The sequence below is a fragment of the Sprattus sprattus genome, assembly GCF_963457725.1.
Source record: "Sprattus sprattus genome assembly, chromosome: 8".
Taxonomy (NCBI): Eukaryota; Metazoa; Chordata; class Actinopteri; order Clupeiformes; family Clupeidae; genus Sprattus; species Sprattus sprattus.
The window spans coordinates 5,254,252-5,461,751 of NC_137927.1; the positions used below are offsets into that span (position 1 = coordinate 5,254,252).

Genomic DNA, 207,500 nt, shown 5'->3' on the forward strand with positions numbered 1-207,500 from the left:
GCACAAAGAGGACGATGAAGAAGAAGAGGAAGACCACAATATCAAAGATAAGTAGTTACAGATTAAATGTATCATCATTCATCATGAACTCATACATGGGGTGGCTGTTATGAAGCTGGATAATGAATCAGTCCAGAGAGGAGTTACATCTTCATGCAGATCAGAGAGCAGATCTGAGTAGTTCATTATATTTATACTATATTTAAAACTGCTTCTACTGTACAACACTCATATATTTATACTATGTTTTATTCTACTTCGACTATACAACGTTCATATATTTACCTCCAGCAAGGAGGTTATGCAATCGGGTCCGTTAATTTATTTGTCCGTCTGTTTGTCTGTCTGTCTGTGGACAAGATTTCTTAGAAACTACTAGGCGGATTTTCACAAGAGGTGGATCTTGGTCCTGGGACATCCCCATTAAAATTTCAGGATGATCAACCCTTGCTGGAGGTCAGAAATCTCGGATTGCTCTTGTTATACTATGTTTCATTTTTCTTCTACTGCACAACTGATCTTTTCATATATCGAGAGGCAGAGAATCCCTCCTGAGGCCAGACAGTGAGCTTTATCGAGAGGCAGAGAATCTCTCCTGAGGCCAGACAGTGAGCTTTATCGAGAAGCAGAGCATCTCTCCTGAATCCCTCTGCGTGGGAGGAGCAGGCAGGCTCCCTGAGCTTCCTCCTTAATTAGGAGTTTGTCATCATCAATCTTCTTTTAATTCAAAGTATAGTAATGAACACCAGTGTCTGTTTGTGTGTGTGGGTGTGTGTGGGTGTGTGTGTGTGTGAGTGTGTATGTGTGTGTTTGCATGTGTGCGTGTGCGTGCGCGCGTGCGTGCGTGCGTGTGTGTGTGTACAAGTTAGTCTGTGCACACTTGTGTGCAGCTATGTTTGAGAAGACTGGTTAAATCATGGCGTGATTAGATGTCCAAACCGTGGATGCAGGAGCTGCTCATCCCAGGAGAACATTGGAATGGATTTTGGGAGCTAGCGGTGTGCTCCGGGGTCAATGGCTCGTGATGCCAATCTGAAAATGGCTGCACATGGCCGCGGGGGGTCAGAGACTGCTATCAGGACCTAGGCTCCGACTCTTCATCCTTATCTGCTCTTGTTTCATTTGGTTGGATTCACATGGTTGCAGCAAGCAGTGCCATAAAGCTACGATTCCATACATGTAATGGTTGCCATGGTGATGGTGCGGCTGTGTCCATGTCGTCAGGGTCTCTATGTTTTGACTGTGCCTTTTACCTATTTTTCTTTTATAATTAGTCTGTTTTACTGATGAAACTTTTAGTCTGATCCCATATGATCACCAAAAGCTTTTAGAGATAAGGGATCAGTTTGGCCTATAAGTAGGAGTAGCGATAAGCCCAGGAAACGATCCAAACACAGAGGAAGAAGAGGGGGTATCCTGAACAAGACTGAGGAGCAAGGCAGACCATCCACCTTTGCCCAGTATTCTGCTAGCTAATGTCCAGTCTTTAGATAATAAGATTGATGATATTAGAGCAAGGATTGCCTTCCAGCGTGACATCAGAGACTGTAGCATTTTATGTTTTTACGGAATCCTGGCTGTCCCCATCTATCCCGTATCACTCTGTCAAACCCACCAAGCATTTCTCCATCGCTCGCATGGATAGAACGGAAGATTCCGGAAAGTCCAAGGTTGGAGAAGTTTGTTTCATGACAAACAACAAGTGGTGTGATCCGAGGAACATTACCGTTCTCTCCCGGGCCTGCACACCCCATCAGGAACATCTGTCCATTATGTGTCGTCCTCACTATCTACCCCGTGAGTTCACAGCAATCATCACCACCGCCGTATATATCCCCCCATAAGCCAACACATACTGACATATCCGAGCTGCAGGAGGTGATAAATAAACAACAGCATCGTCATCCGGCAAGTGCTATCGTCGTTCACGGTGATTTTACCAAAGCCAAACTTTCCCGAGGCCTGCCAGAATTCAAACAGCATATCCACTTCCCGACGCGAGGAAAAAACACCTTGGGTCACTGCTATACTCTGTTCAAGGACAGCTTCAAAGCTATCACCCTGCCTGTATTTTGAAAAATCCGATCACGTTGCCATTTTCCTACTTCCAAAATATAAGCAAAAAAAGTTCCTGAATGAAGTTCCTGTGATGAAAGAGGTCAACAGTTGGACTGACCAATCAGAAGGCTTGCTGCAAGACGCGCTTGATAACACTGACTGGGAAATGTTCTGGGAGTGCTCGGATGACGTCAGTGAGTTTGCGCAAGTGATGGAGCTACATCCACCTACTCGTAAATGAGATTATTCAGTCGGTCAAAATAAAAGTTTCCCGAACCAGAATGCCTAAACATGAGGACATGAGGGACTACTAAGTGGCTGCTTATGGCCTGAGGAAGACTGTTAAAGCTGCAAAGTGCCTATAAAAGGACAGAGTGGAAGCCGGCTTCAACGCAGGTGACCCCGCTTATGTGTTGAAGGGCCTGCGGATTATGACGGACTTTAAGAACAAACCCGGCTCGGTGTGTAGCTCTGACCCCTCCCTTGCTGATGAACTCAACACTTTCTTTGCACGTTATGAGATGGAGAGCGAAAACCATAACTCAATGGCAGTCATGGCCGACATGATTGCCAATAACAAACCCCCTTTCATAGTCAGTGAGAGTGATGTGAGGAGGGTGCTCAAAGGTGTAAATGGGAAAAAGGCTGCTGGTCCTGACCAGATCCCTGAGAGGGTCCTTAAATCCTTTGCTGACCAACTAGCTCCAGTGTACACCATGATCTTTAATACATCCCTGGCCCAAGCTGTCGCCCCATCTTGCTTTAAACAGAACATTTTTGTACCGGTGCCTTAGACAAGTATACCATCATGTTTGAACGAAAACCGTCCAGTGGCCCTAAAATCTGCAATGATGAAGTGTTTTGAAAGGCTGGTGAAAAAATATACCTGCCCCTCCCTGCCCGGCTCGTTCGACCCCCTTCAGTTTGCATACAAAGCAAACAGAAGCAGCGATGATGCCATCTCCAACCTTCTACACACCACTCTAACTCACCTGGATGGTGGGGGGTCGAACTATGTGAGGATGCTGTTCATTGATTACAGTTCAGCTTTTAATACCATAGTCCCCCTCTGCCTGGTCGTCAAGATGAGGTCGCTGGGGATCAACACCCAAATGTGCAACTGGGTGCTCAGCTTCCTCATTTACCGCCCTGTGGTGAGAGTAGAGGGTGGTGTTACCTCTGGGCCGCTGACCCTCAACATAGGTTCCCCCCAGGGGTGCGTTCGAAGCCCGCTGCTGTACAACATCTACAACTACGTATGACTGCACAGCCCCTGGAAGCTCAACATTTAATACATTTGCCGACAACACCGTGATAATCTCCGAAAACAATAAGCAGCCCTACCAGAACCAAGTGGCAGACCTGGCACTGTGGTGTCAGTCCAACAATCTGGCCCTAAATGTTAATTAGACAAAGGAAATGGTGGTGGACTTCCGGCGGAAGCAGAATAGCTGGTACCCCCCTCACCATCAGCTGTGAGCCTGTGGAGAGGGACCTTGTTTTAAGTACCAGGGGGTGCACCTCACTGAAGACCTGACCTGGACCCTCTCCAAACAACACGTGACAAAGTCATCTAGGCACCGACTGTACTTCCTCCGGAGGCTTAGGAAGTTCAAGGTCTCCCCTCTCATCCTGAGGACCTTCTACCCCTCAGCTGTGGAGAGCGTACTCACAGGATGCATCTCTGTCTGGTACGGAAGCTGTACCACCCCAGACCAGGCCAACCTACAGAGGGTGGTGCGTTCAGCCGAGCGGACTATCAGAGCATCCCTATCCACCCTGCATGATATTTACCACAAGAGGGTGGAGTCGAGGGCAAGAAATATCATGAGGGATGACTCACACCCCAATGCCAGCCTCTTCACCCTGTTGCCGTTGAGTAGATGCCTACGCAGTCTAAATTCAAGGCCTAAGAGACTAAGAATTGTTTGTATTTATCTATTTAATTTAATTTAATTTAATTTAATTTTTTGCACAGTGTGAAGAATTGACCCTTTTACATTTCACTACATTCTTGTATGTGACAAATAAAACACAGGGTTTCTCAGGCCAAAGAGGTCTAAACCTGATATGGCGCTCTCCTCCGTTCCACCATCTCAGTTAATAAATGCCAGGATTATCTCCTGACTGGATGTAGTGAAGACGGTGTTTTCTTTTAATTGAGCGATACAACATGGTTTGTCCATTCTAACTCTAATAACTCTGTAATTCTATCCTACCAGTACACCAGGATGATTGTGTTTTGGTTGTTATTCTTAAGTATTGTACCAGTGAGTGATTTGTTAATAAACCAGGGTTCTTGTATGAATCACGAAGACCTGAATTTGGGCATTACTGTCAGGAGATAAAGGGAATTATCATGTCAGACGCCATCAGCACTACAGGTCTGCCTGTGCTGCACGCAGTGATTTCTCTGTCCTCTCTAGCTATGTTTCTGGGTTTGTCTACTGTACTCTTCTGAAGGCCAACTGAACTAGAACTGCCACTGATGTTACATACAAAATGTACTTTATGGTCATAGTTGTTCAGTAACAGCAACATATACATGCACACACACACACACACACACACACACACACACGCACACATACATATGCACGCACGCAAGCGTTTGTTTTTGTGGTCCTTGACCGTGTAAATGTAGGAGTCTTCAAATACATATATATATCTATGATGTGGAAAACCCTCCTGTGAGAGCGAAACAGTGACAGGAAGTGAAGGAGGAAAAAAGACGTAAAGCAAGAAAGAAAGAAATCTCCTGACCCAGTGCTGACGCTTATCCCCTTCCTACCCTGTCCGTAATCTTCCTCTCTAATACTTGGCCATCAATAAGACTCTCCGCCTGTCTATGGTCTTCCTTTCTAATACTTGGCCAAGAGTGGCAGGTGGCAGAACTGTCATTTTCATCTTCGTCACCATCGTCACCATCCTCATCACTCTCCACCCACTCTGCGCCTCCATCTTATTCTACAGTGTCGTTCTGGCGCGAGCATTGAGCTTGATGTGAAACATGTAACTGGACTGTCATCACCTGGTGGTAATGAGCGCGGTGAAGCTTGCGCCAGATCGAGGCAACGGGTCAAGGGCTAGTGCAGGTGCGTTGATGTGTCAGGGTTCTCATCCCCTCTCTCCTCCTCTCGGATTACGGAGGCTCCTCTCACACATTAAAGGTCCTCGTCTCACACTCTGATCCAACAAAGGACACAGAGCCCGTTATCAGCATTCACTGAGCGACATGTCGCCAGACTTCAGTTTAATCTTCAGGGGCTTTCTTCGTTAAGCCGTGGCTATGATGGATGTGGATGAAATTATTCCCAGGACCTTGGTACACTTTTGCCAAGTGTGCTTCAAGAATAGCAATAACTTCGTTCTAAGTGTTAGAGAACAGAATCGAGATAAGCAAGCTAACATTAATCTCTCCCTACTCGTCTTCTGGCAAGGATATAATACGTGCTTGAGTTGTTGCATGTACGCATGAGGGAGAATTGGCCCATATTTAGATGATTTTGACAAACAGATGACAAATTCCTAATGACTTTGTATGTCAGACCGTTTGTCACAGTCTGTCTACGGGCTGATAATGGCATGGCTGCTGCTGGGACAGAGGAACGGGTGAGTGAGTACATGTAAACTTTGATGTGAAGCACACAGGTAAATGATTGATGCCATGCAAACTTTTTAAAGTTTCAAATCCAGTCTTTGGAAAAAAAAACTTTTTATTATAGAATACTTGTTTCATTGTACTTATATGACCAAGTACAGTGAAACCCTACATTTGGGTAATTATTAGTATTGAACGCAATTAGTGCAATGTAAGTCTATACACTGCACTGAGAGACAATGAGAATTAATGGTAAATACAAGCAACCACTCAGGCCTGGAATGGAAGATCTTGCTGCGCATTGCCCCTGTTCACGAGAGCTGCGTGTGATGGATGCATCCAGATCGCTATGTAAGAAGAGATCCCTGAAATAATTCAACTGTACAATCATTCAATGTTTCACCATGGTGGGTGGAGTAGGTAATGTACATCTATTGCAATCATGTTTTTCCACTGGTGGTTTAACTCAATCGTTTCACATCAGAAGCACTAATGTGAGTAAAGCCTATCGTGCATTAACTACAGCTATAATGCAGCATGGGGTGGCTTGCTCATGCTGTTAAATTTGCAAAATGATGAGATGATTTTGCCAAGGTATTAAATTACCTTCAGTCCATTCACAGCGAACATTGCTGGTTGCTTGATGCCAGTTTCCTGTCACTGAAATTAGGGCCCCATGAGTTGACTTTGTTCTGTGAGCTTCTCTATGACAGGAGGTGCTCTCAGTCATCTGGTTGGTTTGACCACCAGTAGTTATGATGCCCCATTATGGGCAATTACGCTGCTGAAAGCTAATTGATTTGAAAAGGCCAGCTGTCCTTCCTCCATCTCAGGGACCGTCCCCAAATTACAGGCTGCCAGCCTCAAGACTCACTCTGGACACTCACAGTGAAGAGGTTTCATAGCCGTCGATGACACACACACACACAAAGGTTGGCGCACACATACACTAACGTACTCTCACTCTGCCAGACACTCACATACAGACAGACACACACACACACACACACTTCTATTCTGTATTAATGCTACTCTTGAGCTTAATGTGAAAAATAGGCAGTTTCCTGTGAGGTAGTCCTGTGTTGCTGGTTCATGATGGAAACACATTTAATCTTGAATACACACACACACACAGAGGGAGAGAGTGCTGTCAGTGCGATATAAATACTCCATTATGTGTGAAAAAGTGTGTTTAAGTGCACTGACCCTGTGTTCCTTTCTTCATGATTTCTATTAAACCCCATTTTGAGCTTGAGCTGAAAGCAAGCAAGAAACAAAGAAGGGGGGAAAAGGGATTAGACAAGGTCTTATTCCTCCTTCTCCTTTCACACAGAAAGGTAGAGGAGGGGAGGCACACTCCCAAAAATCTAGGCCTCAATGACAGGATTGCAGGGAACACAAAAGCTACACAGAGGGAGGGAGATGAAGAAAGAAAGAAGGAGAGAATCAAATTTGCACTCAGCAGGACCACGGGAGAAATGCTCCCATTACACGTTCATGCTGATTAAATGATTTCCCTTGAAAAACAGCATTAGATGATGTGCTGTGCAGCAGCTAGAAGCTCTGAGATTTGTGCATTGTGTAAATAATTAATTAATTAACACATTTATTTATACATATGTGTCAATTATTGCAGGTACCCTCTATTACACCTTTGATGGAAAGGAGAATATTGGTATTATGGCATGTTAGTTTCTGGTAAATCAAATCAAATACATGTGAGAGAGACAGGGTTAACGCTCTGTCTGTCCCACATGATCAATAAAACACATTCAACATTAAAACTGAAAACCAACAAGGTTTACAGCATGACATGAATAAAAAGAAAAGGAATTGCTCAAGCCCCTTCCTCTCAATCTTTTAAAATTAAATTCCAACTTCACACAGCAGCTTCCCCACCCCCCAAGCACTAGAACATAGATGTCATAACATTAACTTTAAAACCTCTGCAGGCTCAACTAAAATGGCCAGCTTAGCCGACAGACAGAGACACTATGCCTTATCCTGTACTCTCCTATCTAGATCTGAAAAACCCACCCTGGTTCATTCCTCCCTCACCGCTCAATCTCTCCCTCTTTTCACTTCACTCTTTCATCTCTGTGAAAGGAGGATTTGAAGAAAGAAATAACACCAGGTGACAGACAATCCCTGATTGACCTTTTTCTTTGTTGTTCGTTTCAGAAGTATGAAATTGAATTACAGTGGGGGGGGGGGTTGAGAGGTTGTCCCAAGGGACACTGCACATATTCCTGAGGGACTGCGAAGATTGACACAGAGAGGAGAAAAAAGTCATCTGAAAGTTTGAGGACTCTTTGACTGCAGACTGAAAGTGGGTAGAGAGCTGCTGCACCCTCTCTCACGTTGGCATCTCGCTGACCTGAAGCCCTCCACCTGGACTCCATCTCAGGACTTGGCAAGGTGAAAAAGAGACAGCTGAGGCTTGTGACCTCCAGTGCCCCCATAGCATCCCGCGCCCCTTCAATCTCTGAGTGAAACGCGTCCAATTCCCCTCCTGTTTCATCCTTTGACAAACTGCTCGGAGCGCGGATGCTTGGCACCCCCAATCAGCCACGCAGCTCACTCAAGACCAGAGCCTGTCCTCTCATCAGACAGCTGTTAGCGGCCGTCAGACGAGAGGAGACAGCAGAGGTGAGGGATAAGGAGGAGAGGGAGAAGAGATAGGGCAGTGAAACGCAGGGGAAGAGAGAGCGAGAAAGAGAGGAAGAAGAGAGATAAAAGAGACAAGAGCACTTTAGGCAGTCTCTTCATAACAGCATCCGGAAGTGGCATGTGGGAAGTGGCATGTGGTGTGTGTGTCTGTGCTAGTTGCGACACTTTTGAGTTGGATCACTCGAAGCCTCAGCACTCACTGTGCATAAATAAACACAAGTGATTTAAACTCACTCTCTCTATTTCTTCTCATCCCCCAGGGGCGGAGCAAGGGTTGTGTGTTGGGGGGGGGGGGGTAACTGATTGGGGGCCAATCAAAGAGGATTAAATAACTTGCCTCTAAGTGTGACAACTTATAATAAACAAACATAGGCCTATAACAATTATTTAAGCAACTACAGTAATTGGGTGAGCTACACGCGATGGCCTCCATGGGAAAAAAACAAGGAGTGCGCAACACACACACGCATGGCGAGCACTGCAGTAGGCCACCTACAGGCATGCTACGAATTAACTACAATTCTATTAGACTATTATCATTTTCTTTTCCGAACTGACATGTAGCCTATTGGGATATTCAAAACCAGCGAACTCATAGCCTACACACAGGTCAAAAAACAAACACATTATTAAACTTTAGTTTTACAAAGGCAGAATATATGCAGACATGAAACATAGGCCACGACAAATGCCCTTGCCTATTTAAATCATCGTCTGTCTGTTCTTATCTAAGGCAACCCCTGTCTCGCCAATACATGCGCAGTGTCAATCAATCTGACAAGAATCTTTTGATTCTTATCAATCAGTTCTCGCTCTGCGTTGAGAAGTTCTGCCACAACAGTGTGGCCCTGATTTATACGATACATGGTCATCAGGAACTCCTTTTCGGTTTGGCGGTGTGTGGTGCTCTTTTCGTGGATTTCTATTTTTTCAATGCCTTTTCTTTAATTTGAAAAGCCACTGCATGAATCTGCCCACTTACCACACTCTTTGGAGAACAGCCAGCAGCAAAAACAATGCGCAGTTTGTCCTTTCGGGGAATCAACCAGCCACTGTCAGTTGATAGACGAGCAACCCACAGTGCTTTTGTACCACGCTGTTTTAAATCGTCGGTTGTCCGATTTAAATGGGAAGTCATTAGTCTTTCGTATTCTTCATTCAGTCCTGGCTGACATGGTCCATGTTTTAGCAATGCTCTAAAACATTTCTAAAAAGGTAGGGATCTGTGGGGTACGCATCTGTTAAGACTTAAGGGGATGAGCAGACACCTGCAGACTGTGCTGGCTACGCAGGGTGTGATGTGCGATTAACACGTCAGACTAGTTAGCGTCAGACTTATCTACAATACCAGGCGAACCACAGTTAACATCCTCTGACTCTGACTGACAGTGTTCATCTGTGTCCCTTGTCTCTTTCTTATCCTCAACAACATCTCCCTCGTGTCTCTCAGCGCAGTCTGCAGATTTGAACAACACCTCGCTAGTTTGCGCTTTATCCTCCGATGCATTTACGTTAGCAGCACCGGTCGATTTACAAAAATAGCTTGTCAGGGCAACTAAACTTTACAGAATCCTTCCTCCTCTGCTGCTCTTCTAACCTGTCTCTTTGTTTGCATGCACCACATTTATATGTTCGCTTCATTAATATTATTGTCGTTTAACATGGGGTAGCGCTAACCGTTACTGTAAATCACCTTTTATAGATAAGTACAAAGCCTGCGCCGTCAGTTATGGATCTTCCATCATGAAATTTAATTTGTTAAGCTGCAAAGGTCAGAACACTTCATCTCCCAGTGACTTTCCTCAGAGCCAATCAAAATACAGTCAGACTCATGCAGTCATTATCATCTTTATTACTATCTGAGCTGTTGGCCTGCTTAATAAGAGGGCATGCACATGGAGAATAAACAACTCAGGATTTGTTTTTTTTTGCCTTTGCTTTTGCCATGGTTTTGTATGGTTATGTCAGCTTTATGATACAGTAATTGGTTCAAGTATTATCAGAAGTGTTAACCTCAAGGTGTATGTCCTAATCGTTATGAATTTGAGGTTCCACAACAGATGAAAAGATGGCCCTGAAAACACACCAATCTTTTACATTTACCTTTACCTGTGTCTGTGCTCTGCGCTCTGCATCTTGACTGATAGCCTCACTTTACCTCAGATAACAACAAAAGCACCCACCATTTAAAACCTCTTTGTATATCAGCACAGAGGAAATCAGTATTTATCCCAGCAGGAGTTCTAAAACTCCAGAAAGGGTGCCGCAATTTGATAACATATCTCAGCTCCCATCTCTCTGCAACTTTCACGATAAACAACTTAACACACCTACTTTGTTAAAAACACACCAATCAAAAGCAGGTTTTGTGATTTTTATCCTTTTTTCTCCCAGCAGGAGTTCTAAAACTCCAGATAGGGTGCCGCAATTTGATAACATATCTCAGCTCCCATCTCTCCGCAACTTTCACGATAAACAACTTAACACACCTACTTTGTTAAAAACACACCAATCAAAAGCAGGTTTTGTGATTTTTATCCTTAGAATGCCCCCCCCCCCCCCCCCCAGTGTGATAGTAATCCACTGTTGTGTTTCAATGACAGAGATTCTTCACATATTCCAGAATGAGTTACACATCATCTGATGTCACCCGTGACAGTTCGCCAGAGCGCCTCTGCAGTGAAACTGAGCTGCACATGGCAGTTGTATGGTGAGGTCACAGAAGTTTGTCTACACGTGAATGTGAGCTGTGTTTGATCGAATGACTGGGTCCAGTTGAAGAGGAGTTGCCGGGCCCTGGAGTTTTGATCTTGGCTTTTGTAACAGTCTAATTAAACAAATTCAAACCGATGTCTAATTATGGTGTCACTGCGCTGACATTTCACTTATCTGTGGCCTGTCTGAATGGATATGTGGGGGTGAGCAAGAGCGATGGCTGGAGGGAGCGAGATAGAATTCAGGCAGCATAGCCAATTTACAGCCACTTGAGACGACACACACACACAGACACATACACGCACACTCACACGTACAGGCACACACCAGCTCAGTGGGACCACTTCAGCCAAAAATTCCCCCAGGCACTCTTGGAACTTTTGCAAACACACAGGGCAACACACACTTTCTCAACATTCACAGGGCAGCACATACTTTAAAAAAAAAAACAAGACAATAAACACACAAATGTGCAGGATAGTTCCCACTTTCAGAGTCGTATGTAGGGTGATACACACTGTCAAAAATGAACACAAAGTGATAGATGCTTTCAAAAACACAAGCAAGGCAAAAACACAAGCAGGGCAATAAACAGGCAAGGTGGTACACACTTTCGAGAAACACACACAGGGCAATACACACTTCCACAAACACACATAGGGCGATATGCTTCCATGTGGTGTCATACTGTCCTGTGACGGACATTCAGCCTGACTGCGAGGGCAGCTGCCTAGTGCCTATCAATCTATGGAGATAAAACTGTCACCACATACACAGCTGTACGGCACTCTCAGTCAAAACATCTCACAAAACAAGAGTGCTCCTGCAGGTTTCTCACAAAATGCCAAACTTCCTGGTGGCATCCTCTCCAAACAAAGCAGCATCGGCGGGCGAATTTGCTTGCATTGGCCTCCCATTCTGCCTATAGTCACAGGTTGGAATCCATCTTGCAGCCACACTTCATTTCTCATCCATTCATTATTTTTTTTACTGCCACATCAGAAGGCTAAGTCATGCAATGGGTTGTCTTGTGAAAACTGCACACCGTCTCACAGACATGCCCTTTCATACCGACTCATGAACTTGCATACTGAAGTCAAATCTTTGCTGGCTTTACCTTGACATCACAGGGCTGAGTTCAAGAGGAGGAGGAATTAAGGAGGAATTCATTCCCAGGCCTGGGCACGACCCGCACCTTCCCCTCATGCATGGCCACATGGGGGCGCCACTTGAAACGGAACTCCTATTTAATTTATCGTAGAGGAGGGTATATAGAGTAGAGGTTCCCCCAGCAGGCGCCAGCCAGCCAGCCAGCAGACTCCCTCGCCTCGAACCGTGTGTGATCCTCAGACTGTCAAAGTGTATGCGCAAAGTTTCAGCTTGAACATTTGCGAGTGGCACACCAAGCCAGGGAGCGAAGGATAAGGGATGGATAAAGTAAATGAGCTCATTAAAGTTATATTCAGAACGACTTTCATTTACCGAGGCGGCGGACTGCTCCACTGCGGACCTGGCCCAGGTACGGCCCAGGTACGCCCCGATCCGCGTCAGCTGCAGGGCTGTTTGGTTTGAGATGCTAATGTTTTAGTCCCTTTCATGATGCGTGTCCTGGCCTGCACAGGCAGACTCTCCATCCTCACAGCGGGATGCATGTGACTGGTGTGGCGCACTCTCAGTTCAAAGACTCGTCCCTGAAAACCACCCTGACATGAGGATGCACTCTCTCAACATGCTGAGGTTGAAATAAGACCATTTCTGCACAGGCCTTATTAATTAATGAATGTATTTATGTTCATGCTTTACACCGCTTAATATATTCAGTTCTGTATTTCCAAAGTAACATATCATGTAGACTTTGGATAGCTTCCAAAGCGCAACTGACAGCACCATGTTGGTGAATCAGATTATGCAGTGATGGTTTATTCATGTGATGATCACTTGGCTTCAGTTTTACCTCATGATGTGAGTACCAGACCCTGCATTTAGTCGGCCTATGCTGGAAAAGGAAGCTGATGTGGTACCAGACTCTACCTTTAGTCGGCCTATCCTGGAAGAGGAAGCTGATGTGGTACCAGACCCTGCATTAAGTCGGCCTGTCCTGGAAGAAGAAGCTGATGTGGAAGGTTCCTTCTGACAGTAAAATCTGTTTCATTCAGCCAATGCTCCAGACCAAGACCATCAGACCTGTGTTTTAATGCTAATACTGCTTTAGCATGCTCAAGACCAGCACCATCAGACCTGTGTTTTAAGGCTAACACTGCTTTAGCATGCTCAAGATCAGCACCATCAGCCCTATGTTTTAATGCTATTACTGCTTTAGCATGCTCAAGACCAGCACCATCAGCCCTATGTTTTAATGTTAATACTGTTAAAGCATGCTGATGTTCCAGCTCCTCCTTATTACCCATTGGCCAGCAGCTCATTCTCAATCTGGATGTTTTGGACAAGGTCCCCTCTGTGCATCTCCATCTCCAAAACAGTTTAACCAGATCTGTGATAGAATTCAGGCCGCATTGCCAATTTACAGCCACTGGAGACGACACACACACACACACACCAGCGCAGTGGGACCTCTTCAGCTGACACCCCCCAGGCACTCCTGGCACTTTCTCAAACACACGCAGGGCAAAACACACTTTCACAAACAAACAAGACAATACCCACTTTCACAAATAAACAATACAATCAACGTCTTCGCAAAAATGCACAGGGTAGTTCACTTTCAAAGATAATTTCATTGTGGGGCCATTGGCTGAACAAAGACTTGTTTCTAAGTGACTTTAGATCTAAAAGAGTCAGAGTCTGCATTAACTAAGCATTGACCTATTTTCTTTATATCCAGACATAATTCAATCTAGTGTTAGATTTCCCGCTAACTGTTAAAAGTCACATTATTATAAAATACCTGTACCAGGAAATCTATCCTAAACTGAATACGTAACTGGAAATCGTGTCAGTGACAACAATCAATTGTGATTGTGTCTGAATCTACAGGCACACACACCACCACCACCACCACCCCACACCAACACACACACAATACACACTCCACACACACACACTCTTTCTCTCACACACACACACACACTATCTCTTTCTCTCTCACACACTCGCACACACACATGCTCTTCCAAACTTGCTCTCTCACACAACCACTCGCACACACACATGCTTTTTCACTTTTTCTCTCTCACACACCTACACACTCACAAAAATGCGTGCACACACATAAAAACACACAAACACTCTCAACACACACACACACACACACACACAGAAATGACATACTACCAAAAAATGCCCTTTCATTAAAAGTTTAGCAAATTGCCATTCCGTGAGCTCCTTCCCCTAATTGGTTTTAATGGACGGCTGCCTTTGATCTGCTGATGAGCAGCTACACTGTGTGCCCGTCCGGTTCATGAATATGCCAAAGCGGTCCATGAAAGACTGCTATTCCTCACAGGGTGAGCCGGAGTGGCGGCTCCAGAGCAATAAGGAACACTCTTGTGTCCCGTCCTGGGGGAGAAGGCAGAGACACCAATGACGCCAAATGACACGCTGCTCAGATAGACTACGCCGCGGCATGCACGCTGATTTCCCTGCGGACAGGCGTTCATGCTGGAAAGGCGGCTCACAGACGACAGCTGAGTTGTCTGACAAACTGCACGCCAGCTCAATTTGCAATCAATCAGCCCTGCTTGTAACACTTGCATGGAGACAGTTGTCGGGGCTAATACACCGCTCTCTGTGTCTCAACTTCATCCAGCGCGACGAGAGCCCTGGAGGAGAGGTGAGTATGAGGTAACACCGGTCTCTGGGGACGAGCCGGCGTCTTCACACACTCGCAGCCAGAGCAGGGGTCGGCTCCTGTGGTTACCTTTCTCCCTGTCAGCCTCTAAGAGACGGCCAGTTCAGGCCTAAGGTCGCTTTCCACGTCATCTAATTGGAAAACAAATCAATCAAAGGTAATACAGTAGGGTATGTCTGTGTGTGTGTGTGTGTGTGTGTGTGTGTGTGTGTGTGTCTGTGTGTGTATGTGGGGCTCTGTCACCTCTTAATAGTGTTAAAATTGTATTTTGCTTTTCCAACAACAATTGTGTAACATCTGGCCAGGGACTGCAGATGAAACACCTTTTTGGCTAGCTATGGCAGGTTTACAGTAATGTTAATAAATGTGCGCTGTGCCTAGTAATTCATTTAATAAGGAAAAAGATGAATGTAAATGCCTCAGTCCAAACCACTTTGTTCATTTTCTATTTGCATAGCCAGGACTGTGTACGAGTTTTTTGGACGCACACACACATGGACAGCTAGTGGAGGTTGCATTAGCGCACTGTTTTAGTCTAGTGTTATCTGTCCATCGTCAGAGTGTGTGTCACTGACAAGTATGCCTCTTCCTCACTTTCCTGTTTCCCCTTTTTCCTGTGTGGGGTAAGGTCAATAAAGTGGCACTCCTGGGCACGTGCAGTGTATGGGGCCCATGAGCTGGCATAAAGCTGAGGTTCCTGTCTCTGCGTAGCCTTCTTCCATGCCAGCTTGCCTGAGTCTGATAAATAGTTCTGCCTGAGTTCTGTTCCTTCCTGCTGCTTTGGGACAGAACCACTCCAGGGCTAATGGATAATGAATGAGCCGCTGAGTTCCTGGCTGCCCGCCCGCCTGCCGTCTTTGTCTGTGTGTTGCTCAGACAGGACTCTTTGTCCCCGGTGTCGTGATGTTCATTGTGCTGATATTACTGCTCTGCTCAGAGCATTGCATCAAAGGCCTGAAAGTGTTCATTTGGGTAATTAGATTGTCTGTGTGTGTGCGTGTGTCTGATATAGAGATCCTCCTGAGTTCTGGTCCTGAAGGTGTTCATTTAGGTAAATGGACCTTCAGTTCCTGGCTACCTACCCGACATTGTTTCCCTTGTTTGAGAGAACCTGATGACAGTGCAGCATCCTCGCTCCTGTCGCAGACATAAACAGACTCTGTGTAATGTTTGTGCTGGTGAAAAGGTCGTTTCTATTCTATGGTCCAATAATAAAAAATGCAAATGCTTCAACAGTACCACCCACTGCTAAGCATACTTACTCAGGGATTATCCACTATAATCTTATTTTATCTCACTTATCTCACCAGCTGATCAGAGCCAGATTTGTCCAAAAGTCAACAGCTAATTTCTGAATTGGGGAGGTTTTTTTTCTGTAGTTTAAACTTGAACAGAGCGCTCATTTAATTGCATCTGCCTTAAACACGCACATGCACACACTTACACACACACACATACCCCCCAAGCTTGGACAGACTCCAGACAACATTATTAAAATGCCACTTTTCATCAACAGCTCTGGGTAGCCCGTGCAACATAATATGCACTGTTTTAAAGGGATATGGATTCCGTATCCTTATTAATAAAAGCACACACAATAAGGGACGAAATAAAGGTGTGAAGTGTTTAAAGTTTCTTCTAAACAGCTGTAGTGTTAAGCGTCAGGTGTAGACCTGCAAACATTACAGGTGTGTGTGAACCAGAACTGTACCTGCACAAATAACAGGTGTGTGTGGACCAGAACTGTACCTGCACAAATAACAGGTGTGTGTGGACCAGAACTGTACCTGCTCTGGTGTAGACCTGTATGTGGCCTTTCAAGGGAGAGTTGCCCTACAAGAGCAGGAGAAAGACTTGGACTCGCGCACCACAATGGTTGGGTCCGGGCTACCCCACAACAATGGTTTGGTCCAGCTCCCCCACAACAATGGTTGGGTCTAAAACTGGCTTGATTGGACGAATAAGCCAAAGTGGCTGTGCTATTAGTTTTCAGTCACGTGACTACAATGGGTAGCTGGCGGGCAAAAAGAACAGCGAAAATGGCGATAAACAGTGGACAACTTCGAGCAGTGCCGCCTACTCAACTACGATCGCAATCAACCACAGACCATACCACTATAGAGATATTTAGAAAAAAATAACATTTTAGGAACTTGTGATTCATTTACTGCACCCGCTGACATCTTTATTTCTTCAACCTCGACGAAGTCCCTGCCTGAGCTCCAGTGTGGAGATATTTACATATATCTCATAGAAAAGCTGTCCCCCTACACATCTCAAAAACTGAAAGCCAACAGAGGCACAGATAGTTATTTAATTTTCAGAAGTGGATGGGTTCACAACGCTGTCGTCTGGAAGGTGAAAACAAAACACATCTTCATAATCAGAACAAAGATGAGTGCCATTTAATAGCTAGCTAACAGCTAGCGAGTTACCTGCTAGTGAGCTACCTGCTGTTAGCTAGCAGCCTTTAGCCTACCCAACGCTGTTTGTTATCATTTTACACAATTTCCTGGTTTAAACAAGTACGAACACCTGGTCTGGCGAATGACAACTTAAATTATCTTCCCATGTATTTTCTACTGGCATTGTAGCATTACCGGTTGGATGACAAAATACACTAGCCTAGCCTATTTGCTTAGGTACTTGTCACAATCTCAGAGCAGAAACCGGGTAATCCAATTTGAATCGTGTTGATGCTTTGTTTCGTACACGGGAATACCGTGTTGGGTAGTTTTTCTACTGCTACTATTTTTCTACTCTAAAATGAGGCGACCAGAACAGGATGACTGCTTTTATTGCCAGCTCCAAAAGTAAGACTACTTTACTGTGTGTCAGAGATACTTTGACCCAGAAGACATCTACAATCAGCTGGCAGCAACGTGGGCGGGTTTTAAATGCGATAAAAACTAAATCCGGGATTGTCTCCTGGCCAATTTTGAACAGCCAACCGAGCAACAACTGTCAAGCATTTGACTACCTAAGTCAGACAATGTTAAAGCAGAGATATAGAGAGATACAGAGTTATCTTGAATGAAAGGTGGTTGGTTCCTGTAAAAACTCCAGTGTTAGACAGCTGTGGAATGTTTCTTTTGCCCGCCAGCTGGTCATTCTGACGTCACGTAAAAACTATCAATATAAAGGGAGGGTGCCTCATTCCATGAGGAGAGAGATTTGGACAGGCATGAGAGAGGCCGTGAAAGGCACGGGAGGAAAAAATACTTACCTGCTGTGAGGTGACATGGAGTGACCACCTTAGCCCCTCACAATTTACCATACAAGAACCAGAGCCTCGTCCGGGATATTTTTTTTTTTGAGTTTTCGTCTTAGAGACATAAAAAGAACAGCCACGGAAACATTGAACCCTTTTCTAATATTATTGCTGAGGTCTTCTAGAATAGAATCATATATTCCATTTGTGCATCAATGTTTTTAGTTAAGCAAAATGTACAAAAACATCAAGGCATGTCAGTCAACTTAGAAAAGTCTAAAAGGCCTTGGACCTTAGAGTGTTAAAGCATGCATCTGTAGTTATAGATCTTAAAGATCTTATTCTGTATATCTGATAAATCGTATCACTTGTGCACATTAGACACTCACAATCAGACAGAAGCAAACTCAGAGGTGTCAAAAGTATTCACATTCATTACTTAAGTAGAAGTAAAAATACAAGGGTTTAAAAATACTTTTGTAAAAGTAGAAGTATCAACTCAAGCTTTTTACTTAAGTAAAAGTATAAAAGTACTGGTTTTCAAAACTACTTAAAAGTAGAAAAGTAAAAGTAATGTAAGAATTTTTTTTCCATAAAGGACACACATTTAAGCCGCGTCTCAGGGGCCTATAGTGCACTACCCCACCTCCCTCAAAAAAAGTATTTTTATAAAGGCCAAAATGACTATAATGTTGTATTAAAATGTAATGTTGAAAAATGTCCGATGCACTAGGCTACCCGTTTCAGCTGCATATATGCCCATTGAAAATTATTATTACATTTTATGAATGCAAATACATTAAGGTACCATATGTGTACTACTGAGCATTAACATGCGTTTCATGGAGCGGCAGACAAGATAACTAGTTGCCTATAAGTATTCTAATAGTGCAAAAAGTCAAACTTCAGTGGAATGTTATCAATAACCTTTAGTGAGGTAATGTAGTGCATACATTAAATCAACGGACTGGTGTCTCTTCAAATTTGACGTTGAGTTTTTGAAAGCCATTAGCTCGTGGTACTTGGGTGCGCAGAGCTTGCAGCGCATTCGAAAAGAATTGCTTTTGCACCATCTCAAAAAAATCTTCCAGGTACGGCCAGGGATGTACAAGTGTTGGCTGGTCTTGTTGGCCATCAACCTCCTCGCTGACACTTGGTTGGGAGTTTGTTATTTCGCTGGATATTTCGCTGGTGAAGGAGTTCTCTGACACGGACATTTTTGTAAGGGGCTTTTCTGCTGTCCTTGCTGGAGAGTGACATGATTTGTAACGGTTGATTTGTGTCATCCGCATTGCGTAGAAAACCAATAGGGTGTCGGAATGGTATATGTTCATACTTCTCATCCAACCACAATCAAATTCACTCTATCCGGATGGCACGATTTATCCGGCTAGGTTTTTTGTGTGTGACGTGTGTTTTTGAACGATGACAAGCCGGAATGAAAACAAACCAAAATGATAAGGAGTAACGAGGCTATAAATGTAGGGAGTAGAAAGTACAGATATTTGCGTGAAAATGTAACGAGTAAAAGTAGAAAGTCGTCTGAAAAAAGAATAATCCAGTAAAGTATAGATACCCAAAATGTCTACTTAAGTAAAGTAACGAAGTATTTGTACTTCGTTACTTGACACCTCTGAGCAAACTGATACCTGTAGTGGACTGGGACCAGAGCCAGGCCCGACTCAGCTGCTGCCTGAAATTGATGAATGAGTGATAATAAAGGGATTCATCTTTAATAAGCAAAAATTGTTAACTGATGTATGAATCAATTCATTGGTAATTGATTCATTAATGATTTATATATAGAGAGATTAATCTCAGCAATACCATACGGATGGTGTACAGACACTAACCTCACTCTAGGCTATAGAACCGCTTGTTTAAGGCATACTTGATATTTGGAATTCTCAAATGGAGTTAAGATACATTTAAGAAGGAATTTCTTCTGAACTCCACTTCCGGTTTTAGGAACAAATTTGGCATTCATGAAAGTTTTCTCATCTGGAATTTGTTCTGAACTTCAGAAGAATTTCAGAACACGAAATAGCTGTCGTAAATCGGCGAGAGTTTTCTTAAATGCGATTCTTCAAAAACCATAAGATGCCCCACAGGGCTGCTTCGTGTTAGAAGTGTTAAGGGACCTCCTGGGATTCAAATTATTATAATAATAATAATAAATACGAGAATATTTGTATCATTAACAATTACGTTTCACATGATAGTCATGATTCTACGAGGCATCATGATGTCCTGAAATAATTTGTTGTTGAAGCCACAGCCAAGTAATGAAAGCCTTTTTGATATATCTCTCTATTTTTATTATGGTTCTTTTAATACACATAGCCCACTGGTTTCAATTTAAAAGCAAAGCCCTTTTTTGACCTGAGTAATGAGTGAGGTGTGATAAGTGGTCTCACTCCCTTCCCCCTGGTCAAATCAAAGTGCCTTGTCTCCAAGGCCTAATGAATGGAGGGTGACACCCCTTGTTCTCAGAGAGCATTTAACTGCAATCCTTCAATGAATAATCAGATGAGTCTAGGTGAAGCTTTGAGTGGAACTTCAGACTTTGTCTCCCTTGGAATGGCCACCATTGTACACGATTAAACCTGTTTCAAGTTGGATCATACCGAAGACTGGGTCTTCAAATATATAGTATAAGATTAATACTATCAGCTGCGAGCGCAAACGCGGCCATGCCTATGCAACTGTTGAACCATGGGGCCTCTGATTGTGATAAATGTAGACAGTAAAGCACACTGCTTAAATCCACTTCAATGTTACATTAATGTTGGTCGGCCTTGCACAACAATCAGAAATGACCTCACTCTAATGGTATGGTAATGGTAAAGGTCCTGTCGAGCCACGAGGGCATTACCCATTATGTGATTTTAGAGTTTAATGGTGAAATGGCTTGAAAAGTTGTGGTTTTAGATTTGATTGTAACCATAAACGTTAAAATCTCCAGAGATGAAACTTCCCACAGCATTTCTTCATGTCTGCTTCTTATAGACCAAGTCACTTTTCAACATAACAGAGCTATTGCAACATTAAGAGCTATTAGTCTTCGTCAGAAAAAGCCAAGTAGCAGTGCTTCTTTCTCTCTCTCTCTCTCTCCTGTATCCCCCCCTCTCTCTCCTCTACCCCCACTTCTCTTATCTCTCCCCCTCTCTCTCTTTCTATCTCTCCGCTATCCCCCCCCCCTTTTGTCTCTCTCTCTCTCTCTCCCACTTTCCCCTCTACCACCCCACTCTCACACATACACACACACACACACACACACATACATAGAGTCTTTTTATAGCAACTATCAAAAATAAATGCCCTAACCTCCATTTCGGCATTCATTCATTCCTTACTTTAAGTAAAAGCTAATGAGAAACCCCTGATTGGATCCTCTAGAGGGGATTCATGCAAAGCATGAAAGAAACCTGCCATTAGTCTTCATGAGCAAGCAGGCCAAGTGTTTTATGTATGTGTGACGGTTCCCATTATCTCCATCCTTGATCTAGTCTGTGTGGATGTTTGACGTGGCACTGTGGTGATGGTAAACGTTCCGTGGATGCGCGTGCGGTGAGGTGGGTTAGCGGAGAACACAGCGGTGCAGGTGTGATGACGGCCCCAGAAGGCTGATGAAACTAGTGGCTGAGATTAAAGACTCTCATCTTGTCAAACGGCTCATCCTTGTATCTGCTTACATACGCCATCCATTCATGGTGTCTCTTTGATGTATGGATGCATGTGCCAACCTGCTGTTATCATACAAAGGCTAACGCCCAAGAAGACGCCGTCCCTGTGTGCAAATGCATACAAAACACCCCAAATGAAATGCAGGATGCATGATATGCTGATATCCTTCAGGTTTTTTACAGTCTAAGCATGATCATCTGGCGCTGGTCTGACCTAAAGCAACTCTCACCTGGCCAGTCTCAGAGCATGGAATGCAAATATACATTTTTTTAAATAAAGAAAAAAAATACAGCTGATGCTACATTCCCTCCCGACATGGTGAGATCTGGTCCAGAGCATCGGACATCGTGCGAAGGAATGAGTCAGACACAACTTGGTTGTTTTATTTTTTATTTCTCTGTCCTGTACTTGGATAATTGGCTACATTAATGCAGAGAGTCCACTCCCAAGAGACAGAGCACTTCAGCATAAACGGCACATAGTTTTAAATGGATGCCTCACATGCATACACACACACACACACACACACACATGCATACACACACACACACACACACACAAAATAGTTTGTTGACGATTGTTAATAATTACCCATTTAGCTTATTGGTATTACATATATTGAAAGGTGGCTTTGTGTTGGCCACAATCCTGTGGCTAGATTTGTGGGAGCGTGTCTCCCCTCTACCTCTCTGTGTGAAAGGAGGTTTCTGGCCTGCTTTCAGCTCAAGCTCAAGCTGGGGTTTAATGGAAATCATGTAGAGAGGAACACAGGGTCACTTTTTTACACATAAAGGAGTAATTATATCGTACTGAAAGCACTATCTGTGTGTGTGTGTGTGTAAGGGTGTGTTTTCATTTTAAGATTAAATGTGTGTTCATTGTAAATCATGAAAGAGGAACACAGGGCCACCTGCTGCTTACAACTCAGTGTTTTTTTCTTGGACAGGCGGCAAAGAACCCTGACATGACATTGCCAACCCCCATAGATGCACACTTCAGTGTCTGATGATTTTTAGGTGGAGCACTGGGTCTTTTTGTTTGTTTGCTTTGAGTGTTGATTTGAGTGTTTTTTTTTCCACTGGTCATCAAGGATATGCCCTATGTTGTTAGAATACCCTGTAAAAATGGAAGAATAGCTTTCACAGCATGACATTGCCAGCTATACTGCCAAAGTACACCAGTAAGTGTGATGGCAAGCTTATATTAGTGTCAGCTGGTCTGTTGGTGGTGTTTGCAAGGTTTTTGCATTCCTTTTAGGTAGTTAGTGTGCTAGTTTTGGAACAGAACTTCTTATTGCTGTTCTGTTTTAGTTGTGAAAACAAGACTCGCAAGGTTCTATAAGGAAATTGATTTACCTGACTATATGAATATGCAAAACATTAAGTGCTTTTTCTTGTGAGAACTAAATCATGATTCCAGATTGTGTTCAATTAATTGAGTGGAGAATTAGCAATAGCAATAGCAAAAGTAGTTCTACCCATGTTAATTAATGTCACTAGATTGTTTTTCATTTTCTGAATCTGTGTATACTTTCGCATTCTGCTTTATACTTTCTACTTAAACACCTGGAGTCAGGGCTGAAGAAGAACAGCAGGTCAATATGGACACCCCACTTTCAAAAGCCTATCAGCATCTACGTACCACAAGAATCACTTGTTAACAGCTCACTCGGGTGCTGGGGTGGATCTGCCTGTCTGAACACTGATAAATGCTTTTGGCACTCGAACGAAACATGACAAGTTTCACCTGCCTACAGAACATCTCTAATGCTGCGTTCAGGCTGTCTGTTGCCCTCAGCTGCCTACAGAACATCTCTAATGCTGACCCTCAGGCTGTCTGTTGCCCTTAACTGCCCACAGAACATCTCTAATGCGGACCTTAAGGCTGTCTGTTTCCCTTGACTGCCCACTGCCATCGTGAGTGTCGAAAATTACACAGAATGACCAGGGTTGAAACAGGAGGAAGATAGGAGGAGGATAGGAGGAGGAGAGAGAGAGAGAGAGAGAGAGAGAAAAAAAGAGAGAGAGAGAGAGAGAGAGAGAGAGAGAAATGAAAGGAAGGAGAATGGAGGAAAAGAAGAAGACAGGGAGGGGGTGAAAAGAAAGCGTCATTTAGCACTGCCATTTGTGCAAGTACGCCAATTTAGACAACTCTCATTCGAAGTTCCACGTTGATGGAATGAGCTGCCTAGCACTACAAGAGCAGGGGCGTCTCTCTCTATCTTTTAGGAAGCTCTTGAAGACCCAACTCTTCAGAGAGCACCTCCCCTCCTAACTTTCAATTCTACTAGTACTTAACTTGCACTTACAGCAGTTACATTCCTGCACTTTTTTCTATTTTCTAGTATTTATTGTTACGCAAGGTCTCGATGGCTTGTAGCTTGACTGTTCTCTCCCTTGTACGTCAATTTGGACAAAAGCGTCTGCTAAATGACTCAATGTAAATGTAAATGTAAAGAAAGAGTGAAAGAAAAAGAGACACTAATGGAGAAGAGCAAAATTGGTAATAAGAGAAATAAAAAGCTAGTGAGAGATAGAGAGAAAAAAAGGACAGCGACAGAGAGATTCAAAGAGATAGAGAGAGATGACTTGTGGATTGATCACAGAACTCCATCCATCACTGGGCAGATTCCATGATCTCCTTGTTAAATTGCTGCGGGGGATAACGAATCTCTGTGTGAACACTCACCTGCAAGCATGCACCACTTTCTACTCCCCCAAACGTAGAGATGACATTAATTCTACTCACCGCATTCTCTCGAAGGTAGAATTGCCAGAAATTCTACTCACTGCTTTCTCTTAAAAGTAGAGTTGGCACTCATTCTACAATGTGCATTGTCTTAAATTAAAATTGCGAATAATCTACTACACACTGCCTTCAGGAAACATCATGTCATTTCACCAAACAGCTTTGTAGGTACAATAGGTACCAGCCTCACACCCCAGAATAATCCTCACACTCCTTCACAGGACCACTGGCATGAGGTCTCTTACAAACATGTGGTAATGAGAGGCAGACTGCAAATGGTGGCACTTGCGCTTCGCAGGAGTCACAAATCGAAACAGCAATCAAGGAGATGTGGGAGAAATGTCACTACACAGCCTTCGGAGAGAAGCACAAAGGCACACACTAAAAGCACAAAATGGAGGCTTTTGTATCGTACATGTCTGAGTCACCCACTTGCAGAGCTGCTACAGAAGGCTACATTGATTAGCATAGGGGAGAGACACGCCTGGCCCAGCAGTCGCGTGAAAGCAACCACTGAATAACCATTGGTGAACAAGCGCTGTCATCAGGGTCGGGCTCCAGGGTCACCCCCGTAAGCTGAAACACAGCGTGTACAAAATCAGTCAAAATCCTCAACACTTCACTTCTATGTCGGTCAAAAACTGTAATCATTAGCACAAACAGTGCCGGTCAATACGACCATTAAAACACTTTAATCTTGCGTGGGACTATGTGCCATTGAATTTCAATGGGGAATTTCCTGTTTTGTCTAGCAGCCAGTGAGGCTTACCTGGTTGGTCTGTTTGAGGACACCAATCTGTGCACCATCCACACAACAGAGTCGCCATCATGCTCGTCACATACAGCCAATTAGATACCAGCCATTTTGAAAATCAGATTAAGTTACCTAATCTTAAAAGTGTAAAACCACTTTGAGCTTCATTCTGTTTATGAAAAGTGTGAGATGAATTATTATGAATTATTATATATATATGTTTGGATTTGTGTATCTGTATGTGTGTGTGGTTGTGTGAGAGTACAACAACAGACTGCAAGAGTAAGGCCTGTACTGTTGACCAGCCATACAATCACAACCTCAGTGTTGGCAGCTTTGACAGTGGAAATAGCAACTTCATGTCATAGTGATGACAAGATGTGGTCCCTCAGTCAAATCCATTTAGCCTTTCACCTCAATAGTAAACTTGTGAACGTGCAGTCAACTGTCATCTTACCTTAACTATAACCTTATCCTGTTCCAGGTCCAGTTCACAGAGTTTTTTGAGTTTGTATTCATAATCTATTATTATCATATTAATGATAACTGTGTGACATAAGCACGTTCTGGTCCAGGCTCAACTGTCCATGCCACTGGACTTATCTGAATCGGCATAGAAACATCTAACTTTATTCATTTAGAGGTTGCTTTTATCCAAGGAAACATACAGCATATTATAGACATACAGCATCCTATGAACATACAGCATATTAGAAACATACAGCATCATATAGACATAACGCATCATATAGATGAATGGATGTAAAGCACACAGGAGACTCTCTACTGCACACCATAACTGTATTTATAGACTTCATTGCTGTTAGTGATGTGTTTCCAAGAAATCTATCTATAATCATTCCTGTGTAATATCGGATTGGTTCCCCCGCTGTCATGTTGTGATCCCTAACAGCCCAGGTATTGATTTTGTCGCACAAAAAGATGTGACATTCTCAGAGATAGAGTCTGTGACATGAAGTATGTGTAGCCCTATAAATTGAGTGACTGTAGTGTGATGTTCAGTCTCACTGAGACATGGAAGGAAAACAGGTTCATGGTAATGTTTGGAGTTAACTTTATTTACCAAACACAGCAGAGCAAACAGCGCGCGCGCGCGCACGGGCACGCGCACATGCACGCGCATACACACACGCGCACGCACACACAGAGACACACACAGAGACACACGCACACGCACACCAGCGTTTCCGTTGTCCGGTAATTGCCGGACTTCGACCGGAAAAAAAACGTCCAATTGGAATTTGTTAAAAGTTAAAAAAAAACCCTAACCCTAACCCGTACCCCAAACATAATCTGAATTTGACAACAATCCCAATATTTAGGCCTATAAAGCAAACGTGCACTGCCATTATTATGTTTTACAGGTAAAGGAACAGGCTATTCTGCCGTTTGAAAGTTATTAAACAACACGCATATACTGCATTTTAAATAAAGCGCAAACCGTTGGTTACAAACAAGGCGCGAACTGAGAGAGAAGGATCAAACATGGCCAAGCAGACTAGCCTTCAAAGCTTTTTTCAGAGGCCAAACGCAACTGATGACCGTGAACCGTCTGACGAGGATGAACCTGTAATACCTGCAGTGTTGCGTCTGAAAGTGTTTAATTTCATTCTACTGTCGAAGCCCGTGCGTGAGAGCGCCGAAGTTGCAGAGGCCCAGAGCGGTATTGCAGACAGATTGAGATTTTGAAAAATTATAGCTCGCAGCATATTGAAAAAAAGAACTGAACAACTTAATTTTTTGGAGCTGTGAACTTAGTTTAAATTTTTTAATTATGAACTATGAACTGAACTAGTTCTTGTAGAAAGTGAACTTTCCAAACACTGAATACCTGAAGCCCTAGATGTTCGAACAGCTTCACCAGAGAAAAGGCCGAAGTGTCTGGCGTTTATGTCGGAATGTAGTGAAAGTTCCCTTGGCAAAGGTGCGAGGTACTTGATGGTAACAGTAAAATGTTCTGTTAGCACTGGGAAAAGGCAGGACAACGCAACGGATTCACAAGAAGGTCGAATAATTTTAGAATCTCTGCTGTCATCGTACAGTCAGAGCAATGACCATGTTGCGGCGTCCAATTTATCACCACAGCAGGTTGCGATTAAAGGCCACAATTGACGCGCATCAGACATTTATTTATTTTTTCCATTGTAAACTTAAACTAAACAACCTGATTATGTAATTATTTAAGCTTCGCATGGCGTCAGTTTTCTTCAATAGGCTAATTTAGAAGCAGAAAAATATATTTGACCGGCTTATCATTAAAATGTCCGGAAAATGAAAACTAAAAAAAAAACATTTTTCTCTAGCGGAACCTCTGACGCACACACACACACACACTCACACACACAAACACACATACAGACACACACACAGCACACTTCCAATTCACATCTCGTCTTTGACACAAAGTACTGTATGTGTAGCCCTATAAATTGGTTGACTGTAGTGTGATGTTCAGTCTCACCGAGGCATGGAAGGAAAACAGGTTCACGGTAATGTTTGAAGTAGGGCCGGGACTTTAACGCGTTAATTAAGATTAATTAATTACACAAAAATTAACGCGTTAAAAAAATTGACGCATTTTAATCGTATCTATTTTTCACCGCGGAACGTTTCTCACTGGAAGAGTTCCAGACGGACCGATTATACTGGCGCACCAACTAACGCGCATAAATTTGGTTAAAACAAGTTGAACAAACCACAGTGGTACAGTGGTACAGTGAACATGAACATGAACATGAACATGAACATGAACAAAGAAGCTGATGAGACCGCGTTGGTTGGGCCAATTGACGGGACATTTTGTTACAAAAAACGAACGGATGGAGGCGTCGATAAGAACATGGTTCAGTGCAAGCTATGCAACAAGGAATTCGCATATCACCGCAGCACATTGAGTATCACCTCAATGCAAAAACATATAGCAGCTAGCGTGGACGTTAAGCCTGACCCCGGGTTAGTTACTCCGGGTACAACCCACACACAACCCACACTCCACCAGAGATGTTTTCTAACAGTCAGGGTTTCCAATGTTCTGAATGTACTTGAAAGTATTGTGTTTTCCTTAAAAAACCCAAAGTATTATAGTTTACAGAAGGTCTACCTATCTGTAGGCTACCTGCATTTCTGAAATGTACTACATTTCTAAATATGGTATTGCTACACTTAATGGCAAAAATTGCACTGGTCTGTTGGACTTGAACAAAAATAAACAATATTTTTGTTGTTTAAGCTTATGTATTCAGTCATTATTCAATGGTATACTAGAAATCCATGTGAAAAAAATTACTTCTCACTGTTCTCAGGTCAAATATTTATATGCGATTAAAATGCGATTAATTTCGATTAATTAATTACAAAGCCTCTAATTAATTAGATTAATTTTTTTTATCGAGTCCCGGCCCTAGTTTGAAGTTTACTTCAATTACCGTACGCAGCAGAGCACACACACACGCACACACACGCACACACACACACGCACACACACACACGCACACACGCACACACACACACACGCACTCACACACACACTCACACACACACAGCACACTACCGATTCACATATCTTCTTCCCAAAAAGCCGACCTTAAATTACCTTTCCACTGTGTATATCCCCTCTGGAACAAATCTCTCATGACTCAGCAGATTATGAAACTGGTATTGGTGAATGAAAACAAAATATAAAATAAACAATACGTTCTACATTTATTCTTTTTTATCTTCATTAACCCAAAGCCATATAATACAAAAGTTACATATATATTATATGGACACAGCTTTCTCTTCAACGCTAACCAAGTACCAGCCCTTAGTTGCAAATATCAGTGCGCACAAAAGTAGGCTGGTAATTCTAATATTTGGCAGCCCAGGGCGTTTTCAGAAACTGACAGTTACTGGCCTCAGACTGGCAAGACTACTTAAGCCACTAAAAAAGGTCAGACAGCTGGCAAACATTTGCTCCATCTCAGCTATAACTGGTAGCCTTGCTGTAGGGCTCAGGGCCTTGCTGAACCCGAAAGTTTCAAAGAGTTTAAATTATCTCTGGAAATATTTGAATCCCTAATGTTGGGAATGTGGTTAGGAATTCAAATAAGGAAATTAAAATATGAGTGAGTGTGTTTCTGTGAGCTTTATCTGTGTGTGTGTGTGAGTGAGTGAGTGAGTGAGTGAGTGAGTGAGTGAGTGAGTGAGTGTGTGTGTGTGTGAGAGTGTGTGTGTGAGTGTGTGTGTGAGTGTGTGAGTGTGTGTGTGAGTGTGTGTGTGTGTGTGAGTGTGTGAGTGTGTGTGTGTGTGAGTGTGTGTGTGTGAGTGTGTGAGTGAGTGTGTGTGTGTTCAGTTGTGCAGAGCAGATCCAATCAGGGAGAGTATGAGGGTGGCCTGATCTTCTTTCTTGTGAGGCAAGGGAGCTGCGTAACGACAGCCAATCTAGAGAACGTGCTGAGGACTGTACCCACCCACTCGCTCGCTCAGCCCCGGCCTTATTATTACCTGCCTGTCAAAGGCAATACAGTGCACACAATACAGTGCACACACTCCCCAGACTCTTCTTCCTCTTTCTATCGGTTTCCACACATTCTGTCATCCTGTCTTTGTGTATGTACCGGCAGTGCCGTTTGATTAGGATCCTGGAGGTCCTCACAGAAGAGGTAAACATCAGAGGGCAGGACCATGGAGCTGGGGAATGGGGCCACAAGGGAAATATACAAAAAAAAAACGGCATTGTGAAGTACTAGTACTAGCAGTAGTGAATTAATACATTTTTCTCTATCATCATCACCCATAATAGTGTTTAATATGAATCCTGTTTGTTATAATGATTAGCTTTTAGGCCTGCAATGTTTGCAAGGTAATGCAAATAGGGAAAGACTGAGAAATGTAATGAATTTGCTTTCTTTTTGATGACAAAATCGAAACAGTCAGATGAACCATCAACACCACACATTCAAATGATGAAACTATACCTTCTCTATGACCACAATTGAACACAAAACAGTAAGTGTTTTTAAAATCATCAACACTGCCGTGTGACTTCCTAAAAAGTATTTTAAACTCTAGAAAAACTGATTTGCTGTAAATAGTTAATGGCTCGGTGCAATCAGGCACTTTCTGAAAGTCGCTGAAAAACGTGCAACTAAGCCACTATTAAAAAAAGAGAACTCGTCTGTGTGAAACAACTACGGACGGACCTGTCTCATATCTTCCTTATAGCCAAGATCACTGAGAAAGTAGTTTTCAATCAATTGAGGATTTTTTTGTAACTCAAGTGGTAATTTTCAGAAATTTCAAGCAGGTGTCCAACCTCAGCACAGTACTGAAGTTACTTAATCACCACTGGTTGTTATGAATCTGATAGAGTAGCCATGACATGTGGAGTCCCCCAGGGAACCCTTCTCGGACCTCTTCTATTCAATCTGCATATGCTGATTTTGGGCCAAATTCCAAAGAACAACAACAATGATTGTGATAATTATGCAGAAGATACAGATAGCTCTGGCTCTCTCACCTGATGACTAGAGCCCAAGAGACTTGCTGTGTCAATGTTTAGAGCAAATAAATAGTTGTATGAGCCAAACATTTTAGAAAGTGAATGATGACAAGACAAAATGATTGCCAACAAAGAGAACATAAGCCTTAACAATTTGATTCTGGGGTGACCAAGCCCCAAAATCTTGGTATTCTAATAGCGTCAAATCTCACTTTCACCGGCCAATAGCGTTTTATCATCTTAAAAATATAGTCAGAATCAAGTGTTTGAGAAGCTCATCCATTCTTTTATTTCCAGGTAGACTAATTTAATGGTCTCTTAACTTGTCTTACCAATAAGATCATTAAACAGCTGCAGCTCATTTAAAATGCTCCCTCTACAGTTTTATCCAGGACCAAGAGAACAGATCCCATTTTTCTAGCTCTAAAGTATGAACATTGGCTTCCAGTAAGTTACAGAATTGATTTTAAAGTTCTGCTACTAGCCTATGAATCACTGAATGGTTTGGGCCCAGAAGCACTTTACATCTATTTGCATGCATTTTTTCATGTTGTATTTTTCCTGCTTTTATCTGTATGTAAAGCACTTTTAAATGCCTCATGCCTCTTGTTTGAAGCCAACACTCAAGGTCAAACCCAGTCAGTGACAGTCACTGCACTAATCCAAGTAGGTTTGGCATGCCCCCACATTTAATGTGATTATCCCTAGTCTCTGCTGCTTATCCCTAGTCTCAGGACAGCAAAAGCTCCAGGAGCAGTGCATTCTGGGAGAAATGGCCAGCACTGCTCCTGGAGCCCTACGCACACAGCGGTCTAGCTGGTATCAAAGACGACACACATACATACCTTTCTAATCTAGACGTATTATAGGTGGACCCACAGGTGGTGCTGGAGACAGGGGAGCAAACAGACAGATCAGACAGTACGTACCGGAGACTGATTAATTGGAGATAAAAAATAGGACAGACATTAATATATTGTATTGTATGAGGTGACTAAGAGTACAGCACGGACACACACACACACACACACACACACACACACACACACACACACACACACACACACACACACACACACACACACACACACACACACACACACACACACACACACACACACACACACACACACACACACACACACACACACACACACACACACACACACACACACACACACACACACACACACACACACACACACACACACACACACACACACACACACACACACACACACACACACACACACACACACACACACACACACACACACACACACACACACACACACACACACACACACAGTACACAGGCACATGGCTGATGCACGCACACGCACACACACACGCACACGCACCAGCACAGATTTGTTCATTCTGGGCTACTGTAGAAACATGGAGACACCACATGACAGACTCTGTGGAATAGGACCCGCTCCCTATGTAGATTCTAATTTACCGAAAAAACAATGATTCGTAGTTACAAGTAATTATACACTATATTCAACTTCTACTTATAGATGCCACTGAAAACTACACACTGCAGTTAGGGAACATATTATGTTTCATCAACTGAGATTCATCCTCTTGTACACATGCAAAGCTTCACAAGGGACTTTTAATTATGTAAAGCTGTGGGAAAAGCTTCTTTAACCGAACACTGGCCTCAATAAAACATAAGCTTATCTTACTGAATATTGGATCATCAGATTGTTTAAACTTGAATGAATATATATGAATATCTATATATAGAAATGTTTCTTTAATGTTTTGACTCGTTAAGAGCCGTCCTGTAAGGCCTATCTATCAATCTATATCCCTTTCCTCAGCAAATCACTCATTCCCTTCCTTGAATAATATTCCATAACCCAACTCCAGTTCCAATTCAATATCCCTAAAGGCGATGTGAAATGGAGAGAGGGAGATGATAAGTATGAAAAGGTGATTGAATTACTGGTATGCAATAGTAATAATAACTGGTCTGATAAAGATACAGGTCACGTGGATCTTTGATTAATTTGTAGGCTGATAGGCTGATAGATAAGCATACAGAATGAAAACTGCAGGAATGGATCCAGTGCTTCCAGACAGGGTAACTCATTTGTTGAATGTTGGAGACCTAATGGGTATTCCCATAAATAGAGACTAGTGAAAAATGATGTGATTAAATAATTCTTGAAATAACAGCTTCCATCCATTAACACCAGTCGCTAGTTCTGCATGCCACTTCTCTTTATACATTTTTAAAGTAATATTAAGTAACAATAAGTTCTGTCATAGATTTATTTCTTTATTATTTCCTAATTTTCAATATGAAAATCTTGATTAAATAGATTCAAGATAGATTAAATATACAGTATATACTATATATCAATTATATCCACTATTATTTACTATTCATTATTTCTTGCATTGTATTGTAGTGTTGTCAATAGAATATTAATGCCTTATGACTTTATTCATTCTGCAGTGCTCGCTCATTCAAGCTTGACTCTTCAGGGTTTTTTATGTGTTAGATGTTGTCTTCGTTTGCCTTCATCATGGTTGCAGTAGTTTGTTCAGTGGATTATCAGATCAGTTTGTTTGTTTTGGACACGACCACCCCCACCACTACCGTCAACTCAAGCCAAAACTAACATGAAAACCCAACCCTGAGCAGAACCGAGAGAACCAATGCTGGACCGGTCCCAGCTGGCACGAGCTGGAGACAACCACAGGGTGTACGGGTGGCAAAGCAGACTTGGATCTGGGTGGCTGTTACTGTCACTGCAGTCTCTCTCTTGCCGGGGGCTCAGCTGTGCTTGTGGGGCGCAAAGGCTCCGGAGCTTTAACTCCACTGATTACTGATGACTGTGGTGAGATGCTCTACCTCTAACTCCACTGACTACTGATGACTGTGGTGAGATGCTCTACCTCTAACTCCACTGACTACTGATGACTGTGGTGAGATACTCTAGTAGAGCTGTAACTCCACTGACTACTGATGACTGTGGTGAGATACTCTAGTAGAGCTGTAACTCCACTGACTACTGATGACTGTGGTGAGATGCTCTACCTCTAACTCCACTGACTACTGATGACTGTGGTGAGATGCTCTACCTCTAACTCCACTGACTACTGATGACTGTGGTGAGATACTCTAGTAGAGCTGTAACTCCACTGACTACTGATGACTGTGGTGAGATACTCTAGTAGAGCTGTAACTCCACTGACTACTGATGACTGTGGTGAGATACTCTAGTAGAGCTGTAACTCCACTGACTACTGATGACTGTGGTGAGATACTCTACCTCTAACTCTGATGGTCTAGTGGAGTTCTGACCCCACTGACTACTGATGACTGTGGTGAGATACTCTTATGGTCTGTGCTTGGTGCAGGCAGAGGCTGAGAGATACTCTAGTGGAGCTCTAACTCTGATGTGGTTAGGGAGACGCTGAGGGCGCACAGTATAGGGCTGACAGGAGCAGCATACAGAGAACACCTGCTGCATTGGGCTCTCTCTCTCTCTCTCTCTATAATACACCAAAGGAAAGGGGAAGAACAGAGAAGCAGAGTAATACCGCTTTAAAACACACTCTACCCATACTATACATCATTCCTGGAGATTGTTTGGACTAGTTAGATATGCACCCTAATAGCCCCTAATGGCATTTAACATTAAAATAATCTGAGATCAACAGTTCACTCACTTTAGCATCCGATCACCCTAATCACTCCTACACAAGATTCAGATTGAACTTGCAAAGAGTGGAGCATAACAAAGGCAGACATTTTATTTGGTCTGCTTGCAATTATTTTGGTAATGGTCTAATGGGAAACTGATGACATGGTGATTACTGAAATGCTTACTTAACTGTTGAATGAATGCACACCATCCATTACAGAGTGTCTCTATCTAATTGTTTAATCGTTCATCGCCATGTCAACCAAAACACACAGTGTCACAGCAAATTTCACATAATAAAAACTACCTACTAACCGAGAGTGAGGTCATACCGGGAAATATCAGACTGAGGCTGTAATGTATCGACCGAGCGATAGCGATTATTATTGCCCTCTGACGTCATTTTAAAAAATATTGATATTGATAGACATCAACAGCCATGAGGAAATTCATGTAATGTTTAGTACTGCAAACTAAATGCGAGGAGTTCTGTGGACTGACCACGTTATAAAAGGCCGGTCGCAGAGCATGTTGAGTAAGCATGGCGTTAAGCGGTCGTGGGTGGATACCGTATCGAAAATCGTGATAATCAAAAGACGTGGTGAGAAAGAAAAATTATTATGTGCCACAAACCAATAATTCCATAATGTCAGTTATGAAAAGGTCGGACGTATATACTGCAACCATTGGGCCATTAAAACAACAATCCATAATCCAAAATCACAATCCAAAATCACAATCCATAATCCAAAATCACAACCCATAATCCACATAGGATTGTCAAACCTTTGGCCTCCTGGCGCTGTTGCAGCTGTGTGTGTGTGTGTGTGTGTGTGTGTGTGTGTGTGTGTTTGCCACTAGCTCTGTGTGTGTGTGTGTGTGTGTGTGTGTGTGTGTGTGTGTGTGTGTGTGTGTGAATATGTATGGTGTGTGTGTGTGTGTGTGTATGTGTGTGTGTGTGTGTGTATGTATGGTGTGTGTATGTATGGTGTGTGTGTGTGTGTGTGTGTCCTCTGTCGTCCTGTTTGGGGATGAAAATGCTAATGTGGTAATCAAAGTAGGTCAGCGGGTTCAGAGCAGAGACACTACCATATCATCCATGTCCCACAACCACCTATGGCATTCTGACATATACACTGACTTGCAGACAGACAGACACACACACACACACACACACTCAAATTCTCACACACATATAGACAACACATAACACACACAGACACACTAACAAGTCACACACATGCACCTACACACACACACATAGCCAAAACACACAGAGACACACATACACACACTCAAAGACACACACACACACATATACACACATACACACACAGACACACACAGACACACAGACAGTCACACAGACAGACACACAGACACACTCACAGACACACAAACACACACCAGACACATACAGTACACACAGCCAAACACAGAGTGGTTGGGAGACAACTGAACAAGTTAGTTTTGGTTTGTCCCTATTTCAGTCCAGGGAGCGACAGTTTCATCAGACTTTCTCTGAATGCACTATTCTGCCATGTGTCAAAAGCACATGCATAAATAAATAAAAATGTACACATAAATGAGTGCCGAGACATTGGCAAACATTCCCATCCAACTCGGTGGATATTACGTGAGTTATTGTCTGTCATAACGGTCCAAGGTGTTAATCAGGGGTCGACTGATAAGCATATTTTAGGGCTGATACCAATATTAATATCTAATGGCTAAGGATAGCCGATAACCGACATATGGCCAATAATTAGTGTGCTTGCCCGAAGGGAAGCACAGTATTGTTGTTGTCAAGTTTTCTTTCTTTATTCTCCCCGTTTTTCTTGCATCGAATCAGGCCTCGCCCGTTCGAGGTACAGACGCCGTTCAAACACCGAAACGTCCGGCCCGATCCGGTGCAACCTGCTATATCTTTTCGTGGCGGTACTCCTTGCCACTCCTTTTTTATTCCTCTTTTTCCATCACCTTTTTTCTCCATAGACTTGCATGGCAGAACTTTGAGGCATTATGACATCATAATAGGCTCATTAAACTGGCTTGCACCTGTGCTTCACTGGCTTCACTGACACCTGCGCCAAATCCAAGGAACCTCTACTCTCTGTCCCTCTCAATTTACTGAGCTTCACCGACACTCTATGATCTCGCCAACATGTGATCTCTTGGTATAAGTAGCTCTCAAAAACCCCACTGCTCGTAACCTGTGTGAATGGTTTCCGACGGGACCAACAGCAGCATCATCTCGATTTACTGACATTTTCGGTATATAAACACATAATATCAATTGGTAACTGGTGTGTTGTATCCTGTTTATGTCTGATACTTTATAAACATTTATGATTTACATTAACTTATTACACTAGGCAGCAATATTGTGAAGTAGAGCTAGAAATGGCATTGCTAGCTCCCATACTGAAGCTCACACCAGCAACTGCTCAATTTAAGACAAGAAAGGAGTTTGGTAAATTAGCTAGTAACTGTCAATGATAACTAGTTATTAGAATATATTAGCCAACGTTAAGTTGACTTTAAAGGGGCAGTCGAGTGTTTAGGTTTAGGTTGTGTCAGCTAGCTTGGATAGCTAGCTAATCATTTTCGATTGTAGCTTCACATTAGCCTCGGTAAACGTTTAGCTAGCTAACGTTAGCTAACTATGAGGTAGCATATCCTATCTAAGTTATACTAGCTAGCGATAGCCAGCTAGTAAACTAATTGCAGTATGGACTATAGGACAGGCTACGCACAACATTAATCAAGCAAAAAATAAATGAATATGTTACTGGTTTGAATAGCCTTGTCTATTTGGGCAATTGTTATTATCATTGTTACCACTTCAACTGTCAAAACTATCCGACTGGCTAAATCTGTTGGTTAGGAGATTTCACAGCATTTCATATGGAGGATATGTGGTTGATTTAACTCTAAGGCCAGCTAGGCATAGTAGTTGTATTTTGCCAACACATCATTTGAATTTTCAAAATCCAGACGTGATATTCTCATATATTTCAATGACAATTCTGTTAATCAAGTATTGCCTTAAATTATTATTTACATTGATTTAATTGGAATTCAGCTGTAGGCATGAGATCTGTATCTTGGAGACTAATTGCATCCACAATTTAAGTACTGCAAGAGACTACTATGCAGTAGACACAACACAGGAGGTCCCTGGGCCTGAGAAGGGAAGGGAAGGAGTTTAATGTGGCTATAATATGGAATTTTAAATGTGCCTAAAACTAGACTAAATTGTAATGAGTTTTCGAAAACTAGACTGAAACTAAGAAGGATAACTATGGCTAAATGTGACTAAAACTAATATGCATTTTTGTCTTAAGACTGAATCTAAAAATAGCTGCCAAAATGACCACTGAGATAGGGGACCCCTTAATCTGCAATTCATGGTTGCTAGCTCTAATCAGATGTACTAACTAGGCTTATAAGAGAAGACTAACTTTTTATGCCAACGAACACCAATAACTAGAACTAATTTGACAGACTATAAACCAATGTGATACACATGCTCTCTAGCTATACAGTAAAAGTGTGCTTACGTTAGATACTAGACCTACAGTCTAACTCTAACTGCATTAAGTCTAACAAGCTATATCTTACAATAAACTTTAAGTAAAGCAGGCTATGTAACCGCATTCATTCCAATATTGTTGCAGAGATGTTTCCTTTTACCAAGATAACAATTTCAACAATTCACTTAAGTCAGTATACGAAACTCTGGAACTATTTTGACCATGACACCTGAAATGTTTGTGCTTACTAAATATGGAAGTTTCATAATACATCTGATTGAAAACAAAAAGGTGTATTCAGTGTCACTGCAGATGGTTACACTGGCAGGCTGACAGATTCATCCTACAACCTGCATTCAACGTTGTACTGAACACATAAAACACAGTACTATACAGATTTTGTTCTCAGATATCAGTCTGTGAGGCCCCTCAACAACATATGCGCACTCGGCCACTGCAGTTGCTTGTGCTTGATGGCCGCAACAGAGCAAGCACACTCTCGCAGTTCGTTCACGAAACGCATTCTAGTTATTCATCATATTTGGCTGTTGCTAAAAATATATACAGTATAGAAAGGTAATTATAATGAGTTAATTTGTTAATAATTTCTACAACAAACAGGCAATGTGCAGATCTTACTACAAAGACATTATTATTGTTTTACAAACTAAAAGTAACTCTATGCAACAATTTGACACTTTGAGGTATTGTTTTATAGAAAACTAGTTTTGGTACCATCCTCAAATTCATTTTGATAGCATTCGGTCATGTGAAGACAGATACACACCTGTGTCTTTCCCATTAGCCATCCAGGATATGCCCTATGTAGTTCTGTGTTTCCTGGCTGGATCACCCTGCAAAAATTGAAGACAAGCTGTCAGGATTCAAACAAGGACCCAAACGCAGATCGATAAAAGCAGGATTTATTCCACAAAAAACACAGAGGATCAAAAAGGCAAACACAAAAACAGGGCACACGACCACTGTAAGCTTCCACGCCAAAAAACACAAAAAGCTTCTGTAAGTTAACAGTTCAAAAAGTATTCCTTCAAGGAGACTTAAGCAGGCAGGCAGCTTCCACGTCAAAAAACACAAAAAGCTTTTGTGAGCTAACAGTTCAAAAAGTATTCCTTCAAGGAGACTAAAGCAGGCAGGCAAAGTTACTTTCCAAAAAACACGATAACTCACGGTACAGGGTGGCACAACAGAAGCGACAATCCGACAGGGAACATGATTCAAGACAGGTTTAAATAGGCAGGGAAATCATTGGGCACAGGTGAGGAGCAGCACAGGTGGAACAGATCAAGGACAGACAAGGGGCAGAGCACATGGTAGCACATGGCTATCACAACACAGGCACATGGCTAACAAAACAAAAACACATGGAATGTCAAAACAAAAACAGAGTCCAAAATACTGACACAAGCTTTCACTGCATGACATTGTCAACTATACTGCCAAAAGACACCAGTTAGTGTGTTGGCAAGCTTCTATTAGTGTCAACTGGGCTGTTGGTGGTGTTTGCAAGGTTTTTGGTTCATGCCTTTTAGGTAGTTAGCTTACAACATGTAAGTATATAAGAACAAAAAAATTGTTATAGTTGAACTCTGTATCGAGTAATCTTTAAGTAGTGTAAACACAGAACTGATAAGGGTCAAAGAGGGCCGATAGTGGCCAGTATATTGACAAAACTCTAGTGTAAATGCCAAACACAAACAGCAACCATACCCAACCACAAACGGAGTCCTGTTAATTATTCAACACGTCTATTTATCTAAAACAGGGCTAAATTAAATTATTCAAACATATTTTAGGAAATGAAGTGCTGGATGCAGCTGTATGAAGATAAGAACAGTCAACACACACAAGTACACTCACACACACACTTTTTCATTCTGTTTCTAAGAATGACTGAGAGTTCAGAGAAAGAAATACATCCACTCTGGGTGACAGCCATCACATTTATCGTACAGCTGAAATTACATCATTGAAAACGCCACCATTCACGTCATGGCTCTTTTCTGTCCATAGTTAATTAGGTGACAGGACACTCGGTGGAATCCTGACAAGCAATTTTGCACAACAACCAATTTTTTCACCAACAACAAAAGACGTCTCACTGGTCTTTTCTGGTGACCCATATAGATCTATTTTTAGAGTTTACACATCAGGCACAGGGGGGAAAAGTATGACAAATGTATTTTGCTATGCATTGGTATTTTGTCATACTTTTTTCCACTCTGCCTGATGTGTAATCTCTAATAGTTATACACATGAGTGTTAATTAGTGAAGTAACTGGGAGAAGACGATAGTGTGTACCCATGTGAAATACATATAAGTGTTGATTAGTGTGGTTATTGGTTACTGGTCCGATTCCCTGGACAGGCCGGAGACATTTACACTCCCTGTTACCCTATTTACACCTCCTCTAACCTTATTTCCACTTTTCACTGGGACATGTTGTGTTTCACCGAGAATCACCACTCATGCACTATGGAACACTTCAGAACCATGGACAGAGGCACTGCCAGAGTACTAGATTCACTAGCAAAATCCTAGCAGGCTTAAACCTCAAACCTGTGAGGCTAATTTAGCTTTTTTAGCACTGTAATTCTGGCTTTAGCTTTAAGCACTGTAACTGTTGATCATGCTGCTTTAACTGTGGTTGAGATTTTTAGAATTAATGAATAAATCATTTACACATATTTACACATACACACACAAATCGGAAATGTTTATTTTCATGTCCTCTTATTAAGCTTTAAAAAAAGGTATTTTATTACTTTCATAACATTCTGCCAACATAACTTTCACACTTCAGAACAGCACAACGTTTTAAACCTGAAATGCCTTCTGGCAGCATTGCGAAAGCTTGTGATCTAAAGCTTTGAACGTGGCTATTGTCTCCTCAGAGGCACAGTGTAAAACAAATGTAGTCACCTATTAAATGCCCTCTGATTTCTCCAAATGAAGCAAAAAGAAGTCATCTATTGTTTTAAATGAGTGTTCAGGGAGGGTCTCAACGAATGGATGGAATACAATATATTTGTTTACATGCCTATGAGCCAATGCCTCTTTGGATTTCCCTTTCAATCATAGAAGGAAAAGGGATTGTCTTTGCAAAGTGGTTTGCTGCCGTGAATAAAAGTACTGCAGCGTGCTGGGAGTGCAGTTATGTTCCCGTTTTGTGTGTAGTAGTGTATGTGATTGTAATTATGTTGTCTGTGTGTTGTGCTGATTAATGCCTGTGTTAGTTTCCTGTGTTTGATAAACTTTACCCATGCATGGTGAATGTGACCGCCAGTGTGAATGGTGTCCTGCCTTCCTGTCGTGCCATTGTGTGTGTTAAGTAACTTTCTGTTGGCTGTGTGTGTCATAATAAAAGGGTATTGCCACAAAGAAACCAGCTCAATACTTTACAGTGTAGTCCCCATGTGCACAGACAGGTGCAAAAATCTGACAGTCACCTCTTTTTGATCTGTTTCCTGAGCCATTGTCAAGTACAATTTTGCGCTTTTACTACAGAACCATTTTTACCAAATGCCATGTTCTTGATCAATTACCCAACTTACAAGTAATCATGTTTCTCAGAGCTGTTCTATAGGAAGTTCTAAGTGGCACATTCACAGCTATTGTGTGCCACCGTCAGTACAAGCCTCTGTGTGGGACCCCTTTTTTGCACAGTTTTAGATCCTAATTATAAGACACTTCCATTTCATGATAAATAAAGAAGCAGAATACTAGGGGTTAAATCTCCCTTAAGAACTGAAAGCCTTACAGCAGGGTGAAGGATGAGGCCATGCAGCATATGGACAATCTACAATAGGAAGAAACTCAGTATTTATGAACTCAGCGCTCGACTCACTTGGCGTGGGCACGATGCAGACGATGCTTGCAGGGTTTTAGACCTTGTGTTCACCTTTCCTCAGCGTAAAGAAAAAGTCACTTTGAGGGGGTTAAAATGATGCGCTCTCCTATACTAGAACTTGCATGGCATGCTTTGACTGGGCGTCATTGAACGCCTCCTTGCCCATGGTGTGTGAAGAAACACACCATTTTCAGAACTTTCAGAAAATCACATCGTTCCAGGGGAGAAATTACAGGTTTGAATAAGAATGTACTTATTTTTTTTCTGTTCCGTTTGAGCTCCCTATGAGCAAGCCTTTATTTTCTTTCAATGTGGTGCTCAAAACACCCCTACAGAGTCCACAAGTACATTGAAGAGAGCCAAGGTTGAATCAGGAGAGCTTTCCAGTGGCCATTATTGTTCAGAATGGGCACCACTGCATTGGCATGAATTCTCTTTATGTATTAAAAAAAGAATACACATCTGAGCTCGGTAACAATGCAAACCAATACTCATTTTATGAATTCAATTATACATAATCTGCCATTAATGATATTAGTTCTTCAAAAAAATTTCAAACACTGATTGTGAATTTGTTGTAGGCTACAGTGCTAATTACACTGATGTTCGTCGCATAGCAGGGATATATAAATAATGTGTAGGAACAGGGTTTAGGATTGCTACTTGTTCTAGCATATTCCTCAATGGGCTGACGCTGTGCACGTAGCAGTGGTGAAAGGCTCCCTCTGCTCCACCACGCGACTCATTCAGCTACTTGCGCTCTGGTGTAACGGTCGACTCGTGTGCACCTTGCTCGTTAACTAGTGTCTTTGAGTTATTGACACCGTTTTGTCTGGCACGCTCACGCGTTACTCACCTGTATAAACCGAAACTAAACGAGTATTTTGATTTCCCCGTGTCAGTTTTAGTAGTTTGGTGATGTAGAATTAATCTGTTTTGGCGCCTAACACTTCCTTGACATTGGATTGCTTGTTTACTGTATGAGACAGAAAGGCACGGATAACCCTCTGAAGTCCCATTTGGTTCTTTTAACGTCTTTCGTTTTTTGGTGAGGGTTGCTATTGAAAATGAACATGCAAGTGGGCATCGTCAGCATCATGATTTACGGCATCTCTGGTAAGTTCCTCAAAAAATAGGTTGTATTATTTTACCTTTTTTATTAAGATAGGAATCGTTTAGGATGACTGGTGGTCTCATGGTTAACAACAAAGCGACAGCCTTTGCCTACAATTCGTAATACAAGTTTGAAGTACACCTAAGATTTGTATTGCCAGTTCTTCAGTAAAACCATCGCCTCTCTATGCGCCTCTTCATTGAATTGAATTGAATTTAAATTTAAGTCTTTATTGTCATTGTATTTGCATACAACGAAATGTGGTATACCGTTAACAATAGATGTCTGAGATAAAACTACAATAAAACATTGCAAGTTTTACAAACATCTCTGAATCTTTAAATGGTGTTTTCCCACAATCCCGAACTTTAACATTGAACATTATCAGTCATTGTAAAAGGCTTTCTTGTAGGCTACTTCAAAAAAGGAATCCATATTGCCGAAGAGTATTTAATTTAAGGATACTGACGAGCATCGCGTTGGTTGGCTGCAAGATTGTTCACATGGATTACAGGTAGAGAGTACTGATATACTTTTAAAGAAATGTCATACACGCTAACACTGGGCACAAAAGGGAGACACGAAACATTCTAAATTGGAACATGTACACATAAATGCACAGCATTCTGGAAGTCACTTATAGTATCTCACCTAAAGCATGCAGAAGCTTCACAATGTGTACTCTAGTTAAAGGCAAAGTCAGCGAAATTGTCAATACACTTTTCGTCAAATTCAGCTAAATTGTTTTCGTGTTAAAAAAAACTCCAGTGCTGGTTACCTACAGTCCAGGCTCCGTAAACGGGAAATAAACATATTGCCTCAAAACACAAACATATTGGCCTGAGACTAAAACAATCAACACCTTGCTTCAGGAGCATGCAAGGCAGGGCTAGTGTAATTTGATTCGCCTGTTAAACGCAAATATCAATATTTCGCTAGAATCGCAGACACTAACACAATGTTCTACTGCACCTATCCTCCTATCTTTAGCCAGTTTCACTCTGGCAGGGGGACTGCCAATGAAAACTAGCCTTTAGGCTACAATTGGGTGCATTTACATGTTAATGTTTATTAATGTGCACTGTCCCTCTTCATAAAAAACAAAACAAATCAATCAATAAAAAAAAACGGTGTTTAATGCCACTGGTATGAAACTGCTGGTCTGAAATTGCAGCTCGGTATGTTTGCAAAGAAACGGTCCTGTAAACGTAACTTAGGTGACTGTGTCTCTTTATTAGGCTGCACAGGAAGTAAATATCCTTATAATCGAGCTGTTGATCCCAGTGGTCCTGTATATATCTTATTTATTCAACTATTCCACTTTACATATTCCCCTATTCAGAGGCAACAGTTCACTGTGGGATTTGTCATATATTGCAAAGTGTCTTCCTTTGGTGGCATAGACAATATTTAATGTCCACTGCATCGTCTCTCGCATGGGCTGTCTGACATGCAAAAATGTGAAAATATCTCAGTTTTCATTTCATATGACATTTGTGAGTGAATTATAAATGATTCCACTTTAAAACGGAATAACTCATCATAGATATGTGATCATTAGTCTGTGTATATAAATGTGAAGACACATACATATAGTTATAATGAGTGCTACATTGACTTACAGTATAGCTACTTTTTAAAGGCATTATCAATGCCGTTATAGGACCTTATAAAGGCATGCTTCATTGAAAGTGTTACGGTGCAAATCCATACCAGCGACGCGACCCGCTTCCATCGCTTTGAGTGGGCGTGGTGTAGCGTGTGGAAATAGCATACAGTCCTACAATTTTCAAACCGTCAAAGACGACACCAAACAATCTCATTGGCCGCTGCCGGAAAAAACCCAATGCATTTCAACGGGAGCCAATCCATTGTAACATAGACCAGCGATTTGGGCGACGCGACCGATGAAAATTCGAACATGTTGAAACTTATGCAAATGAGGAGCGATTTTTCCCGGCAGCACCCAATGAGATTGTTTGGTGTCGTCTTTGACGGTTTGGAAATTGTAGGACTGTGGCATCGGTTGGTCGTTTATGCTATTTCCACACGCTACACCACGCCCACTCAAAGCGATGGAACTTGGTCGCATCGCTGTCATGGGTTTGCACCGTTACCGTCACACAAACTTATGATGTCTTACAACCCCAAATCAGAAAAAGTGGGGATGGTACGGAAAATGCAAATAAAAAAAGAAAGCATTGATTTATACATTTAGATTGACTTGTATTTCATTGCAGACAGTATGAACACAATATATTTCATGTTATATCTGGTCAACTTAATTAAATTTGTAAATATACATCCATTCCTGCCATTTAGGCGTGCAACACATTCCAAACAGTTGGGACAGGGGGAAACTTAAGGGTAGTAATGAGGTAGAATAATTAAATAATGATGTGATTTGAAACTAGTGATGGCAACAGGTCATTGTAGTCATAAATTGGTACGAAAGCAGCATCTAGGAAAGGCCAAGTCCTGAAGGAGCAAAGATGGGCCTTAGAGCACCAGTTGGCCAGCAAATACCTGAGCAACTAATTGAAATGTTTAAAAACAATGTTTCTCAAAGCAAGATAGGAAGGGATTTGGATATTGTCCCCTCCACGGTGCATAACATTATAAATAGATTCAAGGAATCTGGAGGAATTTCATCGCGTAGAGGGCTTCCAGCATTACAATGCGTAGTTACCTCCACAAATACCAGTTAAAACCTTACTGTGCCAAAAGGAAGTCTTTTGCTAAGTGTGTCCAGAAGCGCCGTCGACTTCTCTGGGCTCGGAGGCATCTGGGATGGCCCATCACACAGTGGAAACGTGTATTTCAGGTTATTTTTGGAAGAAATGGACGCCATGTGCTCCGGACCAAAGAAGAAAAGCACCATCCAGACTGTTACCAGCAACAAGTCCAAAAGACTACACTTCAGTGATGGCCCCATTAATGCCGAAAAAGTGTTTTTGGAGATTTTGGAGCAACATGCTGCCTTCAAGACAACATCCTTTCCAGGGAAGCCCATGCATATTTCAACAGACAATGCAAAACCACATTCAGCACAAATTTCAAAGGCATGGCTGAGGAAGAAGGGTGTGTGGGTGCTGGACTGACCTGCTTGCAGTCCTGACCTGGCCCCAATAGAGAATGTGTGGCACATTTTAAAATGCAAAATGCGACAATGAAGACCCCATACCGTTGCACACCTTTAGAATTGTTTGCAGGAAGAATGGGACAAAGTTACGGATGAAACGCTTCCTCACTTGATGTCTTCAGTCCCTTAACATCTTTTAAGTGTTGTGAAAAGGAATGGCAACATTACAAAGTGATAAATGCTTTACTGTCCCAACCTTTTTTGAAATATGTTGCAAGGATCAAAATTGATTTCAGTGTTTTTAAAATGCATGAGGTAAAACATCAAATCATTTGGTTTTGTATTGTTTTCAATGTAATACAGGTCAAAGATAATGTACAAATCAATGTTTTCAGTTTTTATTCAAATTTCACTGTCCCATACCGTCCCAACAATTTTTTTTATTTTTTAGATTAGATTAGATTCAACTTTATTGTCATTGTACAGAGTACAGGTACTGAGACAACGAAATGCAGTTTAGCATCTAACCAGAAGTGCAAAATAGCAATAAAAGTGCAGAGTATGTGCATATGTAAAGTGGAATAATTGAATAAATAAGATATATACAGTAAGAGTTGGGTGTGAAAAAATAACAGAATTGGGACTAGCAGCAATTGAGGTAGGAAGTGTAGATAGGTGTTAAATATATAAATGTGAAATATATAAAGTGCAGGTGTGAGTATTAGTGGTGGTAATAGGTAAAAAAAGAAGTGAATGAGGTATTAGTAATATAATGATTAGTAAGTGGTGTAAGTACGGTTAGTACAGTAAAACAGCAAAAAAATATTAGGGCAGGTATTACAGTTAAGAGTTGGGTAGACAGTAAAGTGTGATAAAAGACATTCTTGTGCAAATGTTCAATGTGCAAATGTTCAGTGGTTGGAACTTGTGTGGCAGTCAAGCCAGGGTGAGGGTGGGGGTGGAGGGGAGGGGGGGGGGGTACAGTGCAAATGATTAGTGGCTGGAGAGGTGTGTGGCAGTCAGCCAGGGGGGAAGTGGGAGGTATAGTCTCAGGGGTGGGGGGGGGCTATCCCCGTGGAGCAGAGTTCAGTAGGGTGACAGCCACAGGGATGAAGCTGTTCTTGAGCCTGCTCGTACGGGAGCGGAGGACCCTGTAGCGCCTCCCAGAGGGGAGGAGAGCAAACAGTCTGTGGCTGGGGTGTGAGCTGTCCTTGGTGATGCTGCGCGCCCTCTGCAGACATCTCTTGCTCTGGACAGCCTCAATGGTGGGAAGAGTGGAACCGGTGATGCGTTGGGCGTTCACCACCCTCTGCAGTCTTTTTCGGTCGGCGGCAGCTGCTATACCTTGTTTAGATGCAGTTAGTGAGAATGCTCTCAATGGTACAGCGGTAGAAATTCTCCAGAATCTGAGGAGACAGATGGGCCTTCTTCAGTCTCCTCAGGAAAAAGAGACGCTGGTGTGCCTTCTTGACTATTGATGAGGTGTTAAGGGTCCAAGAGAGGTCCTCAGAGATGTGGACACCCAGGAACTTGAAGCTGGCAACACGCTCAACCTCCATCCCGTTGGATGGGGGTGTGTGCGCCATCTTTCTTCCTGAAGTCCACAATAAGCTCTTTGGTCTTCATGGTGTTGAGGGCCAGGTTGTTGTCAGCGCACCACAGCGCCAGGTGCTGGACCTCTTCTCTGTAGGCCGACTCATCGTTGTCGCTGATGAGGCCAATTACCGTTGTATTGTCTGCAAACTTGACAATGGTGTTGGAACCATGTACAGGTATGCAGTCGTGGGTGAAGAGGGAGTAGAGAAGAGGACTTAGCACGCAGCCCTGTGGCACGCCTGTGTTCAGGGTGAGGGTTGAGGAGGTGTGGTTCAGACTGGGGTCTGTTGGTTAGAAAGTCCAGTAACCAGTTACAGAGGGAAGGGTTGATACCCAGGTGACTGAGTTTCATGATCAGTTTGGAGGGGATGACAGTGTTGAAGGCTGAACCGAAGTCAATGAACAGCATCCTCACATAGCTGTTTTTATTGTTCAGGTGAGAAAGGGTAATGCCGTGGAGATGGCATCCTCCGTGCTCCTATTCTTACGGTAGGCGAATTGGAAGGGGTCCAGTGTAGGTGGTAAGCAGCTTTTGAGGTGAGCCAGGACCATCCTCTCGAAGCACTTCATGATGGTGGGGGTCAGTGCAACAGGGCGGAAGTCATTTAGGCTCACTGCAGTGGAGTGTTTTGGCACCGGCACGATGGAGGTATTTTTAAAGCACGCGGGGACAGTAGCTTGGGCCAGAGAAAATTTCTGATTTGGGCTTGTATTTATTATGCATTATTCCATCTTAAATTACAACCATTTATAATTAAATGATATAATGTATCATACAAGTGTTTATGAGTCATTGTGAAGACATTGTACATACGTAGTTATAATCATTGCTACAATGAACTTCTTCAGTAGATTTGGACGCCATCCTTCATTAATTCTGTCTCTTCATGTAATCCCAAATCACACTGGTCTCTGCCAGTTATGAGCTGATGGCCTTTCGTTTTTTTGATCCGCATTATGGTTTGTTACTTTGTCATTGTCTTTCTTTAACAGCATGTAAATGTCCCTCTGGAATACCTCTCAATTTCCAAAAAGAGTGTTTGAAAATGTTAAATATGATATTTCCTGTCGACACACTAATGCTGGGTGAATGTTTTATTAAACAACCATGCTTTAAAGTTTTGCACAGTACTGTAGGTTGCAAAACTATTGAATTTGAGCCATTGGTTTTTAATGTGACCCAGACTTCATTTGTGGCATTCATTGATTCTGATGGGTAAATGGCAGTCTTTTATTTTAATTAATTCTGTAATTAGTGTGATTGCTCAAGCACAGATAATTGCAAAGCAATACTTATGCAGTAAGCTTATCACAGTATTGATCTTCTTGATCTGTCTTTTGGCACCGCTTCTGCTCGTAGCTCTTTGAGATATCGACACCATCGTCCATCGTCTGTCCTGATCCTGTGTAGTGCTCTTGTGAAAATTGTGTTTTTTTTATTGTAGTTTTCCATCCCTCTTTCTTCACATTGAAATGAATGATGAAATGCTTGCCTATTGTGACATTCCCTCTGCCGGCTGTAGACCAGAGCCATTTAGACCAAATGTTTTAGAGTGCGAAACTGTAGAATTATCTTGTTCAGGTCTCTGATGTAGCACCCCATTCAGTGCCTGTAGTCGATTGGCCTACCATGTGGCACTGGAGTGGGCAATCAACCCCTTCGATAATCGACCACAGGCATCAAGCTCCACAATTCATCCAGGTATAAGTCTTACTACCTGATGCTGAAAAATATGTAGGCCTATGTTACCAATCAAATTGGCCTGCGATTTTCAGAAGTTGGAAATACATTTGAAATTCATTAGCTAATTGCTAACAGCGAAAACTTTTCATGTTAGTCGACAGTGTCAGTCTGACACTCACTTTAGTCGTATCTCCTGTTTCTTATTCATGTTTGCTTAAAGAGCAACTTTTTCTTTACTTATATACGTAGGTGCACCTCCTTACAAGTCAGATTCCTCCCAGACAGATCAAATCAATGTTAAGGTGCTCTCCATTCCTTGTTCTACCAAAGAGGACCTTTTAGAAGACTATGGGCCTGATTTACTAACATTGCGACCGCAGCTTAATCTGCGCCTTTGCCAAAGCGTCACTGATGCATTTCATTGGCCCAGAGGCCGAAAATTTGGGCAAAACCCCCCCTTACACCAGGAAATGACATAAACGCTTTCCCGTCCTTAAAGGTAGAATGACGCAACAGCGCTCCAGGGTTTAAAGGTAGAACAGCGGCAATGCTTTCCCGGCTTAAATGGGTTAACTGGAAAAGTGTTATTCGTGTTGAAAAAAATATTTCTGTGCATTGTCTTTGTCTTCGCCTTGTTCTAATAACTGCTGCCATATCGAGGTTTGCACACTCAATCAAAATAGCGCTTCCTGGTTAAGACGTGCTTTTATGAGGCGGAGAATTATCCCGCAAATTAGAGATGCACTCTCGCCAGGCAGTTTTAGTAAATACCACGGAATACATCATTAGGCGCACTTAACGTCTCTCCTCCCATATATTAGCGGCACACACCCATTTTTCCTTATACCCTCCCATCAGCGTTAATCTGCGCTTTCCCTCAAATGCGCCTCCTTTGTAAATACCGTTTTATGTTTACACCCGCTATTTTACGCCTGAAATTGGCGCCATCCTGTTAGTAAATCAGGCCCTGTATGTCTAGACAATGACTGTATTCTTTTAGTAGACCGCCTTTAAAGTACGTTATCTAAGTATCATGGACAGTCTTTACACTCAAAGCATGGAACATTTTTAAGACTATCCTTGACAGATTACCATATTTTTGCCTTGATCGGGAAAGTTCACACAAATTAATACTGTAAACTCATTTAACTCAAATCAACTCAACTGAAATACTTTATTTATTATAACCTGCATGTGCTGTTTGCTCATGTGTTGGGGCTGTATGATCTGTTGGCAGGGCGAGGGCTGTATGTGTATGTGTCAGTGAGAGGGAGAGAGAGAGAGAAAGAGAGAAATGTCGTGTGACCTGTCTTTTTTTGACATTTTGGAGATGAGATTAGCGCTGGCAGATCCTATTTTGAGCGTGAGTACGGAGGTGGCAGGTCCTTCATGAGCAGCCAGTAACAGGAGATGCATTCCCCTGCACTTATTCTCCGGATATCCATCATGTTTTTAATGTCAAGTGAATGAGCTTGGCTGATGGTGACAGAGCCATTTTTCTCTGAGAAAGAGGATCTATTTCAAGAGATTAGGAAACAAATAGGCATACTATATTGTGTACGTATAATAATATTGTGGTGAAACTAAAATTACATGGATGTAGATAGAACTGCAAAACACAAACGACTGCATAAAAGACCGATCTTTTACTTTTACTTTCAAGTTCTAGTTTCCTTTCAGGGTTATTTATACAGCGCCAAAACAAAATTGTCTTAAGGCGCTTCATCCTGTGCATTGAAGAAGCAGTATTGCATTCGGGGTAGAGCAATATTGCTGGAAATGCGATGGACTATTCCAAATAAAAGGTCTATTTGTCATCAAAGGAGAGCTAGAGGTCATTGAGAGGTCTTTTCATCTTCCTTTGCTAATAAACTTCTTTCTTCTAGGGATTGAAAAAGTAGGAGGCCCTAATCAGTTCTTTTTTCCTAGCTCTAGTGTTGTGTCCTTTGTGATTGTGCGAAAAGAATAATGGCTTTATATTGCGAACCAATTTCTCTGGGAGTGCCACCCTTCGGGGGGAGAGAAAAGCTAGTGTAAGCTGCTTAGTGTGTGTGTGTGTGTGTGTGTGTGTGTGTGTGTGTGTGTGTGTGTTTCGCCACGTAGCTGTGCTGGCGGCCTCCAACGTGTCCGAGGAGCATGCCCAGTGTCCACTGGGCTTCTTCCCTTGTGGCAACCTGACCGTGTGCCTTCCTCAGCTGCTGCACTGCAACGGCGTGGACGACTGCGGGAACCAGGCGGACGAGGAGAACTGTGGTGAGTGACGTCAACCCCCCAATTCCCCTGGGTTCTCCCTCTCTCTCTCTCTCTCTCTCTCTCTCTCTCTCTCTCTCTCTCTCTCTATCTTCGTCACTCCCTATCTTTCTCTATTCAACAGTGTATGTAAGTTCATCTTTACAAAAAGAAGCCTTTCAGCTATGAGAAATTAAGAATTTGTCTTAGCACCACATGAGAAGTTGAGCTGAACAAATGTTCACGGTCTACACACATACCCTCGTGCAGGGTGCAGACAGGTGAGCTCAAATGTTCACGGTCTACCCTCACACACACACACACACACACATACACTCGTGCAGGGTACAGACAGGTGAGCTCAAATGTTCACGGTCTACACCCACACACAAAGACACACACACACACACTCGTGCAGGGTGCAGACAGGTGAGCTCAAACGTTCATGGTCTACCCTCACACACACACACACACACACACACACACATACTTATGCAGGGTGCAGACAGGTGAGCTCAAACGTTCACGGTCTACCCTCACACACACACACACACACACACACACACACATTCGTGCAGGGTGCAGAAAGGTGAGCTCATGCAACTTCAGCAAGCACAGGAAAGCAGCTCTTATTTGTGCGCCAATAGACCAACGCCTGCCCGCTCTGTGGCGTCTGTGCTTTGGACAGGTAGCTCTGCACCTGCAATGACCTAAACCTGATCATTTGTGAGCTTGCTCTGCATGGTGTTTTCTCTGCTGGTGTCTCTGACCTCTTTTCTCCTGTCTCCGTTTCCTCCGAAACATTTCCTGTACTTGATGTTTGACTGTGTTGGATACATTTCGATCGTTGTACCTTTTTGATTAAAGAAAATGATATCATTGTTTACATTGTTATCTAGACAAACTTCATGTTTTGAAGATGTGTTACACAAATCTGTCCCGTCTTTGGAGCACCTGTTAAGGGAACACACTGTGAAGGCAAGTTTCATGCCATTAGCCCACGTCCCCCTCTGAGAGATATCTCTAGACAGCATGGTCACATCTCACTCATGTAGACACAGGCCAGTTAAAGGTCACACAATACAGAAATGTGCACAGAATCATATGTGGCAGTTTATGTGGGTGGGTGTGTATATTTATGTGTTTGTGAGTGTGTATCTGTGCATATGAGAGTGGGTGTGTGTGTGTAATGTTTCTGTGTCTTTGTGTGTAGAGTGACAAACCTCTTAGTGACCGCAGCTACAGAGAGTTTTTCACACCAAAGCTATCAGGCATTACTCTCCCAGTCATCTTCTAAAAGAGGTTGTGTTGTAGAAACGCCCACCATTATCCTGCAGCTCCTCGCAGCTCCCTGCAGCTCCCTGCCGCTCCCTGCCTCCCACAGAGCCACAGGCAGCCTGGCTAACCTTGGTGGAGAGCTGGATGATTAACAGGCCAATCAGATGAGAGGCGACTGGCCGGGAGAGACTGAGAGAGAGACAGATAATATTTGTCTTTTCTGAAATGTTTCAATTTGCTCATGCTGACCATGCTCTCCTCCCTGAGTTTCATCCTTCCAGTCTGCCCTATTTGTCCTCTCCTGCTCCACCTTCTGATGCAACTGCTGGACATCAGAAACCCCGGGATATCGATTTTAACACTCTCCAAAACTTAGAAGGAAAAGTGCCGTGTTATTAATGGGTTTGACTTAGGCTAGCTTTACACGACAACGATCTGAACACAAACCGCAAAAGTGGCGTTGCGTTCCCACTTTTTATTTCGCGTTTAGACGAGAGTCTTTGGGTGGAAATCTGCATGCAGACGGTGACGCAAAAGTTTGTGAAATCGAACTTAACCGGTGCAGACGTGGAGGTACTGCAGGATGTATAGGCTATGTGTCCATTCTATTCCACTATGACTATTTTAACGCGATTGGGTGCTTATTTATTTATTCACTTACATTTGCAGTGTTCGTGTACATTTACATTTAGTCATTTAGCAGACGCCTTTGGCCAAAGCGACTTAGGCTACAAGGGATAGAACAGTCAAGCTACGAGACCTAGTGTAACAAACAATTGCCCTAGGTAATTAATGTGCCTTCTCTGTTCTGTTTTATCTGTGATTACTCGACTTATTTGCTGAAATGACTCCTGGATAGATATCAAAGCAGCTTGAATCTCCGACTGATGGAAATAATCCGACATGTTTGTTGTTGTTTGGCTGTACTGCACATGGATATGATGTCAACGCATATGCGAGGATAGCCAGCGTGAGCAGCTCAGAGCACACTTTTGCGTTTTCAACCCTTTAGACGGGAACGCGACGGTGGAGCGTTTTTAAGATTTCCACTCTGGAGGGTGGGTTCATTTTTTTTGCGTTTTTAAGCCCCAAAAACGCCGTCTAAACAAAAGGCACATCTGATAAAATATTTTGTCGGTTTCACCCGGGAGCGTTGTCGTGTAAAGCCACCCTTACAGAACTTCCAAAACGATCACACTTCCCATCTTTAAATAAAACAGTGTGCTGAGGTACCCACTGTGCTGGCCTACTTCCCTTGCATCTCGTGCTCATTCCCATAATGATTAAAACAACAGCAGCAATACTCACACCACCCACAACAGCCTAATACATGTAGACTGCTTTCAAACTACATCATAGGATTCGCACAGTGAAATGTGAGATAAACAGCAAGAAATAAATGAAATAGTGAGGTATAAAAAATTGAACATTTGCCCCCGGCCCAGGCCGCCACGCCCCCCATGGACTGCACTCTAACACTCTACCCTGCAACTACTGATGCACCTCAATACGTAGATATATTGCTTTTTTAAATGTACTAAGATATTTATAAATCTATTTATTAATTGTTATTTATTATTATTTAGCTGTGGAAAATAACATTCACAGCATCCTAAGTTTATTAGCTGTCTGTTGCTGCCTCTACTGTCTCGTTGTCTTTGTGACAATGACAATAAAGTACTTTGAACTTTGAACTTCAACTTTGAACATATGGAGTGAGATATAATAGTGAGATAACAGGTAACAGTGAGATATACAGTAATATACAAGAATATATACAAAATAATTCTGTGTCACAATAACAGCAGACTTGTCCTGAGTGACTGAAGTGAACCTGCTCTAGCTAAAAGCTGAAACGGTATGGAGGGATATATCTTCCATTGATGTTAGCAGTAGAAAAAATGGTTTAGAGAGGCCAGTAGCTTGCAGCTATGAATGTGCTGGTCCCTGATTTTTCTTGGCAAACCACTTTATTAGTTGTAGTCTCTGTCTGATTAAACATGAACAGAGAAAAATGAATACAAATCCTGTATTAGTATTTGCTTTCCCCCTCTGGGATTGCGTGTAATGAAAGACGCTGTTGTTGTATCTGTATCTGATGGATTTGCTTAAAAAAAACACTTGGGCCTTGGGGCTCAACAACAAAGGCTCTCATCCTCAGCAGCACGCTATTATCTGCTCACAGTTACCGCTCACATCAGAGAGAGCGCCGGGGGCCTCCAGGCAACTCTGGCTTTTACAGGAGTCAACCGTACTGACAGAGGTGGCATTCAGCGCAACACAGCACAATGTTGTACAGACAGGCCGAGGGCACCATTGTCATCGTGGAAGTCTCAGTCAGGGGCAGCGGCAGCGACAGCGGAGGCACGTGGAGCCTGCCTGAGGCTTTAACACCGCAGAGACGCGTTAGAGAACACATCACTATCAAATAGATGGGAGAGAATCAGCTGCTGTAGGGGCAAGGCTGGTGACAGTGATGCCACTGCCTGTGCTGTCCTTTGAATCAACGATGTTTGTGGTGTCAATGTGTTTGAACTGTCCCAAGTGGTCATACATGGAGGCAGCATGCCCAGGCCAGCTGAAGCTGTTTACCATATTTGCAACAACTGAAAACCAGAGATTTGACTCCATTGCAGGGACCTCTCAAGACATCAGGACAGTTACTGTAGTAAAGACACAACTAAGCAGTCAGTGTGGCAAGCAAAGAAGTGAGAAGTAGGCAAAAGGCAAAAATCCAGAGACAGCAGTTGGGAAGTGAAAAGACTGGGCTATCAAAAAACAAACAGCTTGATGGGGAAACGAGACACAGGTGAGAACATAAACTGCCGGGAAAACTTAACAAAGGCAGGAAGTGATACACGACAGGTGAGGGGTGGGGTCAGAAGCACATGGAAACATTGAGAAACAAAAGCACATGGCAGGGCAACAAAAGCAAAATCACATGTGCCAACATAGCCGAAACATACAGACAGCCTATACAACTGAATCACCTGCAGAAGGCACAAAGTAACTAGCCAGAGTCCGAACGGGATGTCACAGTACCTTAAGGTACATTCAGACGGTCTGCTTCAACAGAGACACATCCCACTTTGAAAACTTAGGTCCTCTCTTCAGGGCCATTCCCCTCCCAATCCACCAGGGACTGGTGGCCTCTAACTCTCCATTGATCTGCCATCAATGACCCTGGTTGGGTTGGAGGTGGGCTGGTGGCGTGGACTTACAGGCTCTCCTTGAACGATGGAAAGCGCTGGGAACCCTCATGGCCCGAGGCGGACGGTGTCTGACAGCCGCCAGGTTGACAACCTTGAAGATGGGGAACAGACTCCGAGCTGGCTTCTCCCTCTCCCTACCTCTCTCTCTCTCTTGCTCTTGCAGTGATATATTTAAAACAATACCCAGACGGTTAAACAACCGAGGTAGACAACCAGATCCTCTGCCCGGTCAACAGCAGCTCAGGAAAAAGGGAAGAAATACAATTTCTGGAACCAGCTCAAATTACTTGCGCTTATCTCTTTCTCATCAGACCTGCCACCAGTGTCAACAAACACGCATATCTTCTCTCAAACTCGTAAACAGAGCACATTTTTACACAGCTCTAGAGAAAGACAAGCCCTACTAAGGAGAATATTGTGTTTTTATTTCACAGATTTATCAAAGACTTTGAGACAGAGAATGGCAAACTTTGTCCTTGTCCTTAGCCATCATCCCCAGTCTCTGTGTAGTCTTTTATTATCTGAAAAACTTTCAGGAACATTAATTACAGTTATCTCTAAGAGCCATCTTCTATTTTTAAGTTCCCATTTCATGCCTCTTCAGCCCATACCATCAACTTTAAAATGAGCCTTGTCAAACACTGCAATGATAAAAAAGGAGAATAGATGTGTTTTTCTTGTAATCTCCATCTTTGTTCTCTCTACATCCCCCGTGCTTAATGATCCTTAGTCATCCCTTATCCATCTTAACTTACAGGGAAGTCATACACTTCAAGTTAAATATCTATGTTATTAAATGTTTGCGTTATCTACATAGGAAATATGTATTGAAAATATGCTAAAATACCACTGCAGACAATTTAAATATATATTGAAGTATACAGTAGTTATATATATCTCATATTTATTATACGGCTCTTCAGAATGTTCCAAAAAGTACCGTTGATTTGAATGGGCCATCCCAACGTTCTTCCATACATTAATTCCTGCTAACAGACCGCTGCGAAATGATAATGACCGCTGTCCTTGGCAACGGGTTTTGTGCTTCTAATTCACTTCTTTCATATCATTCCACAAGAACAGACTCATAATAATTTGAAGTCAGTAAGTAATGGGTTGCTATGCAACACCTGAAACTTCAAAGTTCTATTTGCTTGAAGAACTATTTATTTCTAAACAGGACTCATGAAACGGCAACTAAATCATTAAAAAGAGGTATGTTGGAGGAATGTCTTCTATCGTTTTTGGCAAGTACCCGTATAATAAGCGGGATCATGTATTGTCCGTCGGTCATTGTCCAAAAATAAATCCCTTCAGGACGAAACAACACCCTCCACTGCACGTCGGGGTGTTGTTCGCCCCGTCGGGATTTATTTTTGGACAATGACCTCCGGACAATACATTATCCCTTACATATAGTGACCATTTATCCTGAAAGTGTCCCTTTGTTAGTCACGTTGTTGGTGTTGGCTAGGGGTTCTTTGACGCTTGTCTTGTGAAAGGAATGAAATCCAAAGCGGTTCGTGTAAAGTTCAAAGTTGTTTGTTTTATTAACAAAATTGATGTTACAACTGGTTTGCAAATAAATAAATAAATCAAGTTGAGCACAAAAGGTTGCAAAGCCTATCCTTGACCATCGAGCCAGCAAATAATCACAGAGCAAGGTCAAAAGCTGTGTGCTTCTAGTCAGCCGCACCTCCAATAGGTCACGCTCCTATTTAATGGCCTTTCGACCTGTTGAGGGCACAAAGTCTCAGAAAATAGAAACATTAAAATAACATATAAAATAAATACAGAAATGGCTCCTACAATATATATGATATTATTGTTTCTCATTTGTGGAGTAATTTGTCTGCCTGTTTTAAAAAGCCAGCTGTGACAGCTTTCTTCACAGAGGCAGCCTCTCTGGCACTCTGCAAACATGGATCCCAGAGGAACAGGAAGAGCAGAGGTTTCTCTTCTTCATGCTCTACGATCTTTGTGTGTGTGTGTGTGTGACAGAGGGAGCACAGATCACATGACACATTGCTGGAGGAGAGAAGATGGGTCATTTTTTATTTTAGCCTCTGTGTCCTCATCCGCTGCAGTGTGGGTGTGTGTGTGTGTGTGTGTGTGTGTGTGTGTGTGTGTGTGTGGGACATGGGAAGTGTTTGGACACATCATCATCCCTGATCTCTCTGGCTACCCTGAGATCTTTTTTTTGTGTTTCTTTCTCTTTTTTTGTTTCTCTCTCTGCATTTTATCTCCTTTCTTTCATTCTTGTCCTTCTCTGTTTCTTTCTCTTCTCTCTCTTCATCCCTACCTGTCTTCCTGTCTTCATCCCTACCTGTCATGTGTGTGTGTGTGTTTGTGTGTGTGTGTGTGTGTGTGTGTGTGTGTGTGTGTGTGTGTGTGTGTGTGTGTGTGTGTGTGTGTGTTTTAAATTATGCAGTGCAGAAATTATTTGGCAAGTTCCACCCTCATATTTCATTATCAGACTCACTGATAGATGCAACTTGCACTGTTTACTTCAACAGGTAGGGTCTGGTGCTAATAGTTTAGTCAGATAATACTAATGAAATGTATAGTACATCACTTTGGATAAGAACATCTACATGATTTAGTATAAATGTAAATTATTAAATATCCAAAATGGAATATAATGTCAAATATTTCATTTAATTACAGCTGTCACTCTGAGATGGCAAGACTGTATGCTTATTATGTCCTTATCATTATTAATATAATTTGTATAATTATTATATTATTATTATGCCCTTATTCTTCTCCACCCATTGTCTAATCAGTCACTTTGGAGCTATGCAGCCTGCACAATGGCACAGGACACCTCTCTCTCTCTCTCTCTCTCTCTCTCTCTCTCTCTCTCTCTCTCTCTCTCTCTCTCTCTCTCTCTCTCTCTCTCTCTCTCTCTCGTCCTCTCTTTTGACCCCAAGCTTTAACAGTTCCCCTAAGGATGATGGCAACAGAGCTGTTCATGATGACTATGATGAATATCGGATTTATTATGTAGCTAGGTCTTAATTAGCACTGTGACATTTTTCTGTTGTTTCAGAAATTCCCTTAACTCACTCTTAACTCTCTGTCCTTTGGTTCTACTGGCTCAGACTGTGCTTTTTTTTTCTCTCTGACTGATTACCATAACAACATTTGTATTTATAAAGCACTTTTCATACAAAGAATGCAGCTTAATGTGGTTTTACATTTCAGTCTCCTTTAGAGATTAGACTAGTTCATCTGGTCTCTAATGGGTTAATATCTAACTGGCCAGCTGAGTCTTTTGGCGTGGATGGCTCACAAATCAAAAGGCAGCTTACAGACGAGCATCGACAGAGATCTCTGACAGTGAGGCTTCTTCACACCACCAGTAGCTGGGGGTGCTTTTGCCGGCAGCCTTGGTAGCGAGCTGCTTCTCTGAGGCTTTGCCACCAGTAGATGTATGAGCGGTCTGCTTAATTCTTGCCATTGTTAATGCTCTCAGAAGTATCACTAAACAGGCTAGAAAGGTCGCTTAGCCAAGGCTTTGCTCCTCAGCCCATTGGTGTACAGTGCAGGTCTCAGGTATGAGGAGCATATTATATACTATATTAAGGCAGAGGAAAAAGTACTTGGTTACAGTTTGAAATCGATTTCTAAATAAATCGAATGAAATCGAGGCTTAGATTTTAGTACATATTGTATCCGTATAGCATATTCATATTATCTCAGCACTGTTTTAGAGGAGATTAAGCCCAGATATGCTAGAGCAGGTTTTGTTCCCAAAACAAGAGTGCTGCTCGGCTAACATCATGAAGTGTGCAGTGAAGTGCATCATGGCCGTGTTGGCATTCTGATCTCAGAACTTGCCAGCAAGCTTGACTGCGCAGGAAGGAATGACAGTAGAATATTTGTTCAGCTGTCTCCAAAGGGACAGGGGTGTAGTAGACCAAAGCGACAGATTGCTTGCTTGCTGATTCACTGGTAGTTGTTGGCAAATGCGAAGACTTTGTCTATGCCAGAGGCATGTTATCAGAGCATCCAGTGTGTTGTCCAGTGTGTATCTGAGCTTTCTGTAAATGCCTCAGACTGTGTTAAACAGATGTTGCTGGCATGCAGCACGTTCTGTTTCGTTGGCAAGTCTGGCATTCAGAGGGGCTCTTATCTGTGTGGACTTACCCATGGAATTGGAAGCGCCCTGTTATCGCTGCCCAAATATGCTCAGGTTGGTGACTGGAGGGAAAGACATTCTAGCTCAAATACATGCCACCACCCCTCTAGCTTAGAGGTGTGCTGCAGAGGATCTTTATCCTAGGAAACCAGTTATCTTAAACATATACCAAAGCTAGGCCAGGCCTGAAATCCAGGCAAAGGGAAGAAATGCTAACTTGTGTGGTTCTCCTGTCTGACACCCAAACTCAAACCCATTCAACATCTTGGGGGAGTATCTACAGAAGGAATACTAGGAATGCTTTGACAGTAGGGATGCACCGATACCACTTTTTTACAAACCGATACGAGTACGAGTATTTTTATTTGTGTACTTGCCGATACCGAGTACCGATACCGATACTTCCAAGATTTGGTTTCAATGAAAGATTTTATTTTATCCTCTGCAGGTTATGTCAAGCCTATAATACAACATTAACAGAAGGCTATCCCAAGCCAAAAATAAACAGAGCTTTCTGGTTTAAACAAAAAAAAAAGAGTCAATATCATCACATTAGACAAAATGCAAATATAGACAGATGGCAATTTAATTTGCTGCATAGTTAACAACACAGTCTGCTTAACAAAAAGTGAACAGAACTATCCTGGATGATAAGAACATGAGCACAGTTCAGTTACAAAAGGATCAACAACTCTTTTCCTCCCCTTCTCTCTCCCTCTCTATCTGTGTGCGTGCGCGTTTTTTTTCTTTTGAAAGACGTCAGTAAAGATTGGTTGCTTTGGTCTCTTGCGCCACTGGCATGAGTGAACTTGTGCTTAGCACTATGGTGCGTCTTCAGATGTTTAATCAAATTGCTTGTGTCAAACGAAGTACTTTCCTTTCCACCCCTCGACACTGTAACAGTGCAGATCTTACACTGTGCCTTACTCCTGTCATAATTAATCTTAAAATTAGTCCAAATCGCCGTTAAGGCAGCACAACGGTAGCCTATAGCGATTTCTTACTAGAGTTTAATGTTGACAATGAACTGGGCTACGTTCTTGCAGCCAAATTGACACTTGCCTGAAGTTTGACTGTGTTAGGGAAGTTGTTTGCAACCTAGCCAACATAGCTATCACAATAACATTGCAAAGAAGTTAACGCAAGAGCACTTAATATTAGCATCAGGCGGAAAAACGAAAAAAAAAAAACGTTATACTAGCATCAATGTCCAAGAGTGTTAAAACAACCTTGCTAACATCGCTAACGGGAGCGGCTACTTGCTAGCGGGTGTTTATGACAAACTTGCAAGTCAACAAGATTCCTGAAACACAAGACAAGGCAGACGTCCTCTTTTACCTTCACATGTCCTCCTTTCGAGACCTAAATGCGTCCGGGTAAAAGAGGAGAAAACAAATACATTCCCGTCCCCGTCAATCAACCGTAGCAAATGGCAATAATATGTTTTAGGCGCAGCGTCGCTAAAGACAGTAGGCTAGCCCCTACACTTTGCCTATGTAACAGCAGTTCTAAGTTAACTGCAAAACATAAAATAGCCGAAGAAAGCACTTACCTTTACTGGAGGTTGTACGTGTTAAGTTTAAAATCTCTAGCGAAACCGTTAGCTTACGCAAGCCACCTCCACACATCGTATCCAAGCTGTTATTGAATTGATTTAAACTGCAAGTTCAACCTCAACTTATCTGTCTGCAATACCGCTCTCGGCCTCTATGCAACTCGGTGCTCTCACACCTGGCAGGCATAGACAGTAGAGGAGAAGAAAACACACGCGTTAAGACGCAACACTGGGTATCGGTTTTTGGTATCGGTAATTTAAAACGAGTACGAGTACGAGTATTTTAACGAAGTATCGACCCGATACCCGATACTGGTATCGGTATCGGTGCATCCCTATTTGACAGCATATGTTGCTCTCTAGACTGTGCATTTGCAGGATTGGAGTCTAGAATCACAGCCAAATACTGTTCAGAATATTGACACCGTGGCAGAACTGAAATGTATTTACTTTGGGAAACGGCAAACTATTTTAGCTTGCACTGCGGAAAAAAAAGTATTTCTGGGACATATAGTTGATAACTGATTAAATGTAAGCACATATTGGTAAAGGACCCAACCCCCCTTAGCATTCCTAGAAGTGCAGGGGGATATTTAGTTTTGATGTGTACACCAGACAACACTAGAGGCCTGTTGACTGTGTGCATGCCAGACTCAAGGTAAAAGACTGCTCTGTTGTATAATTATTATAACACCCACTGGGTTTCCCTGTGCATGGGTGTGTTTGTATGTTTGTTTGTCTGTGAGTGTGTGCTTCTCTATAGCTGTTTTCAGACATGCACTGCAACCTTGAACTTATCTAGACATTACAGAAAAGAGCTGTATGTGAGATTCGAATATCTAAATCAGTTGAACCGGATAATAAACTGACTTTACCCTGCCAGCTTCCTACACAGTCTGTGTTATGTCAGATTGAGCCCATGTGTGAATAGAGCAGGTAATTGTCCAAAGAATTCATAGCAAGCAAGTGGGTTTGTTGACGACGTCTTACTCTACAAAGCATCAAAGATGTTCTGTCCTAAGGCTTGTTCAGTTAAAGAACTTCTTTGACCTCTAAATGGGTGCCAAAGCCCAACGTTGATATCTATAATAGAGGGCTGCGCATCAAAGACTAGCATTTATGAAAGAGAGGTCCCCCTCCACTTGTTTTGAGTTTTGTGTACATCTTAACACGTCTCCACCCTTTGCCAAGACCAGTGAGAGAGAAATAAAGGATTTGTGGGTCTCTCTCTCTCTCTGTCTCTCACACACATGCACTCCCACACACACACACAGGTGCGCACAGTGATGCAATCAAGTCATCTTCTCTGTTGCCTCGATTGAGTATGATGTCCGGGTGGTGATTTGCTGTTCGTTTGTAGCAGAAAGCGCTGAGCACCAGAGAAGACGCATCCCTCTGCTTCAGCTGTGTTAAAGTGTGTTCTGGAAATAAACTTTACTTACTTACTTATTAACACAGCCGCCCTTCTGTGCTGGGTACCAATCACGGGTGGCTTTTCAAGATGTGTTTATTGTTCTTCTGACTGAACCCCCCTGTGCTTGTCATCACAGGCTGGCATTCAGAGCTGGTGTTAAAGGGACTCATCTTTTCTAATTCCCTGCTGTTGCAGCCGTCTGCCTCTTTCTCCCTTGCACTGTGGATGTTGAGTTACCTTCCTCACTTCTGGGCTGACGCTTATTATCAAGCCTGAATTACATCCAGCTGGCTTTTTGTCTCACCAGTGTGGGTAAAACAAAGTTTCCTGAGAATCTAAATCACTGAGGATTGAACTCCTGTCAGTGGAAGGAGACTGATTTTTTGACAATACAGGATATCGCAGTTACATTTTTTTGTGTGTATGTGAGTGTGGCGGCTGAGACAATATATGACGTTTGACTTTCGTTTTTTGAAAACGTTTTACTCTGTTTGTGTTTTTATTTGAGTGAGGAATGTTTATCAGTGTGTAAGCGCTATCTGACTCAGCCCAGCCCTGAGCCTTGATAGATCTGTAAGGATTATCTGTCTAAACACACCGTTTAAAGTTGGTGTGGTGAACACTGGAGACCAAAGAAGAGCAGAGACTCAGATAGATTCAGTTGAGCAGACCCTGCAAGCTTTGAGGCATGCTAACACCAGGCTTTGAATACTGGAAGCACACCCTGCACAATCTATAAAGCTATAAAGCCCTGAGTTTAAACCACAACTATTATCATGCCAACAACAGATTGACCAGGTGAACAGTAACAACAGATTGGCCAGGTGTACAGTAACAACAGATTGGCCAGGTGTACAGTAACAACAGATTGGCCAGATGTACAGTAACTTCAGATTGGCCAGTTGTACAGTTATTTAAAATTGACCAGGTGTAAAGTAACTTCAGATTGGCCAGGTGTACAGTAACTTCAGATTGTCAAGGTGCACAATAACTTCCTCCACACTAAAAAAGTGTCCAAACGAGTGTTGGATACCCCTCCCTGCCCCCTGTAACAGCTGTCTTAAAGGATATACACCATGAAACGAATTTGCCTGCTTATACAATCCTGTGTCAGGGCCAGTGCTCTTTTATTTAAGATGCTTTACTAAGTGACCCAGTCAGCCCCACCCTGCTTAAAGCATCAGTGAGCATTAGAACTGCCATTAAAGACAACTTTTAATGTGCTGTGATGTAGATGAGCGTGTGTTCCCGGGTGTGTTAGTTCCTAGATAAGTTGTTTATTTGAGTTTGTATGTATATATTTGTGTGTTTGTGTGTGTGTATGTCTGAGTGAGTGTGTGTGAGTGTGTGTCTCTTTGTGTGTGTGTGTGTGCGCGCGTGTGTGTCCAGCAAGAGCGAATGTAACACTATGTGATGATAAACACAGGCAGTGGCAGAGATTACACAGAAGACAATTCATCTAGGGGGTATCTCTGTTTCACAAACAGTGGCCTGCTTCAGATTGATAACGAGTAAACAAATCAATCATCCTCTTGCGGCACAATTATGATACTTAGGGTTCCTTTCTTGCCCATATCTAGATCTAGATACATGGTTGTGTGTGTCTGTGTGTGTGTGTTTGCATATGTGGTGCATATATGTGTGTATGTCGTTTGCAATTATAAGAATAATGAGACATTATCCACTATATGCAAGTTGATTAGCATATAAATTGTTAACCATTGGAGCCAATCTCCAAGTAACCCAATAGAGTGGGTCATTTCATCATCAGAAATGCAAATTAACCCCACAGCTAGCCAGTGTCTCTCTCTTGTTCTCTCTCTCTCTCTCTCTCTCTCTCTCTCTCTCTCTCTCTCTCTCTCTCTCTCTCTCTCTCTCTCTCTCTCTCTCTCACTTTCTCAGGCTTTCAAAGCAGCAACAAGTTCCAATCACGACAGAATTACAGCAGACATTGATTTCTGTTATCAGTTTGCTTTGGTGCATCTTTGCCAAACCCACTAATCTGTTCTGACAGTTCAATGTGGTGGTAGAACTAAACCAATTTCTGAAAAGATGAATTGAAGTGAAATAGAGTTTCAAGAACAGCCACGATTGGGACCATCTGAAGGATGTTCCCTGAGTTAATTAAGCAAAGGCTAATATGCCTAATTAAGCCATTATTGAGTAAGAGTCTCTCTGTGCAGGATTGCTGTTGAAGGTGGTTTGTTATGTGCCAACAATGTGATCCATGCAGCTAGGAAAACTGTCTTCAAGGTCTTATCACATTAACAGAATGAGAGTCCACTGTCATCTTTAATTCAGGTTTAAATCAAGCATCCTTTTCCCCAACAGTAACTAAAATCACAAATTATTCTATTGTTCCAGTGAAATCTCTATCTTGTGGTTTTTAAAGGAGATATCTTCCCCCTCTATCTACCATCTGCGCTGTGTATGAAGTTAACCTAGCGAGATTTATTCTGGCTTCCAAACTACACAGATAACTTGAGTGCTGCTTAACTGACAGTGGTGTATTTGAATGTACTATTGTATGATTATAGATTATGTTATGCCAAATTGCATGAGGATTTACTATGGGCACAGAGTTCTACTTTCCTTAACACATTTGTCTGTATCAAGACCAAAATGTTACTAGATTATACAGCTGCTACCCTCCCAATAGAGCACCTCCTCTCTCCCCACTCACCTGAACTAACACAGAGACATGAGACAGAGACATGAATTTTGAGTGTGTGTTTTGTATTTGTACAGATTGAGCAGGGAAGGCTTTTTCTTGGTCCTGTACAAGCTGCAACTGGGTTCTGATTAAAAGTTTGCAAATGAGGTGCATTAAAGATTCTCACCATCGTTGATCACATAAAACATGAGGAAATAGCCCAAAGACGTGACCAGTCATGTTCTGTTTGACATGAGGAAACAGCCCAAAGACGTGACCAGTCATATAATACGTGCTGAGTCAGACTCTCCCATGCTGAGTTCTGTTTGCATGCAGCAGCTCTAATTATTTCTGTGTACCGCAAAGTCATTCTGTGTACCGCAAACTCACTCGGTGCGTGTGTGATTGTGTGTGTGAGTGTGTGTGTGCAAGAGAGTGTGTGTGTGTGTGTGTGTGTGTGTGCGCGAGTGTATGTTTGAGAGTGTGTGTGTGGGTTTGTGAGTGAATGTGCATGTGTGTGCGTGTGTATGGGTTTGTATGTGTTGTTTGTAAGCAGTGTTGGGAGTTACTGTAATTCCACTACTTTTAGCGGTAACGAGCATGTAACTAAGTATTTGTTTAAATCGAGTAACGCAGTTACAGTTACTGAAATCTAAATGAGTTTGTTACCCGCGTTACTATCTTTTGTGGAAAATGAACACTTGCAGACAAGAAGACAAGATAGACCTACTTTAGCTCCTTCTGATCTGACGTCGCAGGACCAATGCGACCGCACATGAAAGACACTCTGCTACCCAGATCCACGACCGCTTACACACACAAACACACACACACATTGCACCTGCATACAATCACGCACGCACACACACACAAAGACACGCACAAGGCTGTACATACGCAACTTTTTCTCCCATTTTCCAGGACTGCTAACACACACACACATTGCACTTGCATACAATCACGCACGCACTCACACACGGATATACAACCGCAATTATTTCTCCCATTCTCCACGGCCGCTAACACACATTCATTGCACTTGTATACAATCGCGCATACATATGGAAAGAAGGCTAGGACACCGATCGTGGATTCCAACATTTATTGTTTAACCAGAAAACGTGTGGAATCTATTACCAACTGTATAGGGTGTTCGTGTCCTCAGTCATCTTGGCTGTCGGGGCAACGGCGAAAGAAGCGCCACCGGGACCAGTGGGAACTTATAAACAGTTCCTACCTTGATCAAGGTGGGGATTGCCAGCGATTAGGATGTATTAGAAATATATTATTCTAATTATATATTTAGCATATTGTGAATACTGTGTGGGTGTTTCAGGGTATTTTGTGAACTGAACCACTAATTGATTATTTTGTATCCCCCTACTCTTTATATGGTGTTAATACTGTAAGCCAATCACTTTAACTACATTGGGCCTAATGTAGTAAAAAAATGTTAAATGACTGAGACAGTTATTTTGTGTTAAGTTAAGTGTTAAAAGGGACTTTTGTACTACTGCTTGATTTGAAGGCATGTTGCCCTGTTGTTTAAAATAATTAGGTACAAAATATATATGGGTATTGGGTTTGACTGTTCAGTACTGTTCATATTCATTATATTAAACGCAGATATAAAAGTAACTTAAAAGTTAGTTTCCCTAGTAACTAATTACTTTTGATATACAGTAACTGGGAAGTAATTCAATTACCTTTAAAAGAAGTAACTAGTAACTGTAACTAAGTACTAATTTTCAGTAACTTGCCCAACACTGTTTGTAAGTGTGTATGTGCATGTGAGTATGTGTGTATGGGTTTGTATGTGTTGTTTGTAAGTATGTATGTGCATGTGTGTGCGTGTTTATGGGTTTGTACGTGTTGTTTGTAAGTGTGTATGTGCATGTGAGTGTGTGTGTATGGGTTTGTATGTGTTGTTTGTAAGGGTGTATGTGCGTGTGAGTGTGTAGTCATGGGTTTGTATGTGTTGTTTGTAAGTGTGTATGTGCGTGTGAGTGTGTGTGTATGGGTTGTTTGTAAGTGTGTATGTGCATGTGAGTGCATGTGTATGGGTTTGTATGTGTTGTTTGTAAGTGTGTATGTGCGTGTGAGTGTGTGTGTATAGGTTTGTATGTGTTGCTTGTAAGTGTATTTGTGCATGTGAGTGTGTGTGAAGAGAGAGGGTGTGTGTGTACTGAGCGGCCAGAGGGACTGCTGTGAGGGCCGCTCCTGATCTCTCCTCTGTTCCACTGCAGCATGTTCACCTCTCTAATGAGGTGTGCTCACTGAATGAAAAACAGGTTACATGTGTAGCAGACCATTGACAGAAAACACACACATGTAGACATACAAAAATGTAGAGAATACACACATATGTAGACATACACACATGTAGAGAAAACACACACATGAAGACATACACACATATGCAGAAAACACTCATATGTAGACATACACACATGTAGAGAAAACACACAAATGTAGACATACACACCTGTAGAGAAAACACACATGTAGACATACACACCTGTAGAGAAAACACACATGTAGACATACACACCTGTAGAGAAAACACACATGTAGACATACACACCTGTAGAGAAAACACACATGTAGACAGTGGCGGTTCTAGACCATTTTTACTAGGGGGGCCAAGGAGGGGCCAGGGTTTAACCAGGGGGGCACATAAAAAACCCGCAACAAATGATATTTAAAGATTATAAACTTATATTACTTTAAAAACATATAAACATGTATAACTTAACTTAACATAAGAATGAGTGCAAGAGAGGTAGGGCCATACAAAATGAACAACAAGTCTTTTACAGTCATTTAACCCACCATGGGCAATGCTGAAATCACTGTTACAGATAGTACAGTGTGCAAGACTTGTGGTTTACTTTTGTAAGACAGGGGTATGTACACCTTTGTATAGTCTGTTGTAAAATGCCTTACATTTTCTTTTTGGGGGGCACTCTCCCCGTGCCCTGTTCCTAGATACATGTGACTGAACTGATTAATTTCAGATTAATTCGGTCGGGAGAAGAGATAAAAGCCCACCCACACTGAAAATGAATTTGTTGACTTACCGAAACAGGTAAATCAGGATGCTCCTGAGGCACACACGCACACTGCCTCACACACGCACAGTCTCTAGGTCCCTCTCCCTCTCTGTCGTGAGCGCGCTACACAGATGCTAACGCGGTTTGGATCACGTCTGTGCGCGGTCTGGCTCGCTCGCTCTTGATTCCGGGAGATTTTAAGTAATTTGCGGGCATCAAGGAGTCGTTTTCAATATGCGGGAGACTCCCGGAACTTCAGGGAGACTTGGGATGTCTGTGTATTCACATAACATCTGGGAAAGTCAACAGGCATAGGATATTTCCATCTTTTGGTTCTTGAAAAAAATCTTCTCTGCCTTCATGTGGCAGAAAAATCACCAGCTCAGCCGGTAGACAGTTGTATATCATCACTATGGTTACCACTACAGGCATAGGCAGACTACCAGTTTAAGCTTAAGACCCAGCGATCCATTAATGATAGGGAGCGAGCTAAACATTTAAATCGTAGCTCCTCTCTCCAACAAGCACCACACATGGCAAACTACAGTGCGCTGTTTTAATTTACCCGTGTGGAACGTTGCGTCGCATTAGTACCGCTTTTGGCGCTTGGTGTAAAATCACAATAAATTCATATTTTGTATTATTTGGTCAGCACGGGGTGGCCTCAGGGGTGGCCAAGGACATGTCTACGGGGGCACGGGCCACCCCAGGCCTCCCTGTAGAACCGCCACTGCATGTAGACATACACACCTGTAGAGAAAACACACATGTAGACATACACACGTGTAGAGAATACGCACATGTAGAGAATACAAGCACATGTGCTCACACACAGATAGTCACACACATTCACACACAGAATCAGAGGCAACATGAATATGCACTAGTCACTGATTCCCTTTCAACACACGCGTGCTCTTTCCGCCCACAGTCCTGGTATGTCTGTTTGCCTCGAGCAACAGGCATGTTTTTATCCACAGGCTCTAACCAGAGGAGCAGACGTTCACATAGACAGCCTCTGGCTGGGAACCCGACATCCCTGGCATTTCTGTCAGCTGTGCTGAACAGAGGATAACCTTCCCAGCTTGTAGGACATGCTCATGGAACCGTGCCTAATATATTCTGTAGTGTAATTTAGGGACAAAAAAACAGGACTTTTGTTGACGTGTAGATACTTTTTACAGTAACCTTCAGCTCTAGTCTGTAATACTACCACTCTTACTCAATTCAATTCAATTCAATTGTATTTATATAGTGCCAAAACAATGAATTTTATTCAATTGTTTTACTATAGTGCCAAAACAATGAATTCAAATAAATAAAATGTTATTAATATAGTGCCAAAACAATCAATTTGTCTCAGTAGCTCAAGAGCCTGAACCCCCTTGGAGCAAGCACTTAGATCGATATGACAAGTTCAGCACCAATTAACCAATATCTGAGTGTTTATATGGATCACGCTCTGCATCAAATCCACCCTGAGCGCACTTTAATAAGCAAGCTGATATTAAATACAGGAACATAAAGTGGCTCCTTCCTCCAAATGTCTTGTCAAATCTCGTCACATGTGTCCACGTGCGATCTGTCATGGCCGCTGGTGGAAAATGTTCATAACACGAAGATAACGCTAGGGGATCAGTCAAAATCTGGTCAAACATTCGTTTGGGCAACATTCTCTGACAGAATAACACCCACATAAATTTCTAAGAGAGTGGTCTTTTTTTTTTAGTAAGCAAGGCTAGATCCATCAAGGCAGTCGAAGTAACAGCTAAATCTACAAGAAAGACTCAGGAAGTAGAAATAAAATGGACAATTTAACCCAGAAATGAATGATACTCCTGAAAGCAACAAAGAATGACATGGTTAGAGGTACATAGAATCTATTTAAAAACAGAAATTTTGGTCTTGAATGACTTCTAAATTAACTGTAATGATGGAGCAATGATAGCTTTCCTTTGGCATCTTGCCATTTTTTTTGGCATGACACAAGCTCCAGAAAACTGATATAGAAAAGCAAGCGGGGCGGGGCATTACAAAATTCACACTGACCTTAACACTTAAAGGGAGAGTGGAAACATTCTACTGTAAATCCGTTTATTTATTTAAATTAAATTATTTAAATTGAACGAAAACAGAATTACACATAACATTGGACACGCAGAATTATGGGAACTACATACAACCAGGAAGTGTACAACTCCCCTTTGCACGTGATATAACAAATTATACCCAGTAGAGTGTTTTTGGTTAAACTTACAAAAGCCTGAATTTCCTGATTTGGTGGGCACTAACAAAGCACTCTCTTAGATAAGAGGAAGGGCCCAGATCTCAGACCTCCTTGACTGTTTATGTAAATGTGGCCTCAGGTTGAGTCAGAGATAGCCGATAGCGAGAGCTCAGAGGCATCCACAATATGAAGGTCTTGCACAACGTTAAAACCTCAGGCAGCTGAGTTGAGTGTGCTGAAAGGATAAACATTGTGTGTGTGTGTTTTTAAGTGTGTGTGAGACTCTCTTTAAATCTTTCACAAATCCCAGCATTAATCTACTGAATACTCCATACATATGGGCTTGCCTAGAAAAATCATCTCATAAAAATAATAAAAAAATATCTATTTGGAAGCCTGTAAAGCAGGGGTACTCAAGTAGAAATGATGAGGGGCCACAAAAAAAAAATTCAGTGACTCAAGGGGCCATTTATTGGGACCGTGTACGTCCGATAACGTATCATAACATAACGTATGTATAACATTTACAACATTTTATAACATAACATTTCCTTTTTATTAAAAACAAAAATATTTCCTAAAATAAAAATATAATTTTAATTTGGGCATATATTAAAATAAATAACGAAATAAAACCAAACATAACCCTGTTATTAACCATGTTATTAAACAAATAGCCTTCAGACAGCTAATTTTTGTGCTTTGTTTACCAAACTATTTCACATTTCTCACATGTCCCCTTTAATGGGAGAATTGGCCTCTGCTTTCTTTGGCCAATGCTTCAAACCTGGGCTGATATGGTGTGATTGCGATCTGTTTATCGTTGCAACCCCATGCCTCGTATTGAGATCGCGGCGCGCGGTTTCAAAATAAGAGCGCCCAGCGCGATTTTTTTTTTTTTTTTTTTAATAATTAAAAAAACTTTTCAAAACAGCTCGAGGGCCATTAATAGACACCCCGCGGGCCACAAAAGGCCCGCGGGCCGCTACTTGAGTATGACTGCTGTAAAGGATCGTTTGATTGTCTGCTTTGCTGCTGTTTTGTCAATGTATTGCTATATAATGTAATGTTATTCATGATCAACATGCTAATGTTTTCCTTTTATAACACGGATAAACAGAAGTGAAATCAATTAGGTTAATGACTCAGATAATTCAGCCAAATCATACTTTTAGCAATTATTTATGCTGTATTTGCATCCGCAGTCCCATCAGCTCAATATGAATATTTCATGACCACAATGTGAAACTCTCCTTTGAAACACAGCACCACCCATATACAGTATTTACAGTCATATGTGTGTGTGAAACAGTCCTACACTGCTTGAGCATGATAAAAGAAGACTAGCAGTCTCGATTTGTTTTGGGGGAGACTGTGCCGCTGGTAATAACTTCTCAGCGTGAAAAAAGACCTGGAAAACTGCATAATAGAAGAGAGATGACAGACTACCTCCGCGGAAGCTTAACGATCAGACTGACGCCACCTGGAGGACGGTAATATGAGCTCCTCTGCTGATGAAGATGCCCTTGTGGGATGCTGAGGCGTTCTTCAGTATTTTGTTCTCAGTATGTTTCTTGAACATAGAAGCCCTGATATGGTACTGAAGGTGCTAACCCAGGCCAGGAGCCTTTAAGACCCCACCTGCTATCTGAAATGACCACCTGTAGCACTGCCCCTTTGGCACTGTTCAGCTCCCCTGTCATATCTCAGACGTAATGCCAGTCTTGTTAATCCTCTTCAAGTTACTGAAAGACAGCCTGCTTGAAGATTGCTCAAAGTCAGATGTGCAAAAGGTTCTCTCTCTCTGTCTCTGTCTCTTTCTCACACTCTCTCTCTATCCCTTCTCTCTCTCTATCCACTCTCTCTCTACCCCCACCTCTCTCTTTCTTCTCTTTGTCTGTTTTTCATCAGCATCTCTGTTTCTCTTGCTCAATGGCAGGTAAGTGTACTTGGCGCCTACGGTGTCAACAGCAGGTCATATTGGTATCAGTCTGGAACATCATTAAAAGGTGTATAAATGGGCTATTAATACATGGGCTTCTGTGTAGATGGAAAACACAAATGGGGAAAGCAAACATTGTGTCTCCTACTTGTATTTGTGTTTGTCTCTTTAGAATGTATAATCTATTTATTCATCATGCATTTGTATTAGGAGCCTTCCTACCCTTATATGAATGTGTTGTTTGGGTGCATTTCAACAAGGGTCTTTTGGGAAGTATTGTCTCGCTGTCATTGAATGAGTCCCCTTTTGTTACACTGCTGTATGGGTGCTTGCGTGTGCCTGTGAATATTCACCTGCATATATAGCTCTCTGTAATATCACGGCTCTCTCGTGCTTCACCCTCTGCCTCATTCGGCCTCATTCTCATTCTGTGTGTCTTTCATGCTGCCATTTTCTATGTTTCTAAGTTTTCTTCTTAGCTTCTCCACTCTGTATTCCTCTTTCTCAACATTCATCTCTGCACCTTTTGAAATATTTGTCTGAAATTGAAATATTGAACAGTGCCATATTTCTACCCTTTTCCACAATTCCGCCCCCTTATGCTTACGTCCTCTTAATATTAATATCTGACCACCAGGGCATAACGTTTCACATCCCGTCAAATGAGGTTTCATCAAATTCTCTGGTGTCACGTAGCATGCAAGCTAACAAGCTAATGTTGTCTAGCTAACTCCATAAATTATTAACATCTATTATTGGACAGGTAATGTTGCAAAGTGTTGCACGCGGGTGGTCTGCATCTATGCATGCAACCTACGTTACGGCCAAGCTGTCGTCTCCTTCTCCATCTCCTGAAAAGTTTCCTGACAAATAGGCATTTTGTCATCATCCTCTGATACTGTGAAGTACTGTTAAACAACCGACGCTCAAAGTAAACTAAACATTTTCTTTGTGTGCGCATAATTTGCACGTCACCTTATCGGCCAGGTACATCGGCAGAAATTCTTCATATCTGCAGATGCCGATAATTACGTTTTTAAGCTTTTATCTGCCGATACCGATGTCGTGCTGATGTTATCGTGCATCCCTATCGTAAAGTACAGTGTCTATTTCTCGGTAACTTAAAAAAAAAAACACACCACATCTGTAAACGGAGTGTGGTCCGTCATCTTTGTTTACAATTTGCAGTTGCCGGAGGGAGCTGGCGTACATATTTTTAGGCAACCTGCTACTCTGAAAAATGACTGTCACTCTGAGGTCTTTAAGGTATTTTATAAACCCGGAAGTGACAGAATAACGGTTTTCCAGCACGCCTATTATAGTGGTGCACCTAGATATTTGCTGGTGCTCCCAATTTTTCTGGGTAAGGAGAACAGTGCTCCTAAGCCAAAAAGTTAGTCTTGAGCCCTGCAGTGTAATAAAGTGTACTACACAGCAATGTTGTTACCATACCGACCAGAATACCAACCTCCTCCACCTCTGCATCAACCTCTTCTTCTTCTTCCTCTTCTTTCCTCTGCTTCATCAGACGTGTTTGGGTGAGTGGGTGTCATGCATGGGTTGAAGTAGCTCAGGGTAGGAGATTAGTTTGAATTGATTCCTCATAGCAGGCCTGTGGGGTCTACTGCCAGGAGCCCGCCCTGCCAGAGCGTGGAATTACCACTAACACACACACACACACCCATGATGAACACACACAAGAAAGTGGCTCTAGAATTATAATACGTAACGACAAGAATAGATACAATCAATTCAGATTAAGTCACACAGGAACAAATTCTTTTTGGCAGCTGTCTTAATGCACCTGATTGAGTATTTGATTTACCGGAAGCCTTGTAGATCACATCCACGTCTCTCAGTAATTAGACTCTCACCCTTCCCACACACTTTCTCTCTCTCACACACACAGACAACTACGAACATACTGGTGGGATGATAACACACAAGCTTCTGTTAGCTGCTTATCATGCATCCTTGTTTCTGAGGCGCATGAGTGACGTTTCTGGTCTGCAGCATCTGCTGTTTAGGACGTGTCTTTGCTTGTCCCGTCACTCATCTCCTCAGTAACGTCTCAGGCCTGGACATGTGTAAGCAATACAACACGTGTGAGAGTGAGGTTGGCCCCTTTCTCATTCTTTCTCTCTTATCTCTCTGTCTTTGGGATATTCTCTCTCTTTCTGTCCTTCTGTCTGTATCCTCTCTCTATCTATCTCTTTCTCCTTCTCTCTCTCTCTCTCTCTCCCTCTCTCTCTCTCTCACTTTCATGTCCTGAATTCAGAGGGTAATGATGTATACTCTAAAGGTGAAAGGTCCTCACACATTCACATTTGGTGTTATCTGTAGGTACGTGGAGAGCATGAACAACGTTCACATTCATTCTTCTTCCGCTGTTATTTTAGCTTCTTACCTGTTTACCGCAGGGAAATGACTGTCTGAATCTTCGACTGTCTGAGCTTCTCTATTGAATGCTCAAGCCATTCAAATAGAAAAAGACATGGTTCTTTGATGGTGAATGGGATGTCATTTCTGCATATTTTTCTTTGTCTGATAGGAGACAACAATGGATGGCCACACTTGTTTGACAAGTACTTTGGAATGCCCAACAATGATGCAGGAACCAAGTCTAATGCATGCTGTAAGTATGTCTGGGTTGCATGAATGCACTGGAATGCACTTTAGCTACAGCGCTGGAGACAATCTTCCATAAAATGTACAGCCAATAACCTTTTGTGTTTTAAATGGACCCCATTGATAAGGCACTTAAAGCTTTTCCTTGGAGCCGTCTGATAAAGGAGTTTTCTTGAGGTTTCATTCAACTTCAAAGCAAACTTCAAAAGCCAAGCCTGTACACCAGATGATAAATGGAAATAATGTTCTGATATACTTTTGTCTTGCATGTCGTAACTGCATGAATGTCTTGACTGCATAAATGGTGTCAATAAAAAATTGAGGCCAATTTTTGCCAGTTTTCACCATTAGGCATAGTCACTATCACTCTGACTGCTGACAGCGGTAACTCACTGCCTGTTATGACTGATGAGATGTCAGGTATCTGCCTTTGTCATTTAAGGAAAAGCTTATTTAAGGAATCACTAAATCAGGGCTGTAAAGATAGTTATCCCACTCATTCTTCAGAACGCTGTAGAATGTCCCATTGAATGTAATGGTTCGTAGGTCTGATATTTCTTGATAATGACAGCTGAAAATGTATAATGACCACTGCCACTGACCACGGTCACTGCCGGCATTGGCAACACTGTCATTGGCAAACCGTCCGGTCATGTATCACCATGAAGTGATTTATTTCGTCAAGATTGACTGGCGGACTATACATTATTTAACATACTTAAAAATGCAACAAAAGCAATAACAAAGAAGAAGAACAACAACAACAACAACAATGATAGTGATAAAGAACAGTCTATAATTGACAACAACAACAACAATGATAGTGATAAAGAACAGTCTATAATTGACAACAACAACAACAATGATAGTGATAAAGAACAGTCTATAATTGACAACAACAACAACAATGATAATGATAAAGAACAGTCTATAATAATGTATGCAGATAAAGTGAATGTATACAAATATTATGCATTCATTGATTCTTTATATTTAAACCAATAGAATTTAGCATGTTATGCAATAAATGTAGTCTTGTCCTGCAAATATTGGGTAATAGACCTGTTATTGTGATAAATAGATAGATAGATAGTTGACACGGGTGCTAATTAAAGGTTGTCAAACAGTAGAAATCTTGAACTTTGATTATGAACACATCATGAACATGGTGGGTGGCTTGGTAGGTGCCAAGATGCTCTGATGTTCCACAGTTTTATAGTAGTCTTCCCACTCTTTTTTTGGAATTGACCTTACTTGAGATATTGGCTGGCTGCCACGCACTAACAGCCTGTCCTCTTTGCATGGCGCCTAGTCTGACAAACTAGGAGATTAAAAACCAAAAACTCTGGATTGCTGCTTGATACACATCAGTTTGGTTAAGGGGAACCATTTAAAGAGGCACAAAGGACTCTCCATGAAAGATTTCAGAGAAAAACATTATTCCATCTAACTATTCCAATTTTTGACAGGTTTGCCTGAATGAATGGCAAGTGAAGTCATGGTTTGCTGGCACCATGTGGATTGAAGGCCATTTTTTACACTTTGTTACTTTCTGAAATGGAATGGGAAGGTGACACAAACTCTTTTGGAACTTTGGACATCCTTTTTGTTTGTCTGACCTAAAATAGCTTTCTCTCTCGCATCGGACACAATGAAAGTAATGAGAAATTGTGGCATCCAGGACAATCATTTTCAGAAGTGCTGGAGACAGGGCTCTTTAATTTAATCAGTGGCCATTAAGATGTTCATCATGCTGACAGGACAGATACTATAGTCCTGATGTCCGGCAGCCTCCACAGGCATCAGGGAGCTGAAGCGGACAGGAGGAGCAGACAGCCTATAATTTAGTCAATCACACTTCATGCCTTTTAGCACTCAAAGAGAGAGGAGGAGAGTCAGAAACCGGTTGTCAGTTGGAGGAATTGGAGAAAACGGTTTGATTTTGTGACAGCTGCGCAGAGGAAGTCCTCCTGCTGCTCAGCCACATGTGGAGCTTTTTCTGACAGATGGGAGAAACGCTTTCAAGCTCAGACAGAAGGCCTCAACCAAACAAAATAAAGCATGGGAAAAAACTCAGGCGGGCAGATGCTGGATTCTGTGTTTTTTTCCCCCCAGAGGAGCCAAAGTTTGACATGTTCTTCTTCAGAGATTATTCCCTGCATTGGTGTCTGTATCTATTTGCCTTGGTTTGGGTGTTTCCAGAGGTGCGAATATGATTATCACTTTTGCGGTGCAGAAAGCCAGTGGGTAGAGGCAGCTGCATTGGGACCGACTGGCACACCAGCCCTCAGTTACAAGGGGTGTGGGCAGCGGACTCTGCCGGCCTGAAGCACCATCCCTCGTGGAGACACCGGTCTGTTTCCATGTATGTTCAGTGTATGCAGTGTAGGCTCTGAGTTGTCAGCTCTCCCTGCTGCTGCTGCTGATGGGGTTTTGCAAAGCTCACACACATCAAAGGCCTGTGGTTCTGTGAGAAAGTGATTACGTTGGTTCTGGTGTTGGCCGATAACGTTGTTGTCGATTAATTTCTTTGTGATGTCTCGATTTGTGTTGTGGAGCGGAGTTGTGCCGGTTGTGTGTTCATTTCAATCTGAGAAAAGGCATAAAACCCTTGTGTAGATTCGGCACGGCAGTGTGTCTTGGAAAGTTCAACAGGGCTTTCAACCTGTGGTACATCACCTGTCTCTGTGCCAGATCTCCACGGATGGCTTGGAAGAGTCTGTCATTTATGTCACAACACAGAGCTCCTGTATTGTGCAAAGGGGTGTCTGGCGTTTGCATCAGGTCCTTTGGCAGCACTTTTGTCCATGGTAGTAGGCCGTTGCAAAACCCCGCTCCTGGCTAGAGCTGAACCCTTGGCCCTGCCGTCATCGGCATCAGACTCTTACTTTGACAGGTGATAACAGTGATGCGCAAAGAAAAGCGTGTGTTAGGTGGGAAAAGCAGGAGGAGACAGTTGGAAGATAGAAAAGCTGGATGTGACTTTGTTTACATACGCTGGTGTTCTTCAAACTGGGTTAATAAGTCTCTCCCATCTTCCCCCTCCTTGTCTCTCCTCCCCTTTACTCTCCACGTCTTTATTCTCCTCTCTTCTCTTCTCTTCTTCTCTCCTTTTCCTCTTCTGTCCTCTCCTCTCCTCTCCTTTCCTCTTCTTTCATCTCCTCCCTTTTCTTCTCCTTTCCTCTTCTGTCCTCTCATTTCCTCTCCTTTCCTTTCATTTCCTCTTCTGTTTTCTCCTCTCTTCTCCTCTCATCTCCTCTCCTTTCCTCTCCATCCCATATCCTCTCCTCCCCTCTCCTCTCCTCTCCTCTCCTTTCCTCTCAATCTCCATCCCTTCATATTTATTCCCCTGCTCCATTAGATGGCAGGCTGTCAGACGGTGTGATTTGTTCATGCCATTCTCCTGCTCAGTCTTCCATAAGAACGGACACCAAGCATCCCAGTTGGCATTGATGACATGGCCATATCTCTGCTTTGAGTCTCCCTCTGAGAGCTTCTTGTGTGTCACTTCTGTTGGGAGCGTGTGGAGACAGACCAGACCAGAGCCATTGACCTGGAGATGTGCTTCAGGTTGCTGGGGGCCTCACTGAGACTATGTTCTCTCACACAGTCAGCAGCAGTGAGTCACTGGTAGACTCACGATAAAGGCCATGTGAGGACCGCCTCCTGGGAACCAGCGCACTAATGATCCCCACGAGCACCACTGCGAAGGACAAAGCATGACAACCTCATGAATATTCTAATAGCCATCATAATGCAACACACCTCGTCTATGTCTATCCGCAGGTCCCTTGATTTCAATCTTTAAATTCCCCTTAATCTGCTGGTATGTATTAATCAACCCTTACACGCGCCGTAAAGTCATGGAGTAATCCGCTTAACAATGCCTTAAAAAATGAAGTGTATGTCCCTGTGAAGCAGTGTGATACACAGCAGGTGGCAAGCACAGTAAGGGAGCCTGAGTCTCTCAGAGCGTCTCACAGGTGGGGGCTGAGGGGATCCCGCTGGAGTTAAAGCTGGTACTTAGGCCACTGCCAGACTAAGCCGATTTTCATACTTTCCGGAACGTAACCTTGACAAACTGGCCTCCCGGCCAGGCAAATCTGCCATTTGGAGCGTCACTTACCGTCAAGGTTAGAATCCCCTCTCCAGAGTGGGAAGGTTGCAATCTACCCTGCTATCAGGGCCTGTCTGACCGCAAATCGGGTTTGAATCCGCAAATCTGATGACGTAATTATCCCACGTGAACGCTGGAAGCTGTCAAGTAGTCACGTACATCTTCCCAATCGCAATAAAAACAGAAAAATGTAAGTCTTCTGTTCTGTTTATGGCTGACAAACAACGATCTAAGAAGGGCACGTTTTATTCACTGAGTTACCAAAGCAGTCTTCTTTATGGGGACTAATTTGCACTGCACTGAATTACACAACTAATATTACTAGATACATATAATAGTGGACATTACACTAGGCAACATGGATCTCATTCATATCTCATCCAGTCGAAATCTTAGCAGGATTGAACACATCTTTATTACAGCGTATCAACATAAGAACAGAACATAGCTAAATCTCCGCTTAGCATGCTAATCACTACTAATAGCACTAGAAGGTAGCCCAAAATGTGGTATTTAATACACACGATCTATCACAGTAGCAACTTCATGAAAACCCTTACTTTCATTAGGTATGCACATAATGCATCACATACAGGTCGAACAATGATGATTTAAGCATAGGAAATGTATAAGGCACAGTATGGTCAACTACTTGGCGACAAACTGAACTGTCACTAACTTAACTAGTTGTAACTTGTCGTCGTCTTCTTCTCCGAGTCTTCTTCTCCATTTCCGGTAGCACCCTTCACAGCGCCACCAACAGGCCTTGCATATGTACTACAGCAGATTCACCAGTTTCAATGGGTGTGTGTGGCCGCAGCACAGCGCAGCACAGCTTTGTCTGGCCGCGATTGACTAACCCCGAATTCGTTCCGGAAAATATGAAAATCGGCTTAGTCTGGCAGTGGCCTTAGACACGCCATCCACATCAGTCAGAAGGAGTTAGAACACATCTGGGTACTTAGACACACCATCCACATCAGTCACAAGGAGTTAGAACACATCTGGGTACTTAGACACGCCATCCACATCAGTCAGAAGGAGTTAGAACACATCTGGCTACTTAGACACGCCATCCACATCAGTCAGAAGGATATAGAACACATCTGGGTACTTAGACACGCCATCCACATCAGTCAGAAGGATATAGAACACATCGGGGTACTTAGACACGCCATCCACATCAGTCAGAAGGAGTTAGAACACATCTGGGTACTTAGACACGCCATCCACATCAGGCAGAACTTCAGAAGGAGTTAGAACATATCTGGGTACTTGTGCACCTGTATACCTGCCCACACACACCCAGAAAGAGAGAGAGAGAGGTGCACCTGTATACCTGCCCACACCACCCAGAGAGAGAGAGAGAGAGAGAGAGATTGGCACCTGTATACCTGCCCACACACACCCAGAGAGAGATATTTGCACCTGTATACCAGCCCTCACACCCAGAGAGAGAGAGAGAGAGAGAGAGAGAGACATGCACCTGTTTACCTGCCCACACAAACCCAGAGAGAGAGAGAGAGAGAGAGAGACATGTGCACCTGTATATCTGCCCACACACACCCAGAGAGAGAGAGAGAGACTTGCACCTGTATATCTGCCCACTCACCCAGAGAGAGAGAGAGAGGTGCACCTGTTCACCTGCCCACACACCCCCAGAGAGAGAGAGAGACATGCACCTGTATATTTGCCCATGCACCATGCTAATCTGATGCCCAGTGTGGAGACTGTGGAGAGTCTGGGTCAGGATGGAAAGTCTGTAAAACAATCAAAAATCATTTCATTATTTAAGGTTAATGTTAAATGAATGCACTGGGTCTTTGATGGCTTATGAAAAGTAATTCCAACATGCCGCCAGGCCTCATTAACTGTACCTTATTTTTCAAACGCTTAGACACGCTAAGACACGCTCAATGACACTGCAATTTTACCACATCACTGCAACTTTCCCGCAAATTTGACAAGTCAATGTCGTCTCTCACAACTCCCTCCTTTCTGCGGCTACTCCAAGGGCGGAAATTCTGCCCTGCGGACACGTTGCAAATACTAGCAGAGTTCTAATCTGTTGTATACAATGAGAATGGGTACACCAGACTTGGAAACGGAACGTATGCCCACGTCCGCACCAAAAAGCTGGCTTCAATTTTTATTATTTCTATAATTACTTGAAATTGGATGACTTTAAATAAATATATGAAATTGAACAACATAAACACCTATACGGATAAAATAAATCAACAAGGATAGCAAAGCAAATTGATAAGCATAGAATGAGAACACCAGAAACGCAGTCAGTACATCAGACGACGAGACAGATCACAGTGACACAGGCTGTTTTTTTTTCGATGTGAAGGCTGAGACATTTATTACATTTTATTCAGTCTTACTGGTGGTCCTTTTGTATCAATGTAAGGTTAGGGAATGATTGGGTGAGAAGCACCCCCTCCCCCTTGCCAATATTAAGTCTCGACCATTCTTCCAAAAACAAATCTATTCTTGATGTTCAAAGCAATTTAGTAGAGAAGTCGATCGAGTTAATCTTCTGTCCCGTCGTTTGAAGCATACCTTTTAGCTCCGGCATGAGTTTCCCATTATTAATCATTTCATGTTTTGATTGAGAGTCCAGTTTTGAGAAATGTTTTTGTCAATGTCAAATATAAGTGTAGCAGAGGAGCAATGGCAGAACAAGCATAAACCCGACCGTTGGGCTCTCGGTCGGCTTCATTGAGGCAGAGATACTGTTTTTCTCATAGACATAATAGATAGACGCCCCATTGACTGCTTCAGAACGTTGCTACGACGTGCCACTGTCGCTGCCATCTTGGGGAAGTGAAGACTGACCTGTAAACAATGGCAATTATAGCCTAACTATACGAAAAATACCGAAACTTTTTTTGGTAGATCATAAACCCTTGAAAATAAACCAACTTAGTGAAACCGGTTGAGAAATGTAAACGCTATTGTGCTTTTTATCCAGAAAAGCTGCAGCTCCACCGTTAACATGCGTTTGTTTACAGGCAAGTCTTGTCCTCCACAAGATGGCGGCAACGTTGACACGCGACTCAAAGGCCAATGGGGCGTCTATGTCTATATGTCTATGGTTTGCCTCCCCTCTGTGTTATTTCACTGTGGTTTTATGTCAGATCAGCAAGACTAAATAGGTTTTACGCATGCGCTCAACCCAGTTTGTGAGGGATTGCTCTATCTGAGATGAGGCACAGCTCGTCACTGCCTCACAGTCTCGCTGTCTCCTGTCTGTTTGTACAGGACAGGCGCAAATTCAACGATTTTGATTATAAAAATGCTCAAAATGATTGGAATCATGCAGAGATTACATTTACAGCACAGATCAGTAGAGAAATATTAATATTTATTTTATTTTATCATTATTTTTGTTTTCCGTTGTGGATAAGTAAAGCTTATTTTGCTACATTTTTGTAGTCCTGGTAATCTTTTGTTTGGCATGTTGGTGAGGTTATTTTTTGGAAAAGTTCCCGCGAAATGAGGAATTTTAGGCAGCAACTGTCTCAAAAAAGGCCAGCGAAATCCTCTGGGGACTGATTAGATTAACTGTTAAATAAAAGGAACAAATCCATTCACAGCTAGTATAAATTGCTTACATAATTATTAATCCTTTGCACAACTCTTCAATCAGCAATCAGTCCTTATCCATCTTTAAAAGACATGGAAAGACCTGCATCTGTTCATTGTGTAATTCATTGAAATAATGTATTCATTTGAAAGGTATTCATTTTCAAGCTGTGTTGTTTGAGGGAAATATTACCTAGTGTTGCATGTTTTTAATGTTTTGGTGTGTGTTAATTGTTTCATAATTGTGATGTCAGTGTGGACAAATATGTTTAAGCATACAAGAAAAACGGTAAAAATATCACTCATATAAATAGTTGCCCTGCACCTTGCCTGATGTAAATGTATTGATACATTGTCAGTATTCTGTGGTATGGCATCAAAGTAGCTGTTAAGAAGCTATTGATATGTAGCTGTGTGTGTGTGTGTTTGTGCGTGTGTGTGTGTGTGTGTGTGTATTTGTATTTATGTGTGTTGGTGTGTGTGTGTAGGGGAGAGAGAGAGAGATTGTTTGTGTGTGTTTGGTGTGTGTGTGTAGGAGAGAGAGAGAGAGAGAGAGCGATAGAGAGAGAGATTGTGTGTGTGTGTGTGTGGGTGTGTGTTTTTCACTTGCTCTCCCCCTTACTGACAGTGTTGTCTCTCTGCAGTGCTGGGGCTTGTCCCAGATCCGTGCCTGTGTAGAGACCTGGAGCTGGACTGTGATGGGGCCAGCTTTAAAGACGTGCCCACCGTGTCTGTGAACATCACCATGATGTGAGTTACTGCTCTAGTCTCCTCTCATCACGCTGTCTCACTGCTCTAGTCTCCTCTAGTCTCCTCTCATCACGCTGTCTCCCTCCTCTAGTCTCCTCTCATCACGCTGTCTCACTGCTCTAGTCTCCTCTCATCACGCTGTCTCACTGCTCTAGTCTCCCCTCATCACGCTGTCTCCCTCCTCTAGTCTCCTCTCATCACGCTGTCTCACTGCTCTAGTCTCCTCTCATCACGCTGTCTCCCTCCTCTAGTCTCCTCTCATCACGCTGTCTCACTGCTCTAGTGTCCCCTCATTACGCTGTCTCACTGCTCTAGTCTCCTCTAGTCTCCTCTCATCACGCTGTCTCACTCCTCTTGTTTCCTCTCATCATGCTGTCTCACTGCTCTAGTCTCCTCTCATCACGCTGTCTCACTGCTCTAGTCTCCTCTCATCACGCTGTCTCACTGCTCTAGTCTCCTCTAGTCTCCTCTCATCACGCTGTCTCACTGCTCTAGTCTCCTCTAGTCTCCTCTCATCACGCTGTCTCCCTCCTCTAGTCTCCTCTCATCATGCTGTCTCACTGCTCTAGTCTCCCCTCATCACGCTGTCTCACTGCTCTAGTCTCCTCTCATCACGCTGTCTCACTGCTCTAGTCTCCTCTAGTCTCCTCTCATCACGCTGTCTCCCTCCTCTAGTCTCCTCTCATCATGCTGTCTCACTGCTCTAGTCTCCCCTCATCACGCTGTCTCACTGCTCTAGTCTCCTCTAGTCTCCTCTCATCATGCTGTCTCACTGCTCTAGTCTCCCCTCATCACGCTGTCTCACTGCTCTAGTCTCCTCTAGTCTCTTCTCATCACGCTGTCTCACTGCTCTAGTCTCCTCTAGTCTCCTCTCATCACGCTGTCTCCCTCCTCTAGTCTCCTCTCATCATGCTGTCTCACTGCTCTAGTCTCCCCTCATCACGCTGTCTCACTGCTCTAGTCTCCTCTCATCACGCTGTCTCACTGCTCTAGTCTCCTCTAGTCTCCTCTCATCACGTTGTCTCCCTCCTCTAGTCTCCTCTCATCACGCTGTCTCACTGCTCTAGTGTCCCCTCATCACGCTGTCTCACTGCTCTAGTCTCCTCTAGTCTCCTCTCATCACGCTGTCTCACTGCTCTAGTCTCCTCTAGTCTCCTCTCATCACGCTGTCTCCCTCCTCTAGTCTCCTCTCATCACGCTGTCTCACTGCTCTAGTCTCCTCTAGTCTCCTCTCATCACGCTGTCTCACTGCTCTAGTCTCCTCTTGTTTCCTCTAATCACGCTGTCTTACTGCTCTAGTTTCCTCTCATCACGCTGTCTCACTGCTCTAGTCTCATCTCATCACGCTGTCTCCCTCCTCTAGTCTCCTCTCATCACGCTGTCTCACTGCTCTAGTCTCCTCTAGTCTCCTCTCATCACGCTGTCTCACTGCTCTAGTCTCCTCTAGTTTCCTCTCATCACGCTGTCTCACTGCTCTAGTCTCCTCTAGTCTCCTCTCATCACGCTGTCTCACTGCTCTAGTCTCCTCTTGTTTCCTCTAATCAGGCTGTCTTACTGCTCTAGTTTCCTCTCATCACGCTGTCTCACTCCTCTTGTTTCCTCTCATCACGCTGTCTCACTGCTCTAGTCTCCCCTTATCACGCTGTCTCCCTCCTCTAGTCTCCTCTAGTCTCCTCTCATCACGCTGTCTCACTGCTCTAGTCTCCTCTAGTTTCCTCTCATCACGCTGTCTCACTGCTCTTGTTTCCTCTCATCACGCTGTCTCACTGCTCTAGTCTCCCCTTATCACGCTGTCTCACTGCTCTAGTCTCCTCTCATCACGCTGTCTCCCTACTCTAGTCTCCTCTAGTCTCCTCTTATCACGCTGTCTCCCTACTCTAGTCTCCTCTAGTCTCCTCTTATAACGCTGTCTCACTGCTCTAGTCTCCTCTCATTACGCTGTCTCACTGCTCTAGTCTCCTCTCATTACGCTGTCTCCCTCCTCTAGTCTCTTCTCATCACGCTGTCTCCCTCCTCTAGTCTCTTCTCATCACGCTGTCTCACTGCTCTAGTCTCCTCTAGTCTCCTCTCATCACGCTGTCTCACTGCTCTAGTCTCCTCTAGTCTCCTCTCATCACGCTGTCTCACTGCTCTAGTCTCCTCTCATCACGCTGTCTCACTCCTCTTGTTTCCTCTAATCACGCTGTCTCCCTCCTTTAGTTTCCTCTCATCACGCTGTCTCACCTCTCTAATGTCCTCTATTCATTCGTCTCACTCTAGTTGATGTTTGTATGTATGTGGTTGTCAAATATGCATTTGATGACTGATGCATGGTATTTATGCTGCTTTCAGTTATGTTTGATGTTTCAACTTCTGTCCTTCAACAACCATAAGAGAGATTACTACTACCACTAATATTACTATTACTACTACTACTGCTACTGAGGATGCTTCCACTTCGGGGCAGCCATTAGAAAAAGCTAAACCACTTAAAATGAAAGAAAGTAGAGAAGTTGCAGGACAGAACTGGGAGGTCTTGAACTCATGTTAGTGGAAAACACAGAAGGTCTGTCGTGCACGTGAAGAACAGTCTGTGAATGTCAGATATGTTGCCTTGTCAAAGTCATCTCAGCGCTGTAGTGCGGAGAGGCTCGCTTGTGTTACTGGGGGAAATGGTTGCGTCAGACACACAGAGATGACATTCATCATGAGACCAGAGTGATTCTCAAATGAAGCACACTGCCATGTTTTTCATTTATCAGAGTGAAATAGTATCATTCTCCAGCGCAGCAAGGCCACACTGATCTCTCAGCTCTCACACACACATGCATACACTACGCACACGCGCGCATGCAGGTACCCACACACAAACACACACACACACACACATGTATACTCAAATACATACACAAACACATATACACACAGGTACCCATACACTCACATAAAAACACACACACACACATACACACAGACACACTCACACAAGTATACTCACATGCATACACAAACAAATGCACGCAAACAGGTACCCAGACACACACACACACACACACACACACACGGTCACTATACACTCAAAAAAATAAGTTGTTCAAATTACTTAATATTGTTATGTCAATGATTTCCACATAACTGAGTTGTGTTGAAACTAATTTAATAATATTATTACAGAGGAAATAATAAGTTGGAGGAAACCAACAAGACTGTATTAAGTAATTTCAATATTACTTGGTCAAGTTAGCCTTGATCAGGCAGTGTTCATCTAACTAAACAGGCCTTCGTTACACTGACCTAACTCACTTATGTAATTCTAACTCTGGATTTACTGAACAGCTCCTTGTAATTCCAATTTAACTGACTTGTATAGGCAGTACCTAAATGGTTTTCATTGTTATAAAGCTAGTGAATTTATGTTGGACTGACTAAACCTAGTTATGTCAACAATTTCCACACAATGTAGTTAAGTAGTTTTAATATTATTTGTCAAGTTAACCTTTATTGATCAGGCAGTGTTCATCCATCTAAACAGACCTTCATTACACTGACCTAACTCACTTATGTAATTCTAACGCAACTGGATTTACTAACACCAACTGTTCAACTCCTTGTAAGTCCAACTTAACTGACTTGAATAGGCAGTACCTACGTTTTCATTGTTATAAAGCGTAGTTATGTCAGCAATTTCCACACAATGTAGTTATGTAAATTCAAATCAAAATACAAACAAGGCTGACTTCAGTCAGTTTATTGTTGCACAATGATGCACACGTGCATATATTAGGTGGCGACACAGGACACACACACGCAGGCGGAGGTCGCCAAGAATTTGACTTCTGCATTTTCCCGTCCCAGACTGTCCTTCCTCCTGGACCCCAGGAGCAGTGGGCTGCTTTTAAGTGAACCATCCATCTTGGTCAGGGATTGATAGGAGAGTGTGCTGTTGGGGTCCTTGTGGACAATGGGCGAACATGCAAACTCCACACAGAGAGGCCCGGGAGATACGTAGCCCACCTGAGCACCGAAGGTCTGGGGAGGACCTGCCCCCCGAACCAACAGTGCCCCATGCGAACCCATGACCTTCTTGCTGTGAGGCGGCAGTGCAAGCACCTGAGCCACCATGCCATACCCTTGGTTCTGTAATATTATTTATTACCAATGGAAAACGACAGCGATCATATAATATCAACGTGATATCATTCAACACATACCAAACTCTGGGTGTGGTAAAGAAAGCATTATTAGTTTCATATAAAATGGTTTTTTATTAGTAATTGAGCTTATGATTGCATCTTTAAGGACTGTCAGGCAAATCATCTACATTTAGATATCAAATATTGAAATGTATTATATGGCAACGACAGTACGAACATTCTGATTGGCTAATGCCTAGTCATGCCACCCACGTATTGCCCTATCCACCGGTAAATACAGATCCTAATTGTCCTCGTATGACAAGATCGCTATTTTAATGTATGTCTGTCAGGTAGCATTTTGTTAATTGGCTAGCTCGTTAGCTCATATATGCTTGATTTCCGCAAGACAAATACAGTAGGACCAGCAATATCACTCTTAAACCATGCACTCATATTTCAACATCACAGAATAAAATATACCAGCTGGGTAAGACCGTGACCTCCAGCACATTCATTTGATCACAGCATCACACTCAAAGTGCAGTCAGCTTCTGATCATGTGCAATGTAAGACCTACAGAAACCCATCTAGGACACTCTTGTATAGAGGTGATTGTGCCATTCACTCAACAGTGTTATGTTGAATTAACTTAGCTGGCTTCTTTTGCTTTAACAAGTTTTCATTTTAAGTTAGACTCACTAAAGTGGACTACATTTTAGAGGTGATTGTGCCATTCACTCAACAGTGTTATGTTGAATTAACTTAGCTTGCTTCTTTTGCTTTAACAAGTTTTCATTTTAAGTTAGATTTACTAAAGTGGACTAGATTTTAAAACCAAACACAGAAATGTTAAATGAATTGAATATACAGTACTGTGCAAAAGTTTTAGGCAGGTGTGAAAAAATGCTTGGAACTAAGAATGCTTTGAAAAATGTAAACAATAAATGTTTATTTTGTATCCATTTACATGGTAAGACTGAGCACAGCAACAAGACACAACGTAGTTATACTGCATCAGCAGGGTCTCTCCCAGACAATGATTTCAAAGCAGACAGGGGTTTCAAAATGTGCAGTTCAAGCTCTTTTGAAGAAGACGTTGAGGATCGTAGACGCAGTGGTCAGCCAAGGAAACTTAATGCAGCTGATGAAAAACACATTAAGCTTATTTACCTTCGAAATCGGAAGATTTCAAGCAGTGGCATCAGCTCAGAACTGGCAGAAACCAGTGGTACCCAGGTACAGACATTTACTGTCTGGGGAAGTCTGGCCAGAAGTGGTCTTCATGGAAGAGTTGCAACCAAAAAGCTCTACCCCGACAAGGAAACAAGGCCAAGTGACTGAACTAAGCACGAAAACATAGAAACTGGGGTGCAGAAACATGGCAGAAGGTGCTCTGGACTGATGAGTCAAATTTAGAAATATTTGGCTGTAGAAGAAGGCAGTTTGTTCGCCGAAGGGCTGGAGAGAGGTACAATAATGAGAGTCTGCAGGCAACAGTGAAGCATGGTAGAGGTTCCTTTCCAGTTTGGGGCTGCATTTCTGCAAGTGGAGTTGGAGATTTGGTCAGGATGAATGGTGTCCTCAATGCTGAGAAATACAGGCAGATACTAATCCATCATGCAATACCATCAGGGAGGCGTATGATTGGCACCAAATGTATTCTGCAGCAGGAACATAACCCCAAACATACAGCAAATGTCATTAACAACTATCTTCAGCTTAAAGAAGAACAGAAAGACTTGCAAGTGATGGTATGACCCCCACAGAGCCCTGATCTCTACATCATTGAGTCTGTCTGGGTTTACATGAAGAGACAGAAGAATTTTAGGAAGCCTACATCCACAGAAGATCTGTGGTTAGTTCTCCAAGATGTTTGGAACAATTTACCAGCCGGGTTCCTTCAAAAACTGTGCGCAAGTGTATCTGGAAGAATTGATGCTATTTTGAAGGCAAAGGGTGGTCACACCAAATATTGATTTAATTTAGAATTTTCTTCTGTTCCTTCACTGCATTTTGTTAATTTATGAAGAATTGATGAAAATAAACTGTTAACACTTCCATTTTTGAAAGCATTCTTAATTTACAGCATTTTTTTTACACCTGCCTGCACAGTACTGTATGTACATTTATTTGATTCAGCAACTCACAGAGTTCACTTTTTTGAGTGTACCAGCTAATATTTATTGATTCTCTCCCTCTCACTGCTGTAGGTCTTTGCAGAGGAACCGCCTGCGGAAACTGAATGGGGATATATTCTTTCAGTACCGAAGCCTAAAGAAACTGTAAGTCCCTATCATCTTGCATATCTTCCATACTTAAGAGAGTTCTGAAGGGCTTGCGGTCACCAGCAAGAGCTGCAGCAAAAGTGGGATTGAGGCAGGAATGAAAGTCAACACTGTTCCCTTGTGTGTGTGTGTGTGTGTGTGTGTGTGTGTATGTGTCTGTCGTCTGAGCCTGCCGACCCCAAACAGGGGTGTGAACTCGGAGAACGCAGGATTTTAATTAAGCACCGTTAGGTTCTGTAGTGTATTTTTATAACCAATCTGTGTTGTCGTGTCTGTGAAAGACATCCAATTGTGTGTGTCATTTTATGAGAACACTTCCATCTCACAGTTAGTCCTTATGGAGTCCATACTCCATACCATCCCTGGCTGATTTTAAAGTGATTTTCAGTGTCTTGATCCTTATGGGACTGAAATACGTGTTGCGCAGTACCAGATGGCAGCTTGGCAGGATTAAATTCATTTCCTGTGCAGACAGGATGTACTGTGGGACTGTGCACATCCAACCTGCTGCGTGTTAATGTATTACTGTGAGCTCAGCACATACATAAATACCCTTGACTTAAAGCCATCTATCTCCCATTACTAATAGATCTGTGAGACTGTGATATATGCTCATTAGAAAGCTAGCTGGCATAGATGTACATTAATGTGAACACAGGGAGGAGCGCAGGAGAGCGGAAATCAGGCAGTTAGTCAATGAGTAGACCCACCAGAGTGCGTAGGGAAGCTGAGCTTGTCAAAGCATTTTTCTCTGTCTGCACTTGAGGATGTTTTTAGGAAGCATGTGTTGTCAGGCTGGCTGTGGCGTGGAATAGCCCCACGTGAGGCCCAGATCTGGCAGGTGGAGTGGCATGTTATAAGCAGCAATGATGTGTGGTTTATGGCAGATGATGCATTGTGTAAAGTATGTGTGTGGTGTGGGAGGGTGGTTTGCTGTCATCCTTGAGCATTCCAGGTTGTCAGGGAAGATGGGCTTTGACTTCAGAGAGGGGGGAGAATTCTCTGCTGATTTGCTGAACTCTCTCTCTCTCTCTCTCTCTCTCGCTCTCTCTCGCTCTTTCTCTCTCTGTCTCTCCTCCACTTGTCAGTGTCGTGCTCACAGAGGTAGATGCCGTGTTGTCTGTTCCCCTTATCATCTTGTTTTGGTGAGTTTACAGGTAGCTGATGCAGATGCTTTGTCTTCAGGAGCGTGGTTGACCCGTTTCTCTGTCTCTCCCCTTGTTTTGTGTGGGTGTGTGTGTGTGTGTGGGTGTGTGTGTATGCGCGTGGGTGTGTCTCTCTGTTTTCCCCCTTGTTTTGTGTGGGTGTGGGTGTGTTTCTAGGTATCTTCAGCACAACCTGATTCGCGTGGTGAGCCCCGACGCTTTCCGGGGCCTGTTTAATCTGACCCGACTGTGAGTGGACTCTGCTCACCCTCATCCACATCTTCATCTTCCTGTCCCTCACCTTCCTCATGTCTCCGTAAGCCCCTCATCATCTGAGTAAGACTAAGGGCCCTATCTTGCCGATCAGAAACGCAAGTAGGACGGCGCCAAACGCAAGTAGCTGTGTGGGCGGCTCTATGGCGCAGTTGCTATTTTAACAGCGGAAAAAACACACTTGCGTCCAGCGCAAGTGTCAAAAGGGTTGGTCCAAAGGAGGTTACTCAGCCATAGGTGTGGTTTGGGCGTAATATGCAATAAACCAATCAGAGCGTCATCTCACATTCCCTTTAAGAGCGAGGAGCGCATATTGCAAAGCGGCTTGTTATCGTAATTGCGGAATTACCGGGAGGAAGACCGTGAGGCCACCAGAACGTTTGTTACCAGAAACAATCACGGCAATATTTTCCCATGCTTGTTTGGAGAAATGGTTCTACTTTTCATTTCTCGTTTGTATTTTTTCAGTTACTAGCATTCGTTTTTTGGTGGCAACATATTTGAAATAAAAGTCACAAAAACATACTTTCCGATGTTTTGGGTTCACCCTCACTGAATCACTTATTGCAGACTGTGATATAGGGACAGTGTGCGTCTGTCCCCAGCTCATCTGCCAGAGAGAGAGCGAGTGAGTGTGAGTGTGTGTGTGTGTGTGTGCGCGCGCGCGCGTGCGGCCAGCCACTGATCAGGCGCTCTCCTCTCTTCCGATCTCTCCCTCTCCCTTCCTTTTCTCCTTATCTCGCCGCAGACTGTGTTATGGACAGTGTCCGTGTGTCCCCAGCTCATCTGCCAGGAGATGGCAGACATCAGAACCGCCATTACAATTAACCTGAATCATTTGAGTCAATGTGTACGCTAGATGTATGCCTATTTTTAAAATATCTTGGATATGGATATCACAATGATTTCCTCATGTGGTAAATACTTTATTTTCCTTGTAATTATATATGGCTTGCCAAAAAATTGGTGTAAATCTCTCGTGAAGACGACAGAAGTAAAGTGTAGCCTATAGGTCCTATACTGTGCGGGCAAGCACATGCGCCCTTAAAATAGCGTTCTGAATACGCGTTACAGACTTTAGACATTGCGCCTCTGACATTAGACCAGCTTTTTTTCGGTCAATGGCGCACGGCGCACGGCGCACGGCGTTGTTTTGAAACTGCAAAATACCACTTGCGCCAGAGAAACGCCTTCTCTGTTCCGCCCCCGCCCATGTCGACGCAAGTTAATTTCGAAGCGCGCCTCTGGAGGGAAAATCGCGCTGTGCACCGGGTGCAAGATAGGAATGATACATGCGTCGGTGACAATGTCAATTGCGCTGGGTGCAAGATAGGGCCCTAAGACTAATAGACCTAATATTCCCAGGAGTTTGTGTTTTTCCCTGGGGAGTATTCAACTCAATGCTAAATTCATCTGTTAGGTTGAATTTTGTTGAAATAAATGAATGTTGGGGCTTCTACAACAAGCCTGGGTGTCAGTCTACTGTTCACCTTCATCCTACTATCATCTCCCTCCCCGGGGCTTTGTCCTGGTCTCTGTGTGTGTGTGTGTGTATGTGTGTGTGTGTGTGTGGTAGAAGGCTTTGACGAGAGTAGCCTTCATGGGGCTTAAACAATTAACAGCAGCCAGATATGATGGTGGTTTGAAGTTGTGCTTCAAATGGTTGTACTTTGGTTCAGGGAAGAGCTGCCAGTGTTGTCAGGCATTTCTTCCTCATTATTTAGTTATGGTATCTCTCTCTCTCTCAGTTTCTCTCTCTCTGTCTCTCTCTCTCTCTCTCTCTCAGTCTCTCTCTCTTTTTGAGTGTGTGTGAGTATGTTCACATGCCACAAAGATCCAAATAAAAAGGACATAAAGAAACAAAGAAATGAACAGTTGATTTATTGATTGATGGATTGGATTGATGGATTGGTTGGTTAGTTAGGTAATTGATTGATTTAGACTCACAAATTTTGTGGTAGCGCATAGCACATAGCATTTCTGAAGTGTGTTCTGTGCACTTTTCCTTTTAGGTATTTAAGCTACAACAAGATTTCTGTTCTGATGCCTGAAGTGTTTCAGGACCTTCACAACCTGGAGTGGCTGTAAGTGTTCCCCCGGTGTCCTCCGCCTAACACAGCCACCAGATGCTGATCAAGGCAGCACTAGTGGAAATTATTTGCATGGCGTTCTCCTGCCATGATTACAGTCTCCTCGAGGGGAAGTGAGCGTGTGAGAGTGCTTGAGTGTGCTGCTGTATCTCTGGTTTTAAATGAGTGCTTTCTTGCATCTGTAGGATTCTGGAGAACAATCGCCTCCAGCGCATCACCTCCGCCACCTTCCTTGGCCTGCACTCACTGGTGTTGCTGTGAGTTCTGTTCTTTGCTTACCTCACCTAAAATTAGCCCTGCCTGTCTCCCTTTGTGTAGTTGACTTCACACTCAGTATACAGGCCATTGAAATACACATTTTTGTGTGTGTGTATGTGTGTGTGTGTGTGTGTGCGTTTGTGCGTGTGTGTTTGTGTGTTTGATCCTCAGGGTTTTATTGAACAATAATCTGTCTCGGCTGGATGACATCTGCCAGGAGATGCCCAGACTGAACTGGCTGTGAGTAGAAGATGAATTGTTCCCTCACTCTCTCTCTCTCTATCCCTGTGTCTGTCTCTATTTATCTATTTGTGTTTCTTTTTTTGCCTCACTCTCTCTCTTTCCTTGCCTCTGTCTCTATGTGTTTGTGTGTGTTTCTGTAACGGATCCCCGTATATGAAGTGGCATTAAACTTACTGCTGATGAAATAGTTGTTTTATTTTCTCCTTTTCTCCATCAAACATTCTATAAACTTTCACAACTGTCACCACCGTAAGAGCTTTAGCCTCATACGGGTCCATTAAATCATTAAACTTTACAATCTCTGAATAGCATCCGTCCGTAACTAATTCTCCAGCCCACTGAGAAGTTAACATTCAACCTATATACAAATCTGCGATACCCTTTTGACCTTGTCATAATAAAAGTCCTAATTATCTAAGAGAGAATGGCATAAAATATCGATTAATTCTTCAAACACTACATTATCATTAAGGCACATATTAAAGATCAATAAGGCAAATCTAAAACAGGCAATCAACACAAAATAATAGTCCTTCTATGGGGCTATTTACACTCCCACCAAATTATAGTGTTTTTACTAAATATAAACCTTAAAACACACAATTTACACTTATAAAAATAACCATTCAAATGTATAGGATATACAAACGTAGAAAACTTTATCATTTTATCACAACTGCATACTGCTTAAACCGCTTCTAGCAGTAAAACCAATTTCTGGACAGGGCGCTCCAAAGCAGGCCTGCTGGTGCGCTCTCCTTTGTGGTTCAGTTCCTTCTCTCCAAACAGGATTTTGGCCCGTCTCACAAGTCCATCTTTGCCTTGAATGACTTCTGTGACTGTCCCAAGTCTCCACTTGCTTCGTGGTAAAGTGTCGTCAGCGTCCATCACTATATCACCGACTTGCAGGTTTCTTTTAGCGCTATGCCAGCACTGTCTGGTTGTGATGTTGTGGAGGTACTCTTTTTTCCATAGAAAGCTAGGCCCAGTGAACCAATCAGAAGAGAGCAACTCATCCACTGTTTTCCCTCTTGAAGCATAATCTGCCGGGTTTTCGTCAGTTGGTACATAGAACCATTGCTTGGGGTCTGAGGCATGACGGATCTTCTGCACCCTATTTGCTACAAAAGTGTGAAAGCGGCGAGCATCATTATTAATGTAGCCTAAGACAACCTTTGAATCTGTCCAAAAGAACTCTTCTACATTACAGTAGCCTAATTCTTCTTTGAGCATATTGCTCACTGCGACTGAGACAACTGCTGCAGTAAGTTCTAACCTGGGTATAGTTGTGACCTTCAGCGGCGAGACGCACGCTTTTCCCATGAGAAGAACACAGTGATTGTCTCCTCTTTCATTCTTCAGTCTCAGGTATGTGCATTGGCCATAGCCCGTGGTGCTGGCATCTGAGAAGAGATGTAATTCTGTTTTGATCACCTTTCCAAAGCCAGCTGGCTGGTAGCAGCGAGCTACGTGTATCCCTTCCATCTTAACAAGGTCATCTTGCCATTTCTCCCACCGTGACTTCAATCGCTCTGGAATTGGGTCATCCCATCCTGTTCCTTGATGGCACATGTCCTGGAGAATCTTCTTTCCGTTCAGGAGGTATGGAGGCGACAGATGACAGGATGCCACGCCGTGTAGCAGGTTGGTTCTTTGGTGCAACTTTGAAGGTGAAACAGTCACTCTCGATGTTCCAGTATATTCCCAATGCTCTCTCTAAGGCTGTGTCATTGAATCTGAGATCCTTTGCTTTGATGTCTGTGGCGTGTTCTGTTGAGGGGATGCTCTGGAGAACAGCACAGTTGTTAGACACAAATTTGTGAAGGCGTAAACCTCTCTTTGCACACAGCTCACGTGCCTCTTTTGCTATTTGAGTGGCCTTTTCAACAGACTCAACACTAATGATACCATCATCTACATAAAAGTCTCTGGCAATGAACTGTGATCCTAATGGGTGTGTGTGACTGTGTTCTTTGGCGAGCTGCTTTAATCCATAATTTGCACACCCTGGTGAAGATACGGCTCCAAAGAGATAGACAGACATCCTGAATTCATCGGGAGGTGTGCTTAGGTCGCCGTTCTTCCACCATAAGAAGCGTAGGTAGTAACGGTCATTCTCTGAGACATGGAACTGATGGAACATCTTTTCTATGTCACACATCAGAGCAGTGTGGTGCTGTCGGAAACGAATGAGAACACCTGTCAGGCTGTTTATCATGTCTGGGCCTGGGAGAAGGTGTTCATTGAGGCTGATTCCCTTGTACTTTGCTGAGCAGTCGAAAACTACTCTCAGCTTTTCAGGCTTTTTGGGGTGATAAACGCCATGGTGAGGTATGAACCATTTTTCTCCACAGGTGCCCTCAGCACGTACCTCCTCTGCGTCAACCCTTTCAATGATGTCCTTCATGTAGTTAATGTAGTCTTTCTTGTAACTTTCATTTGCAATGAACTTCCTTTTCAGGTGACTGAGCCTCACAGCAGCGAGCTGCTTGTTATCAGGTAAGCATGGTCTCTCTCTGAAGGGGAGGGGCATTTCATAATAGTTTGTTTGTCTTTATGTTTTCCTTTAACTTGTCAAGGAAAGTCAAATCTTCTTGAGAGACTGTTTTGTCATTTCCTTGAGTGTCTTTGAAATCAGTTTCAAGAATTCTGATTGCATCCATTGGAGTCACTGCAGGCAGCTCCTTCACGGTTACTCTGTGACAGTGACTGTTTGACGATTGTGAATCAGAGTGAGGTGCTAAACAGCCAACAATACTCCACCCTAAGTCTGTGAGAATGGCAAAGGGTTCGTCATCCTTCCCTGTTATGACCCGTCTGGGTACGAGACTTCTTGGGCAATTGTAGCCTATCAGTAGCCCCACTTCGCAACTAAGGAGAGGCGGTATTTGGTCTGCAATTGCTGTGAGATGGTGCCATCTTTTTGCTGTTTCATGCGTTGGTATATGTTGTTTGTTCACCGGTATGCAGTCTTTGGTGTATGCAGGAGGAAGTTTGATGTACACAGTAGAATTGAAACCTCTCACACGCAGACCAGATGTCCGTTCACTTTTAAAGACCATGTTTTCACCCATCATGGTAGTGAGTTTCAGCTTAACTGGGCAGGTAGTCAGCTGCAGTTCTTTGCTAACATCTTGTTCAATGAAAGTTGTGTCACTTTGTGTATCCAGTAGGGCATACACAAGTTTTTCTCTGGATGGATTCTTTTCGTTTGACACCCACACTGGCACTATCATGGAGGTGTTTTCTGACTGACCTTGGCTGTTGACATTGAGGGACAGAGCAGGTGTTGGTTCCGTTTCATTGCGTTGCGCAGAATTCTCCCTTCTTGCCCATTCTTTGTTTTCACCTTTTCCGTAGCCATCATCGTGAAGACATGTGGGATGTCGTCCTTTGCATGAGTCACAAGTGTGGCGATGCCGGCACTCCTTTGCACTGTGACCGGGTTTAAGACATCCATAACACAGTCTGTTGTCTTTGACGTACGTCCTCCTGTATTCCAGTTTTTTTCTCATGAAGTCTGGACATTTGCATAGATGGTGACTGATATCTTGACATAACATGCAAGGGGCCTTGACCTTTTCCTTTGTTGTTGTATGCTTATTGCTTTCCACCACTGTTTGTGTGTTGAAAGCACTGGCTTGGTTTCTTTTGCTTACCCTTGTGCTACCTTTGTCTTGACAGGATTCAGCTGAATGGAGAGCGAGGAAAGAAGTGACTGGATTGCAGGCGGTTTCGGCCTCCATCGACATGAACTTGGCAAAGTCCTTGAAGTTAGGGAAATCCTTTCCCTCCGTGAGACGCAATGTCACTTGCCGGTTCCATCTTGAGGCTATCCACTCTGGCAGCTTCCGCATCAACTTCTGATTTTCCTCACAGTCATTTAGGATGTTTAAACCTTTAACATGGGGCATGGCCTGCAGACAGGCATTCAAGAAATCTGAGAAATCTCTCAGTCCTTCTGCATCTTTAGACTGTATTTTTGACCAGTTTGATAATTTTTCTCTAAACGCCTTTTGAATGATAAAGGGCTGGCCATATCTCTGATCAAGCTTGTTCCAGGCGTCACTGTAAGCTTCGCTGTCACTACGATAGAAGGTCCCTTTTAGGCATTTGTGAGCTGAGCCACCTACGTATCTTTTGAGATAGTGCAGCTTATCAGTAGTGGGAATGTTCTTTCTATCTATCAGTGATACGAATGAAGCTTTCCACTCAACAAAGTCAATTGGGTTGCCATTAAACACCGGGGGCTCAGGCATTGGAAGTCTGTTAATAGAAATGCTGTCCTGAACAGCCTGTGCTAGGCAGGATACATCAATGGGAGGAGATGGAGTGACAGCCGTGTGAGGGTGCGTTGTGGCAGGGTGGAAGGAGCTGAGTGGCATAGGGACATGAAATGACTTAAAAGACTGAGCATCAGATTCCTCTTTAACTTCTTTATTGTATGCTTCAAATCTGGCTTGGGCTGCCTTTAAGTCCTTTTCAACTTGCAATCGTTCTAATTCAGCCTTCTGTCTTTCTAATTCCCTCCTGTGTTCTTCCTCTTCCCTCCTGTGTGCTTCCTCTAAAGCTCGGATTTTTTCCCTCTGTCTCTTTTCCTCCGCTAACATCTTATATTCAGCCTCCTTAGCAGCTAACTCAGCCGCTGCTTCTGCTCGCTTGGCTGCAACACTTGAGCGCGTGGAACGATGACTGCCAGTCTGTACTGAAGCAGAGGAGCCATAAATGGACCGGGCATAATGAGGCTCAAGAAGCTCACGCAAACGCAGTCCTTCATGTTCTGCATCATAATCTCCATTTACGCCAGTCAGTCTCTCGTTCAAGATTTTAACAATGTCACATGTTACTGCTGCACAAGCATCAACCTTGCGTCTGAGCTCAGTATCGGGCGTGCCGCGCCCTCTCAGTTCATCATACAATTTCATGATATCCGCTTTCCGTATTTCTAAATTGTCTGCAAGAGATGCCAGGCGCTTTTCTGCTAGCTCAGATTTAAGTTCTTGACGTGTTTGACGAGCGTGGGCTTTCCACTGTTCATAAAGGCTAACAAGTTTCTTTTCCCGTTTACTCTGTTCTTCTTCACGGTATGCTAGCATCTTTTCAGTGTGAACTCGCGCCCTTTCAGGACGTCTAGCTACATCTATATCATCATCTTCGCTTAACAGTTCAGCAAGAATTTTCTGTGTGTTTTGCAGAGCCTCTTTTAATTCTTGTCTAATAGCACCTTGTTCTGTTTCCTTTTCTAACATTTCCGTTTGTTCCTTTATTAGTCAAGTCAAGTCAAACTTTATTTGTATAGCACATTTCATATTTACATAGACTCAATGCACTTATTAGGTAAAAGAAACACAATACAAAATAGTTGAAAACATTTACAACCCAATAAAGTAAATAAAAATGCAAAAGATCAGTAAAAAAAAGAGAGTAAAAGAGAAAAATCATGAATTATATGCCAAAGAGAATAAAAAAGTTTTAAGACCCTTCTTAAAAGAGAATATGGATTGAGGTGACCTGAGTTCTATCGGTAGATTATTCCAGAGGATTGGAGCACAGTAACTAAAAGCGCCATGACCGTTTTTTGTGTGAATTCTGGGGACATTAAGAAGATATTTATTGGAGGACCTTAAGTGACGGATTGGGTTATGAAGAGATATTAGATCAGAAATATAGGGAGGGGCTAGATTATTTAATGATTTGTGGACAAGAAGGAGTAATTTGAATTCAATTCTTTGTTTAACTGGGAGCCAGTGAAGAGATTTAAGAATAGGGGTGATGTGGTTATATTTGGGAGTTCTAGTGAGTATTCTAGCAGCTGCGTTCTGGATGAGTTGTAGTTTGTTTAACATTTGCTGAGTTAAACCAGCATAAAGTGCATTACAGTAGTCTAAGCGACTGGAAACAAGAGCATGCATTAATTTTTCACAATCATGTTGTGAGAGAGTGTTGCGTACTTTAGAAATGTTTCTGAGATGGTAAAAAGATGCCTTAAAAATGTTGGATATGTGCTTTTTAAAATTAAGATCAGCATCGAGGGTCACTCCTAAGTTTTTGACCTCCTCCGAAGGTGTTGAAAAGACAGAATTAAGAGTTGGATAAGATTTATTTCTGAGTGTTTTTGGGCCAACCAACAAAACCTCTGTTTTTGCATTGTTTAACATTAAAACGTTTTGGGCCATCCAGGTCTCTATGGCAGAGATGCAGTGAGTGAGATCCCCCAAAGGACTGGGATCATCAGACGAAATAGACATATATAATTGGGTGTCATCAGCATATGATGAAGGATTTCAATCTGCTGCTCTTTATCCTTGCCGCACAAAGTAGCACTGAATCCCTCCATTTTCGTTAGCCTTTGTCCGTCTTCTTGCTACCTTTACCATCACACCGTCTTCAATTCACCGCTGCTCTTATCCTTATCGTCCGTAAAAGTGTCCCTTGCCTTCCGTGTAAGTTGTCACTTTCGTCCGATGTAGCCGTCAATGCAGCAGGTTAGCTGGAGAGGTGAAGCTCTTACTGTAACGGATCCCCGTATATGAAGTGGCATTAAACTTACCGCTGATGAAATAGTTGTTTTATTTTCTCCTTTTCTCCATCAAACATTCTATAAACTTTCACAACTGTCACCACCGTAAGAGCTTTAGCCTCATACGGGTCCATTAAATCATTAAACTTTACAATCTCTGAATAGCATCCGTCCGTAACTAATTCTCCAGCCCACTGAGAAGTTAACATTCAACCTATATACAAATCTGCGATACCCTTTTGACCTTGTCATAATAAAAGTCCTAATTATCTAAGAGAGAATGGCATAAAATATCGATTAATTCTTCAAACACTACATTATCATTAAGGCACATATTAAAGATCAATAAGGCAAATCTAAAACAGTCAATCAACACAAAATAATAGTCCTTCTATGGGGCTATTTACAGTTTCTTTACCGCTCTGCCTCTAGTTCACTCTCTCTTTCTCTCATTTTGTTCTTGCAGGGACCTGGAGGGCAATCAGATTGAGCGGGTGGGAAATGTGACCTTCCGTTCCTGCAGTATGCTAACTGTGCTGTGAGTCGCCCCCCCCCCCCCCCCCCGAAATATCAGAGTTGGATTTAGGACATACTGCAAATTGGAGAGTGTTTGTTTTAGCCTAAGGAGAGAGAGACCAGTGGCCTGTTTTTGTGAGAATTCCTTCTGCAAGTTGACTTGTGTTTTGGTGTTGTTTTTTTCTAATCTGCATTTATATTTTTGTGTCACTTCAGTTTAATTTAATTCCATTTTTTGTCGCACCCCAATGATGAATAGCAATGAACCACCGGCATAATTCAAAATGGGGTTTTTGGCAGTTATTGGGCAGTGTTCAAGGATGCAATCTAATAGGGGGAGGAATACAATGCATACTTTCAATACCACTCACCCATCCAGAAATAAATCTTTGACCAACAAGATAGTGTTTTTATGTTGAAAGCATAGCGGCGGTGTTAAATGTGTTTATGTCCCCATACAGAATTTCTTCTAAAAAGTAAAATATGCCAAATGTCTAAAATCAAATAAGATAAATATTTGGGTGAAGCATGGCTTTTCATCTCAGGATAATGTGTGTGTTTGTGTGTGTGTTTGCGTCTGTGTTTTCATGTGTTTCTTGCAGTGTGTTACAGCGGAACAGAATTAGTCATCTTCATGATCAGGCTTTTTCTCCTCTTCACAAACTTGGCGAGCTGTGAGTTTGACTCTTTCTGAAATCTCACCCCCTTTCACTGAAACCCTTTTAACATTCCTCAACAGAAAAACAAATTGCCATTTACTTCGACCTAATTTTATTAGCCGTCACTAATGATACATCCCTATTACAATTAAAAGCTTAATTTAACTGTAATAAGCACTTCCAGCAAAACAAATATGCCATTCTGGGAGGCAGATCTGAGCATAACAAATGTACTATTGCAGAATGGAAATGTGTCTTGAGTGTGATCTGGTTGGGCTGCAATATAAATTACTTCATGTGTTCCTGTCAGTAAAGGGTCTGTGTTTTTTGGCAGGGATCTTTCCAGTAACAGCATCACTGCGTTCCCCTCTCACTTATTTGTTCAGCTGGTAGATTTGCTTCAACTGTAAGTGTACACAATTTCCCTTTCATCTGGAGGTTGACCTCTTTGCCTCATTAGTTTGCTATTCATACACAGTCCCAGGAGCCTTTCATCTTTTAATTGAATACAGAATATTTCCAGAAATGTGATGGTTGTGAATGACATATTAATGCCTTTCTCTCTCTTTCTCTCTGCAGGAATATATCCTACAACCCCATTCTTGACCTGGAAGTGGATCATTTCGACAACCTGCATAAACTGAAATCACTGTGAGTGATCTGCTCACCTCTACAAATTGCAGATTTGGGCTCCACAAAAGCTGACACACATTTAAAAAGTAGATCCATCCGTCCTTTCTACTGAATAACATTTGATGATTAGATAAAGATTTTACACAATTTGCTTGAGGATCCATATGCTGATAAAAGTAACAAAAAAAGCAAAGGCCTCTCATAATCACCTACATTCAGTTAGAATGACAAGGGGATTCTGTTCATCCTCACCATTTAGCTGTCAGAGAAGCACAGAGAAACCTCATCATAAAGAGAGACAGAGAGAGAGAGAGAGAGAGAGAGACAGAGAGAGAGACAGAGGGAGAGATGTTGATGGTTGAAATAGTACCTTCTTGAATGGGCTCCTGTATCATTGCTGAACATAATCTCCCAGCCTACATGAAACAGCTTAGACGGAGAGGTTGTTTTTGAAAATAAGGCATCCTGAACGGGCTCTTCTGATTCTGCCTAAGCATGCTCCTGTAGGGACATCTCATTTTAGGGCACACATCAAAGCACTTCCCTGACAAGAGTGTGTCTGGAAGCACATGACTGCGCTCTGAAAGGAGGCAAAGTAATGAGAATTAGTCATTAGACAGAGAGTGGCTGCTGTGCAAATGGCTCTTTTTCTTTCATAGCGTGTGCAGCTCTGGGACTTATGCAGTGTTCTTTCTACAGGGTCATCGAGGGAATCGAGATTGGGAACATCCAGAGTCGCATGTTTGAGCCCCTCAGAAATCTCACACACATGTAAGTCTTATGTGTCTAAGTGCCGTTACTACGTCCCTGGCTGAGCTAGACAGGTTTAAAGCAACACCATGCCAACATTTTGCCACTTTTTTATGGGCTACTTTTTATGGTCTGCTTCTGGTATCATATTTAAATTCATTTGGATGGAATATGGTCAGGTGAAGGACAGGTAAACACTCCCGTGTTCATACTTCTGTGGAGACTCAGCTCTCGACTGTTCTTAGAACCTGTTCTCTGTTGTTCTCAGAACCTGTTTTCTGTTGGTCTTAGAACCTGTTTTGGTTCTTTCCTCTACTCCTCAGATACTTTAAAAAGTTCCAGTATTGCGGCTACGCTCCACATGTGCGCAGCTGTAAACCCAACACCGACGGCATCTCCTCTCTCGAGGATATGCTGGCCAACATCGTGCTCCGCGTATTCGTCTGGGTCGTCTCGGCAACCACCTGCTTTGGCAACATCTTCGTCATCTGCATGCGCTCCTACATCCGCTCCGAGAACAAGCTCCACGCCATGTGCATCATCTCACTCTGCTGTAAGCTCCAGAGATGTTTACTTTTACTGGTTTGTACAGTAATCTCATATTAATTTGAGTCATGTGCAAGGATCTGCACCAGATTGTGCTGCCAGATCCATACCATCTGCAGTCCTTTGGCAGGTAGTAATAAATACAAATATACTGTATAAATATCATGTACCTATAGTTTCTCCTCTGTCATGGGCATGTGGTTTCCTCAAACTCCTATCATGTTTCCTGTTGGCCCGGTGGATTCCCAAAAGGAATCCCCTTCTCTCCTCTGTGCACGGTCGACTCCTCTGGGAACGGGGCCATATCTGAAGCTAGGAAAGTTGCCATTTCGTATAGCTTTGATATAGTATGGATCTTTGGACTTCAAAGACGCAATGTTGTGGAGGTCCCCTGCATGATGTATGTAAAGTCAGGAAAGCGCGTTTGATGCTGTTTTTAAAACGTATGTAGTATAGACCATTCCCCCATTTGCATTTGGGTTCAAGGAAGCGCTAACGTATTCATCTTTGATGTTACAATGTGGTGCCAAAGCGAGACGTCAAATTGAATTTATCACTAATTTATTTAGCCTCAGATGAGTCCAATCTGCACTAATCTTGCATGTTGCTGAGCTGTCAGCTTGCTTTAATCTCACAGAGAAATATCAAGGCCTGCAGACACCACCTCTGATGTCACTGATGGAGTTAGTGTTTGTATGATGGATGGCCTGGTTGCTATACCAACACAGGCTCTTGACATCTGTCACTCAAACCTCTGCTACAGCAGCTGGTTCCCCGATAATGTCAGCTCACAGTAAACACAAGACAAGATCAGTTCTGATTGAAGCACTGTCTGTGTGTGTAGGCCATTTAGACCCCAGTCAGACTCTAAGCTGCTGTCGTATAGTCTTTTTGTCCTAGGAAGGTTCCTGATTGAGTGAAATGAACCAGAAGTACTGTATCTGAGTGGCAACCATGATGACAGCTGGTCAAATTCTCTTTCCTTTCTTATCTCCTTTATCATAGGGAACACTGGATCATCCTTTATGAAAGGAAACTGATTAAAAAGACTAGTCAATAACATCCGCGGTCACATAATTACGTTTTCCCCTGTAGGTGGAGTCGGATTCTCTTAGCACCATGGATGTCTTTTCTAAAGCCCTTATGAATTCTTATTTATTCTTCTTAACATCTTTCCTTGACCTCATGACATTTTTCCAGGTCAAGGAAAAGTGGTCAGAAAAGGACATAGGATGTAATTATCTTTGAATATTCCACCACGGCCTGCTCAATTGGCTCAATTGTCACCCAGCGCTCTCAGCTTGTCTGGGTAACCTCTAGAACAGTAGACCAGACCGTCATCTATAGACCTATAGACCAGTGTTTCTCAGACTTTTTCAGACCAAGGACCACTTAGCCAATAAAAAAAAAACTCGCAGACCATCTAACTAAATAGAATCCCCGGAACATGCCTACACAGACCTGACGCCAGACAATTGTTAGCGGCACATGAATTTCGCGGGTGGGCTCTTCTTTTTTTACGTATCGGTAGGCTGGTTATAGATATGACAATGCGCAAGGCAAAGCATCTGGAACCCTGCTCCATGCGTGACTAGGTTATGTTACAAACTATAGTTCGCTCACAGCCTCATATTCCCATCACACACTCAGACAGGCCAATTGGTTAATATATCACAAAACACAACAATGCGCTTACTGACTGCAGTAATTCAGTAGGCCTACCAACAGTAGGCTAGCCCACTGGAATTAATACATGCATCCTAGTAGACATAATTTCGTAATTAAGAGCTGTCATTATCCAACGTCACACAACACAAAATATAGTTATCATCTTGTTGTCTCCGCAGCGGCAGAAAAAAACGCTGTTTGAATGCAGCTCCGCGGCGGGATAATGCCAAATAAGGCTGAACTATCTCGTCGTTGCACCTTCTCCTTGCCTGTGTCAGAGGCTTTCATATTTAATTTTCTTTTCACCAGCCTGTGTCATGTCTAACCTGTGTGTGAGTTATGGTACATTACACACACCTTCAGACCTGTACACCAGCATGTGTCATGTCTAACCTGTGTGTGAGTTATGGTAAATGATACACACCTTCAGACCTGTACACCAGCCTGTGTCATGTCTAACCTGTGTGTGAGTTATGGTAAATGACACACACCTCCAGACCTGTACACCAGCCTGTGCCATGTTTAACCTGTGTGTGAGTTATGGTATATTACGCACACCTTCAGACCTGCACACAAGCCTGTGTCATGTCTAACCTGTGTGTGGGTTATGGTACATTACACACACCGTCAGACCTGTACACCAGCCTGTGCCATGTCTAACCTGTGTGTGGGTTATGGTACATTACACACACCGTCAGACCTGTACACCAGCCTGTGTCATGTCTAACCTGTGTGTGGGTTATGGTACATTACACACACCGTCAGACCTGTACACCAGCCTGTATCATGTCTAACCTGTGTGTGAGTTATGGTACATTACACACACCGTCAGACCTGTACACCAGCCTGTGTCATGTCTAACCTGTGTGTGGGTTATGGTACATTACACACACCGTCAGACCTGTACACCAGCCTGTGTCATGTCTAACCTGTGTGTGGGTTATGGTACATTACACACACCGTCAGACCTGTACACCAGCCTGTGTCATGTCTAACCTGTGTGTGAGCAGTGGCGTAACTATAGGGAGTGCAGGGAGTGCAGCTGCACTAGGGCCCGTGGCGAAAGGGGGCCCGTCCTCAATCTCAAAGCAGAAGCGAGTCATTGATGAACTGACCGGGCCCCTCGCCATGTTCGACGCATTCGATATCGTGTATGATCCAGTCCCATCAATTCACAAACATTTCTCAATTACGGTGACAGTTATTCATAATAATGAGCTATCACTTGCCCAAAAACCATTTTAACAATAGTCAGTCTTGACAACAGCAAATAATTAATTTAGCCTCATTTTCCTTTTGCTGAATGAAACGAGGCTCGTTTTTATTAAGTAATATTGCCATCGAAAAATAGCAAGGGTGTGTGGGTAATCTTGTTGTCAAAGATTCTATTGCCTACCCAAACATGTTGCGTTTGTTTCCCACCCTGTGTTGTGCTGCATTGCGTGTTGAGTAAGCGATAAGTAGGCTACCCCATGCCCTTCAAGCACAAAAGTGGCTGCAGGAAGCGAAATGAACGCAACGAGCAGGATTAAAGGGTGGCAAAACTGCCAAAATTATCTTCATTTGGATTTGTGGTGAAGAGTGTTCAGGAGAACACTGACCCCCAGCCCAACGGCAATGAGGCCCACCAGGGTAAGCTAATCACATAGCGTTTACTGTCTGGTATACTGTCTGATATACTGTCAACTCCCATAGTTCACGTCCTGCTTTTCAAGCAGCGATCTCTCAGCAGTCATGAGTGCAACAGATAGCAAAAGCTCAGATTGTGGATAACCACTTGGTTACATCAGCATTGGTGAAGTGTGCACGGCTCTGCTATTGTTTCTTACCGTAGAATACCATTCTAAACGTCATGCATGTTACGTTTTATAATACACCTAATGCTACTTGAAATGTATTTTTTCGCGTCAATGTCGTTAAAAGAAAAAGTTACTTTGCGCATTGGTCTACGTGATATTGTTGGAAGAAGTTTGTTTTGTGATTGGTTGCAGCAGACGAGGCGCTGTCGAGCGGCTGTTCCCAAAAATCCATGTAAATATTCGTAATTCACTATAATGTTTGATAACCCCCTGAAGAAGTTGTATTAATGTTTTCCCATATGTTGTCTTATCTGCTCATTATACACTGTTTCTCCAAAATCAGTCTGATCGATGAAATACTGTGTTCATTGGTGTTTTCATGACAACATATTGTAGCAACCCTTAATGTGTATTGTACATGCGTCTCACTAGACTGCAATATCAATTGTTCCACCTGACGTTACGACCGTAATGGGGGCCCATTGACATGGTTTGCACTCGTCAAGACATTGTTACGCAGCTGTGTGTGAGTTAATGTGGTAAATGACACAAACCTCCAGACCTGTACACCAGCCTGTGTTATGTCTAACCTTTGTCTGAGTTATGGTATATTACCCACACAGTGACTGAATCCTCCTCCTGTAGGCGCTGACGGGCTCATGGGCGTATACCTGTTCATGATTGGCGCGTACGACCTGAAGTTCCGTGGCGAGTACAACCGGCACGCGCAGGCGTGGATGGACAGCTCGGCCTGCCAGGTGGTGGGATCCCTGGCCATGCTGTCCACAGAGGTGAGCGTGCTGCTGCTGACCTACCTGACGCTGGAGAAGTACATCTCCATTGTCTACCCCTTCCGCTACCTGACGCCGGGACGTCGCCGCACCGTCACCATCCTCGTGGCCATCTGGGTCCTCGGCTTCATCATCGCATTCCTGCCGCTCGTCTGCAAAGGAGCCTTCCAGAACTTCTATGGCACCAACGGCGTGTGTTTCCCCCTGCACTCGGAGCAGAGGGAGACGGAGGGCGCGCAGATCTACTCCATCGTCATCTTTCTGGGTACGGTGAGGGGGGGGCTCTCTGCCAGAGGATTGTCTTTAATTTAATTCAGATCGACAAATATCATTTAATGTTATGGTTGGGTATTGACTTTTCTTACTCAAAGCCAGCCGTTGTTATTATTCCATTGGTATGATCAAATAGCAGTTGAACAGAAGAGAAAAGTTGTGTTTTTGATGTCGGGCCATAAATTGCACTGATTGAGACGGATGCATATCCAAACTTGCATCTGAATTTGTGTTAAATGTGTGTGTTTATTTCCCCTTTGCATAGGCCTGAATCTGGCAGCCTTCCTCATCATTGTGCTCTCATACGGCAGCATGTTCTACAACATACAGAGAACAGGCACTCAGACCACCAAGTACAGCAACCACATCAAGAAGGAGCTGACTATCGCCAAGCGCTTCTTCTCCATCGTCATCACAGACTCCCTCTGTTGGATTCCCATCTTCATCCTCAAGATCTTATCGCTCATGCAGGTTGAGATTCCAGGTAAAACCTTTAACCTTTAAAGCCTTATTAACAAGGCCCGGGATCCCCACCTGTCTTGGACTCTTGTCCCGCCCCCACACATTTCACTTCTTTACATTGCACACTGCACATTGCACACTCACTTTTGCACTCCTGCCCTGCAATCTTTGCATTTTACCTTTCACTTAACTTTTTTATATGCACTCTTTTTTATATATATCTATATATGTTTCCATACTGTGTTCTATCTGTAGTACTTATGTTTTGTGTAGTACTTAGTGTGTTTCTATGTTTTATGTTATGTGTAGTACTTATTGTGTGTATGTTTTTATGTTTACTGTATGCACCCATACACCAGAGAAAATTTCAGGTTGGCGTATCGTACATTAAATGCAATTCAATGTGCTTTACAGAAATAAACATAGAATTTAAATTGAAACACAGTCAAAGAAACTTAAATAAAAATAAAAAACACAATGAAAATTGAAAGAAAATAAATAAATAAATAAAACATCAATATCAATAAATTGCAGGTAAGACACATTATGATTAGCACTAAGAAGCAGCATACTGTAATAAATAGAGAAAGACAACACCCAGACTATGCTCCTAGAGGAATAGGCTGCAATGTGGGAACAGTACAAAAAAAAAAAAAAACACACACCTAAGCACATAAGCACATACAACAATACATACATGAATAGAAAACACCAGAGCTACATGAAAAAGCTGCCACTTGCGTTGGCGCTAGGGATAGCCAGGAGTCTCACCAGGACATGACAAACACAAAAAAAAAAAACACCTCAGCACATAAGCATACAACTCACAAACAATACATGAATACAAAACACCAGCGCTATGAAAAAGCTGCCACTTGCGTTGGCGCTAGGGATAGCGAGGAGTCTCAGGACATGACAAACACGAAACAGGCGAAGGCGTGGGATGTGACGGAAGGTGTCAGGTGGAAGGCCAACAGCGACTGCAGAGAACGGTCTGCACTTGACCATCAGATGTTCGAGGTCAGGTGAGCAGCCTGACGATGTTTTCTTCGCATCCACACACCACTGGTTGTCGATCAGGATACACACACCACCTCCTTTATTCTTGCCCGAATCAACCGTTGAGTCCCGCCGATGAATGGAGAGACCATCGGGTAGGATGACAGTTAGGAAGCGGAGGACGGTGCTGTCGTTTCCCCAATTTCACCAGGGTCCCGGCTCGTTTTCCCCTTTTCCTCCGCCGGCGTCTTTCCACGGGTATCCAGGGTAAACAGCCAGGAAAACAACTCTGGTAACCAACGGAGTGAAAGTCCCAAGATGCGTCTGTAACTCGAAGACTCAGCCCGATATTCAGCAAAGCCCCTCTGTCGTACGTGATTCGCGCTTGACACGTTGTTAATACATGTGAAAATAACATATTAAGATGAAAAAAAAAGTTTAACATTGAGGAGGAGCAACGGCAACGGCAGCCATATCTCAGGCGCCTACGTCACAATGTACAACAATAAAAGAGCTAGACAAGGTCTGATATCTGCATTATTATGCTTTGAACACCTGGGAAGAGCCTGATCCCCAAGCTCACCGTAATGCACAACACACTGCTGTATGACACTCATATCAGGAGACTGGAGGATATTACAAAAGAATCTTTCCATTACAGGGGGGTTTAGTAGAAGCCTGTTTATACACTGAGAAACTTTATGATCTCTGTAGAATATAAACCAATGGTAAAAAAGATCCATACAAGTCAGTGTGTTAGAACTGAAATTACTTTCACAGTATAAGCGTGTGAAAAGTGAAGAAGTGAAGTTTGAATTTTAAACTCATTCACATAAGAGTCCTTTGAAATGTTCTGCCAATAATGACCGAGTATGAGCTCGTGTGAAAGCATGGAGGCTGGGACATTGGAATACATTTCCCACTCTGACAAACTTGATGATCCATCAATTTCTGTTAGATCCTCAGTGACAGGAGAACAGCTTACTCTCAATAACTACTATTCTTCTCTTTCTCTCTCCCCTCCTTCTCTCTCTCTCTCTCTCCCTCCCTTACGTTCTCCTGTGTGTTGTTAATAATAATTTACATCAGGGTCATATGATTTGCACAGTCTAGCATGGAGGCATTGCGTCAATGTGGTGTACAGTACTTTAGAGTGCTGTAATCAGTTGAGCACAGCTTTGGCCATAATAAGATTTGTTCAACCCCTTCACACATTAATAACTGGTACTGGTTGCTGAAATGACAAAGGATTCGCTATGACAGCTACATTTATTTACATCCTTTTTCTCTTTTCCCACTTGTCTTTGCTCTCCTCTTTTCCTCTCCTTTTTTTGCCCTCTACTTTTCCCATTTTCTCTCCTCTCCTCTTCCTTCCCCCTTTTTCTCTTTTCTCTCCTCTCCTTTCCCTTCTCACGATTTCTCTCCTCCCCTCTCCCCTCTCCCCTCCCCTCCTCTCCTCTCTTCTCCTCTTCTGTTCTCTCTTCCTCTCTCCCTCAGGATCCATCAGTTCGTGGGTGGTGATCTTCATCCTGCCCATCAACAGTGCCCTGAACCCCATCCTGTACACGTTGACCACGCGGCCCTTTAAGGAGACACTGGTGCAGGTGTGGGCCAACTACAGGCAGCGACGTCCCCTGCTGGGCAGCCGCCCCGCGCACCTACGCCACTTTACCTGGCTGGAGATTGTGCCCCTGCAGGAGGGCAGCCACGCCACCACACTCGCACTCACCTCCCCAGACTTCCTGCCACACCCCTCTGAGGGCCAATGAGACATGAGATACAAGTGCACCCCCCAAACCCCCCAATGGCCAATAAGACGTTTAATGCCATTGCCCCTCAACCCTACCGCCATACAACTCGCTACTTATCTCACCTCAAGGACCACCGAGCGTCTGGCAGTCCTTTGCTGTTTACACTGTCTGAGTTCATTAGGCATATGTTGTTTGTTTGTTGACGTTCACATTCCACGCTCACGTTCGGAGACAGGGTATCAAAGCATCTCTACACGAGTGGGGTGAATGATTTTGATGATTGATGCGGATCAGTATTTGATTGACGAGTATTACCCACTCAGGCATCAACCTAAAGGGACCCAGCACCACCGATTTACTGTATTTATTTTCTTCCTTGAGGGGACGACTGGGAGTTATGTAAGCTTGAAAAGCTTAATTGGGTGTTTTGAAACATCAGTGATGAGACACACGGCACTGTGAAATGGAACGACCAGTGCCACTTAGAAGCTGCCTCAAGACTGGAGATCAATCAAGCCATTCCACATCCCAGTGGCCATCATGCTGCCATCTGTCACTGAGATTCTCTGTGGCGTTAGTCAAAGTTCAGTGCGTTACTCAGTAGGTTATTCAGTGCGTTTGTGCCAATGAAATGTGCTGGAGGAAAGGCACCCTTTGTGTCTCTCCACATCCATTAATTTACTGATGCCTTCTTTTATGTTTATTGATGGATCAAAGAAACCTTGGTTGTTTATTTGATTTTTGAAGTGGCAAACATCAAATGGGTCTGTGCCACAACTGGTCTACAGACAGCTGATACCTGGAAACCAATACACTGTGATAGAGCTTATCTATGCTTGTGTGTGTGTGTGTGTGTGTGTGTGTGTGTGTGTGTGTGTGTGTGTGTGTGTGTGTGTGTGTGTGTTATGGGTTACTGAGTCTGTATCTGTCTTTGTGTGTGGGGTGGGGTGGGGTGGGGTGGTGGCATTTAGGGGATGTGATGCTGTGTGTGTGCAAGAGGGTGAGTGTGCGGTTGCTCATGGTAGGCTTGAGCTAGCTGTGGGGATTTGGTATCCACACTGTGTGGTGACTCACAGTGACTCCAACTTGAAAGCAGTTTGGGATAAAAGCACACAGTGGTTTCAGTCATAGAACACAAACACAGAGAGAGAGAGAGAGAGAGAGAGAAGTTTGGGATAAGGACAAACCAGTCATAGTGGGGATATCTGGATATTGGCACCTTCTCACACTCTCTTTCTCTCACACGCACACACACACACACACACAGAGAAGGACACTTTTAATGTTCTCTAACCTATCCTTTGATGACAGTTCTATTATCTGTGCCATTTCATGATTATTGATAAAGCCATTAGTGCTGTCGTTAGAAGATCTCATGAGGTGTATCTGTCTCTGTCTGTGAAACTCTCAAATGTGTCTCTCTTTTACAGGCGTATCCACAACCAAATGTGCTGTTTGCCAATCCACAGTCCTCTTGCACTTCTGCAAAAATATATTGAACCGAAAATATAGGCTGTCTTTTTAAAAATCGTTATAAGTTGTAGATTTAGCAGCACAGTCTTTGTTGTCTTTGCTGGAGAATAATGATTGTTGTTTTTGAAGTTCTCCTTATTTGTGAAGTATTATGTGAAGATCAGGCTTGAGGGTTTGTTCATAGGGGGACAAAAACACTTTATATGCCAGTGATGAATTACTCTGTCAACACACTGTTTTCAACTGATATCTTCTCGGTCCTTCGGTTCCAATTTATTTTTGTCTGAATAGAACCGAACAATACACATTCCTATTTCTGAGACTAATAAGAATGTACCAGATATATGAAAACATATCTTGCAAAGATCAAGATTGTATTTTTTTTTGCAGTGTGAGTGCATTTCATCCATGCACCTGACATGGACCATGCAGTGAGTTTTTTTCTTTGATTCAGTGGGTACCCTGTATAGAATAAAAGTCTTGCTTCAGAGTGTTCCGGCTGAGTGTTCTCCTCGAAGCAGCAGGTGTGTAAATAACTGAGATTCGTAAAACGGGAGGGTCAACCTGTGATTCTGCAGGTCTCAGAAGGTCGAACAACAGAGCTTCCTCTGGAAAACACACACCAGACGACAAGTCCTGTTTACTTCTACTTTCCCCTTCATTCTGTATAAATTCTAGGATAAATCAATTCTAGGATGAATACCGAATGAATCATACATGAACTCCATTTACCCAAACAATCCCTCAACAGTGACTGAGGATACTATACAAATATGCACACCACATTCCCACGTGTAGATCGTTATTAGGTGTACATGATTCATATAGCTTCGTATTGATCATGATGCATATGGCTTCCTATTGATCATGATTCATTTACATGTTCCAGTACAGTGTTTGCAAAACAAGAACCCTGATCAGAGGGAAATGTTACTGCCACCCTCCCTGTGATGTTGATGATTCGATCTGCTGCTCTGCCCCCGCCATACTATTTTCACATACAGTATATGTCACACAAGAAAGAAGATCTACAAAGAGTTTGAAATGTATTATATTTCTTCACAAATAATAAAACACAGCCTAGCGAGGCCTGTTGTACACAAGACTCAAGTTAATACAAGACAACTAAAAGGTGGTGCCATCACATAGAGTGATATAATTCACCTCTGTTATGTGTAAAAACAAACTTAACACAGTAATGCCCTTAAAATACTGTACAAAATCAGTTGTACTAATAAAAGAAATAAAATGTTCACTGAACATGCAGCATTTCCCCTAGGGTTGGTTTGTGTGTGTGTGAGTTTATGTATTAAATATAAATGCATCCCTGTCGTAAATGTAAACATACACCCTAAGGGTCAGTTTGTGTGTGTGTGTGTGTATTTGTGTTTAAGTATTACATATAAAGGCCTACCTGCCGTATTTGCAAACATACAACCTAAGAGCTGGATGTGTGTGTGTTTATGTGAGTTTCTGTATTGCATATTTATGCATCCCTGCAGTAAATGCAAACATACATTTTGCCCCTGTGACTAGCACCCAGAATGCAGCTGCTGGTAGTCGGGCATGGTCCTTGACGCTATCTGGTGGAGTGTTGGAGGTTCTAGAGTGCAGGAATCAGTATTCCCTGCAGGCAGTCGCTGGGTGAGTCATGGACCTTGCACTAGAGGAAACTGAGCTGCTCCGAGGTGTAGACGGTGGCGGGGAGCATGTCCGTGCTCAGGAAGTCAAGCGAGTCTCCGTTCCCCCTCGTGGGCTGGAAGGCGGGTGCAGCATCCGATGAGGGTGAGAGGTTGGAGGTGATCGGGTACAGTGGAGTGCCCTCCACCTGCACATCTGGAGCCTGAGAGAGTAAGAACGGCAGGAGTTTAACAGTGGGGGCAAAGGTCAGGTTTGTTGTCATGTGTTTGCCTTCTCCTCTCCAATTTATCACCTCAGTCTGTTAGTGACTTATGAGCCATTGTCATAACACCTGTTGCCAGAAGTACAGCTGAGTTGAGGCAGAACCGCTCACACAAGTATGTTAATGCAAAACGCTTCCTTCTAAGCAGGACTTTTCAACTAGATTATGTCATCTAAACCGCATCCTGTGCAAACTTTATTGGAACTTTATTGCAAACTGCATTCCAAACTGAACCAACTCACCCATCTTCTTGTTCTAAATCATACAGGCTAATACTAAATCATACAGGCTAATACTCCCTCTCAGCCACTGCAATACTCTATGGAACGTCCTAGGTCATTGCCGTACTGTTTATATCCTCTGTGGTTCCCTGATGGTGGAACAAGCTACCAAACGCTATCAAAGCAAAGGCGTTCTGCTCTATCTTCAAGAATCTCTTGAACACTCATCTCTTACAAGAGCACTTTGTCCATATTGAGGAGAATTGGTACTTAGTGCTTACTCCAAAATCTTCTCATTTACTGAAGCGTGATGGTTGTTCCTCACTTGTGGCAAATGGCTTTGGATAAATGCATCTGCTAAATGACTAAATGTAAATGTACTGTGCATTCATCGCAGTTTCAACTAAAGTCCATAAACAACTTCACTCAGGCAATTTCCTTCAGGAGTAATAACACCCAGATTTGGCCATACACGGATTCGCACTTTAAATAGTAATTGATTAATCATTAATTTGGTGTACAGATTGATACAAAATCTATATTTACAACATCAAAACTGTGAATAGATTTTTCCTCCTCTTACAACTTGTAAAGTGTTATATTGTTCACTGTCTGTTCCTTGTGTTGGACTTTTATTTTCTATTAGTATTGTGTGTTATTGACTTCCTTGGTTGCCATGTGAATTTGTATACTTCCTATTAGTCATGTGCTTCTGTTGTTCCTTGTGTCTCTGTCTACGCCCCTCACCTGTTTACCAGTTATGAGTTGTTGTTTGTGTCAATGTTTTCACTGTGTTTCAATGTTTTCTTTGTAAGTAAAGACTTCTTGTTTGGATTTAAAACTGTTTAGTGTTTAGGTCCAGCACTATAAATCGGATCATGACAGATCACGCTCGTTATAGTGCCAGACCCGAACGCACATCAAAATGAGGGACCGCTGAAAACAATGCAGACAAGGAAGCATGTGACTAACAGGAAGTAAACAAAACTCACTGGGCAACCAAGGGACATGACTCAGATGATTTACAGAATAAAAGTCCAAACACAGATGTCAGAGACACAGTCCAGACACTTTGTCTGAAAAGCAGCATTGATATGATCAGGGATTATATGGTCTCAAGCTGGATGGATGCATTGTCTGTTTGTGTACTTTCACAGTTGATCTAAGGCATCACAGGTTCACTGTACTGATATTCAACTACCTCAGTGAGTAGAGCCTTTCAGAGTCTGTCTTTAAACATCAATGTCTCTTTTTTAGAGAGGGCATTTTTCATGTAGGACTTTAAACGTTGTTCTGGTTGCAAAATGTTTCCTGATTCTTTTAGCATTACTAGAGACCAGGATATGGTTTCCATGCACAAAGAGCCCTGAGCCACTCGGCCCCCTGAGCTGGTGACTGCTGCGTTCAGATCTCAGCACGAGGTACACTCCAGCTTGTGTATGTAAACTATCCATCCTTCACACTCCTTCACACTTCATCCCTCCGCCAACAACGAGATTAGCACAGTCAACACAGGCGTGTGAAGAGCCCTCAAACACATGGCGTGCCTGGAAGCAAGGCTGACGCTTCATATGAAGTACATGTTTTTGTTAGATCTCACACACACATCACACACACACACACACACACACACACACACACACACACATTTGTAAAGCCAGAAATAACAAACATCACAGTGAAATGACTGCTATGGCTCCTTGGCAAACAAGCATTACAGTCACGCCACAAGGCCAGATGGAATTATAGGAATCTGGTGGGCAGGGAGGGCAAAAGTGAGAGCCAAGACAATCTTATCCAGTACAGAATACTAGCGGGACTAATTACGTGCATGCAATCTGCTCGGTTTACTTCCTGACAGATCAGTAAACATACGGAAATGGATTGAACATGAATGGAACTGTATCTATACTGCCATCTATTAAAACCATCTTTCCAAATTGAATCACACCAATTACTAAATTGTCTTGTGAGGTCATATATCTGGCCATATATCCAGTATGCAGTGAGTGTTTTTAATATATGTACTGCATAGGGAGAATGAAGGTGAAAAAGAGTGAGAGACAATGAGAAAAGATTCTAATCTTGAATGTGACGTCATATGCATAAGGAAGACAAAGTGCGGGGCAAATGCATCAATGCACCAGTCGGGTCTTATCGGAGTGCCAGCCTCATCTCTTTCCCAGATAACTGGCATGAACGGATAAAGACATCTCCGTAAAAGACAATAGAAAGCGAATAGAGAGTGCCTTCATGCTGATTACCTACCTCGTACATGCCTGAGACAGAGAGAGACGGTAGAGCGAAAGAAGGTAAAGAGAAAGAAGGTAAACCATAAGACAGCCTAAGAGGATTCTGTGCAGGGGCATCAATTAGGGAACTCCTTGGCACCTCGGAACCACCCTCTGCATCAGATACCTGCAACAGAAAACGAGGCAGTATTAATGACATTAATTAATATTAGTGACAACCTCTGTTCAGTCATTCTGAAGACATGACAGCTTCCTTTCATAATCATCCCAAATATGACTACAGTGGTATAGAATAAATTAGAATAAAGCAGCCCTGATATGTATGTGTAATAACACACAGCCATGTGGCCTCACACACCAGAAGCTCCTTAGACTTCGCCTCAGAATGATTTTCTCTTTGAAAATTGACATGGTCCTCCCTTATACATCATGCGCTGGTGCGTGCATCTGTGACCGTCATATGCATAAGGAAGACAAATTGCGGGGCGCATGCATAAATGCACCAGTCAGTTCCTATAGGAGCGCCAGCTTCATCTCTTTCCCAGATCACCGGCATGAACGGATAGAGAAAAAGACACAATAGAAAGCGCTCTACCTTCGTGCCGGTTAGCTACCTGGTACAGGCCTGGGCTTTGCTTGGGGGTGCCGGCTGCTTTAGATGACTGGCTGCTCCTCCTACAGCAGCACTTGCATACACAGCCGCACATGACAAGGCAGAGAAAAACAGCAGCCACTATATAATATTTTAAAAAGGATAAACGGCTTTCTGCAAAGGAAAGGAAAACAAAGAGAAGATAATGGAAATATAAGAAGAATTGCCTTTACTGTGACTTTTGTTCAACATAGTAGAGGACATACTTGATAACCCTTAAATCTCTGTACTGTTTTTCAATATTAGGAGGCTTGCGTATGAGGTAGCCATTGGTTCCCAACTTCAAGCATTCTATAACATTAGAGCTGAGGGTAAAACTGAGACTGGGTCTGAATCCTGCTTCAGAGGAGCCCATGCTATGTCTGCCACCTCCTCTGAGGCCCTCTCTTTAATGGCTGGGAGAGCTTGACACCTGACTGAGCTCTAGAAGGAGTCACAGCAGAAGCACTGGTACACGTATGAATGACTAGACCTCACCTTGACTCTCCAGGGTGGCCATAACGACCAGATGGCCATGTGTGTCTCGGACCTCATAGGTTCCTGCATCGCTTGGTCTCAAGTCTTTGATCCGGACACTAGAACCCGAGGGGTAGTCCTGCAGTGAGACACGACCGTCAAGATGCAGACTATAGAGCACATCAACTCTCTCAATACCCATCTGGTAAAGCACATGCTCCATGCCGGACTGGTCTGTGTAGCTGATGACAGCCTTGGATGTGGGGATGGGGAAGGGGATGATCAGACTCCCCTCTCCTTCAACACTGACTTCCATAGTTTTAGCTGATGAGAGATGGAGAAGTTCATGAAAGAACAGAGAACCTAAAGTAAAGATAATAAATATAATAACTTAATTCTAGTCTTGTTAAACTACAGTAATATCATACCCTTTTTTCTTATTCATGATATATTTATGACCCAAACTATTTAAGGCTCTCCCTCTCTCTCACTACATCTGTCTCTTTCTTATTATCCATTCTTTGCCCCTTGACATAATCCCTCCAACTCGTCTTCCCTGTTTGCGTACCAATCACAGTGACGCGTATCTTCCGCAGCTCCACCCCGTTGCGACTGCGTAAGGTGTAGTTGCCCTGTTGGTCTGAGGTGGCGACATCTGCAGACCACCGCCTGCTAGTCTGGCCAAGTCTCCACAGTATCTGTGTGTCTGATGGCATAAGAAGGGGAGCGAACTCCAGCACCGCAGCACGTTTCATTGGGAGAATCTCCAACTGGTCTCCGTAGTACACCTCCATTTCCTGAGTGCAGTCTGAAAGAGCGACAACGTAGCGGAAATAAGTTATAGAGCTCATAAATAATAACAGTTTTTTTTCAGTCGATTTGATATATTTATATATAAGTTTATGTCTCATACGTAAATAATTATGTAAATAAATATGTCATTGCAATGCAATGCAAGTCCTTTTGTCATGGTTTGTACTTTCCCTCATGCTGGCCTGGCTCATCCACTATGGCTTGGTGGCCTATGAGGCTTTACACTCATACCTTTCAACAAATTGAATTACTCCTCATCAATTACATGTAACAATTACATGTTACGTACATGTTAAATTACAGATAAATTAGCAAACATTCCAAAACTCCTATGTGAAACTAATGAAGCATACATATGTTTGACACATAATGACAACTGATATAACTAATTTGCATGTAATGATTTACTAGATGTTTTAGAGTTGCACATAGCCTTTCGCATGAATGTGCAAAAGCCTTTGCAAAATGTTCAAAAGAATGAGAAGTTGCAGTTATGATGTGGAGGTTGAACCTGACCTGAGAAATGTACCAAAGTGACCCAAAAAAAGCAATAATTTGATATTATTACCATAGTGTAATATTATAAAAATAAGAAATATCTTTTCCAATGCATTAATATTTCTGTAAAAAAAAAATCACCATAACAATGCCAGTGCACCAGCACATGCCATGGTCCCAAATGCGTGTTCTAGTCACTTTTGTGCTGTGGGCAAACGTAACCTTTTAGGTACTGTGTGGTGTTGGTCTAGCCCCCTGTTCAACACCTTCACTGATCTTGATGGCAGTGTCCCTGCAGGTGACAATGATCGCCAGAGAGCCTGTGTAAGATCTTTGTCAGAGGACCTGCAGGCTTCAAGTTGAAGACCCCATGCCCAGATCTATTATATGGCTGACTCATCCTCCACTTCATAGAAAAATGAAATCTACTCTCGTGCCAGACTGACTGCCATATATGTATGGAGGGGTATACAGATATAATTTAACACTGGATTAAACGTCGATACATGGAACAAATAGTCTGCTTTAACTAGACCCAAATTTACTTTGTGAATAAGCAATAAGCAATAAGTGGAGTTTCAATTTAATCAGATCAGTTCTACTTTATTATTTTATGTTTATTGTGAAAACAATTAAATATTTCAAACAAACAGAGCAAATCAAATCAGTCTCACCTTTCATTATAAGTTTTAGAAAGTCAGTAGATTTTTTGGAATTATGACGTGACCATGAAAAAATCCCCTCGTCTCTGTCTGTCAACTCCGATATGAAGACCGTTTCATGCTTATACTTATAGTGTGGGTCCAGGGACTGGAAAAGATTAGCATGCACAAACACACAAACACTTTGCTAGGTTACTTAGAGTGGGCTTAATAGAAAGAGAGAGCGAGGGAGAGAGAGAGAATGACAGAGAGATACAGAGACAGAGAGAGAGAGAGAATTAAAGGAGAGAGACATAAGGACATATCCAATTGACCACCATGGTGGGGTGGGGCTCTTTTCTCAACAGTCATTTCCCAATATTTCATACCTGAGTCATATTCATCACCATCCGTGTTTTGGCCTCTGGAGTGATGGGTGTGAAATATATGTAGGAGGTGAGAGGGGCAAGTGACATGATGTGGTCTGGGATGAAAAACTTCTTCCCAGAGCAGAATTCAAACACCTTCAAACCATCTGAAAATTAGAGTAATAAAAACAATACCTTACAACTGACTTGATCTGTGAGAGATTATAGAATTTTGGTGAAACTGTGTAGTGATATTTATATATAAGCATTGTACGAGGTTTTGTGGAATATATACCACTGCTACAAGTAGCACCGACATTATAACACAGGCCTAAGCACATAAGAAATAGAACTAATAAAAAGCTCAACTCAATTCAGCCTACGAGAGGCGAGCTATAGCCTACTTACCAGAAGTGTGAATAGCTCCGATCACAAGCCACCACAACAGGACCTAAATACACCATAGAGAACATAATTGGCGATATATTGCGTATGTATTTAAATATGAATTTAAATTACGCAACCATGATAAGTAGTAGTAGTTTGCTTTGAGTAGTTTGCTTTGAGACACGGGTGGCAAATTCTTTGCAAATCACGTCATCAAACGTCAAACAACAACGCCATAATGTGAATTCTGATGTTAACATAAGACTAATAAGGTAACTATATGTGAGAGTAAGGCCTCTCAATTACGTTTACCACAAGTTAAGAAAAAATGGCCTTACCTGCAATAGTTTGTGTAGTCCCATAACACTTTTCTAGCATTTCCACTTCGGGGGCGGTTCCGTCAGCTCGGGAGGACATGTGTAGGCTACATGTCGGCCCCAGAGGCCGAAATTAGGTACTGCATTTAGTGGGAGGTGGGTGTCTTGCAATTCTTGGCACGATTGTAAATATTATAGTGACTAATAATGTCTCAGTAAAGCACATACCTCCGCCAAGGGTAAATGCCGTATCTCGCAACATTAGCGTAAGCGAAATCAAATGTGTGCTGGCGCTTCGTGAGTCAGATCTGCTCCATAATGGGTTCTTCGTTGTCCCATGTGCCATACACTTTTGCACAGAGGAAATCAGACCAATAGGTGTTGCGTAATCCTACTGACAAACAACCCAACCAAGACGTAATCAGTCACGGGTGATAACATGCTCCTAGACAGGGGTAAAAGTAATGAATTGACCTAGTGAAGAGAGAGACTCAGCAGGACAGTGAGGACGTCTGCCCTCCTCGACTCCAGCTGCCCCTTCAAGGGAATGTTTTAAAATAGTATAGCGGCTGTTTACTGTTGCTGCGCTCTTGGACGCGACCGCCACCTGAGAGCCTGCATTTTTGCCTCCAGGCGGTTACGGTTGTCTTGTGTGACTTAATCGATGCGCAACTGCTTTGACGTAGTAAGAAAAGGTGAGTTTTAAGTTGTAGAAATGATTAACAGCCGAACAATCATCATCAAGATATATGAAATGAATTAAAATCTTCATAAACCCAGGCTCAGTTTGCCATAGTGAAAGGTGGAACAGCAGACACATAGGACAGGTAGTCCAAAAAGCAGATGAAAGGACCATGCAAGAAAGTAAAGGGATAAAGAGCCACATGCTAAATAATTGTAATCCTAAAAGCATAGGCTATTTTAGAGATCCTTTTCAAAGAGTTTGCCTGAGCAGAACAAAAATAACATACCACTGCTTCTAGTGGGCCTTATAATATATTAGTAATGAATGATAATGGTAATAACAATAATATATACTTGGACCAATGATGAGCCAAGTACATCAACTGCAGACAAAGACAAAGAGAGAGAAGACACAGAAAGTCAGGACAGGATGCCAACCAGGGAGGATATTGAGATGGGGAGTGAGGCATAATCCATGAATACAAATTTAAGTACAATCAGGCCTTTATCAAATTTTCACATTCACATTTCACATTTTCACTTGCCGTCCTATTGTGAAGTTCCCAAAAGATGCAGAAGGGTGCTCTTTTCAAGCCCACTGGTATGATGATGACCCCTGTCTGGAATGAATGATGCCATGCTGTATTTGAGTGTTTTATTTCTTACTATTAATAATGACCTTGTTTTTCTCAGTTCTCCATACAGTCCATGTGATTTATTTATTTTTTGAGGGGGGGTGCCCTTTTTTCAGGGCAGAGCAATGGCCCTTCAAAATTATTGTGCACTTCCCTGTCAATAATGACTGACAGTAGATGATGGGTGGAAAGCCAGACGATCCGTTTCCATTCCAGGAAGTAATGATTGGTTAAGACCAGTCACCTGAACGGAACGGAAAACACGATACGTTTGAATGGCTCATACCAGAACTTTTATTTTATCCTTGCGTAACAATGTCGATCATTGCAGAGATCTTAGGATTCAAGACGACAACGGGCCTGTAGCTCCAGGAGGTTCTTTTCCCATCATACACATACATTTACACATCCAGGAACACCCCAGTGACGATCAAAATGACGGTGGTCAGATACATCACACTACACAAGAGACATAACACACAGACAAAATGATAACATTAACATGGGCTCCCCAGCGGGTCAGCAGGTCCGGGCTGATGTTGCATGGGTCCCAGATGTTGGTGGGCCAGAACTTGAGGACTAGCTCCTGGTCTCCAGACTGGACACGCAGTGGCTTCCTCCCTCTCATGCCAGCCTGGTCATCAGCTGGGTGTTGGCTGGCTGTTCAGATACAGACCTTTAGAGTGACCCGGGTGGCCAACCAGCATGTTTTAGCCTTGGAGGGGAGCTCTGGCTTTCGGCACTGGTGCTGGGCAATTGCAGGCCATGTGACCAGACTTGCCGCACTGGTAACAACAGTTGGCACACTGCTAACAACAGAGGCTATTGCTGTGATCCTTGTGCTGGGCAGGCCACATAAAGAGCACCACTTAGGCCTATTCGACTTTGTGGAGAGCCTCGCTGAGGGACTGGGGCATGGCAAGCCAAACATGCTGCCAAAGCTGTGAGTCCCTGCAGGAAAGTGTGGAAGGCCAGCTCCTCCAGGTACTGATCAGTGAAGAGTCATCGCCCTGGAGATCTGGAGCCTATAATGCAGGACATGAGTTCCTCTAGTTTAAGGTCTGTGCATCATGATATCTTTAACCCAGTGGCCATGCCAGTGTGTCCTTTCAATTGAGAGATGCAACGGATAAGGCATGCAACTGACTGTTTGAGAGGGTTATTTCTTTCATGGGGTTTGGTGTAATTATTTGACCACACAGAGTGAGTGTTAAATACAGAGGACCTATGGGACACAAATATGGATAAATATTGTATAAAGATACAAATGGTGTAGGAATTTAAAGAGAAGTAACTCATGTCTTAAACAGATTGAGGACTTTCTCTCAGTTTTCGGACAGCCAGGTTTCTTCTGAAATATCAAATTGTAACTCTTCTCTTGATGCATTTTGTATGTGTAATGCCAGATCTAGTTGGGCAGGCTTCAAATTAGGGTTACGGACTGTAGAGATAAATGGGACATGGTGTGCTTGTAACCAAAATTAATTCTAAACTGTGTCTATACAGGAAAGGAGCTGCTAAGGACAGGATTCCTTGAGTGGCGTTTCCTAGTGGCACTGGGGAACAAAGTGGGGACAATCTCCTGTTGTACTCAGATCCTCTCCATTCAGTTCCTTTTGCTCCAATGATGTCGTCATATTGTTAGCAGGCAGTATTAACTCCATAAAGATGTTGTTTATGCCAAAACTGTTACACTGCTGTTACAAAATCCTTACTTTCATACCAGTCTTTTTTTAAATAAACATATTAACACATACATTTAAATGTTTAGAAAAATCTAAACTAGAGGGTAGTTTTTGCACTACATAATTTCCTAGTACTGCTAATATTCATAAAGTCGCATCCTAAATGTCTTCAATGGGAACTGACCTACAGCATGGAACAACAATCATGTGAACTATAATTAATATTAAGAAGAAGAAGAAGAACAATGATGAAGATGATAGACTAATACATGAATTGTTAATGGAATAATTTGGTTTCCAAACCCATCCTGAGAGTTGAACGATTCTGAATTATTTGATTTATGAAAAAATACCTGGTTGTTATATGTTGTTGGTTTTGTAACTCCAACTCAAGACAGTCCAAATCTGTAACATATTAGGGGATCCAGCAGACTGGCTGGTGGTCTATCCTTTGTTATATATATCTGCAGTTTTGCGCATGTCTGCTAACGTCCACTCCTGTAACAAAATCCTAACACACCCCTGCGCAGTTTGCAACGCAAGCTTTTGACCTTTTAAACGGGCATGGTTATGAGACGAGTTTTGTAAGGTTTCCACGGGGTGAAATCTGTTTTGCTGAGCACCTGGTAAACAATTCGCTGACGGGGAACCTAACTGTGTACATATCATAAGACTCAGAGAGAGGATTTTTATTAGTAAGCTAGCGGGCTAACTGGCTGATTCACTCGATGTTTCCAGCAAGCAAGTATTCACTTCAAGGTAATGACAGGCTTTTGCAATTTTCCATCTCGTTGGCTAGCAACCTATCATAAGTGAGATGTTTGCATTCGACCTCTGAGGTAAACATTAACATATGTCAGTCAGTTTAACTGTATGAACAATGAGCTGGCACCCTCTGCATTCGACCACTGAATGCTACATACCTGGGAGTTTCTTTAACTTAAAGTTAGCTAGCTAGCGAGCCCACCAGCTAACAGGCTACGAAAGTAGGGTAAAGTTCACACTGGGTCATTCAATCAAATACCATAGGGGAAAAATAAGTAACGTTACATATTACGGTCTCTTAAATATTACCATACCATGTTTGAGTTTCTATTTAGTCTTTTTAGTGCGTTGACCAATACAAATAACTGTTTGTTAACTGCATGTGAACCTTTGCAGAAACATTGACAAGCTAACAGTCTCACAAGCTAGTTAGCTAGCATAACAACGATATCGATAACGGTTACCTAAGGGTTAACGTTAGATTGATTTGTCATAACATTACTGAAATGTCGGCCAATGTGCCTTCAGGCTATGGGATCATAAAATGTAGACTGTTGTTCAGATTTGGTATCTTAATGTCAACAATGAATCATACAAGCACTTTCATGACAAACTGGCTGGACCAAGTTTGAATGGAAGAAAAGCATACTTCTGTGGGACACCGTAGCTAGCATGTCCTTCCAGTGATACAAGGAGCTTCACTAGGTCAAGTTGTTTTTGATGACCAATATCAGTACATTTTCCCTTTAAATAAAATTAGTAGACAGATGCGATTAGTTAAATTCAATGAAAATGTATCCTAGTTTCATTAAGCAGACTGTTTTCGGTAGGTACCTTGCATCTAGTCGTTAAACCGAAATAGTCAACCCTTGCTAGGTCTAATCTAACCGACTCTGTTGTTGAAACTCTGTTAAACATATGCCTTTGGTGGCTAACGTCAAAACATACTCGGCCAACTGAGTCTACGTTCAATATATTGCAGAGGCTAATGTTTAGTTGGCTATCAGGTTCCCTCCCAGTCTAATCTGGAATCCGCTTGTTTTGTTTCAGCCCGGCGGTGTGTGCGGGCATTGAAAACCCTTCAGAGTCGTGAGCACGTGTTATCGCAAGGGTACACAGCGCGATGGTGCAGCTCGGACCTGTCGGTGCCCAAAATCACTTCACACTACACAATCTACCCGAGGGACAAGGATCCGCGATGGGAGGGTAGGTGCTGTCTCTACCGGCTACAACCTTTATAATACTTATGTAAGTGGCCATATGTTAATGTGAAAGCAAAGCATATGGCATTGCCAATTGACCTGGCTTATCAATATCTGACCGTTGAGTCTCTTTGCTGTGGCACTCCTTGCACGTACACAAACATGACCTCATTCACCGTTACAGGCTAAATTGGGAATCATCAACTCTAATGGTCAGTTGTATTGTGAAATGCACACTGACTCGGGCTGACTTCTTTGCAGGCGTAGAAATGGAGCGTTTTGCAGACGAGGCGGATGTCCTGATCGTGGGAGGCGGCCCGGCAGGATTGGCAGCTGCCATCAGGCTGAAGCAGTTGGCCAATGAGCAGGAGAAAGAGCTGCGTGTGTGTCTGGTGGAGAAGGCCTCACAGATTGGAGCACACACACTCTCGGGAGCGTGCTTAGAACCCAGCGCGCTCAATGAACTCATCCCTGACTGGAAGGAGCGTGGGGTAAACACACTTCCCCTAAAGCCTATTGACACTTTAACAAAAAACTCCTGTGTGCACTTAATGAATGGAAATACGCAGGCATTTCCATCCAGTACACACATACACACACACACACACACACACACACACACACACACACACACACACACACACAAAAGCAAGCTAATTTCCACTCTTACTATATATTTCTCTGAGAAAATATTATATATCTATTACACACACACAGTACACACTGCTACAAGCACAGACTTCTTAATGCTCTTCTTGGACACACTTTCCATACTTATTACTCTGAGCACATGTTCTGATTAGAGAGTGAGTGGATATTAGCCAGACCTCTTAGTGCAGACAAACACTCTATGGGATCACACTTTGAAGCAGCACAGCAATCATGGTCTACAGTGCCTCAGTCTGTATAGTGTGTGTAGTGGAAATGTGATTATAATCTGACGACCACTTTAATATTCATTACAATGTTTGAGATTCTGCAGCATAATTATACTGTTTTTGTGTTTGTGTGAGTGTGTTCTTTAGGCCCCTATGAACACCCCAGTGACCGAAGACAAGTTTGGCATGTTAACAGAGAAGTACAGAATACCCATTCCCATCCTGCCAGGTATGCCTACAAGAGTATGTTGTAGCCAGTGCATCACACTGAGTTTACATTCAGATTGGATTGGATCTCAGTTTCAGCATTCTTCTTCCTCTGCCCCCAGGCCTGCCCATGAATAACCATGGCAACTACATTGTGCGTCTGGGGCACTTTGTGCGATGGCTTGGGGAACAGGCGGAGGAGCTGGGGGTGGAGCTGTATCCTGGATACGCTGCTTCTGAGGTCAGAGGTCACTGGCACACACGTGTGTGTGTGTGTGTGTGTGTGTGTGATTTCTTTTGTTTGTTTACTTTTTATTTCTTTTTTTTTAACATAAAGGTGATTGTGTGTGTGTGTTTATTTGCAGGTACTGTTTCATGAGGATGGAAGTGTAAAGGGAATTGCAACAAATGATGTCGGCATCGCAAAAGATGGTTCTCCTAAGGTGAGTTTGTAAGAGGGGTGTGTGGATATTTGCAGGGTCATGAGGTTCACAATTTTAAATCCCCTTGTCTGTGTTTTGCTTCGGGGCTACTCTGTGATGTGAGGGGTGGAAGATCTCTTCCATAAAAAGGCAAAGTCTGATAAAGTAATCCAGGTCCATGTGATGTAGGTCCTGAAGGGTCTGTTTGAGAGAGGGATAGAGAAACTGTGAAGAATCAGGTTTGAATTGCCTCGTTCCCACAGTAATCTCTGGCCTAAAAACCTACACAGACAGTTCTTGTTCCCCATCTGAAAAAGTCTCCTCTTCTCTTCCTGTCTCTCTCCCTCGCTTCTCCCTGCCCTTCAGGATGTGTTTGAGAGAGGGATGGAGCTGCACGCCAAGGTCACCATGTTTGCAGAGGGTTGCCATGGACACCTGGCCAAGCAGCTATACAAGCATTACAACCTGCGGGAGAACTGCGAGCCACAGACCTATGCCATCGGACTCAAAGAGGTGACCCGTTGTCTCTCTCCCCTTCATGCCTTCCTCTTTCATCCCTCTGTCTGTTGAGCATTTCTCTTTGGCTTTCCTAGTCCCTATGTCTGTGGGGCAGGATGGCACAGTATTAGCTTCCTGTGTTGCTACGGCTTCTTTTCACTGTAGCAAACTTAAACGGGCAGAGGGCCAGAATATGTGCAGAGGAGGGGCACTCTACGGTGCTTGGATAACCTGGTCAAGAAACATTCCCTTGTCTTTCCTCTCGTCTTTAAGTGTGTCCTAGGGTTTCTGTGCCTTCGCGTGTGTGTGTTTGTGCTCATTCTGTGGTGTTTATATTGCTGTAAGACTTGTTCATTTGTTCCAAACCCCCAGAAAGACTTGTGCATATTGTGAGAAGACGAGTATTGCTTGTGAAGTGTGTGTTGTTTGAGGTCAGTTAACCTGTTGGTGTGTTTTGTGGTGCAGGTGTGGTCGATAGATGAGAAGAAATGGCACCCTGGTCGCGTGGAGCACACTGTAGGCTGGCCTCTCAACAGGAACACATACGGCGGCTCATTCCTGTACCACCTCAACGAGGGAGAGCCACTGGTCGCACTGGGGTTTGTGGTGAGCACACACACACACACACACACACACACACACACACACACACACACACACACACACACACACACACACACACACACACACACACACAAACACCCTTACTTTTATACAAAGGTTGTTCATCTTGTACTACCCCAGTTAGAGAGAAGGATCCTTTCGGACAAATTATTTTGTATTTTGACACACACATGCACGCACGCACCCTGGATCATCTCACTGCAGGTGAGGTATTAATCCTGACATGTCACACACACAAACACACACACACACTCAAAATACCTTACCTTTCCACCTCAAAGAGGGACAGCAGTGCTTAGGAGAAGGGGTTGGGTTGGATTGACATTAACTGTTGAGAAAATGACAGGTTGTCTCGATCAGCCAGACAAATGATCCGTGAGGAGTGCTGATGGTTCACAGATGGCTGATGATACCTCACTCTGTCATAACACGTTTGTTTTTTTTGCCATATTTGAAAAATGGGATGTAGTCTCAGTTAAAATGAAACAATTAGATTACATGCGGAATGAAATCACTGGGGTGATTTGAGGAGGTTTTCAGCATTTTCTCTGTGTGTGTGTGTGTGTGTGCCCCTGTGTGTAGGTAGGGCTGGACTACACAAACCCATACCTGAGCCCGTTCCGAGAGTTCCAGCGGTGGAAGCACCATCCGTCTGTGTCTCCCACGCTGGAGGGGGGAACCCGCATCGCGTATGGAGCCAGAGCCCTCAACGAGGGAGGCATGCAGGTGTGTGTGTCTGTGTGTCTGTGTGTCTGTGCCTGTGTGTGGTCCTTAGTTTATGTAGGTGTAAGTTTCTGTATCAATTCAAGTCATACTTAAAGTAAGTCTAAAGTAAGTACGTTTGTACAACTCTCTTTGGGTTAGTTAAAGGGGTCTTCATTTCTCTCTCTCTTTCTCCCTCTCCCTTACATCTCTCTTTTGCTCTCTCTCTCTTGCTTACTCTCTCTCTCTCTCTTGCTTACTCACTCACTCTCTCTTTCTCTCTCTCTCTCTCTCCCCTCTCTCTCGCTCTCTCTCCTCCTTCTGCAGTCCCTGCCTAAGCTGACGTTTCCTGGAGGGCTCCTGATTGGCTGCAGCCCTGGCTTCATGAATGTTCCTAAGATCAAAGGCACACACACGGCCATGAAGAGTGGGATGCTGGCTGCAGAGGCCACCTTCGCCAAGATCGCTGATGAGAACCTGGCGTCTGACACCGCAGGTGAGACGACCCCACCACACACTCTGTCACATCCCCCCCCCCCCCACACCACACACAACTGTGACGCACCCCCCACAACAACCGTTGTTCAGCGATTTTCTCCAAAGCGTAGTTCCAACGGTCAAAAGTTGAGTGCTTGGATTGAGTGCTCAAGACCAGTCCTTAGAAGCGTCGTACCAGGATATTAGTTGTTGTCAGCGTTTTAATTGCCTTAGTTTGAAAAGATTGGCCCTCAACCAACCTACCTGAACACCCACCTGCAACTGAGAATTGCAGTTATACATTTTTAAATTAATGTTTATTCATCTTGAGTGAACCGTTCAACCACGGTTGTTAGACACCGACATTATCGAGAAACCCATCTTGCACGTATGCAGAAAGCTAAAAAGCCACAACAGGCTGTAATTAATAGAGAGTAGGGGCACAGGGAGCACGGTGGCGCAAGCCGATAAATCCCCCCATTCACGGGCTTCATTGTCCGCGGGGACACAGGTTCAAGTCTGGCCTTATGTCATTTCCCGATCCTCTCCCCACCTCTTCTTGTCAGTAGACACAGTCGTGAGTAGGTCATATTTCAGTTAATGCTCCAGCATACCACTGTTGTGTGTTGTATGGTGCATCAATGAGCCATTTAATTCCTAGAAATATGAGTCTCACAGTGTGCAAATCAAGACTGCAGCAAATGAAGCATTGCTTTTGGAGTTGGAGGGTATATGGACAGGAAGAAATAACACACAGACAACCTGAATTTTCTCTCATATGAGTTGAATAAAGTAGGATGTTAATCAGTGATTAGTAATGTAATTCAAACAGCCATGTAATAAAGCACTAGGAGAAGACCAGTGTCCAAAGGGCTGTGAAGACCAAAGAGCTGCGATGAAACATCGTATGTCATCTTGGGTTCTTCAGATTCCTTGGTGGCCAAGTGAAATCACAGGCTCTTTTAAAGGATATCTATCCCTTGAAGCCAAAGCTTTGAAGCTTGTGTCAGAAACTTGAAGCACTTCGCATTGGACTCCATGTTGAGGCTTTCTCTTGGCAAAATTACCCAACCTGTGATGTTCAAAGCCTCGTTGAATGGCTGCTTCAAGAAAAGCTCCAATGTTGGCGCAACGCTTTCACTGTTTCTCTCAAATGCATGGGTTGTTGTCATTGTTTGAAGTAGCTTGATATTGTGATAATGGCATATTGATTAAGATGAAGTCTCATTTGTAGAACTCTAATTTGATTTCTCCAGCTTGTCGGCTACGATTTCCATGAAATATAACATGACCCCAATTATTATGGTGTAATTTCTGTTGTCACGGATCATTTCTAAACATGTCTTCCATTTTGTTCTTTTTTGAAGAATCTTAAATGTCAAAATCTCAAACCAGATAAACAGTCAGATAATTTATATTATATTACATTATATAACATTTGGCCTAAAGGCATTGCTATGAAGAGACTAGATCATATGTGTATATATATCAATCAACATTTCAATTTCATTACAAAATAACGCTGATCATAAGTACTTCAAAAGAACTATTTCTTTATTTGACATTACTTTCATGTGCATGAATGGTAATGCATCAGGCCATGGCCAACCATAGGCCTCTGCACATCTCTGTAATGTCACCGTGCCAAGAATTCTTCTTGGATTTTCATTGATCGTCCCTCGAGTCTATTCAAAGCCTCATGAAGCTTCATCTCGCCATCCCTTCTTAATGCCCACCAAGGATCAGTCAATTGGTTCACTGTTGTTTGTGCTTCATTTGAACCTCTTCAGCTGATGGTGGTGGGTCTAGTTAGTAGTGGGAAAGTAGATGTTGCTGTGATGCGTAAAGTGACTTAGTCCTTGGTGGCCAAACACCCACATCTGGGTTACCCTCTTGTTTTGACATCACATGCAGTGTTGTTTTACGATTTGCCTTGTCCCTGTCTGCCATGGTTGGAGTAGATTGCTTTGTGGTTGTTTATGACCTCATATCAGTTCAGTGGGCTAGACCAGGATTTATGTGCCTGGTATAACCCTGCCTAAGGTGAATGTCTACCAGCACAGTGTTGTCTGTTATGAACTCTGAATAGTGAAAGGTCATCTGTGTGTGGGTGGGTGTGTGTGTGTGTGTGCACAAGTTTGTGTGTTTGCGTGTACAAGTGTGTGTGTGTGTGTGTGTGTGTGTGTGTGTGTGTGTGTGTGTGTGTGTGTGTGTGTGTGTGTGTGTGTGTGTGTGTGTGTGTGTGTGTGTGTGTGTGTGTGTGTGTACGTGTGTGTGCACCCCTCACACGTGGCACGTCTGCGGTCTTGGCTTTGATGTGTAGATCAGGATGAAACCTAATAAGCGTGTCGTAATGGAGCCAAGCCTCCACACACCGTAGTCTCATTGTGGTGCTGATTGGATTTTGGATCAAGCTCCTCTCTTGGGAGAACTGTTGCCCGCAAGGTGTGAAACAGTCTTGTGTTTCACCTTTTAAACAGCCACATGTTTGAATTGGCATCTGCAACCAGCTTCAGTAAAAAGGATATCTCCCTCTCTCTCTTTCACATCTACCCATTTGGGGGGGGGGGGGGGACGTTCTATTTTTACAGTCCCACGTTGGGGTTAGTGAATAAAAATGATATGTTGCGCTCTAAGATGTGCTTGTTTTTCCACAGGTGTTCATGTTCACGAGTATGAGCAGAATCTGAGGGAATCGTGGATCTGGAAGGAGCTCAAAGCGGTCCGCAACATCCGGCCCTCCTTCCACAACTACTTTGGCCTCTACGGAGGGATCGTGTACACCGGAATGTTCTACTGGATCGGCCGTGGGATGGAGCCATGGACGCTCAAACATGCCGGTGAGAGACCAGGGTAGAGGCAGCACTGTGGTGATGTGATATCACATGTTAACTGCTCTCTCTTTCAGTGTAACACATAAGACTCTGCAACACATTTTGCATTAATGCTCCAAAGCCACACTCTTAAATCAATATCATCTGAAAGGTGAAATTGATCAACCATAAAAACAAATCTTAATTCTAAGTTGATGATTGATCAATGATACATCTTGATTCTAAAATTAGAATTTGTTCAGTATTTGTCTGTTTGTTTCGCCAACTAGCTGAAAAAAAGGTGTTCTTTGTTTGTTTGTCCGATGTTATATACAGTAACAGGGGTTGAATGGTTAGTAAACAGAGTAAATCTAGGCTCTAACGACAACTTCACTAGTGTCTGGTAACTCAGCCAAATTGAAATGCAAGCTATTGAGACTGTGTTTGGGTTTTAGCTTTAGTCTGTGTCAGGGCTATTTTCCAAGCAAGTGTCTTATATCGTCTTGATTGATGAACTGCAAAGTCATACTAGCCGGTTAATAAAGCTGAGATTGGCTGTAGCTGGCTGGACACGCAAGGCACGCACAGACAGACAGACACAAATTAAATCTCCTCCAGTTTTGGCTGAGGAGGGACTAATCAGGGATTCTGACTGCTCTGAAAACAGTTTTCCAAACCCTAACAGGTATGAGTGATTTAATGATGACTCACACGCACGCACACTCTCTCTCTCTCATACACACACAACAACATAGGTCTGGACTCTGACCAGCTGAAGCCAGCTAAGGAATGCACCCCCATTGAGTACCCCAAACCGGACGGGAAAATCAGCTTTGACCTGCTGTCGTCGGTGGCACTGAGTGGGACCAATCACGAGGGAGATCAGCCTCCCCACCTCACACTGAAGAATGACTGTGTACCTGTAGCCAATAACCTCGCCATCTACGACGGACCAGAGCAGAGGTTCTGCCCAGCAGGTACACACACACACACACAACAAACTAACAAACAAAACTAAAAAACTCATACATTTAGAGACACACACACCTCATCTGTCTCAGGTTGAGGGTGTTATCTGTACACATACATGCACACACTTCACCTAGGTGCCTATATCAAAGGTTGCTCTACAGTCTCCAGCTGGTTAGAGCTGAGGTTTTCCCCTGCAGGTAAACACAATCACAGAAGGAACACTTCAGATTTTGGTATGACTCCGCTGAATGCTGATTTATTGGTTGCTCTACCTTTTTCAGTGCACAAACTAATATCAAGGTTCAGTTCTCTGATAAGTATTATTAAAATGTCTCTCATGCAGGTCTGAGAGCAGGTATGTTTAAAGGCAACTTAAATTAGTTAATTAAAGTGTAAAGGATTTATATCCCTGAGTGAGTCTATTGTTGGCCCCGAATATGGCACTCATGTGTTAAATGAGCACGTGCAGAATACTGAGTGTATAGAAGTTCTGCTTAAAGTAGTAATGGTTTTGGATGAAGGGAATTAACCCTTTGAGGAGTACGAACACAAATGTCCTCAAAATGTTAGCAACTGTTAGTCAATTCTAGATCTGTACTGTATCATTCTGGAATGACTCCTCGAAGGGTTAATGCAAAAACAAAAAAAAACAAAAAGTTATAAATCAAATTGAATTTAATGTTCCTCTATCCACACACACAGGTGTGTATGAGTACGTTCCCTTGGAGACGGGCGAGGGCATGAGGCTCCAGATCAACGCCACGAACTGTGTCCACTGCAAGACCTGTGACATCAAAGACCCCAGCCAGAACATCAACTGGGTGGTGCCGGAGGGTGGTGGTGGACCCGCCTACAACGGAATGTGATCAGCATGCCATCCACACCTGTTCCATTGGGCCTTTATTATTCAATGCAGGAATACATAGGGGGGAGGGGTCCAGTTTTTATTATGTGTTGGGCCTTAGTATACGTACATACACAGCTGTGCTTACAGATTGGCCGTCAGGGCTTAGTGTTAGGAGTCCTGTTGAGCCTTCTGAAGTCTTTCCCCGCGTGCCTAGAAGTGGACTTCAGTGAGAAGGTCCTTCGTGCCTCATGTGGCTTTGATGAAGAGGTGATGACTTAATTTATCAAAATATGTTGAAACAAATCTTGAAGAAAAAGCAGAAACAGATTTCTATGTGTTGAATTTGTATTATGTTGCCAATATTGAGGTGTTGGCCCAAAGAAAGTGTTTTATTTTTGTTGGTTTGTTTGTTGTTAAACAAACGCACATGTGGACGCTAATCGTGAGGGGTTTGGGGTGGGAAGGTTAGTTTTTTCACTGCAGATCTCAGTAATATAGATTAACTCTGTTCTGTACATAGACACAGATTGCCAGTTAACTGTTGAAATAAACTATTCTGCCTCATGCTGTCACACGCCTGGGGTGCCTTCAAATACACACACAGGAAGAGAGAGACAGAGAAAGGTCTATCACATTTGTGTACAGACAGGAAGAGAGAGACAGAGGTCTTTTACATTGTGTATCACATTTTATTGTGATTTTTTTTTTTTTTTTTTTACAAAGGTCAACAGTGGTCTTCTGGCAAGCAAGCTAACAAAACCAATTAACTTCAGTGACACACAACCCCCAACCAAAATACGATTTCAAATAAAATAAATACATGAATGCACTTAAGGTCTGAATTGTTCAGAGGGTGGGTGTGCGTGCGTTGTTAGCTCAGTCAGTCTATATTCATGTGTAAGAGGTGTTGGAAAAACCGAGCCGCTCTCTCCATAGTTAAGTTACATATGGCTACACCCTGACGTATGCTAACCGATCAAAAGAAACTCATGAACAATGTGTGGTTCAAGTCTGAGAGGATGAGACGTTGGAGTGATGAGCAGCGAGCTGTCTCCTCAAGCGAACATCTTGGAGAACAGCTTCTTCTCTTTGTCCTTCTCCTCCTTCACTCTCTGCTTGATGCGCTGCATCTCGTTGGAGATGGCTGCCAAGAGAGACACACACACACACACAGGCGTCAGTGGCTGAACTAACCAGGGCCAGTAAAAAGCATAAGCACGGCCCTCTGTGCTGCACTCTGGCACTGATATAAGACCACTTACCTTTGTCATTAGGAGCAATTTCCTGTGCTTTTTTCAAATCCGTCTGTGAATGGGGAAAAAAACAAAATACATCAAGTGAAAAGAGGCACACTGCATTTACAATGAACTAGGAATGAATGCCTAGTGCTGGTAGATTCTTCAACAGACCTTTTTAAAACCCCTATAGCCACAAACAAACTAGTAGGATGAGGGGCTTTGTCTGGACACTTTAGACTGTGTGTGGTATTCTGTCTTGATCACATGATGTAACTGGTGCATGTAGTAGTGTGTGTGTGTGTGTGTGTGAGTGTGCAGACAAAAGAATGACCACAGTGAATTTGACATGGGTCGGTGTACTACTATAGTGAAAGTCGTGTCTTTAAGGGACATGTATTTATGTGTTCCATTAATATCTCAAACTTAACTTGCCATTTGCTGATAAGGAAGTGTGTGTGTGTGTGTGTGTGTGTGTGTGTTTACCATGGCGTTGTTAAACTCCTTCAGGCTCTGCCAGGCTTGTGCTCTCCTGAACAGAGCTTTAGTGTTGGTCTCATCCAGCTCCAGAGCCTGCATAAGCCAAAGCAAGCAGTAAACATCAGCAAGCAGCAGTCTGAGCACAATCTCTCTCACTCACACACACACACACACACACACACACACACACACACACACAGCCTGTGGATACTAGATCTGCTTCTGATGCTGCACTGGTGTGTGTGTGGCCATTCTACCCATGGACATTAGATGCAAAGCAACAGAATTAATGTTGTAGTCAACATTTAAGCTTTAAAGCTTTTTACCGAAAATAATACATTCAGATACAACCCCTTTTTAATAAACGCCATTTTGATTAGTAATTAATTTACACTTTTTTTTTTTTTTAGTAACGAACAGATTACCACTACATTAATTTTGTAGTTTAATTTAAGTTAGATGTAACTACTTCCTCCTAAAACCTGAATACATCACAGGAGTGTCATTTCACCCATGGTTGAGAATATATTTAGCCTCCCTGGTTGGGAAACAGAGCTTCATATACAAAGAGCCTGTGCCTTTTTTTAACCACTGACCTAATGATAAAAGGACACCATTTTGGACCTGGGGTATCATGCCAGCCACCATTTCGGGTCTAGGGTTTCGTGTCGCCTGCCCTACCTCATTGCAGTTGTCTATGGCGTCCTGCCACTGCTCCAGCTTGAGCTGGCAGGCTGCGGTGTTGAGCATGCAGCTCAGGGCCGTGGCCGTCAGCTTCTTCTGGGCGCTCTCGTCCTCCAGTGTGTCCCCACACACCTCCAGGTACCTGGGACATAAATCAGCAGGAGTCAGCCTCACCCATCAGCATGTCACTCAGAACTCAAAAATAAACTAAGAACCCAATCTTTCAGTCTCTTACCAATCCTGAACATATTTTATGTTAGGCTCAAATACCTTCCCTCTCTTTTTTAAATGGTGCTGTTTTAATTTTGTGTTATAGTTACTTTAGGAAACAATTATACTAAAAATCAGGAAGAAATCAGCTGAGCTTTCAGAGAAATCCTGAGCATTTTCCTCTCTCCGCATCTCCACAAGGCTAAATATCTGCCAGTAATGTTCCCTCTTAATACCTAAACAAACACATCACAGGAACAAGGCTAGCAGACAAACACAGACTACTAAAAGCAGTATACTCAGCTTCAAGTTGTATAGCTATATATTACAAATATACTGATAGTCGCCCTTTATTTGGGAACCTGTCAGAAACCCATGCCAAGATCAATTCTCAAGTGGCAAAGAGAGAGCACTGATAATGCTTTACCTGAGGGCTTTGGAGTACTTCTTCATGGCAGACTCCCACTTCTGGGTTTTGAAGAAATTGTTTCCAATGTTCTTCACGTCTTCAGCCACGGCCAGGACTTTGTCAGCCTTATTTGAAAAAAGAAGAAAAAAAACTGAGCCTTAGCATTGCTACCTCAAATATCAAGAAATTACAGTCAAAATGTTTGCAAACTGATCAACTCAAATTCCAAACCCTTGGTAAAATCCTCAACCCCATAACAATCTTTACCCCGTGGTTCAAAAAGTTCCCATCTATATTTCAACAAGGGCTGTGAACATGGTTCTGACAGACAAAGAGAAAAGACGGCACATACATCTTTAAAGTCCACATCAGAATCTTCTGGAAAGTCTGGGTGGGCATCTCCAGAGCCGTCGTTCGGAGCGACTCCCCAGCCGTCCCCCTCCTTGTGCTCCCCACATTCACCAATAACGCATGGCTGCGGACGGATCAGACACAGCAACACATTACATCACTCAGAGCATCAGAGCACACAGCCACACACTCTCCACATCTAATTACATAAAACCAGGCCAGACATAAACATCTCAATAAATAAAATGAAAGAAAGGAAGATTCGGGAAGGCAATACAAAAAAATAAAAAAATTAGCTCAATCATCTTAAATATTAGGGGTGGGGGGAAAAAATCGATTTTGTAATTTGCAATTTTTTTGGAAATGCAAGCTGCATTGATTATTGGATTGTTCATAGAAAGTCAAAATTGTGACAAGGAAAAGCTTTTTCTCTAATAAAAAATAGAGAAGGTAATTCATCTGTTGATTTTCTTTAATTATCAAACACAAAGTAGGAAATGTAGCAAAGACTCTGAGTAGCAAACTCAAATGTTTTAAAAGTCGAAATGGATTGATAATCGTTTTATCTGTTTAGAATTGATAATCGATAATCGTTTTTTTTACACATCCATTTTATGTTGAAATGCAATTATCGATTGATTATCGATTATCAATTCGAAACCCATAAAACGATTATCGATGCATTTGCGATGACTATTAAATAATTTGAGTTTGCAACTCAGAGTCTAAAATCACTTCCTACTTTGTGTTTGATAATTAAAGAAACTCAACAGATGAATTACCTTCTCTATTTGCTTTATTAGAGAAAAAGCTTTTTCTTGTCACAATTTTGACTTTCTATGAGCAATGCAATAATCAATGCAGCTTGCATTTCAACATAAAATGGATGTGTTAAAAACACATCCATCCAAGTTCAGAATCGAATCTTGAGGTGCCAAGAGATTCCCACCCCTATTAAATATCATTATACATTTTAGCCTAGTTTGCTCTTCCTCTTTTCAGGGCCACTGCTGGCCATTTGGGTGTCCTTAACAGAATTGCCAACTTGATACCATTTTATTATGTATTGATCAATGGTGTATTATCACTAAGATACTAAGTCCTACAAGTTTTCATATTTTAACTGTTTTACTAAGATGATAAAAGGGAGGACCATTTTCGCTGTGTTTGGTTTGGACATAGCTGAAGTGATGTAAACCTGATAGGTTAAAAGAATGTCTATTAAATACTGAACAAAAATAATTGGAGCTGTGTCTTTGTTGAGTTTCTGAGTGCTACAAGTCATGCTAAAGTGTGAATGACAGATCAGATGAGATGCACAAATTTAAATGCTGGCTGGCTAGCACTTTGCTACATTTTGTTTGAAAACTTGATTGTGATGTCAGGCTGGCGATTTTCTAAGCCCTGTGCACATTGTTACCTGCACACCTCTGAAGCCACCTCACCATTCAGTCCTGCCTGTGACTGCCCCGGGCCTCACCTTGACCGGAGCGTCCTCCACGGTGTCCACCATTTCCAGCATCTTCACCAAGCCAAACCCCTTCAGCACCTGGCCAAACACCACGTGCTTGTTGTCCAGGTGCGGCGTGGCCACTGTCGTCACAAAGAACTGGGAGCCGTTGGTGCCGGGGCCAGCGTTGGCCATGCTGAGAAGCCCAGGTTTGTCATGCTGAGGTAGAGAGAAGCAACTTAGTTTAGAAACCTCCACATTAGATTTCTGTGCAAGGGTGTCAAATACACTATCCTATGGTTTACTTGGAGAGCATACAGTCAATGCAATAAAGCCCTTGTGCTATCTTGTCTTTTAATCACATTTAGTTTTCATGACATAGCATTATATTACACTGTTGAACTTTCTTTAACATGTTTTTTTTTTGTAGCCACCCAAGAAATCATTAGACTGGGGGGCACTGTGGCGCGAGCCAATCAGACCTGCATTGACGGGCTACAATACCCATGGGGACACGGGTTCGATTCCGGCCTGCTGTCGTTGCCCGATCCTCTTCCCACTTCTTCACTCCTCCTCATTTCCTTTCCAAATACTTCACTTATCCTTATAAAGGCTAAAAAGCCCATATATAAATTTTTTTTTTTTTTTTTTTTAAATAAAATAGACAATAATGAATGGAGTCTGGGCAGTAAACTGATGACTGGCGATTCATATAAGATGTTGTCATGAGCCCCTCTACCTCACCTCTTGCTGCTGAGACACAGTATGGATCACCATATTCCTGTCTTAAATCAATTAGCTCATACCCGTTATCGCCACAATGGCAGCCTATATTTCAGTGTATGCCAAAGGTCTTTATGCTAGCACCAGTTAGCATAAAGGAGTTCAATAATAACAAATCACGAATCGCTCTGCTTGTGTAGACAAAACAATCTTCAAAGAGGGGCACGCTCAGTCTGTAACTAATTTGCCAATTTCAAGAGCTACTGCTTATCCAGTCATGTTTAAATTTGATACCTGTTAAAATAAATTGAAATAGGCATTCTCCCAAGCCGATGTCAGTCTCCAGCCCCAGCCTGCTGAGTGTCTGCGGATGACTCCGAAACCTCCATGAAACCTGACCAAATTTTACAACTACTTAAGATATAAGCTTGCCCGACAGATGTCAAAGCATGGATGACACTGTATACCCCTGTTCTACAACCAATATTTTGAATGTTGACTCCCTCAATTTTATCCACTATTAATTGTGTATGCATCATGTATACACCTTCTATTTTCCGGACTCACGTTTGTGTTATGTACATAGGTTGTATGTATGCTTATATGTTTTATCTTCACATGTATGAATCCAACAGCTTCCATTTGATTCTCTCCTCCATTCACTTCTCCACCCCTCTCCCTGCCCCTCTATCTCCAATCCAATGGGTCCCCCCTTTGAGCTGAGGTTCTGCTCAAGGTTTCTACCCGCTAAAAGGGGAGTTTTTCCCTGCCCCCGTTACCTTAGTGCTTCCTCAAGACTACATTAATGTAGACACAAATATAAGCTTCCACCCATTTGCTATTTACAGGAGACCTCCATGATGCTGGCTTATCGTCAGGCCCGTCGGAACAGGAGAGGCAAGCCTAGCAAGCTGGCCAGGGGCCCCCCGAGACACCAACTGGTTATGAATTGAATGCAACGACACACTGTGCGAGTGTCCCTTTAAATTCTGTGATGGTCAATAAAGGAAAGTGCAGCGACACTGTTATCGGAATCCCCTCTCTAGGGGGCCCCCCACAGTAGGGAATCCCCCCTCAGCAGGGCCCTCCCCCCCTACCCCCACAGCAGGGTTCGTGAATCGTGATTCCAGCCGGAAATTTTTTTTAAGATGAGAAGGAATTATGCATCTGGAGACCAGAAACGAAAGCAAAAAAAGCAAGATGAGGAGAAAAAAAAACAAGATAGTGGTAAGTAAACATTTACATTGGATGAATTAGATGACTTTGACTTTATGTGTCTTGTTCAAATTATGGTGTAATTTAGCAGCAGGTACGCTAGCAACGCAATACACTGGTAATGTTTATGTTAGCTACCTGCCTCGCAGTCAATGCTAGTATGACACTCGAAAAAACAACACTAGCTCACGTTAGCTAATATAACGTTACAGCAAGTTCATCGTGTGTCTACAGAAATCCGATCAGATGCCAAAATTTTTTAGCATAGCATTTAGCATTGGTTAAACTGTGCATGTAAACAAACTAACGCCAGCTAGTTAAACTGTGCATGTAAACGAGTGCACGTTAGCGCCAGCTGTTCACTGTCTATAAAGCATCAGGTGCGTCTGTCTGATTCTTAAATAGCAGATTGCTTAAATGTAAAATGTATGTTAGCTACAAGTTGTAGTAAGTCCGTGTATTAAACATAAACATAGCTTGGGGTGTTTTTAAGAATTGGTAGTTGTGAAAGCAGCTGGATTCCTTGGATATCAAAATCGGAAAAAATATGGTAATGCTAACTCTCATTATAGGCTATCTATTCTTTCTCCCTCAAGGTGCTTTGCTTAAATTTCTAAGCCCTGCTCTTAAAGATGCCTCCACTGATGAAGGTAGAGTCAATTTCTCTCACTGAACTGTTATAAGTGACCTCTCTCAATATGCTCATATTGATAAAATGGTCATATATATTTATATATTTTTGCTGTTCATTTCACTCTACATTTCAGACTTTGTTGATATGGGGCCCTCTTAATGTCTATTGTCTTAATTGTTTTCCCAGCTGCATCATCAAGTTCATCTGCCATCCTCCATGAGGAAGAAGAGGACATGGGAGAGACTACATCCAGTGGAGCCATGGTCTCAACAACACCAATTGAGTCTGCACCACTTCTCAGCACTGATGTTGCTTCTACAGTACAAGGTACCACAAGCTTTATAATTATAGCTGATGACCCTGCCCAGTGGCCCTCTCCCGATATGCCAATATTGATAAAATGGTCAAATATTTTTTGCTGTACATTTCACTTGGTATTTCAGATTTTGTTGATATGGGGCCCTCTTAATGTCTATTGTTTTTATTGTTTTCCCAGCTGCATCATCAAGTTCATCTGCCATCCTCCATGAGGAAGAAGAGGACATGGGGGAGACTACATCCAGTGGAGCCATGGTCTCAACAACACGTATTGAGTCTGCACCACTTCTCAGCACTGATGTTGCTTCTACAGCACAAGGTTCCACAAGCTCTATAATTATAGCTGATGACCATGCCCAGTGGCCCAGCGTCCTAACTGATAGTGTGCGCTGTCAAATTGTTAGAAAAGGACCAGTGCAAATCACAAATATTGAATTCCCCCAAAATTCTGAGAATCCACCTCGAAGATTCACTAAAGAGAATTACAGAACAACCATGAAAAATGGTGAGTGAGTTGTATGACCCTCACAATGGGAATTTTTTGCCACAAGTTGAACTGATGGCACAGTTCGATTCAGTGATGAATGAACACATCAGAAGGATACAAAACCAAGAGGCAAAAGTGCATTATTTGAGTGGAACCATTCAAAATGAAATAATTGCACTAATTGGAGACAAGGTTATTGAAGAGATTGTGAGAAGACTACACAAAGCAAAGTATTACTCTTATTATGGATTGCACTCCTGATGTCAGCCATAAGGAACAGCTTTCCATTGTTTTGAGGATTGTCAATTGTGAACCATCTGTCTCCATTGAGGAACACTTTTTTGGATTCCTCAATGTTGAAGACACAACTGGTAAGGGCCTGACTGAAGTTCTGCTTGACCACCTGCAGAAACCCAGCCTGAGCATTACTGACTGCCGTGGTCAGTCTTATGACAATGGCAGCAACATGATGGGCCAAAAACAGGGTGTTCAGTCAAGAATTTTGCAGTTGAATAGTAAAGCAGTGTGCATTCCATGCAGCAGTCATACACTGAATCTGGTTGTGGCAGATGCTGCCAAGTCCTCTGTGATGTCCATCTCATTCTTTAGCCTGTTGCAGAGACTGTACATCTTGTTCAGTTCTTCAGTTCAACGCTGGGCAGTTCTAAGGGAACATGTCAAGCAGCTCACTTTAAAACCGCTGTCAACAACAAGATGGGAGGCTCGGATTGACTGCGTGAAGGTGGTGCGATACCATTTACCAGAGGTCCTGGAAGCATTGTCTGCACTCCAGACGTTTGCTACTGAGAAGGGGGACTCAGAGACCATGTCCTCTGCCAAAAGCTTGCATGGTGAATTGAAGACCTGGTCTTTTCAATGTTTTGTACCAGGTAAATCATGTCAGCAAGCTGCTACAAAGTCCAAATGTGTCCATGGAAACACTTAAAGTAGAGACAGAAGGAGTAAGAGAGTACCTCAAAGACTTCAGGGAAAACGGGCTTGCTTCCTGCCAAACCGATGCAACAGACATCGCAGAAAATCTGGATGTGGAAAGGACCCTTCCTGAGAAAAGGCAGCGTAAAAGGACCAGGCAGTTTCTATACAAAGGTACAGAGGAAACTCAGTCCACTCCAGAAGAGACTTTCAGAAGAGACTTCTTTCTGCCCTTGGTTAACACAGCCCTCAGAAGCCTGGTCGACAGGTTTTCTCGATTGAAAGGTGTTTATGACCTTTATGACTTTCTCTTCTCAAGGGATAACATGAAGCACACAATAAAGAATGGAAAGCTTCATGAGCGATGCAAGAAATTGGAACAAACCCTCCATGACATCGATGCAGATGACTTGGCACTTGAGATCAATTCATCTCTCTATACTTTCCCAGAGCATGTAGCCACCTGCCCATTTGACATGCTGAACCACATATACAGCGAGAAGTTACTGGATCTTTACAGTAATTTGAGCATTGCCTTGCGGCTACTCCTGACTCTCCCTGTGTCTGTGGCCTCAGGTGAGAGGAGCTTTTCAGCTTTGAAGCTGATAAAGACATACATGAGGTCCACCATGAGCCAAGAGAGGCTCACAGGACTGGCCGTTACGTCAATTGAGCGTGATGTTCGCCGGTCTTTGGACATGGAGGACATTGTGGTTGCCTTTGCTGAAGCCAAGGCTCGCAAACAGCAGATGTAAATATTTTGTACATTTTTTAAAGTTTAATTTTATATGTGTGTGTGTACTTTTATTTATGTTGGATTTTATATTTAATCCAGAGTTTGCACTTTATTTATATGTTGTTTGCAAATGTTCAAATAAACATACTATGTGAGCCTATATGCAATGTAAGCAGTATTTGCACTGTTAAGAAATATTTTATTGATATAATGTGTGGTTGCACTTGAACTTGACACACAACAGTGTGTCTATGCTGTGGTTCCTGTAGGCTTTGGGCCGGTGGGGTGGCATGGGATGGTTAGGTGTTCAACTGTAGTTTCTTTTGCTGTGGTCGTGTCGTGAGGGGTGTCGGCATTGGCGGTGGTGGGGGGGCCCCCCAAGTCCATTTTGCTTGGGGCCCCCAAATTCCTTGAAACGGCCCTGCTTATCGTATTCCACCCCTTTCCATGAGACCTGGACCTGTAGTCCAGCTCTGAGTTAAGAGTAGGAAGAGATTGTGTATCCTCACCTGGTAGTGGAAGTTTTCATCCTCAAACTTTTCTCCATAGATGCTCTCTCCGCCAGTGCCGTCCTGGTTGGAGAAGTCTCCTCCCTGGATCATGAACTTCTTGATGACTGTGAGGGGGTTAACAGACAGGCTAAGTGTGTTAGAGACAGGGGGTTGTGTAGCACAGCTGAAATACTACTGCATGAAGCACAGAGTACTGCTCTAATGCTGTACAGGTTGGACCTTATTCACTGGCTGAACAGAGACAGAGAGACAAAAGACAGAGTAGAAACACAACTAAGTGTGTTCATGGAATCCATATCTGACGAAAGAGAGTACAGCAAATCACCACAGGATCAACAAACCAGATCCTTCAAAGCTCAGCTGCGTTCTTCCAGGAGGCTAATTATGGCAGAATGTAATATGCCCTTTATAAGGAGGAAAAAGGAAAGAACCATTGTTCCACAGAATTCGTTATGTTTGAATATGAATACCGAGGATACTCACTTCGGTGAAACGGACATCCTTTGAAATGCAGAGGCTTCCCCGTGCTTGTGCCAATACCTTTCTCACCAGTGCACAGTGCGCGGAAGTTTTCGGCAGTCTTAGGAACTTTGTCGGCGAAGACCTCGAAAACGATTCGACCAACTACGAAAATGAATTCAATTAATAAGGAAATATCTATTGATCTTTATTATGTGCACTGAGATGAATCAACAAGCATGTAACGGTCATATGTCAAACATGTCAAAAATGAAATTAAATCACATTAACATGATCAACACACGTGGTTTACATTGGGAATGGAATGAAATACATAGCTAGCTTTCTAGCTCTATTAGCCATACATATCAGCTAGCTAGGTTATCTTAACCAACTAACATACCGTTAAAGTTATATGTAAGAAAAGCAAAATGATTGTGCCTACGGTTATCATACACATAAGTTGCAAATTAATACAACTAGTCAGCTTAACGGTACTAGCTCAACCCGAATACCACTAGCTTGGCTATACATAGCGGGAAAGAGCTGTCTAATGTTAGCGATTCACAACAAGCTATGTACGCGTTTTAATGAATGAAAAACTGACCTCGTTCACCACCGATATCTACATCAAAGAAAACCCGAGGGTTGTCTGGGTTCGAAGGCCTGTTATCGGGTGCTGGGTTTGACATTATTGTTAGTTTATCTTAAAATACTGGAAGGAGCGTTGGAAGGAGTCGACAAACCGGCTTGACTGCAGGTGGACTTCCACTTGGGTAGTTTCTGGAACTTTACTGGAAGACATTGATTTTTATGTTCCGCCACCTATGGGACTGGAGTTCAAAATATTACTTCGGAGTTGTGTTTTTTATATAATGTATTCACTTTCACTTCCCATTTGCGGATTTCATTCATGCATTGATAATTCATTTGCATGTTATTTGTTTGGAAAAATAGACAAAAAGCATAATTAAAAATATGGTTTAACAGGTCGAGATGAACATTTTAGTTGACATGAGATGTCAACTTTCTTGATATTCTAAACTGGTGAGACCTGTGCGCTATGTCAGCGGATATAAGGCTTAAGTTTGTGCGTTTTGTTTACCCTGCCAGGCTGATAAATGGAACACCGTAGCCCGAATGCTTGTCCATCGTGCAAGGAGATAAGACCTAACATTTTATGAAAAAGATAAGGTCCTCCTCCTCAGAAAATTAATGCTCTTATTGATGCGAATTGATTGTTTCAGTGTGCCAATACTAACGATTTGTTTATGCCCTGGGATATGCGCCATCATTCCTTCTCAGTCACTGTCTCCATCACCTTGGTAGGTAGCCTAATGTTTATTTATTTGTGTATTTAGATATGCATTTTATGTAGGCTTATGTGATTACCACAAATATCTATTGGTGGCACAGTCTGTGGTTGAATGGTAATTCCAAAGTTCAGGAATTTTCACTGTCAGCTAAAATCTTCTCATAGGCCTATATATCTCCTTTTTTTAAACCGTACTAGCTGTAGCTCAGTGGGTCGTGACTGTGCAGATGTGTGTGTGTGTGTGTGTCTCTCTCTCTCTGTATGTGTGTCTACAAGACATCTCTGTGGTTTAGCGATGGTGCAAGTGGAAAGCCTCAGTAGGCTATTGACCTACCCCACCTGTAGCTATCTGTCGTCACATCACTGCAGCCTACTGCAGACTTCAGACCTCTCAGACAACCTTGTCATTTGATCTAAGAATGAAAATACCCTACAGGCAGCAGATACAGACGATGCTTGTGCAATATTTCCACGGTTGTCTCCATGCGATGACTGCCAAAGTGAAACTATTAGGATTGCTTCATGTGATACCAGAGTGAGAAGCAAGCTCAGGAGATGTGGGTGCTCGTGGCATAATGGGTTTGACTTAGTTGTCGTCATCTGCACCTGTGGACCTCTAATTGACTTATGTGTCTCTAGGGAAATGTTTTTCTGTCTATGTTTTTGTTTCTACTGTGATTGGCTGTCAGCGTGAGAATGTGACCAGCTGTACCAAGAGAGTTATTTTTTTCAGCCATCCTGCTTAAAATTGCAAGAATTTTCGATTTTGTGTTCTGAAACTTTATAACACACAATATGTCTATACCTGGCTATACAATTTTCTTTATAGCCTACAAAAAAAATCGGACATGCAGCCTATTGCCATCAATGGGGAGAGAGTGGAGAGGGTATCAGACTTCAGCTTCCTGGGCACTCACATCGAAGAGGACCTTTCCTGGAGAAGAAACACAACTGCACTACTGAAAAAGGCACAACAGAGGCTGTATTTCATGAGGTTACTCAGGAAGAACAAATTTAAAAAGAAACTGTTAGTGTCCTTTAACCACTGCTCTGTGGAGTCAGTGTTAGGCTATGGTATCTCACTGTGGTTTGCCAGCTACACGGCAGCAGAAAGAAAGGTACTCCAGATGGTAATTAACACAGCGCATAAAGCCATTGGCTGCTCTCTTCCATCTATAAAACATCTATAAAACACGCTGCCTCCCCTCCCCTCACTCACAAGCCAGCCCACAGCATCCTCAGAGACTCAACACTCCCTGGTCTACACCTACAAAGCCAAAACAGACAGGCTGAGCAACAGCTTTATCCCAAAGCCATCAGAGCACTTAACAATGCAAAAAAACTGACCTGTATTTGTCTCTCTGTTGTGTTTTATGTCTTGTGTTTTTATAGTGTAAATATGTATATATATATGGTATCATGAGAAGCTTTACCACTGAGCAGGGTTTAGGGCAGTGCATAATGAATTGGACAGAGCAGGCAAAAAGGCTTTCAAACGAGGAATCCAGTTTATTAACCAACAAAAAGTCTTTCAGGAAGCAAACATAAAAGTTCTTCAAAGGCAAAACATCGGTGTCATAAAGTTGCTCCAAACTTAAATCATACCAGCTAGGTGCTTAACGTCCCTCAACTTACTGTGTCTACATTGATTTCACAGTAAAGTCTACATTACAACATGACATTGTGATTATTACAGGTAAAGCCTGTAAAGTAACATTACAATGATTTATTGTGAAATATATCAGTAAAATATTGTAAAACTCTGGTAACATTTTACAGTGAACCGAACTGAGTTTGTGCCACGCACGATGACGCCTGTTCGTGTGTCTCCACTCCTTTGTGCTCTCTCTCCCCCACACCTGAGCTCCAGCTTCAATTAGAGGGCTGAGGCATTTGCACCTGTCTGTGTAGTGCATCCTGGGAGATGGAGTTTTCCCGGCAGCCATCTTCTGGTGTGATAGCCATTCCGGGAGAGGAACATAACGCCCCTCTACCACACATCCTCTCGTGATGCCACAATATACATATACATATACATATTATATATATATATCTTCAATCTATATTTTTATTGTTTTTGTGTCTGAGAGCTGCTACCTTAATTTCGTTGTACTACAAATAAATATATTCTATTCTATTCTAAAATGCAATCACTTTCTGTCTGGCTGGGCCACGCTACTCTGATTTTAGTCTCTTAATCGCAGAAAAAAAGAGAACTGAAAAAGCGAGCTGAATGCAGTGACTGACTAAATCTCTCGTATGGGTGCGTTTGAAAGCTAGCTGTACAGGAAGATACACCTCGCCTCCCATTCACTTCTTTAGAAAGCACAATTATATGCATGGCCTGTTCTACCGCATACACAGTTTGACTGTCGGACTTTTGTGTCTTTGTGTCTTTGGCTGGTTGCATCCAGCTTTAGCAGAGGTGGTCTGAGTGTGGCTCTCACACCTGAGGAGCCTGCAAGAGTGCAATCTGTGTCGGATGTGGGCAGCGATCTGCTTCAGCAGCCAGCCGCTTTGAGGCTAGCGAGAGTCCAGCAAAGAGAGCGTCGTGAACACACATCTGACCGCAATGAGTGCAGGGAGGCCACCTGGCTGCACACTGCTCAGAGCTGCAGAGCAAGCATGACCAGGGTCTGGTGCCACAGAGCAGATTAGAGGGGACGTTTGAATCTGTCCACCAAACAGAAGTAGAAGCAATTCTTGATTACTTGATGCTGTTTGTACTGGCTTTTGTAAGAGTATACTGAGTTTTGAAATAAACAATACCCTTAAACGCTATTCAAATCTTGTATGGATCATTCTGATGATCATTCTGCAGAAGACCAATAAGCGTAGTATTACTAATATCTAGAAGACTGATTTCACTTTAGACTGGTTATTCAGGCACATTTCCACCACAGTATAGTTTTATGTTAAAAGGTTCCATGAGTTCCATGAAGGCATGTTTGTGTGCCTGCTTGAGTGGGTGTAAAGCCCTAGTTCCTGTTAACACGTAGGCAACAGACCGTGTTAAATGCAGCGTCAAACAGGAAGTGGGTTTCTGAGAGTTCAAGACTTTTGTACATTTGAAGAATGGGTGTTTCTGCTCATCTCTTGTTAATTCCTAGCTGCAGAGCCAGTTGTCTGGACGCTTTTGTCTTGAGAGCCACGCTGCCAGTGAAATGAAGGCTGCTAGTGCACTGCTGTTGCTGATTCCTGTAATCACCCAGGGTAAGAGTTTTGATTATGGAAGTACTTTTTGTAACAAATAAATAAATACATTTATCAATCAGTGCATTCTAAAATACAAGGTCAGCAAAAAGCAAATCATAATACTTTTTAACATGTTTGTGGTGGCCTTGGTAAAATAAGTAAATCAGCTTAGAGAGGGAAAACATTTTTTAATTAGTTTGGGTGGCATGTGTTATCAAATTTTATACTTTGTGTAAAATTATCTGATTTGATCAATCCCAAATATTAGTTGTGATTTGTTTGTGTCTGTGAAAGAAAGTATTCAGAAACCAAAACATGCACCTTCAGACCTACCAGAGGATAACTGTAAAATTAAATATATATTTAGCTTGTCTTGATTCAAATACAATGGTTTCTGCAAGCTCAAACATAGAGAGAAATCTATTTTAAAATGTAAACAATAGTTTAATAAATTAGCACATTATTTATTTAATGAATTCATAATTTAAAGATAATTTCATTATATTATATGTAACTGACTTATTATATTTATACCCATTTAGTAAATGATTGTTGCATTTTATAGATGTTTTTACAGCACATATTTTTTTTGACATTTCAAAATGGCTGGAATGGAAAACATCAATAGTTCCATTCTGCTGAGCTGATATGACAGACTTGATGTGTTTGCACCACTGGTGGAATAACTGCAAAATGGTGCATCCTTGCAGCCCGGTGCATGAGCATGAGGCCTGCATACTCACGCTGACTGCATTTGGCATCTGCAGATTGACGTCTGTTCTATGACACCTTTAGGCCGAGGTGTATTTTTCAGATAAAGAGCAAAGTCAGAGACAATAGTTGGTGTTAACATTAACTACCTGCATAATATAAACTAGTTGATCTACGTAGATAATTTACAGAAAGGCCGTGAACTTGGTGGTACGGATGCATAACAATAGTACTAAAATACTTTTTAAAGTAATAATACATTGGGACAGACTTTACATTTCTTATCTGGGGCTCTCATTTGAAATGCACTTGGTTTGCTGTGCCAACACAGACGTTGTGTTAATCTGAATACAAATTAAGTTGGGTGATTTCATCATCAACATCTCAATATCATTAAATGAATACATACACAGTCTTATCTGATGACTGATGCTTGAATATGTATTCAGTAAATTGCTGTGTAATTGGGGATTAAGAACCTATTAGAGCACCATGCTGTAATGTCATGTTGAGGATCTTTCCTGATTAGTGGGTGTAGGACTACGGCGGAGCTTGCCATTCCTGCTGATAGGTGCAATGACAAGTACCAGTGGAACTTTGGATGTTCCTTTAATGCAATCAGCACTCTGTTCCTGATAGTCTGTAGGTTACCAAGGAAAACGTGTTTGTACACTGACATACTGTAGGTTATTTCTACACCACAGCTGTTCTAAAGATTTGTTTTAAAAAGAACCCAAATATATCTTAAAACTAGTGTGGCAGGCTAAAATGAAAGTACATTTGTCTTGATTCTGACTATGACAAAGCAGTTTTGTACCTGCAGTGGTGATCAAACTAGTTTCAAGCATTTTAGTAATACAAAAAAAACTAGTAATATCTCAGTAACAAGTTATAATACCGTATTAAGATAATTAAGGACTGAAACGCTTGAAGCAAACTATTTGTTGAGGGAAATTCAAGCAATGATCCAACAATTTAAAATCAGGTAATTATAAACATTATATATAGATAGATTTTTAAATGTATTATGACCATCTGTTGCAGGGTGTGTGTTTTTATTTTCTGCAAACATAATAAATACATGGCCTATTGCACACACACACACACACACAGGCCGTAGCGATAATCATGCACCAAGCGCAAAGAGTAAATAGCAACTGAACTGTGGACTGTTTTATTTTTCAATATATTCCATGCTACTGGTATAGATTAGACTGCATATATATCTATTATCTGTAGGAATTTGTGGTAGATCTGCTTTTTAATTGAATGGCTCAGAACTCCACAAAGGCTAAGTGCAATAAGACCATGGAAAGTATCTGTTTTGTATATTCACAGGAATGTTTCAGGTGGAAACCATCTGCAGAGTTGAGCAGGAGACCCCATGTTATAGGACACTGGGACAGACAGTGCTTCTACAACTGACAACGAGCACCAGCGGATACGATTTAAGTTTAGATCACAATAGCCAAAGGATTTTTACATTCAGAAAATCCCAGGTTACATTTCTCAAGTCAAGCGTCAAGGAAAGATGGCAGTTCAGTCCTGTGAATGGGACTCTGAGAATAAGCCCAGCTCAGAGAAATTACTCTGGACTCTACAAAGCAGAGAGCTTCAATCAGACATCAGGGAAGATAATTGGGAGTCCAACAGGCCAACTAACAATCGAAGGTAAACTTGAAATGTATCTCTAATCCCTACATTGGTACCACCTCGTTTTCTTATGTAAGAGATAAATAATACTACAATACTTTTTTAATTTCATAATATTACATCTTTGACCCTATTCCTAACCTAGAGTATAGCTTATAACAACATGTGCACAGTTATTCATAACATGAATGACTCCGTACTCTGATGCTCACAGGGTCAAAGACTGCTGGGGGTGTGATTGATCGTGTCTAATAAAAGTCCCCTCTATCCAGCTCCTGTGGACAAGCCTGTGCTTACCCAGCACTGCAGCGATTGGATCAGGGATGTGAACTGCTCCTCCAATGGGGACAGTCCTCAGTACAGCTGGTTTCTGGATGGGAGGCCTCTGAGTGAAGCTGATGCTGATCTCAGTGCAGATAACCAGACTCTCCTGATGAGTGGGAATGTGACTGGAGAACTCACATGCAGCGTCTCAAACCACATCAGCAGCAGCAAGAACTCAGTGCTGCTGGGCCCTTGCCACGGTTGAGTTTGATCTCTTTCTTTATGGCGGCAGGTGGCAATGCATTATTAGACTAAATATATTATTAGATTAAATGTATGTGGGAGAGTAGGACTGAACACAGGACACTGAGAACATATGCACCCAGATACATCTTAAACATCTAGATTCTAGAATATCCCTTTCCATTTCTAAACACAATTGTACTGTCTGGTATGAGTCAGTTAATCGTAATTTCATATAAAGCCTATTGCTATTGCATTTTCCTCAGTTTCTTGATATTCTGAAATTGTTCCATATTTAATCTGTATAATTGATTTCAGATTTCATCCATACTTAATCAATTTAGATTTTAGGCCAATAGTCTTCACTGCATTGTCAGTTGGCATGTAGCATGTAGACCTGTAGTGATGTTGTTTGTTTGTGTGTTTGTTTGTTTGTTTGTGCAGACACCCAAACTGTGGCCATGACTCACATGACTGAGTCCGTGACAAACACCACCACCCCTTCACTCAGTGCTGCTGATGTCATCATAGTGGACATGGAGAGTCATTGGTGGATTTACTGTCAGTTACCATTACCGGCAGACTTACTCTTTGTATACATGTATTTATTTGGTATTTAATGAGTCAAAATATCTTGAACAGTAAATATATTTGTAGTAGGATAGGATTGTTACTTAGGAACTTTAGCAGAGCTTTAGCAGGGAACATAGTGTACATGTAGCTCAACTGGTAAGGCAAAGAGCTAACGGCACCGAGTCATGGGTCTCCTACCCAGGCGGTGATGTACTGATTAATGTCTGTGTGTATTTGTACCATACTGGAAGTCAATTTGAATAAAGACATCTGCTAAATGAGTCAATCTAATGAACAGGAATGTTGACATGTATTTCGTCCACAGATGTCATCATCATACCTGTGTCTTTGGGGGTTCTCATTTTTCTGGCCGTGACTATATGCGTGTGCAGAAAGAAGAGGAGGACTCATAGAACAGGTCAGACATCTTAACACAACTGCAATGATTTCATTACAACAGAAAGTTTGAATGCTTATTGTGGGTTGGATGTCCCGATATTTGTGATTATGTGAGAGACAACCAAGTCTCAGTTATTGTCTGACTAACACCTACTGACACCTAAACACCCTCTCTTCTTCTCTCTTCTTCTCTCTCTCTCTCCATAGCTGACGGCACACACATGTGGTCCTCAAATCAGACAGAAGACAATTAAGCGAGAGATCAATTGGGATATCATTGATATCTGCTAAAGTTTGTATCACGCTGAGTTCATCATTTATATTGTTAAAAAACTTTCACTTTGGACAAAAGCACCTTCCAAATACTTTTCTCTGCCAAAAGCATTTCCACTGGCGACAGTGAAATTTAATATTATTCACATTTCCAGTGGTCACTTTCTAGTGCCTACTTTCATATTTCCAGTACCTACTGTCATATTTCCAGTGCCTGCTGTCATATTTCCAGTGCCTGCTGTCATATTTCTAGTGCCTACTGTCATATTTCCAGTGCCTGCTGTCATATTTCCAGTGCCTGCTGTCATATTTGCAGTGCCAACTGTTATATTTCTAGTGCCTCCTGTCATATTTCTAGTGCCTGCTGTCATATTTGCAGTGCCAACTGTTATATTTCTAGTGCCTCCTGTCATATTTCTAGTGCCTGCTGTCATATTTCTTAGAGCCTACTGTCATATTTGCAGTGCCTTGTCATATTTCTAGTGTCTGCTGTCATATTTCTAGTGCCTATACTGTCATATATCTGGTGCCTGCTGTCATATTTCTAGTGCCTACTGTCATATTTCCAGTGCCTGCTGTCATATTTCTGGTGCCTGCTGTCATATTTCTAGTGCCTGCTGTCATATTTCTGGTGCCTGCTGTCATATTTCTAGTGCCTGCTGTCATATTTCTGGTGCCTGCTGTCATATTTCTGGTGCCTGCTGTCATATTTATAGTGCCTACTGTCATATTTCCAGTGCCTTGTCATATTTCCAGTGCCTGCAGTCATATTTATAGTGCCTACTGTCATATTACCAGTGCCTGCAGTCATATTTCGAGTGCCTACTGTCATATTACCAGTGCCTACTGTCATATTTCCAGTGCCTACTGTCATATTTCTAGCGCCTGCTGTTATGTTTCCAATAGGTCTGTTTCCACGATGCTATTGGCCACAGGAGTTGTAGGTGCATTCACCAATCAGAGAAAGTTATTTCACTGGAATCTTGTACAAATATATCAGTTCAGTTTCTGTAGTACATTTCAGAGATCATCTTTATCAGTGCTTGTACATTGCTTTGCTCTGATCATGTCAAATAAATAGAATACTCTCTACGGTGTGGGTCTGATATTTATGCTATATTCTCTTTATATTCTTACACAAAGCCTATGCAATTTCTTCATTCTTTATACTTTATAGTATGTTAGCAGAAAGTACATTTTGCACACATGTTGTAAATGTAGAAGTATATTTGTGTATATTTTGTGACATGGGGCAGGAAGTGGCTCAGAGGGTCTTTCCCAGGTGTAGAGGGGAGCAGCTCTCGTCACACACGCCTCCCACATCATGCGGTGTGCAGCACACACTCCGCTGTCTGTGCTGCAAGATAACCAGCTCCAACTCACTGTCAGTGGAAAAGTGTTGTGTGTGTCAGTGACAAAAGTGACAACATCCATCGCAAAAGCACAATAAGCTCAAGTAAAAGTGAAAGTCAAGATCTAAGCCCCCGGCCTGAGCAAGACCTCAGAGGTTGCAGAAAAGGGGAAGTGTGGTGTGGGAGAGACGTTAAAGTTATGTGAAAAATGTGTTCTCCTAACTTACCCACCTCTTAGTTCCTGTGTGACTCAGACCTTCAGAGATGGAACTCCGGAGTTGAGTGCTGCCGCCTTTTTCTTCCCCTTTGACTTCTTCACTGAGGCATTAGTTTTGTGCTGCTAGAAGACATGAATGCACAAACTAGTTCCTACTTTTGTAAACATCCACTTCATTAAGCCTCAGTAAGTCTTGTTTTGATCGTAATCATCTCAGGCTTGGGTGTTCACCAAACATTCACATTCATGAGTCACACACCTTCTTACCGGAGCCAGCTGGAGTTAGAAAACAGGCATGACTTTGCTCCACCTATAGTGTGCAAGGGCGTCAGTTTGTTTTTAGAAGTGCTGGGGACAATAACCATAAGCTTGAGTGTGGTTTGAAAAGTGCTGGGTACCCTTATGTAAGCTATACATCCATTCAACATTGCATTACAATATGCTCTACAGCGTATTGTCAGGTGTTGAAAATCCCATTCGAACAATAAAAAATAGATAATCTCGATGTTGACAACAGCATCAGCTTGCTTATTTTACCAGATCATAACGGTCTCAATTTAAGACTGTTAGCTAGGCTAGCTGTAGGGAACGTTACCTCATCTGTGAATAGCAAGCTAACATTTGGCAAGGTCAACGCCACATCTTACCTTATCACTGTCACCAGCCGGTGGTTTTCCAAATTAAATGTAGGCTACAGTAATTGACATTTAATAACACCTAAAACAAAATAAGACTGACGGAAGAGATTGACAGAGGCAGCGACGAGCTGTGCCTCATCTGTGTTAGAAGGGCTAGGGCTGACTGCACACGTCACTACGGTTGCGTATGGTTGCGCATGGAATCAAATCAATGCCATAAATATTTTGTATCTGTAATATAGACATATAAACCACTGACTGTGACTGACTTATTAACAACTCTAAATAAAGGCCTTCTTACTTGTGCCATTTCTCGGTGTCTGTTCCGTGACTGCTGCCTGCATACACCGTTTCACTCAACTCTCCCAGCAGTTGCCAGCAAGCTAGCGCTGATTGGCTAATCAGTACAGGATACAATGTGTTGATTGGCGCGTTAGAAAATCTGCCAAAAGCGCTGAATGGCTCTTTAGAAAGGACGTCAAAACAGTGCCAAAAAGAATCTATAATTCGTAACTGAAATCCGTAATTCGTATTTGATATCCGTATCTGTATCTGTAATTCGTAACTGAAATCCGTATCTGCAGAAAGATTTTGAAAGTGAAGATAGTTTTTGAAAGTGTAGATACATTTCGTATTTGAAATCCGTATTTGAACCAATCTGAACCAATTTTCAGGTGTTCATTAATAAGGTGGAGATATTTTCTTACGTTGAACTTCCGAAGTCCGTAAAACGCATTTAAGTGAAAAAAAATCGAAAAGTAGTTACCATAAGTGTGAAGACAGATCGCGAATAGGAGTATAAAAATCAGTCAGTGCTTCCTCGAAGTTACATGTTTTAGAGAAAATTAGACTTGTGTTGTCTTCAACGGCTGAAAGAGAATTTTATTTATAACTCATTTGCTCCACACGCAGCCAGGCAGGTGTGCATGCTTTGAGGATGTCATCGTGCGCGCCTATCGCATGATTTAGACTCAACGATTTCGGTTGAGTGGGGATTTTTTCGGTCAAAATTGGTTTGCACATTTTTAAAAGTGGTGTGGACAAAATTCAGATTATGAATAGTGGTGGGGACATGTCCCCCTGTCCCCCCCGTAATCTACGCCTATGATAGTGTGTGTGTGTTTGTGTGTCTTTCTAGGTGGGGAAGAGCTGCTGTCTTTTTGCGTCTGTCTATGTTGAGTTGAGTGTGTGTGTGTGTTTGTGTGTGTGTGTGTGTGTGTGTGTGTGCATGCGTGTGTGTGTGTTGTGGAGAGGTGACTAGTTACATACATACACATACACATTCATACACGCACACGCACACGCACACGCACACACACACACACACACACACACACACACACACACACACACACACACACACACACACACATGTATGCATCGCTTCAACTCACTCCCTCAGCTTTGTCTTTGTTCTGCATTTCCTGTGCATCCACACCAACAGGGGCTCCCTCTTTGGTCTTGACATCAGGACGCCCGTCTTCGGTCTTGTCCTGGGGGCGTCCCTGTTTGGGCTGGTTCTCAAGGCATCCCTCTTCGGCCTTGTCCTGAGGGCGTCCATCTTTGGTCTTGACATCAGGACGCCCATCTTTGGCCTGGTCCTGAGGACGTCCCTCTTTGGTCTTGTCCTGAGGACGTCCCTCTTTGGTCTTGTCCTCAGGTAGAAATATCCTCCTGGCCCCTTCTTGAAGCACGGCCACAGCTTCGTCCACTAACTTCAACCACAGGCCAGACTTTGTCAGCTGCTGAAAACTCTGGATCTTTGGCCTAGCAGCAGCGACACCAGGAGGAGGAGGAACCCTGCCACAGATAGACTCTCTCAGGCTATATGCTCTCTGTTATGGTGTAGATACGCCCTAATGCAACAGAGAGGACTTACTTTTCTTTACTAGTCATGGCACTTGCTTCCAAAACTGATTTCTCCACTGGTGTGATACACTTGGGCATAAGCTGTTCCAACAGAAAAAAAGACCATTAAAGGCACCCAGTGCAACTTTCGAGGCTTAAAAGTAAACATTCAATTTCTAGTCTTTTTTACACGTAGTAAGTTTCAATAACTCCATACCATTACATACCGACATTCAAGCAGCAAAGATGAGACGTCGTTGTGTGGTGAGAACTGATAGAAAATCGATAACAACAACAATCGCAGCCATTTTCTTTATTTTTTGTAACCTACAATAAATAAAGCAGGCTTCCAGTCAATGGAAAAATGGCTTCTCCCCACCTGCGATTGTTGTTGTTTACGATTTTCTATCAGTTCTCACCACACAACGACGTCTCATCTTTGCTCCTTGAATGTCGATATGTAATGGTATGGAGTAATTGAAACTTACTACCTGTAAAAAAGACTAGAAATTGAATGTTTATTTTTCATTGAATGTTTACATAAAGTTGCACTGGGTGCCTTTAACTACTTACTACCTAAGAGAGGAACAAATACGGGGTGAATTAATTTATTCCAATCAAATAATTCCAACCATCACTTTTACTAACACTACAGCTGCTATTATTACTGTGATCACAACGCCTGCAAATGATTATATTACCATAATTACTAATAACAATGCAATGTAATCATCTGCTCCACAAGAGGACGTGTCGTTGTGCATGTCTAATACCTCTTCCCTGATTCTTGTGGTTACCTTGGGCTGGCGTGATTCATCCTGCATGGTCTGTGTTGCATTCAAGGACTGGAGGAGCAGTTGCCTGTTGTTTCTGGCCAGCTGGATGGACTTTTCAACGTCCTTTATCCCTGCCTAACCACAGAGGCAGCAGGATTAGCATTAGCATCAGATGGAGACTGAATTGATTTTTCACCTCTCTCTCTCTCAGAGCCAGATTTTACAATAACCCCACAGATTATATCAGAATATGCTAATATCATTATTATAGCCTACGGCTTATTATACGGCTCTTCAGAATGTTCCAAAAAGGTACAGTTGATTTGAATGGGCCATCCCTACGTCATACCCTACATTAATTCCTGCTAACATACCGCTGCGAAAAGTTAATGACCGCTGTCATTGGCAACGGGTTTTGTGCTTCAAATTCACCTCTTTCATATCATTCCGCAAGAAGTCCAGTCATTTTAACGTAACAGACTCATGATAATTTGAAGTCAGCAAGTAATGGGTTGCTATGCAACACCTGAAACTTCAAAGTTCTATTTGCTTGAAGAACTATTTATTTCTAAACGGGACTCATGAAACGGCAACTAAATCATTAAAAAGAGGTATGTTGGAGGAATGTCTTCTATCGTTTTTGGCAAGTAACCGTATAATAAGCGGGATCATGTATTGTCCGTCGGTCATTCTCCAAAAATAATTCCCTTCAGGACGAAACAACACCCTCCGCTGCGCGTCGGGGTGTTGTTCGCCCCGTCGGGAATTATTTTTGGAGAATGACCTCCGGACAATACATTATCCCTTACTAAGTCTATTCATTACACAGGCTATGTGCTGATGAGAGCACAGCTTTAGACACAGTTTTAGGGAAATTACCATTTCTCTCTTGAGAAGTTCTGCTAGATCCTGTTCTCTTGCCTGTCTGTCACTCCTGCTGAGTCAAAACAGAGACAGAGTTTAGTGACACACACACACACACATCTGTAGTGAAAGACTGTGGTGGAGTTAAGTGACACACACACACACGCACACACACACACACACACACACACACACACACACACATACACACACACACACACACCGCACACACACACACAGAGACAGAGTTTAGTGACACACACACACACACACACATCTGTAGTGAAAGACTGTGGTGGAGTTCAGTGACACACACACACACACACACATCTGTAGTGAAAGACTGTGGTGGAGCTTAGTGACACACACATCTGTAGTGAAAGACTGATGGACACTTGCATGTGTCCATGAGGGTTAAAGGTTTGAGAGATCAGCGGCCTGCTGTGGAGTGGTTAAGCACACAGTTATACACATGTGTGTGATGAAACACTGCTGTTACATAATATAATAGTTACACACACTGGCCTGCTGTTGGGTAGTAACACACACACACACACACACACACACACACACACACACACACACACGTACATGTGATGAAGCACTGGCCTGCTGTGGAGTAGTTACACACACACACACACACACACACACACACACACACACACACACACATGTGTACATGTGATGAAGCACTGGCCTGCTGTGCTGTGAGAGCTGCTTCAGCTGGACATCCGTCTGAACCTTCAAGGCCTCCTCCTTCTGCCTGAGCACGAAGCTGAAGCAGTCCGAGTGCACCTCCTCCTGGGAGAGGAGGTGCTGCATCATGTTCCGCGTGAAGAGAGGGGACCCTATGGCCCCGAGGGGCTCTGCATTCTGGGGAACCTGCATGTAAGGGGCACAGAAAAGAGAGGGCTGCAAGGTTTCACAGAGGTCTGACAGGACTCATAGAACTGACAGACCATTCAATTGAATTACTTTGTATCTATATAGCGCCAAAACAATAAAATAAATCAAATGAAGAATATGCATTTTCAGGTGCATGTGGAACAGCAGAAAGAGGATTGGTGAGTACTAGGACTGAATTATAAACAAACCTCACCTTGTGCATCATGCCCTTGATCTGTCTCTCAAACTCAGCAGGACTGGGGATGAGCCCTGAGGCTGAACCCAGTAAAAGGCTGGTCCCCTGGGCTGGACCTGCAGAAATCCAGAAAGGACTTTGAACAAAAGCACTCGCCAAATATCATAACGACCAAACACTACACACCAAACTGACACCAGACACAACCTTATCATTAATAATTATAACAATATTAATCATTGTTATCAATATGTAAATCACTTTTTATGTGAAATGTGAGTGCAAGGAGCAGCAATAACCAGAATTTAACTAGGATTGCATTTCCTGAAGGAAATACCAGGAGTCAGCAAACATGACAGTGAACTATAGGAGACGTTATTAATTAAACAAAAAACAAACAGCAGTAGACAAGAACTAAGCAACAAGCAACATAATAATACTTACATGTATACAGCAGCTTATCCATTGTCTACTAGCCCACTGTATTGATATAAGAAGTGTATGTTATGAAGTTATGAAAATAAGTATTCAATTTGGCCTAGCTTGGAGACATTTTAAAGATAAACATAAACAAAAGTTGAACTATGCCTGGTAAGAATGACAAAGCAGAGTCTGTAACTAGAACTCTGAAATGTTCCATTCTGGTGATGTCATAATGGCCATGACTCTGACTCCAGGGTTAGCTACAGTGGAAAGCTGAATGGAATGATTCTTGCAGGTAGCCTAATCTTGGTCAGTATGAACTATGCAAAGTACAATTTTGGTTTTCACTTTCAGTTTACTGAGGCCTCACATTCAAAAATCCTGCATCCCATGCCATATATATTTTTAAAAAATCAACGTCATACTAAAACCATTTCTATTTATTATGAAAGCATGCAAAACAATAAGGGTAATATTTCAGTAATGAGGTTGTCCATGCTTTGCTAGCAATTCTGAGGCTTTACTGAACGGGAACTGCACGTCAACTGTTTAGTTATCAAACACCAAAAACACAAACAGACCTCACATGGGTCAGACTAACAACATATTTCCTTACATCATAAACCTTTAGGAATTTTGAGTGATAATAATCATTTCAACATCACATGTTTGACATGCTCAATACCATCACTTAGAACTAGCGCCCAACTTAGAACAAAAGCACGTTGGGTTCTATGGAAATCATCAGAAAACAAGAATCATAGTGGGGAATGGGGAGTCCACATCACAGCGTTAACTTGTGTGTGTGTGTGTGTGATCATAAAGGTCTAGCAGTGGGGATAACTCCCATATCCCAGCGTTAGCTTGTGTGTGTGTGTGTGTGTGTGTGTGTGTGTGTGTGTGTGTGTGTGTGTGTTTGTGTGTGTGTGTGTGCGAACACAAAGGTCTAGCAGTGGGGATAACTCCCATATCCCAGTGTTAGCATGCGTGTGAGATCCAGTATCTTGTGTGTGTGAGAGATCACACAGGTCCAGAAGATGGAAGATGTGTGTGTGTGTCTGTGGTGATAGAGGCCCAGCAGTGCAGATGACGTTGTCTCAGTGGTAGTGTGTGTGTGAAGTCCTGTATAATATGTGTGTGTGTGTGTGTGTGTGTGAGTCTGTGCATATTCCTTCCATCCTCAGTTCAAGCCAGCAGCCTCCACTCCCACGGGCGGTCCCTGATGATTGGCACTGTGGTTGAGAGCTGGACGGGGCCAGCGCTGCTCGAACTTGCTGAAGAAAAGCGGGTCGGTGAAGGGGCCGCCGTACACGATGCTCTGCAGCAGGTACACCAGCGCCACCACCAGGCAGGAGATGAGCACAAACGGCAGGAAGGGCCGGAGGTGTTGCCAGCCCTCCGCCACCCAGAAGGAAGGGCCGCCCTGGTTACCCGTGTGAGTCGTGCACCGCGTGGAGGCCGTGCCATCTTGCCGGCCACTGGAGAAGGAGGCCCGAGACAGGGAGTCCATGAGGAAGGGATGAAGGAGAGAGAGAGCGAGAGAAGGAGGGAAGTAGCGAGAAAGAACTACAGGGAAGGAGAATTAAAGGGAGAGGAAGAGAGAGAGAATGAGAGAAGGGGATCAAACCAGATATACTGCTTTCATCCAGGTTCCTGTTAGCCCGAGAGAAGAGTAGAATAGAGAGCACCGAGGAGAAGAGATCAGTAGAGCTGAAATAGAAGCCAGAGTGAGATCAGGTGGCTCCAGGTGGCTGTTGGATTGCTTGTAGGATCCTCGACAAGGTCTGAGTTTATGTCCTTCACGTCCAAAGTTATTAAAGGCAGACGGGAATACCTTTGCTCCAAAATAATTCTCCCTGACAAACTCCAAACCTCCAATTGTTCTCAGAGCAAGTAGAGAGGAGTGTGTTGTGAGAAAATGCACACACACACACACGTGAGCCTACATGGACCATGGACACGAGTACAGGAGTCTGAGCCTTGTAGAAGAAATGTGAATGTGACTCGTCTGCTGTAAGTGAGCACTGAACCCCCCCCACCCCACCCCCCTCATATTCTGCCTTCTTATAAACCACTACTCTGAAGTCAGGGAAATCTGACACTAACAGGGAGCAAGGGAAAGAGAGAAAGAGAGAGAGAGAGAGGGACACACAAGGAGAGGGGGTTAATAGAGAGCGAGGGAGAGAGAGAGGGGGAGAGTAAATGAAGAAGTGTTAAGACTGGCAAATATATTTAGCACTAAGCTACAGGCAATGAGAAGATACAGACTGAGAGAGAGAGGGGAGAAAGAGAGAGTGAGCAAGAGAGCAAAGAAAGAGAGAGAGAGAGAATGGACCTTGAGAGGCATGACGAAGGTAGGATTTATAGGTCTGAACTGACAGATGTCCTGTGCTGTAAACATTCAGTGTAACACCTCTGTTTATTGGCACCGCGCCCAAGGACAAGTTTACCCAGACCAGTGTCTGTCAAAGTGTGAGATGACCCCAGACCACCAGCTATGCCCCATGGTGCCGCGTCTCGTCTGCCATTTCTTGCCCCCTGCGGGAACTTAAGGAGAGGGTTGAAATCAGGCACTTACACAAGAGCTGCGTCTCCCAACCCCAATCCTCCTGCAAATACTTCACACGATGTGCTTCAACAGCGCCCTCTACCTTCTGACCGATGCACTTCTCTTAAAGCAACCTGTGTCTAACCTGAGGTACAACCATCAGGATTGATTGTGTGTCAGAGGTGGTTCTCTACTGTCACTAAAGTCCCAACTGGTACCATTTGCACTCCTGGAGTTACACTGAGGACTGTGACGCAGGACTTCGGAGACATTGTAGACATTATTTATTTCTATGTCTTTACAGAACAATTCCACAGAAAACAAAAATAGCTACAAACTTCTATAACCAAAGTTTTTTTATGTGGCGTTTAGTACATTTTCTTGTGGTCAACAGACATTTGACTTCTATGAGTGACGGAGGAAAGGGTTAAAGGGGGGGAACAATCCTGCCTGGAACCCTCTGGTCTTCGCTAGCTTAGTGAGGACTCGAGTCCTATGCTCTGTGCTCTTCTTTCAGGACCATGAGATCATGCAGGTGAAGAGATCTATTACAGAGGTCTGAGTTACTCAGCCACTGAGAATGTTAAACACATAACTGATTTTCTCTCTGGACGAAAAAGGGATTTCAGATATGGTGAGAAATACATGACCCATGAAACACTTGACTGGTGAAATACAACTCAAACTACATACAGGCGTATCTTCTTCAGAACCGTGCTTTGTCCTTATCTAGTACATAGGAACTACAACACTGCTTTTAAAATACATGCATGTTTAACTTGAGATCAGTAACCCGTCAAGTATTCAGTTCTTTGAGCCTGTATCATAAATCTGAGCACTGCTGTCAAGATCGAGCTGCAGCCTGCAGCTGTTCGAGACAGATGTCCAGCACTTTCACATGTAAACCACAAGGGGGCAGTATTAACCCATCAGGCAGGCACAAATACAGTATGCCTATTCATACATCACATCATATTCTGACATCAAGTGCCTTACTGTAATGTTTCATTCCAAGTCTGTTTTTCTATCTATAAGTAAAAGCCATATCCTTAGGGTACTGTCTACCCTGAAGCTATTGTTAAAGATAGTATCCTTCATGTTTATTTCAATTGATTTAATGTTACTTTTAATGCAATTGCAGTTCATACCGTGTATGAACTTTACTGTAGTATACAAAGGAAAAAGATTATGAAACTTTAAAGAATTTTGTTTTGTTTTAAAGTCTGTTTTTTATTCCCAGAGACAGGAAAACACAATCCATTGAACTTCAGAACAATGCAGTCTTTCTCTATGATGACAGTCAGACAGGGTTGGAGTGCACAATGGGAAATACCATGAGTAATTGAACTGCAAACACAAACAAACGTATTGAGCCACACGGAGTAACACTGTTACTTACAGACGTGCTTGTCTGTTTATCTGATTCTATGGGAGTATGATGGGAAATCATGTGTCTGGATGTCATGTGACCAGTGGTGTTTCTCTGGAGTCAGTTCTGGGTAAAGGCTGGGTAAAGGCTGGGTAAAGGCTGGGCTGTGCCTGTTGCCATGGTGATGCAGCACACAGAAAATACTTATTTTTGATGATGCCACCACAGAACAACACCTTGATAGCTCTGAATCCAGCAATAAACTGTAGACAATGGAACCACGAGGTGAATCAAATATCTTGGTGTTTATTTCCTCACGTGCGCCTGCAGGGAGTCAATTCCAAATCATGTAGACAGGGTAAAGACTGAATATCACTGTACAGTATGACTTTTTATAAGGTCAGCTATGGGAGGTCACAGGTCAGAATTAGGGGTGTGATACTGTTTAGTTACTGGTCAATCATGGGATACCTTTGGGTGATAGGCTAAGTTGGGCAAATGGGGGAGTGGGAGTGGGAGGGGAGGTGAGGTGTCCACCAGCCCCCACGGGATGTTCCGGAACATGCTTACCTAAGGTCCTGGTATGTGTATTACATAGGCCATGAATAGGGAGGGGATGTCTAGAGAGGTTCCGTTTAGCATAGGCCATGGGTGAGGGTGGGGGACAGACTGTGAATAAGCATGGCACACACCAGAGCATTCATGTATGCAATGGTAATTATATGTCTATATCAATTTCCATCAACCTCCAGCTCAAAATGTGGTACAGTGTGAGTTACCTTACACTTCGCACAGGTGTACAACGCTATGGGTGCATCAGACAGTTTACCAGCCATCAGTGTGTGCAGACCTTTCCAACTGGTCATTAAGTTTTTTTTAAGTTTTATACAGAACCAGCCTTTTGATTTCTTTAGAAACAACACAAGGAAATAGATTCTTAAGAGCACAGCATTCACTTAAATGGACAGTCATGTTTTGCAGACTTGCAGATTATAATATAAATCATACTTAGGACCCCTGCTAGCCGCCGCACACACACACACACACACACACTTCAATGACTGATCAAAGAAAGCCAGGAAAACAAGGCAATCAATCACAGTAGCTACACCCCAAAGAAAAGGCCCCCAGCATCCCACCGAGAACGCAGAGAAAAAGTGGGAATCGAACAGTGCGAGAAAATAAAAAGCAATCGGAACTCGCTCAAATGTAAACTAGCGCAGGGAGGGAATGCATGGGTACAAAGATCAAACTGGAAGCAAAACGAACCAAAAAACACAAAAATCAACTCGATTCACAGACTAGTCTGCATATATGTTCTGATCACATGTGACCTGATTCACTTCAAAGTGAAAAAAAAAAAAAACGTTTCCTACCAATCAGGTTACTTTTCGGTTGGAAAAATACCATTCAAACCATTCAGCAAAAAACCTTCTGGAAGATTCTTAGCATCTCCTTGGTGATTTCCTCCAGCTCACTGTAACAAACAAGGACAAACCGCTGTTTGTGTATCTCTTGTAGTCTTTAAAAAAAATGTACATTGCTGTCCTGGCCAGAGCAGGGCAGGGCCCAGAGTCTGTGTGCCTCAGTAGAACCGCTTGTTCCTCTCCTGCCGTTTCTGGAAGACGACGGCGCCCACTACGGCACACACCACGATGCCCAACAGGGCACACAGCAGCAGCAGGAACACCTTCCACCCCGTCAGAGGAGTGCCGCGGAAGTTACCCGTCGGGTCGTCAATGTTGTCTGGGGAGGAAGAGGAGAACCAACTGGTGATTGCAATCCGTGATTCTGTTCGAAATGCTTTTGTTATCTGAGCACAACAGCCACCCAAATTACACCCCTATCTTCCGTACTCCTGAAGCAACCTGCATTGCAACATGCACTTTCACATACATAGAGCTAGGACTGTGTATGGACACCTAGTGTACGGACAGATAGAGGTCAGTGGGGAGCAATTCGATGAATTTGACACAAAATGTGTTGGAATTGCGGACTGCACGTTTAAGAAAGCCTTTGATTATCCAAAGTGGTTTATTCCGTGTCACTGTGATATCTTTCTGTGGATTTGATTGCAACCTGCAAACTACATTGGCTGTTGCCTATTCTGCCAGGTTTCTTGAATGTCAGTCAGGTGTAGTTTGCAGGTTGCAATCAAATCCACAGAAAGATATCACAGTGCTATTCTCCCCTATCTATGACTGCATTATGCCAGTGTAGCTTCTGCCGTTCAGAAATGCTGCGTTCACTTTAGCTATTTTTCTCCATCTATGACTGCATTATCACAGTAAAGCTTCCACCATTCAGAAATGCTGCGTTCACTTTAGCTATTCTCCCCTATCTATGACTGCATTATCACAGTAAAGCTTCCACCATTCAGAAATGCTGCGTTCACTTTAGCTATTCTCCCCTATCTATGACTGCATTATCACAGTAAAGCTTCCAGCATTCAGAAATGCTGCGTTCACTTTAGCTATTTTTCTCCATCTATGACTGCATTATCACAGTGTAGCTTCCAGCATTCAGAAATGCTGTGTTCACTTTAGCTATTTTCCCCCATCTATGCCCGCATTATCAAAGTGAAGCTTTTGGGTTTTCATAATAGCACAGGTTCTTGTCATCTAGCCAGCCATCTTCAAATGTCCTCCAGGCAACAGTTGAAATGCTGCATTATGCCAGACTTATTTGTATTTAAATATACTTATTTTTGTGGATAATCACCTTTGGGGGATTTGAGTAGGCTGACACTAGGCTCGATCTTCGTCCAGTCTAGATTCTCCTCCTCTTCGGTGTGCTCCACCATCAGCTGGTACATCTTCATCGAGATGATGTCATGATTATCTGCCAATGAGAGAAGGCCGAGAGGGTTACTGAGGGAACAGAAACACCCCACCAGAGCAAAAAGCCAAAAGAACATATCAGAGAATATCGATTTGAGTTGACACTTGAGTATCGCAATATCATGTTTTGTGCTACTGTGCTAGATTAACACAGCGCTAGTATGATATGTATTTGTATGTTTTGAGGATGCTATGTATTTAAACTAGTGCTGTCAAACGATTACAATATTAAATCGCGATAGCATTTTTGTCATAGTTAACTCAAAATGTATCGGATTAATCGCAAATTTTTATCTATTCTTAATGTCCCTTCAATAATTTTTTTACATCATTTTTATTTTATTTTAATGCTGTGCAATCAACATGGAAAAGTGGATTGCCTTGCTTTATGCAATGTTTTATTTTATTGAAAGACAACATTGCTATACACTTATAAAATTATAAAGTGCACATTTCAGATAAACAAGGACTCAGCCTATAGTGCAGGTAGACCATGGCTTAATATTTTTTTTTTTTTTAAAGTTTGCTGAGAACATAGAAGTCAGGCCTCTTATTTCAAAAACAATGAACGGTAACAGTTAGGTAACCAATAAAAGGTAAGTCACTACTTCTGTGCTTTCAGCCAGCTGCCTGTTGACATTTTCAAACAACAGTGAAGCTCGCTTCTTTTGCACAACACAACTTTTAAAGGTAAACGTCCTATTCAGAAGCTTTTTATCATCAATTTCGGCGTATCGCGCTCACCATTCACTCAAACGTAACGTTAGCCTACTACACAGTTTGCGAGGCCAAAAAGAACGTTAATCTAAAACAATTTTTATTGCGTTAATCGCGCGATAAAAAAATGTACGTCGTTAAAATGGGTTTGCGTTAACGCCGTTAATAACGCGTTAAACTGTCAGCACTAATTTAAACCCTAGTATTTGAGGATGCTATGTATTTAAACCCCAGTATTCGAGGGTGCTGTGCATTCAAGCCCTTAGTATTTAAGGATGCTGTGTATTTAAGCCCTAGTATTTAAGGATACCGTGTATTTAAGCCCTAGTATTTAAGGATGCTGTGTATTTAAGCCCTAGTATTTAAGGATGCTGTGTATTTAAGCCCTAGTATTTAAGGATGCTGTGCATTTAAGCCCTAGTATTTGAGGATGGGATGGATGTGCGTACCAGACAGATCTCCTGTGGCTGCTGAGGCTCCGAAGTAATACCCTGTGGGCAGGCGCACCCCTCCGATGTCAATGCACTCCTTCCACTCGTTCTTGTCATCAACATCCACCATCACCTGTCAAAACAACAGTGGGACGCAATCCATTAACTGGGTCAGAATCCATTAACTGGGCCAGAGTCCATTAACCGAGCCAGAATCTATTCATCCACACATTCCTCTTCAATCTCAGCTCTAATCACCACAGCCAGAATGAAGAGCAGCTCAGAGCTCAGATTATTCACAAAGCCACACGCTGAGATGAACAGGAGCCAACATCAGGACCACACATAATATTACATTATTCTTAATGAAAAAAAGCACCAATTGTATTTCTTCAGGCCATTTCTAAGGGGGTTTTATTTTCTTATATTAACTTTTTTTTTTTTCCTTCCATCTGGAAAATTAGTGTCAAACATAAGTGTGTTTTGTATGCCCCCCATTTCCTTCTGTGAAGTGCACTGTGTTGCCTCTTGGTATGAAATGCATTATATAAATTATTAAAAAAAAAAAAAAAATCCTGAACTGTTCTCCTGTATTGCTAAGTTGTGTGGCCATTGGCCAAGCTGTATGAAAGCAGTTATGGAACCCTCTCTTCTTACTAAGGTCATATCATAATGTTCTTGTTGTGTCAAGAACATATGATGGAGAGAGCAGGTGTCAATAAGAAGTGATTTTAAACAAGATATTTTGAGATTCCTTAACAGGGCTCCAGCGAAGGCCTGTAAAGCCACACACAGCAATGGCTTTTCTGTCCATCTATACTTTCTATGACATTTGAAATGTGACCACTGCTGCACTGATATTAATCAGACACTGGTTGTTTTTCACGAGTCCACACAGATGTGACATGGTACCGTCAGCCTTCCTTTGGAGTAGCGGATGGCAAGGTAGGTGTCATGCTCCTTGTTGCGGATTTCGGCAGAGCATCCTCCCAGCTCTGAGGTTCGGCCATCTTTGCCGTGGTCGTAGGGCACCGTGCCGTTGCTCACCATGGCGGAAATGAAAGGAAACGAACGCTGAAGAGGAGGAGGAGGAAGAGGAGGGGTTAGAGCAGGGGCTAATCATCAGGGTATCACAGCTCACAGAGAATCTCTGGTCAAGGGATTCAAGCAGGTCCAACATCACATCAAAGGTGCCCATCACCAGATTCCCATCACAGGCACTTTTGCCCACAAACATTAAAGTTTTCTTAAAGTTGGTATCTAAACCATGTTGGCTATTTCTCCACAGCGTAGCTTCAGATACTGAGACCATGCAGTGAGGAGGGTCAGAGGATGACATACTACAGTTCACAGTGCAGATTTGGCTACTTGGTGTAGGGACTGCAGGTCTGGTAGGAGTACGTTGGTTGGTATAGGGACTGCAAATAAGGTACTCATGTCACTTATTAACATTTAATAGACACAGAGGTTGGACCAGGAAACAAACTGTACATAAACTGGACCCTTGAGTAATGATGACTTGATAAAATGTGAATTGGCCAGGATTAATCCATTACTAGCTCAGATGATCCATCCTGGTCACATACACGCCAACCAAATTAACTCACATGAAAGCACATGAAACAAGAAAAGCAGCACTGTGATACACAATGAGCACATTTCATATATGGCCCCATCACACAAGCAGGCCACACTTGGCTTTAACCAAACCACAACCAAAACATCAGATCTATCTACAAAAAATGCATATTATATATATATATATATATATATATATATATATATATATATATATATATATATACATATACAGCCGCGGAAAAAAATAAGAGACCACTTCAAAATTATCAGTTTCTCTGGTTTTACTGTTTATTGGTTTGTGTTAAAGTATAATGTACATTTTTGTTTTATTCTATAACCTACCGACAACATTCCTACCAAATTTTTAATAACATTTTTGTCATTTAGAGCATTTTTTTTTGCAGAAGAATGACAATTGGTCAAAATAGCAAAAAAAGATGCAGTTTTTTCAGATCTTGAATAATGCAAAGAAAACAAGTTCTTATTCATTTTTAAACAACACAATACTAATGTTTAACTGAGGAAGAGTTCAGAAATCAATATTTGGTGGAATAACCTTGATTTACAATCACAGCTTTCATGTGTCTTGGCATGCTCTCCACCAGTCTTTCACATTGCCGTTGGGTGACTTTATACTACTCTTGGCGCAAAAATTCAAGCAGCTCGGCTTTGTTTGATGGCCATGACAGGATCCTGATCTCTCTGAGGAGTGTTATTTTCCAGAAGGACAATGCTCCATGCCACGCAACCAGGTCACTGAAGGTGTGGATGAAGGACTACCACATCAGGACCCTGTCATGGCTAGCCCAATCTCCAGAACTGAATCCCATTAAAAACCTGTGGAATGTGATCAAGAGGAAGATGGAAGGTCACAAGCCATCAAACAAAGCCGAGCTGCTTGAATTTTTGCGCCAGGAGTAGTATAAAGTCACCCAACGGCAATGTGAAAGACTGGTGGAGAGCATGCCAAGACACATGAAAGCTGTGATTGTAAATCAAGGTCATTCCACCGAATATTGACTTCTGAACTCTTCCTAAGTTATTAAAATAGTATTGTGTTGTTTAAAAATGAATAAGAACTTGTTTTCTTGGGTTAGGGTTATTATTAATTTTGACCAATTGTCATTTTTCTGCAAATAAATGCTCTAAATGACAATATTTTTATTTCAAATTTGGTAGACATGTTGTCAGTAGTGTAAAGAACAAAACAAAAATGTTAATTTTACTTTAACACACAGCAATACATTGTAAAACCAGAGAAACTGATAATTTTGAAGTGGTCTCTTATATATTTTGAAGTGGTCTCTTATATATTTCACATTCTCACATGCATTTTTTGGGGGTAGATCTGATGTAAAATATTTTGGTTGAGTGTACATATATATATATATATATATATATATATATATATATATATATATATATATCCACACTGCATCTAGACATGGGAGAGGCCTAATCAAAAGGAGCACTTTGGTGCCCTAGCATCAGTGATTCTAACCCATCACAAGCCTGTGTTGTAGTATGTCTTTTTAATATGAGTGATGCCATATTCTTACAAACATCTGGTATTTTAGTCTCTGGTGTAAATGGGGCTTTCAACGAAATGAGCTCAGTTTGATCATCAAAGTCGATTTTTCAGGACACAGGATGTGAAGCAGACACAAGCGCATAGGCATAAAAAAATTATAATGGATCTGAAGTCGAACAATATGTTAACTGGTGAAATTTCAAGACAATTCTTCATTGTTATACAATGAATGCCAAATGAGTATGCTGATAACAAAAAATAAATCCATGGCTTGAGAGAAGCCTTGTTTCAAAACGAATGCAGATGCAACAGACAACATACGACAGTGATCAAAAACATTTATCTCAATCGACTCACGTCAGAAGTCTCATCATTAGGGTAGGTATCTATAACTACGGCCAACCCATGGAAGGTGGCTATGCTGCCGTACACAGGGCCTGCAGAAAGAGAGTCCGCAGTGAGTCCAGACGCACACACACACTTACATCCACACTTACATCCATGCCGTGGAGGTCATTGCGGAAGGTATCCACAAAAATTGCCAAGCCGACAAAATGATCCTGATTTCCAAAGGTTGGACCTAAACAAAGAGTTAAGGGTAAAGGGGGGTAAACATACTTTAAGGATTAAAGAAGGACTAATCCTGAGTAGTATGAAGGCTGTCATCATCATACAAGCAAAATGTGACACACGCATTCAAAGACAAGACACTTCTTGTGTACATCATACAATGTGTTTAACATGCTCAAAGAAATGGAATGATGTGACAGCAAAGATTACCAGGGTGCAACCTCTCCTTGGTATACCATATACCAATGCCATCTCCGTGAAGATTCTTCTTCCCCGACCCATGGACTTTGAATTGCACGTGCATCTCCCAGTCCTTCAGGAAGCAGGGCTTTGTACAAAATGAGTTTGGGTTGGTTGTAATGTCTGCACTGTGTATTGTAAGTATAGCATTTCAATTGCAGCCAATTAACAGAAATGAACACACACATTCAAACATAAAGAAAATAACCATACCACGGTGTTCCAGATGGAGCCTTCCTTGCTGCGATCATCGGGAGTAAGGCGCACATACTGACTGGTAACTAGGGTGCTTCCCGAGAAGTCCCACTGGCTGGATGGGCTTGTCCCGACCCCTGCGTAACAGAGTTACAAAGAATCATGTGACATCGACCGAGTTCGGTTTACCAGACCACCAGTTCAGTTTGTCAGACTGACAACTGCACCGAGCTAGCTGGGGAGACGATCCATCTACCGTTCCGTTTGCCAGAGTCCAAGATCATTAACATGCAAAGCAAGGTTAACATTTCTTTCAGAATCCGTTTTAATGTAAGCTGATAACATAAAACAACCCTCGTAACTTCTAACCTTATCATTTTTAACACGAAAGGTAAACAGTGTTGGCTATTAACTCTCTGTTACTAACTGTTAACTCAGATAGGCAGCAATAGCCTGTCATGAATCATGATGCATAATAACTATGGATGCTAGGAGACGTCATCCACACAAGAAGTGTGCAGCATAGACTCGATGCAAATGTTGAAACAAAACTGAAAAATATCTTCACGCCAAACAAGCAAAAAAAGACACCATATAGCCTACTAATTGCGTCTTCCGTTCAAACTTGTTCTGCAACTTCTGCCTTGTTTGCTAGTCTGTTAACGGGAGGATTCGTTGCCAGATGACTGATATTAAGGACTTATATGCATGCATTCAGCAAAATACATCAGCCAAGACACCAGACTAATCAATTGTGTAACTTTAAATCAGCTGACGTGCTTTACGGCTGGCTGGGCTGTCAAAAACCCTAATGTTAGCAATGACAAACACTACATTAGTTAGCTGACAAGCTAACTGACACTTACCCTGATAAGGTTTCACAAGTGAATGTTCCCGTTTAAGATGTTCAGTATTACCGTCTGTGATATCTGAACGAACTGTCGCAAATTGAAGTAGCCAAAATAGACAAACTGTCCTCAAAAAACAGCGAAAGGCCATCCTGTTGTTAATTCCTGTTCTGTAGATGTTCATGGTCGTTATTTCGCATCTGCCCGCCGCCATATTTGAGAATTTGTGTTTGATATTCTTGTTCCGACTTCAATTGGAAGGAATAGTTCCGATCGAAAGTAGAGAAGATTGCAAATAGACGATGCTTATTTAGTAATATTACAACACACTTAAATATATATATATTTGAATCAAATTATAAATTTGTATTTTTAATCTGGTGTAAGACAGACTTGGTATACAATTTAGACCTATGTATTACCCCTGAGTATTAGTTTCAACACGGAAAGTGTTTAGCATCGGTCGAATTCTCGACAACCAATCAAAAATAAGCACATAGCTGAATAAAGTTTTTTGTCTTTCCTTCTGGGAGGCTTCCAGGACTAAAACATGAAACAACGTCCTCTCTCTCACACACACACACACGCACACACGCACACACACACACACACACACACACACACACACACGCACGCACGCACGCACGCAAGCACGCACGCACGCATGCACGCACGCACGCACACACACACACACACACACACACACACACACACACACACATACACACACACACTCCAAATCCACACACGGACACAGGCAAAGGCGATTGCCTCTCAGCGTTGATGCTCATACACAACAGTGTCAGGAAAGGCAGAGAAATTCTAGTCTTATTAAAAAAAAAAAAAAAAAAAACATAGTTTTATTTAAATGGCGCTTCATTTCAGTAGAAGCTCTCTTTAAACCTTTTCCACTCGTGATTTGCTAAGGAGAGTTAGCTCAAAGAAATGAATGCAGAGGACAGTAAAAATAATAATAATAAAAAAAAAATCATGAAGACATTAAGTAATTGGCTGTTTAATTGTTTTGTTCTTCCTGAGAGCCAAATGAGGCAAAGGTATCAAAATAAAATATCTGCAGTATAATAATGGTAGACAGGATGACTGCGAGACAAGGGCAGCAGTCAGATTTGGCTGTCATTTTTAAAGCCTTATAATCATACTCATTCTTCCTGAAGACCTAAAAAAATATACGTAAGGGATAATGTATTGCAATGTATTATGAGTCTGTTACTTTAAAATTACCGGACTTCTTGCGGAATGATATGAAAGATGTGAATTAGAAGCACAAAACCCGTTGCCAAGGACAGCGGCCATTATCTTTTCGCAGCGGTCTGTTAGCAGGAAATCAGAATCAGAATCAGCTTTTATTGGCCAAGTTAGTTTGCACAAACAAGGAATTTGTCTTGGTGCAGTGGCTCTCAGTGTGCTTACACATATTACACAAATATACATCACAACACAAAACAATACAACAGTGCAAAAACAATACAGCAGTGCAAAACAATACAATACAACAGTGCAATGCAATGGTCAACAAGTCTTAAAAATATATACAAACAATAGTGCAAAGTGGAGAGTCCAGGAAGAGCAGGAATAAATAAATACTATATGGTATGAGTATGACGGTTATACAGGAAGGGTGGAATAAATAGATATGGCTGCAGGGGTAATTGTACAATGAGTTATTTTTTACAGTGCCACAGAGGGTTAGCTGTTCAGGAGAGAGACAGCAAGAGGGAAGAAACTGTTTTTGTTTCTGGAGGTTTTGGGGAACACAGATCTCTAGCGCCTACCAGAGGGGAGGAGTTGGAACATCTTGTGTCCAGGGTGAGAGGGGTCTGCAGTTATTTTTCCTGCCCGCTTCTTGACTCTGGATGTGAACAGGTCTTGGATGGGGGGCAGGTTGGCACCAATGATCCTTTCTGCAGTCCTGACAGTCCGTTGAAGTCTGTTCTTGTCCAGTTTGGTTGCAGATCCAAACCATACAGTGATGGATGAGCAAAGAACAGACTCAATGACCGCTGTGTAGAATAGGATCAGCAGCTCCTAAGCTGGCGCAGGAAGTACATTCTCTGCTGGGCCTTCTTGATGATGGTGTTGATGTTGATTTCCCACTTCAGGTCTCGGGAGATTGTGGATCACAGGAACTTGAAGGATTCAACAGCCAACACAGTACTGTTGAGTATGGTTAGGGGGGGCAGTGCTGGGGGGCTCCTCCTGAAGTCCACTGTCATCTCCACAGTCTTAAGCGTGTTAAGCTCCAGATTGTTGCGACTGCACCACAGGGCCAGCTGTTCAACCTCCTGTCTATATGCAGACTCATCATCATCACGTTAATAATGTAGGGTACAACGTTGGGATGACCCATTCAAATCAACGGTACTTTTTGGAACATTCTGAAGAGCCGTATAATAAAGAGTTATTATTATACATCTTCTCTGACAGCTGCATTCCATTTACATTAAGAAGGCTGGTAGTGGACCGGCCCTACTGCAGTACCAGACTGTAAATGGGGCGCTTCTCACTATTACTTTTAGGAACACTTATTGGTGGAGAAAAGCACAGATTCATCTCAGATCATAAACATATCAGAGGTCATTACAGTCTTTTTCCATTCATCCGTTCAGATGCCTGGGATTCCACATGAGTCATGGAGTCCACCAGATGATGCTGGACCTAAGGGACACATGATGTGTGCCGGTATGGGCTTCAGATCGTCCTCTCAGAGTGCATTAGCCGGCAAAAGATACTCGTATTTTCATCACTCTGGGTAATTTATCCTCTGGCCTAAAAATATGTTTTATAGATTCTTTATATGTATTTCAGTGGTCTCTCTGAACAAACAGTCTGGGTTAGCGATCATGGCCAGAATGCACCGGCTCAATAAATGTTGCGTGTCGTATTCATGTCGACCAGCAGAGGGCAGTAGGCACTTTATTTAACCCACTTCAGCCTGCCTTTGCACTGGTGGTACACGAAATGGTATTTGGGTTGTTGCAAAAAAAATTAAAGCAATGTTTCATCTTCTTGTGTGTGTGTGTGTGTGTGTGTGTGTGTGTGTGTGTTTGTGCAATCCAACTTGTATGCGTGTGTGCTTGTGTGTCACTGCTGTGTCACTGCTGGGATGCAAATACTGGGTTCATGACATATTAAAAGTGTGTTGGGTGCAAAGATTAAAAAGATTAGTTGTGTATGTGTATGTGTATGTGAGTGGGCGCTGCCATATCATTGTTTGTGTGTATCCATTTGAATGGTTATGTGAATTACTCCTCTTTTGTTAGGGGCTGGTCACTTAGTTTATTATTAGTTTATTTTCATCGGCCATCCTACTTGTGAATGCTTGTGTGTGGGTCTGTCTGCCTGTCTGCCTGTCTGCCTGTCTGTCTGTCTGTCTGTCTGTCTGTCTGTCTGTCTGTCTGTCTGTCTGTCTGTCTGTCTGTCTGTCTGTCTGTCTGTTTGTGTGTGTGTGTGTGTGTGTGTGTGTGTTTGTGTGTGTGTGTGTGTGTATGTGTGCGTGTGTTTAGACATCACATGAGTGTGTAAAGTGACTCCTGTGGTGACCTGACTCCTGGGGTCCATCCTGCTTGTCTGTGGGACTCATCATCACAACTGGAGCTGTGGGCTGATCCCTCCTACCCAACCCATAAACACACACACACCCACATACACGCACACAGGCACGCAGACACGCAGGCACGCACGCATGCACGCACATACACGACAACTATACACACACACACACATACACACACACACACACACACTCACACACACACACACACTCACGCACACACACACACATACACAGACAACTATACACACACACACACACACTCACGCACACACACACACACACACACACACACACACACACGCGCGCACAACGACACATACACTGACACCTATACACACACACACACTTTCACAGACACATGGCACACACACTCACAGAGTGACACACACATTCATGCACACACACACATTCCATATGCTGGGGTCAGAGAGAGCTATACCAGCCCACGGCTCTTGAGGACACCGTGCTAAAATCATCTACCAGCAGACCCATCATGACTTCAGACATACTTCAGACACACCCCAGATAGTACGGCATGCAAGTGTGCATATGTAGTTGTTACAGGAGGCAGACCATATGCTCTGATGGTAGGACTGCATTGATAATGTTGCAGCATCAAACCCAAGTCACTGGCAGCCAAGTAGATGAGGTGGATTCTGTTCCCTTGTTCTTGACAATTTGGCCATGACAAAAAATGACATAAAAGAGATTGCAGGAAGAATAAGAAAAACAACATAAATGTATTTTATTAAGCCAATAGGACAAGATGACAAGGGGATGACAAAGATGACACGTAGGAATGTAAAAAACGAGGAGTGATTTGTTGGTGGAGAGCGAATGAATCGCAACAGCTCGAGACCGGCAACATTTCCAAGCCAAATATGCCAAGATCCAGGTGCAGCCACAAATCACACCGGAGCAGATCGGCTCGTATTCAACATTCTGGACATTGAAGCACCAGAAGGAAACAGGTCTTAATTCATTTTCACTAATGGCGGACAAATCCATTTTAGTCAGGAACAAAGAGAATGGGTGAAAGGAACCAAGGAACTGGGCTTCGAGTAAAGATTGTTCATAAGGCTAAGCGCCAGGTTGCCCAGATCTGTGGCCCTCTGTGTCGTGCCCCACAGGTTAGCAGAAAGAACAAAAGTGTGATTTCTGTACAGTGGAGTTTGAGCGCGATATGTGCAGTCATGTACGTTAAAGGTTAGGTACCTTGTTAGATGATGTAACGGCTTCATGAAATCCTAATGCGGAGGCCGGTAAAGGGCAGAGAGGATGAGGTAAGAAGAGAGCGTGCAAGAGTGCCCTAGGCAAGGCCTGCGGAGGGAACAGAGGAGAGTGGTTTCCTCACTAGAAGTTGCTCTCAAATGGCAACGAGCTGACACAAAAGCCGCTGATAATTTATGACTTTCTTTGTTCTGTTTGTGATTATTTACGCAACTGATGGAGTCAGCGGGGGGTAAGAGGGGTTTACATTCATCACTGGTCACACAAGTCATTATGTTTAAGTCCCAATTTCAACATAGACCAACCAGGAAATGCATATGTGTTTTAACAGGGAGGACAGGGCTTTGGGATCTTTCATCACATACCAAGAGGCATACGTATGCACACATTGTAAGAGGGCAAGCCCGGGTCTTCAGCCTCCTTGTGTTCATTTAAAGCTGCTGCTGAAGGAGGCCCTCATTGTTCATGGTGATGGATGTCTCTGTGTCCTCCGTGGAGAGCGCATGGAATCCGTGCTTACTGTGAGAACTTCCTCACAGGAAGCCAGAGCAATTCCTCTCCGAAGGTTTCACAAGAGTAGAGTGTTTAGATCCCCAATCACAAAAAGGCAATCTGAGTGAGGAGTAATGGGGATGCTAAACATCTGCCCGTCCTTGTCTCTGCATGCCTAGAATCACTTGACATGTGAAATGAAGGAAAAATGGTTCTCTGTGTGTTTATAAAATCCTATTTGACGTACAGTGTTCATAAGCCTTGATGTCGTTTCCACAATGAAAAGCAACAACAGGAACCAGAATGGCTCCAGGTCAAGAGAGAAAGAGAGGGAGAGGGAGAGGGAGAGAAACAAATACAAATGGAAATAAGAGCTTTGAAATCACAGCAGCGTGGTGAGCAAGAAGAGGGGAGGAGGACAATCAGCGGCAGCGTTGCCAGTGTGAGGACGAGGGAGGTGGGAAACATGATCATCACGGCTCACACCAATTACTCGTGCTGGCACCTCTCCCTCTGGCTATGCACTGAACTCCAACATACCTATGGTACAGTATTAGCAAAAGTGTGTGTGTGTGTGCAGGAAGAATGCACAGTGTCTTTGTGTAAGTCAGTGTCTGGAGTGGTGTGTGTGTGTGTGTGTGTGTGTGTGTGTGTTTGTATATGCACATGTGTGTGTGTGTGTGCAGGACGAATGCACAGTGTCTTTGTGTAAGTCAGTGTCTACTGAGGCTGCATTTGTGTTCATTCAGGCTCAGTTTCTCTCTTTTTTCCGGCATCATCATCATCATCATCATCATCATCAAGCACTGGCACTGGTCGTAGCATATACTCAGGCATATACTTACTATTGTTGTCAGCTTGGCTTGCCTTCCTCCTGACTGGTAATGAGTTCCTTTTAATACAATTGTCTGGCGAAACAGCACGTGTACAGATTACAGGGTTAACAGGGGGTTAACAGTGTGGTAATGATTTCTTTATGAAGATATATGACATGCTTTCATGCCTACAGAAAAGTAATCATTCTGTGTGAACAGAGATAGGATGCTGTTGCCCAATACCTCTGTTCATTCTTAGCTATTTGTTTGAGTTGTTTGTGCTCTCACCTGGTCCATTCTGGGACTGATTTCTGGCTCACAAGAAGCTACACTCGACTTTTATCAACTGCATCTTTGGAAGAGCAAGAGTTTTTTTATGAACAGAAACTGCTAAGGCCTACTGCACCTTTGACAGGACACACAGATGAGTGTGTGTTTGAGAGTATGAGTGTGTGTATGTGTGCGTGAGTGTGTATGGTGTGTGTGTGATGTGTTTGAGTGTGTGTGAGTGTGTGTGTGACAGTGAGGAGGATATGAGACAAAAAAATATGGCAGATCCATTTGTAGAGATTTTATAGAGAGCCAGGCTTTGATAGGGCCAGGCCTCACCATTCCTTGCGGATTTTCCATCTTGTATAGTCCATTGTGTTTAGACAATGAAGTCTGCTCAACCAGAGGCATGAGAAACAACATGTGTGGCTCAGATCTATCAAAGACCTACATGCGAGCAAGCACATCCAGATGGGCTACAGATCTGCTCAGACAGGTTTGATTTTGTCCTGCTCTACTTGTGTGTGTGTGTGTGTGTGCGTGTGTGTGTGTGTGTGTGTGTGTGTGTGTGTGTGTGTGTGTGTGTGTCTATGTTTGTTTGTTTGTGTGATATTTTGCTGCTTTAGTGAAGAGGTATAAGATCTTAGCTGATGCGCGTGTGTGTGTGGATAAATAGGTGTGTGTGTGTGCTTAACACACGGTGACTCAACGATCATAACGAGCATAACAACCCAGCAATGGAATGAAGATGTATATTAGAAAAAAAAAACTTTAGTACAATGAATGTTTAATGTTTTGTAATCACGTTACACACAGGCCTATTTGTCTGTTTAATGACTTCCAGTGATGTGGGCTTATCACATAAGAGCCAGACACTGTGCTGTGTGTGTAATGTGTGTGTGTGAGTGTGTGTATGTGTGTGTGTGTGTGACCAGTGAGCACGTTTGGGCAGTTCTGACTATCTCTTTAGGCAAGTCACGCTTAGAGAGCTGCAGCCGTTGCTGATTGATTCAGAAACAGGAAATGGTGTGTGGATGACGTTTGCGTCCCCTACACGGTCCCAGCTGTTGGATCAGGGTCTTTTAACAGACAATAAATTAGCTGAGGGGAATGGCGATCTCGACAATTTACTGAGACGTATGGAGAACGATAACCGAAATTAGGAACACAATAATGGTTGCCATGCAACTGATACAGATGGCGTGTTGAGAATGACATCTTCGCTGTTATAAGTAACAAAAGTAAGTGACAAAAAACTAACAAACACAAGGACCATGACTCAGACTACACTAACAACTATTTTATAAGTCTTTGTTGTCATTTATTAGAGCTGTCACATAGCAACAGAAACAGTAATACACATAGCTCCTGGAAAGAGAAGCCTTACATGAAAAATACCCATCTCAAATCCACCAAAAATAAATACTGAGTACAAAAGGGCATACAGCTTTGTTAGGGATTTTCACAGCACATTCATGTGGGTGGAGTTTAGAGGTGGAAGGGGGGGGGGGGGGGGGGGGTGCCATAACTTAACTCCGTGCCCAGGGGACGGGTGGCTTTGTGTGAACTTTGAACAATGCTTATGCTTGTCATTATGAAAGGAGTGGACAGCCATATATTACTGCATGTGTTGGGGTCAAGCTATTTGCCTTTGTGTGTGTTTATCTGTGTGTGTGTGTGTGTGTGTGTCCGTGAGAGTGTGTGTGGCTGTGAGTGTTTGTGTGTGTCTGTGAGTGTGTTTCTGTGAGTGTGTGTGTGTGTACGAATGGTCATACACCATTCTGGGACATTCTTGGCACAAGGGCCCATATATATTTATCTTCCTAGTGGCAGTCATGCTCTGGCCTTGCATTCCCTTGCGTAGTTTTGTTAAGTCATTAACAGGAATGGCACTCAGGGCGCGTTCCTGTTGGCCACCCAGTCTAATCCTGTTCACTCAGGGCGCGTTCCTGTTGGCCACCCAGTCTAATCCTGTTCACTCAGGGCAGGTTCCTGTTGGCCACCCAGACTAAGCCTGTTCACTTATTCCCTCTCATCATTTGAAAGTCATTTATCTCACTCCTAGCACTGTTTGCATTTAAATGGTTCAGGTCGGGTCGGGATTAAGTCTTCTGACCAATCAAGCAAACCCTTAGGCTCGGAGCACGAACGCACAGCTCCAGGTTTTGTCAGCACTTGTGTGTGAAATTGCCTCAGGTCAATCTCTTCCTAGAAAGCTCCTTTGGTTCTTCCCGACGCCACTGCAACCTGCGCACTGCAAGCGCTAATTGGAGCCTGACAGAGGGCAGCAGTGAAGAAGCGCATCTAAAGAGCCAGGTTTCAGGTTCTTACGGAGAGCGTAGAATTTCACCTCGCTCGAATCGTTTCTACCAAAAGCAGAGAACGTTAAATCGTCTCTACCAAATGCATTCTGTGTTTGTGTGTAGTGTTTGCAGTGTGTGTGTGTGTGTGTGTGTGTGTGTGTGTGTGTGTCAGCTCTGGAAGGCACAGGTGCAGCGTGAGCGTGATTGACATGGCTTCCCACGGTGCCATGCTCAATCTGCTGCCATTGTTTTAGGGGCTGGGAAAGCCTGCTGGGACGGCGGCGTTGGGAGCATAACAACTTCCTCAAGGTCCATCACAGAAGATGAAGAACAATCCAGAAATGTCAAATTACACTCTTGTACATAAAAATATATCACTATTTACACACCCATCCCCACCCAAGTTAAACAGTTTTCAATGCTCGTAGAACACTGGATTGGTTCAAAAAGATGAAAAATATAAATGTACTATTTCATATGAACACAGGGCTACTCAGAGAATGATAACATGTCTTCTGCATCTTCTACACAATCTGTAAAGACATCATTAACTAAAGCCAAATACAGAAAAAATACAGGATTTGGAATGGGATTCTTTAGGATTGAAATCACTTAACTAAAACCAAACTTATCTTTAACAACCCCTTTCAATGTCAACTCATCAATTGGTATACACAAAACCAAAAAAATATATACTGTACATATCACATTTAAAGGAAACAATATGACAAATAATCAAATAATGAATTTCTTTATTTATTTTAATAATGTTTGTAATAATGAACATAACATAACTTTAGCCTGTGACGGTATTCAGGGCCAAAAGCCAATCTTGTAGAAACACGTCGTTTGTAACTCATCAAAGTGCTGCCCGTGGTGCAGGACAGAGATCATTTCTCCATAAAATACTGAGTGCATTCGCAGATCCATGTCCCTCCAGGGTCATGGAAATAACCTAGAAGCTACCAGTTACTCACGCCTCTCTGACAGTGAAGATCTTCCCGGGGGTTGAATCATAATAATCCATCTACATCTTTGTTCTTTCTCTCTGACAAGATGATTACCCATCCTGGCTGTTCTATGGAGGAAGGCGTACCCTTGTCCTATTCTCCCAGGAGATTTTTCAGTTTACCTCAGGGCCACCACAGAGACCAAAGATGTGCTTTCTAAACCCATCGGCCCTCTAGGTTCACTAAAGCATCGCCTGCCGCAACCTCATCTTGAGGAAGCACGTTATTGGTTTCCCAGGGCAACTGCAACTTGGGCTGGATCACTACTGTGAGAAATAGCCTCATAAGTCTTGTGTCTTATCGCGGTTCTGGAACATTCCTGGTTTGGGAAGTTCACTATATCTGCCCCGAGAAGACGGGCAAATTGCGAACCAGAGAGAGACAGGTGGGGCCAGAAAAGGTTTCTGGTCTGTGTGGGCTGGTGTCAAAGAGAGACTGAGACAGTAGGAGAGAGAGAGAGAGAAAGAGAGAGAGAGCATTTAGAATTATAAGCAGCTAACCAGGAACAGCAGTGGAGGTTTAAAAAAACTGAAATATAAGAAAGTTTAGAGATTGGGAATGTCTTTTGAGTATGATATAATTACCTGGGGAGAAAAACCTCAGACACAGAAAGGGAGGGCTACAGGAGAGACAGACCGGAAGTGCCAGGGACTGGGATGTCCTGCTGAGTCTGAGTAAAGAAGAGTGTAGCCTCCGGTGATAGAGTGACAGAGAGTGATAGGGAGTGATAGAGAGTCGTAGAGAGTGATAGAGTGATAGAGTGTGTCTCAGAGGGATAGAGTGTGTCTCAGAGGGATAGAGTGTGTCTCAGAGTGATAGAGTGTGTCTCAGAGTGATAGAGTGTGTCTCAGAGGGATAGAGTGTGTCTCAGAGTGATAGAGTGTGTCTCAGAGGGATAGAGTGTGTCTCAGAGGGATAGAGTGTGGTCATTTTGTTACTGCATAGCTTACAGCCAAGCTGGAGGTCCTTTTACTCTAATGAAATACTTGGCGATATCTGGAAGGATTTTATTACCATAATGTTGCCTTTCTCTCCTTTCTGGTTTCCTGTTGTGTGATGGTGTATGTTGTGTGATGATGTGTGTCGTGTGATGATGTGTGTCGTATGACTGTGTGTGTTGTGTGATTTGTGATTCGTGTGTCAAGCAACTCCCCTTAGTAGCATCTTGTTCTTTGACATTTATGCAGTTTATCACAGTTAATTTAAACCAAAACAACCTCATCAAAAAAGACTATCGCTGCGGGCACTTAGTGGAAATATCAACAGGTGTGTGTGGTAGTGTGAGACAAAAAGAAAGAGACAAACAGAGAGAGGGAGAGGCGGGGGAAGACAGACAGAGAGAGAGAGAGAGAGAGAAAGAGAGAGAGAGGGAGGGAGAGAGAGATAGGGTGAAGCAGAGCCTAGAGGAGAGACCACTCACTAAAGATAAGATGAAAAGAAAAGACAGTCAATCAAAAGGATTATTCTCTCTCCATCTCTTTCTCTTTCTCTTTGTCGCTCTCTTTCTCTCAGAACTGCAATGAATTGCCACAGCGAAGAACAAAAAAACAGAATAATGATTCTGAAACCCCTCCAGGGTTGAGTTACTTAGTTTTGCTTGTCATGTTGGAGTAGAGAGAAACTGATGATTTTGGTATCGAAGTACATGGTCTTCTCTGACTGATGACACTTGTGTTTTGGTGGTGGAAAATGTCTCCACAAAAAAAAACATCAGGGTGTTGTAAAAGGGAGTGTGGTAAAGCTCTTTCTCTATACATAGGAAAACAAATCTTTTATTATTTTCTTAATCTCAAAATTATGAAATACCTTTGGCAATATACTGCATGTCATCACTTCTTTCAGAGTCAATGTTTCAGTCTCACAACCACAGGAGCTCTGTCTCAATCAGCTTCAGAACATTCCGGAGCCCTCCGCAACAGCAGGCCGAGGGTGAGAAGATGGTACCTTCCAGTGGGGGGTGGGGGGGGGGGGAGTCGCACCGCTGGGGCGCGGCGGCTCGGTTATGTTCAGTCTGTGGTAGTGTGTGTCAGAAGCAGCAGGAGTTCTGCGGCTCTGTTCAGTCTGTGAGAGTGTGTGTCAGAAGCAGGACTCCTGTGACTCTGTGTCGGGCTGCACGGACAGCTTCTCCTGCTCTGCGTGGTTTCCATTGTTTCCATTGTGGAGAACTGCATACCTGTGGCCGCAAGGAAAGAGAAAAACCGAGAACAACATTATTGGGATCAGTTCAACATCTTCTAGGAAAGCCACTCCACTGTCACAGACACCCTCCGCTATCACCGTCACCCTGACCGGTCACCGTCACCCTCTGCGCTCCACCAAAACACGGGACATTAGCTGTGGACGCTACCGGCCCGAGGAGCAGGAGCAGAACTCGTCTATGGACTGATCCTAAGCAGATGCAGCTGGCACCTGGGCCGGAGTCCCCAGGGGACGAGAGAGAGACGCTCAGTAAGTGCAGACCACAGGAAAAACACACATGCCCTCTCCAGCGCTGAGAGAGCCGATCTGTGGAAACCTTTAGAGATTTGAGACGATTGAGTTTGGCATGGCCGATGGCAGCTCCTCCAGACTCCACAGTTTGTGTTGGCCGTTCCACAGAAATAGAAACTTTTCACCTTAAAAGCCACAGCCAGTAGACCGACCAAGTAGTCGTTACAGACTACTTGAAGCTATTGAGAATCACTGTTAGTGCATTTGGACATTTCATAAGGAAGATCAGGTTTACTACTTCGTAAATGGAAAACATATAAAAACCTTCAAGTGAGCAAAGTATAAGGTCTACTATTTTGGCATATTCTGGAAAACTGAAAACCTTTATAAGAACATACTTAACTAAACTAGACATTCATACTCCATTCCACACCATCACCGTTAAGAAATATTAATTGGATTTAGCCATTATCATTAAAAAAATTCAAGCTCTATAAAGCAACATTAATTGGATTTAGCCATTATCATTAAATAAACGTCCAGTACAGCATTCATTCATAATTCCTGCTCCATGTGTGTGCGCTCACGGATGGATTATCTAATCGTAGTTAATGAAATGCTAAAGCTAACCCTCCTCGCCACACTGACACTGCTAGAAAGCACCCCCTGACTCTGCATGCAGGTCATGCCATGTGACCTCTCCTCCTGAAGAGACCAATGGAGATCTGTATCACACGGGGCCCAATGCAGACTTTTGTGCAGACATCATGTAATACAAACAGCTCATTCTCCACCACAGGTCAAACCCATTCAAAAAACCGGAATGTCATTGCATTGTCATCTAGTGAGGCAGGATTTGAAGTTCACTGTAATTCCATGAAGTGTGACTCTCGCTCGGTGTGACTGTTCATACCCCTTCATTTGTTCTCCTCACACCAAGCAGGTCAATTCCCACCTAGGGATTATCGCATGTGATTGCATCACACAGTCAAGTGTTGTGTTTGTCCTTTTCATCTCTCGCTGGTTAACTCAGAGTGGTGCATACATCTGTGGCTAACCGGCAGTGGTCGGGGTCATCCCTGAGACGCATGTTAAGCTTATGTAAACAGTGTGTGTGTGTGTGTGTGTGCATGTGTGTGTGTGTGTGTGTGTGTGTGTGTGTGTGTGTGTGTGTGTGTGTGTGCATGTGTATGTGCTGGTCTATTTTCTGTGTGTAGGACAATGATCACCAGCGCTGAAGAGGTCACGAAAACCATTAAAGCCCGCTCTGATAAACAAGCAGACCCGGCCACTTCCTGCCGGGCAAATTGGCCGTGACATTCAGCTTTGGGAAAAAAGAGAAGGGAAAACTGAGGAAAAAACTCGGAAAACCTCTTATGTTGTGGGTTTTAAAAAGGAAACGTGCAGCAGGTTTCCAATGAAGCGAGACCCCAAATCGTTGCCACATTTCGGTCTTCTTGTTCAACAATGCGCTGTTTGGGACGGTGCAGTGATCTCTACAAACAAAGCTCTGAAAGAACTACTGGCAACAATGAGCAGAGAATGACAAAGAGGACGGAGAAGGACAGAGAGATAGATAGAGAGAAAGAGAGAGAGAGAGATAGGGGTGGGTTACTCCATGTGAGATATGGAACTCTAAAACAATTCTGAATGACAGGTCCTTTGTCATGGAAATGTTTTTCTCTCCCTGTGGTGGTGGCTGCACCAGCACCAATCACTAACCAAATAAAGAAGTGCTCGTGGTAAGAACTGATTACAACCAAGTTTCTGAAAATAAGTATCTGAGGAAGTGCTGAGATAAGGAAGGAAGCTTACAGTCCCTCAGGAAAATAAACCCCTGGCCTGAGCTCATACATATAGTGAATGCATGCTGAAGACAGCCAGTCTGGGGGACCTGTGTGAATAAACTGCTCCCTACTGCACAGGCACACGCACACGCACACACACAAACACACACTACCACCTGCGTCTTTGTCTGAATCCTCCACCACATATACTGCCTACTGTATGTTATGAACTGGCGGAGCTCATCCACAATGAACTGGAGTGGTATGTGTGTGTGTGTGTGTGCGTGTGTGCGCATAATGCCAGCACCCTGGAAACAGCCAACCACAATGTCTTTGCCGCATACAGAGAGATACATGGGAACACTGCAGTGGATGTGAGCATGCTGTGTACGGAGACAGACATCCAGCTGAGGGCCATGTGTTACTGTAACATCACTCTGTTTATGTGTAGGAGGTCCTAGAGGTACCAGGACACACGACGCCATGCACCAGGCCCCAGTCACACACACACACACACACACACACACACCCCCACACACACACACACACCCCCACACACACACACACACACACACACACACACACACACACACACACACACACACACACACACACACACACACACACACACACACACACACACACACACACACACACACACACACACACACACACATAGATGAAATAAATAAGTGGAGAAGAGAGGAGAGGAGAGGAGAGGAGAAAACAGGAGGGAGGGTTTAGATAGGAAAGGAGAGAAGAGGGGGGAGATTAGAGGACAGGAGAAAAGACGGAAGAAGAGGAGAGAAGAGGGGGGAAAGGAGAGAAAACGGGGAAGAGGAGAGAAGACAGGGAAAGGAGAGGAGAGAAGAGGGGAGGGGAGAATAGAGTAAGACATTCAGTGTGAGTGTTTTGGGTGACTCATCCAGAGTAAGTGGTGTGGAAGCACCTCTGCATTAAGGAAAGGTCAGTTTCTCGGCTCGGAGACGAAAAACACCCATTTCCTTAGAAAAGAGACACACTGGCCCAATAAAAAAGAAGTATACCTCCAGAGAGATATATGAGGTTCTAAAAGGGAACCTGAAGAACAGGGTCTCCGACTGAGGGGGGGGAATTAAACAAAATGAGGTCTCTTGCCCAGGCACATTGCTTAAAAAGGAATCGTCGCTACTCAGCTCACGTATATATAAACACAGCTCAGAGGAGCGAGGGCAAGGGACAGCCATCTCACCATCACTCAGACCCCTGTGGCGTACACTCAGACGGATCTCAGCCAGAACCGCGCCGGAGCCGACTGCTGGCTGGGTTAATTATGCCTTGCCTGAATTCAGCTGGCTTCCTACTAAGAACCGTTTCATCTAAACAAAGTTTCCTGTGGGAATGCCTTCATGCGCTTCCGCTGAACTAGGCCAGTGGAGCGCATTAATGACCTAATTTTACCAGCCGAATCAGCACGCAGCAATTATTCACTGATAAATATGTCAAAAGCTGTCAAACATAGTCCATAAAACATCCATCTGACAGGCTGGTGGTTTATTCCCAGGCTGCTGGCAGCATGACGGGGGGACAGATTTGATGGTGATGTCTGTGTGTGTGTGTGTGTGTGTGTTTGTGTGTGTGTGCGCGCGTGTGTGTGTGTGCGTGTGTGTGTGCGTGTGTGTGTGTGTGTGTGTGTCGGCAGACGTCAGGCTTGCCTGTGCCTGGCATGTGTGCTTGGAGGGCAGAGATCATGTTGATTGGAGGGCAGTTGATTATCAATGGTATTTGTGCTACTGTGTTCCATGCCACCACTGCCACCATCCAGTCACCACACACACACACACACACAGACACACACAAACTAACACACACACGCACCTGAGTGTGTCTGTGTGTGTGTGTGTGTGTGTGTGTGTGTGTGTGTGTGTGTGTGTGTGTGTGTGTGTGTGTCTGTGTGTGTGCGTGTGTGTGTGTGTGTGTGTGTGAAGGCTCAGGTGAGTGAGCTGCTCACCCTGCTCCTCTTGATACCATCTGTAATTTCCAACTCCTAAAGGAGGAGAGATGGCCTGCCTAGCAGAGACACAGATCTCCTCCTGAAGGAAGAGTGATGGCCAATCGAGCTCACAGACTCCTACAGCAGGAAGAATGATGGCTAATCGAGCTCACAGACGCGCACCTCCTACAGCAGGAGGAGGGATGGCCAATCGAGCTCACAGACGCGCACCTCCTACAGCAGGAGGAGGGATGACCAATCTAGCAGAGATATGCTGTTTCTGTTGGCCACACCACATCAAGAAAACACAGACAAAGTTCAGCTCAAACGCCTAGGGAATTTAATGGGAAGTTCTCTAATCCTTCAAGCCAGGCTTAACTCCATTTATAGTGGAGAGCAGACCAGCCTCAGGTGAGCAACACTGCACAGGTGAAACCTATCTGCCAGAAAAATAGGAACAGAAACCTAGACAATCCAAGCCATCAGCAGGGGTAGCCAAGACAAACGTTACTGTGACACCTTCAGGGGCAGGGGAATATAACCGATGCACATCTCTTATAGGAGGAGGACGGATGGCCAATCTAGCAGAGAGAGAGATACATGTGTCTTATAGCAGAAGGACGGATGGCCAATCTCGTGTGTGTCTCCTCTCTCTCTCTTTCTCTGTGTATGTGTGTGTGTGTGTGTATCTTTGTCTCTCTCTCTCTGTCTTTCTCTCTCCCTCTCTCTCTCTCTCTGTCTTTCTCTTCATTTCTATTACTGCGCTGTAAACCCAGACAGTTCTACTAACTCATTAACATTATGTATTCAGTACTTAAAACCTGGTATTCAGTTGACCCAACTTAAAATGTATTAGTTTTCTGAGCAAGTGCAGACGTTTTAATTGTATAGGAATGTATTTGTTTGAGTTAACATTGCCTGATAACTCAAAAAATGTTAGTATCTGACGTCATCAACGTCGTTGAGAACACCATTGCAAAGCTCTTGCAATGAGAGACGGACACAGCAGACTTAAGGTAGAGGAGTCGTTTAGTAATCCAGAGGTTGGAAGGTCGCTAGTTCGATTCCCCACTCCTCCTTACCAAGTGTATAAGTGTGAACCCCTAAACTGCTCATGACCTATGAATGCAAAATTCCTTGTCAATCGCTTTGGATAAAAGTATCTGCTAAATCACAGATGTAAATGTAAATGCAGTGGCAACACTGGGAAGGTGGTCGACCAATGACAGTTCTCTCTACAGTAAGAGCTTGCTCAAGAACTTGGAACGTAAGGAAGATACCCTTTCAAAAACTTGTAAGGGCGTAATAACTAGTTTGAGAAAGACCCAGAGAAACACATATATCTGACAAGTCTAAGTCCTTTACGATTTTGGAATAATATGAGTTCAGAGAACTCAAAAATTATGAAAATGATAACACAAAAAATCAGAATAGCCGATGTATAAGTTTTGAGTTAAGTTTACTTAAAAAGAATAATATATGTACTCAAATTTTCTTATGTAATCGGTTACATCAAAAGTTTTGAGTTCTCTGAACTTGTTCAGGTTTACAGTGTGTGTGTGTGTCTTGATCTCTCTCTCTTTCTCTGTATGTGTATGTGTGTGTGTGTGTGTGTGTGTGTGTGTGTGTGTGTGTGTGTGTGTGTGTGTGTGTGTGTGTGTGTGTGTGTGTGTGTGTGTGTGTGTGTGTGTGTGTGTGTGTGGAGGCTCCCCGGGCGTCAATGGGCGTCATGTTTGGTGACGGAGAGCAGACACAGACCTGTTTCATAAGAGCACCTATTCCACCCATAAACATGTCAGCAGTGCTGTTAAGACTGGAGAGGGGAACTCACACACACACACACACACACACACACACACACACACACACACACACACACACACAAACTCTCCCACCACCAGGCGCTGTTGTGTATGTAATTATGTGCGTGTGTGTTTGTGCATGTGTGTGTGTGTACGCTTGTGTGAGTGTGTGTGTGTGTGTGTTTGTAGGCATGTGTGTGTAAGCGTGTGTTTGTGTGTGTGTGTGTGTACGTATGTGTGTGTGCAGGCCAGCAGGAAAACTGATGGGGCTGCTGTATCAGGGGCCTGAAAACACACAACATATCAGTGTACATTGCAGTGCCCCCCACTTCCCAATGGATTTAACATGTGTGTGTGTGTGTGTGTGTGTGTGTGTGTAGGGTGGGACCCTGGGGGATCTTGGGTATACTGAAAATATTTCACACTATAGCTTGTGTGTGTGTGTGTGTGTGTGTGTGTGTGTGTGTTTGTGTGTGTGTGTTTGTGTATAGTGGCAGGTGGCCTAGGGTGGATCTTGAGAGAGATGGGCCTGAACTCTGTGACTTTGCAGGGGCCTGGTGCCTAAGCAGACCTGCCCTGGGGATGACCCCTCCACTGAGACAGGACCGGCACAATTACACTGAGTGTGATAGGGCCAGAGAGACACGCTTTGATTCTGGGAGAGAAGATCAACAGAGACCCAACAATGTGGTCTGATTAGCTGGTCAATGAGTACTGTGGATCTTACAGTGAGTTCCTGTAATATAGCCAGCCAGGGTAAGATAAACCAAGAGGAAGAGAGAGAACGAGAGAGAGAGAGAGAGAGGGATAGAGTGACAGAGAGAGAAAAAAAGAAAGAGAGGGCAAACCAGGACAATTCCTCCAGCATAACCATGCAGGATAAGTGAGAATGTGAGATATTCTGGGGCAGAACTCCCAGAGAAGGAGAGGGTAAGAGAGAGAGAAAGAAAGAGAGGGAGAAAGAGGGAAAGATGGAAAGAAAGAGAAAAAATAGAGAAAGAGCAGGAGAAAGACAGAGTCAGTTCATGGATGTGTGGTTGGCTGTGGGAGTCCACAGTTAATCAGAGTTGCAGCCAGATGATTGATGCGCCAGGCAGCCGCATGTGGAAAGACAAAGGGTCTGTTTTAAAGGAGTGTGTGTGTGTGTGTGTGTGTGTGTGTGTGTGTGTGTGTGTGTGTGTGTGTGTGTGTGTGTGTGTGTGTGTGTGTGGGTGTATGGTGAGAAAGTGAAGGACAGAAAACGCTACAGAGAAGAAAGGCGAATCTCAACCTGAAAAGTTACTGTCTTCAGTAGGGTTGTGTGTGTCCTTGTGTGTGTGTGTGTGTGTGTGTGTGTGTGTGTGTGTGTGTGTGTGTGTGTGTGTGTGTGTGTGTGTGTGTGTGTGTGTATGTATGAGTGTAAGTGTGTGTGTGCATCTGTGTGTAAGTGAAGTGTGTATGTGTAACATCCTTACTTCATTCCTATACAGCTCATGGTTTCATTCACATCACTCCTTCATCAGTCAACACAGCACGCGTGAGGCTTCAGAGATGAGAGCCGCCGGCCCTATCATCACACTGAGAGGCAGACACAGCCGTCACTAGAGACACACTCATTCAGACACAACACACTCCAGTCACACCCTCACTCAGCTTCAACTCTTCTAAGCTGTCACTACATGAAATCTGTCCCCGAATCCAACTGACCGGACCCTAGATGGGAGCATCCATACTCTCTCTCTCTCCATCCCTCTCTCCTCTGCATCCATACTCTCTCTCTCTATCCCTCTCTCCTCTGCATCCATACTCTCTCTCGCCATCCCTCTCTCCTCTGCATCCATACTCTCTCTCTCCATCCCTCTCTCCTCTGCATCCATACTCTCTCTATCCCTCTCTCCTCTGCATCCATACTCTCTCGCCATCCCTCTCTCTTCTGCATCCATACTCTCTCTCTCTCCTCCCTCTCTCCTCTGCATCCATACTCTCTCTCGCCATCCCTCTCTCCTCTGCATCCATACTCTCTTCATCTCTCTCCATCTCTCTCCATCCCTCTCTCCTCGGCATCCATACTCTCTCTCCTTCTCTCTCAACCCCTCTCTCTTCTGCATCCATACTATCTCTCCTTCTCTCTCAACCCCTCTCTCTTCTGCATCCATACTCTCTCTCTCCATCTTTCTCCATCCCTCTCTCCTCTGCATCCATACTCTCTCTCTTCATCCCTCTCTCCTCTACTTCCATACTCTCGCTCTCTTCATCTCTCTCTCCTCGGCATCCATACTCTCTCTCCTTCACTCTCTCTTCTGCATCCATACTCTCTCTCCATCCCTCTCTCCTCTGCATCCATACTCTCGCTCTCTTCATCTCTCTCCATCTCTCTCTCCTCGGCATCCATACTCTCTTTCCTTCACTCTCAACCCCTCTCTCTTCTGCATCCATACTCTCTCTCCATCTCTCTCCATCCCTCTCTCCTATGCATCCATACTCTCTCTCCATCCCTCTCTCCTCTGCATCCATACTCTCTCTCTCCATCCCTCTCTCCTCTGCATCCATACTCTCTCTCTCCATCCCTTTCTCCTCTGCATCCATACTCTCTCTCTCCATCCCTTACTCCTCTGCATCCATACTCTATCTCTCTCCATCCCTCTCTCCTCTGCATCCATACTCTCTCTCCATCTTTGTCATCCCTCTCTCCTATGTATCCATACTATTTCTCTCTCCATCTCTCTCTCCTCGGCATCCATACTCTCTTTCCTTCTCTCTCAACCCCTCTCTCTTCTGCATCCATACTCTCTCTCTCCATCTCTCTCCATCCCTCTCTCCTATGCATCCATACTCTCTCTCTCCATCCCTTTCTCCTCTGCATCCATACTCTCTCTCTCCATCCCTTACTCCTCTGCATCAGTACTCTTTCTCTCTCCATCCCTCTCTCCTATGCACCCATACTCTCTTTCCTCCCTCTCCGATGCATCCATACTCTTTCTCTCGCCATCCCTCTCTCCTATGCACCCATACTCTCTTTCCTCCCTCTCCTCTGCATCCATCTCTCTCTCCCTACATCCCTCTCCTCTCTGCCTCCATACTCTCTCCTCCCTCTCTTTTCTCTGTCTCTCCACTGAGAGTACTAAGGCAAAGGCCTGTTGGCAGAAGCCTCTGTTGCTGACAGTGGATCCCACAAGCAAAAAGACCTGACTAGCGGAAATCTGCTGTTTACCTGCTGTGCTGAGTGTTGTCTCAAGAGGGGGCAGACTGTGGGTGTGCGTGGGGTGAGGTGTGGGTGGGGCTGGGGGGACGCCAGGCATTTATAATTCATAGCAGAGTGAACTAGGGTGGCATGAATTGTGGGTAACAATTAAATTTGAAACCTTCATCGTTGAGGCATTCATTACCATGCTGTAAAAACATGGCATGAAACAGAACACGTATTGCTGAAGCTAGTTCCAGAGAAGTGACCTCATTTATCTTGATTGTCTTTGGGGCTAGTCTTTATGATAGCGATGAAGATGATGACATGTGTTGCCTGGCCCAGTTTCCTGGGTGTTTTGACTGCTTGGTAATGAGCTGTTTTATTGGCCTTCCACACTCTGCTTACTGACGTTCCCATAAACACAGGCCTCGTCTGATCTCACAACCACCTGCGTCCTCTTCAGGCCCAGCTAGGTGGGAAACTGCTGACAGTGATGGACTTATGTTGATGATTTAGTCATGAAGCCTCTAGTTTTAAACAAGCCAAAACCCCATTCACATGAAATTATATATATTTTTAAAAGAAACACTTTCGTGTCTTTCCAGGTCCACAGACCATCATCTGAATATGAATGAAAATAAATCAATCATGCATTTGGACTTCTGTCTGTCTACATTTCTTTTCTGTACTTCATTTTTTGTTCTTTTACCGTAAGTTTCACTTGTTTTGCTGACAAAGAGCAGGCCTCTCCCAAATGGAAGGAATTAGTCTGCGCTCTTCATGGCGCTGTCAGCGAGACCTGCAGCTGGGCCCGTGCCAGCACTACCACGAACCGACGGCCGTCCCGTTCCACTTCCGTCTCATCCGTTAAACAAACACGTATATTTATGTGATGCCCTGACAGCATTAAACAAACAGCCCTGGATCACGTGCTGCTCGTAGATCACACACACACCTCGTCGAGAGAAGCGGAATGTGTGTGATAACAGCACTTTAGATGGCCAGAGAGGAAGCCTGCCTTCTTTCCCTGCATGAACAGTTTGAAACTCCACGGCGCTGTTCAACTGGACCAAAAGCCTCAAAAGCCCTCTGGCCAAATTGTCATTATTTTTCCTGCAAAATACATCACTGAAAACAGCATACTGCAAATTTCAACTGCTAGTTACATTAAACCTACGCCTGCTTTTTTAACCTCACTGCTAAATGTATTCACGAAAATAACATACACCACATGTCATTACTGAACGAGACAAAGATAAGTTCCTTTTGAATGAAGTCAGTCTCTTCCAGCTGCTGTTAAGCCCTCTTTCTTCCTTGCGTTTCCTTTCAGCATAGTCGATAATAAAATGGACTCTGTGCTTGATTTTCTGTAACATCACAGTGTCTGTGAACCCACTGTCATTGAGTGTGAAGAAATGTTCCGTGACTAATGATCCATGTCCACTGCTCCCTCCAGGCTTCAAAAGTCAATGGAGACATGAGGCCATGAGACCAAGAGACCATGACACCACGGAGCAACACTGGGAGCAGGGGACCAGCGGAACGTACACACTCGTAAATTTCCTGGTTTATAGCACCTGGAACTGGACCACACACAGATCGTATGCGAGGCGTCGTTGTTTAAACACACTTCCACTGAAGGACACTAAATCCACAGGCAGACCACAGACACACAAGCAGACACACACACACACACACACACACACACACACACACACAGATATGGCCCAAAACCCACACCGTGAGCAAGCACAGGTACTATGGCAGCATAATGGAAAAGCCAGTCCAGCAATTTCATCTCTGTTCCAAAAAGGGCAACAAAACACACACACACACACAGATATGGCCCAAAACACACGCACACACAGATATGGCACAAAACACACACACACACACATACACACACAGATATGGCCCAAAACACACACACGCACATACAGTCATGGCCCAACACACACAAACACACACACACACACACACGCACACCGCACACGCACACACACACACACACACACACACACACACACACAGATATGGCCCAAAACACACACACACACACACACACACACACACACACACACACACACACACACACAGATAGCCCAAAACACACACACAAACTGTACAGAAAAGGCCCCTGGAGTCCAGACTGAAACTCCTGTTGTGTCCTCTTCAGCACACACACCATCCCCCCTCAGAGGTTTTAGGCTGGGGATGTTTAAGTAAGTCCCTCACTGGTCAGGGTTTGCTTGAGTGTCTCTGCACTCAGCCCGAGAGCTGCTGTAGCAATTGGTCTGAGACAATGCAAAACCCACTAACATTTGATTCCCTCTACGTTTGGGGAATTGGATGTTTAATGCAGGACAGTGCTGCTAAAATGTGCCACCACAACACACATATTTACATATAATTACTAACACACACACATATATACAGTATAATGTACATTATATATATATATATGTATATATATATATATATATATATATATATATATTATGGCATGCCGTTCAGGAAATTAACATTTGAATATATATATACAAAAGTCTGAATATATATACAAAACTCTGAATATATATACAAAAGTCTGGATATATATATACAAAAGTCTGAATATATATACAAAACTCTGAATATATATAGAGAAGTCTGAATATATATACAAAAGTCTGAATATATATACAAAACTCTGAATATATATATACAAAAGTCTGAATATATATACAAAACTCTGAATATATATACAAAAGTCTGAATATATATACAAAACGAAGTCTGAATATATATATATAACAGGGATTCTTGAGACAAGGGACAAGTTGTCCCAGGTGTTGGCCTTTTGATGCTGTTGAAATACAATCTCCCAGGTTTAACATTTTTAACCATTTTGTCATGTTTGCCGGACAAGCCTGGGATTTTGTCAACATCATAAGACACCAAGAAACATTAAAAAAATGTATTTTGAATAAACTTATAGCAGTATTTTGACTTTTGGAGGTTATTTTAAGTTGTGTTATTCTATCCATGTTTTTAAACAAATACATTTACTTTAAAATATTTATATGATCAAGCTGCAGATTATTATAACTAGGGAAATATACATTTACAAATGTATGTTTTATTCTCAAAAACAAACAATGAGGGTCAGAAATACAGGTATTACAAATTTATTCAGGAAATGCAGTGTTTTTATTGAGATAATCTGAGACAATGTAATAAAATGTCTTTTTAACAACAAAAATGAAGAGAAAACTCATCTTATGGAGTTGACGCACAACAGAAATTATGATATTCATGAAATGTTAAATACACAGAAGATATATTATTAAAATAGGAAGTAATGACACTACAATAGTAATGTATAAAATGTAATTAAATGGGCATATGGTACATTTAAGTCCCATTTGTCAACACCATAAGGTAAGTCGTCAACACCATAAGACAAAATGTCTTATGGTGTTGACGTCTAATGCAGTCTAATGGAGTCTTACGGTGTTGACGAAATCTTCTATTTTCATCATAACATGTGATTTCTTTGCAGAAGCCATCTTGTTTTTCACTAGCTGCATGTGGCCTCAACAATAAAGTTAGATTACACTTTTATTTCTTAATAAAATCACATAAACCTTGAATTTTATCGTCCACGGTGTTGACACTCTATGGTTGTGACATAGCTGGTTTTATAAAAGAAGATAATTCAGGAAAATGTTTTAAATATTTACTAACCAGAGCAGTGGCCTCATGGCATGTCCACCAAACAGGCAGTGGAAAAGGGGTCCTTAGAGAGTGAGTTGGCCAATATAATGCCTGATTTTTTGCATTTTTTGAAAAATCTTATGGTGTTGACAGAAACTCCGGACACAATTTCAATCACGTAAAAAGTACATAAATATATTTTTTAAGTAGTAAATTTCTATACAGTTTGAATAATTACTTAAAATACATGATCACAGTAGCTATTGTGTTTTTTTTATTTTATTTAAAACTATTATTTAAGTATTGTAAAGTCATGAATCTTCCTTTCGGACAAGGGTATTTTTAGGTTCAGGCAGCACACTAGGTGATGTAAAATAATAAAATATTTGTAAAAAACATTAATTAACGTTTTGTGGTATAAATAAGTTCTTGTTTAATTGTTTGATCTAATTATTTCACATTTTTTAAACACATTTTAAGAATTACGATGAGTTTTATCTCACGGATATGTTTTGTCCCTCATCTCAAGAATTCCTGATAAAACAAAGTCTGAATATATATACAAAATGAAGTCTGAATATATATACAAAACTCTGAACTCTGAAGCGCTCAATCCGTCTTTGTCCGCCATATTGGATTGAGCGCTTCCTATTAAATCAATGGTACCAAAATGTTTGTAATTACGTATTTTCTGCTTCATGAAATACTGTTTTTCTGTTATAGTGTTCAATTTTGACATTGATTTCTCACTAAAAATGCAATAATAACACGTTTATTTTACACTGTTTGACTTCACGAAGGATATTTTTAGAGGCAGGTTCCCCATTGACTTGACGTCTTGTCAAAACCTTCGTAATTCCTTGTTTTCTGCTTCATGAAATACTGTTTTTCTGTTGTATGGTAGGGTGACCAGACGTGCTCTTTTTCGGACATGTCCTCTTTTTGAGACCTAAAAAATGCGTCCAGCAGGGATTCCCAAATCGTCCGGGATTTTGCCTCGTCGGGTGCTTCACAAAATGTTATGTCTGCGAGTAACTAAGGGCAGACAACTTTCTGTAAACACACCCGTGACCATTGACTGGTTGTATTGTCCTGTAGTACCTTATGTTATTTATACCCTTGGAATGGCCAACCTATCTAGGTCATGGTGAGTATTATTTTGTAGAAGGGAAATGGTCAGTAGCAATCTATAACACAATTATATGCTTATCCTACATAAACTATGGAAACTATTTAAAAAAAACCTATTCAATTCAATGAATAATGTCTTATTTTCATTGGCATATGCTATGAGGATTTCTGGGTAATCATTTTTTGTCCAATGTCAAGTCCCTATTTGATCACGTGACGAGAGGATACGATGTAGGCTATCCCATTTAAACGTAAAAATGTCCTTTGTTAAGTCAAACGATGCAACATGAACGTGTTATTATTGATTTTTTTTTCTCCAAAAATCAATGTTTAATTTTAGCCATATAACAGAAAAACAGTATTTCATGAAGCAGAAAACAAGGAATTAGGAAGGTTTTGATGAGACCCCAGTCAAGTCAATGGAAGACTTGCCTCTAAGGTGAAGTCAAACGGTGTGAAATAAACGTGTTATTATTGCATTTCTAGTGAGAAATCAATGTCAAAATTGAACAATATAACAGAAAAACAGTATTTCATGAAGCAGAAAATACGTAATTACAAACATTTTGGTACCATTGATTTAATAGGAAACGCTCAATCCAATATGGCGGACAAAGACGGATTGAGCGCTTCAGAGTTCAGAGTTTTGTATATATATTCAGACTTCGTTTTGTATATATATTCAGACTTTTGTATATATATTCAGAGTTTTGTATATATATTCAGACTTTTGTATATATATTCAGACTTTTGTATATATATATTCAGAGTTTTGTATATATATTAAGACTTTTGTATATATATTCAGACTTTTGTATATATATTCAGAGTTTTGTATATATATTCAGACTTTTGTATATATATATTCAAATGTTAATTTCCTGAACGGCATGCCATAATATATATACGTATATATATATATATATATATATATATATATATATATATATATATATATATATATATTATGGCATGCTGTTCAGGAAATTGACATTTGAATATATATATATATATATACAAAACTCTGAATATATATACAAAAGTCTGAATATATATATAAAAGTCTGAATATATATACAAAACTCTGAATATATATACAAAACTCTGAATATATATACAAAACGAAGTCTGAAGCGCTCAATCCGTATGTGTCCGCCATATTGGATTGAGCGCTTCCTATTAAATCAATGTTTGTTATTACGTATTTTCTGCTTCATGAAATACAGTTTTTCTGTTATATTGTAAAATTTAGACATTGATTTCTCACTAGAAATGCAATAATAACACGTTTATTTTACACCGTTTGACTTCACGAAGGATATTTTTAGAGGCAAACTCCCCATTGAGTTTGACTTGGGTCTCGTCAAAATCTTCGTAATTCCTTGTTTTCTGCTTCATGAAATACTGTTTTTCTGTTATATGGCTAAAATTAAACATTGATTTATCGCTAAAAATGCAATAATAACACGTAAATTTTGCATCGTTTGACTTAACGAAGGACATTTTTACGAGGCAAGTTCCTGTTTGTGAAATGTGCCAGTGGAGGAGGCAGTATTGAACAGGCAATTAGAGTAAATAAAGCTTTACAAGAGCAGAGAACGCCCAGAACCCATTAGCAACCCTAACATTAACAACCCTAACATTAACAAAAGAGCAGTCAAGAGCAAAGGGTTAGTCAAGGCTTAGGAGAAAGGTAAACTCCACAAGTGAAATGTGACAATAGCCTGAGCAGCACTGGGTGGATTACAGAAGCCCTTGGCAAAGAGCACCAGGGTCTCAACCTGAGGCCTCTTGCGCAACAATCACTCTTACGTGACTCCGGCAGACTCGTATCACAGCTACATACTAATGTGACACTACACACTATTATACTACACAATATCACTATCATAGTACACTACACACTATAACTATCATACTACACTACACACTATTACTATCATACTGCACTACACTACACACTATTACTATCATACTACACTACACACATTACTATCATACTACACTACACTACACACTATTACTATCATACTACACTACACACTATTACTATCATACTACACTACACTACACACTATTACTATCATACTACACTACACACTATTACTATCATACTACACTACACACTATTACTATGGGTTTGGTATATTCCATATGGGTTAGTTGAGCTGTCACTGCCGGGCTCACTGACAGGTCCCAGCCCTGACATATTTCCCAGGCAGCTGTGGAGTCGGTGTGTTTCAGAAGAGTAATGGCTGTGTAGGAACACACACTAACTCTGCTCTCATTGGTGTAGCCATGACAACAGCATCATTACAATGACATAATGGCCTCCGCATTTTGTCACAGATTGATGTGACACCCATCCGGAGGTCCGTAATTAAACCTTGACCTACATTCAGTTCTGCACGGTTCCATGTCACATGTGTGAGGTTCTCTGCCAATAGAGTCGCTCGAGAACCAAGACTTCACGGATGCATATTTTACTATTTATGGCTCTATCAGGTCGGAGGCCTGAGAAGCACACAGGATGAGATGCCGGCCTAATCAATGGTACGACTGGATGATGAAGGGTGATGGGAGTGAGCTAAGGGGTGGGGGGGGGGGGGGTGTTGAGCTGGTCTTTGACTACATATGGCAGTACCATTCAAAGAGCTATGACAACCATCATGCTTACAGCTCTGTAAATGGCGCTGCCATCTGCATCACTGTTTCTCCGATAGTCCCCCGTCCCGCATCTGCAGAGGAGACAGATAGTGACGACACACAGACTGAAGGAAAGAGAGAGACTACATCTAGATCGAATCTATCGAATTGCCTGTCTAACATTTACAGATAAAAAGACGAACACAAAAACAAATGCAGAGAGAAAGAAAGAAAAAAGAAAGAAAGACAAAGATGTATGGACAGTGAAAAAGAGAGGGATTAGAGAGATACAAGACATGCAGAGAGAAAGAAAGGCATATACATACATACTGTATGAAAACAGGAGAGAAAGAGAGGTGTAGATAACTGCGAATGAAGAGTCCGGTGTCTGGCGTTACACCGGTGATAATTAATCAAATGTGTGTTTGAATGGGTATCGGGGAGGATGTGTGTCAGAGCGGTTGTGTGTTCAAGGAGAATGAGGAGTCGGTGAGTTGGGAAGCATTTGTCATGAGAGTGAGATCGATTTCAGACGCGCCTTTCTCGAGCCGGACTCCGGCACGATCCCGTGCTCTGTGCCGCCACGCCGTGACAAATGTGCAGACATGAAAACGTGGGAAGGAACAAAAAAACGCAATTGAAAACAGAAAGGACCATTTATCATTGATATTACAAGTCCTGGCACAAATGTGATGTGATTATTTCTCTCGAAAATGCCATAATGTGGGTGCACTGAAGAAGAAGCAGATAATGATATGATTAACACTAAAAGGTCTATATCCCTCGTCCGGGATATTTTTATTTTTGAGTTTTCGTCTTAGAGACATAAAAAGAACAACCACAGAAACATTGAACCATTTTCTAATATTATTGCTGAGGTCTTCGAGAATAGAATCATATATTCCATTTGTGCATCAATGTTTTTAGTTAAGCAAAATGTACAAAAACATCAAGGCATGTCAGACAACTTAGAAAAGTCTAAAAGGCCTTGGACCTTAGAGTGTTAAACCCAGATTAAAGAGTTTTGTCTTAATCAGATAATTTCCCTCCCATAGTTCTCCTCTGACTTCTGTCTCCCTGTGAGATAAAACCTTCCAATCTCAAAAGAGGGAGTGTTTAGTGCCCTTGCTCTCGCTTGCCGACGCAGCTGGTGACTGCGGGCTGTAAATGATCACCTCGATTAGCCTGGTCTTCAGCTAATGTGCCTTGGGGCTGGAGACAGGAGTGCTGTCGTTAAAAGTTTGAACAGGGTTGTTGTGTTCAAGGTGACATCTCCAGTTCTATGATGCTGCGGCCCACTTTTCTAAGTGTTTCTTAGGCACTTAGGGTGATTGGGTGGAAATAACAAAACCAGGCATTATTATTCTCTGAAGAAATCCTCTGACGAGTGTAAGCAGAGAAAAACTGATACGTGTGTGTTTTACCACAGCGCACAGCGAGAGGCCTCTGCACTTCATATAAAACTGGACACAGAACTCAGACAGGATGAGAGAATCAAGTTCGCTGAATGACTGAATTCCAAATTCACTTCAGATTTCTACCAATCATCTATCTATTTCATGCAGACAGGTCAAGAATTGTCTATTATAAAAAAAAAAATGATTGACAGTTATCTCTTATCAGGTTTGGTGTTAGATTGTTTTCCCTGCTCTTCTGTCATTCCTATCGCTGTTCTTTAAGTTCTGAAAACCCAGGGATATGGATGGAGTTCTACACCCAGGATATGTATGGAGTTTTAAACCCAGGGATATGGATAGAGTTCTACACCCAGGGATATGGATGGAGTTCTACACCCAGGGATATGGATAGAGTTCTACACCCAGGATATGGATGGAGTTCTACACCCAGGATATGGATGGTGTTCCAGGTTTATGGACGGACTTCTAAGCCCTTCATCTCACTGTTGTGTTTTCGTGTTTTCCTGTCTCTGCTCCTTAAGGGGAAATGGTCTGAGCTCATGGTTGTGGGCTATGAGTATCTTCAGCAGTAGATGCCTCACAGTTGAGCCCATCTCCTCCTCCACGGGCGTGTGTCTGTTTCATCACTCTCACCTCCTGGTGCAGACGCTCGCTCTCATCCCGCTCCAGGGTGCCCTGACCTCACATTCCAGCCCTTCTCTGGCGGCTTCCAGGCAGCCTGCCGCAGTGTGTGTTAATTAGAACCATCCCGGAGAACCAGCCGGAGCTCTAAGTCAGACGTGGTCTCCAGCCCGCCCCGCAACCAGTGATTGGCATTTATTGTGTGTGGTGCAGACAAACTGGAACCTCAAGGACTACATGATCTCTACCAGGAAGTGTCTGCGTAAGGGGAAGGCGGGTAGTGGTGTTCAGGGACCACAAATGTTGTCAGTTAAGGACAAATGGTGAGTCATACACACACACAGACACACACACAAACACATACACACACTGGGATGATGGTTCCTGTGTCATCTTGCGAGAACGAGGTGTCAGCACACCTGAACAAAAACAAGCTCTGCTGAGGACCTGGGCCAAGTTAGGAAACGGCGTCACAAAGACAGCACTTGAGAAATGGATGACTGTACCAACATGCTCTCCATTGCCTAAAGTAATCAGGCTCTCAGGGTCGGAAGCACTTGGCTCCGGGCGCTGATGTGCACCCTCCCTGCCTCTTGTGGTGGCACTGAAAGGGTATGGCATTCACTGTGATTGTCTCATTCAACAGCCTATTCGCAGGGTCATTTTAGTGTGCTAATTAAAGTTAGCATTGTGCAGTTTCCTCGGAAAAAGAATGTGAGTGGGAGCACTGAAGAGTTTTAATAGTACATTCTGCATGATATTGTACTTCAATAATTGCTGCTAAATGATGTGTACTTGTGTGTGTGTGTGTATGTTGTGTGGGTGCGTGTCTCTCTCTCTGTGTGTGTGTGTGTGTGTGTGTGTGTGTGTGTGTGTGTGTGTGTGTGTGTGTATGTGTGTGTGTGTGTGTGTGTGTGTGTGTGTGTGTGTGTGTGTGTGTGTGTGTGTGTGTGTGTGTGTGTGTGTGTGTAGCAGGAAGCAGTCCTTTCTGTATCACTGGTCAAGTCTTGAGCCTGACAATGACCTAAAGCCAGAAATCACATGAGGAAAAAGCGACTGTGGTGTGCCGAGCTGATAATACATAAACCACATTTAGGCATTTTTACTATCAAATAAAACCACATAGTTGGGCTTTATGGGCGCTGCCTTCTGAAGCCCCTAAAAATAGACACACAGTATACTCAGGCTTTGAATGTCTCATTAATTTTAACGAGCCAAATGGCTTGAGTGTTATCAGAGCAGGCGAGAACGCTCTTCTTAGATCCAAATCTGCTTTCACAGGTCTGGAGTTCTCTTTGTCAGACAAAGGGAATTGCTGTATGTGAAGCACACACACACACACACACACAAACACACACACAAACACACACACACACACACACACACACACACACACACACACACACACACACACACACACACATATTTCCTGTCACATGTTGAGTTGAAAGATGAGAATGCCACCGACTGATGTGAAAAAAAGGGTCAAAGAAAACTCACTGCAGGATGTCATAGGCACAACCAAATGATTCCGGAAAGCGCACATCACAAGCCAAGTGCACAACAGGCAAAGGGCAAAAGGAAGGATGCAAAGTGTGGAGAAGAGATGAGGTAAAAAAAAGAGAGAGGAAGAGAGAGACAGGTGAAAGAGAGAATGTAGAAGAAAGAAAGAGGGAGAGAGACACAGGAAAGAGAGAGAGAGAAAAAGCGAGGGAGAGCGGGAGAGAGAGAGAAAGAGAGAAAGAGACAGAGGAAGAGACAGAGAAACAGAGAGAGGAAGAGAGAGACATGTGAAAGAGAGAATGAAGCTGTAAGGAAGAGGGATAGACAGGAAAGAGAGAGAGAAAAAGCGAGGGAGAGCGGGAGAGAGAGAAAGAGAGAAATAGAGAGAGAGAAAGAGACAGAGGAAGAGACAGAGAAACAGAGAGAGGAAGAGAGAGACAGGTGAAAGAGAGAATGAAGCTGGAAGGAAGAGGGATAGACAGGAAAGAGAGAGAGAGAGAGAGAAAGCGAGGGAGAGCGGGAGAGAGAGTGAGAAAATGACTCACTTGAGGGTTCCACGTAGAGCCTTAGACAGCAACTGGCCTAGTGTTGCAGAACCAGAGGAGAAATTTGGAGACAGAGGAGCAACCACTGGAGAAGGAGAAGAACGAAGGAAAAAGAGGAGAAGGGTTGAGGGATGAGGGTCAGGGAGAAAGGGAGGGAGAGAAGGAGAGAGGGAGAAAGGGAGGGAGAGGAAACAAGAGAGGGAGAGAAGGAGAAAGCGTAAGATTAGGAACAGCAGGTTATAGACACTGAGCCACTTTAACATGGCCATGATTAGAGAGAAGTCAGTCATTGT

The 207,500-nt window shown here is 42.8% G+C and overlaps 7 protein-coding genes across 13 annotated transcripts in view; 2 read left to right on the forward strand and 5 right to left on the reverse strand.

Moving 5' to 3' along the window:
* Positions 1-2,909: 2,909 nt before the first annotated feature.
* On the forward strand, positions 2,910-111,894 carry rxfp1 (relaxin family peptide receptor 1; the record flags this gene model as incomplete). Its single annotated transcript, XM_080843048.1, has 19 exons — positions 2,910-3,314; positions 3,565-3,937; positions 51,408-51,557; positions 75,563-75,646; positions 83,995-84,100; positions 90,426-90,497; positions 91,823-91,894; positions 93,931-94,002; positions 94,194-94,265; positions 94,438-94,506; positions 101,496-101,567; positions 102,148-102,219; positions 102,539-102,610; positions 102,784-102,855; positions 103,537-103,608; positions 103,911-104,140; positions 108,246-108,656; positions 108,930-109,148; positions 111,623-111,894. The coding sequence occupies 19 exons, from the start codon at positions 2,910-2,912 to the stop codon at positions 111,892-111,894; spliced, it is 2,967 nt and encodes a 988-aa protein (XP_080699174.1).
* A 2,538-nt stretch (positions 111,895-114,432) lies between these two features.
* Positions 114,433-122,382, reverse strand: LOC308369540 (uncharacterized protein). Of its 2 annotated transcripts, XM_080844022.1 has the most exons (10): positions 122,086-122,382; positions 121,879-121,964; positions 121,562-121,604; positions 121,175-121,320; positions 120,819-120,954; positions 119,402-119,641; positions 118,855-119,157; positions 118,340-118,491; positions 117,742-117,891; positions 114,433-115,192 (listed from the first exon to the last, which is right to left on the reverse strand). In XM_080844022.1, exons 2-10 carry the CDS (start codon positions 121,900-121,902, stop codon positions 115,013-115,015), a joined length of 1,374 nt encoding a protein of 457 aa, XP_080700148.1. In that variant the 5' UTR covers positions 121,903-121,964; positions 122,086-122,382; the 3' UTR covers positions 114,433-115,012. The 2 variants fall into 2 exon arrangements, with proteins under 2 accessions (XP_080700148.1, XP_080700147.1); XM_080844021.1 differs by having other exon boundaries at positions 121,879-122,382.
* A 3,037-nt stretch (positions 122,383-125,419) lies between these two features.
* On the forward strand, positions 125,420-135,837 carry etfdh (electron transfer flavoprotein dehydrogenase). Its single transcript, XM_080844024.1, has 13 exons — positions 125,420-125,620; positions 126,677-126,832; positions 127,090-127,319; positions 127,854-127,935; positions 128,036-128,154; positions 128,279-128,356; positions 128,702-128,848; positions 129,299-129,439; positions 130,040-130,183; positions 130,487-130,655; positions 133,294-133,476; positions 134,205-134,426; positions 135,124-135,837. Exons 1-13 carry the CDS (start codon positions 125,590-125,592, stop codon positions 135,285-135,287), a joined length of 1,866 nt encoding a protein of 621 aa, XP_080700150.1. The 5' UTR covers positions 125,420-125,589; the 3' UTR covers positions 135,288-135,837.
* Positions 135,596-146,881, reverse strand: ppid (peptidylprolyl isomerase D). Its single transcript, XM_080844025.1, has 10 exons — positions 146,712-146,881; positions 146,129-146,269; positions 145,643-145,749; positions 140,118-140,306; positions 138,639-138,761; positions 138,305-138,411; positions 137,665-137,809; positions 136,990-137,076; positions 136,531-136,573; positions 135,596-136,412 (listed from the first exon to the last, which is right to left on the reverse strand). The coding sequence occupies exons 1-10, from the start codon at positions 146,794-146,796 to the stop codon at positions 136,324-136,326; spliced, it is 1,116 nt and encodes a 371-aa protein (XP_080700151.1). The 5' UTR covers positions 146,797-146,881; the 3' UTR covers positions 135,596-136,323.
* Positions 146,882-154,188: 7,307 nt separating this feature from the next.
* LOC308369497 (uncharacterized protein) lies at positions 154,189-162,032 on the reverse strand. Of its 2 annotated transcripts, none has more exons than XM_080843962.1 (9): positions 161,951-162,032; positions 161,525-161,622; positions 161,123-161,307; positions 160,441-160,495; positions 159,583-159,696; positions 158,817-158,887; positions 158,332-158,737; positions 156,314-156,422; positions 154,189-156,112 (listed from the first exon to the last, which is right to left on the reverse strand). In XM_080843962.1, exons 1-8 carry the CDS (start codon positions 161,970-161,972, stop codon positions 156,333-156,335), a joined length of 1,041 nt encoding a protein of 346 aa, XP_080700088.1. In that variant the 5' UTR covers positions 161,973-162,032; the 3' UTR covers positions 154,189-156,112; positions 156,314-156,332. The 2 variants fall into 2 exon arrangements, with proteins under 2 accessions (XP_080700088.1, XP_080700089.1); XM_080843963.1 differs by having other exon boundaries at positions 156,310-156,422.
* A 3,687-nt stretch (positions 162,033-165,719) lies between these two features.
* On the reverse strand, positions 165,720-175,367 carry lman2 (lectin, mannose-binding 2). 5 transcript variants are annotated; one of them, XR_013968747.1, is made up of 10 exons: positions 175,222-175,367; positions 174,818-175,047; positions 173,970-174,088; positions 173,727-173,844; positions 173,432-173,526; positions 170,747-170,908; positions 169,853-169,967; positions 168,568-168,687; positions 166,593-167,592; positions 166,034-166,082 (listed from the first exon to the last, which is right to left on the reverse strand). XR_013968747.1 is itself a non-coding variant. In XM_080843598.1 (9 exons), the coding sequence occupies exons 1-9, from the start codon at positions 175,257-175,259 to the stop codon at positions 167,432-167,434; spliced, it is 1,143 nt and encodes a 380-aa protein (XP_080699724.1). In that variant the 5' UTR covers positions 175,260-175,367; the 3' UTR covers positions 165,720-167,431. The 5 variants fall into 5 exon arrangements, 4 of the variants coding, with proteins under 4 accessions (XP_080699724.1, XP_080699723.1, XP_080699722.1 ...); XM_080843598.1 differs by lacking the exon at positions 173,432-173,526 and adding an exon at positions 173,304-173,383 and having other exon boundaries at positions 165,720-167,592; XM_080843597.1 differs by having other exon boundaries at positions 165,720-167,592; positions 173,444-173,526.
* An 11,176-nt stretch (positions 175,368-186,543) lies between these two features.
* htr4 (5-hydroxytryptamine receptor 4) overlaps positions 186,544-207,500 on the reverse strand; it is a gene marked incomplete at its 5' end in the record, with an annotated part of 77,389 nt that continues 56,432 nt past the window's right edge. The window contains one exon of the mRNA XM_080843089.1: positions 186,544-186,666. Coding sequence (XP_080699215.1) covers positions 186,570-186,666 — 97 coding nt within the window. The 3' untranslated portion in view covers positions 186,544-186,569. The remainder of the gene's footprint in view (positions 186,667-207,500) is intronic.

Coding starts and splice junctions, on each gene's coding strand:
- ppid (XM_080844025.1), bottom strand. CDS start 146,796: ATGTCAAACCCAGCACCCGATAACAGGCCTTCGAACCCAGACAACCCT. Junction 137,810..138,304: donor AAGTACTCCAAAGCCCTCAG/GTAAAGCATTAT, acceptor TTTATGTCCCAG/GTACCTGGAGGTGTGTGGGG. Junction 136,413..136,530: donor AATTGCTCCTAATGACAAAG/GTAAGTGGTCTT, acceptor CTCTCTTGGCAG/CCATCTCCAACGAGATGCAG.
- LOC308369497 (XM_080843962.1), bottom strand. CDS start 161,972: ATGGATAAGCTGCTGTATACAT. Junction 161,308..161,524: donor TCAAGGGCATGATGCACAAG/GTGAGGTTTGTT, acceptor CCTTACATGCAG/GTTCCCCAGAATGCAGAGCC. Junction 158,738..158,816: donor GCCATGACTAGTAAAGAAAA/GTAAGTCCTCTC, acceptor TATCTGTGGCAG/GGTTCCTCCTCCTCCTGGTG.
- LOC308369540 (XM_080844022.1), bottom strand. CDS start 121,902: ATGGGACTACACAAACTATTGCAG. Junction 120,955..121,174: donor TGGTGATGAATATGACTCAG/GTATGAAATATT, acceptor AATCTTTTCCAG/TCCCTGGACCCACACTATAA. Junction 119,642..120,818: donor TCTAAAACTTATAATGAAAG/GTGAGACTGATT, acceptor TCGCTCTTTCAG/ACTGCACTCAGGAAATGGAG.
- etfdh (XM_080844024.1), top strand. CDS start 125,590: ATGTTTCCAGCAAGCAAGTATTCACTTCAAG. Junction 128,155..128,278: donor CTGGATACGCTGCTTCTGAG/GTCAGAGGTCAC, acceptor GTTTATTTGCAG/GTACTGTTTCATGAGGATGG. Junction 128,357..128,701: donor CAAAAGATGGTTCTCCTAAG/GTGAGTTTGTAA, acceptor CCTGCCCTTCAG/GATGTGTTTGAGAGAGGGAT.
- lman2 (XM_080843596.1), bottom strand. CDS start 175,259: ATGCTAAACACTTTCCGTGTTGAAACTAATACTCAGGG. Junction 169,968..170,746: donor ACTCCAAAGGAAGGCTGACG/GTACCATGTCAC, acceptor TTGTTTTGACAG/GTGATGGTGGATGTTGATGA. Junction 168,688..169,852: donor AGCCACAGGAGATCTGTCTG/GTACGCACATCC, acceptor TCTCATTGGCAG/ATAATCATGACATCATCTCG.